This window comes from Halichoeres trimaculatus, unplaced genomic scaffold (genome assembly GCF_033239565.1).
Source record: "Halichoeres trimaculatus isolate MK-OKI-2021-1 unplaced genomic scaffold, fHalTri1.1 fHalTri1_scaffold_22, whole genome shotgun sequence".
Taxonomy (NCBI): domain Eukaryota; kingdom Metazoa; phylum Chordata; class Actinopteri; order Labriformes; family Labridae; genus Halichoeres; species Halichoeres trimaculatus.
In genome coordinates, this window is record NW_027437200.1 from 15,670,584 (window position 1) to 15,904,768 (window position 234,185).

Below are 234,185 nucleotides of genomic sequence, written 5' to 3' on the forward strand. Positions count from 1 at the left end.
TTACAAACTCTGTGCTCATTAAGCAGCTCCTGTGGAGAAACTGAGCTGATATAACCCTCCAGTATCCCCTCCCCCTCGCCCACCAGCATCCTGCTGCTCTCTGTCTGTCTCTCCCTCTTTCTTCTCCCCTTTCTTACATCTGTTCTTGATGTTGCTTTGTCTCAGTCACTCAAACCTGCTGTCTTCTTTTCAATCCCTCCATTCTATCTGTGTTGTATCCCTCCTGTTACACGTTTTCCAACTGAATCCCAACATCCGGTTTATTTATGTACCTGGTATGCTGCCCCCTCCCTTCCGTCTTTCGCTCCCTGAAAGATTAACCATCCCCTCTGCATCTCCTCTCATCTATCATCCTAATGGGGGTTGCAAAAGGAAAAAACAACAATTTTCTGAGGGAGAAAACAACCACCGAAAGGCAAGGACAGACTTTGGATTGTGGCTGTTGATCAGTTTGTAAGCGGTTCATTCAAAGTGGTATTAACAGCTGACATCGTCATCAGTAGAGGCACCCAACCACATCAACCACATTCACACACATTCAGTGCTTCTTCAACACACAAACAGTTACAAAAGTGCAGGCTGCACCTTTTTTCCTGCTTTATTTATGTATTTGTTTATCTATTTTTTGCATTTTTGTGCAAATGCTATTCTTCTGGCTTACAAAAAAAAATGACAAGAATGGCTCCCGCCCACCTGGGGTCCTTCATCCAGGTCTACATTCCCTCTTGCCTGCTACTCTCTGCTTATAAAGACGCCTGGTGCTCCCAGCCCAGCACGGCTCCAAATCTCTAGCCAGACTCTTCTCCTCTGTTGTGCCCAAATGGTGGAATGAATTACCTAATCAATTGTGGTTAGTTGGCTAGATTGTTATGATTATTTTAAAATAATAAAAAGATAAAATTTTGCACTAATTTGCAGCACCTGCAGCCAAATAACTTGTAGCACTGTTGTTGCACTAACTAGATTTTTCCCTCTGTCTAAATTCTTGCGTGTGTTGTACGTCACTTTGAACAAAAGCGTCTGCTAAATGAAACTGTAGAAGTGTAAATCCAAAGTCTTACAGCTCCTTCAGCTTCCTTCAAATCCCTGTTGAATAGTTAGATTTTGTACCAACTGTTTCCTCAGATGTAACCCTTTACAGCATTATCTACCTCAAATTTGAATTTTTGGCTCTTATTTAGCTTTGAAAATATGTCATATATTAGCCGCAAACTAAATCTGGCAAAACCATTTTAGCTTTGTCATAATCGCCGTTATATTTGTAGTCGATGTTACGGTTGTTATTTCCAGAAGAAATTGAAAATACCCTCCCCTCAGGCAGCCTCCTCTCCTGTAAGTGGGAGCTGGCGTCTGCAGGAGGGCCCTGATAACCACATGCTATCACAGTTCAGCCTCCAAACCTCCGACTGTGGCACGCTTACACTCTTCTGCTCCACAGGGGAAGTGTTGAGCCTTCCTTGCCAACATGAGAGCAAAAAACAGACGTATTTACCCTCTCACATCAGTAAACCTTCCCCCTGACATTCCTTTTCAAGGATCTGTCCATATTCTGTTTCTCTCTTTCTCTGTTTTTCTTTATCTATCTCTGAATCAGTCAACTTGGCTTTCTCAAAACAAGTTTCCTTACGATATTCTTATTTTCTTGGTATGAGGGATACCACTTCATTTTTTTTTAATTATGCCTTCATTTTTGGGTGAAAGTCTCTGAAATATTAGTTCATTCTATCTGTTGTAATGGAAAAACTGTCGTCCGAATCAAGCCAAAGACCCCTGTTTTCTTTGTTGTTGTTGTTTTTTTGCTTTTTTCCCATTTTTGGGTAAAATTCTCTAAAATATTTGTCCCGAGGCAAAGCCAATCTCATCCAGTGTGAAAATAATGTATTTTGAATCAAGCCATAGAGCTAGAACTTTTGTTTCTGGTTTTTCAAAATTCTGAGAAAAAAAAACAACTACAATAAAAACAAAAAACCTCAGGGCATGCCATGACTTTGACTTTCCATTTTTGAGTAAATTCTCTGAAATATTTTTCCCCTATTGAAGCTTAATCCATTCAGAGTTATAAGAAAAAGCATTCTTGATCAAGCCCAAAAGCTAAAACCAATTTTGATCTTTTTCTATAACCCTGAGAAGAAAAAAAGAAAGAAAAAAATGTCCCTTATCGAAGCAAATGTTATCCAGTGTGATTTTTTTTTTTTTTTTAATCAAGCCCTAGGGCCAAATTTTGTTCTGTGTTTTTGAAGTTCTGGGAAAAAAATCATAAGAGCCAACCCCCACAACTTTTTTTTTTTTTTTTTCAAAATTTCAAAGCCAATCCCATCATGCATTAGTAAGTAACCCTTCAAAAGTACCTTTATCTCCATGTCAACCTATCCTTGGGAGGCCCAATTTCAATCAGTGAATCAGAGTGCCAAATTCAAATGGACTGATCAGAGGTTTGGATTCAAATCAGCCAATCATGAGGCTTGATTCAAATCAGCTAATCAAAGGTCTTAATACTTCTCTATTACTCAAAGACTCAACATCTTTCAGGGTTTTGTGATGTTTTTATTTTCATGTCTTCTACATAGAGTAAATGCTTTAATTTCAATATTGCTGAGAAATAAATCCTTTTTGAAGCTTTCACTATTTTAATGACATCATGAATATAACCTTCAAGTATTTACATTTATTAGAGTAACAGTATACTAATTGTGGTGATCATCTGGTAAATGGCCCTTTACAGACTGTGGGTTATAGTTCACTGTGCACGCCACGCTGCTTGAGCACTGGCTGACAGGCCACTGGGGTCTGGAAGTCCATGATGTACTGGCATTTGCTGGGCTCTTTTGCTGATCGCAACGCTGTCTCTGTTCCACATGTCAGTATGACCTGTAAAAGCACACAGAGAGTGAGTTAAGGTGGTGCAAAAATAGAGCTTTTGTCTTAGTGCAGAAAAAGAATGTATGTCTACATGTGTTTGCATGCATGTACAGTGTTTCATAATTGTAAGAGGCCACCTCCAAGTGTTTGCCACCACTACCCTTGATCAACAATATGACACACATTACCAAAACATATTTCATTTGTATACCTAAGAAATATTCCATTGCGGATTTTATTTGTGGAAACTGTTCGTGTATGTATGTTTGAATGTATGCTTTTATGTATGTTTACATTTGTGTAGGGTTTGTATGCATGTACACAAATAAGTGTTAAATTATGCTTGTATGGTTGTGTCTGCATGAATGTACGTATGAATGAGGGAGTGAAAGAATTTATGTCAACATGTATGTAAAATTTATATATACATACAAACCTTCGTATGTTCATGTCTTGTGGACAAAACCTTTTTCCCCACACAACATTGGCAGATTTTTCTCAAGACTCCCTTAATTTGTAGATTCCTTTTATCACAGCCTAGTTCATGTTTCACCACAAGCTCTTTAGCAGGCTGTGTTAGTTTCCAACATATTCACAACTCTAAGGGGCCGTTTACACGACAACAGTTTTAGGGTGAAACGCAAAAGTTTTGTTGCGTTTCAGCCTTGAGTTTACACAGAAACAGCGTTTTAGCCGACCTAAAATGCAAACTTTTGAAAATGGGATTTTTCTGAGACGCTATTTCAGAGAACACTACACCGTTGCCGTGTAAACAGTACGCCGGCGTTTTTAATGGAAACGCTGATATCACACTCCGCAAGCGTGTACAACAGGACAACAGTACCGATTGTCGCAAACTACCATGTTGTGCTTGTGCTGCTCAATCTACTGTATCTGCTGACTGTCCTTTAACAAAATGTGCATCTGTTGCTCCACTTTTGCACTTAGTATTCACCAATACACCAGATGATTGGCTCAACTCTACTTCTGTGGAGATCTCCCAAAAGCGGCTTCTGGACAAGACAGTTATAGCACCACCTACAGGCCTGGCATGCTTACTACAACGTTTTTAGTCCATCAGTGTTTCTGTGTAAACACAGTTTTTTTTAAATGCTTTTAGCATTTTTAGATGAAACGTTTGTGTAAGGAGGGCCTTACTGTCCTACAATTTAAGGATAGGGCACATAAATGGCCAGTGAGTATTTAGCACAGGAAGATTTTTTATCAATACCACGTATAAAGAGTTTCTACTTCTGATGAGACTTCAATGATGCCAACTGAGCATGGTGAGGGGGTCTTATCAAAGGGAGTGAATTGAGTCTTTTTCAAAGGGATCCCCAGGACAGCATGAGCACATACATTAGTGAACAACATTTAATGGCCTTTGATTTAAAGAGGCAAAGCAAATAAGATGATTAAACATGCTACATTTTTAATCGTGAAAACTAAGCAGAAAAATGTAGAAGGACCTTCGAAAGCTGGTGAAAGAAGGGAGAGCTGCTGAACCAATGGGGGAACGCGAGTCAGCTCCATTCACTGTTTTTGTTTTTTTTTGTAAATTAACACCTAACGTCTAATAATGGAGTAGAATAAGTCAGACATTGATTTTATATGTTATTCAACAAAAATGCCAGAAATTAAGAGGAAAAAGTGTCTGTTTTTGGTAAAGCTGTTTAGATCGCTCTTTTTTCAACATCGCGCCATTTGACGTAACAAAAGGGACTCACATTCCCTCACTCCACTTTCACCTGATGTAAATAAAAGGTTGTGATGAGTGAGATTGGGCATTTTGGGGCGTGTTTATTGTGTTTCTAACAAAGTATTATTCAATTTCACCATTTATTAAGATTATTGGGATTAGCTATCCAAGCTGCTGGATGCAGAAATACTAGCTAAACAGGGCATCAAGTCCACTGGCTTTCGTTAGCTTCATTGTCTCCAGGAGACCCTGTGGTTTATTAATTTAGGAATTTCTTTCAGGACATTGTTTTTAAGTCATTTTCTATCAATTTCTTAACATTTGTCTTTAGCTTGCAAGATGCCCTTTAACTTAGAAAAAACAAAAATTTACCAAAATCACAAAACATCCCTTGTTCCTAATAGGAAGAGAAAACCAATGACTAATTAGAATTAATTTTATTTCTGTAATGACTTTAGTTCCCAAGCCAGTGTAAACCACCTCACCTGTTGTCTATTCAGAACAGAGGGAGTTAAAAGCAGGCTGTTGTTTCGTAACGTTGACTGACATCTTAAGTGCTCAACAGCACAGGAGACGTGTTTTACCAAAGGAAAAGGGTTTTGTTTTGAGAGCGTTTACGGGAGAATTTAACTCTTCAGCTCTAAAATGTCCACAATTGTCGTAACAAATTAAAATCCAAACAGGATCTGTATCCCATCTTTTATTTAGGGAGGAACTTCCTTTACTGCTCCGTGTATCCATCTGTGTATTTGACAGGCTGTCGGTGTGCTCGTACCATTTGTTCATCTGTCTGTCTATTAGTTTATTTATGCCTGCCTCTTTGTGCGCTCATATGCTCCTATCACTGGGAGTGTGTGAGTTTGTTTGTGTGTGTGTTAGTGGAACACATGTAGTACTTACAGTAGTGCTGCGGGAACCTCCTTGCCAGCATGGTTCTCCATTCTCATACACCATCTGACTGTACTGGTCCTTTGGAGCTCCAGCCCACATCCCCCACTTCCTGAAATGATCAAAACAAAAACAGCAGCTGGTTGATCAGAATCAGAATCAATTTTCATTTCCAAGTAAGTTTGCATATTAATAGTTATGTTCATGTTTTTAATTGTGGCCTGATTTTTTACGCCCTAAAGGAGGTTACGTGTGACCGTACATGGGTATCCTTTTCAAGACGGGATGACAGCTCTTTCAGCCATCTCCAAACCACTGCTGTGGTTTGAAGAAATACATTTGTTGTTGTGTTCAGTGATGATAGTTGATATTTTGCTGGAAAAAGTTTCATTAATGTATGCTAACCACTAGCATTCTGATAGAATTCCCAAAGTACATTAGCATCTAGCATCTAGCTAGCGCCGAGTGGTCTATATTGTTTCTGGTAGATTAAGAGCTACATAACATGTTGAATGTATTAAAAATGACTCTTGTGCGAGACTATTACACTTGCTTGTATGTTCGGTGATGAAAGTTGATATTCTGCTGGAAAAAGTTTCATCAATGTATATCTGCTAGCATATTAATAGAATTCCCGATGTACGTTAGCATCTAGCTAGCGCCAAGTGCTCTATATCATTTCTGGTAGATTAAGAGCTACATAACATGTTGAATGGATTAAAGTTGACTCTCTTATGCAAGACTATTACACCTGTTTGTGTGTTTATTCATGAAAATGCTATATTGCTGAAAAAACGAAGCTTTATGGATGTATGCTACCTGCTAGCATACATCTTGTAAGAGATTTATGTATCAGTGGGCTCTTGGGGAGATCTCTTGTAGCCCTGTTTTTACCTTATGCTTTCATAAAAGTACAAACATATGAAGTGAGAGGTACATACACATGATTACACTTACTTTAAAGTATGACTGACCTGAAGCTCTCAAGTTTAAAAACAATAAGTCTTCTAGCTTAGGCTAGCTACTGTTAGCAAATTAGCTGCAAAGCTCCAAACAAATAAAAACACTACATTTTAAAGCCTTTATACGACTTGCTACATAGAGTTGTACTCAATAACTGGAAGATTCTCTGTATAGCATTAACAGAAACTTTAGGCAAATCCAGCAAACACCGAATTTATTCAGTCTCTGCCATCATAACACTGTCCACTGTCACTTTGTACAGCTTCTGCAATCTGTGCATAGAGCTTTTTAACAAGAAAATAATAAAAATGCAAGATAGAATATAAAAAAAGTGAAGACACAAGATATACATATATTCAAAACAAAAAATTATAAATATAAATAAATAAAACAAATAGATAATAATAATAATAATAATAATAATAATAATAATAATAATAAATTAAATTAAAATATAATAAAAAATAGGATTATTCACAGAAACACATAATAATCATAATTATAATGAAAAACAGAGGGTACAAGGTGCAACTGGAGCTGTGCATTTTTAAAGTTCAGAGGGCATTAATGTAACGCATAAGCACTTAATTTGAGAAAGTACTTTTAAAACAAAGTTTTTGGTCCTATTTAAATGAATCAGCCATTTTCTAACCTAAATATTTGAAACAAATTTAACAAAGGAAAAAAAAAATTTTCAACAGCACAAGGTTGGCTGGTTGAAAAAAAAAAACACTTCCTCCTGGCAAGATGGCTGCTCTGGCAGCGCCCTCTTTTGGATTGTGTCCCCTCTCCTCTTCAACAATGGAGGGGATATATTAATTACCATTTTGTCTGAGTTAATTCTGTGTGCAATAACACACAGGGGAGGGAGAAGAGAAAATCTCAAGGCCAGCAAAGCAAATGAGGTTGCGCCTGCCCGGTGCGAGCTAATTACATTCTCACCAAACATTTGGAGAAGCAAAGCAAACCAGGGTGCCGGTGGAGCCGCTCCAACGCTGCTCGCAGTACTGACAGATGCCATTTGATCACGCTCTCACCAGCAAACTTCCTGTGATCTTTTGTTGAACTTCAGCATCTCCTTTGAGGTGGCTTGGAGTGCTGTCGTGCTGCTGGTAAGTATTGATTTTTGTAAAAACATTGTAATCCTGTTAGAGGGGGAAATCTTCTCCGCATTTGCTGCATGGTTGATTGAAGATTGGACTAAATTGCTTTGATCTCTTGCCCTACACAGGCTAGCAACTATTTTCTGTCTGAAATGCTAAATACCCAGAAGACTTAACAAGTAATTCTATCAATCTTTGCTGGCTTGTAAATGTTCTGTTAATCACTGCAGAGGAAAAAAACCCCACAAAATGCTGTAAATTCAGTGAATTGTTCTTTTAATCTGTCTGAGAGCTTTTCTCACTCATGCCAAACAAAACAAGTACACAGCACTCGATCAATGTCTGCGCAGTGACCTCCCCACAGCGGGTTGAAGCAACGCTGTTCTTTGAGCAGTGCTGTTAGTATAACAAAAGCTATCTATAATAGTGCTTTTGTGGTTAGATTGGTTTTGGAATTAACCTTTTTGTACTCTCATTTGATAATTAAAAACCAAACTACTTTCCTTTTTGTCAGGGATTCCTATCTAGCAGCTAAAAGGGTTGATAAAAAACACCATAGCTTGGTAGTTTGGAGTGCCAGTTAAACAGGGACTGACAACGAATCCACACCAAACATCACGTCTCCGCTCAAAAGGCAAAAGGAAATGAAATCATACCTCACCCTTCGCTTCATCTCCACTACCTTTTAATTGCTGCTTCTGTAAAAGGAGCTTTCTTTGCTTTCATGAGTCTCAATGGGTGCATCTCAAAGCTCCTTCCTTCCTCCCTTTGCGTCTTAGTCCCTCCCACCAGAGATGATGGAGAGACGCGAGGAAATGAAGAGAGCAGAGAGGAATTGAGGAGATTTGTTTTCAGAGCAATGGGACATCCTCTCCTCTGATTCTGTTCAGTATTTTGTGCTTTAAACTCACAACAAACACTTTTTAATCACACTTTTATTTCCTGTTTCTGAACGATCCTCAGCGACTGTTTTCAGCTCATTTTTTCTCTCTCATTAAACTCTGTTGTGTTTGTGAAGTTTCATGTTGAGAAGTCTGAGCTGCTGCAGCATCCAATCAGAGAGTGATATTCCATATGGGGGCGTGTCTGTCAGTGAAAAGACTTCCTCACCACTCTGATCAGTTTTCTCCCTCCTCTCTCCTCCGAGCACAATTATCGCTTCCTTCAATAGAAAGAAACTACTTCTGGTGCCGCGGAGGAACAAGGAGAGAGGAGACTGCAGTTTATCGCTTTGTTGTTGCATCTCTATAAATTTGCAGATTCCAAATAATTTCAGAATTACAGTAGGTGGTGTGTTGGCAAAAAGACATGTCTGACGGTGTGTTTAAGCAGATATGGACATCAAGATCAAAACTCACTTTCCCGCACGCTGTAACTCCTAAAACTTCTCCTCTCCTCTAGCAACCATATAATTTTATGACTGGCTGAGGTAATGCACTTTCAACCAACGGGAAAGTAGTGTCATGTTTTTGTGCTGTTTTTTTTTTAAATCTGGTCATCTGACACACTGAACCTAAATCCTCTTCAAATTACTGAGCCATCATTTATCTTTGACTACCAAACTTTTCTTTGGAGGTTGAATCCGTCTCGTGTTGTCGCAAGGTGAGCGGAGGAGGAGGGGTATTTGTCGCGTCACAGAGTTAGGGAGGTGGAGCAGAGATGCTGTGTTACTGAGTGAGTTATGGACACAGAGAAAGGGACAAAAGAAAAAATAAAATGGTATAATTAAAATATTGATATATCACCAAGTCCTACTTCATCCCTCCACTAAAAGGGAAAAGTGGGACACCCATTGGTGGATGGATCAGCCCGATAAGTGAGCAAAAGTGTTTAACAAATGAATGTTGCTAATTGGTTTCTGAAGAGTGGATACAAATCTCAAAGTTAGCAGATGCAATATTCGAAATGTTGACTCCATCTGACTCTGAAGAGGTGTCTTTAAATCAAAGCCTAACAAACCCAAAACAGTCGCAAGCCATGCCTCTAGTCTCTAGTGCACAACTGTTGCCAACCCTTAGTCTTTAACAGCAACAAAAAAAGCTCCTCCTCTAAAGATCAACTGCCTCAGGCTGTAATGTTTTCAGGTGCATGGACATTCCAATATAAGGTCTATCAGGCTGTTCTTGGCTTTTGGAGCCAGCCTCAAGTGGACTCAAGGAATTCCACTGTGACTTCTTTTATCAACCATGGAGGTTAAGACTCAGAGAACACACTTCAGTCTCCATTCAAATGTCTAAAACTGACTCTACAGTTTGAACAGAGCAGGGATCCTGGAGATAGAAAAACATTTTTTTTCTCGTCCATCTCAAATACCTGCCTCAGTCTATAAATTCAGAATTTCTTTCCATATTTCTGTCGTTTGGTTCTGGTTTGACCTTGATGAGAGCAAACATGGACTCCTCTCAAAAAGCACTCTCCAGCTTCCACTGACACCCGCCTGTCCACAGGTCTCTCAGTGTGGCTTCTCTTCCATCCGTGGTGTGCATGGCTTATTTAAGATGCCTGGACGGGTCGTTCGCAGGTGAATTGCTCGCACAAGTGGAAGCCGGCAGGGCCCCAGCGTCTCGCCTTTTTCCTTCCAGCCTGTTTGATTGGGTTTTAGCACTCTCTTAGTACCAGGAGGCCCTCAAATGGATTGCTGTCAGGGGCTGCAGACGTGTCAAGCGGAGAGAGTGACAGTGCTATGGGTCTGCTGGCAGTTGGTTGACCATGTGGAGATCCCATGCGCATCACCTCCGCTCCACCTTATCTGCTTGGGCCTCCCATGGCTTCACACGAATAATTCTACTCTTTTTCTCTCGATCTGCAACCCAAGCCCAAAGGAGGCAGCAACAGCCGTCATGTAGGACACACAAGTCACAATGGACCTCATTTATCAAGCATGCGTACGACCGAAAAATGGGCACACGCTCCTATTCACACACAGATCAGCTTTGATCAATCTGAACGTGGGCATTGGGCTCAAATCCCATGACAGGTCTGAGTTTGTGTCAGCAGGCAGCGCGGTGCAGTGAGAGAAATCAGTCTGTGGAGGAGAATTATTCGATCATATGAGCGCAAAACATTTTCAGACAGAAAAAGTGATATTGTTCGTTTAATATTTAGATGGTTGAATAAGATATGGATAGGAGCGTACTCTGTGATTGGCCCTGGTACGCATGTTTTAAAAATCACACGTAAACGTTGCCGTAAGCTCTTTTTTAGAATAGAATAGTATAGGATAGAATAGAATAGAAAATACTGTATTTATCCCGAGGGAAAATTCAGGAAGAGTCACAGCAGCAGATAAGAAAACATAAGTAAGAAAGTTTATAGAAAGTGCAAAAAGTTCCATAAGAAAATAGATAATGACAGCTTGTCGATCATTGTCCAGTTCTGTCTCCTGGATCCTGTCTGCTCACAGCAGGTGAAGTTCTTCCAATGTGGCGTTGGTGTCTGATGTTAGCTCCGTTAGCCATGTTTGTGAATAGCATGATGCTACTCTGCCTTCTGGTATTCCCTCTGTTGCTGGGTTAGCACAGCTAGCTCGTCAATCTTATTCAAGACAGATCTTAAATTCCCAATAACGATGGATGGAAGGACAGGTCGATGTCGTCACTTCTTAGCTCACACCTGAGAACCAGCACGTCGTCCTCACCTCCTCCTCCTCACCTTGTGGGGAAACATCCGGCCTTGCACCAGTTAGCATTAACATTCTACAGGCTGCTAACAGCTGATTTCACATGTAAACAATGCAGCCATGGTTACATGTAGGATCTCAACCAACAAAGTATTTACAAAATACATTAAAAAGTAATGATTCACTCCAAATGCAAAAATGACAAAAAGGAGATGAAAAAATTACAAGAAACGGACAAGGAAGAGAGAGCTGCAGTAACAGGCAGCCACAACCAGTAGGACAGCGCCGAGAAACAATCCAGATTTTTACACCCAGATCTGCACCAATTCCCATGCAAGATTGATAAATGAGGGCCAATGAGCCTTTATTGTATGATCATGGCGCCACGCTGCACGATCACACCGTTATGGAAGCCTGACCCAGACAGAAAAAGCCCAAATATACAAAATAAACCCTCTAGCTCGATGACAACTTCATTTTCTCACCCAATTCATCAGAGTTTGGCTCTGGGCATCAGCCATGACGCTTCCTTGCACTTAAAGCAGCAGGACCAGACCCCTTCAATTATCCCACTCCTCTTTCGCAGCAACCACTGCTTTTTAAACACAAATTCTAGGAGCACAACAAGGAAAACAGACCCATTTCTGCCTCTCAGGACAAAAAGGTAGGAATGAATTAAGTAACATAAGCAGATTAACATCGACGGCAGAGAGTAAACTGCATCTTTGCTTTTGCAGAATATCCATCCCCGACCTCATGGAGACAAGAGAGAGAGCCCACAAAAGCAGACTTCCTTTTAAAGATTAATGACGGCAGATATTGAGCACTGCTCCTTTTAAGGGCCTGAAACCTGGGGAATCGTATTCACAGGTGAATGATTCACTCCCTGTCTGGTTTCATCTAATACCATAAAACACACCTTCCATCTCAGATAAACCTGTAATCGCAGCATATCTAGCCAGCCTAAACCTATTATCTATACATTTGCCTTGCATTGTGGGTGAGATAGTGGGTTTCTGAGAACTCCGACATGCCTCACATTAGGGAGGCAATCTCATTTCATTTTCGCTCTGAGTCACTAAGGTGTGATTTCTATTGACACAGAAAAGCAGATGGAGTTATGATTTAATTACAGCCCAACTTCCAGAAAAAAAGACAAGAAAAATAGAAAAAAAACAGAAGAAGTTGCTGCAAGACTAAACAAAGTGTTAAAGAATTCCAGTGAAAAGTTTAAGATTTGTTGGTCTTAGAAAACTTAAATTGTTTCACTGATTTTTTTTTTTTATAATCTGATCCTCATTAGGAATAATTAGCATTAAAAAGGCTGATTAGCCTCCTTTCTTCCTCTGAGCTGTTATAAGCTCCTCTTATTTCCCTAAAATCATGCGGTCACCACTGATTGTGTTTTAAACTTCCTCATGGCGATAATCCACATGCCTTGAGCGATTAATCCGGGAGATCCACAGCTAATCTCGCGCAACACTGAGAGGAGAGTTCCCCTCCTGTGATACAGCCACGAATCAACCTTTCAGAGGCAATTATCATTTAGACAACTCCACTCTGGTGTTTTAACAGCCCGCAGAAAGCTGAGAGAGGAGAAAAGGAATCTGGGCCAGAGCTGCACTGATGTTGTGTCTGCGGATGTTTGTGTGTTTTGAGACCCTGGGCCGACTCTGGAGAGAAATGGACGAACATAACCACAGAGAAAACAAGAACACAGCGCTGGCCCCGTTTAGAACGTCTGTGGTTTCCCCAAGAAAACAAAATATTAATTTGTTTGTGTGCCTTCCAAGCTCTCTCTGTGTTTGTACACATTAGAAAGCTGACTTTAACTGTGCTAAAGCGTCATTAAGTCTGCTCCTCAAGCAGAGGCCAGCTGCATACCATTATACGTGGTAGCAACAGGTTTGCATACATTGAAAGGAATACACAACATCGGTTTTTCGAGCTGACATGGATAACTTCTAATAATAATAATAATAATTAAAGCTGCTAGTAGGCGGGCCCTCATGTCCTCGCTGCCACATGTGCAGCAAAATCTGGCTCAGCCAAAAGCCATTCGTATGGATGGGGTGTGGTCCTGGCAGCAAGCTTACATGGGTAATTTTAATTGTAGTAAATATGACTTGTCCCCACTAGGTGGTGCCAGTGTGTTGCCAACTCCTCAGCATCGGAAGTAGCTATAGCCCTGCCCAAAAGTTGCTAGAAGTTGCCAGATTTGGGGGGGAGGCTACTCTGTCCCTACGCAGTACAGCGGGGGTGGGGGACTCAGCCTGCAGCTGCCTACCTGTCAACTGAGCCGTCCTAGTGCCTGTAGTGTACAGCTGGCCATGCATGAACGGGGAAAGAGAGAAAACAGTGCTTTTTTTTAAACTTTTCTCCCATGATCTTGGAGCCGCCGACCACCAAAAAGAGCTAAATTTGTCGCTAGTCGCTTTTCTCTAATTTTGTCGCTGGGTGGTCCAGAAAGTCACTGAAAATAGCGACAAAATTGCTAAGTTGGCAACACTGAGTGGTGCTGTTCTATTACTGTGATACATGTGGAGATAAGTCCAGAGTGGGAGTGAGATCATGTGTGTAAAATTGGAAACAAAATTAAGTATGTAAATAAAAGACAAAACCATTCATTCCCAAAGGGTGGTGCTATTGCAGTAGCAGAGATTTTCCATCAAGGTAGTATTCTCACGATTCGATTCTGTAATATTTTGCTTTCAGGGGCTGATTCAATTTAAATTGCGATCCTTTGATATTTATGATTTTTGAAAATTTTAGTTTGCTTTTTTAACACCAGACCATGTGAAAAAGCTAAATGATAATGATAATGTCTACAGACTATATCAGGGGCCATATTTTCCCATAAAATGCACATCATGTGAGTCATTTCACATTTCACCCTCTGGTGGAGAAAAGTGGTAACTTTTTTCCTATCCAGTTAAACAAACAAAGTCTGAAATGAAGAAAAAAAAATCTTGACAAAGAATCCCGATTCTGATAATGTCGAACAAAAAATTACGGAATATTGATTTTCAGTTTTTTTCTCACACCCCTAGTGGCCAGGTGCCTTCTGTAAGAACTTTTCATGTTCTCCGTGTGTCTCCAATTAGCAAAATTTAAATCTAAAAATATAAGTCCTATGCTGAAACTGCAGTTCTTTAAAATTCCACTAGAGGCAGGCTTCAGAAACATGCCACCGAAGGCAAAATAATCATGTTGAATAATCATGATAGTTTAGGTCTGATTAGCTCTTTTCGCTATCACCCCACATGAAACAGAAGGGAGGGGGAGGCAAAAATTGTCAACAGGTCAAAATAGCTTTTGAAACAATACTAATAAAATACAATACTGTATTAAAAACAATCCTGACATATTTCCCCCATACCACCCCCTGCCCCATGTTCTTTAAGGAGAAGCAGAGTTTGCTGATGTTTTTGCAGAACATTACACTGCAGAAAACTGACCAGCTATCATCTGGTATAATGAGACGATTGAGGGGCGAGTGAGGTCTTATTTCATAAGTCTGTAATGATGGAACATGTATTTTTGACCACTCTGATTTTCACAGAAATCACTAGAAGAAATGGTAAACAAATAGAGCATCCATATGTTACTTCCATAGTTAATGAATACGTCAGGAAAAGCTGCTGACCTTTGGTCTTTTTTGGTCTTCTTTGGTCCAGATAAATGTTTTCTTTTTATTCAGCTCAGCTATCAGAAAACATGTCTCAAATACTGCAGTCACTGGATTAGGACATTGGGTAACACAATTGAGTCACCAAAAGACAAAATAGAGAAAAATGGAGGTATCAACAACTCACAGTTAGGTTTGGTAAAAATTTTTAAATGACACTCTGTTACAGCAACTCATCCCTTCAGTTTCGATGAGGAGATGTCCAGGCCCTTCAAGAACACTCCATTCAGAGAAACTGTCAACACCCTCATGTGTCAGCTCAGCTTTAGATTACCTTTAAATACTCCTCTAACAACCAGCTCCTCACTCTGAGCCCTAACCCGTGCTAAGATGGTGTAAAGTCTGCGCTTATTACCGTCACCTTCTCACTGTAGCATCCACTCATTAGCCGCCGCCGCAGAGAATTATCCCTCACAGCCGTGCTTTTCTCTGCTTTAACAAGGGGTCTGGGCCAGCAAGTTAGTCTCCTCACTATGCTGTTAATGCGCTAATCATTTACAGCACGAGACGCCGAGCTGCACCGGCAGGTACAGAGAGTGATTTGGAGGCCGCTGGCTAATTTGGATCAGCTGAAGAATAAATGCCCCCAAATCTCTCTCCCTCTCCCCTTTTTCTCACTGCTGAGCGCTGCCAAGCTTTGCTCACCTCTGCCTCTTGTGTAAGGTCACCAATCAGAGAGCCCAGACACTCATTACTGTGCCAGGCAGAGACGCTCCTCTCACCTTTCTACCACGCGCCATGCCCTGCACCTTAATAAATAATTCATTCACACAGAAACATGTGAAGGGCACATGCTCACTCAACCTAGTTACACACAAAGAGTATTTATTTATCTTCACAGTGGGAAAAATCAAATATATGTCATTACAGATAAAAGCAGATGAGGGGATATAAATAAATCTCCGGTGGGTCAGACAGCAAAATGGGTGTTTTTGTGTCCAGTAGCAGCTCCCAAGGCCTGTTTTTTGTATAACTGACCCAAATAATTACCTTAAATCACAGAGTAACATCCATGGCGCAATTTGTGTCTGTGTAAACAGACCACAGGGTCGTTTTTATTTTCTAAGTTGCACCTGTAGATGTAACTCAGGGTGTATATTTCACCAACATCTCCTGACAGACATGAATCAGGGCTCATGTCAAACCCAAATCAGTATTCTTTAACAGCTCACTCGTGCCTCATTAACAGCTGGGCGGGATGTTGCCATGGCAACCCAGCAGAAAGGCCATCAGGGGTTCACAGTGTCAACACCCACCCCCCTACACTCCATCCCTCCACTTCTTACCACTTTAACCCTCTCCTCAGACACAAGAGTCGTTACCCTCTCACACTGATTGCTGGATTAAGTGTGGGCTGTGACTGTTCAACAAACACATTACCACCACTAATATATAGGCCATACATTCTCAAACACGAGGGTGTTATATAAATGAATTTCTTTGCCTGGTTTCACCACTGTACAACTGTGACAGGCACTAAACTGCTGCCATGTTTCCAAGTAAAGAGGGCCCCTCTCTGCTAATGGCACTTCAGCGAATGACCTGGACAGCTTGAAAACGAGCACATTAAGTAGAACACTTAAATGTATAATTATGCACTCGTGGGGGAACTGTCACCACAGTGAGGGTTAAATCATTACAGCTTGGATAACACAAAAATAATTAAATAAAAAACACTTTTTTTGTTTTGTTTTGGATAATCAAAAAAGAAGAGGTGTCTGCAAAACGGCAAACATAGCCATAACTTAAAAGATATACGTGTGAAAATATAATGTTTCTATGTGATGATTTGATTAATAATTCAGGCATGTCAGGAAAATAATGTATAAAATGGATTAAGAGCACTAGCAGTATTTCATATTTCTGTGGACTGGCTGAGACAGTGTATGTGGCTGATAAAAAAAATGTTGTTGATCTTTGTTAATTTAAAGGAAAGTCATAATGACAAAAACAAATATCAATATTGTGCTTGAAATAAGTACAGAGAATATGTTGCGAGTTTCTTTGAAATAGCTGCATAAGACCTATTGGATTATTCATGTATTCATTGCATAATGTCACCCATTTGTTTCTGAAGCATAATTTTGAACTCTGCCGTCAATGGTTGCCATGTTGACATGCTGACTCAACCTGACTTTGGTTGAATACGTGACGTCTGGCCTAAAAATATGAAAGCTAGTGGTCTAGGTCGTGCCCCATGAGGTTCCCCCTTGAACAGGTGGCCTGGGTTTGAATCCACTGTCCTATACTCTCCGGTTAAAGACATTAAAAGCCCCAAAAATAACTTTAAAAAAAGAAAGCTACTATTCAGAAGCATAAAAACTGCGGTTATTCGAATTCCACTTGAAGCTAACGGCAGAAACACCAAAAACCACATCAGATCAAACCAAAAAAGTAGATTCTAACAGCAGAAACAAACATGTTTATAGCCCAGATGAAAAACAATTAAAGTCTGAAAAGCTTATTTATCAACACACAGCACAGGTATGAATTTGTTCACAACTCTTATTTGTGAATATATATTTAATCTATGAATTTTTCCCAAGTAAGAGTGTGGCTGACTTAGTCACTGTTAATAATAGGCTTAAAAATGTTTATCAAACACTGATGGGTGACATCCCACTATGTCCATTTATTGCAGTTTAAAGGTACAGAAGCAGTGGAAATGCAGGGGTTCTTGCCTTTTTGTGAACAGCTTTTGTGTACTGGCCTTAAATGTATAATGTGAAGAACAATGGACCAAGTACAGACCCTTGAGGGACACCACAGGTGTATTAATCTTCAAAAATACATTAAATGTACAAGTTTAACCAGTTTTACAGATAGAGGAATGAGCTTTTCTGGAACCAAGAGTGACATGTGGATCGGGCCCCACCTGTATGACATGTCACAGTAACCGATGAGCTAGCTAACAATCAATATAATGCAGTGCAAATCATGTAGGAGCGGATAGCAGCCGAAAGTGAGTTAAAAAACAAAAGGTCCTTGGAACTTTGAGAGATTTTGGATTTGAATAAAAAAGTATTATAGCATAATCATCCACAGATTTTATTACAACAGTGAAGGTAAGTTAAAATTTGCTAACCTTAGGCAATATGAAAATGAGTTGCATCATTTTGCGCTTGTGTTGTACGTCGCTTTTGACAAAAGCATCTGCTTAAAGAAACTGAAAAATTGAAGTTATTTGTGTTGTTAAAACCAAGTTATCATAAGGTTAGGTTTGACTGTGTTTGTTTATTTCTCCCGGCTGTTTGCTTGGCGATGTCTAAGAAGCCAGAGATTCAGGTCAGCTAAGGATGAAATGTCTTCCAATTGTTTTGATAAAATTTTCTTCCATAAAACAAAAACTTGATCAGCTTTCAGGGAGCTATCGTTGTTTATCTTTTATAAGTTTAAAAAAAAATAAATCAACCACTTACTCCTGGAGTTCAAATATGTGAATCAGTAAATGGATGGCGTTGGTGTCACCCAGTGCAGTTGGTTAACAAACATGTTTGGCTCAATTTAGCATTAGCAAGCATGCTAATGAGTTCTTCTGTTCCTGGTCCTTTTGGAGCAGATTTAGTGAAGGCTAGAAAAAGTATAACCAAATGCTAACGTATAAGGAAACTATGTTGTTATCTGCCTCCTGTGAGTGCGCTGATTGTCTTAAGAGGTGTTGAAGTGTCATTTCCAGCTTCAGATCAATTTATTTGTTCTCATTCCTAGCCTGCTTGTGTTTAAGGACTTTCTGATAATCTTAAAGCTCTCTCGTGATTGCTTTGCAACGAAATGGCCACCTATTGAGATAATTAGCTACACTTCTTCTCTACTATTTATACAGGCTGCAGAGAAACTGTAAGTGAGCAGTGATTAATCTTCGGAGAAGATATTTTCAATCTGAACTTCTTTCCTTTTACTACTTTAAAAAGACGAGGGGAATTCTCAGCAGCCCTCATGAGAAAATGATTCTTATTGATCTAATGAACATATTTCCATATTACCATGGCCACAGACAAGACAGTCTCTCCTTCTCTGGATGTGCGCCAATAAATCTGCTCAGCTGGATCACTCAAGCTCGGGCCCCTCAGAGGACTCTGACAGCCTGGAGGCATCCACATGGCTGCGCCTCTTCCTCTCCACACAGGGGGATTTTCTTTCTGTTACATTTTGGAGATCGGTTTTTGAGAACAATATAGGGTCACTGGTTTCAAAGTGAGCTTGGCAGCAGGTGTGAGGAGAGAGTGTTGTTGCGCTAGGTGTGTACCGCGCTGAAAAGAGGCAGATCTGTAAACAGCAGGCGTATGTCTACAGCAGCACACGACCTATTTGTATTTTCCACAGTGGCCAGCACATCCCACTCTCTCTGGGGTTGCTCTGCGCTGTCATTTCAGCTGCCTGGCTCCTTCTCCTTGCAGCGGGCGCACGCAGTCATTCAGTGTGGTTTCAATGTTGCTAGGCTACCTCAGTTCTGCACTATTTTTCTGTTTGAAAATCTACTGTTCAATAAAGCAGTTCAAGGGAGACCTGTGGGTTTGAATACTGAGCGATATGAACCTGCAGGAGTAACTGACAACACTAATGGCCTTTTTTTTGTTTCACAGTACCCTTTTTGCCTCTTTTCCCTTGACTCTGTCACACAGAAACACTATGACTGCCTACATGTACAGCCAATGTGCTTTCTTTAGTCATGATAATCATATACAGAACATTTATAACCTTCCCTTCTTGTATCTTCTTGTTTTAAAAGGTGCACAATCTGAGTCATAACCAGAGTGGTGAAAATCTTCTCTCCTCCTTTATGGTCTTTTTTCATATCCACCCTCACAGTCTATGAGCTATTATTATTCTTGTTTTGTCTGTCCTGTTCTGAGCTTTGCATGTTGGGCGTATTCCAAGCCTGGCCTGTCAAACAAAGACTATTTCCAAGGTTGAAGGCTGCTCACTGGGGCCCTGTGCAATTTCAGCGCTGCCTTTTTTTCCCCTTCTGCCTCTCCTCGTGTGCCCTCCGTGATGCTGAGAGCAGAGCGGTTTGACCCCAGCACAATAAAAAGGCCAGCTCCTTGAACTTTGGAGGGCGGCACACGCCGACCCCGCGACCCAGACCGCGAGGCCACATGATTTCCCTGGGGTCATAAAACAAAAACTCATCTGGCGACCCTTCAAGTGATCCCTCCCTCCCTGCCTCCCTCCCTCCCTCCCCCACAGCTGCATTTCAATCGCGCTCACCTCGTCTGTCTGGAAGAAAATATGCTTCATCTCAGTGAGGACAGGCTGTCATTGTTATGATGCAGCTTTTGTCCATAGACTGTATAAAACAAAGACAGCAACAACAACTGCTCAGTGAAATCAGCTGTTTGCTTTTGAAGAGGCGTCAGGCGCCTACCCTTTAGTGAAAAATCAGCCACACCTGGTTCTATGCCTGGTTTTTATAATGTTTGGATCTAACGCTTAGCCAAAAGAAAATAAAAACAGATGAAACTGAAATACAGGAAGCAAGGTATAGGGACCAAAATGAAATGCTCCGCTTTAAAATGATCATTTAAATATGTGCACTGTTGGGGATTCCTTAGCTTTTAAAGCAAATCCCAAGTGGAAACTTCAGGAACTACAGTTTTGTGCAGTTTCACATGATGGGAATCATTTGTAAGCTGATAAATTAATGTTTGATTTAAATTTTCTATTTACATATCTGGCCTTTATGATGACATGTACATACATGTCATGCATGTCAATGCTAACTGGTGCAAGGCCTGATGTTTCCCCACAAAGTGAGAAGAAGAACGTGCTGATACTCAGGGGAGAGCTTAGAAGTGATAACATCGACCTGTCCTTCCATCCATCGTTATTGGGAACATGAGATCTATCTCCAATAAGAGGGACAAGCTAGCCGTGCTAGCCCAGCAACAGAGGGAATTCCAAAAGGCAAAGTAGTAGACACGGCTAACAGAGCTAACACCAGACACCAATGCCACATTGGAGGAGCTTGACCTGCTGTGAGCAGACAGGAGACAGGAGACAGAGACTGAACAAACTGCTGAAGAAGCTCAGTCCTGGACCCTGTGGAGGTGGAGGCTGGCTGATCTGGAGAATGATGGACAAGCTGTTTTTATCTATTTTGTTATGGACCTTTTCAAACTTCCTATACAGTCTTACTTTTGTTTTCTTGATTGCGGCTGTGACCTCTGAATTTTCCCTGGGGATGAATAAAGTATGTTCTATTCCATTCCATTCTATTCTATAATGATGTGGTGCCTTCCACTTTAGAACCCCTCACATTATATTATTAGAAAGACAAAGTTTCATTCCACTTTTTTTTCGGTTGATATCAACTAACGTGTTGCTTTCTTTGTTTAAAACTATGGCAGTCATCAAAATCAGCACTTTCAAAATGTTAGAAAAATATGCCAGATATCAACTGCAACCTTTGTTTTCACATCTTAAATCCAGCAATTTGACTAAATCTTTGGTTTAGTCAATCAAAGTGTCCTGAATCCAAGCTTTATATCATCCCATCTGGAACCATTTCCACCCGTTTATCCACAGCGAACTCTGAGAGGGGTCACATCAATATTTTAAATGCGCTTCCACTCATGGTGAAAGGTTGTAAGAGCTCGGGCGCTACAGCTCAGCTAATTACCGTAGATTCATGTTAACTAAGTACTTTCTGGAGACCTGAGTTGGAAAAACTGATCCAGACTGATAGTAAACAGTTGTTTTGCATGTATTCAAACCATTAGAGTCATTTTACAGTGATTTAATTGAGGTTACGCCCTGGGTTCTCACCGCTAACTGGAAAACTGCTGCTGTTGTTGGTTGTTTTGATTATGTCACTTCAGTCTGAGGCTGCTTCCTGTTTGCAGCTGAATGCACACTCACAGTTTCTGACAAAGAGAGTTTACAACTACACTTTGCCTTGTTCTGTGCTCTCAACACTGTGCTATTATGTACCACTTTCTAAGTACATTGCTTAAAGAAACTTAAGTTGAACTTCAATTAAAAATAAAAAAGTTCTTTTGGTGGGATTTTCAGTGTGGAAATGAGCTAAATGTAAATTGTGTTCAGTACAACAACTGGAATGAAAATGACTGATTCAAAAGATAGCTTTTTTTTTTAAGTTACAGATAGGGCAAAGGGATAGCTAGCTTACCTTAGCTTGAGAAATAACAAATCCCTGATTCTAGCTAGAAATTTTTTTTATATAGGTGTTTGTCAAACTAGAGTATATTACTATCATATGTAAACTTGGAACTTTTGGAAAACAAGAAATAAAGCTCAAGATGATTTTTGAAACCAAAACGTGTTGCACCTTTTTTTTTTTTAATAAATGTATTCATTTATTTCTAACAAAGGCTAACTTATAAAAAAGAAGTTATTGTTTCCAACAAATACTTAAAAAACTAATAAAAGATATGGCTAGCATGACATAAAACTTAAACTTATTCTGATTTTTTTTTTTTTGAAGTATAAGCTAGGTAGCTAATCTTGGCTTTAAAACAATAGTTTGTTCAGTATGACCAAAATGAACAGTCTTTTTAAGAACAGAAAAAGTTGGCTGGTCTAGCTTAGCTTAAACACCAATTTAGCGCTAATTACAGAAAATTATAAGCAAAATTTAAAAAAGAGACACGTTAGTCTTTCAAAAACAAAAAATGATGTCTAGCCTAGCCTCACTTAGCTCAAAAACTCAAAGTTCGTCCGGCCAATAAATGATATTTGCTGGTTGGGCCTGATTTTGGAACAGGAAGTCACTGCACTAAGTAAAATAACAACATGTACATTTCTGTAAAACCAGAAATGTTGGCCAGCTAAGCTTAGCTTAAAATAAGAAGTCGCTGTCAAGACTTCCTCTTATATGGAATTATATATACTGGGAGACATTTGCATTGCAGGATATTCTAGGCTAACTATTTCTACTGACTTTAACTTGAGGATCACATAGATGCTAAGCTAACTTAGTCATTAGTTGCATTTCCATTACACCTAGAATCGAGCAAAACCTACATATCACAATAAATAATTATGATCAAATTTTGATAAAAAGTCTTTAAACTCTCATGAGGTGATTTTTCAGAAGTGTCAATCTTTAAGTTTATTTCGAAAGTGCAATGGAAACACCTTTTTCACAAAAACATGTCACGCCACAACAACGCACCTCCCCCACCTCCTTGTAGGTGTCCAGTGCCACTCATATGAACTCTGGCGTTTATATTGTAACAACACTGCTGTTAGTTATGTGTTTAATGCAGATGTTTGCGTTTTCAACTGTCAGTAATGAAGGTACATTTTGTCACTAAAGTTGTGTAAAGGAAACACCGACAGGGCACAGCTGTACTTAATCAAAACTGCAAAAAATATCACTTTTATTTTGCAAAAAATGGTGTAATGGAAAAGTAGCGATTGTTTTACTTCCAAACTTTGCTTGTGTACATCCAAATGGTTAGACTTCATCTTTATATGAACTAAAGTATAGAAGATTGTGAAACGATCTTTGAAGACTTTTGTATTTTGGGGAGAGATATAGGCTAACTGTTTAACTCTGCTTTTAAGCTTAATCATTAAAAAAGTAAAGCTAAGTTTGGATCAGCTGCCAAACTAAAGAAACAAAAATGAGAATCTCATCATCATTTCTTTCCCCCCTCTTTTTTAAAAAGTCTTACTCCTATATTTAAATAGAGTAAAAGGTTACTGTCTGAACTGCTAACATGCTGTTCTTTAACTTCTACTCAGTGTAGAGTACAAGGAAGCTGGAAATAGCATGTACCAAAGAGGAAAAAAGACTTTTACAGAAAGTATGGCTTAAAGATTTCTCTAATTGCCTTCATTAAAAAGAGGGAAGTGATCTCAGATTCTAGTCTGGGTCTGGTGATCTATGGGAACAGTTGTAAGCCCAAGTACATCACCAGCACCATAGGCACACACACTTCAGTTGTGATGTAAAGAAACATGTCAACAAAGCTAAGGCTTGTGGGAAAAGAGGGTGACATGCTGGTGAGAGGCTGATCAATGCGCTGTTTACAATACGCACCCTGTGTGTGTGTTTGTGTGTGCTTGTTGTTTAAAATGAGGTGTCATTTTAGGATAACTAACAACACACACCTCATGTTTGACTGCTAACACCTGATTTCAATATGTTTGGGTTTGTGTTCGGCTTTCAGCCAGCCTCCTGTTTGCTGTCCTGTTGTACCCACCCTGACTGCCGTGGGTGGGTGGGTGAGTGGGGGGGTGGGTAGCAGGGACATTATGAAGATGGACGACGCTGTCACGGCGAGATGGTGTTTGTCGCAATGCAAGCATTTTCTTCTACTCTATTATCATTATCGTGGCTGATGTTATTGTTACAATGGCCATTTCAGGAAGCGGTTGAGCTGCTTCGACCGAAAGGCAGAAAAGCAAAATGGAAAACTGAGACATTGGAATTCAGGAGGTGAATATGAGTCGTATAATATCCACATTTAGAGATAATTGGGAGCATACAGTATGACTGCTGTGCCTTATGAAATCTTTATGGCTGTGTGTGTGTGGCCACAGTATAGGAGAAAGCAGCTATAGGAGGACATGTGAGGAAGCTGATTTATTGTTCCGTGAGAACATTTGTAAACTTAATGGTCTAACACAAACTACGCTGCAAAACCAAGCATGAAGGAAGGTTAGAGCTCAGGGAACAATTTTAACTTTTATGAGCCTTGACACACTTCACAAACTGAGCCCCGGCCATGAGCTGTAATCAGAATTCAGCAACGAGAGCCTCCGTTTAACACCCCAGGAATGTAACATAACTAATCCAAATTAGCCAAAATGGTACGAGCAAGTATTAGCAATGTCATCGCCATGGCAGTCACAGTTCCAGTTCGCACTTTCTATCGACAGGCCACACATGTTAATGCTGGTTCTCCCTCTTTCTCTCCCCCTTCTCCTCTTTTGGCCTGCTTGTCCTTTAGGAGGCTGAAGCAGGTGTGATAAATGCTGCCGTTTAAATCAAAGCACTCCCCTTTCCCTCCTCAGCCCCTCTGGGGAAAAAGGAGGATGCCTCCATGCAGATTGATATCAGGAGGCCCAGCTATATCCTGCGAGCGCTGACTGATGGTCTGTCTGGATAAAAAATGAACTTTATTCCCTACGTGCGAGCTATGATTCATGTAGCTCCCCTCCCTACGCCTTGCCCCAAAACCATTTCACATATCCCACTCTCTCTAGAAAGCGTGCAGTTCATCATGTAGTGCTGCACCACTTGGCTGGGAAACCATGAAAATACCAATGAAACACAATCAAACCAGCAGCCTTCGCCATGAAAACGTCAAAGTAAAGCACAAACCTGCATCTTTAGTGTCCATCCATTATGTTTTTGTTGTGTTCCAACTTAATCCTTCCATTTGGACAACTTACACTTACCTGCCACTTTATTAGGCACACCTGTCCAACTGCTTGTTAACACAAATTTCTAATCAGCCAATCACATGGCAGCAACTTCATGCATTTAGGCATGTAGACATGGTCAAGAAGATCTGCTGCAGTAGCATGATTTAAGTGACTTTGAAGGTGGCATGGTTGTTGGTCTGAGTATTTCAGAAACTGCTGATCTACTGGGATTTTAGTCCACAACCATCTCTAGGGTTTACAGAGAATGGTCCCAAAAAGAGAAAATATCCAGTGAGCGGCAGTTCTTTGGGACAAAATGCCTTGTTGATGCCAGAGGTCAGAGGAGAATGGACAGACTGGTTGGAGCTGATAGAAAGGCAACAGTAACTCAAATAACCACTGGTTACAACCGAGGTCTGCAGAAGAGCATCTCTGAACACACAACACGTCCAACCTTGAGGCAGATGGACTACAGCAGCAGAAGACCACACCGGGTGACCCTCCTGTCAGCTAAGAACAGGAAACTGAGGCTACAATTCACACAGCAACACCAAAACTGGACAATAGAAGATTGGAAAAACGTTGCCTGGTCTGATGAGTCTGGATTTCTGCTCCACATTCAGATGGTAGGGTCAGAATTTGGCATCAACAACATGAAAGCATGGATCCATCCTGCCTTGTATCAGCGGTTCAGGCTGGTGGTGGTGTAATGGTGTGGGGGATATTTTCTTGTCTCACTTTGGGCCCCTTAGTACCAACTGAGCATGGTTTAAAGTCCACAGCCTACCTGAGTCTTGTTGCTGACCATGTCCATCCCTTTATGAGCACAGTGTACCCATCTACTGATGGCTACTTCCAGCAGGATAACGCTCCATGTCATAAAGCTGGAATCATCTCAGACTGGTTTCTTCAACATGACAATGAGTTCCCTGAACTCAAATGTCCTCCACAGTCCCCAGATCTCAATCCAATAGAGCACCTTTGGGATGTGGTGGAACAGGAGATTCTCATCATGGATGTTCAGCCGACAAATCTGCAGCAACTGTGTGATGTTATCATGTCAATATGGACCAAACTCTGAGGAAGGTTTCCAGTACCTTGTTGAATCTATGCCACGAAGGTTTAAGGCAGTTCTGAAGGCAAAAGGGGGTCCAACCCAGTACTAGCAAGATGTACCTAATAAAGTGGCCTGTGAGTGTGTATCATAACCATCCACTCAAGTTGTGTTTGGCAGCAATTCTTTCCAAACAGAGTGACCAACTCGCATGAGGAGACGTGTTTGACCACTGCTTCCGTTTGGTCTCTCTGCCCTTCCATACCATCATGAGTGACAGGCAGGGAGAAGCGCCGGGGTCACATTACTCACAGTTAGCATTCTGTTCTTCCTCTTTCCTGCGCTATACAACATGGTGAAGCATTTGCACTTTCCGCTCCAAAAGTGAGTGGGTAGTGTGGGAGGCGGCGGTGCAAAAAGAACACAGCCCTGCTTCAGACTCCAATTAATTTGCCATCTGAAAGCAAAACTACATGTGCATGTGGAGATAATTGCTAATAAATTATCTTTAATGTCTCACTCCGGCTGCCAAGAGAAGACGAGTCAAGCCTAATGGCATCACAACTCAGATGAGATAAAATGTTTTGACACTTTGTCACAAATTTCCTGTGGTCATTTATGCCTCTATATTTGTTTTTTGCCAAACAAATTGTTAGCTTATGTCATGGCTGCAACCAAAACAGCACCATAATTGAATCCCCTTATTTGGGGCGGAGTTGCTGCAACTCATAAAAGAGTTTTTCTCAGAGAGGTGTCAATGCCGATGGAATACGTTTCCATAATTACAGCTTAGGAAAGTGTTGGATCACTGACGGTTAACACTAATGAGAGATTGGACAAAGACAGCGAGGAGACATCCCATAATTATCACCTCAAATCTAAAATTCATAGACAAGAAAAAAGTGGAAAAACAAGGAAAACATCAATATGACGTACAGATGTTTTGTCTCTGTCTGATTGACAAAGAAGCAACAGCTATGAATAGATGGAGAAAGGTGGAAAGACGTGGCGGTAGATATGATGGCTATTGTTTCGAAGCAGGAGGTAGAAGAAATCCAGATCACTTCAAGTCACTGGGTTTTGTTTGTGCTGATCCTTTAGAACGATTTCACTCCCAATCAGGATACACACACACTCCTGAGGAACAAAGAGAAAGAAGAAAGAGAAAAAAGCCTGCCTCGCGACGTCTAAAGGTCTGTTTCTATGGGGACTGAGTGGCATCTTTCATCGCATGCAGGCATTTTGATACACACTGGTGTCCAGCAGTCGACACAGCCAATCCCGAGGGGAGGTAAAAGGCCAGAGCGTAATCCTTTAGATGAAATTGAAACCCTTCGAGGCCAAGGAAATACAACCCCAGCAGTATATGAAACTCGCCCTGTGTTTGCCATTGATCAAAAGGTATTAAAACTATAATAGAGATGTGTTAGCGATTGATTAAAGGTCACATGAAGCCTAACAGAGATTAAATAAGAGTTTTGTAAAAATCGATAGCACAAATATTAGTCGTAGGGTAACTTCATATGAACACTATAACAATGATTAAAGAGCTTTCATTGGAGCGCTGCAGTGGGATTTGTTCAGGGTCATTCATGAAATGAAAACTGCTGTCAAGTGGATTTATCTAATTGCAATAAATAAGATGAACTGAGCTTTTTTGGCTAACTCCAAGGACGTCAAAACATGATGTTGGATTCCTAAAGTTTTAGCTGAAAATAATTCAACCTTTTTCTCATTTAACAGTGTAAAATGTTCCAGCTACAGACTCTAAATGTCAAAGCACACAGTGTACTCTCTGTGCGATAAAGTTTCTAGAAAGAGTGTAAATGTTAAACTGATAACACCTCGTCCCCTGCGCTGGGTTTAAAACATCAGCTCTGTCTCTGTCGTTAAGTGGCCGGTGATTGTTGGGATTTAAACGATGGAGACAAAGAGGACATGATTGAGGTACTTACCCCAATGAGACCTCTGTTCCTGCAGTGCTCTTCTGTGTGACTTGATTGAATGGGCACAGGGTGTAAGTGTACCTGCAGAGAGGGAAAAAAACAATGTCCACACTGAGAAAACTGGATCACAAGATATCATCACAGATTTTGAGTAGAAGTAGCAAAAGTAACCTCAGCAACCTCAGTGAAAAACATTGAACTGAAAGGGACTTGTTCAAAAGTTGCTTTTTTTCTATATTTTGCCCTTTATGGGATAAAATGAGAAAGGACATGTGGGGTTAAGGCAAAAAATGGTTTGTTTCTATATTTTATTTTATTTCTTTTTTTATTTTTTTGTAATTGACAGTAGAATATATGCTGGTTTCACTAAAGCATCTGTTTTAGCGCTCATCTCTGAAGCTCCATCCTCTGATCCTCTGCCGTCTTTTTTGATGATCATGGCACATTCTCTGTTTTAGTAAAAGCTGCCTGAACTTGACCGACTTGCAACATTTCGCCATTGTCTCTTTGTCCTCTCGCACCCTTTTTTCATAACTTATGTGGACTTCTCACCCAAAGAGAGTACTGCTGCCACCTACGGGGATTAATTTGTCAGTTCTCTAGTTTACAAGCTGGATACTGATGGACAAGCTGCGCTAAACCGTCTACCAGACTGTTCTCAGCCCACCCCGTTGAAAATCATAAAAGACGTCCCAGATGCTGCTGGTGTTTCAGTGTCAAGAGTGACCCTGTTAATTAGTAACTGTCAGCTGACAATGACTTATACATTCAACTGCAGGTTGCCAGCTAGCATGGTTACTGGTAACTTTGAAACGGGTTGTTCTGTAACAGTTGTGATCCTGTCAGAATACAGTAGATTTTGGTGGAGTATAATCTCTAGCATCCAACTCCAAAACAACCAGACATTTTTTTTATCCAACTTACAGTTTTTTTCAGAGTTTACTGAATGCTATGAATGAAGCTAAATGCATTTTTCTGCGCTTGTAGAAAAGCAAAATGCCAATCAAAGTTAAGACAAGGCACCAGATGTGGAGAGTGTACACAATACCAAAATATTAAAAAGCCCTTTATGAGCTACCAGAACCTCATGGAGACAACAGAGAATCATCAGCGTAGGAATTGACTTCAGAGATCAACTGAGGCTGTCAGTAGGGATGGGTACTGGATTAGGTACTTTTATAGGTACCAACCAAATTCTGTCAAAAGCACCTGGTACCGATTCACATAATATCAAAAGGTGCCATGCTAAGGTACCTAAACGCATCCTTGTGACTGTGAGGGAGTGGGAGAGTAGGTGATTTTCCATGCTGGACACAAACACAGCATTGCAAGGTTTTATATAGAAGAATTAATTTGTTAAATTGAACAAATATTTATTTCATTATTGAACAATTTGATATTTGGTGCAGGCCTATATACTGAAAATTGGTACAATTGGGTACTGGTACCGATTGCCAGGTACTGGGCATAAGTACCGTACCGTTTCAAATGTGAAAGGTACACATCTCTAGCTGTCATATGTCATAGTTTGTAAACTTTGTGCTATTTTCTCCCTTCACTTACACTGTCATCAAGCAGAGCTGCTACTCTAATAGCTAATGATGCTACAATTAATATCTCAAAATGTGTTTAAATGAACTGTTAAGTGACTTTAAGTGTCAAAAAAGGCACTTTTAAATATAAATCATTATTATTATTATTATTATTATTATTATTATTATTATTATTATTATTATTACTACTACTATTAGAGTAAAAAGAAATATGCATTACAGGTATTTTGAGCTAGAGCTAGCACCTACGAGCAAAGCATACAAGAGCTGCTAAGCAAGCAGCCACATCACAAAACCCAGCTTTAAATTAGCAAATCACCACAGATCTTTGGATGAAACCAAAACAAAGCCCAGCATCCAATAAATGGATTAATGCTAACTGAAGTTATTCAAGCCCTCAAATGTTTTTTTGTGTGTGTCAGCAAATGGTTGGCTTGTAGCTAGCAAGAGAACACCCGTGCATGTAGCGCAAAAAAGGCTAATATTTTGAGATAGAGACTAAAATTTAGTTTAAAAAAGAGGAACCAAAACACACATTGATGTGTTTATTAGCAACTGTTTGCTTTTTGTGTAGTGTAAAAACATGTAAGAATTCAGTGGAAAAGTCCCAGAGCAAGTGAATACAGTGACAGTAATAGTAAAGAACTTAAGCAGAAATATTGAGCAACGACCCTCCGTCAAGGCTCAGTGGCTTCCTACTGGGTCTGAGGACTTAAAGGAGTAACCAGTTAGCCTGCCACCCACAGCTCTTCCACCAAGGCAAAGAGGAGTCTGAAGGAGTTAGCAATTAGCAGGAACCATCACTAATGTTCTAGCCGGGGATAGAGCTTGAGAGCTGAGGCACGATCACTAGCTCTCGTAACAAACTGATCAAAGAGCTTGATGGCGAATTCGACAGGGGGAAAAGCAGCCCAGCTCCTTTCTTTGACATTTGAACCGTTCCACCGACTGCTATAAAAGAGCTGAAGATGCCCAGACAGCCAGAGAGAAAAGGGGGGGAGTAAGAGTGGGAAAGCGCAGGTTGAGGGGGAAAAAAACAGCTGCAACGTAAGTAGACGTGGGCCAGGACATGCAGAGGAGGGGGGGGATCAAAAGCTGTAAAAGGGAAAAGCAAGATGAAAGAAAAGAAAATGATGAACATCAGAGAGAAGGGAGGATAGTGGGAGAGAGGTAAAGTGATTGGCTGCCGACTTCTCTCTGTTTGTGGATTGTATTAAATGCTTCTCATCTCAGAGACTTTGGTTGGGCTTTTATCCTTTCATGTCTACTGTATGTTGTGACTGGGATGGCCCTTCCTCCCGTTCAGCAGTCTGGCAGAGGAAAACATAACAGAAGCATCTTTTTGACTGCAGAGTAAGCAGCACAGCTCAGGGGAGAATTAAATGTGCCTCACCATGACTAAGCCTGTTGAGAATCTTTTGCCCCCCTGAGATACTTGACACTGTGCAGCAAGGTTCCTGCTGGGGTGATTTCTCATTTATGTGTATTTTATTATTTAATCCTCAAACTGTACTGACACCATCTCAACAGCAACGTCTGTCTGCTGAGTAACAACTTTCGTCCACAATGAAATATTTCAACAGCTACTTAGAGGATTAACTTGGTTTTGTACTTACATTCATGATCCTCAGAGAATGACCCCTGTTTTTAGTGAACTCGTATTCTAGTAAAACCACTGGAGCTTTGATCAGACATATACTTTTGCTTCTTTTGACTCATAAATATACAGCACAAAAAATTTAAGCATTCAAAGTGTCCAGAGGATAAGTCAAGAGAATAAGTAGCTCAACCCAAATCATTCATGGGGGGATGGGTGCCGAACCAAGCAGTACCATGTTTTGGTACCTAAACCCATCCTTGTGACTGTGAGGGGAGTGGAAGAGTAGGTGATTTTCCATGCTGGACATGAACACAGTACTGCAAGTTTACTGACTGAGAAACAAATATGTTTATTCGAAAAAATTTAAGACTGTACACACTTATAAAGTCAAGAAAATTGATACAGATTGTCAGGTACCAGGCAAAGGCACTGTATCGTTTCAAATGTAGAAAGTACCCATCCCTAGATTTATGGTATTCACTTCTCAAAAAAATATGTCCTGGATTGCCTGTAACTAAATGTTGAACACACATTTATTTTCCTCAGAGGATGAATAATTATAACCTCAGTACTGTCATATAACTCATGTTTGAGGTGAATTTTCAAAACAATTGTTGAATGGCTTGCTTCAAAACTTGATAAAAAAAACCCTTATTTTTCTGTATGGTGTAAATAAGACTGCTAATTTCATGTTTTGTATTATAACTCAGCAATTTTTTTCAGGGATTTTTAAGATATTTATCACAGGCTTCAATGCTGCCAGGAATATTTGTGAGTTATTATTTAACACAACATTCCAACTTGGCTCCTCCTCCTTGGCTCAGTGCCAGCAGCAGCCCACACCCACCGAGGTAAACACAGTCACTAGCCCAGCAACCACCTGCAGTACCACGTTTCTACATGAGAGGGACTCAAGAGCCATGCACCTGGCTTGGCATGTTAGCACAAGATAATCACTCATTATTAGTCAATTATCCGCTCGGTAAAAACCCAACCGGCTGTTCGTCCTCTTCGTTTGGTTGTGTTTTTCTTTGTCCGTTCTATGTCTACTATCATAGTTGCTCCGGATAGCTGCTTCCACTCGCTAATCAATACACAAAGGCACTTGTATACTGGGCTTGTACTGTGATTGGCTGATGTAACCACGTCTACTATCTGCCCAGAGACGTCTCAATACAACCAAAACATCAAGATACAGGCAGGGGAGAGGGTTGAGGCAGACAAAGACACTGACATACATGTGTAGAGCCCCAGAAGTGATGATGAAAGATGACTATTTTTTAGGAAAATCCTGTAGATCCTACCTTTAAGATTTTGATTCCTCTGTTGCCACCTAGGGGAAGACTTTTGGGAAATTTGTGACAGAAATTCAATGTCCCTAGAGGTTGAATCTTTAAACCAATGGTTATTCTTTTTTTTTCTTTTTACAATTTCACTTAGCAGACACTTTTGTCCAAAGTGTCAACATTGAGCACTTGGAGGATTTGGTACCTTGCTCAAGGGCACCTCGACAATGCTCAGCAAATTATGCTGACACATTTTCAGTTTTTAGCCTAATTCCCAGTCTTGGTCCATGCTGGGACTAGAACCAGTGATTGTCTGGTTACAAGTCCAAGTCTCTATAGACGGAGTCACTGCCTCCCTTTTTTTTTTTGAGCACCCTCAATTGTCATGTCTAAGAAAACACCAAATTTCAAAATGGACTTCCCAAATGGATCTCAGATAAACTTTAAGTTTTAATCAATTAATCAAGCACCGCCACATAAAGCTTCTAGCCTGGCTGTAGACTCTTGGTCTTTTTCTTCTCCTTAAGAAATGCGAAGAATTGGTTAAGGTTTCTTCACAGCTGGCCTTGGCCTCATCAAAGACTCTCAACACCCTCAGTTAGCTCTTGTATTATGACAAATAAGCCGGACTCCTACGCCTGCAGGACCAAAGGATTTCTTACATAACTGCTGCATGTTAGCTGAAACAAAATTTAAAACTCATCAGCGCTTCGGTTCAGAAGCCACCAGTTATAAACTTTTGAGGAACCAGATAAATGCCTAATAAAGCGTGGTGCAGTCAACCAAATGGTCTCCATCAGTGAATAAATTAATAACTAAATAAATAAAGAATTCCCTCTTGACTCAGGCTTTATTGTTTATCATACAAACCACAAGATTCATTAAGTTTGTAAAGCAGGTGTTCCAGCAACAACAAACATCCTCATCTGAGCCCAGAAACAGATGGCAGCTGATAGACGGAGGTATAGTCAGCACAGGAAGGGGGGAAGGAAAAAGGGGTAATGCAGTGAAAAAGCAATCAAATGAGCCTCATGTGGGAGTACCCCTGTATGTCTGTACCTCTCTTTCTGCCTTTCTATCTCCCGCTTTCTTCCCCTCGAGGCAAAGCCATCCATCCCTGCCCACTTTTGCTGACATGCCAGCAGTGCGAAAAGAAAAAAAAAAATCAGAATTTAAAAAAAAAGCCTGGATACTTGTGTGTGGGGGCACTGCAATCGACCTTGGACACTCGCCTCCATGTGGCAGCTTTTGAGACAAAAAAGTAGGCAAAGCTACACAGAATACTGGAATGTGTTGGTGGGTAAAAAATAAATAAATGGAGTTTTGAAATGCCGAACAAGTGGATGGAGGTGGAGGTTGATTAGCTGTCCATCTCCATGACGGACATATCACGTTGTATGTTACATAAACAGGACAAGGCAGAAAGGTCACACCGGCACATCCATACAAAGCATCCCTGCTTTCCTTAGCAAACAAAGTGTGGAAATGTCCAGAACTGGTGGTGATAAAAGCTTCAAGGAGAGGGGACTAGCAGGGTGGTGGTCTCAGTTTAAGAAAAAGCCAGAAAAAGCCAGAGAAAAACAGACGGATAAAACAGAAATTAAAGCGCACAAAAAGAGTGGGAGCGACTCGGGTGGTGACGTTGAGCATATGATTCATCGGCTGTACAAGCTGGGAATATGTCAGATGATGACGTGCAGCAAGGGGGGGACACTGGGCGGAGGACACAAAGGATGAGAAAGTACCAGACGAGAAGATGAAACTTGTTGGGTCAGTGATTAAACCTTTCAGAGTAATTTGAAGGCTTTGATGAGCAACAGATCAAAACTGACAGCAGTGATCCTCCCATTTGGATCCAAAGCTCAAATCTGCGTCTCTTTTATGTTTCCTTCACTGGATCTGTCATTGTCTCACAATGCAGCTCAAACACTCGCCTTAATAAGTTGGAACCCAGTGTCATTCTTTGGCAGGTGACATACACGGTATGAGAAAACAGTGTAGATGGTCTTGAGGGATTATTTCATGCTTCAGTAGATCAGACTGCAGGCTCAGTACAAAAACCAGCAACTTTTCTTTTTTCTTTGAAGTTCATGAAATTCAAACACCCCTTGCACTTCGGTCAGTATTTTACTACTTGCTTATGAAAAAGTAACAGTATAATAAAAACCAAATAACACTTGGTAAGAGCAGTGTCAAAAGACTAATAGAAAACCTGTGCTAACATTAGTTTAGCTTATTTCTACATTCTTACTTCTTTTACAAAATATCAATGGTGGGCCTATTTAGTGTTTACTGGGAGTTAAATAATGATTATTTTGCTACAAACATCATTGTAGCCCAGTTCTTCCATTTATGCTGTGTCTGATTTTATCAGTGTCATACATATTATCACTGACGCTCGCTCTGTTTGGTGCTCGCTCTGGGGGTCTGTGCTACTCTTCCTGCCTTGGCCTTTCAATATATACATAGTTATACATATATATGGACTCCTAATGTCCGGCTACTATTGTTGAGCCAAGTTCCACCTTGGTAAACTCTAGTTTTAAGCGCTACTATGTACACATAACAACACGATATATTTATGAGAAAGTGAAGAAAATTCTTCCTTTTGCTTCTTAAAAGGATTTACTTTTTTTCTATGGCCATAATATAACTGATTTTAACTTTGATATATTTTATTTACTGAGTTGATTATTGATTTTTTATTGGCAAAACTAGACACAAAGATGGATAACAGCTCCCCCTCCACCCACTGTTCAAAAGTGACGCCCAAAAAATACCTCCTGTGACAAGCACTACACTGCAAAAAACTAAGGATGCACCGATCCAACTTTTCTGGTCCCTATACCGACACCGATACCTGGGCTTTGGGTATCGACCGATACCGATCCGATACCAGTGTTTAATAATAACCTGCCCTACTGTGGGATAAGACTGGTAATGTTTTAGGTAACAGGCAAAAAAACTAGTATATGGAGTTACTGAAGTTAATGTTAATTTAAACTATAAAATATTTAAATGTTTACCAGCAGTTTTATAAAAACATATTTCATGATGTGCAGAAATTAATATTCAATTGTAATATGTTTAACCCTGTAGACTGGTAATTCAGGAAAAAAAATAAAAAGTGCATCACAGGTAAAATTCCAAAACAAGTATCCTAAAGTGCCAGTTAAAAAGAAAAGGGAAAAAGCTGGTTGCCATGATCAGCACTATGGATCAGACCCATCCCACTGATACCGATCCACCAATACCCGATACCTGGATCAGTATCGGTGGATCCCTACAAAAAAACTGAAATCTTATCAAGTGTTTTTGTCTTATTTCGAGTAAAACTTGTCTTATTATACTTGATATAAGCCACATTCACCTGACCAGTTCAGAAAATGTCTTGTTTCAAGTTATTTAACGACAAAAATGAGGTCAGAATTTCTTGTAACCAAGTTTTAAAAAATCTGTCAGTGGAAAAATGCAAAAATCAACTGGTGTACCAGTGGTTTTAATGTTTTGGCACATCTGCTAACCAAACATTTCACCCTCAGCAATACAGGAAAATATATACCTGGGCTAAAGTGTAACAGCTTATTTTGTTGGTTTGAAGCTGGCACTTGTGTTGATGGAAAACTAACTGATTTTTAGTTTGCTCACCATTCTTCCACTGCTCATATTTTTTTGACCAGACAACTTTGTTAACACAAATATGAATCATGCAGTTTTTCCTACTTGTACCATTATTAAACTGATTCAAATTCAATTTGTAAGGCGAATAAATGTTCAAAATCAAATTAGTGTAATTAGACTCACTAATATAGACAGAGTCAATGTTTGAGAAACAAAATCATTGTGTCTAAAAATGAAATAATGTTTGATCTGTTGATGTGGAGAGAGAGAATGGGTTATATGAGTTACATTGCAGCCAGTCAGAGTTCTAAATTTTGGCCTCACTTTTAGAAGCTGTCGTGTCATCCAATGTTTACAGACAGATGTTTAGACTGCTGTAGGGAGACAGAGGGTCTTAAGTATTCATCATTATATTGATGATCTGCTATGACAGGTGACACCAGATAAATTCAGCTATCTCAGGCTTCCTGTTACACACAAGAAAAAAAAAATCAAAGCATTTATTTCTCAGTCCACTGAGATTCTCATAGAGGAAGCAATTAAGTCAAACTCCCGGTAGACTGCTATGTGACGGTGTGGGTGGAGTTCACTGAAGGTGACACAGCAAACTGCACCAACGACAACACTAGCTAATTGGTTTACAGGTAACAATGTGTTTATATCCAGTTGGCATGCCAGAGGTTAAAGGTGACTCAGCGATATTAACGAGGCATGGTTAATTGTTTAAGGGGTTTACACTGCTTCAAGCAACCAGGGGTCATGAGAAAGATGAGTTTTAGTAACTGTAGTAACTGAAAACATGCCATCTTCATGTTGTTGTTATTTCTATGCTTTTGTGGAAAAAACGCACTTCACTTTAAAAAAAAAAAAAAATTGGAGTTAAGGTAACACTCTGATTCATTCACTTAAAGTGTTTTAAACTAGAGAAGATAAGAAGGTTAGGATGTGTAATATTGGATGTAAAAAGGAAATTATGTTATTGTTAGTGAGATGAATCTGAAAAATACACCCTTGAAACATTGCACTGAATCTCCAAAATTAATGAGCGTCTCCCTCTGCTGAGCCATGAGTAATTGTGAGAGATAAAAATTAATTGCTTTAGCACCTTTTTCATGCCACACACAAGATGTTTTTAAATTAAACGCCGGTAACAGTCACATTCACACAGATACAAAGGAAAATGCACTGGTGACAAATATCATCTGCCAGAATAGAAAAATAATAATAAAAAAAAAAGAATATGCGGGAGAAACTAATTTCTGGCTCATGTTATTTTCGGGTTAGACAAGGACGTGTGGTGAATGTACAGAAAAGTATAAACTCAAAACTTGGTGAAATGAGTCTTTTTGTGATCATCTTTTATATGGGGAGGTAGAGCAAAGATCATCCAGCTGTACTTTTTTGGAGTAAGCCCTTGAAAAAACTGTCTACTCTTTACTTCTTTCTTCCTTTTCCTCTGCCTTATATCTCTTTCTCTTTCCCACTTTCCGAGTTAAAAAAAGGAAAAGTAAGGGAAGGTAGAGCATACAGCTAATCTTATCGAGAGTAGGTCTTCACCAAAGCAGGTCCTTAACCATTGCTTTGCGTCCCTTCCTTCATCCTTATCTCTCATTTCCTCTTCTTTTAACTAAAACAAAATGATGAGCATGGGGAGGTAGAGCATACAGCCTAACTCAGTTAAAATGACTTCTTGCCAAAGCAGGCTACTTAAACCTTTCTCTGCCTTCCGTACCCTCTTTCTTGTACCTTTTTCTCTTCCCTCTTCCTTTTACACACAAAAAAAAGGGTATGGGGAGGTAGAGCATACAGCCTTACTCAGTTGGGATGAGCTCTTGCAGAAAAAAGGTACCTCCCCTAGCCCTGCCTGCCCTGCCTTCCCTGTCCTCTATCCAACATCTACATGTATTGTTACTCGGTTGGGCCAAGGTAGAGCATACAGACTGACCCACATCGAGTCACCCTGACTTTGCCTATTCTGTTTCTTCCCCCATAAAAATGGAAAAGCAGGTGGAGATAGAGCATCCGGTCTAAACTTGTGAGGATAAACCCTGACTTAAACAGCTACCTCGCCCTAGCTCAGCTTTCCCTTGCTTCTTCTTCTGTTTTTGAATCTCTTTTTGTCTCTTACCCTCTTCTCTTCACTCACAAAAAATGGGTAAGTAAGGGGAGGTAGGGCATCCAGTCTAACCCTACCTCTGCTTTCACTGGTTTCTTTCCTCCCTCTCATTCTTATTTTTTCTCTTTTTTCTAACATCTTTAAAACTGAGGGGGAAAGGGAGATAGATTATAATTTGTGAAAAACAGGTTGATGTGCCTTATATTAACTTCAATGAAAGTGCAGAGTAATGACACAAATACACTTGACAGGTTGAGTTTTTCTAGTTAGCAGGCTAGTGGATATATCAGTCAGCTCCTTCTGAGCTAATCAAATCAGTTGCCATTTTGTCGCCATATTAAACAGAAAAAAAGTTGCAAAAGCCAAGAAAGACTAAACACTACCCATTTATTTGATTTACATCAACATGCTGTCCTCTTATGTCACAAACGATCTTTATGAAGGTAAAGTCTTAACTTACAGACCACACTAAAGACCTGACAGCAGGTCTTGATAATAGGCCTGTGTGCCTTTTCTTTTCCTCACTTCTTTTTTCATATAACGGCTAAGAATAAAATGTGCACCTGGTAAAGGGCATTCCCAGGACTACACTCAGATAAGTGCTGATGGGATGAGTTTTTGAACTTGCAAAAATGCAGAGCTGGTAATACTACAACATGTTTTATAGTGCTTGTTTTTGGCTGTTTCTTTTCTGATTCAGCTGCTGTGTTGTAAGTTTAGAGTTAGGGTTAAAACGACCTTTTACTGATCTTTGAAGCCACTCATATTTGCTTAACATCTGTCAAACACATATGTGTCTGCATCTTTAGGTCTTGAAGGTCCCATATTATGCAAAAATCCCCATATTAGTCTTTTAGTGAAATTTGTGGGTCTTTGGCTTTCCTCCCAGCCCACAAAATGTGTTATTTAATGACAATACCTGTACTTAGTAGTGCTTGTGAATGTAAAATCCTGACCTAAAACGAGCTGTTTGGATTTTGAGGATTTGCTGACGTCAGCGATTCCCTTTTTGGACCAATCAGGAGCAATTCTGACCTGATTGGTCCACCCGAGCAGATACCCCCTCTCCCCCTCCCCGCCCTCTCCCCTCCCCGCTGCTGGAGAGGAGAATGCCAAAGTTAAAGAGCCATCACTGCTTTGTTTTCGGCTGTAAACAGCCACATAGTTCCATGGGCAAGCTGCCCATCTCGAAAGAAAACAAGACTAAGTGGCTAGAGTTCATTTATCAAGGAAATGTGCCAGCTACACTCAGTAAAACTGTGCATGTGTGTGCTAGTCACTTCACGGCCGACTGCTTTTCCAACTTTGGACAGAACAACAGAGGGCTAGAGAATAGACTGGTCCTGAATCCAGGCACATTACCAACCATCCACCAACAAACCTCGGACCCTGGAAATGTGAGTATTTTAAATGCTGTGTGCTGTGGAGCAGATGTAGGAGCTTTTCCTCAGTGCCCCCCCTGTCTCTGTGTTAGCTTCAGGATGCTAACTTTAGCTGCAGTTAGCCTGTTATTTTAGCCTGTAATGTTATGGTATATGTGCGTTGCTGTTCTTTAAACATTGTGCCATTGGAGCTAGTGGCGCCGCTCTCAGTGATGCGGGCTATGAGAGCCTGGAAACATTGCTGCTGTGCTTGGTTTATTGGCTTTTTGGACCAAAACATGTTACCACCATTTCATGAAGACATCAATGATCTACATTAAACTGCAGAAAAGGAGCAGAATATGGGACTTTTAAATGCTTGAATAATAGTTTGAATTAAAACAAATCCTTTTTTTGATTCTTAAGAACAACTGCCTCCTGATTCTACACTGGTTTTATTTCTGCTCCTTTCCCAGGGAGTGCATCAAATATGAGAGCACCTACTGTGAAACATGAGGGTGGGAGTGAGACACTTTGATTTATGTCTTAGTGAGGAAAAAGTTCTGCAGTGTTTCTCCCACATTAGAAGCATAAAAGTACAGCTGATATGAGAGTTATACTTTTCAAACGTTGAGCTTACTGAGCCTAATGTGTAATTATCGAATCATATTTTGAGTAAAGAACCCAACAGTGCACAGACTACTTGGTTTCCATGATTCATATGAAAAATAGCCATACAGTCCTTGTGAGATTGGGTCGTTGTGACTCTTTTTCCCTGATAATATAAGTTCATCCTTTCAGAGCCACTTTAAAAGAAGACATTTTCAGTGTATGCCATTTTTCAGTTTACCTTCATTTTCCACTTGGCCGGCCACAAATGCAAGCCTGGGCAGAGCGCTGTACAGTGTTTTTACTATGCGTCTGATTGAAGTTCACTTTCCCCGACAGCTTATCATATTCTGGCCTTGAAATTCTCCATGCAGCGCCGAGCCTCAATGCATAAGATAGATATATATTTTTCAGGTTTTCTTATCTTATTACGCTCAGCTTGGGTAAAACAACATGAAGAGGGAAGGTGAATGCACAGCCGAGACCTATTTCTCACATAAATTACCCAGAAAGATAAAACAAAACAGAGCGAGAGAGCCTCTCTGCCTCAAAATGATGCTTCAATTTAAATGCAAAAAAAAAAAAAGAAAGAAAGAGAGAGAAGGAAAAAAATGAGCCAAACTTGAAGCCAATTTAGTTTTTAGAGCCATCAGTAAGGGCAATGATGCAAATAGCCTCTGGCAGATCATTTAAAGCTGCATTCTCGCTGCTTTCTCTCAAGATGTTACATTAGTATTGCTGCTATTTTCTTCTCTGAAAAGGTAAAGCCTGAGGCCAATGGAGGATATGAGAGGCAGGCGAGGACAACAGCTGGTCTTTTAGGGTCTCTCAATTGTACAGAGCACTGAGAATCACATGAGGTGTACATTTCTATCTTGAGTGCACAATTAAAAAGGTCACACTTCAATATTTTGCTGGAATGCCTTTAGCTTTGATTACAGCACACATTGTTTCGATAAACTTCTGCAATGTCACAAGATCTTGCATTGATGACTGTAGAGTCTGACCACTTCGCAAAGTCCTTCCAGCACATCCCAAAAATTCTCAATGGGGTTAAGGTCTGGACTCTGTGGAGGCCAATCCATGTATGAAAATGATGTCTCATGCTCCCTGAACCACTCTTTCATAATTTGAGCCCGATGAATCCTGGCATTGTCATCTTGGAATATTACTGTGCCATCAGGGAAGAAAAGTCCATTGATGGAGTAACCTGGTGATTCATTATATTCAGGTAGTCAGCTGACCTCATTCTTTGAGCATAGACTGTTGCTGAACCTAGACCTGACCAACTGCAGCAACTCCAGATCATAGCGCTGCCCCCACAGGCTTGGGCAGTAGGTACTAGGCATGATGGGTGATCACTTCATCTGCCTCTCTTCTTACCCTGATGGGCCAACACTCCGAACAGGGTCAATCTGGACTCAACAGACCACATGACCTTCTTCCATTACTCCAGAGTCCAGTCTTTATACTCCCTACCAAATTAAAGCCTTTTTTCAGGTTAGCCTTACTGATTTCGACTAGTTCTACTCTTGTTTTTCTTTGATTCGATTTCACCAAACGTTTCAGTGATCATCATATGGGACTTTTTTCCGGCCACATTTCTTCCACAAAGATCATGGGTCACCACTATCCTTCAGCTGGGGTAAAATAACTTGTTGCCAGCTGAAGGATAATCGCTCATGCAGTAATTATTCAATAGGAGGCTCGTACCTATTTGCTAAGTTAAATCCAGGTGGCTACCTTTTTTTTTGGCCAGGCAGTGCAATATGACACTGTTAACATAGAGAAATGGAATGCTGTAGTGTAAGGGAGCTTAGGCTTTTACAATGCCTTCAAATGGGGTTGTCTTTACCAAGTTCATGAGCAGTGGCCAAAAGCGGGTTTAAGAGCTGTAATGTGTTTGTTTATGTTCCTGGAATTGGTGAAGCTCATTAAAGTGATACTCCGGGATGGAACAAGTTGGGTCCTATCGCAAGGTTTAGGGCAGAAATTACCCCTACAGCAGTGTTTTTGTGCAGCAGAAGCCCAGAGCACTCGCACCAAACACCCCCTCACTGCTCCTCTGCCAGTTTCCTCTGCACTCAGATGGGGCCATTTTTTACTTGACCAAAATCACAAATAAACGGACTCCCACCGAAAAACTCTGATCTCGGTCTGCATTCACGCTTTATTTAGAGAATTTTTAGCGCGTTACTTTCACACAAAAACACCGCTAAATAAGGCTCTAGTTCTCATCGTGTCGTAAAACGGCGCTACCTCCGCTGCAGAGCCACAGCTGGCTACTAGGCGCTCGTAGCTTAGTGTATCAGTCCGCACACGCGGCGTGCCAGATATAAACAAATGCAGGTAGTCTGCCAGGACGAAGAGACACAAGGGCATGGCTGACTTGACTGACTAGACTCACAGGTGGGAACCCTGTTGCCCTAACAAAGCCAGAGTGAGCTCAGCAGCGGGTTTCAAAACTGTGTCAGAAAAAAAATTAGCAATGTCACAGACACTGATTCTACAGTTATGGCAAATGTTCATGTGGACTGACAAGTTTCTTGTCCTTTCTCTTGACACCCTGCATGAAGTTTCAGTAAAAATGAGAAAGAAATTTTTTTGCCCTTTGAAAAAGTCAAGTAGCACAACTGTCTATGATGTCATCACTACTGCATCCATACTTTCTCTTCAACTGTACGTCATCCAGTGACTGTTCAGTTTCCTCGTCCCTATGGACTTGGCATCTGCTTTCCACTATTTGAATAAGTCAATTATTACTTTCTCAGGTTAACAAGTCACCAGCCCATCACAGGGCTAACATACAGAGACAGACAACCATTCAGACACAACTATGCGTGCTTGACAACAGTGTCTCTTGGGAGCAAGAGTACCTGGAAATAGAACAGGCAGACCCCAAATAGCTTTGTGCTGTGAGGCAACTGTGCTAACCACTGCACCAACAGGCAGCTGTTTTTAGCTGGTGACAGTGCTATTTATCCGTATTTAAGGTATCAGACAAGAGAGACTAGATTGATCTACCTTCAAGTAACTGTCATGCTTTGCTAGCTTGATCATAGCTTTATGCTTCATCTCTGTGGTGTAGCAACACTTTCCCAAATTTAGCTAAATTGTTTTTTAAATTTTTTACTACAAAGGTGGATGTGAGAGGCCTAAAATGCTTTTGTGGTTTGCTAATGAACGCAAAAAAATATTTTTCTTGTACAAGGAAACAATGATCGCCTCGGGAGGACATCAAGAGCTCCCAACAGCTGTCTTGAAATTGATTTTATTGATATTATGATATATTATATTAGCTCTTATTTTAAGCTTTAAAGGCTTTCATTTTTTAAAACATTCAAATTTGCTAAAACTATGCAGGAAAATGCAACTCCTCATTTTAAGCTTGAAGTAGGACCACCACTTTCTGTTTCGTTGGAAATATTAGTCACAATACAGAGAATAATAAGGGTCTGAATTCTCTGACAACCTTTCCTATAATTACCCGTTATATATACATAACAAAATGTAAAGAATCAAATGTAGGTGTGAAACAAGTTGGCTCAAAATAATGTTTTGCACTTTTCCCCACGCAAAGGTGTAAATAAACTGCTCCTAACACCGGAACGTGTGAGCAAAGCTCCTTCAAGATAACTCAGGGTGATAATTAAAAGTTCCCACATTAAAGTGGAGAAGAACTAAGCAAAGAATCAGAGGCTTTGAAACTTAAAAGAGTGACTGTGAAACATCTGTTCTCACGACACTCCGGCTCGCTTTGGAGGTGTCTCTCTCCGACACGATCAGGAGTTTTTTAAAGAGATGTTAAATAAAATAGCTCCGGCTTTGAGTGTCACTTTTACCACTCACAGGATCTATTAACAGCATGTGAAGAACTTTGAAAAGTGTGTTTTCGAGTTGAGAAAGTAAAGGTTGAATAAGGTTAACTGCAGGAATCGCACCTTTCTCTTTTTGCTTCCCATCAGACTGGTGTGAAAGCAAATACTGCACCCTATTAACTTGCCCACTTTGGTTTAAATTAAAAGGATTGTTCTATTAGACAAGAGAGTGGTTTTAATTTTGGAGAATCATAAAGAAACAGTTGCCGAGGTCGCTGTGTAAGAATTTGAATGGCCTTCACAAAGCTCTGGCCTTCACCCCATTCATCACCTTCGGGATGAATTTGAATACGAGCAGAGAGCCCGGCCTTATCGCCTGACCTCACTAATGCTCTTGGCGCTGAATTGGAGCAAATGCCCGCAGCCAGGCTCCATAAGCTCATGGAAAGCCTTCCTGGTGGAGTTGAGGCTGTTATAGCCGCATACTAATCCCTGTGATTTTAGAATGAGCTTTGAACTATAGCATCTGGCTGCGAGATTTGGATAAGAACAAGGTTTTGGGAGCAGGTGTCCATATACTTTTGGTACAGTGGTTGATGTGCAAAATTAGCAAATACAGAAAAAAGTGCATAGCTGTGGATGCCTTTGTTTGTTTTTGACAAAGTAATATCAATGACTTAAAGGTCCCATATTGTGCAAAAATCACTTTATTAGTCTTTTAGTGAAATTTGTGGGTCTTAGCTTTCCTCCCAGCCCACAAAATGTGATATTTAATGACAATACCTGTATTGAGTAGTGCTTGTGAATGAAAATTCCTGACCTAAAACGAGCGGCTTGGAATTTTGGGGATTTGCTGACGTCAGCAATTCCCTTTTTTGACCAATCAGGAGCAAGTCTGACCTGATTGGTCTACCGGAGCAGATACGCCCAAACCTCCTCCCCACCCTCCCCCCTCCCGGGGAGGAGAATGCCAAAGTTGAAAAGTCATCACTGCTCTGTTTTTGGCTGTAAACAGCCACATAGTTCCATGTACAAGCTTCCCATCTTGGAAGAGAACAAGACTAAGTGGCTAGAGTTCATTTATCAAGGAAATGTGTCAGCTACACTCAGTAAAACTGTCTGCAGAGAGCTAGCAAATAGACTGGTCCTGAATCCAGGCGCTTTACCCACCATCTGCCAACAAACCTCGGACCCTGGAAATGTGAGTATTTTAAATGCTGTGTGCTGTGGAGCAGATGTAAGAGCTTTTCCTCAGTGTGCCCCCTGTTTCTGTGTTAGCTTCAGGATGCTAACTTTAGCTGCTGTTAGCCTGTTGTTTTAGCCTGTAATGTTACGCTAAACGAGCTTGGCTGTTTTCTTAACATTGTGCACTTGGAGCTCGTGGCACCGCTCTCAGTGACACTGAAGAGAGGGGCGTTATCAGCAGTGGCTCATTTACATATGAAGGTCACGCCCACTAAATCAGACCGTTCTGAACAGAGGGGCTATGAGAGCCTGGAAACAATGCTGCAAATGGGACAACAAGCAAACTTTGTTAGTTTGTACCATAGTTTAGCAGCCTGGTGGTATTGGACAAGATTGTAATGTGTAAATTTAGTGAATGCTGGTTAGCTATGTCCTGTCATCTACCAAGCAGAGCTAATGTAACCTCACTCTTCATTTTATCTTAAGTTTGAACAGACCACTGCAGAATAAGTACTGCACAAGAGTTGGAATGGACATTATGAAAAAACAGCTTAACCCGTGTTTTAGCCTTTAGCTCATGCTCTTTTGCTTTCCTGATTAGCTCTCTTCTGCTCTTCTGTCTTTTTCTCTCCGACAGTTAGGCTCTTATGTCCACTATTACTATAAAATTAGTAAAACAAATTGTTTTTAACAGTGAAAACACAGATCTATCTTTTCACAACTAAACTTTGTCAGCTGGCGGGGTGCTTTCATTGAAACTTCAACGTGCCCTGGATCAAGCCAGTCCTGCATGACCTGATTGTAGCATATTGGAATAAACTATAGTGGCGGAGATAAGTCCCTTAAATGCCAATAAACCATGTCTGCACTTTAAAAAAACAGTGTGTAATGCATTTGATTGAATCTAGTGAAAATAAGCAGAGAATGATGTTGGGAGCTTGACAGGACGTAGTAGAACTGAATGAATAATATTTTTAGGCTTTCACTACAGCTTCTAAATTTGATCTTATTACATTTAATGAAATCAGATAAACACTGTTAATCTCACCAGGAACTTCAGCTTTTCACAGTAGGAAACATTAATGAGACACAGCAGGAAGAGGGAATATATTATAAACACTGTTTTACAGGGGAAGTGTCTGTCGATGGGTTTTTATTAGATTTAAGGTAATACTGAACCCTCTCCAAGGTGTGTCTGTAAGCTAATGGGCGATTTCAATGTCAATTTCGGGTACACTGTCAATTCAAGTTACAAAGTAAATTTAGTTTGAAATTTTTACTCCTGTAACAAATGTAGTAGTTTTCTTGAAGGGTTTGAAATAGGTGTCAACAGTTCATTTATTACCCAGGACCCAGGTCAACCCTGCCCCTCTGTGTGGTCAGTCTGACTACTAGTATTGATTTCTTTTTCCATGATTTACATTGCTGTTATTAAGTCTAGTGGGAAAGTTTGTCATTTTGGAGAATTATCTTCTCCATGGCTGAGGTGTTGTTTGTGCAGTTGCAAGCGAAAGAGAACACAACTTGAGCGGGTACAGCAGGAACATAATGACAGCGATAAAGATGATGAGCTCGACTCTAAATGATATCCCTCCGAATTAAAAACAGGAAGTCCTGGTGTGCAGAAACAATCTGGGATAAACAGACAAAAAAAAAGAAAACGAAACAACTCTGAAAAGTGACCCAGACTGTTTAAACACAACAAACCCACAGATCCTCTGCTCACTGCCCACTCCTCTGGCAGCATGACAAAGACTGATGAGATGTGATGATTTTATGACCCTAACAGACACACAAACACATACACTCGCTGGCAGCCCACAGGTCTACCGGACGGACGGAAAAACTCCTGCTACCTCAGATGGTCGCCCCTGCTGTGGAATGGGCTGCATCTCGGCTTGCTTTCGGTTGCTTACAGGAAGAGAGCAGCATCTTGAAAGCCAAGGGCTTTGTTGAATCACTACTGGGTGAGGGAGGCAGTGAGTCAACAGGAGGATAAACTGACTGAGCTCTTCACCATGGCCTCCAAGAAAGAAGTTATTAGAAAGGCTGGGAAATGTAACAAGTTTATACAGGCAATAGACAGTCGGGAACACACAGCAGGGGGTTGGCTAAAAATCTTTGAGTTTTTGCATGGGCCTTGCATTACACACTGGTTGTAGAGAAGAATATTAGCCAAGGGTTGGAAAGATGTAGGTTATTTCATAGGGGAAAGAAGCATTTCCTGTCTCTCTTCAATTGTCTAATCAAGTGAAGTCAAAATTTTGAAGTCAAAAGTTAATCTTAAAAAAAGTTGGACTTTGACCATCTGAACATTAAAAATGATGGAAAAGGTTTGGCTCCACTCATGGGAGAGCTAAAAAATCAATTGAAAAGCACATACCATACAGCATCAGTTAACTTATTGACTGACAAATATTTTCAGAGCATTTTGATCGATTGTGTTCTATGTGAACACCAAAACTACAACAACAAGAGTAGACTATCCTCTTTCATGTCTATCTTCCTATTTTGACCCAGAAAACACAGAAAATGGACTCCTTAGATGGTGATCGTCTTGGACGCTCCATCCTTTGACCCTCTCCATGATCTCCATCGTCTTTTCTCACGATCATAACGCTCTTTCTCTACCAACCACCTTCACACATTCTCTACTCAAGTGTAAGCTGTCTGAACTTTTCCTACTTGCAATGTCTCTTTGATCCTGAAGTACCACATCCAAAGAGAGCACTGCTGCCACTTAGAGCAGTTCAGAAGCCCGGAATGGATAGATAAGCTCAACCAGACCCCGCTTCCACCCATTAACAAACATAGACCCAGTCAACGGTTGTAATCAAACTGACTTCTTCGTCAATGGCAGCCAAAGAGTTAAGAGTGGAAGAGACAACAGCAGAGACTTGTCTGGGGTAACAAAAGTCAAATGTCTCAAGTGGAAGATGCAGAGATGAAGGCTTGTCATCATGCCGAAATAAAAGAATCCATTATCTCTTCAGTACCATACTGCAAGGGGCAGGAGCCTATTGCAGCTGTCCTTGGCAAGGCAGGGTACACCCTGAACAGGTTGCAAGCCCATAACAGGCCTAACATGCAAAGACGGAGTCCCATCTGAGGGCAACATCACACAAAAAGGACAAAACTTGAACCAGTGACCCTCCAGTTTGCTCTCCCCAGACTGTATATAGAGTGGACAGTGTGGCTCTGCCATTTATCATTGTACGGTTTTGTAGCCAAAATACCCCCGTCACAGGCAAAGTCATTGGCAGCAATTGCAGCCAGGGTCTGCGCAGTAGAGACTGTGAGGGATTCTGGGAGAATCTGAGTGGAGCTGGGTGACAAAAATGACAATTGTTTTTTTCTTTCGAGAGTCTAATCACTTCTTGACTCTACCTCCCGACATATTGTACAATCCCTGAAAAATATACACAAGAATGGCAGCTGTCAATCATCGTTAAACCTTACATAAAGCCTCGTTTTTAACCTTGTATAACTAATGAAAACAAAACTTTTCCGAAAAAAGAGGACTTGAATACAAGACCACAACAATCGGACGTGGGAAACATTTCTATTTCTACGAGGAGTATTAATATTTCAAAGTTTGATCACAGCCCATCTGGAATGGCTGGAAAGCCAGATTTTTTAACCTATACGGCAGCCAGCCACCAGGGGGAGCAGTTTTTGTGGAGACCTCACTTCGAGTCGAGCAAGTGGACGTCCATTTTTTCTACAGTCTATGTTCCCTACGGATTGAGCATCTGCTGCCCCCTTCTTAAACACTCTGTCCACTGGGTTGAGCAGGGCTTGAGCCTTTCTTTCCAGCTGTCCTTGGGCGTTAGGCAAGGTACACCCTGAACTGCTCACCAGCCAATCACAGTGCCAATATGTGGAGATGGTCAACCATTTTCCATGCAAACTCTTACCTACAGCCAGTTTAGCATGACAATTCAGCCTGATTGGCATGTTTTTGGACTGAGAAAAGAAAGTACTCAAAGAGAACCCAGCCATATCAACTCTACAAAGAAAGGCACTTATCCAACCAAGGCATAGCACCTTGGACCGTCTTGCTGTGAGTTAACAGCGCTAACCCCAGCAGGGTACTAGAAGTGGTGTTCAAAGAAAACAAGATGCAAAGAGTGCAAGAACTCAATTTCTGCCAACAACTGTCGACCACCTGAGAAAAAAAAACACAGGGAAGTGCAGTACAGTGAAGGCATGAAGGACTTGAGGAACACCTCCCAGCTCTCACAGACAGAATGAAATTATCACTACAGAGGCATTTGTCCAACCATAAGTTTCCTGTAAACAATGCGGGTAATGAGGGCCTCAGGAAATGGGTGGACACACTGGAAAAAAGATGTGCCATCCAGTCACACAATTATATCTCCAAAGTGGTGTTACCTGTACTATATGAAAAAATGATAGAGAGAAAAAACAGAGTTCTACCTCTCACTGACTCAGATTCACTGAATTCAGATAAAGAACTTCATTCTATGTCTTAATTTGATATAAAAAATGTGAATATTAGCAGGGATGGAGCTCATAAGAGTGGAAACAGAGCTGTGTTGATTTAATTTTGGGGGAAAAATGTTTGGAACAGTTTTATTCATGTTTTGCCTCAAGCCAATTCTTACTTAATTCAGGTAAAGAAACTGATTTAAGTCTTACTTTGAGGTAAAAACATCTTTGAGCTGGACTGTAGTAAAAAATGGGACTAAATGGAGAATAAAAAGACATTTATTTGAATTTGGGATATTAAAACTGTTTGTTTTGAACTTAACTTGGGACTGATTGACAATTACATCTAATGGAATATTAGCTAATCTTTTTGACAATGTTATATTTTCTTTGACAACACTGGGAGCAAAAGCAATCATTCTGCCTCTTCTGTTACCCACAAACGACCAAATGTGACCTTTTGAAGTTAATTAATTGCGTGAGCAGCTCATTTAGAGTAATGCTAAATTTCATGCTTTAATTCAACAACAGTGTCTGTGCCACATCTATCATCGTTTGAGAGCTAGTGGGTGTGACTAAGTGCTCTTGCTCTGAGGCATGGATCTGCATAAACAGCCACAGCAGCACAACCACTTATTGTAACAACATTCAAATCATGGTTCAGCCAACCCTGTGTCTTTAAGTCCCAGTGTTGAATCAGAATGAATGAGATTTCCATGTCATTTGCGTGGGTTTGGCTGTTCAAGCTAGAGTTTGGTTTCTAGAAGTGCACTGGATCTAAAAGCAAAATGATGTAATGAGCATAGTAAAGAAATTGAGTTACATAACATGTAATTTTTTTTCTAACTGAACCATTTTGACCCTGGATAGAAATGGATACAAAATGGACAGTATGGCAATGAACCATAAAAAATGATCAAAGTATTGAACCTTTGCCATAACTACCTTAAAACTTAGAGTGTAAGTCACACCAGTGTGCGAGACGTGGCAAGTTTTTTGGGGAAACCTGGGAGACTTTCACTGCCTTTCGCAACGTCCATTTTGTAAAGCTTCTTCCCAACTGTGGGCTCTTTCTAGTCCCAAAAGCTAACTACTGGTATGATGGTTACACTCAGTAGAGGTGTAGTTCTAAGGAAGGACGACGGCCAATTCTCTGAGACTTGCACCACCCTCTTCTGTCTTAAAAACAGAGTCTCTTCAATCAAACTAGAACAGCACATGATTTATTTACTGAAGAAAAAAATGTACCGCAATCTATTGCTTCTTTAATGTTGGCTTCTGGGTAAACTGCACTGTAAACTGGTTTAGTGATTGTGCCAGAGCACAGTATGTAGTTTACCTATGAGATAAATTGAGGTATTAAGAAAGCGTCCTGTACTTGTCATTCTTACAAGAAAACAGAAATAAAACAGACTTAAAATAATTACATAACAGAAAATCCTCAAAAGGATATGATGTACCACTTTGACCTCAGGGGGGCGCTCACAAAAGTTCCTCTCTTGAGCTTTAAAAGCTTTTAGCCCTAGAAGTATTTCTTATTTAGAAGTAGATCGCAGGTAGTTTTGATTGACTGTATCGAACTTTTACGAGGTCTCCATGACATCACCCATTGGTTTCTGCAGGGGTGTTTTGAAGCACAAAGATGGCTGTAGTCATGCTAGAAATGCTGAGTCATCTTAACTTCTAATCAGCCTTGAAACAGGAAAAAAAGGTAACACTAAAACAGACTTTCAACCTCCTGGCAGACAGGACTCACCTGTCTGCTTAATGAAATTTAGGTACAACTCTTTCCCCTCTTAACCCTCATGGAAGCACTCCATAAAACTCACTAGATGGAGTATGTACAAACAGATAAACAAGCTACATACCCGCAGAAGAGTTTCTCGAATTAGGCTGTAGATGTTTTTTATCCTAGCTGTAAAATTCTAGCATTTACAGTTGGTGTTAATGGGGTTTCTGTGACTTTAGGAGTCAGCCTCTAGCGGTCACCTGAGGAACTGCAGTTTTTTTTTTTTTTTTTTTTGCACTTATGCATTTGCTCCAGGTTGCCCAGAAGAAGTTTTGTAAGAGCAGAAACAGAGATATGTCAACAACAGTTTTGGAAGCAGCAGTTGTTCATAGCTAGCATTAGCTGCCCCAGTTTTTGTCTTTGAGTAAAATAACAGAATGACGTCATACACAAGTGTGCATTGTCATAATCCAAAGCGGACATCTTGTTTGCTTTTGGCTACAAATTAAAAGAGCTCAAATCCTTTTTTGTTTTGTTTCTTTTGTTTTCTTTTGGGTTGATTTGAATACAAGGTAAAGATCTCCCCCTGTTAGTGTACGTCATTTCACTAAGACCAATAGGTTGTAACTCCTTTTGGTTTTTTTCATATGTTCTCAGTGAAATAATTTCATTGAAAAATGTGCTCAGCCTCTGGCTGTGAAAGAATGGTGTCTGCTGCTCTTGATCTTCACAGGATCATGTTAAAATATTCTTCCTCTGGGCCTTTTTTAAATGAATGACTGTCTGACAAGTATTTGCCATGCACAATCTGGGAGCAAACAACGTACATGTCTTTAGGTCCCAGTGAAACGTCAAACCCTATTTACATTAGAAGGTATTTATGACCAAACCCTTCATGAAATCCAATACGTATATGGCTCCTTCACTCCTCTTATCCTCCTGACAGCCAGCAGACACATCTAGGACTCCACAGCACCCGCCTTGCTATGGTTTATATCCAATTTGAAACAGCTCCCTCCAGGCTATCCTGATGGAGTCTCTTTCTTCCCTAGAAGAACCCCATGCACCGCTAAGGCCATGTGACGCTCTGCAGACAGTTGGAAGCGTCTCCTCCCTGTCAAAGCTGAACCACAGTGGCGGGCATGACTCACTGAGGAGCTGTACTTTCTAATGACACGAGAGCGGAGGCTGAGTCAATCTGACCTGACAGTCTTGCATAAATCACGGCCCTTCGATTTAAGTTGCTTTGAGGAGTGTCAACAAATCCACGGGAGGAATATTAGACTCTGCTGTAGGTAGGGACTCCGCCTCTGAGAACTCATTATGGGGTGTCTCCCTTCATGCTGTGCCAGGCTGTGTTGACTGAATTGCTAAGCTTATTTCAGATTCACTGGCAGAAGCCGGGGTTTTTACATTCCCCACTCGTGATAAGGGCCCACCAACAACCTGAAGGCCATTTCAGGGGTTATACATGTTTTTCAATGGCTAATTCTTTTTAAAATGCTGGGGAGAAAAGTGTGTGAGTGGAAGAACAGAAAAACATGCAACAAAATGATAATGCATGGAGAACAAGCCCCTCTCTGTAAGCTGTGTCTAGTCTAAGAAGTGATGAGGAGGCAAAGCATAGAACGCCACAATGCAGCATTTAGCGTCTAATCTCACTGTTAATCTTTCCTCTTGAAAGTGTTCGACAACAAAAGGCTGCTTTTTCCCCCTTTGAAATCAAAGTAATTACATGTTTTTTTCCCTGGACTGAGAGAAAAAAGGATGCAAGCCCAGTTTGCAGAAGTGATTCACAGCATTGGAGAAATAACTTAAGATCCTCCTTCATGGAGACAAAAGAGGAATATAAGCAAGCATCCCTAAGGATCAGAATGAAACTCTTTAAATGTAAAAAATGTGTGTATGAGATGAAAACAGAATGTAATGCGATAAAAAATGTCTGTATCCTTCCACATGAGTTACTGTCATCAGTGAAATCTTTTCCCTGACACAAAAACCAGATACATTTCATTAAATCAGATATTACGCAACTTAAAGTGATATAACACGCAGACAGGGTTTCAGCTCTGGAAACTTTTAAGGCTCCAGGCGTTTTTTTCCCCACCCAACACTGGCTTCCACTCAAGTTAAAAAAAAAGAGGGGGTGTGGGTACTTAAATCAAAAGTGAAAGATCTAAACACGAGGGAGGACAGATGTAAGATGGTTTCAACCGCTGATCAAGAAGCAGGAGAAGGAGAGAAGTGTGTGTGATTCAGCTCCATTATTGGAGAAGAAGTGCAGCTCCACTCGAGGCGTTGGGAGGGAGAGCGATGGAGAGCCGTTGGTTTATGTGTCTGTCAATGTCACGTCTCCTCAGGATCACGATTCAAGGCAAACAGCAAGGATAAAAGAGGGGCAGGGAGGGAAGCTGGTGCATTGCTGAGAGGGTGCTGGTAGGTCAAAGGACCTTCAACTGAGTTGACGTTGGTGGATATTGTGCTCTTCAGTGACTTGAGGGATGGAGAAAAACACGATAGTGAAAGTGGGAAACAGTTCTTCTGTGAGAGAAAACAGCTTTTTGATGCAGTTACTGCATCTGTAAAAATACCTTCTTTTATCAAGATAACAAACCAAACAAGCTAGATTACGTAGTTTGCTGTCATTCAGGTGTTAGCTTTCCAATCTTGTAAGGTAGTGAACCAAGCTTATGTTAGCTCTGTTATTCGGCAGCTAACTAATTTAAAACAGAGGCAATGAAATTGACTTAATTACGAGCATAATTGCTTCGTGTGATGCTAAAGGAACAAATCATGAGGTGCTTGTAGAAAAAGAAAGAGTTTCTTTTTTTTAGTGTTGGTGATGTAGATAGTTGGCATGGTACCAAAGAAAAGCAAGATGAGGCTGTGGTTCTGATCCAGTGTTAAGCTGCACAGAAACACAGACACCATCGCCCATAATGTGAGATATTAAACATAGCATGGCATCACCCATTGGTCTCTTATGGCTTAAATACACCAGTCTGGTTGGGTGTTGACACGATTTTGTTATTTTGAAAGTCACTGAGTGTTTTTAGGTTGTTTCCGTGCACGACTTCATGTCCTGCTCGACCTGGTTTCTGTTAAATTGATGTGTCCCAGCTCTGGCATCTGGCAAAAGTTGGATTGTTGGGCATCTGCTGCAACCTGCTGGAGCAGGGATGCAGCCGGACTGCATCAGAGCAGATCCAGTGTATGCCAATACACTAGCCACGTGACATGGACCCAAATATTTTGCTTGCCTTCGGTTTATTTGCTCAAACTGAAACTATTTAACCTTTGTATACACCTAATTTAATCGGTTTCACAGGGGTGGAATATTCCTTTCCCCAAACCGATTGAGGTATCATGTATCCACTCAAATGGAAAGTTGTCAGGGTGCGTTCTTTCAGTGCATGCTCAGATATGCTGTAGGACGCAACTAGAGACGTTCCTCAATTTGTCTATGATTGTTTACGTTTTTCTGCGCATGCCCCATTGACTATTCTATTATAGCGGCACATGTAGACCAGAGGTTGGAATATTCCTTTCCATGTATACTATTGTTTTTGGAAAAGTCATTGGAAAGATTTCATTCGGAAAGACGAAAAACTTCATGTAACCGTGGTTATTGACTTGAATGGAAACTCATCTGATCCAGTGCCATAACAGAACAAAGCCAGACTGGAGAATGCCATCCTTAAGATTCACAAACAAATACAGAAATGAGCCACACAGACCAAAGCTTGACAAACCCAACTGCAATCATGTTTTTTTTTCTGATGTAGATCCAACCATTTTTAATATGAATCTAAAATCACCAATAGCATGGGAATTTTCAGTCTTAATTGTACTTTGTGTACTGTACACATCAGCTCCTGTGTTGAAAACTTTGTTTTTGGGGGGGAAATGCTCTGCAATGAGCTTCAAAGTGTCCAAACAACAATCAGCGTATTTTTGCTGATCGAAACCTGAGTTACAAGTTTGTTAAACAAGTTGATTATACTATGGCAGGGGTAGGCAACTTTTTCCATGACTCATGCAACTTTAAAATACACTCCTGTCCAAAGTGTCGATGCTAACTCTTTAATAAAATCATCATCAGTCGAAGTCGTAGTTTTCCATGCTTCGCTATGCAGTAAGAAATGGTACAACTTCCTTCTGTTGTCTGGTTTTTAATGGTACAGAAAGTTTAGAATGTGTTACTCTGTGTCACATACTTTGCTAATGCTGCTTCTGTGTTAGGTCTCAAAAAGCTGCAGCAATAAATCCATACTCCCTTGTCCAACTTTGTTGGAAAGAACAACTGAAACTTGGTTTACTTGCCACGATAATGCCACTAACTGGATGTGATTGCGACCTAACAGACTGACCTCCCAAGAGATTTGCAGTGACACTTTTGTAAAACACATTAGCGCACTTAAAACGTCATCATTTAAATTTGTTATTTAGCATTACTTGTCAAATTGTTACATGAGAACATTTATTGTGGGATCAATTTCTTGAGAAGTTTTGAACAGAATACGGTACAAAAGTTTTATTTATTTTGTCCTCTGCCTTACTGTAATTATTCTCTGCATGCCAACATAAATAGCTTCACGTGCCAGCTATGACACCTGTGCCCTAGGTTGCCTACACCTGTACTTTAGAAATTGGAAACCTAAAATGGCAAAATACATTATATTTGAGAAGTAGTGCAAGAAAATCCACCCTTAAACACTGATAAGGTGTCACAAAATGCCTCTCAAAATCAAAAACTATTTATATTTGCACATTTTATCCATTATTGTGAAAAATAACAAAAAGTAGAGGTCAAACAGGAAACGTTTGACTTGTTCTGTACATGTCTTTGTTGCCACATGACTCAGGAGAGACCAAGTTGGGAAAAATGACAGTATGAGTGGCGGCAGTTTTGTCTATTTTCAGATTGTCCCTTTGGTGTACTCGGCAGTGGGGTCACTGGTCTCTGGGGCTTCTAACTTAAGGGTCCCAGGCTGACTGTGGACTGCATAACGTACATTCAGTCAGCCCAATGCTGTTTGTCTCTTCACAGCCTGTGAGTCAGTTCTTAAAGGTTTATTCTTTCTGAAGGAACAAGACGATCGATATCTTAGGAGGGAGCTCTGCATTGCTTCAACATAACATTAAAGCATCTTGCTAACCAGAGTGCAGCATCGTCACCTCATGCGGCCTACATTAAGAAAACTGGTATAGATTTTTCCCAGCTTGTGCTCTTAAATTTCAACCCTCCCTTTCAAGTGGTGCCTCCTAAATGGCAAACGAGGCATTCAAATTTCCCCTGCTGTATAAGGGCATGGGAAAAACCACAGATTCCAAGGATGTCTGAAAAATGTATTTGCAGAGCAGATCTCAGTGCAGATCTCAGATAATTTTCTTTCAAAACTGCAACCACCCACAGGCTTCTAAAGCTCCAGCTGGCAAGCAATCCTGAAGAGAACAGATTCTACCCCAGCAGGGGCCATAGGGATGCGGCGGCAGAGAGTAAAAGAAGCTCATTCTGTTGATTAAATTTAGTTGATTTAGCTGCTTGGTTCTCCAGGGTGACTTAGAGCTCAAATTATCAACTTTAAACGGTGGATTTTCACTGAGATTGTTCCTGTTTACTCCACATTGGCTTTGTTTAAGATCGGTTCATCCACATTCAAAAGATGCCAACATTTAGCTAACATAAGAATCATTCAATGATTTTAGGAAAGGTATTCCTCCACCCAGTGGTTTTTATGGCTCCCAGCAGCGCAGACATGACACAAGAAATTGCTTTCCAGGATTTCCATTACTGGGAGTGGGCATAGCTATTATGAGCTTAAACAATTCATGAGAAGTCCATCAAAATGTTGAAAACGTGTTTTTACTCTCAGGGGAGTAGGTATTGAAATCTAACGCTCTCACGTGGAAACACATTTTGAAGGAATTTCCCATGATAGTGACACATAATGACAAGAAAGCCAGTAGAGTACTTACTCATATACTTTCAGCTTGTAACATTGGCCGTTCAGAAACAGGAACTCCCAGTCTGGTCCGTAGTCAATGGCTAGCATCTTCTGAAGATCACTGTGGAAACAAAAATATGTGTATCTCTCTATTGGTTCCCTTGTAGTGAAGTCGTCTGAAATGTGACGTCTCATTAAAATTCCCAACATTTTACATTTAAAGCTCCTGTGAGAAGTTTTTAACTGGTTATGAAAAAGACTTAGAAATACAACTGAAGCCTCTTCAAGAGCAACAAAATCAAACAAGATCATCAGGAAAGAGACTGATTATTTCTTTGTGTTTTCGAAAGCCTGAAATTGCTGCCAAAGGGTAGGTGTCGGACAACATTTGTACAGTTTAAACAGCCTCATTTAAATATATTTAAGGGCAAAGGTTATCAGCATTGATGGGTAAGATTTTTTTTACAGCACTTTGAAAAGGATCAAATACACAGAGACATAGGAGGTACCACCTTGTTCACACAGAGGGTAGCAGATAAAGTCTGTCGCAGGAGCTTTAATCTTTGCAACATTATGTATTTTGATGAAGCTTTAAGTACATTTTTAGTTATTTGTTTCAAGACTCTGTGAGGTCTTTTCATCTGACTTTGATTGCAGTGACATCTGAAGCTGGAAGGGGTTGTCTTTTCCTAGAGGAGGACTTCATTTTCCTTGAGCACCACTACCTCCCATCACAAAGGCTCGCCAAAACATGTATTTTGAAGCAAATGAATGAAGAGCACATCATCTTTTTAACACTACGTCTTGTTGTTCAAGACAACTTTTTACAGGATACAAAGTGGTGAGGTGATGTATTTATTCATAGTTAAGTAGTACCTGTTAGAAACGCGACAACAAGCAAACTTTGTGACCTCAGTTTTCACCATAGTTTAGTACCAGGCTACATATAGCACTACTCAATGTGTTACATTAGTGAATCCTGGTTATGTCCTGCCAGTGTTCATCTACCAACTCCAACCTCATCAAGCAGAGCTAACCATTAAGTTTGAACAGACGACTGCAGAATAACTGCTGCATATGAGTTGGAATTAACATTATCACAAAGAGTCCAGTGTCCCCCATTACTACATAAAAAAAAAAAAAAGTAAAGCACTGAGAGAGCACAGACCTCCACCAAGCATATTGTGATTGTCACAAAACACTTTAGTCCTACTTTAATGTTATACTTCCTTTCAGCAGACTGTCTGCTACAATTTGCTGTTAGTTGCAGGTTTGAACTATAATTTGTTACCTGACGGTGTTGAAAATTATGTTGACCCAGTTCATATTTCATATTCTAGATCTTAGTATCCAGAATATTGCCAGGATCTGGATCGTACTTTTACATCTGTCAGAAATTATGGTGACCTTGTCTTGTATTGTTCTGCAAAGCAATCTGACCATTTATAGTGGAGTTATATACACATATGGTGAAAACAGCCCTATTTCACAATGATAAAGAATCCTTTAAAGAAATCCTGGATCCAGACGGTGATCCAGCTCACTTTCAAAATTTGATCAGTTCTTCCTTATCCTATTTTGAACATTTCCTGAAAATTTCATCAAGATCTGTTTGTTACTTCTTGAGTTATGTTGTTCAGAAACAAACTGTGAGACTGTTTTAGGATAACTTATAGAGTCCTCACATTGATTAAAAAGATGCGTCTGTGCTTTCTGCTAAAAAAAAGTACAAATGATTTTGAATTTTAGTGTAAATTCCAGCAGCAGTTGGAAGATTTTTGCCTGTCTACAGCTTTCTAAATGATGTGATGATATAAGTAGATAGCCTTACATAAAGGATGAGTTTTTACAGAATATATCCAAGCAAAAGCAAAGTAATGTTTTGAGCACGACGCTGCGAAAGAAAAAACACCTCATTTCACACAAGAGAAACAAGGCTCTTTCAAAGTTCTGGATGTAGGTCAATTACTTTGAGTCCCCATACAAGCTGCTTTAATAACTTCTAAATGACTCCTAACTGTGCTGACAGTGGAGCTTTATTTTCCTCCACGCTTTAAGTAACTGACTTCTTCCACAGTGTGCTGATGAGGTGGCCCTTTAAAGCCCATTTCTATGCAGTGTCTCCAATTATGGGAGCTGGTGAGGGCTGCTTTTCTTCACTAATCGCAAATAAGTGAACTGAGCCCTATCTCAAACGGTGCACAGGGCCCTTATTTCCATATTCATAAGGGAGGACTTGCTAATGGGGTTAACAAATGTTTAGGGGAGGGAGGTTTTTTCGCTTGGGGTTGATGAGGCACGAGGGGGTCGGTCAGGGAAGCAATGCAGGTTATGCAACCGTGTGTGCATGTGAATTTCTGCGGGGTAAGGGTCAGAAGTTTCAAGCATGGAGGCAATTTTGGTGGAAATTACCCTTTACTGGCTCACGTATAGAGACGAAGAGGGATCAAACTTTCATTTGATGCTAATTCCAGAGGACATATATACTGTATCAGTATGATAAACAGTATGTAATATCATATACTAATTAAGTTTAAGCCCTGAAGGAAATAAGGGGATACTTATACTCATAAATGACTGAGTAATTTGACCAGAAGCGGCTAGAACAAGGTGGACACTGAAGAAAAAGAGCGACTGAAGTCATGCCATCTCCCTTTTCCCCTCTTCCTGTCACGCAGGGATTCGTTTCAGGGGATAAATCTTGACCTTTTGAAAACTGCCATCTCTGTGGCAGGCTCTCCTTTCTCCCTGCTGTAATGAACAGTTGACAGGCCTAAGGGCCACGGCAGCTACTTATCCGCCGGCCCCGAGCTCTATGGAAACATCTGACATAGAGCAAGAGTATGCTATAGGAATTTTCATCCAATTCTGCTCAGGTTCTATTTCCTCAGTGCCACAAAATCAATCAAACAGCTCAATATGTTCAAAGTTGCAAAGAAGTTTCTCAAGGTTGACAGATTTTCAAGATGACAAAATAAGATAATGACCAATTTAATGTCGCAGGGGGTCCTTTTTTCCCATTAGCACAGACACAATCAAAGTGTTTGCCTGATTAATTTATTCTACGTCCGTCTTTCATAAAGTATCACACAGAAGTTAGTTTAATTCAGACTGAGTCAGAGACTCTCCTGCTCAAAGTCAGCTAGAATTGGCCAACCCGTCAGAGCACAGTGGGCAACCAATAGCGTTTGTTTTTCTTCATTAAAATTAGCCCTAGGTATCACACAGTGCAAATTCATTACTGTGCAGCTTCTGAGCACAGAAGGATGGAGTCTATTTTAAGGCCTGCTTGTACACCACCCAGGCTGCAATAATGTAGCGATGTGAGAAGCAAATGCATCGTCCACATGAAGAAGAGAAAATGTGAAGGTTTCACCCACAAAAACGTGACGATAGAAGCTCCCACTTCCCTTCACTTCTTTGTTATCCTTCCCTTACCTTATTTCAGCGTTGACTGTCTCGTAGGCTTCTTCTACCTTCCTCAGATTGGTCGCCTCCCACTCTGCAGCTAGACAAAACAAAAGGTCAGACAAATTAACAATGCAGAGTTGTTGTGTCTAAACAGGCGAGTGTTGCTAAACAGTGGGCTTTTAATGTAGGCTGTTACATCGAGGAATGGGAGAGGAGCAAGGCTGCAGAAACGGTGGAAAATAAAGTGGTTTCCAGGTGTGGTAAGAGCAGAGAGCCGGCAAGCTTATGAGACTGTTAACACCACTAACAATGCTAAGTGAGAGTAAAAGGTAAAAGCAGACAGAGACAGAGAGAGTGTGAGAGCAGCAGGCGTAAGCACAGTGATATGTTTGTCTTTATCACACTGGCATGTCGCTTATATGACAGGAGGTCAGACTGTCAGGGAAACAGTCTCCACAGTCTTTAATTGGATGTGGCAGGTTTGAAAAAGCTAACTGAAGAGTACATCTAGTTATTTAACACTGATGTATGTATTGTTCAGTATATGTGCTGTTAATAAATAGTTTAATTAAAAAAAAATCAATTTAGCCCAATCATACAAATAAAAAGCTGCAAGTCTACAAGAGTCAAATAAGAGACAAAAACCTAATTTGATGATTTTTTTTAATCACTTCAATCCTTTATTTGTTGGCAAAGTGTTTACAGACAACATTAAAATGACACCCCCCAAAAAACAAAAAACAAAAACAAAAAAACAAACAAACAAAAAAAGGTTTCATGATTCTATGACACTAAGTGAGGAAAATGTCCTGCAATTCCAGGATAATGTTTCTGAGTGTAAAACTGCAAAGAGTTTGGGAGTTTATACAAATTAATACCTTAATATATTCACAAGATCAGTATTTAATGGAGTAATCTCTGTGCAAAAAAAGCTAAAACCCATACTGGATGAGTCTAAGGCAGCACTGCTTTAAAAACAGCCATGACTCTGTACTGGAAGTGGACACATGAGCTCAGTTTTCATTGACAAAATAAAAAAAATAGATTAAAAAAATATTTAACACAATTAGTTTGTGCATCCATGAATGCAGGTTAAACTGTTACATGTAATGCAGAAACCATAAGACAAAAACCAATGCAACTACTCTGGGTCAGAACCCATTCAAAATGGACTGTGACAAAACATAAAACTTCTGTGGTCTGACACGTCAAAATTTGACATTCTTTCTGGAAATCATGGATGCAGTTAGGGATGGGTACCTTTCACATTTGAAACAATACGGTACTGATGCCCGGTACATGGCAATCGGTACTCAACGGCACCAGTTTTCTGTACTTTTTTGTGTTAATGTGGAAAAAAAGTGTTTGACCATAAAATCTCTCTTTTTTTTCAATTTTAAGATATTTATCCTTCAACATATAACCTTACAATGCTGTGTTCATGTCCAGCATGGAAAATCACCCACTCATCCAGTCCTTCACAGTCACAAGGATTCATTTAGGTACCTAAACATGGCACCTTTCAATTTTATGTGAACCGGTACCCGGAACTTTAGACTGAATTTGGTATAAAAGTACCTACTTCAGTGCCCATCCCTAGATACAGTGACACCACCGTGCTTTTTATCAGCTTATACCTCAAAAGGCAGCCCCTGTGTTAGTATTGTGATGCATTATTAACTGAGGCTACAGTGGCTACAAGACACTGATAATGCTGACTATACTGTATACAAGTTTTGGAGTAATAAATGCTTTCATCTGGATAATATCTTTTTTAGAAATGAGATGAGAAACCACCCTTTGCACAAATTGGCTCCGTAATAGAACAATCCAGGTCCTCACCTAGCCTAGCTGCAGCCCACCAATTGGAAACATAAGATTCTGATACCAAACTATCAACCCCTTACTGCCTGAATTAATTAACAATTGTAAAAATAGATTGTTTTTATGTGTTTTTGCATTCTGCAGATGTTCAATTAAGTGTAGATTGTAAATTTGAGTAAAGTACACACAATAGTTATAACTAAGTTATATTATATATCTATAGACATGAGAAGTTAATCTCCTGACCAATGTATCGTAACATAGTTAATCTGATATGATCTTTGGTTTGTGTCGAATATGAATCAATAGGTAATAATGAGATACAAAGGTCAATTCAGCTGCATCAAGACCTGACAGGGTGTGTCGCAAATTTGTCACAACAAGCATCAAGGGGTTGATCAGCTGAGATAATAGATAAGGCAAGCATAAACATTTCAACTTTATAACCCAAACACTTCCCTTTCATTTCCCCAAACAGTTACAGAGTGTAGTTAGACAAGGACATGATGTAACATCATAGCGTTTGAAAGTTCATTGAGTAAATATAAAGAGTCAGGTGTGAAATCTATCATACAGTACAGTAGAAAGAGCTATAATTCTGACATTTATATATTATGAGTGGAAAAGCCAAACACTATCGCCAACCCTTGCTTATTTTTTGACTTGGCTACAGTATTCATAACAGTACTCATGTGGAGATGTTGTTTGGTACCTTGTTGGATATTTACTTTCGATTTTGCTCCATGCCTCCCTGGGAAACATGGAGCTCTTTAGCGGCTAAGTGCTCCACCGTCTCCATAGCCAGCCGCTAACTCTGCCCTGTCACTTTGTGTCGGCTTGGTGTACAGTCAGTACATCAGAGCTTTTATCTGAAAACAGCTTCCTGCTGATGCTTCAAACAGAGTTGAAAAGAGCAGAGTATTTAAGGCCACAAAACCAAAGCAATGAGATGAAAGATGCTAAAACACTCAGTGGAGCGATAAGGTTTTATTTTTATTCATTTATTTATTTTTTTTTAGTTTGTGACTTCGAGCAACTCCTTTCATGTTACATCGTGATTCTTTGATCAGTTGTTTATGTAAAAACAGTATAGTACAGCTTTAAGCCTGCTTACAGCAACAAGGTGAAACACTCGCTGTTCTAAGGCTCTTCAGCTTAGAAGTGGTGGCATCGTGCTGTTTTAAATAGATAAAGGTAGGTCCACAATATAAAGACCGCAACAATCTACTGTTTTAATTTTTCAGTTAAGAGATTTGACCCTGAAGACTGGTTGGAACTCTGGTTTATTGTTAGAACTGCTGGTTTGACCATGTCAGTGTTTTTAAAGAGAGGGTAACATACTTTCTAGTATTTTAAACATCAATATAGAATAAAAATCCTGAATGTTCATACAAAAAGTGTGAAGATATAAAGAAACATATTCCACAACTTGCATATTCTTATATATTCTTAGACCCCTCTGTTCTATAAAGATTACAAGATCCTCTCAAGATCTTTATGAGACTTGCTAAAATGACGAGGTCTTCCCTATGATTGATCTGCTCTAGTAGGCCTCCAGAGGGCTGGTCAATCAGAGGGAAAGGGGTTTACGGAGCTGTAAGCCTTAAAGAGACAGTAGCTACAAAGAAGCATTTCAGACAGAAACTGAAATAAGGGTTTTCAAAAACACAAGGGTGAGAAAATAAGAGGTTTTGGTAAAAGTGCATCAACTTAATGTTAAGTTTGTGTTGGAGTTAATGGTAGCGTATTAATATGGAGAGCATGGGAAATAATTGGATTACCATATTAAAACACATGGTACACATTGGACATTTGTTTCATTACTTCGCCAAGACACTTGTCCAGCTAGTTTAAAATTCACCTGAAATGATAAACTAAATGATACATTTTTAAGAATTAAAAATCTTTCTCTGTCTCGATACAGATTTTTTTTTACTTCTGATCGGATCCAATTTTTACCTCCACCAAGGAGGTTATGTTTTTGGGAGGGTTTGTCTGTGAACACATAATTCAAAAACCAATGAACGAATCTTGATGAAATTTTCAGGAAATGTTCAAAATGGGATAAGGAAGAAGTGATTAAATTTTGAAGGTGATCTGGATCACCGTCTGAATCCAGGACTTTTTTAAAGGCTTCTTTATCATTGTGAGATAGGGCCGTTTTTACCATATGTGAATATAACTCCACAATAAACGGTTGGATTGCTTTGCAAAACAATACAAGACAAGGTCATCATAATTTCTGACAGATGTAAAAGTACGATCCAGATCCTGGAAATATTCTGGATACTAAGATCTGGAATATGAAATATGTACTGGGTCGTCATAATTTTCAACACTGTAACAAATTATCGTACAAACCTGCAACTAACACCAAATTGTAGCAGACAGTCTGCTGAAAGGGAGTATAACATTAAAGTAGGACTAAAGTGTTGCGTCACAATCACGATATGCTTGGTGGAGGTCTGCGCTCTCTGAATGCTTTTCTAGTTTCATATGTTTTGCAGATACTGATCCGATAACAATCCGATACCAATACCTTACTCTGATAAATCTCATACTATGTTGGGTGATTCCATTGTAAATCATGAATTATATTTGCTGTATTAAAGTGAGTGTATAACACTCACTTTACAAATGTTGCAAGAAGTAGTCCCACACAGCGGACACGTTTGCAATGTGGTTTGATTTACAGCAGCAGCATAGCATGACGGTGCTGAAAACATGTGGGAAAGCAGTATCTAATTATCCACAAAGAAAATTTTAGTGATTAAGAAGGATAATGTTGGCTCGACTCCAAAATGGTGAAAACAACACAAACCAAAGCAGAGCAAGATGATGCCAATAAGTGAACGAAAGAGAACAGGGATGTATTTTTGTCTGCTAAAAGTATTATTCGTCATGTATAACTTAACAAGGGAGGCAAACACTGCTTATAATGCCATGGGAATCTCTCTATAGGTGAAAGAAGTTTCCAGGAGTGACTTTCCTTGCTGGTTTCAGCAGAACAAAGGACCTGACAACCTGAAGAGTCAGAAAAAGAGAGACCGAAAACCCTCTAATTGTCCAGTACCGACAGACTCTGAGATTTACTGGGATTTGTGGTCATGGAAAGGTTCATCTCTGTAGTTGTAGAAACTCTCGCTTGTGCCTGGTGCCGTGGCAACAGAAAAGAATTGTGTATGCCGTAAGGACCGAGCTGGAAGCTGTCACAGCACTGGCCTGAATACCAATTAGCATGTTCCTTGCATGTGGTCTCAGCTGGTTGCCCATAAAGATATCCCTCGCACAATTCCCCTGGCGCCTATTTCTTGCCAAACCTTGTACAGATGTGGTGTGACCGAGAGGCAAGCTGTGATTTCCCAACGCCGTAATGGCTATTTTTAAAGCACCAAGAGGGGCAGATTTGTCCCTAACCCACCCCAGATCCCCTCAAACTCCATCAGAAAACCACAGCTCTCCCCAGCTCTTGCTTTGATACTCTCAGATTCCTTCCCTGGTCCTATTTCTCTTCCTTTCTTTCTTGCAGACACACATACAAGACGCACGCACACCAATCTTCAGGCATCAGCAATGACAAAAGGAGACGCAGAATCCCAAGTGGGTGACTTCTGACCCTTTGCAGCAGCCCAGCCGCACCGGGAGACAGACTGAGGGAGCAGCCAGGCGTGCAGACGCACCGAGAGCAGGAAACACAGGGCGAGTGAAGCCTCTCCAGTGGTCTCTGCACCAGTCAGGCTGACATAACCTGAGGTACAGTAAACCAAATCAACCTCAAGCTTATGCTCTAATGGCTGCAAGAATTAGATTAGCGGTCATACGGTCACTTGATGTCATGGCATCACAATAACAGGCAGGATAAATTAGCTGCTCCGGCTTGTTTTTATGTACTCATGCTACATAAAGCTAATCAACATAATGGCTCGAGCAAATACATACTGCTGTGCTTAGGAGGGGAGTGTTCTGAAACAGGGGAAAAAATAGCACATGCAAAAATGGAAAACAAATGAAAGCCAAGCTGACAAATGATCGACTTTTTCCACTTTACTTCTCTTTAAGCACTAGATGCTATCAAGAAGCTATTTGTAAACCACAGAGGCAGGGAACAAAAATAGTAAGGGAAGGATATTCTGTGTATGTGCAATCTTTGTCGGAAATCTCCTGTGCATACACACCTAAAGCTGCAGACCGGAGATACTCTGTTTACATGCGAGCGGATCGATACACAAGGCGGTTTCTCTGCAGCTCCCAGAAAAAAGCAGGGAGTCGCTGCAGCGATGCTTAACCGAACGAGCGCAATTCAGCGAGGCCACCCTTGAACTTCATACTCACGCAACAGACACCTTCAGCTGGATTCTGTTGACTACAAGGCATGTAGGTGTTTGCTTTGTTGTCTCTTAAAGCCAGCTTTATAAAACAAAGACAGTCAGCGTGCTCCTGCTTCCACAATTGTTCCTATTTAAGTCATTTCCTTCATAACCTCTTGTCATTCTCCGCCATCTCTCATTCGTTTTTTTCCTCTTTGTTTCATTTCGACTTTCTCCGCCGCTTCAGTATTTTCAGCATGAGCTCCTCAGAGTCTTCCTGTCACCCTCACCTACTTCTCCTCACCACTATTTCCTGCGTTCCTGTTGGTTTTCTCTCTTTTGATGAACCTATTCCGACTGCAGAGCGGGGAGGGCTAAAATATAGGTTGAGGAATCCAGTAATGAAATGTTTACACAGGGTTGTAACAATGAACAAAAGGCCTTTCAGATACTGTCAACAAGGGCTGGTGCGAGAAATAATAGCCACCTGCTAGCATCAAACAACCTCCCAGAAGTAGAAATTATGCCTTCTTTACAGAGAGGCAATGTTAATTCAGATGAATTTAACAAAGGTTAGCATTTTAATCTTTAACAGCACAACATTTCAAAACACAGTGGTGCTCTTCTATTTCCTTATGATTCCCTCCACATCTGTCTAAATCTCACGAATGATTGTGAAACTGTAGCAGAGGCTGCTGCGAGTTGAGGAGAGGTCAATCTCGCCCCCCGCATAATCGTTGTGTTGGAGTGTCTGATTATATTAGGGTTGAGTGAATAACAGTGGCTGGCAGAAATAGCATCATGTTTTGAACTATCAGTACAATTCATAGCCCTGCGACTGACTCAGTTTGTATTCATTCTCCCACACTCTCCTGCAACTCTCCTTTTACCCACAGAGGCTGAAGGACGAGTGCGGCACCACGACTCGGACGCACGGAATCTAAGAATGGATCCATTCACTGAGCAGCTGCCATTTTTTTTCTTCTTATTTGATTAAACAACGCTGAAAAGGTACTTTAAGAACTAATCTGGTTCAAAGAATAGTCAGATCTTTAAATGTAATGACTCACATGTTAGAAAATGAGCGCCTTAGTATCTCGCACACGTAGGGATTTACAATTTTATTACACCTTCCAATATAAAGATGACAAAACCGCCCAACATCACAAAGTAGTTAACCTCCAACTATTTTTTTCAGAGGTTTTCCTTCACTTCACCATCTTGAACAGAAGTGAAGAGTTTCAAACTGATTTTATGTTTTCAATTACCAAATTTGATCCCAAAAAGTGAAATTCTCTGAAAAGCCACATATTTAAAAAATAAATACAACCACTTAAAAATATTTTCTACTCGAGAACACAAGTAAATAACTGATCAAAAAACAATAATGTGCTTTTCTTTTTTTTTCTTCTATTGTAAAACAGCACATTTGAGAATTCATGAATAACAAAAGTAATTGTATTTCAACATTAAAGGTATAATTTTGATTAAAAGGCTTGCACATCATGGCAGATAAGAGTTTTGACAGTCAACTTTATACTTTTAATCTGTGGCAGTGGTAGCAAACACCTTGCACTGGGTGGTGCTCTAAAAAAATGTTGAGTGCTATGTGTGCAAATCAAGTTTTGGTGTGATTTAATGAGGTCATCAACACAGGCCTGGGTGCTAACAAAGTTAACATTAATCACTTTGCATAATTGTTGTAACAATTGGTTGGTAAATTGGCATTAAAATGACCAATTAAAACTAAAAGATTCATAAATTAGTTTATCAAAAGATGTGCTTTATTTGGTTCATAATATTTCTATTTACTATTTTCTTTAATAACTTAAACCATTTGAACACTGTTAGTGTGATATTTTGGGGTTCTGGACTTGTACTTGAAGGAAAGGGCCTGTGTTAACTAATTATTATTTTTTATCTATTACTATTTTTATTGTTGTTGTTTTTTTGTTTGTCTTTTTTATTTGTGTGTGTGCTAGCAGGTCCTCTACTAACTTTTGTGCTTTACAATAAACATTTCATTAAAAATTCATTAAAAGTAGGACTTTTATGTGTTTTGGACTTGTTGTTGGAAAGTAAGGGCCTGTGTCCACTCAAACCTTTTTTTTTCTTTCTGTGTGCTAGCAGCTCCTATTGTTCTACTAGCAGCGCCAGTTACTGTGCTTTTAAAAAACATCTCACCATTAAAGTCTGGTGTTCATTTGGTGTTCTCGACTACTGGTGAGGAGTAAGGGCCTGTGTCCACTAACAGGAATCTTTGTACTTGCTGTAGCTATTTTAGTAGCAGCGCACAACTGTATTTGACAAATCTTTGTATAATCCAATACAGTGTTTTCTTTGCTTAGCTTATAGGTGCAAAATTGCCTTTGGTTTCTGCTGTTCTTTCTCACTCTGACCAAAAATCAACTTTTTGCTTGTTGGTGACGTTTCCTTGCAACAAGTGATGAAGACCAAAATGAAGCATAACTTTAAATATCAATTTTAATGTCAATGTTTTGTTTGCCACCAACAGTCAGCAGAAATAAGCGCCCTGCAGTTTTGCATGTGGCAGTTCCCTTGTAGAGAGACATTAGAGACTAGCTTAGCCCAATTTCTAGCCTAATGCTAGGTGAAACATAATGTGTATATATATATATATATATATATATATAGTGATAAATACCCTGGACTTGTCTCTTTCTGGTCTTTGAGAGAGAAAATTTTGCAGATGCTGAATTAAGTTGGAATGTGTCGTTAAAATTCCCCGTCATTGTAACTATGAGGTTCTGACCAATCAGAGTCAAGTATTTAATGCAGCTTTGCTAGCCTGTAGGCATATATTCATTGGAGAGATAAAAGGGGAATTGAGTTTTTATTTAACCTAAGAATACAAAATACAATTTAAACTATTTTCTTTAGCTATTTTAAATCAAGTTCATGTCATGTTAGGATGAAGAGGTGTTAATAAGTAGCTACAACTATTTCTGCAATGGCGGTAAAATGCGTGTAAGTGCAGCAGTCAGAGTCAATTGCTCATGTAATCATCACGATGCGTAATCAGTGTTTAACATTTAAAGAGAGAAGGAGGCCCGATGAGCAGAATAAACAGTCTGTGTGGAGTGAGTTCACTCTGCAACAACTGGGTGCTGTTTATGAATATGTATGATGTAACAAATGCCTAGGAGCTGACCTACTTCTGTGTCTCCTCTGCTCATGACTTGGTCCCCTTCCGGGGTAACTCTGTCATCTCGCAACATACTGTAATAGCAGGAAGGATGCAACTCTCATGTACAAATCAAAATGCTCCCTTCTGATGGTTCTGTAAGTGATGATCACCGTCTGCTGAGGGGGAGAGCGCACCGTAGGTGGTCTCGCAGCTGCAGGAGAAGTCAGGATCTGCTAATGACGGGTTATTCATTTCGTGCACAAGCTTTTTGACGTGAGCTTCGGCAAGTTTGTGATTTTCTCCTGCCTGACTGTGCATGTTAGGATGAAAAACACTGATTTGCACCACTTCTTAAGGGAGTTAAAGAATACACGCCTGATGTGTGGTACTTACTCGAGTAGTCATGTGACATGAATGCTAGCAGATGCAGGAAATGGGATGAATGTGTGATGGACAAGTAGGAGCAGACAAAAAGGAGCTCTCGACATAACTGGGGCTACACGCTGGAGAGCACTCGTCTGCACCATCTCATAAAATATCTTTATCTGGGATCATCTTGGTACAGTGCCAAGCGCTGTTAGCTTCAGGAGCCGGGAAAGGAAAAATCTATTTCAGACAACATAAGAGACAGAAAGCTGGCAGCCGCTCAAATCAGACTCCCAACGTTTGATAAGTGAAAATGGGCTAATTTGGTGTATCCCTCCAACGGTTGCAATCCAATACATTCCTCCTGTGGCTATCAAAACACACGATCGAGGGCGAGAGGCGAATCTTTTCAGCCTCTCGACAGCTTAATGGAAAGAAAAGGGAAAGAGTAGAGGCTCATTCTACAGGAAAGAGGAGCTCCCTCCTTGACTCTCCCTCTGTTGCTCCTGTCAAAGCAGCACTCAAGGTGAGGACAATTATGTCTCAAGGATACAGGGTCAGAGGTCACTCCATGCACCAGGTTCCACGTTTGCACTCCCCTCCTCTTATCCTGCTTAACATTTCAGATCTAATTTGAAAAGTGCTGAACAGAGCCTTTAATTAACATCAGCCTCTTGCCAAGCTTTGTAACCTGCCAGAGCAGCAGCAGTTTCCCCCCTCCCTGCTGCGTGCTCTCTTACACACTGGAGCCTCGCTGCCTCACACGCCAATTCATTTGTCGAGTGCTGAGATGCATTGTCTTGGAACGGCTCCCTGGTCGCCCCAATGTGAACTCTGGGATGTGTTGAAGCGTTTGTATGTGGGAGATGGAGGAGTAGGAGTGCGAGTCATGCGGAGAGCCGTCATGCCAGCACTTCGAAGAAAAGATGCTTGTTAAGTCGGAGTTTAACTTAAAAACACTGATAGACAGCAGTGTGGTAGAGGTTTAAGAAGAGTAAGCACTGCAGTCCGCCGCGCCTCTTGAAAAGGAACTTGAAGGCCGAAACATACACTGCATTTAAATGCAAATTCAGTTGATGTGATTTAAAACAGCCCCTCTCAACCATCCAGTCAATTTTCATTATTTAAGCAGCAAATCATCATAAGTCATCTCAGGACATGTCACATACAGAGCAGGTCTAGACTGCCCTCTCTGTTGTGTTATTTAAAGACACCAGACATTCATCCAGCCCCACTTGGCAACAGTAACAAGAAAAACGGAATTTTAACAGGCAGGAGTCAGACTCTCTGGTGACCAGCCATTCGCTGCATTTAGAGGCATTCTTACCCATGACTCATCAAAAAAGGAAAGAAGACAGAAACAGAATACAAACAATAGTTTTCAGTTAAAATAGAGGAAAAACATCTTCTTTCAAACCTTTAAAAAGACAAATTTTCATCTTTTATATCCCTCAATGCTTCTCTCTGCCCTTTTCAAACACACAGCCTGCTGTTCACTCCAAGTATTGTGTCTGACTTTAATATTTCAGCTATTGAACATTGGATGCCAAAAAAGAAAATAAAAAAGATAAAAAAGAGAATTTTCCAGTTTAAACTGAACCACAAATATACCTCAATACATTTTAATAGATAAACATTGAAATACTAGGCTGGGCCAGTATGGCCTAGTGCAGGGTTCTGCAACCTTTACTTCCATAAGAGCTATTTTGCCTCAGCTCACCTTGATTAAAGTCATTCGGGAGCCTCAAAATGTATTTTATCTTCAGAATAAAGACAAAAAGTGTATAAAATTCTAAACATACTAAAATCTAGTAAATAATTATCCAAACAAGAGGTTTTTTTTTTTAAATCAAATTGTGCTTGTAGGATCTCAGTTTTTTATTTATAATAAATTTTGAAAAAAAAGAAAAACTTGTAATTTCATAAATTTGCTAAATTTATGACATTTTAATGAGTTGAAAATTCTTTTTAAAAAAATTTAAAATTTCAAAAATTTGCAAAAGAAAAAAAGAAAAAAAATTATTAAAATTTTTTTTAATTAGAAATATTTTAAAAATTGCAACATTTTCATAAAAAAGGATTACAACAATTTGCAAAAATTTTCAGAAATAAAAATAAAAAAATCTCAAAAATGTGGAAGCTTTATTGCAAGAGGTGATGCATATTTAGTTCAACAAAATGTTAGCGCATTATTTTATTTGGTGTCAATGTCATTAATCATCCATACCCTCTGTAAGAAAAATAAAAATTCCTTATTTCAATATCATATTATTTGATGCTACAAGCAGCCACTGCAAAGGAGTCAAAGAGTCGCATGAGCCACAGGTTGCAGACCCATGGCCTAGTGGTTTAAGTTGGACTTCCTTTTAGGCTAAGCCAGTAACAGGTGACCCAACTTTCAGTTCAACCAGCGTTCACTTTCCCAGGCCATTCCCTACTCTCACCCTGTTTCCTGATCTACCCACATAATAAGGACATAAAACAACTAAAAAAAGTATTCAAAAAGTAAAACAGATCCTAACTGATTTTAAAAGTTTTGGAGACCACACACATCAAGACTTGGTTTATGACAAGACGATCCTTGAACAAAGCAATAATAAATGAATGAAGACCACCACAGCACACTCAATGTTTGGGGTCATGACTCAATGGACATAAGATCTAAGACAAATACAGGAGGCAATCAATGTCATGAGCTGACCATCTTGGTGTGTGTTTTCCCATCAAGCATAAAAAAAGGAAAAGAATATGGATAAAGCGGATAATTACTGCTACAAGCTTGTCTTCTCCTTGTTGATGTTTGCTGTCATGTTCATAAGCTGTAACATCCAGCTGGCAGCACTGCCAAATCTGCTCTTCTCATTGGTTATTGCAACTATGCATCACAGGAATTGTAAATATTTACAATTTTAGGTAAGAAAGCTCCAGGAAGGCTGGAAGTAGTACAATAGCGTTGAAGATTGTTTGGACAATCTGGCCAAAAACTACTGAGTGTAGCTAGTCTTGATGGAATACATTAATTTTAGATTGAGTGATGGAATAAGCTTAAGAGGGTTTACGGGGAAAATTAGCACAGTCACGGGTTTGGAGACTATATTACAACACTGTCAAAAGCTAAACTAACACTAGTTTATGTGATACTATGAGTTCTGACTAAAGTAACTGATGAAAATAATGTGTACAGGTCGCAGTTTTAAAGCATGTATGGAGAATTCTTGGTTTGAGCAACTTTGGCGCCCCCTGTGGACAAAAAGGTACTTAATTCTTTGCTTTTTTTGTCTTGTGTCCCTGGTTTCAGTGAAAAAAAAAACATAATAAAACTGAAACATCTGCTTTCCTTTTAAATTCAAACTAATCCACATTTCTTTTTTTTTTCTATGAACAATGTAGTTCATTTGGGGACATCACTGTTGTTTTCAGACTGTTAATAACTAGCTAAAAACTCCTGGTAGGAGCTTTAATTTGGTGTCCAAGTAGAACTGTAAGTGGTTAATGGAAATGGATAAGGAAGTAGATGTGAAAGTAAATGTGACAGAAAATTACAACTTAAATGATCAAGGTTGAAGAAGAATGATGTCACTGCATCTGCATGAAAAATCCAGCCAACAACCATCAGCATAGACAATTTTTATTTATATATTAAGTTTTTATCTTTATTTCTGTCACAAAGTTTACTGCTACAATATGAGCTGGTAATAAAAAACTAACTCCCCAAGATTCATAAAGCAGATCCAGCCTCATATTATGTTAAGGGTCAATTTGACCTGTTTCTGTTTTCATGTTGACCAAAGTACAAGTCGTCCTTTTTTTTCTTCATGAAATTCAGTGACTTTTCCTCATCTGGGGTCAGGAACTTGTGTGTTAAATATGGACACTTTAGTGTGTAATGAAATGTCTGTGCGGAGTTTGTTTACAAAGATGATGTTTTGGGTCATTTTGACCCAGACGCTTTAATATGGGAAAGTAGCTGTTTAGATCCAAAATAAAGAGGTTTCTTTGATGTGCTTTGTTTTCATTGCCCTGTTATTTATATTTTGAGTGCCTCTGAACAGAAATCTGAATAGAAAATCAGGAGCAACTTTTTCTTCCTTGTCCTTGTCACTGCTCTCACGTCATCTCTATGATATATACACCAAAGATGAGCTCAAGTATCTTTACAGCTGAAGAAGCTTCATTACAGATTTTTAACTGAGACATTGATGCAGAGGAAAGATTTTAGAGACAGGGGACAATGTTAGCAAGTGGATGTCTAATTGTTAGAAAAATCTGATGTTGTCTCTCCATTAGACTAAAATCTTCAACAACAGCACTTTAGTGTGCGTTTTGCTTGGCCTGTCCTTTCCAAGAGGACAGTAATACAAGTATCTCTTGTTGTAAATTATTGAGTTGCTAGGCGCCACCCTGTCAGCTATGGCTGCCTTTTGCAGCAGCTCTCTCTTCTTTTTTCGTTTCTTGTAATTTTTCCATCTCTTTTCCGTAATCTTTGAATTTGGAGTGGATCATTACTTTATACGGCTCATTCGTTGGTCAGGGACACCAAACTTCTTATGGCTTCAGTGATATTTTTACTATTTTTTCTCCTGTGTTTGTCTGGAGATCCCACATGTAACCATGGCCACATTGTTTACATGTGGACCCAGCTGTTAGCAGCCCGTAGCATGTCAGTGCTAACTGGTGTAAGGCCTGATGTCTTCCCACAAGGTGAGGAGAAGGAGGTGAGGACGACGTGCTGGTTCTCAGGTGTGAGCTAAGAAGTGACGACATCGACCTGTACTTCCATTCATCGTTATTGGGAACATAAGATCTATCTCCAATAAGATGGACGAGCTAGCTGTGCTAACCCAGCAACAGAGGGAATACCAGAAGCAGAGTAGCATCATTCTATTCACAGACATGGCTAACGGAGCTCACATCAGACCCCAACGCCACGTTGGAAGAGCTTCACCTGCTGTGAGCAGACAGGATCCAGGAGACAGAGATGGAGCATGACTGAAGAAGCTCAGTCCTGGACCCTGTGGAGGTGGAGGCTGGCTGAACTGGAGAATGATGGACAACCTGTCAGCATCTATTTTCTTATGGACCTTTTTGCACTTTCTATACGCTTTCTTACTTTTGTTTTCTTGATTGCTGCTGTGATTTCAATTTTGTTGTACTTTTTACAATGACAATAAAGTTCTATTCTATTCTATTCTATTCTAAATGCAAGCATTACAACTGCAGAAAGCACACAGGGACATTCTATGTACCATGTGGAGAACAATGAAAATGTTGAACAAGGAGAATCTGAGAAAATGGAGCAAGTTAAATGAAAACAATGTGTTTGTGGAGAGGGAAAAACTTTAACTAAATAGTTATTAAATATAGTTTGGAGACAGACAATGTTGTGTTTCTCTTTTTTCTCAATGTTTATACAATCTAAAGCAAAGCTGTTATTAAATTCACCTTTTCTCTGACTGTTTTAAGTAAATCTACACAGTGTGGGTCAAAATGACCCAACACAATCAATGTAATTTTTTCCCACCATGATACAAGAGCTAGAGTGGCAGTTAGCAGCTTATAAAATGCAGCAGACACTGGCCCTGCTTGTAGTAAAGTGGTTACCGGGCAGCAAAAGCTGCACAGAGGCCGAAACCCGCAGCGTTAGCACTGCGCACAACGTTTTGCAAAAGCGATGAGGAAGCAGAAAGAACAGGGCAGACATACGCAAACAGAGTCAGCTGTAGCTCAGCAAGGACTGGCTGAAATTGGAGCTATGATGATAGCACCATGGACAGCACCAGTTTGCCCTGTCTAAGTCAGCACCGCGGAGAGCGCTTGCTGAGCGGGCAGTGGGGAAAATAGACCTCTCGGAACAAGCTGAGCTGCAACTCCACTTACACAACAATGCCTGTGTTAAGATTCAAAGGACAGCTGGCTTAACGTTGGTGTTTTCTTTTGCCAGCATCTGTTTACAACACATTGAACCAGAGGGCTGAGAAATTTACGCCTGGATCATAATAGGTGGTTAGCAGAAGTGACATTTGTTGCTAAGCGCAAGATTTCTGGGAAACAGGGCCAACAGAAGACCCCTGTCCTGTGTGTCTGTGTACAAAAAATGATTTCTATGGACACCGCTGCACTCTGAGCGCTCATATGCTAATGCCTCTCCTAATGGGGGGTGAGGGGGGGCTTTTTAGGACATGTCAGACAAATTAGAGGACTAGAAGGCGAGGGGGAGAGACAAACACGCACACATGCTGACACACATACGACTGTGAAGTGAGATGACAACAAAGGGGAGCCTTGGAGTGTGACAGAGGTAGGACGACTGAGAGGGAGGGGGAAGGGCGATATGTCAGCAGTCGTTGGGCTGTGCTGACTGGGAAAGAGACGCTAGGAGCTGGAGAGGGCGCTAGTGAGCAGCACTGACCAGCCAGCTCCACCAACCCTGAAGGAGGTGGTCGCTGGACTCGTGGTTCTCCCGGAGGCAATAGCAAATATGCTATATATATACATGTACACATGTGTGTGTGGATGTGACATCTCCACTGCATCAGTCTAATCAGGAGGAAAGACAAGAGAGGAAGCAAGAGGAGGAGAATGACAAGTGTGAGTCAAGTCGTCACGCTACGGCTGGCGATACACTCCGGGATAGCTCTCACCGGCCCCGCAGCGTCGCTCTTTATAGCAACAAGCCTGGTTTTGAGGCACACACACACACAAACACACAGAGACACAATGGAAGGATGGTAAGGATGCACCTGCAACACACTGCGAACACTTTGAACAGCTGGGAGCGTCCATTAGCGTCCTACTTCATGGAGTATACATTGAGTTTTAGCACAAAAATCATGATAATTCATAAAATATCTTCACTAGATGGATATTTTTTGTGATTTTGTTCATTCTGTGTTTCCAGTTCAGCTTCACAAAAAGAAACTTCAAGTTGCAATTCCTCAAAAGGGCTTTGCCGCTTTTTTTTTTTTTAACACCCCACTGTTCCAGACAAACCCATCTGCCTCATTTGCTTTTACAACCACCCTCAATCCCCATCGGGACGAGCATGTTACCTCCCTCTTTCTCTCAGCGGTGTCACAAGTATGATCAAAAGCGCACACATATACGAGTGTACATCTGTGTGTGCTGTGGGGACAAGTGTGGACAAAACAAATGTTGAAGCCAACACCAAACCCTCTTGTGTCAGTTAATTATTTTCCAGCGCTGCAGATGCTGTCGCTGACTGAACACACAGCTTAAGACTTTGCTGAGGGGCACTGCTTTGTGAAAGGCGCGCCGGCCCTTTAAATAATACTACAACTAAAGGCGAGGGACAGGAGGTTCTGGCTACCAACACTGATACAGCAGCCGCAGCCTGATGGCAATTATTTAGACATCCACTTGCTAATTATAATAGAGGATGACAGGTGCCCAAAACAATTTGAAGCACAAACTGCCTGTGAGCTTCTGCTCGTGGTTGTGTCTGTTTATGGTCGGAGATAAAGATAGCCGAGCCAATGCCTCGTCAAACGTCTCCTTTACTTCTCAGGCCTGGCTTTGCTGCTCCTGATTCTTTCTGATGAGCATGTTGTTACTGAGACGCAGCGTGTTGGTGGTTTAAACAGTTACCTGAAGCCAGATGTAACAGACCCAGGAGGTAAGAAGGGAAGCGGGAAGGTGACTCAGACACATGCTTACACTGTTTTACAAAGAGATACCAGTTAGGTGGTTTCACATGATGACTCTAATTTTACTTCTGCTTAAACAAAATAAGCACGTGTTGATCTGTTAATATGATCTTTTGTGGACAAAATTAGATAATAAATACATTTTGGAGTAGCAGGGTAAAACTTCTTTTAGTAAGGGGAAATAATTCAACCGTACAAGACCTAAAGGTTGATATCAGACGAACCATATTTTACTTTCATTATTGACCATTGATCTATTTTTAATGTGCTTTTTGATTGCTATTTATTAAAAAATGTCAGAAAAAAGTGGTCAATATAATTTTCAAAAGGTTTTAAAGATTCATAGCAAACAAAGGGTTCACTGAGTTGTGATGTGATCAAATAGTAACAATCCTACAAAGAGACAAAAAAGAATGGTATCCTGCCAAGTGGCAACAGAGGTTACACAGCTGGCAATCGTCAACCCCCGAAAACTTCTCAGAGGTGTTTTTTACCCTGCCACACAAAACGTGGAGACCTTTATTTCATCAACATAATAAATAGTTTCCTTTAACACCTGTTAACAAATGTATTTTGCCCCTTTGTGGGTCATCGCACCACTATGGGCAGCTGAAGTTGTATTTTGACCTTTTTAAAAATGGCTGCTCTCATGAAATCATCAACTCACTTTTTTCCCCCAGGAAAATTTTGCTAATTTTCAAGAAACAGTGGTTAAAAAAAAAACAAATTTGAACTGTAACTTGAATTCTAAAGTATTTTCTGCATTGAAAAAATGAATATTTTCAGAAAGGCTTAACTGAAAACGTTGCCCAAACTGCCTAATTTATCAAAAGTGATACGTCATAAACAAAATGATATTGCAATTTTTTTTTGTGACTTTTGTTAAAAGGGTTTTGTTTTGTTTTGTTTTTTGTTTTGTTTTTTTTTTCTGTTATGGGTCAGGCTTTACGGTGTTTACAGTTAAAAAAACACAAAAATAAAAAAAAAGACTTTGACTTTTATTTGCATTCTCTAGTTTGAACCACATTTCATCTGTTTTGATGAAGGAGGCTATTTACCTGTGAGCTTGATGACTAATATAGCAGCCAGCCACCAGGGGGAGCTCTAGGTGTTTTGGTTTCACTTTCAGAAATGGTTGTGCTGTTCTTTCAACAAGTAATCTGTGTTACTGACTTATGCTTCTTTGGTTAAAACTCTCTTTTCTTTTCACCAGCAATAGCAGCGTGAGCTCTTTGGCTTTGTTACAACAAAGAAATAATCCACCAAACTTAAATAGCTTTACTTTTTGTGCTACTTTAGTTTTTGATCAAATGCAATCAAACGACTTCTCTTCTCATATTCAGAAAACTTTTTTGTGGTCGCACATACGCTCACACTCACACAGCTATCAACTCCATGAGCAAAAAGGAGACACTGAGCCTTCCCATGGGACTGAGGGAGGCAGGAGGTGGTAGAGGGTATATCCAATCACTGAAATCAGGGCAGCTGACTGCTGAATAATGAATATAAATTTGATGCTCTTCGGTGATGTTGATGCAGCTGTGCGTGTGTGTGAGCTGCAGCTGCTGATGTGATTGGGTGATTGCCGGGTGTATTTATAAACACTTAAGACAGGCCTGTTTTACTGTCTGTGTCTCATTTTGCCTGTTTTACTCCTTTAAACGCCTTCTCATGTGTTTTTTTCTCATGTTTGAGTGTGTGCATGTGTGTGAGTCTGTGAATGAGGCCTATTGACATCCTCCTCTGTGACCCTCTGACTCCTGACAACTCCAATCAGCAGGATGAGTGGGAGGCGAAGGGGAGGGGAGTCCACAGCGGATGGTTATGATGAGTGTGTGTGTGTGAGGAAGCAAGAGACACGCAAATTGTTGCAATCGGAGAAGTGGAAAGTTCATGAGAGGAGGTAGGAGATCTTGTTTTTGTGTGATAGACTGTTTTGTGTCTGTTTTCCAGTAAAGATGTTCTTTTCTTAGAGACATATGAAGTTTTATTAAAGTGTAATCAAATTTGAGGAGAAAAAAAACAACAAATTTACAGCTGCACATCATTCATGCCTGAGCTGCATCAGAAAATGAATACGAAGGTTGTATTTAAAGAAAGACTCACTGGCTCTACAACAAAATGTCACCTTCTATTAAGCTGGCAATTATCTATTAGCACCATTGCCTGCACTGGGGTTTGTGAGCGTCACATGCCAAACAGTGTGACCTGCCATTTTCTATCAACAAGGTCCAGATTTAGATTTTCCACATTAGTCCCTCACATCATGCCAGGCACCGGTGTGAATGAGGGAGAAGGAAAAACTGTTGCACTTTGCTTAACACAAACACAATCCCAGATGGTTTTCTTCACCGCTCGAGAGGAGAGCGATCCCGACGTCGTTCGCGCACACGTATGTGTGATTTTTAGCAGACAAACCCAAAAGGAAAGCAAAAAAAAAGGGAGAGAAAAAGGGGACACTGTCATGATTCTCCAGCTAGTTGAGCTGCTTGAAGAAATCAGGATCCCACTCCTGTAATCCTGGTTAAGAGTTACGTAAACAACAGACACGGCTACACAGAAGATGCAAACATTTCTATTCCTGGAATCGACATGAAGTGAAAGTGAAAGACAACCCTCTTCATCTTACACATTTACACCACTTAAGCTTATATTAGCATCTACAGACAGTTTCAAATCTCAGTTTAAGTCACTCTATCAGCTCTAAAATTTAGCCAAGATGCTAATGCTAACATGGTGCTAATAAGTATATTTATATATTTTTTTATTCATAACAGTTGCCATGTGACTGTAGCATGTTTGTGTTTGAAAACCTAAGGTTTAACTGAGGCTTCCAGGAAGTAGCAAGTGTTGGACTTTTTAAACCAGTGGTGTCCAACCTGTGGCTCGTGAGCCACATTCGGCTCTTTGCCTTCATAAAAGAACAGTTCATCGCAATAAGTAGTGGTGTGCAGATTGATCTAAACATTGATAATCTAAACATTGATAATCAATACTTGTGTGATAAGATCGATACCTAAGTTTCAGTTTCTTTTCCCTGTGTGCCACTCTGCCCCTCTCCCTTTTCTCCTGCTTATATGTAAGGGGCCATTGCACGACAATGTTTTTTGGATGAAGTGCAAATGTTTTCAGCCTCTGGTTTACATGGAAACAGTGTTTTAACAGACCTAAAACACAAGTGGATTTCTTCTAAAAAAGCTGCATTCGCCGTTGTGTAAACAGCAAGCTGGCGTTTTCAGGTACCCATAAAAGTACTTAATTCGGCACCCATCCCTAACCATGTGTATGATGTGGCTCGTAGTCGTAACACCACAGTTTATGTGGCTCTTGGTTTCTGATTGGTTGGGCACCCCTGTTTTAAACTAAACGATGGCACAAGATGAGAAGTTCAATTGCATTGACCTGGTTAGATATATGTATCAGTATTAAACTTTTTGGTTTGTTTTAAGCAGACATACATGACAACATGTCTAATGCAATATTTTCAAGTGATATCATAAATACATTTTTAGGGTACTTTTGTGGAATTTTCCTTAGTCTAAGGCTGTAATCACACCAGTGGTGCGTTTGCTTTGTTGCGATTTAGGGGCAAAAATGATAAAATTGTTGCAGTTGTGACTTAGATTGTTTGTGTTCACACAACAAAAGTCTCTTGCGGTCCAAAGTTGTAAACAAATGTCACTACATAAAAGAGTAAAAGAACAACAGCGATTGAGCATCAGCAGCACGTGTGGCTTGTTTGTGTTAATGTGTTCATCTGGCTAATGTACCAGTGTTCACTATCATCTAAACATGCAATTTTTCAAGAGTCTAACTGCACCTGGGAAACTAGAAAAGCACTCAGCGAGTGCAGACCTCTGCCAAGCATATTGTGATTGTCACCAACACTTTAGTCCTACTTTAATGTTATACTCCCTTTCAGCAGACTATCTGCTACAGTTTGGTGTTAGTTGCAGGTTTGTATGATAATTTGTTACCTGACAGTGTTGATAATGAATCCTTTAAAAAAATCCTGGATCCAGACGGTGATCCAGATCACCTCCGCAATTTATTCACTTCTTCCTTATCCCATTTAGAACATTTCCTGAAAATTTCATCAAGATCAGTTTGTTAGATTTTGAGTTATGTTGTTCACAGACAAACAGTCAGATAGACAAACTCGTCCCCAAAACATAACCTCCTTGGCGAAGGTAATAATGTGCTTATGCACCTGTTATGACGAAGACGTGCTGCCTCACAGAGGCGCAGATGAAGATGGGCTCTTCTACTTCTTCCTCTGTTGTTTTGACCGAATGGTTGGTTGGTCTATATCTCTTATCCCGGTCAGGGTTGAAGTGGCTGGAGCTTATCACAACTGTCTGCGTGGGTGCGAGGTAGGGTACACCCTGGACTGGTTGCCAGTCAGTTGCAGTCATTGTTTTGTGTTCTCAAAGTTTCTACCCTAAAGTAAAGAGAAATGTTAGCATGTTTGCTGAGCTCACAAAACCTGTGCACCCATACGGAGTAATGATTGATAGGAAAACAGGACGGAATGTGATTTATGTCTAATCTGGGCACTCTGTTTCATAAGGCTGTAACTGCACTTTCATTTCAGAGAGTAGTTTGTTGCCCACAAGGAGCCCTGTAAAAACCTCCATGATATATAGGTCTATGTTGGACTGCTGAAAGAGCAGGTAGACGCGCTTCGCATTTCTCTATAAGGGGGAAAATTGAAGTGTGTTCCATTACAGAAGACCGTCATGAGAGGTTTAATATATTTTCCAGTCAGTGGATGATATGGCTTTCCATTGTTTACAACCGAACAGTCTTTTTTTTCCTGTGTTCAGTCCCCGGCTTTCAGGCACTCTTTCATAGGCACGTAAAAAGCGTCACATTATAAACCCCCTTGTCTATTATTTCCTCTCTTGTAATGACACGTCCCACACAGCCAGCGCCAAAGAGCTCCACTTGGGAACAGGCCCAAGGCTCTATGTTGCACCTCTGCTAACTGCACTGTAGTGATTGAAATCTAAAAAACAGCGCTTCATTTTTCTTTTTTGCTCTGTATACCACGCTCACCTTTTTTTTTTTTTTTTTCAGTTTACACTCACGTGCACGCTTTCAATATTTTGCTCTTTTATGCACTGGAGTTCAAGGGCCACTTAAGATTGTTTGTAGCTTCAAGCGCATATTGAACCCCATGAATTACAGACTTGAGAATGGGATCTTTAAGTGAGCAATCATCTTAGGGAATGAAACTTTGAAATAGTCCTCAACCACATGGTAGCAGCAGAGAGTATTCAGTGATTAGGCTGAGGTTTAAAGAAGGGGTATTTTGCTCTTCAGCATTTTAAACATGAATACGCAGTATCAATGTTGGATGTTCATACTAAACATACATCAAAATGCTACTTATTCACACACAGTAGAAATCCATGAATCTGTCTGTAAACTGCTAAAAAATATCCATCTAGCAGGAGATCTCCACAAGATCTTAAAGAGGTGTTATCATGTAAGACCCTCCAAACTGGTTCATAACCAAGCAGCAACCCCCGGTCTAAGGCTATGAGACAATGTCGAAGTGCTAAAATCTGCTGTTTCTCGAGTGTCCTCCACTAAGCCAAAAAAAGCTGTTTTCAATGCAGAAATTAACCTATCTAAAGCCTGGTTCAAAAAACATCTCCTGTCCGAGTCGCTAATTTTACTACCAGCACTCACTGTACGGGGGGGAACTTTTTTCTATATTAAGACTGCAAGCTCCCCCAATAAGAGGCACCGCTCAGGTCATATGACCGACAGGCGCCCTTTTAGCTGTACGCGAAGCACTTGCCACCTCAAATATGGCTGCAATTCCTGATTTGCTTCATTTTCCGTTTCAGAAACAGATGGATGACGTCGGGAAGACTGCATCCATGTTTTATACAGTCTATGTTCATAACAGGTTGGGGGGCAGGCCTACAAAGCTAAGGTCTGTCTGTAGTTCTGCTCCCAGCAGACCTCTAGGGAGCTGACCAATCAGAAAGGAGGGGGTTTGTGGAGTAGGGAGCCTTAAAGAGACATTACCTAAAATGAAATGTTTAAATAAGGTGTGTCAAAACACCAGTGTGAGAAAAATAGGGATTAACAGAGGGGTACTAGAGGGAGAGTACAAAGTCTTAAAAGAAAAAGTAAATAAAATAAAATAAATAAAACAAAACCCCCTCTTTAACCACAGGTAGTGATGTTAGACTCCGTTACAGAATAGGGGTGCACTGATCACAACTTTGGGCCGTTGATGAATTTTACTTTTTATATTTTTATATTTGAGAACTGACAGTATATGCCTTCAATGTTCCAATCTTATTTTAGTGAAAATCATTAAAAACAATACCTGTGAAACAATAACATGTTTATGTTTTAGCTTTAACAACCAATAAAGTGTGCTGAGTTTTAGGTCCCAGAGCAAAAAGTAACAATGGCTGGCTGTCAGACCTTCCCGGAGGTATATAAGATCAGTTTCATATGAAAGGATGGACCGATCACCGATCGATCCCCCAAAAGTAAGGAAATCGGGATCGATCGGTGCATGTCTATTACAGACTAAACTGTCACAGGAGAAAGCCAATTGCAAAACGGATTAATAACTAATCTGAGAGTGGGTATGATCAAGAACTCAGACCTTATGTCTCTGTCAGAGTGTTATCTCAGAATTTAAGGCGTATCACAAGTAATTATAAGTATCTCACTTTATGACACATTTTATGATCCTAAATTTCAAAAACCCAATGTGATCGCTTTCAGTGACTTTTCCTGACATCATGTGTTGGTCCCTCACTGAAAATGATGGATGACCAGGAAAATTTCTCAAAGCTTTTAGAAGTTTTACACATGGGTGAAAACAGCGTATGGAATTCAGATGGTTGCACTCGTAAAAACAACATCCTGTTGGTATATTAGTTATTCCACCTTCCTGCACTAATTTCTCTTTCATATGCATGTAAGATTATGTTCGGAAATCAAATATTGGCGTGCTGCAGTATCCCCATGACACAAGTGCAAGCAGCTGCAGTAAAGTGTGAAGTAATCAAGTCTCAGCTCTGTGCATTGGAGAATATTTAGCCCCTCAATTCACACCAGAGTGAAAAACAACAGCACCAACTGCACAGATATGATTGACTCGTCTAATCCAATTACATTAAGAAACCGTTGTTCATTTAAGATGTACATTAAGCTGCAATTTGAGGAATATTTTCTGATTAGCAGACAGCAACAAACGCACTAATTGTTGTGTCTGGTGATGTGAGCTGCACAAAGTGATTCACGCCGCGTCAATCAAGCTCCAACTACTGCATGGAGGGGTGCACTGCTGCTGTCAATCGCAGCGACCCCGGACATGCAAATCCTCCCTTCCTCACATATAGAGTGTCGGTGCATTGAGCTGACTTACATTTGTTTACCCATAGTTGTATTTAACAGGCCTGACATTTACAGAAATTGATTTCCTTCACAGCCCTGCATTTGTTTGAACATACAACGCCGATGACTCTGTAATCCCATTTTAATTAGAAAAGATGTAGCGGACACGGTAAGCTCATGCGCTCTATTCCCCGCAGCGATGCCACACTGGCAAGGAATCAATCACCAAGGCACCGGTTGCCAGGGCAACGAACGAGGGGCTTCTGCACTACTGTCTAAGTGGTAAATGATTGCCGGTGTAACTCATTGGCGGATGTGAGGAGTTTTTATCTCTCTGTCTGTCTCACTCTCTCCTCGCTGCCTCCTCCTCCTCCTCTCGTCGCATATCCAGAGAGTTAATTAAAAGCAGCTGACATGAAATAAATCTAAATCGGAGCAGAAATGAAACATACAGAACAAATTGAATTCCCACGTCAAGGGGGGTTTGAGGTTGGGTGGGTAGGTATGGGGGAAGGCAGTAGTGGAGGGAAGTGAATATGCAGCGTGAAATGAAGACAAACACACACCTAGATGGAGAAGATGGGGGGGCGGGTGAGTCAGGAGGAAGGCATCTGTTTAAATATTTCACATTAAGGCCCTCAATTTCAAGAGCATGTTAATGGTTAAATGAAATTTGAAACTGCGGTAGGGATAATTTAAACATGTCCTTCATAATTCAATCAGAAGGTGAATGAAGAGTTGGCAATCTCTGTTACAGTGATGTTTTTTATGTTCAGGTAATGAAAAGAATTCGAAGTCCCTCATATCTGATATGATTGAGCGATGAAATACACTGTGTGAAAAGTGCATCATTTTTATTTCTTACATCTTTTGTGTAGGTAAAGTTGACCTAAAAGGCAGTAGACATTTATCTTATATTTCTGTTAGCACAGAAAAGTTGATCAGACAGCAGTCATTTCAGAGTTTTACAGAAATGCAACCACATCCAACTTCCTGAGGCTGCCAACATGATTCCCACGTTAGAATAACCAAGATGTTTTTTTTTAACACGCAAGACGCCATGTTTGCCAAAAGATTCACTTATGGAAGAAGCTCTCATATGATCTGTAGCATTTTTTGTTTTATCCAAAGCAATTATGTAAGGGATAATGTACAGTGAGTGGGTGAGAGTGTGAAACGGAATCCTGACGGGGTGAGACACGACCCATAACAACATTGACTAGTTGGTCGTTTTTTTGTTTCCCTTTTCCAAAGGCATGTAGGAAAAACTGTGGTATAGATAAAGAAAATAAACAGTGTCAAGTGCTGGTTTGATTGGAAACCTTGGAAAGGGGAATGCTCTATTGGATTGAGATCTGGGGACTGTGGAGGACATTTGAGTACAATGAACTCATTGTCATGTTCAAGAAACCTGTCTGAGATGACTCCAGCTTTATGACATGGAGTGTTATCCTGCTGGAAGTAGCCATCAGAAGATGGGTACACTGTGCTCATAAAGGGATGGACATGGTCAGAAACAATACTCAGGTAGGCTGTGGACTTTAAACCATGCTCAGTTGGTACTAAGGGCCCAAAGTGAGCCAAGAAAATATCCCCCACACCATTACACCACCAGCAGCAGCCTGAACCGTTGATACAAGGCAGGATGGATCCATGCTTTCATGTTGTTGATGCCAAATTCTGACCCTACCATCTGAATGTGGAGCAGAAATCCAGACTCATCAGACCAGGCAACGTTTTTCCAATCTTCTATTGTCCAGTTTTGGTGTTGCTGTGTGAATTGTAGCCTCAGTTTCCTGTTCTTAGCTGACAGGAGGGTCACCCGGTGTGGTCTTCTGCTGCTGTAGCCCATCTGCCTCAAGGTTGGACGTGTTGTGTGTTCAGAGATGCTCTTCTGCAGACCTCAGTTGTAACCAGTGGTTATTTGAGTTACTGTTGCTTTTCTATCAGCTCCAACCAGTCTGTCCATTATCCTCTGACCTCTGGCATCAACAAGGCATTTTGGCCCACAGAACTGCTGCTCACTGGATATTTTCTCTTTTTGGGACCATTCTCTGTAAACCCTAGAGATGGTTGTGGGTTAAAATCCCAGTAGATCAGCAGTTTCTGAAATACTCAGACCAACAACCATGCAGCGTTCAAAGTCACTTTAATCACTTAAAGCTGACGCTCGGTTTGAACTGCAGCAGATTGTCTTGACCATGTCTACATGCATTGAGTTGCTGCCATGTGATTGGCTGATTAGAAATTTGCATTAACGAGCAATTGGACAGGTGTGCCTAATAAAGTTGCTGGTTAGTGTATATATAGATGCTACACAGCTGCACTAAAACTGCAAATTTCTTTATGCATTTTCATTGGAACTTGTATTTTGGAATTTACATTTATTGTAATGGCTATTAAATTGGACATAATGAGATATATCAGGCAATGATCCTAATGCCAGGCTGTAACCTTGTAATTGCTTCTTTCACCTCAACCTTTTTCAGGGAAATTTCATGATAGCTGGATAAAATCGAAAAGTTACTCAGGTGAGACTGGAATGGGTTGTATAGGAAATATTCTCCAAAGATCAGTCACAGACAATAAGCAGAAAGAGACAATTGGGAGAAGATAAAGTTCATGACTCAGCTGCAAAACACAAAAAAGGTCAGTACAGAGAATTATGAATACAAATCTCACTGAGTGAGGTATGGCTGCACCACAGTGTGGAGAAGGCAGGAACGAGCTAAACAGAGTCAACTGTTTCTCTGAGTGAGCCCCGGAGCTGTCCTTTTAAACCTTGCTATCAGATGGCCTACACACGAACCATGCACTGTCTCTGAAGATCAGATTCTGCCTGGCGATAAACATTGTTTTTTGGGAAAAGGAAGAAGAAAAAAAAAAACTTGGTGACTAGACTGCTGGGGAAGTTGTCACAATACAACTCTGTGAAACACAGTAGCCTGGCACAGGATTTGTCATTTCCACATTTGTAGGGAGCTCATACATACAGTACATTTTGCATTCCGAGTAAATAAAAGCAAAGACAGCCACAGCTGCAGAACAACTGCTTGTTTATATTCAGTTTCACAATAAGGAGAACTTTGTGGAAGAATCCTACAACAGAGCACAACAACAACAACAACAACAACAAACCTACAGTACACCTCACCTCAATCGCTTCCTGTCTGTCTGTAGAGACATATTCAATGTGAGCTCCTGAAATGCAACACATTGGTAAAACTGGAAGAAGGCCCGGTATACTAAATGGCTTTATACATGTTTATTTATTCCCTATGGATGGCAGCAGGATTATCAAACAATGTCAAGGCTTTAAGCCGTACTATTGAGAGTACAAAGCTGCTGAAAGGGTTGAAGTGGAGGGTAAGAGTGTCACATGACAGCCAATACGGGAAAAATAACAGACTGTAAGGGCCGCGAACCACTGTACCTCTTCGGTGATGTCATAAGATAAAAACAAAAATCTGCTTTCCAAACCATCTTAAAGAAATTCAAATTCCCTGGCCAGTAATGTCAGATTAAAATAGCAAAACTGAGTAAATTTCATCATATCATAGATACAATAGAAGGGGCAGGACTAGACTGAAAAAAAAGAAGTCAGAATGGAAAACCAACATCAACCCATCCTATTAAATAAAACCTTCAAACCAAGTCTTGAGTCATTCTTCCTGGGGGTTAGCAAAATGAAACTTTGTGTTGGTTATTTTAATAAATGACAACATTATAGTGGTACATCTGGGTCTCTAGTAACAGAAGTCAACACTTGAAGAGTCTTTATTTTCAACATTCTCACCCAAGGGTGTGAGAGAATGCTTTATGTAACACAACATACATTTTCCACTTGACTGGTAAAATGTAATCATTGCATGGCTTGGGCAAAATAATTGCACTCCAAGCAGAAGTGCAGTTGAATTTGACTCACATGCCACTACTCCATGGTGGGGGTATTGGAAATGATCTGGCACTAAGTCTTTTGGGGTCATTTTGGACAATTTAAGTACATTGAATGTTGTGATGTAACACCAGATGATTGTGTTGCAATTCATACATTTTGCACTATATTATATCATATTCTACCATATTAGACTCTGTTGTGTCTCATCATATCACATCTTATGGTTTAATACTGTATGGTACTGAGTTGTGTCCTATTGTCCTACAAATGGTATCTTAAAGGTAAAGTCTGCAGAGTTTTCCTTTAAAAAAACCCATCAAATTACCAGAATAATCCAGTTAAATCGTCTCTTTAAGGCCTTTATACATGTGCGTCAGTGTCTGTGTCTGCCTCGAACCCTCTCCTCAGCCTGTATGATCATGTTTAGGGTTGTATCTGGATGTTTCTGGGTAAAAAGTAAGCATGGTTACATCAGCCAATGACAGAATGTCCAGTCTGCAAGTGACTTAGCATGTTGATTTGCGAGTGGAAGAAACTAGCCCAAGTGGTTCTCCGAGAACATGGAGAAAGAAACACACCACCAAAGTGAAACCAAACACCAAAGAGGGTGAAGCTTGGCCCGACTTCCACTCGCTTTCGGGCACCTGGAGAGCAGCATGGGAAGAAGAGTGACGCGAGTTGGCTTTCTGCTGAGAAGGTAAGTGGCAAATAACCCAGTGATTAGCTTGTGCTAACTTGTCACGTCAGGTGCACGGCTCCAGACATTCTCCCATGAAGAAACACAATGCTGCAGGTGGCTGCTGGGCTGGTGAATACATTTACGTCATCGAGGTCGGAGGCCATGGGTGTGGGCTGCTGCTGGCACTGAGCCAAGGAGAAGTCCAGTTTGAATTTGTGTTTACTAACAAGTACCAAAAAGTCCTGCAGATCCTACCTTTAAAGCAAGGGACTATAACATGTCATATTGTATCATTTTTATCATTTGAAACTTTATTTCAAAAAGAGGATGTTCTTCATAAGACACAGCCACTTTACCTTAATACACTTTCTGTCCTACTTGTAAAATTCACATCCCAAACTTTCAAGGTAGATTGTTGTGTTTGAATTTTTCATCAGTAGTTTTTCATGAAGTGCAGAGATCATGTCATTAGGTTAAAATAAGAAGGAAAGATTAGTTTCAATTGGCAGTCCATTGGGCATGTATGGGCCAAACTATGACTCTCCAATAAGCTCTCCGGAAAAATAAAACACATTGGCCAGAGAACGCAACGGTGTGCACTCCAGCAAACTCAGGTTGTCCATCTGGCAGCCGGCACCGCCTGTCTATCCACTGGGATCATTCCTTCCTCCTCTTCTGCCTCCCACCACTGTCTCTCCAATTAAAAGTTACACATCAGCCTCAAGTCGGAGCCAGACTTCCAGATGGTTGGAATGATAGAGCAAGCTTTTTCTTCTGTTGCATTGTCAGTGGAGAAATCAGTTACCTGTGTGTCTATTTTCAAGAAGTGCTGTGCAGTTGGGTGGTTGGCGGCTGCTTTGGGAATTGAGCCGACTTCTTGAGCTTAGTTAAATCCCCAAACTCTGCTCTGTACTTTTAGACGCAGCAGTCTGAAAGTGAGTAGAGGAGTGCAGATTTCAAAAGTTAATACTGATCTCTACTTTCTTCCTTGTAAGTCTTGTAGATGAGATTGTTCATTTTTCACTTTGCTGTCAAACTTTGGAGAGACATTACAGAAGCTTTTACAACAGTTAAGGTTTTTAGTCGTGTTTAAATTTCCTCTTACTTCAACTTTCTTTTTTCTTTTGGCCATGTTTCAGTTTGGCAGAGTTAAAAGACTCACGTTATTGGGGGTTTTATTAGGGTGAAACTACAGAGATTCTGTGACATTTAATAAAGTCTTAGAGAAAAGGTCAGTTATAGCCTTGCAATTTGACACGACATGATAATGTAATTTGCACGTCTTTAATGCTGCAGAGTAATCTATGAAAGCCAAAAAAACGAGAAAGTAAAGAGGTGAGAATCTCTAGAAATGTCGTATAACATGCTTTTGAAGACACTGATGGCTGCAAAACAAAGACATCCATCCAACCATCTCTTAATACGAGTTTATTTTCTACTCTGCTCCAAGGCGCTGACATACATGAAGCCGTGACCGCAGATCACAGGAAAGGCGTGTCAGCTTTTATTTCACCATCACAGCGTCTCGCCTGTGTTATCCCACATGCTTAAGTGTAGTTGACAGGTAAATCCCACGGCTGGGCATTTCTGCTGTTCTTGTGAAAGTCTGTCTGTGTACAACGGCCATCAAACCCCCTGAGACCCCGAGATTGCAGCTCTTGCAAAATATAGAAACTGACTTCAACAACTAACAGTAAAATCTTGGCAAACATATGTTGACTGGAGAAAGCAAAAAAAAAAAGAAGAGTTTATTGTCTTGGTATGAGTTGGTATCTTCGCAACGCATCTACAGCCAAGACTGCGGGGAAGCCTCGGCTCCAAAATGACCAAGAATTTAACACCAATCCAATGTGGGAGAGAACTTATGTTTTTTATGTATCATTACAAGGCTGGCAACCACTTTCTACATGATGTGCTGAGCTTGAATTCTTCAATTCTTCAGTAAGCATGAGTTTTTCTTCCAATAAAATCTGACAGGCACATCTAATGATGAGCAGATCTGCCAGTGGCCCAGTTTTTAAAGCAACAAGGGACTTTAGCAGAATTTCAGTTTCTTGAACTGCCAGGGAAGATTGTAACAGAAGCGTTGGACAGTCAAGCTAAATTTCACAGTGGTAGGAAATTTACACCATGGACTGCAAATTAAAATGGACTCTAGAAGTGTTCACTACCTAAAATACTGAGAGCTCCCCCTGCTGACCGGCAGCAGTAAAGGTCATAAACCACACCTCTCTTATTTAAACAGATGGATTGGTGATTATATCCAGTACTGAGTGCAGCATCTGTTCTGCTGCTCTACCAAACCAGATTGCTTTGGCTGCATTAGCCCAACATGCAAGCATTAGCATGGCAGTACTCTTTTGGTTTCACATTTAAATAGGTGACAATGAAAGCAAGTCGTCCAATTTTCCTGCAGTTAAGGTTTACAAATTCAAGTTTGACATTGATTTCAACATATTTGTTTCTGAACTTATCTTCAATAGTTTGCTTGAAAACAATGTTTTTGGCATCGTGAGCAGGAACTACAACTGTATTAGTTTTCATTTTACAATTAAGGTTTGTCTTCTTCTCATTGCCTTTACTGCCTTTCCTTTTAAGCATTTTTTAAAACTTTTTTTGTACTTTTTTTCACCTACTATTTAATGCTCATCAGGTTAATTAGTCACTCTATAAATGTCCGTATGTGTGAGTGTATGCATAAAAGGTTGTCTGTCCCTTTCCAGGGTGTACCTCCATCCACCCGCAACCTTGAACAGGATAAGGGGTATAGAAAATGAACAAATGCTTTATTTATATTTATCTATTTTTGCATTATTTTCATCATTTTTACTAGTTCACTTCATAATTTTACCAAAACTTCACATTATTTTGTCATTTAAACGCTTGAGTTCTACCTTTATGATCATTGCAAATGGTAAATGGTAAATGCACCAGTACTTATACAGTGCTTTTCTGGTCTGTCTGGACCACTCAAAGCACTGTACACTGTCTCATTCACCCATCCACACCACATTCACACACTGATGGCAGAGGTTTCCTATTGGAAACTATCAGTTTTGACTAACAACATACATTCACAACCATCCACTCACCACTGACCAACAGTGGGAGCGATACAGGGCTCAGTGTCTTGCTCAAAAATACTTCTGCATGGGACTGCAGGAGCTAAAATCAAACTCCAGACCTTCTGATTGAGAGGCGACGACTCTACCACTGAGCCACAACCACCCCATAACGTTCATCTTCTTTTAATCTATATAATTTGTTATTTTTGTTGTCCGTTCTTCTACAGACTTGTTCATAAACCTCTGGTGGACTCAGGGTTCAGGGTTTTTGTGTTGCCTGGGTTCTCTTCTTCAGTTGTTCATTTTTTTTTTTTCTGTAATTTTCGAGGATGTATTTCTTGTTTACATCGCTTTATTTCACCGTTTTATTTCTTTCTTTTTATTTTTATTTGATCTATTTTGCTTTGCTGTTAAGCATTTTGAAAATTATTATATTCATATCATTATGATTTAACTTTGGGTAATGAGGTGATGGAAATATTGCAATGCTAGAAACTGCAGTTCTTCCAGTGGCCACTGGAGACTAGCTCCAAAAATGAGTCAGTCTCTATTAGGGTCCTTATTACAATGCCCATTTTTAAATAGAACAAAACTTGTTTACAGTCTAATATGGATAATTAAAGACATGGTTGCTTTAATCACAGCCAGACACCTTTACTACTTTACTTTCATTATTTTGAAGGAGAGAAGTTTGGGTAATCAGATTCTGAGTCAGGAATGTAACGCTCTCGTAGATCCTTGAGTCGAATGGAAATACTTCTTTCATTTATCACTGAAAATCTCATTCTGGCAACTACCTCATTAACAAGCCAATTAAATGCTGGTTGCCAACCCCTCCCCTTCCATAGAATCACCCTCATCTCCAAATATGGTCACTTTTACCTCCAGGAAACCAAGACTGAGGTGGTCAAATGACAAAGTCACGGCTCCAAAAAGGCAATCATCGAAAAAAATGGAGACATCATAAAAGAGTCTATAGATGCTTTAGGTAACAAAGCGACATGGGTATAGGACCTATAATCCATACATCTTTCGCACTGCATAGTCCTGAAGGAAACAAGGTCAATTAGTAATTGAATAATGTGTCTCCTTTGTCCATTGCTATCATTGTAGAGTCGCAAATCAATACAAACTACCACACTGCCATTCACCAGGGTCACACCTTGATGATCACTGGCAGGATATGTGTCTAGTGCTGTCTCCTCAGTCAAGCTCATTACCTGCCAAATGTGGGCTGAAGGTGAGTCTGTGTGGGTGATCCTCAAGTGTGCACCCATAATAAGTGCTAAAGCAGCATGGCGGGCAGTGGGGGAGAATATGTGCTGATAATTGAGAGCATAATGGTCACTTACAGCATGTTCAACCTCTGTGTTAAATATAGCCAGGCACATCCAGGGTTTCCAATAACTGACTTTCATAGCATCCTCTATCAGGGCTGTGTTTGAAAGAGGCACTTCTACTAAGGATGTGAAAATAGGAAACTCTTGCTACCTTACATTTACTGGTTAGGTTTGGATGCTATTTTTGGGAAAGGAAACAGCGGCTCATGTTTATGCTTACAGCTTTGGCTGGCTGAGCAACCAGAAAGAGTAAGCAACTGTCCCAGCTCTGGAACCCTCAGGGGCTCCCAAAGCCTTGGGTTTACTGTGTGTCACTTGCCTTGTGGTAATCTGATTCATTGCATTGCATGTTTGTTTGGGAATATGCACCACTAAAGCAAAAAATCAGCTGAAATTTTAAGGGCCTTGAGGCAGGTGCTGCATCATTACCTAATCTTAAGGGTTGCCTTGTGTACAAATGTGCAACTTTAGTGTAGCTTCTGCACTTTTAAGAACTCTGACATCTGTAATGATACTGTACTCATATAACTCATATAAGTGCAGTACTGACATGTACCAAAGCTGGGGTGGCGTGACATTCAATCTTTTATGGGGCTGAAGGAACAGATTGTATTAGAAGACTTGACAGGAAGCATAAACATTGTAAAAAAGATAAGGTGGGGGAGGTGAATAGAGGCCAACATGTCATGGTTGCACATGAGGACTGACTGTGGGAGTCTTTGCAAGTCATGAGTGCAGTCTGCTTCTAATGGAAAGAGTTTATAAAACACACTATGACTCAACTCCAACTGATAAAGCCAAATAAGAATTGTAAAGAATGTGTTCAACTAGAGTTGAGCTTTCTTTTTATCATCTAAAAGTTGTTTTGAAGTGCAGGAGTTATGACTCAAAAGTAGTTATACTGAGAATATCTCTGAGAAGAACAGAAAGAAATGGAGTCTATCAGAAAGCGCTATACTGCAACTAAGTTTGACATTTGAACTGGTTAAGTTCAGTTTTCTGTACTGTTCATCTGTTTTTCTAAAATGACAAATTCAAAAAATTCAAATTCTTAATTTCAGTATTTGTTCATAAACTGGGTTAGAAAAAAGTTACCATTTTTCTCCAGCAGAGGGGGAAATGTTTCTCTCTGACTCAAGTGATGTGCGTTTTATGGGAAAATATGGCTCATGATATAGTCTGTAGACATCAATATCACTATGATTTAACATTTTTACATGGTCTGGTGTTAAGACAGCAAACTAAAAATCGTAAATATCTAAGAACCGCAATTTAAATTGAATCGGCACACCAAAAATTGTAATAGATTGAATGAATCGCAAGAATAGCGTATCTGTGTGTAATTCAAGCTTTTCTACTAAGAATTCGTGAAGCTAGCCTTGTTTTTGTTAGGAAAGTGGCATCGTAAAATAGCCCAAAACTCCTGTCAAAAAGAAACTGTGTCACATTTTTCTTCTTCGTTGGATTAATTAGTGGGTTGCACTGCAGCCCGCAGCTTTGCTGTCACACTATTACGTACCTGACACAGCCATCGGCATTTGGCTTATTCATTGCCTACCAACAAGGGTACGGTTGGTTATGGCAAACAGGATTAGGCTTAATTAATCCGACCATTACCAACTGTACTGTTTTATCTTAACAAATCACATCAAATTGTGTCATAGTGTATTAAACTGTACATGAATCATATCATATTACATTATTTGTTTTGGTTTTAGCTATATATTTTTTTCACATCATAATGTTTTATAGTTTTATTTTGTCTGATTTTGTTTCATTTCATATTGTATTGTTTGAGTTATATCTTATCAAATGAAATTATATCATTTTCTTTTGCTTTGTATCGTGTCGAATCACTTTGTATAAATTTGTATCATAAATTCGTATCATACTGTATTTCAAATGTCACCAAAAGGGGTCTATAGGTTGAGATTCAAAAATTGAAATCAAAACCAAATGGTGTCAGATTTGTTTTAGTTTATGTTGCTGTTTTTCCATTTTTCTGTCTTTCCATGTGAAGAAACAAAAACAGAAGAAAAAAACATTCCTTTGTTTTTCTTAGTCGGTTTTGAAACAGAAATCCTGCACAAATCCTCTACTTTTTGTATGCAGGGATAGGTCTCCAGCAGAGATTTGTTTACACCCTGTGTGCAAATAGAAATATAGGATATCCTTGCAGGAAAGTGACTTCCAAACGGTTTTAGAAAACCACTGATTTCCTTGTCATACAGCTGCAGACTAAACAACGGCTCCGCATTTTAGTCTGCAGTATTACAAATAACAGTTGTGTCAATTTAAGTTTGAGTTAACATTTACACTCTCCGAGCATGTTTGAGCAGATTCAGCACAGTGAGCAGAAATGCTGACAGCTGGTGTGAGAAAAAAAAATCTTATGAATACCAAATGATGTTTAAAATGTCATATAAACCTCCAAAACAAAGGCCACGGGAGCACGTCTCAACTGAATAATTAATGTAGCAATGTTACAAGCGCATAAATAAATGACATGTTTCACACCAGGAGCAAAAAACATTATATAGAGAGAAACTTTTTGTATGAAAAAAAAATCATAGTGTGAGAAGCAACCAGACTACTCCCATGAATTTTAAATGTGTCCAGTCATAGCTTGGCCATGTATCTTGGCATGACAGACTTAAGCACTGAAGCCTTTAAAGTTTAAGAGGTCTGTTTCTATTAAAGTTACACAATTTGAAAATCTTTTCAGGGATGGTGTCTTTCTTGTAAGAAAATGAATACTCCCATAAACATATTGATGTATGAATATTTGAAAAGGGTTCAAGAAAGGGGACTGGTTGTGCTGTTCGTCCTTTGTCCGTTTTCTCCCAAGGATAAAGAGTCTATGCTTTTTGCAAGCTAGCTGAAGCTTTTGGCACATTTGTAAGGAGACATTTGTATCTGTAAGCACGTTGCTAGGCGCCTCCCTGTTGGCTATGGCTGCCTTTTGCAGCAGCTCTCTCTTCTTTGTCTGTTTCTTGTAATTTTTTTTGTCTCTTTTTCATAGTCTTTGTATTTGGAGTGGATCATTACTTTGTATGGCTCATTTGTTGGCCGTGGGCACCAAACCTTTGTTAGCTTCAGTGATATTTTTACTACTTTTTCTCCTGTGTTTGTCTGGAGATCCTACATGTAACCATGGCTGTATTGTTTACATGTGAACTCAGCTGTTAGCAGCCTGTAGCATGTCAATGCTAACTTGTGTAAGGCCTGATGTTTCCAACAAGGTGAGGAGAAGGAGGTGAGGACGACATGCTGGTTCTCAGGTGTGAGCTAAGAAGTGACATCAACCTGTCCTTCCATCCATAGTTATTGGAAACTTAAGATCTATCTCCAATAAGATGGATGAGCTAGCTGTGCTAATCCAGCAACAGAGGGAATACCAGAAAGCAGAGTAGCATCATGCTATACACAGACATGGCTAATGGAGCTAACATCAGACACCAACGCCACATTGGAAGAGCTTCACCTGCTGTGAGCAGACAGGAATTAGGAGACAGAGATGGAGCATGACTGAAGAAGCTCAGTCCTGGACCCTGTGGAGGTGGAGGCTGGCTGAACTGGAGAATGATGGACAAGCTGTCATCATCTGTTTTCTTATAGACCTTTTTGCACTTTCTATACACTTTCTTACTTTTTTTCTTGATTGCTGCTGTGACTTCAATTTCGTTGAACTTGTTACAATGACGATAAAGTTCTATTCTCTTCTATTCTACTCTAATAGCCACTGTAATAGTGTGAAGGCAACATTGTTTCAAAGGGCACCTCAGGAAATTATGCTGACACCTCTCCAGCTATCATCCCAATTCCCAGTCTTGATCAAGTGACGCTCTGGTTACATACCCAAGTCCTTATGGAGTGAACTACTGCTGACCCCGCTACAACAGTCAGCTTAAAAAGCTAGCTTCTAAGCAAGCTAACAGATGCTACTTTGTACCTTAAATGTTATGAATTGTTAAAAAAAAACAGTATTTTAAATGGCAAAGCTCTCACTGATATCACAGCAAAACACGTGTAACAAAACACTAGACTGCTAAATAGGTCCAGAAATAGTCCCAAAAGTGGGCGGGGCTTAATGGACTATTCCATTCAGTTCTGGATTAGTTACAAGAATTCTGGTTGTTTATTCCAACACCATTAACAGTTTTTTTGTTTGTTTGTTTGTTTGTTTTTTAAATGAGATTAGTTTACTGCTGTTTGTCATGTATTCCCTCTTCATTAATCTGCTCAAGTTGTAGAAATACTATCAATATTTTTTTCATCTATTAATGGACACAAACAAAAAGAAGCTGTGTCTCAAAATAAAACCTTTTAAGCAAATGGAAGTTTGAAGATTGTAAAGACTTTAGATAGATAGATAGATAGATAGATAGATAGATAGATAGATAGATAGATAGATAACTAAGACTTACTTCATGGCGCAATATACAGAGTGAGCCGAGCCCAAATCTTTTTTAGCTTGCTTACTGTTGTAAATGATTTACTTCACACCACTTATAGCAAACAAATGCTTTGAATAACAGATATTAAAGCTGCCTGTCTTCTACAAAGGCGCAAAGTCTTTGTTGTGCCAGTGAGCCAGCCAGTGAGGTCAAAGCAAAGTCATTTATCTCTGTTGAGATGGAAATTAACTTCTGCCTCCAAGCAATTCAACCTAGTAGGAACCCTGCAATGCAGCTGACCTCTCGGGCAACATGTGTGAGGCAAAAAATAGCATGATGGAGGATGTGTGAGCCCAACAGATTAGCATCATGTTGTTGATATGACACATATTCCCAGGGAAAATGGGAAAATCTTCCAGCCATTTCAGTTGCAGGATGAAGATTGGAAATGAGGGGAAAGCAGAGCGATTAGAAGACAGGCCGGTGAAAGAACTCAGAAATATTGCACATGTTGGATATCTATGGGTATTAAATCAGTTCAGGAGATTGTGAATTTTAGAAGTAATAAGAATCCCTGTCTGCATGAGCTCAACATAGAAAATTATGTTGTGGTTTCCTCGTGTAATTAGCTTCAGCATCCTGTCCAAATAGATTCCGCCCACCCAATAATTTCAGTTATGATATCATTGGTCCGCTTGTCGAGACACCCGCAGATGAATCTGAAAACTTACATGGAAATGAATCGTCATTTGTAAGTAGATCCCTGAAAGTTAATACAGTTAAGGAAAAGAGAAGACGTTTTCTTTATATAAGAACGATTCTGTTGAATGAAAAGGAGCAGCTTCAGGCTGAAACGTGTCACTCTCAACACTTGTCAATGTTTTATGTGGATCTGTCAAAGACGTAAGAAATGAGGTCAAAGAGAGAAGGATCTGTCAAAACAGACTTTCTCCTTTGTACTTTTCTTTTCTCACACAATCTACTTTTTAATACCATAAGATGTAGTTAGCTAAACGGTAAAAAGATTCTTGGCTACTGTTTAGAGTTCATCATCCAAGGTCAAGTGTGCACACACATGGTATTTGTGTATATTGAGAGATCTGTGTCCATTTTTACCATGTGAATGAGAGCAGAGTCTGTATGCATAGTGAATGCAGAGCATGAATGAGCCCCTGAGAGTGATACAAATCCATGGCTTTTTAAAGCTGAATCTTGTGTTATATTCTGATAATAATAAAGCAAGTTGTTTAATAAAAGGAGTAAAAGAAAATGTGCTGAAACTATAATGTAGTTTTTAACCATGGTATACTGATAAACCTTAATTTTTTTTTTGCCAGCTTTAGGAAGTTTAAAGAGGGGGTATTGTTTGTGGGGGTTTTCTTAACCCAGAGTTTAATCTCTCTCAAAAAATCCTACTTTACTTGCATTGACGGTTTAGAAAACCTTTATTCCATCCTCTTCCTGAAATGCTTTGCTTCAGATGCTGTTTCTTTAAGGCTCCTTGCTTAGCATCCCATTTCCCTGTGATTGGCCTAATCTCTGGAGGCCAGACCTTGGTGATTGAGGTCCATCTCTCCAAAGGATTTCATGCTATAATCCTAGAATAACAGGAGACTTTTACCTCTTATAAAAAAGAAGTGGATCAAAAATTTGTATACGTTTGTATACTGCTCCCCCTGGTGGCTGGCTGTAGTATAGGTCAAAAAATCCATCTCCCCAGCCATTCCAGATGGGCTGTGGTCAAACTTCAAGAAATGAATACACCTTGTAGAAATGTTTCTCTCATCCGATTGTTGTGGTGATTTGAAGATATTACAAGACTGCCTTGTATTCAAGTCCTCTTTTTTTTCTGAAAAGTTTCGTTTTCATTAGTTATAAGAGGTTAAAAGCAAGACTTTTTCGTCATGTTTAATGATGATTGACAGCTGCCGTTCTTGTGTTTTTTTTTTCGGGATTGTTTAATATGTCAGGAGGGAGAGATAAGTCTCTTGAAAGGAAAAATGTATATTTTTGTCACCTGGCTTCACTCAGATCCTCTCTGAGTCCCTCATAGCCTCTACTGCGCAGACTCTGGCTGCACAACGGCTGCTAATGCTGGCGCCTCTGAGGGGGGTATTTTGGCTCCAAAACCGTACAATGGTAAATGGTGAAGCCACACTGTTCACTATACAGCTAATGGTATTAACACCAAGCAGTGTTACTTTATAAATATGTTTGAAATGTGCAAAATTGAAATACCCCCTGCAACACCACATTATGTTTTAATACCCCAATATGTATTAATGTAATACATTTTATCTTCATTATGTAGTAACGCCACATTTTGTATTAATCTGCTACATTTTGTAATAAAATCCTTGAAAGCAATATGTAATAAACTTTGCTGCACTATGTAATAAGTTGCCACATATTGTGTCACTTATTACAAAATGCGGGTTCGTGCATGTAATAAGAACTTGTTACATAATGCGGCAAAGTTTGTTACATATTGTGGGATTTTATTACAAAATGTGTCAGATTATTACGAAATGCGGCGTTATTACATAATGAGGTAAAATTTATTATGTCATTACATAATGTGGCATTAAAGGGGGTATTTAAAAAAAAAAAAAAAAAAAAATCATTTTCTTTCTTTTACTTACTGTGCCTGAGCTGCAATGTTGTTCAGACTAAGGAACATTACTCAACCTAAAATATCATCCAGCTACTGGAGGTTCAAACTGAACTGAAAATTGTTTTCCATGGCTTCTTATAAGCTACTTAATATGATGTTATAATAGACTAGTCCTTTTCACTTACTGATAAGAATACATTAACAGGGTTTGACGCTCTAAAGTTACGTTGGTAGGCCTGAGCTATCACAAACTTATAGTCGCTTTTGTCTGCTCATCCACACACCCGCTGGCAAGCCTGAAGAGATCAATTCCCTGAGCTCTGCTCTCCTTTGTGTGGCCTCAGAGATTCTGCTGGAGGGGATAATTGTTGTCTTCCATACACTGGCGCCAGCTGTAGGGACTCACCTGGAAAAGTACATGCAATATAGTACAGAGAAATCAATTCTGTACAACAGCGCTAATTGGGCTCTCAGCAGAGAGCGAGGAAATGGCCTCGACTCACACCCATTTCTGCAATCCAGAGAAGATGAAGGGCAGCAATTGAATGTGACACGCAGGACTGTGTATCCCGTAGTTACCAATGAAAAAAGCTTATCTGCAAATAGCATACAGTGAGATTTATCTGCTCGGCTACAGATAGAATTCAAGTCTGTCCAGCTGCACTGTTGCACATAATATGGCACCATTCCACCCACAGTACATAACCGCCTTTTTAAATTTTTTAACTACAGTTCTGTTTTGCTTCTTTTCACTCCTGTGGTCAGAGAGTCTTTTCTCACTTACTGAAGGCAAGCAGCGTAATAATACAGTAGCTTATCTAGCAGCGCTGCAAACTGCTTCAAAGAGGCTGACATGCTAGTCGAACAATCTCTGGATTTCCCTGCAGAGCTCCCGAGCATGGTAAAAACTCTTCTCAGCTTACAACACCTGGGATTCTCTGCACACCTTTCAGTGATACAACTGCATGTAAGACAAGTATGTACAGGCTCAGAGAACTCCATTTTCTGTAAAACAGTTGTGAAAAATTCATCCAGTAAAAACAGAGAGACAGAGTAAATGTAAATCATATTATCACTCATACTTGGCATTTCAGTTATTTCAACAACAAAGCAGCTAGTTGGAAGAATTCACTGCTACTATTTGTGTTTGTACATCTTACAGTTTGCTATGTTGATGCACATTTTAGAAAAGTAACAATATTGCTTTACAAGCAGCCAAGTGTAATTATTCGCAACTTTCATTTTATTAATTCATTCCTAGCAATCTACACTTCTTTTGTTTTGGTTTTGGTTTTTAAATTGCATCTACTGTTGTCAGCTTTTGTTCTTTTTTTTTTAGCATTTCTTTGCTCTTCTGCTTTGTTATGAACTCTGTGCTGGATAATTGGCAAAATATATAAAAAGGTGAAACACACTGTGAATTAAGGTGAGCTGTGTGGGTTGAGAGGAACAAATGCTTTCCATTTGTTTTGCTTTAACAGACTTCTTCACCTTTAATTGTCATTAAACGGTAACAGAAACATGGTGCTATAGCAACTGTCTGTGGTTCACAAACACTAATTGGACTTTTGGCATTAGCTATGTTTCCGAATTCAAACTCCTTTGCTGGAATAGAACTTTACCATGCTTGTGGTCTGTTCTGAGTCTGGTCTTAGCATTAAAGCCAAACTCTGAAAGAACTGAAAATCCAGAAGAGTAGCTGAGTCAAAGCCAATCTAAAGTTGCTTCAAGACATTCACTCTACTCGTATGGAGACATTAACAGTTGTAAATCTTGATATCTTTGGATGAAATTAGGGATGTACGCAAGGGATGGGTTTTTTGTACCAGGCAACAAATATGTTTATTTTTGCTTGGTGTGTATGTGACTCCTAGTATTTCTGAAGCCAGCCTCAAGAAGACATTCAAGTAACAGAAGATTTTAGCCCTTCAGCAATGTCTCATTTTCTTAGACTGGAGGCTGCTGCTTGATCTGAACATGAAGAATGCTTTTACTCTGAATCTGGTCATTTGAAAAATAACTTCAAAATTATATCACACTTTTTTGACTGTTGTGTTTTCATCCTAGTGTTTTAATTACCTCTGCCAAGAAGGTTATGTTTTTGGGAGAGTTTGTCTGTTTGTTTGACTGTGAACAACATAACTCAAAAACTAACAAATGGATCTTGATGAAATTTACAGCAAATGTTGAAAATGGGATCAGAAAAAAGTGATACAATTTTGGAGGTGATCCTGATCACCGTCTAGATCCAGGATTTTTTTTTAAAGGATTCTTTATCACTATGAGATAGGGCCATTTTCACCATATGTGTATGAAACTCTACCACAAATGGTTGGATTGCTTTGCAAAACAGTACAAAACAAGGTCACCGTAATTTCGGACAGATGATAAAGTATGATCTAGATCCAGGCACTATTCTGGATACTAAGATCTGGAATATGAAATATGTACTGAGTCATCATAATTTTCAACACTGTCAGGAAACAAATTATCATACAAACCTGCAACTAACAGCAAATTGTAGCAGACAGTCTGCTGAAAGGGAGTATAACATTAAAGTAGGACAGAGGTCTACACTCTCTGAGTGCTTCTTTTATTTTTATTTATTTTTATTTATTTATCTTATTTTATTTTATTTTTGAAAGGGGGGGTTGGCTTGTTGGTAGGACAAGCACATGGTTGTCGCAACATTGCAATCTCCTACTTTTTGCATTTAAGCTACGCAGAAGCAACACTCTCATAACCCACTACACTAACCTCAATTTTATTACTTGATGTGTCATAACCTCTTCTATGCATGTCAAGCTATTTGCCAAGAAAATGTGGTGGAAACAAGAAACATTGATAAGCTATGTGCATAAGCCAGGCTAACGCCCCAACAGAACACTGTATTTAACAGCAGTTAACCTCTTACTGCACCTGTAAGACCTTTTCAAAGATGGTGGATGTTGTGCTTATGCTTTATTGTTTAGTATAGTATATGGAAAGAGATAGGATATTTAGGGATTAAATTAACCCTTTAGAAAAGTACAAAAATATCAAGATATACAGCAAATTTAGATTTAGGAGACGCAACATTTTTCATGTTTTTTGATGTTTAAGTAGAGTACACATACACAATTCAAATCTGTTGAATAGGGTTTTCCAGAGAGTTCCCCCAGACATATGATGTTCTGCACCTGCCTTGCTTTCACGGTTAGCTAATTTAGCTAATTGGCTAATTTTTGGCAGTTGTGCGTGTGGCTAACGCTACAGCCAAATAAGCCGCTCCATAACAGTACATAATGACTAATAGTGCCTTTTGTGTATTGACTGGACGTGCATACAGGCCCTAGACATTTGTATACGAGTATATGAATGTGAGAGTTGTTATGCATTAATTGGAGTTTTTTTTTTATATTCTGAATTTTAAAAATTTTCAAAACTTTTTCTTAAATTCTTTAAGGGTGTGAAACCATCAAGCAATCGTCCGACATCCTTCATTACCTCCTTCTTAGAGGAAGTACTGATATAGTTGCTGGTGGCTGCTCAGTGTTTGCACTGTAAGCTAGCTTCTATGGCTGGGATTTACTCCCCTCCCTTCCCTTTCTTTCTCTCTTTCAGACTCTGAATCAGCAGGTCCCTTCGGTAAACAAGGCAGAGTGATTGTTGGATTTGCATATTCCTGAATAAATCATATTGCATTTCTGCGATAAGCAGCGCACTACTGTTTGCTAGCTTTTTTTCCCCCTCCTCCTTTTTCCCCTCTCCTCCTCTCTTCTCTCTACACCATTCACGCACGCTGCCACGAATTAACCCTGCTCACGAGGGACCGCGGCGAGCGAGGAAAGTGCTGCTCAAAATTCATGTTTTTCAGCGGTTGGAAAAAAATTAGAAAAAAAAAAACCACGCCATTGGCCCCTGGTGGGGGCCCGGGCTGCCAACTACGTGGATGGTTAATCAGGCCTGATAATGATGCATGCTCATGTCCGCCACCAAGGACAGGGATGGCTGCAGTGCTCAATGGTGGGAGATGTGTTTTGGGGGGAGGGGGAGGGTGGAAAGCCTGGGAGGAGAAGGAGGTGGAGATTAAAGAGAGTGAAGCTACAGAGGATTGAAGAGATGGAGGTGGAGAGGAGAAATGGGAAGATAAGTAGTGGAGGAGGACTCCCAAAGATGAGTCTATGAAGAAATGCGAAAGGCGTCGGTGTGAGGTTATTCAGTGTGGGTGCAAATCATGGTTAGTGTGTGTAAAGCATATGGATGTGTGTGCATATACACATCAGTGTGTCTAATGGGGCTGGGGGGATGTGGTCCTCAATATGAGCGCATCTACACACTGTAGCCCCCTTTTTAATTACGGCTCTGGCATGCCAAAGAAGAAGAGTAAAAAAAAAGTCCATTAAAGCTGCAAGTAGGCCTAAGCCTTTTCCCCCATCAGTTCAGCTGATGACTGCTTTTTTCCCTCCCTCCCCACCTCAATCCCCTCACTTCCTTCGGAGAATTGGGCTGGTGGTATTTTGGCTGTGAAAAGGAAACCGTCGGACGGCAGGGGCATGAATATTCCAAATGACTAATGTTGCACATGCTTATTTTTGACATATCTGGCTTCCGCGGGGAAATAAAACACTTCTAATGCAGGGGGACCATCTGTTATCTGTTGCTGGTGTTTCAGAGCAGGCGGGCTTGGTGTGCACACACAGGCGCACATACACACGCATGCAAGTAGACAGATCGACACGTTCTCACACAGCAGGAGGGCGTGCATAGACAGCGACACGCATGTACTCACAGCTGAATCCGCTGGGAGGATGCACATCAGACAGGCTTTAAACTCCTATACAAATTGAACACACCTTTTTTTTCTTTTTTTTTAACTCGGTGTGTTTGTCAAATGTGTGGTAAATCTCGGGCTGTAAGGTGACGGGGAATGCACATACTTTTTATGCTAGCCATAAATACCCAGGCCTGTCTCCTCACAGCAGCTGGAGCGGGATAATATGTTCGCGGTGTGAAGGGGGGAATAAACTAGCTGCATCACCTTGAAAACAGAACACGGAGCACACAAACAGGCTCCCCGCATCAGCCGCACATCTACACGAGGTGCAGCCGCTCTCAAATGTGTTTGGAACCGTGGCCAAAGGTAGAGACGTATGGTAAACAAAGCTCTCTCTTATGCATGGGTAATCTGTTTCTTATTTTCACACAATAGCAAAGCCGCCGCATACGCCGAAAAAACTTCTCTTTGTGCAACAGAATATTTTGGGGGGCTTTATTAGATGTAGGATTTGCTTTCAACTCCGTGTGCCTGCACATTTCAACACCAATGTGAGATATCCAAAGGATTACAGGTGGTAAAAAATGAAAACATTAAGACTCTTTATTTCCCTGTAGAAATGTTTTCTCTGTAATTAACTGTACAATTTTGCAAAATGTCAGTTGCATCTTATATAGGAGCCCCTATATACTGCAAACGTTTCACCCTGGACAGCTTCAGAAGCATAAAACCAGATGAGAAAGCTAATTTTCCTTTGGTTTACTTACAATGAATTGGTCTTACGTTTAAAAAATCACTACATAATTCAGATTTTTAACTGAATAAATCTACAACCTTTGTAGATTTTCTCATGAGAAAGAAAAAGATGTTCAAAAAGCTTGTTATTTCAAAGGCTTAAATGTTTGAAGGAGCTGGGATGTCATTACTTGTGCAATCCGCCTTCTGTTGCCCTCCATACTGACTGTTTTTTTTCTCAGTACATCTAAGCCTGCTGATGCATGATTGGTCAATACTACACATACTTTAAACACACAAAAACCAGAACACTCCACAGCGCTGAGCACAGATTCTGAATTTCTATGTATTTTATATAATTCTAGCTTTGGCACCTCCTAGCAGCATTCTGTAAAAGACTTCAGGAGCTTCATGTGAAAGTGCCTCTGGAAGTGAATGGACGGAGTAGCCCAGTAACAAAATTTCAAACGTCCTTGTTTCTAGCAGTAAAAATAACCAGTCAAAAAGGGAGAAAAGATGGAGTGCCTTGACCAAAAACAACTGATCAATAAGCAGAAACTTGAATAGATTCTCTCTAGTGCGCATCAGGCTGTGGTGTACCACAAGGTTCAATTCAGGGTCCACTTATGTTCTGCTGCACAAGGGTACAAAAAAGTCCTCTTTTTGAGTGAATGTTAAAGTGACTGGCTGCAGTTTTTTTTCTCAAGGAAAAAAACAACCATTGAGTTCAAAAACTGTCACATATAATGCATCTACAAAGTGTCCTGTGGTTGTCTATTAAGCCTTGGACAAGTGTTGTTTTTACAGTCAAATATTGTTTTTCTTATTAAATTGCTTTCAGCTTTTCAGTCGTTTTAAAGGTATTGGTTCAGTAGATCAGTGTTTCTCAAATTGTTTTAGACCAAGAATCAAGAACTACTAAAAATGACAACTTCTTAAAATTGGTGGGGGTGCTTATTCATTAAAAAAAGCAAGGGATCAACAGGCCTCATTTTTCTTTATGTTAACTCTAGTCTCTACTACATTTTGAGCAGATGGGTAATTATCCTAAATGAAAACTAAAAAGAAATGAAAAATTGAATGTGATGTTGGTTTCAGGACCATAGATAAGGGCCAATCACGCGAAACGTGGCAGAGGATTGATAAAGATTTCACAACATGTCAGAGTAATCCAGCTACTTAGACTAAGTAAACAGGTTGCTCCCTTCTTTTACCCACATCTCCGCAAGCTTCTGAGCACCGAACGAATGCACATCTGGCCGATTAACAGTGATGAAGAGAAGACCGTTCAGTGTGAACACGTTCATTCAGTTGTGCTGATCAGTGAGGATGTGATTCATGGCACTAGATCCATGTTCACACTCAGCGGTTGACACGGGGAGCATGGAGACAGCAGAAAACACTTTGCTAAGATGGTCTCCCTGGACTCTGTGACATATCTGGTGAAAATTAAAGCCGACAATTTAGTCTATATGTGTAAGAAACTTCAACTGTTTTTTTGTTATTGACGGGAGCATCCATGTCATAGCCCACAACTTGAGAAACACTGCTGTATAACTACAACAAGCTACTACCCAGATAGTTGTTTGCTACATATAATTTAGCCAGGAGTTTAACCCATGATAGAATTAAGGCAAGCAGCGTTGGACGGGTCCTCACGCTGTCGCCGGTCCCTCGCGCTGGTTTCATCTTGACTGTCAAGTTTTCATCCCTTTCTGACATTCTTAGAGGTATCACAGTTGATTTCATGTATTATTTCCCCTGCTCAGTCACATGACCAGCTGCACGGAACCCCTAATCAGAGTGTGACATCATCATCAACTGCTTCTCAGTGAAATTCACAAATTTTTTTGAAAGAACTCCTCATAGATGCCACAATTGTGGCCAAATGTCTATAAAAATACAATAATTTGTAGGAAATTTTGTCAGGAATCCATCAATGTCATTTTTAGATCTGTACTACTTATATTTTTTTGTGTAGAGGGAGGCCCAAATGCCAAAGGTTGCGTGAAGCAGATCCATTTACTCCCATTCATTTCGAAGGGGTGAGGGGGAGACGGCTTCTTTGGGGTTCACTGACTTTGAGGGCTTGTCATTCAAAAACCGGGTCCGAAATAACAGCTTCCATCAGAGTGTTTGTGAAACAGGGTCCACTCTGTCATTGGAGCAAATTTCAAGCCAATACTACTTATGGTTTCGAAGGAGATCATTTTTGTAGAAAGGGTAAAAATGTGGAAAAAGTCTTATTTTGAAAGGCAAATGTGTGTCTCAATGAGATGATTTTTGACATTTTGACGTTGGTTTGATCTCTCTACAACATTCTTACTGCCTGTTAGACCAGTAGCTCCTCCCCCTTCAGGTGAGGACCCTAATTATATTACACTTGAATCCAGCTAAAAGTTCCACCAAGTTTGTTACACAATAAAACATTCATTCACATCCAGGAATGAGCTCCTGCATGTTAATATACATACATACCAAGGCCTGCAATGTAACTAGATCCTGTGGTTGACGCATCATGGAGAAAGGGGGGAAGGTTATATTGAGACCAAGGGAGCAGAAAGGTCAGAAAGAAGGTTTAATAACTTACCTCTGTCAGCTGCCTGTACATGTGGATCTTCCCCCACAAGCCCGTCTGCTGCATTGTGAGCACCTTTGATCTACAAGCACATAACAGAAGCAGAGAAGGACAGAAAACAAGGTCAGAGGATCCATACACATATAAGACCTTGGGTATCACCTGCATTAATGTATGAAGCCACAATAAAAGGGTGTGTGTGTGTGTGTGACAGAGAGAGAAAGTGATCATTTCAGCTCAAGTCCATGACTCTAATACAAACCTCCCAGCAGACGTTTAAAGACGCTGTGTGCTTGATGTTGCAAAAAAAAAAAAGGTTCCTTTCTGTGCTCTAGGAGGCTCCCAGGAGCCTTTGAGAGACAGTTTAATGATGAAAGACAACATGCCTGGATGCAAGCGTTCTGTTTTAAGGTCGCTGGGGAGGAACAGGCAGAGCCAAAACAATTTTAGGTTTTTAAATTCCCTTTTTTAAGACGCCACGTTCATTTAGAGAGATCCAAGTCACGTTGTGGATTCTCACCTTGTGGAAGGTTTTAAGGAGATAATCGCTAAATCCTTCAGAGAGTAAATATTTTCCACTGCTAAGCTGTAGCTGCAAAATATTGGTATACCCAACTTCAAAATATTGACATTTATCTCTAGCTGGGAATCTACCTGAGGTAAGAGAAATGTGTGTTGTTACAGTTGTGCTATATTCTGTTGTTGATGCTGGTAGGCATTCTCTATTGTGAGTTTTTAGAAGAATGAAAATATGGAGCAGAGAATCACATCTTTCCGGAGTTTTCATGATATTAAAGAGGACTAAAAACAACATGATTTCCCCGTATGGGTCCGATCTGATGAATTGTTGCAGACTGACTTCTTTTCTATCACTGGAAAGCAGACTGTAAATTCGACTGTGCGAGTGAGAGGAGTTGCCAAATGCAACATGACTCACCAGGGCTGAGGAGAGAAAAAAACCTGCTTAAGATCACTGTGACATCCTGAACGGTATTTGCAGTTTGGAAAATGTTTAAAAGATGGGACTGGATCCAGTTGTGAAAGTTGTCATGCCAGCAAAAAAAAAAAAAAATCTCAGAAAGTGTCAGAGTAAAAAGTTTTCTAAAATGATAATCCAGGAATGTTATTCTGATGATGCTCCGTCAGCACATGTTTAACATCTGAAACCATATATCTGCTTCTTCAGAGTAAATCAATGCAATAGCTGTAATGAATCCCTTCAGTATCGTGGTCTAAGATATTAGCTATCAGCTTCAGGTGAGCTCCCACCTTAAGGATAAATAAGTAAGAAGCTACTCCCCCCCAAGACAAAAAAGACCTGGTTAGACCCCAAACAAGACATGATTGGCTGAACATAAACAAAAACAACATACAATGAAAATGGGCAATCCACAATATCCTATGGCGTTATATTATAAAGAGGCTAATCACAGTAGCTGTGACTCTCTGAAGATATCAGGTATTGAGCATATACAAAGTCCTATCAGAGGAGGAGATAGCTTAAAAAAGCCGTTATAAAGAGAGTCCTTCTGGATATATACATTTAAAGGAACACAATTTCCTGGTTCGAATGGAGAACTGGACTTCCCCCCTTTCTTGTAGCTTCTCTAGCTCCGTCATTTACATTATTTGTTAAAAAACACTTCCTGTGTGTGTTTAGTGCAAAGTTTGAAAGAATTTTTACAATTTTTGCGTTGAATTAACAAATTAACGGCTGCTTTACTGCATCGAACTGAATAACCTTTAATTACCTCCACCAAGGAGGTTGTGTTTTTGGGAGAGTTTGTCTGTCTGTTTTGTTAGTCTGTGAACAACATCACTCAAAAAGTAACAAACAGATATGGATGAATAGGGCCGTTTTCACCATCTGTGTATATAACTCCACCATAAATGGCCGGATTGCAAAACAATGCAAGACAAGGTCACCATCATTTCTGACAGATGTAAAAGTACGATACAGATCCTGACAATATTCTGGATACTAAGAGCCGGAATATGAAATATGTGCTGGATCATCATGATTTTCAACACTGTCAAGTAACAAATTATTGTACAAACCTGCAACTAACACCAAATTGTAGCAGACAGTCTGCTGAAAGGGAGTATAACATTAAAGTAGGACTAAAGTGTTGCATGACAATCACAATATGCTAATGTAATCATGTGACATTTTGAAACCATGTGACCTGTTCAAAACCTATAAAGGAAGCGAATTGACAGCTTTTTTGTAACAGCCCTGATGAAGGCCTATAAGGCTGAAACATGTTGGCATTTATATATGATCATGGAGCCTTTATGAAATAAAGGCCTTTTAATTAGTACCTCTGAGCGCCTCAGCTCTAGTTGTAGACTTGAAACAGAATCACTTTTGCAGTCAAGATGACTTTATGTACAATGACATTGATATGTTATTCAAAAGAAGAACTGTTGGCTTGATAACTGAAGAGAATGTGAGCATCTAACCTTTGCTTGTTATTTGTGAATTAGACATCTTTTACAGAAATGGTGTATCGGGTCCAAAAGTTGAAGAATTTAAAGGCTGTTTCCAGATGTGAATGACTACACAGGAGGTCCTCTACTTTACAACCGCAATAGATATATGTATGAAGAAAATATAGAAGGTTTCAAAGTTACACTGCTCCGTTTGTAAGCTCCTATGATGCGTACTAGGTGTACGCATGAGTGCGCACGAAGTGTATGATACTACACAGCTACGCAGTGCTACGCAGTCATTAGCATCATCTATTTTGTCTCGAGTCGCTTCATTGTGTAGATTGTCTGTTTTAATTTAAATGTCTGTTTCAATTGTCTGTACTGTTTTCCCATGAATATGAAGTATAATGAATGTATTTGGATAGTTATTTAGAGATTAAGGGGGTATTTAGGGTATAAATCTGACTTTCGCAGAATTTCAGGTTATGACACATCATAGGAACAGAACTCCTTTGTAACTCTGCACTATTCAAGCAGTAGTATCTGAATGATATTATATATATATATATATATATATATATATATATATATATATATATATATATATATATATATATATATATATATATATATATACATACATATATGTATCTTTTGTTAGACATTGGTTTTGATTCACTACTCAAGCAGTTGTATGTGAATGACGACAGCCAGTGCTCACCTTACCACAGCAGCCTCAACAAGACAAGCCCTTCGCTCACATTACCGCTCTGTGAGAGGCCAGACATAATGGAGGTTTCACTTCAAGCTCAGCCCTTTTAGCCCACCAGTTTTTTCATGTCCACATTATTCCCTGGTTCTTGTTTGTGTCTGACCAGTGCAGTAAGGCCTTCAAGCTACCACATAATGCTGCTTCAAGAAGCCAGCCTCTATAAGGAAACAGAGTCCCGCTCTTGAAAACTGTCTGCCTTTGAAGGATCTTTATTCTCTGTTCCCCCAGCTGCCAGAGATGTGTGAAACAGCTTAGATATACAATGGGCGCACTACGGGTATTTGTCCACCGAGAGCTGGGCCTGGTAAATGAAAAGAAGGGCGCGCATACTCAGGAAGCGCCTAATTAATTGACAAGCAAGATATTTCAGAATTTATAATCATCAAACAGACTTCATTTTGTTCCCCCACCACCATCTTTGCCAACCCAGCTTCCCAGGCGACTAACTTAAGAGACTTATCTTATAAATACAGCCCTAATCAAAATAAATGGCTAAAAGCTCTGAGGGAGTTGAAGGCTATACGCATTTACATCAGAGGAACTGATGCAATTTAAATAGCTGCCTGTGCGCCGACTTGAGGTTCCAATCAGCGGGAATCCTACCTTATGTAATACGCTCTGTGTTGTTTTTGTCTGTTGTTGTTGCTCAGTTTGGCAGACCTACATTCAAGGCAGCCAAGTAGGAGAGCTCTGACCTCTTTCTATGTTAGGTTGAATTCCCTCAGCAGCTGGCTCAATTGGTGAGTGTGTGTCACATTTTACGGAAACATTGTAGACCCAATGTGTGTGTTCCATGCATTTGTGCATAGAGCTGCAGATGTACAGTGTACAGTGAATGAGAAGACGGAGAAGTAGCAGAAGAGTAGCTTTAGTCAAACAGAGTTTTTGAAAAGGAGAAAGAAAAGTGGCGACAAAAACCTACAAATCGAGCATGAGATTAAGTTGAATTGAAAAGCCAGGGATTTCTTTCTGGTTAAGGGCTACCATCATTATGTAAAACTACTAATCTACTACCTGGATGAAGTCAAGCACAGATGAAAGAAGGAAACAAGTAGCTTAGAACTCACAGATTGTGTAGCCCAATTTTCAGTATGCAAAACCACTGTTTTTATTATGTGGATGGCACTTTTTTGAAGGAAACATATCTTGATAACTTTTTGCTTGGTTCAGCTAAGACCAGACACAAACAATACTCACAGATTTTAAGCTGCTTCACGCTAGCAGATATGGCACCAAGGCCACTCTTGGGGGCCGTTTGCACGACAATGGTTTTAGGGTAAAACACAAAAGTTTTGGAGCATTTCAGCCTCACGTTTATAGGGAAACGCCGTTTCAGCCGACCTAAAATGCAAACTTTTGAAAACGGCCTCAAGAGTGGGATTTTTCTGAAATGCTGCCGACACCATTGCCGTGTAAACTGTAAGCCAGAGTTTTCAGTGGAAATGATGACGTCACACTGCGCTTTGCGCTTCATGCATACAACAGGACAACAAGTACCATTGTTAGAATTGTCGCGAACTACCGCGCTGAGCTTGTGCTGCTTAATCTGCTGTATCTGCTGACTGTCTTTCAACAAAATGTGTATCTGTTGCTCCACTTTTGAACTTAGTATTCTCCAATACACCAGATGACCGACTCAACTCTACTTCGTTGGAGACCTCCCAAAAGTGGCTTCTGGACAAGACAGTTATAGCACCGACCATAGGCCTGGCATGCTTAATACAGCGTTTTCAGTCCCTTAGCGTTTCTGCGTAAACGCAGATTTTTTTCACTGCGTTTTAGTGTTTTCAGATGAAACGTTGTTGTATAAACGGGGCTTTAATGACATTTTGGGAGTAAGGAGAGCGAAATAGTTTATAATGTTAAAAAGGAAAAAATTAAACCAGGCTAATGAGTTTACCAGATCCCACGAGAGTTTATCTGTGAGTTGTGTGCATAGCAAAGAAAGAGGTTGCATTCTCAACAAAGGAAAAAAAAAATGGACCAAGAACTGAACCTTGTGGAATGCCATAAGTATAATTAGTAGTGTGCCAAAATATACTACCTTCTGACTCAAAAGCTGCACTGAGGCATAAAAGAAATATATGATTTTCACAGCAATCTCTGGTGCACTACCTTCCCACTGCTGTGTTCTCAGTAGAAATTTCTCTTCAAAACTTATCCCTGGTTTAAAAAGCCAGCAGCTTACAGACTGTTATAGCTTGTGTAGCTTAAGTGAAATCTGATGATGGATGGCTCATCGAGTTTCCCGTCAGCCAAAGTTTTGATGGATATGCTGCTGCCACAAAGCCCAATACTGCAGACTGCACTGCAAAGCAACACCTTGAAGGGTAAGAGTAAGTCCAACAAGCTCTCTGTTAAATCAAACAGGAGCTGCTACAGTAATTTAACCTTCAGGTTTCTGCTGTACTCACAACACGACCGGTGTCTCCGCAGAGGCACAGAGTTTAATAGTAAATGTGGTAGCAGCACATTGTTTGCCAAGCTTCCAGAATCCCCCTCTGCCTCGTGGCACTGCTACTAATGCAAACTGAACTTGAGTTTGACATTTTGGAGAAGTCTCTGCAGAGTTTGACTTTTGAACAAGAGGGTAGAGTAAAGGGTCGATCGGGTCCCTGCGTGGACCTTTTGCAAAGCTCCTCACTCACACCTTGTAGGTAGTCTTTGTTGCATGATCACATAAAAAAAAACACTGGTACCTTTTCCTACCTCTCAGCTGAACAGATGTGACTTGATCGAGGTCAGAGAAAGAACAACCTTTATTCTATATGAACAAAAGCGACAATGAAATCCCACCTCTTCATCAACATCAAGGTTATAAGAGGAGCGTGGTGACATTCCTTTCATTTAAGATCTCTACCTTGTGGAATATATTGCTTTGCTTTGCGTCACTGACACGGCCATCATTGATCCTTAAAGATCAGCATCCTCAAACCATTTGTTTATTATTATTAGTTGTGCATGTTAGCTCTCATAGGTTTGACTCCTCGTGAACTCAGAAAAGACACCAGCTTTACATTGACGAATGTGCACACGTCACTGGGAATCCACAAAAATAAACAGATTCTGAACTACAGTACCTGTGTTATAGACTTTACAGTATGATGGTGTGAAAAATCTTTAATTTTAAATACCAGGTGGGAGAAAACCACTTCTCACTTGTCACAGTGGATGTGCTGAAACTCGCAAGGTAGCAATAGGTTGCTTATTGGCAAGCAATTGTAAAAAACAAGCAACATATATTGCTTCTGTAGAAAGGCATGCCAAGCAGTAAAGTGTTAGTGCTGCATCTTAAAACTTGTGGTTAAGGGACTCATAGGAAATGATATAATAGTTCAGCTTTAATAGAAATTCAGTGAAACATAAACAGAGTAATCTGTCAGTTCTGTAATTATTAAAGATTTCTGTTGTAACATCTAAGATACTGTGTGTATCAAGTCAAGTATGTGCTAACCTTTAAACCCTCCTCTTTGTGATATCACAGTTCAGTCTGGCACAGCTGCTACCCATCCATGTGCAAGCTCTCTTGAGATTCAATAAGAAATAGGACAGAACCTGCTTTGACATTGAGACCCTTTTCCTTTGGTGGTGTAGGAACTTTTTTTTCTGAATATCATTACATTAGGCCTTGTGGCACCATTACCAGGCCCAAGGACTACTAATAAATACTAAGCATGCTTAGTTTATTCTAACATTATTTATATTTAAAGTTTTAAGATGAAATCACATCCCAATTTTGGGGGATTGGGTTGCTTGTGTGAAACCAATCGACACCAACTTTTTCAGGAATTATTTTCCCTACCAATGTCCTGGTAAAATTTCTGCTAGAAGCTTGGTTGAGAATGGGACGGACAACAGTCAGGAAAATTCATCTTGAGGAAGTGAGCAATATGGCTATCTATAGCCTGCAACTAGTGCCAATACAGAAAGGGACACGAACAGGAAGAGTAAAAAAAAAACAAAAAACTTTACTATCAAAGAAGAGAAATCAAACTCTAAACCAGAAAAGTGAAGATGTCTGCCCATTTAGCAGCTTGTGTATAGCACTAAAATGAATCAAAAACTGTAATACAAACAGTGTGGGTCTCTGTTGCTATGCCTGACTACTTTATGGCTAAATTCTGCAAGATCTGTGCCAGGTCCATCTCAACTCCACCATGACCCTACATGGACAATGCGTCAAGGCTGTACAATGGTTCTACCCAAAGTGACATATTAAAGTCAGCACAACAGAGAGCTTTTTAAGACTCCACGCAGCGTCTATTAGCAACTATTCCCAAACTGCAGAGGGCAGTGTAGCGCAAATGCATGTCCACCATGTCTTACCATGTTACTAGTTATTTGCTCATCCTTTTAAGGAAATGCAGAAATGCATTTTTTGTCTATAAATATTCTTCATTCCTCCAACCCAGTTTGCTCACCAGTAAAGTGCACTTTAAGCTTGAAATGGGATAAGCTACCCCCCCAAAAGCACACTTTAGGTAAAAGCCTTTTTTGAAAGTCATGGGTCATTACTTTGTATGGTTCATTTGTTGGTCATGGACACCAAACTGGTTTTGTCTTCAGAAATATTTTTACTATTTTAGCTCATGTGTTTGTCTGGAGATCCTACATGTAACCATAGTTGCATTGTTTACATGTGAAATCAGCCGTTAGCAGCCTGTAGTGTGTCAATGCTAACTGGTGCAAGGCCTGATGTCTTCCCACAAGGTGAGGAGAAGGAGGTGAGGACAACGTGCTGGTTCTCAGGTGTGAGCTTAGAAGTGACGACATGGACCTGCCCTTCCATCCATCGTTATTGGGAACGTAAGATCAATCTCCGGTAAGATGGACAAGCTAGCTGTTAGTGTTAGCTGCTAACCCAGCAACAGAGGGAATACCAGCAGGCAGAGCAGCATCATGCTATTCACAGACATGGCTAACAGAGATGGCTGACAGTAGAATGATAGAGAAGCCATCATCATCTATTTTGTTATGGACCTTTTTGCACTTTCTTAGTTTTGTTTTATTGATTGCTGCTGTTACTCCTGAATTTTCTATTCTATTCTATTCTATTTCATTATTATGTTATCATGTATACTATATATTATATGGTTTGGTTGTCAGATTCATATCTATAATAACAGAAACACAAATGCAAAACTGCAATCCATATTTGTAATTCTGAAAAGTTGTAACTCCATAAGATAAATTCTCACAGAGAAATTACACAATGAATGTTATGTATATGATTTGATTCAAACAAGAGTTTTCAAATGTTTTATTGATGCACAACTATAGACTAATATGGATACATTTTAAATATACCCAAATCTTTTGAAAGGAAGTACACACAGAAGTGTGGCGTTACCCTGTGGCTCTCCTTCAGTGTTTTTGATGTCACGTCCTGCCTCCTGATACCATCAGTATTATCTGACTCCATTCATATGTATTCACACACCACTGATGATGAGATCCAGGGAAATTTGGGGTTCGGTGTCAGAGGAAACCTGAGCAGACTACTAAACCTTTTGACTCTACCACCGAGCTGCAGCCACCCTTCAATTCTCCCAGTTTAAGCTTTGCACTGATATACAAATATACTTCAAACATAGTTGACTTGTTTTGCAGTTTTTCACCAGTTTAATGAAAACTACATTCTTAATCATAAAAATGAGAAGCCTCTAAGTTAGCTTTGTTTGAGGATCTGATACCGGAGGTGTTTGAGATTAGATGAAGGCGGCACAGTCTGTGTGTGTTGGCGTAAGCGTGTTTAAGTGTATCTGAGCGGATCTGTGTGTGCTCAGCGAGAGGTTAAATAATGACAGGCGAGAGCGGATGGCTGGTGACACTGTGACGAAGACGAGCGCCTCAGATTTTTTGGGCCTCAGGCTGGGCAGCTGTGAGAAACTTCTCTCTTATCCCCATCTCCCCCTTCCTCCTCCTCCTCCTCCTTCCTCTGTGGTGCTGTTTAAACAGAGGACAAAGACGCCCTGAGTGGTTTTCCTTTTCCGATCCCATACATGGCTGCCGGCGCTTTTCCTCTTCTGTATCTCCTGCTCGCTGTGGAGTGACGGTGTGAGTCACCGTGTGTCTAACAAGTAAATCTTTTGATTAATTTTAATGGCACTTCCTCTCAAAATATTCCTCCACAAGGAGAAGAGTTTCCTGTCTTTTGTTACATGCTATGAACTATTTTCACACAAGAGTGGGGATCATGTTTCAAACGCGGAAAGATCAAAACGGTAACTTTGGTTGCACATTTTGCACCTTTTATTGCATGAGTCACGTCTTGTGGAAAGGCATGTTAGGATTTAAAGTGGTACTAATACCGTCCAAAAGCCAAGCTGAGGTGGACGCTGCACTTTTCACAGTCTATGTGAGTGTGTTTGTGTGTAAGGAGGAGAGAGAAGAGTTTAATGCTGGTTGTTAAGCAACACACTTGTCTTTGAAGAAAACTACAGTGAGCTGTAAATTCATGGACATATGGCAGATTTATAAGAGACTAAGTTTGATGAAAACACAACTTTATGCAAATGAGGGACACACTTACGTACACACATCTTTTATACATCACTGGCACCCTCTGCTGCATCCTGGGACACCAGTTCAGACAAGAGTGTGAGCCAATTAACTTCTTTAATCTGGAGGAAATGGTGCTTTTTCTCTTAATGTATGCAGCGTACTGGGTGGCTAAAAAATACAGAGAAGAAGAGGGGGGAAAAAAACAGCAGCTTGCATGTCGCCATCACACTTTCAGGTCATGCCAGTTGGCTTCCAGAACGCGTGACAGCGGTGAGATTGGAGCAGAGCAGGAACAAGAAAGGGAGCAGAAGGGGAGAGAACATGGCAGCCGAGGACTACCACTCCTACATCAAACGAATGTTGTCACAACAGAGCGGCTGAGCCGCCCCTGTTAGCTGTGACACCGCTCAGCTGCTCGTCACACCGCGCCAGGCAAGGTGGAAACTGTACGTCGAGCTAGCACGCTGTTTATTTAATAGAAGAGCAGAGGGAGGAAGGGGGAGGCGGCGAAGTGAGCATGGTGTAGTGTTGTCAAATCTTTGTACCAAGCGTGGAAAGGCAGCGTCTTCTCATCCCTCCATGAAATTGAATGCAGGGAAATGAAGTGTGCCTTCCAATAACACTGAGGATATCACTCAGGCTTGAGGAGAAATACTATTGATAAAAAAAAACAAACAAAGGAAGTCATTTAGAAGTATTGGTTTATGGGTGATGCAGCGTTTTCTATGATGTGTAGCTTAGTGCCCCTATAATAAGGTTGATTTCTCAAATGTCAAGTTTGCTCTTCAAAATTAACACTAGAATACATGTTTGTGAAAATTATTTTCAGTATTGTTTGTTTAAAATAATCATTAAAACAAGACAAAGCTGTTTTAAAAAACTACTTCAATAACTATACTGGTTTTTACGTGTGTCCATGAAATCAGTGTCAACTATGCTACCCAATGAAAAAAGGCCTATCAATCAGCAATGGTTCGCTCCAAAGTCACATGACCTAAATCATTTGAAGTCACATCCTTTTTGGTGGGAACCATGAAAAAAGTGTGGCATGTTTTAACTCTTCTTCATCAATATTTCATCCAAATGATCAACTGTACATGGGGCGCTTAAACCGTGTTACATGTGATGTTTGTGCCATAATTCTTTTAAACTTTGGCTAAACTGTGATATATGCTCACCGGCTACTTTTTAAGGCACACCTGTCCAACTCCTTGTTAATGCAAATTTCCAATCAGCCAATCACATGGCAGCAACTCAATGCATTAAGGCATGTAGACATGGTCAAGACGATCTGCTGCAGTTCAAACCGAGCATCAGAATGGGGAAGAAAGGTTATTTAAGTGACTCTGAACGTGGCATGGTTGTTGGTCTGAGTCTTTCAGAAACTGCTGATCTACTGGGATTTTAACCCACAACCATCTCTAGGGTTTACAGAGAATGGTCCCAAAAAGAGAAAATATCCAGTGAGCAGCAGTTCTGTGGGTCAAAATGCCTTGTTGATGCCAGAGGTCAGAGGAGAATGGACAGACTGGTTGGAGCTGATAGAAAGGCAACAGTAACTCAAATAACCACTGGTTACAACCGAGGTCTGCAGAAGAGCATCTCTGAACACACAACACGTCCAACGTTGAAGCAGATGGACTACAGCAGCAGAAGACCACACCGGGTGACCCTCCTGTCAGCTAAGTACAGGAAACTGAGGCTACAATTCACACAGCAACACCAAAACTGGACAATAGAAGATTGGAAACACGTTGCCTGGTCTGATGAGTCTGGATTTCTACTCCACATTCAGATGGTAGGGTCAGAATTTGGCATCAACAACATGAAAGCGTGGATCCATCCTGCCTTGTACCAACGGTTCAGGCTGCTGGTGATTGAGCATGGTTTAGTCCCCACAGCCTACCTGAGTATTGTTTCTGACCATGTCCATCCCTTTATGAGCACAGTGTACCCATCTTCTGATGGCTACTTCCAGCAGGATAACGCTCCATGTCATAAAGCTGGAATCACCTCAGACTGGTTTCTTCAACATGACAATGAGTTCCCTGTACTCAAATGGTCTCCACAGTCCCCAGATCTCAATCCAATAGAGCACCTTTGGGATGTGGTGGAACGGGAGATTCTCATCATGGATGTTCAGCCGACAAATCTGCAGCAACTGTGTGATGCTATCATGTCAATATGGACCAAACTCTCTGAGGAATGTTTCCAGTACCTTGTTGAATCTATGCCACCCAGGATTAAGGCAGTTCTGAAGGCAAAAGGGGGTCCAACCTGTTATATGTTGTATACCTGAAATATACCCCAAATTACATATCACTCAGCTGAGGTCAGCTTCAGATGTAAAAGTAGATTTTGATCGTGAAATGTGGGGCCTCAAAAAAAAAACTATTGAGGACAGCCTTTATTCTAGTAATGCACCCATACATTTTAAATGATTCCAAATCAATTATAAATCACTAAATCCTTGATAAAACTAAACCCTGAAATGCAAGAAAAAAAGAACAATTCCCTTCTGATATTTAGAAATTCTCTCATAAATGCAAAAATCAAAGCCACCAAGAGCAGCACATTAAAGTTTCTGCGTGATCTTAAAAGTGCGTAATCATATCATTTAACACCCGAAATGTTGCAATCTGTGCAAAAACAGATTTGTATCCATATGTTGGCATTTGAGCAGAAATCAGATGGATCAGCAGAAGTTCTGCAGTCAAAGTAACATTTAAAGAAACAGCGAAACGATCGACAGTGAGAGAATTTGTGTGTGTGATGGAAGGAAAAAAGAGAAAGAGAAAGAGAGGGGTAAAAAAAAGAAGGAGTAGGAGTGTCACGAAGACAGACCAAAAAGAAAGGCTGTCTCCTAGCGGACGCTGGAGTATGTGTGGGCCTGTCAGGCGTCATCGCGTGCCGCTCTCCCTGCTCGACACAGTGTAACTGAGGCAATGTACCCACATGAAATATTCACCAAAGTTGTCTTTGCTTAAGAAGGAGAGGAGGGCGAGGGTGAGAGGAGGAATGTGCTGTGATAGGGGGAAAGATAGAAAGATAAATGGAAAGTCCCTCACAAGCTCTTGATGTCAGGTTTCTTTATAAGAGGGGCGACAGGGAGAGCAGCAGGGGGTCCATTAAATGTTCATAAATGCAGAGCACCAGGCTCTGTAAAAAAAAAAAGGCCTCAACCAGCCAAAAAAATGCTCTGCTAATTCTGCTCTGTTCTTCAAACATCCAGAGCAGGCTTCGGCTGACACAGCTGGGTCCTTTCCAGAAGATTTCTAAGTCTTAAGACGCCTCTTGATTCTTCATGTAGATGCTTTATTTGGATACTGCTGTAGCACTGAGTGCTGTCGTTGTGGGTAGATTGCAGTCTGTGGGTTCATTGCTCTCAAGTGCCACTCTAACAGTTGAGATTATTGCTTTTCTCACAAATGACATCTATTTTTTCAAATACAGAGCTGTGCCAGAGTTGAACTCTGCCAGATATGGCGTCTGAATTTTCTACCACAAGACAAAGTAGGGAACAATTCTGCACGTATGTTGTTTACTATCTGCAACCCTAAAATGCAAAAAGGGGAAGAAATAACCACCATCAGGATCAGGATCTTCAGGACCTCCAAGGGAATCCCCTCAACGTTCTCTTCATCTCTACTGATATGTGCTGGTTAGCTTCCTGTCACCTGATAATGATGCTCAGCGATGGAAGCTAATGTCAACTTATTTAAAACAAGCAGTGAAAGTTGAGAATGTCAAGCTGTCATTTCATGTGTTGTGTAAACACTGAATTAAACTGAACGCTGGCTGATTTAGTTCCTGCTCGGGAGCACACGCTTCTCTTGACTGATGTCACAACACTGCGCCTTTAAGAAGACATTTCCAATCAAGAACTGCACACTGTAAAAAAAACGTAATCGAAAAAATTATAACAGCACAATAATTGTTTTCACACACCTGAATGCTCCAGGATATTTCCTGAGGTTGCACATTTTAAAATTTCAGCAGCATTTGCAACTGCTACACACACAAAAACACACTGTCTTATTTTCTCTATGTAGCCAAAGAAGAACTGGCGAAGGAACTGCCAACGAACATTAGCCTCTTTGGGTAATTTGGGTACGTAAATAAATGTCAAGTCTTAAAATTTATCTAACAATGGTTTTTTGAACAGGCTCTCTGCAAGTTCGAAGAAGTTGAGTTGAGGTATTTTTAAGACTCTAATGAAAATAATTTAAGACCCAGTTCACGTTCATACAGGTAAAAACAGGGGCCTTTACATTAGAGAGGCCTCCCTCACTGTCCACTTTTACAACACATCTTAAAACCATTATAATTCTTTAGCTTTTAAACCTCAGCAAGAATTAAGTTTCTTTTTCTAATTGTATTTGCTTTTAATATGTTTTTTATGAGTGTCTATTTTACCAACCTGTTCTGCACTTTGTTTACAGCTGTGGTTGTTCAAAAGTGCTTTATAAAAAAAGTTGGTTGGTTGGTTGGTAGCTAAAGAAATAAACGCTGTGGTAAGCTTTCATCCAATTGGAATCAAGGATTTTAACACAGTTTGCTCTAAGGAATGTAAAGTTATTACATATTTTTCAACAATAGTCGTCTGATCATATCTTCCAACACTCTTGATTTCAACAGGAGTCTCCCGCTTTTTAACCCTTTCTCCCACTGAACTCCCAGTTTGTAATTTCTCCCGATTTTTTCAAGTTGCTACCGTAATCAGGCCGCGTTACTGTTAACATGACTTATTTTGTGTTTGAGTATTACAAGGTTCAGTGAATGCATCACCTGCAATGGGGCGTTTAGCCTCTAGCGTCTCTGCGTTGTGTGTTTTCTGAGAGTTGTGGGACACGTTTGTCTGAGGCTTAAATAGAAAGCCAAGTGTTCATTTTTTTGGCATGGTTATGGCCAAAAGTAACTGATATTGAGGGGTCTAGAAAACTGTTAACGTCAAATCTGGATTAAGTCTCAGGGTCATGTTTGCAGATGATACCAATTAAAGGCTTGTTCATAAATACTGTGTAGGATATGCATGAATGTGTGTGAGTGTGTTGGAAGGGGATCATCTGCTTTGTCAGAGCCTAATGTTGGCAGGTACGCTTCTGATACAAAATGGTTGATGAAAGACACTGGCTACGTTTACATGCAGTCAATATTCAGATAAAGGTCAATATTCTGGTTTCTGAAACATTTGGAATAACCTGTTTACATGCGTGAGCAAACAGGGTCATTCCTGTTTAGATGGCATCTAAACAGCAACGCATGGACAACATCTCGACACACAGAGAACATCATAACACAATGTGTGTCATTTCTGCAACCCTAAAATGCAAAAAGACCAAGATGCCTTGCAAATGGAACCCCCAATAGGGGTACACATGACCAGATATTTGGGTTAGCGAAGGAGTAACCCAGGGGTGATTTTCAGGTTTTTAAAAAACAGAATATGAGCATATTCTGTTTTTAAAAGGGTTTATTAGTATTAACCATAGACTGTATATAGAGTGGACAGTGACGGCTCCGCCATTTATCATTGTATGTTTTTGAAGCCAAAATACCCCCGTCACTGGCACAGCCATTGTAGCAGATGTGCAGCCAGAGTCTGCGCAGTAGAGACTGTGAGGGAGAGAATCTGAGTGGAGCCGGGTAACAAAAATGATAGTTTTTTCTTTTCTTTTGAGAGTTGAATCACTTATTGACTCTACCTCCTGACATATTTTACAATCCCCGCAAAAAGTACCTGTTGACAGCAGCTGTCAATCATCGTTAAACATCAAAGCCTTGTTTTTAACCTTGTATAACTAATGAAAATGAAACTTTTGGGAAAAAAGAGGACTTGAATACAAGACAGCCAAATGATATCCTCAAATCACCACAACAATCAGACGTGAGAAACATTCCTACGAGGAGTATTGATTTTTTAAAATTTGACCACAGCCTATCTGGAATGGCTGGGGAGCCAGATTTTTTTAACCTATACTGCAGCCAGCCACCAGGGGGAGCAGTTCTTGTGGAGACCTCACTTTGAGCTGAGCAAGCGGACGTCCCTTTGTTTTACAGTCTGGGGTATTTACATGGCCTTGCAGAAACACATTATTGCTAGTATTCTGAATATGAAAGGGTTACTGACTGCATGTAAACGTAGCCACTGTTCGCTAACTTTTTTCTTTTTTGCTTTGACAGCCATTAGACTCTTCAAGCACCAAACTGTTGTTTGCTAGCAGCAGTTCACTTTTGGTGACACATTTGTAATGGTATCAGATCAGTTCCTGTCAAGTATAATCTCAAAAACCCAAAATCCAGGCTGAGGATAACTAAATAAAAATGTCTGAATTCTGATCATACTGAAATGTAATTTTATCTGTAATCAAGGCTGGCAGGAAAATAGCTATCTTAAAAAGAGGCAGGAACAGCATGGTATAGTGGTGGTGAATTATAGAAAACGCCTGAATAATTAGCCCCTTATGAGCCTGCATGAGACATGTTTCATTTGCAATATTTGACGGATGAAGACAAACGCCATAGCCGTTGCTGTGGTGAAGGTAAGGAGTCATTAGCCACCCAAGGTTTTAGCGTACTGCAGTCAGATCATTTGTATCTGTGAACAAAGGTCATATCTTTCATCAGTTTTTCTTGTAACACCTTCTGCACTATGCTCATTTCTTGATCGGGTTTAGTGATAAATACGCCTTGAAATATCAAAGACTGTTCGTAATGAACTGAATGTATGACCCCAGCATTGAGGACATCAGGGAGATGCTTGGCAGAGGCATGGAGAGTGAAGCAGTATGGAAACTGAACAGCATACAAGTGGTGGACGACTTCTTGAGAATCTAAGTATCATTATGACCTTCAAGTGTCATGTAGAAGCTTCAGTGTTTCCAACAGAATCAAGAAATCTCAAGAAGGTAAAAAAAATGTTTTTCATTTCTGAACACTTCACAAGCTATTAATGTAAAAATCTACTCTGCTACACCAACAAAAGGCTAGTTAGTTACATGAAAGTCAATAATACTGAGGCTGGACACATTTTGCAAGTGGCAACAAAAGCTTAAGGGAAAAATGATTAGGGATTGTTAAATTTTGTAATTTAAGAAGTGAAAAAAGAGGTACCTTCATGCTTTGTTGAACACAAGAATCAAAATCCAGACCAACGCTGCCCCCGCTGACAAGTCATAATAATGCAAGAACAAACCCTGTATTTTAGGTCCGGGTGTGTTTCAGTTGTTTTTAATGAAAATATGGTGGATGGGAGTTTGCTTTATTATTTACATTCAACACATGAAGAAGCCTCGAGGAGGGGAAATCTAATCTGAAGCCCAGTGTTTTTTGTCTATGGAAATGACAGGCTTCTTATCGACAGAGTGGGTTATTTGAGCAGATCCTGGTTGTGGCTTAGCGACGGGACTCAATCACTGCTGCCCAGCGATACGCCTCACTTTCTCCCCCCCTCCCGTCCTCCCCCTCATCTTTTTATCAGGAGAAGCGGAAATGAAAGGATGGTATCTTTTTGCTCTCCACGTCCTCGGTTCAGGAGATGGAGAGAAGAGCGGACAATTTCTTCTTTAGCTGTCAGATGAAAATCGTGGTTTATAAACCTGTGCTCGGAAAGAAATATGTCCACATTTTAGGGAGTCTGAATTAACATAGGCCCAAGAAAGCACTGGATTATGAGGTGTTACAACTGTCTTGAGATAAATCTAATATGACGATGAATGGGAAAAATGCATGTCTTTTAACTTTTTTAAGTCATAAAGAAGTATGAGAAAGAATTTTAGTCTGCTTTATAACCAACTATCGTTTCCTTGTAGAAGCTTTAAATTGCTGATAAAATGTTTTGATTTTGAAGGTTTAGAAAAGGTGTCAATGATTGATCGGTCCTTGGGATGTAAATAGTCCACCAATTTGAAATTAATTGCAGCTACTACTGAGTTAAGGCACAAAGGCAAAGATTTTATGGTAGCTTTGGTGAACTTCAGGTTGAAAAATCACTCCATACCCCAGCTGTGATGTGTCCAGATTGTGTCCTTTGAAAATTATGGTTGGAGGCAGAATCCTCACCTGAAGAACTGACCACATTACCTGTGTCAAGCTGGAATCATTCTTCTTCATAGATAAACATAAATGTCCCACTCTTGTCTTTTCTACTCAGGCAGGGGCGTTCTAGTGAACGTCAGGAAGCACAGGCTTGTATGGACGTCAACTCATGCTTCTCAACATCACATCATGAGACTGTCAGAAGGGGTTGAATGGTGCTGAAGAAAAGTTGATGGTACCTGGTTACATTGTGCCAGAAGGCCAATCACAAAAAAGGCCTAACAGACAGTTTGTTACAAAAGTGACGCCAATTTTTTAAGTAGATGTTTAAAGATTGTCAAATAGACAATAATGAGTGTGGACAAAAAAGAAAAGACAAAAGAATTGGCTGTGTGAGATCATGAAACCTCATTCTGCATTTACTGTTGAATCAATAGAGGTATGTGAATACCCCCTCTTTAATGTCTGTAACATTAAAGAGGGGGTATTGTGCACCTTTTCTAGTCTTAGCTGTCCCTTTGTAACCCCTGTAGAATCTATACATGGTTTCTGTTTTGTTTTGTTTTTTTAATTCTTTTTTTCCTCGCAGTGGTGTTTCAGAATGCTTATTTCTGCCTCTGTCTGACGTACTTTGTTTTAGCTGCTGTCTCTTTAAGGCTCCCTATTCCTTAAACCCCCTTCCCTCTGATTGGTGGGCCCTCTAGAGGCTTGCCGAGGCAAAGATATGGGTAAACCTTGTTTGAGGCCCGCCTGCCAATGTATCTCATGTACATCAGTGTGTGTATGTGTGTGTGAGAATTTTAATGAGTGTGCATGTGACTGTTGACTGTGGGTTGTATGGTTGTGCGGTTATGAGGGCGAAGGGTGTTTGGGTTTAAGAGTACGTGGGATTGTTTTTAATGGACTGTAAAATACTGTGTTACATCTTTTTGTATAAAAAGTGCTTTATAAATAAAGTTTGATTTTATTTTTATTTGATCATTTCAGAGAGTATTATAAAGATCTGGTGCTAATCGGAGAATGGACCATTTTTACAGTTTCGAAACAGATTCAATGATTTCTATAAAATAGCTATATGTAGAGGTTTGAAAATCAGCACATTCAGTATGAACATCCAGCTTCGTTTCTTTATACTAATGTTAAAATGTAGGTAAGCATAACACCCCCTCTTTAACATTTGTAGAACATGGGCTCACGGTTGCTTTCTTTAATAAAACAAAATGGAGTTCGTTATCCTTCTCTGTATGAACGCCATAATGTTAAACCAAACTATGAAGGCATATCACAGCCAGTTTTGTTTGTCAGTTTAGCTTAAAGGTAGGGTCTGCAGTAATTTTCATTCCTTGTTAGTAATCACAACATTCAAACTGGGCTCCTCCTCCTTGGCTCAGTGCCAGCAGCAGCGCACACCCACTGCCTCAAACCCTGACTAAAAGAACATATTTACCAGCTCAGCAACCACTTGCAGCATCACATTTCTATGTGGGAGAGACTCAACAGCTGTGCATCTGACTTGATGTGTTAGTACTAACTAATCATTGGGGTATTTGACCCATACCCAAAAAGTGAGTGAAAGTTGAACCAAGCTTTACCCTTGTTTAAGCCAAAGCTTCATCTGTTTGGCGTTTCTTTTGGTTTGGTTACTTTGGTTGTTTTCCCACCTAGGACTACTTCTGCTATCATAGCCTCTAGGGATGGCTTCTTCTATTCGCTATCATCAACATACAAAGTCACTTGTGCCCAGAAACATTCCAATATAATCAAAACATCAACATACAGTCTGAGAAGGGGGTTGAGGCAGACACAGACACTGACATTAAAAGCTGACATTTTATTTTTTTGAAAATCCTGCAGACTCTACCTTTATATTTTGAGGGTCAAAATATCTTGCTAGGTCATGCTAGTTTATGTGATAGAAGGATTGTGTTGCCTTGAGCCAGGCCCTGTCTAAATAAAAAAAAACATATTATTTACTGGCTCCAAATGCCTAATGCATTTAGTGCTGCTGATTCAAGTCACTGAGGATTGACTAAATACATGTTAGCAAGTTCAAACGTGTCAATGTTCCCTTTACTAATCACAAAGTGCTCAAGTTTCCTGCAAAATACCACAAGCAAGATGATTTTTACAGTGTAACTTGTAACAAATCAATGGACCACATGAAGGGAAAATGGATGTACAATGTAGTCAGCAAGACAAAGAAAGAGTAGTGAGGAAGGACGAACAATGGAGCTCACCTTGACACTGTCTCCTCTTGTCAGGACATCCCAGAGTGTGTGTTGAAACTCGGCGAGATCCATTCGACGGCCTCCTCCCAGCAAAGCCTGCAGGGTGGAAGAAAAGCACTTCTAATCCAGCAATGATAAAAACTAAGCGTTTCATTTTATAGTCAAATGGCAGAAAAGCACATAAATGCGCTAACACAACACATGAATCAAACATGAGCTCCAATATTATCTGGAGCTTGTGTATCTTTAAATGCACTCGACACACCACGCTTTTTCTCCTCTTGTAAATTCTTAATACAATCTAATACATGACCTGCATCACAAGTGGACACATCTTCTCTAAAGCGCACATACATTCTGACACATATCTTAGGATGCGCACTATCTCGCATCTATTTCAGAGTGCCTCCTCGCCCCTCAGGTATAGGCTTATAAAAAGTGCATTACATAACTGATAATAAACAGCACAGCATCCATCTCCCATTCAGCTCGCTTTTCCGATAATCCCCACCACCATATCTGCTTATCTATTCAAGTCACCCCCTCATTAAATCAGCTTTTACAGCCAAACGGAAGAAGTTTACTGCTTATAGAAGTCAAATACCATTAATCAGAAAGAAGGCTGTAGTTATACAGATAAACTGCATGTTTTAATTCACTGGAGGACAAACACATCATTCTTTCTATCTGGATAAAACCTCGCAGAAAAATAAGGGAGGTGAAAAATTGACAAGCGAATTAATCTGCTGTCTTTTGCCTGCTGGAATAGAAGTCACTGAGGCGGTGCATACCAGTGGATGCCCATCAGTCACAGGACCGCGTGCAAGGCCTGAAAAAGCTGAATGTGACGCTGGGTGGTGAGCTGGGGATGGAGGGGTGGAAGGTGGTGCAGCTTTCAGTGTTTATTCATCTGAAACAGTGTCCCCTGGAAGCCATTTTGGCAGCGATGCATCACAGCAGGCACTGACCTTTAGATACTATGCACAATTAAGCTAAGCTAATAAACACACACTGTGGATCTGGACATTTTGGACTAGAAGGCAGGTGCTGTGAAAACATAAAAAAATAGTTCTTTTGTGCTTAGGTAGCCTTTTCAAAGCCAAATTGAAATGTGTTTGTTTGAAATGCATACAAATTAAGCCGTGCACGCTGAGAGGAAATGAGCTGAATGCCAGTTTTGTTTGAGGCTGAAGTTCACGGTTTGTTATTCAGCATTCAGCCTTTTATCTTTTGTTGCTGGTGACATGCTCTTTGTATTTGGAGCTCGACCTTTGTAAAGGAATCAGCAATTTATGGTTCGACAGTTCAATTCTGTAGAAAAACAGAAACAGTTGGTCCATTAATCCACGGCAGAATGACAGCTTATTAATTAAGTTGCTCTTTTTATTATCAATTAACTTTGATTTAGACATTAGCAATCAAATATGTCAAGTACTTGCTAGTTTCAGCATCTAACTTTATAGTACTATTCTGCTTTTGCTGTTGTTGTCACCAATTGGTTTTTGAGCCACCTTTTCAAAGCCTTGAGTACTGCAATTTTGCCATCACCATCTTGTTTTTCCTTTTTTATAACCATCTATTTAAAAAGGTTAGATTATCTGGCAGGTGGTGAAAGCCAATTTATGTCACTTGAATCCAGCTAGCAAATTAATACTGCCCTAATAACAAAACTGGCTTTTCTATGCAGTGTAGCCTCAGAAAGGGTATCGGAAACTGGTTCCTGTTGAGAATCAATAAGAAATGTTTCAATCCATTGATATCGTTGGCCTTTAAGCTTAACGTTTCACTTATTGATTCTTTAAACTATGCCTGAGCTGCCAGACCTTAGGTCAACTAGTCTGCTGTAGCTATCTTAGCTTAGCAGTTAGATAACGTTTTCCAAGAAAACTCCCATTCAGGATTTTCAGCTTGCAGTTTTACATGAAGTCATACATCCCCTAATGTACCAAAAATGATACAAACACAATAGTGCTAGCTTGATACTAACATACATGGGGAAATTGCATTGATATCTTGGCAGTTAGCATACATCAGCCAAACTGGGTTAAAACAGTAACATGTAAACAAAAGAAAAGTTCTGTGCAGGCTCATGGCTGGCTTCATGACTACGGTGAGGTTCCAAACAACTCAAACTATTGCTATAACCACTTTGAAACACTAGATGGCCTACTTAAGTCAACAACATAGAACAAAACAAAACATCAAGAGCTCATGGTGTGCATTTTTTATACTTATTTCTATTTATCTATGACCACAGATATCAAGATCTAGTGACCAATTTTATATCTGTTCGTTATATACTCAATCAAATGTTGTTGACAGAGAAAACCTGTAAAGCTACTTTTTGTAAGACAACAATTCACAGGAGGAATTGATAAGGAAATTCATAAAGAATCAGATCAATAAGCAGAATTAATAAGGCCACTGATATCAACAAAATCTTATCAATACCGATCCCTAGTTTAACCAAGCTTAAAGCAACGTTATAATGCTTTCTCATATTTGAAACATGGCTTTAAAGTCCACACTTAACATGTAGAGGTTTTAAAACAGCTTCATATCCATGTGTTGTAGAAATCTCTGAATCTGCCTGTTTACTGTTCAGAATGGTCTTTTGTAAATTATGCATGAGATCGTCACAAGATTTGCTAAGATGATAAGTCATCACATAGCAGTTTCATAGACATTGGACACAGCTCCCCCAAAATCCTCAAGAGGGCTGACCAATCAAAGGGAAGGGGGTTTATGGAGCAGGGAACCTTAAAGAGACAGCTGCGTTTAAGACAGAGGCTGAAATTAAACTTTTCTAAACCACCAGTGTGAAAAAACAGGGACTTTTTTAGTAACAGTAAATCACAATTGGTTATTACCTGAGCTTAAAAAAACAAATATAACCCCTCTTTAACATTGTCTGATGACTGAAGTGGTGTTTATCGAAACAAGGGACTACACACACACACATACACACGGGTACACGCACCACATCAACAACTGATTTTCTTCTCAGGTTAATTATGGACCCTGCTCTGCACTTAATTGCCGTACTGATGTCAGTCTGAGTCAAATGTTTACAAAGCGGGGTATTTATTATTATTTATGTGGACTTGCACTTTTTGTATGGATGTTCAAGACGTAATTTCATTGTTCTTTTTGGCAATGACAATAAATATTCTGAATCTGGGACATTCTACACATTTAACTAAGAAAAACATGATGTTAATGTAAATTAAGTATTACTCAAAATTGGGAAGTGGGGAAATTGTAATTTTACTCCAACTCGGCAAAAATGTGAATTTTTTATTTTTACAAAAATATATTGATAATACAAGTTGAAATATTGATATTGTCATGATATATTGCGGTATCAATATTTTTTTCACACCTCTAATCTGAACCTCAATTTCTGAGAGATTTGTCTTTTGTTATGTGAAAATTCACAAGCAGTTACGACAAACAAGCTCTACAGTTTTTGTAGTCTATATAATATGAGTGCTGATGAGACAGTATGCAGAGATATTGCCTTACAGAGAGAAGGAGAGAGGAGGCAGCCAGGAGAGATCAAATAACATTGTTACATACTGTGTTATGTTATTTGATAGATCCAGCTGGTCCCAGAAGCACAGTTCTACAAACACCACTTATATCCACCTGGCAAGAGAGTATTGGGTTTCTAGATGGAGTTATGAAATGCATCACCTCGCAAATATGTGGAAAAACGAACAAACAAAAAAGATGAGACATTTATTACCACAAACCCACACAAGTGAAAATATTACCACTCCCACACAGTATTAGAGCACATACAGCATGTGTGCACACTGGATATACACATGCATGAGCACAGAGTCACATGTGTAATAAAGCCGCTGGCTGCTTATGTCAGTTTGCCTCCTCTAAGCATCCCCTGTCAGTCAGTTTGAGCTTTTATCCTTCACAAGAAGCCAGCGACAAATACAGCAGCACAGCGTGTTGTTCAGACAGAAAAGGACTCGCAAGTGATCCCCTTTCAGGCCCTTTGACAGACGAGCACAGAAACATCGACCAAAATAATAGAAGTCAGAGGCAGATTTCCCAAGGTAGCGAGAACACTCGCTGATACTGAATGGTACATACAATCCCCCGAGTGCAGAGGTCCAATTTGAAGCCCAGATGGTTTTTCGGTGAAACCTTCCCTGATAATTCCAGCTACAGCTGGTCTGGAACAAGACAGAATGGAATCTCAAGTTTAATTTGGTGATCAGAGATTATTCAAGCAAATCTGGACACACTGATTCACACTGTTCCTCAGAGTTATTGTGATATTTTATCCAAGCAGTGGAAAGCTATCTGTAAGGTATCAAGAATTAACTGTATTATAATGTTGAAGGATTAACATTGTAGTGTAGTTTTCTTTTTCCATTTAGATAAAATAATGTCTTTCCAGAGCTTTCTGTAATAGATGGTTCAAAAAGATAAACTAAAAGAGCTCAAAGCCAAAGCTGCCTTCTAAGCTAATAACCACAGTCAGTCGAAACACTCCTCTTTGGCTTTGTAAAAAAAAAAAAGTGAACGATGAATAATGCAGGAAAAACAGCATGGCAGGCAGTGCACAAAACAAACCAAGTGACAAAATGACCACAAGCTAAAACCAACTGGCTGTCTAACGAAAACAAAGTGAAAGGAAATGGAAGGCGGGTAATAAAAACAGAGGGCAGTCACTCAGGCTATTGGCCGCTACAACACTCTCTGCTCAGATGATCAGATGAGCTGTAATTGGTTGGTTATTTGGTTTAGTTAGAAAGAGAAAGCAACAGGGTTACATACAGAATGAGCAGTCTGTCAGCTGCTCCAGCACTCTCTGCTCAAGTTGACGACATCACTTTTGAGGAAGACAGTGGTGATAACATTAAGGTACCAAAGGATTAAAAGTGGTGATGGAATCAGAGGGCAATATATGACATTAGGCAGAATGATGTAGGGAATCCAGGCTCAGGGCCTTTTGCTGCAGCAGTACTCTCTGATTCAATGATGACTGCTGGTAAAGCCAGCTATAAGACTATTGAAAGATGGGTTGGTGACAAAATTAACAAAAGGGCTGTGTAGGAACAGATGGCAACATGAAAATGAACCAAAAAAGGTAGGGCAGCCAACACTTTCTGGGCGAAAGATTATTGCTACCAAAGTTAGCTGTATCACTTTGTGGCATTTCCTTTGACTGAAACCAGGTCCCTAAATTACCGATCTGTACTGTCTTGGGATGCCAGATTTACCAATATGACCCTAGAAGATGGAGCTAGAAACACTAGTCCATTGATGTTTGAAAGAATCATCCCCTCCCATGCAACTGCGATAATAAAAACTACATGACTATGAATGTCCCGATCCGGTACACTGATCAGTATCGATGCCCAATATGGCTATTTTTGGAGGATAGGATAGTATCAGATTTTGTTACGTGATCAAGACCAGTCCAGTTTTCACGTGTTTTCAGCACCGTCACACTTTACAGCTGCTGTAAACCAACGTAGTAACATATTAAAACAGCATCTAGCAATGTTCATAAAGTGAGTGTTCCTCAAGGAGGTACCAACAGGGCTGACTTTAATACAACAATCATGATTTGTCATTTACAACAGAATCACCCAACGGCGTACAGGATTTATCAGAGAATGGTATCAGTATTGGATCGGTATCAGCAAAACATATCATGAAAAAAATTGTGTATCAGGACATCCCTAAACGTGACCCTGCCAACTATAGAGAGTCACATGCCAATCACAAAGAAGACAAGTTGCTGGATGTCTTTCATCGTTGCTCTTTGTTTACTGTGTCGCGTTTTTCTTCTTCGTTGGATTTGTTAGCCGAGTACACTGTGGGATGCTGCCATGCCGCTATTAACACAGCTATTGACATCCAGCTTACACGCCGCCTACCAAGTAGCCAGTTGCCCGTAAAAATGCAAACAGGATCAGGTCTAACACCCATAACTACACTGTACTGATCCATACCAGATCACTTCATGGAAATGGGGCTTAAGGCAGAGTGAGGTAGGGCAGCCAGAAGCCCTGTTAACTGTAATGAGTCTCTCTGGTCTTATGATGCCAGCAAGTTAAGTTAGCTAAACTGTGTTTGACTGTCAGTGAAGCTGGCTATGCCATTTAAGAACAAGTCAAAGTTAGTTTAACAAACTAATGGAAGGTGCAAGGAGCGTTAATAGGGAACACTATAGGAGATAAGGCAGTCTGACTGGTGTTGACTACTGAAAGTGATGTGATGCTATTTTAAAATTTGCTCTGCTGCCATTCATTGTCAGTAACTTCAAGCATAAAAGAGGAACTTGGTAATGACAGATTAAAAGTCAGGTTAGGATCAGGGGCCAAATAAATGCAGATTGGGACATACCTTCATAGTTGTATTTTTCTTAAGTTGCAGCTGCCATCCTCACTCACAACTGCAGATCTCATATAATGTTTCACTGCTAGATTTTCCTCACATTTGATTATTTGAAACCATACACTACTATACACGTGGAGTTCAGAAATACAGAACCGCTGAAGGCCTGCAGCTGCATCATTATTAAGGGACCAATGGGTATTTGCCACTATGTTCAGCAGCTTTTAAATAGATTCCTATTAAATAAACACACTAAAGATAGCTCTTTTCCAGGAGCTTACTGATATTGATGACCAGGAGTCTGTGTATATTAAATACAGACTTACAATACCCAATATCCACCTTTGCACAATTTCCATCTGCAGTAAAACTATGTTAAAAGCAAACAAGAAAAAGAAAGAGTGTTATCAGTTTCCCTCCAAGTCCAGTGAAAGAGAAAAGAATCAAGTTAACATGTACAAGAAAGATAACTGAGAAGAGGTATGACATACCGTTTGCTGACAACTTACAATCATATCATTGATAGGAGGGAGTTTTTGATGCAAACTGAATTCAGTGTTCACAGTGATGCATCCCTAAAGCTGACAAGCAGCTTAATAATCTTACAGTGCACCAATCTGATGAGGCCACCTGAGGCAGAGCAATTATGAAAGTAAAAAACAAATTTAACACTCTTCACCTTTTTTTTGGCTAACCCATCTATCATCAACTGAGGTGGAATTTTACAGCAAATACTGATGAAGCTAAGCTTTTAGCTTATCTGTGGCATCCCAGTGCTTGTTTAAAAAGATGCTGGTACATTTTCAGTGTTTGGGATGTCAAAGGAATTCTTCATAAAAAAATGTGATTTGGACCTGGATTCAATTTTCACTTAAAAAGGGCTGTGAGGAGTTTGAAAGTAATCTTAAAAAAGTCTTTCTTCTAGATACAGTATATCCGTGATTGTAAACTACACTTTAAAATGAGATTATCAGTGCCAACAGTACAGTTTACAGGGGATTCTAAAATGCTACTTCTTAGCTTTCTGATTGGGTCAAGCAGGACCGGATTAATTTGTGACACGTCTAGGTCTCTATGACAACACCACGCCAGCTGATGAAGTTTAGCAGTGAGAAGAGAGATCTGTTTTTCTCTGCTGAAAATGTTTTCTGTGATTAATTTAGTAGCGATGGTGGACACAGAAGCCTAAAAGTCAGACAGAAAAAGGACAGAAGAGCAGCAGAAAACTAAACAGAAGCGTGATACAGCCCAAGCTAAAGGCTAATTAGCCTTTAGTTTGGGCTGTATCATTCTATAACACAGGGGCTAAGTTGTTTGTGAAAATGTTCGTTCCAACCCACATTCAGCAGTTATTCTGCAGTGGTCTGTTCAAACTTGAGAGTCTATCAATAAAATAAAGAGTGAGCTCTGATTGGTAGATGACTAGCAGGACATAGCTAACCAGGATTTACTGACGTAACACATTACGGATATGTCTTAGAGCACCGGACTGCCAGCTGCGCTAAATATAGATAGCTACTAAACTGTGTGTTTACTTGTTGTCACATTAGCCTACAGATACATCGGAGCACCGAGCTGCCAACAGTGCTACGTAACTTTACTAATAAATACCTTATCTTGGTGCATCCAGTCAAAAGTTGCCTTGAACAAAGAAAATTTGTTTGATCCAATCTCCACGTAATTCCAAAACAAACACGCCTTGCAGAAAGTAATTCATGACAGTGTGCTTGATTGCACTTTCTAACAAAGAGCCAAATGGAAATCCTAAAGAAATTGATTTGCCGTTTGTTTCCCATCATTGCTCTTTGTTTACCATATCACGTTTTTCTTCTTTGTTGGATTTATTAGCAGGTTACACTATGTTGCGCTGCTTTTTCGTCACAGTATTGCTTAACTGATGCAGCTATCAGCATCCGGCTCACATTCTGCCTATCATGAAGGGGCATGGTTGGCTGTGGAAACGCAAACAGGACCAGGCTTAACCAAGCCAACCCGTACCAAACTGGACTTATCTAAACCGGACTTCTTGGTGAAAACAGGGCTATTCATTCATTCCTTTATGTGTGTGTACTTGCGCCTGCACAAGAGTTGTACGTTCATGACTCTCCTCTGCTCTCTGTAATGCACACAGAAAAGTTTGGTCAGGAAAAATAATGCCACAACCACAACACGCTGGTCACCGTACTTTCTGTGCTTATTGCTGAGTTCAGACGTTTCTCTTTTTTTCTTTGTGCTTTGTTGTCATATCTCCAATCATGCTTCCCCTGCAACTCTTAAGGTGTCCCTCAGGGTGGCACACTTTGAAAAACACTGGTCTACACTGTACCTTTAAGATCAAGCCTTTCAGATAGAGCTACAGGAGAGTATTTGTCATGATTTACACTGCTCTTCTGGCGTTTGCTTCTGCTCTCGCTTCATTTAATCAGAGTCAACCTTTGTGCAGGTTTATACCAGCAAAGCTCAATTTCAGCCTTTAATGGCTTCAAAATTCAGGTGTTGTTGGTGGATTCTTCAGCCATGCTAATGAACGCCGCTCTTTTGCTTAAGATAAAAGCAAGGAGACAGGCAGATGGATCGATATGTGGCCTTGCATCAGTCTATATTTTGCTCAGTATCCGGGCCCAGGGAACATTTCATAAAGGCCATAGGGTCGGCTTATCACGGAGCTAAATGCCAATGTAATTATTAGTGTCTGGAGATAGTGGAAAAGGAAGCACATCCTGCGGCAGTACACCATATTTAATTAATGAATGTCACTCTGTGGAGGGAGTGAGGGGAGAGCGTGAGAAACCAGAAAGAAGGAGGGAGAGGCAGGGAAGCAAAGTGACAACAATACAGATCCAGACTTAAGTGCACAAGAGCATAACGTAGAAATGTACTTGATGAAAACAAAGGCGAGGAATGAGACTGTACAAACACAACACGACTTTAATCAGGTTGTTTGTTTATCCTATAAAATACGCAGCTAAAAAGATAGAAGTGGAAAAAGTGTTTTTTTTACTCAAGTTTTTATTTTTCCCTTCTGGAATAACTCTATTACCAAAACTCACTTTGAAATAAGCAGATAAAAAACAAGACGCCGAGTGGTCGTGTGCCACATAAACCACCTGCGAGTGTGGGTGCATTTTTGACCAGAGAACTTCTGATGATAACCAGGTCTGTGCAGTTTGGTGACAAATCAACCACACACTCACTTTTCAAAAGATGAGTGACTCAGATCATCCTCCAGACTGTTAGACTGAAAAATAAATAAATAAATAAATAAACTCAGAGCAGCTGTGTTCAGTAACACGCGGGGTTATATTTGCATCAGTGATGCTGGGGTTTACACAAACTGTTATACCTGCGTGGCACACCTGTGAGCGATCGACTGCTGTGTTTACAATCGCTGGCTGACATCAACGCCAACGTAAAGCAGTAGGGGAGCAGTGGCCAAGGTTGCTTTGGAGAAGGGTTAGCATAGAATATCAGAGAAAGAACGCACTCTCTTCTTCTAGTATTTCAATTTGAATCCATGTCTTTTACTTTCCCCTTTTCTACCACTTGTCTACTTTTGGATCATTCCCAACACATAGGTTATTTCATTTTATATCCTTTCTATTTTTTGTCTCTTCGTGTCATTCTTTTGATTTCAGGGTCTATAAAACCAGAATTTAATAATTTACTTGTCCTCTAACTCCAGATTTTGATATTTTAGCACAGTGACATGAACATTCAGCAGTAGACCAGTAGACATAGAGTTGGGGGAATGAGGGATAAGGAGGTTTCTGGTCCTTTTTGTATCTTAGGCTCATATCAAGAGCTTACTGTATTAATCTGCATATAAAAAACAAATAAAGTATTGTGAGTATGAGTTGTTATTGAAATATTAGGGAAGACAGAGTTCAGCTACACCATTGTTTTGGCTGTTAGTTTCTTAGCATCGTTTTGTTTGTTTGTTTTAAAAATGTGAATTTCACAAAAATAAGTGAAAGACATGAAATGTTAAAGCTTTTTTAAATGACACAAAACATCATCTGGTGAGTTCTTGTTTTGTTTTGAGTTGTTTTTTGGCTTTTACGACTATGTTTTTATTACAATTAATTACCGTATCATAACCATGTCACAGTGTTTAGGTCTGTAGTAACAATGTTGAGCACCCGTTAGCAGTGCGTCTAATTTTTACTCCTCACAGAAGTCCCAGGATCCCTGGTTAATGCCAAAACAATTGCACTCTGTGGTGCACAAGTTGCAGGTAAGTATAAAAAATACATACATATCAGTACCACCTCATCATTTTAACAAAAACAAAGCATTGTAGTTTGTCTGTTTTTTTTTTTGTTGTTTTTTTGAATAATACATTTTTATTAAATACTTGGTTTTTGTACATTCCACTCATGGAAAAATGGTCCAAATGAATCATTGGAGCCACATGTTGATATGTGTGAAAAGTCAAAGTACAGGGTAAGTCTCTCTACAATTTAAAGTTGTTACTACAAGAGCAAATAAAGAGACAAATAAGTGGAAATTGTTTTAAATCTACGAGTGTTTCTTGCTGAAATACATGGTGACACTGTATGCCGATGATGTACATTTCTATGTTTAAAAGTCCAAAAAGATCTACAAAAGACTATCATCTACACTCACTGGCCACTTCATTAGATACACCTTGCTAGTACTGGGTTGGACCCCCTTTTGCCTTCAGAACTGCCTTAATCCTTCATGGCATAGATTCAACAAGTTCCTGGAAACATTCCTCAGAGAGTTTGGTCCATATTGACATGATAGCATCACACAGATGCTGCAGATTTGTCAGCTGAACATCCATGATGAGAATCTCCCGTTCCACCACATCCCAAAGGTGCTCTATTGGATTGAGATCTGGGGACTGTGGAGGCCATTCGAGTACGAGGAACTCATTGTCATGTTGAAGAAACCAGTCTGAGATGATTCCAGCTTTATGACATGGAGCGTTATCCTGCTGGAAGTAGCCATCAGAAGATGGGTACACTGTGCTCATAAAGGGATGGACATGGTCAGCAACAATACTCAGGTAGGCTGTGGACTTTGAACCATGCTCAGTTGGTACTAAGGGGCCCAAAGTGAGCCAAGAAAATATCCCCCACACCATTACACCACCAGCAGCAGCCTGAACCGTTGATACAAGGCAGGATGGATCCATGCTTTCATGTTGTTGAGGCCAAATTCTGACCCTACCATCTGAATGTGGAGCAGAAATCCAGACTCATCAGACCAGGCAACGTTTTTCCAATCTTCTATTGTCCAGTTTTGGTGTTGCTGTGTGAATTGTAGCCTCAGTTTCCTATTCTTAGCTGACAGGAGGGTCACCCGGTGTGGTCTTCTGCTGCTGTAGCCCATCTGCCTCAAGGTTGGACGTGTTGTGCGTTCAGAGATGCTCCTCTGCAGACCTTGGTTGTAACCAGTGGTTATTTGAGTTACTGTTGTCTTTCTATCAGCTCCAACCAGTCTGTCCATTCTCCTCTGACCTCTGGCATCAACAAGGCATTTTGGCCCACAGAACTGCTCACTGGATATTTTCTCTTTTTGGGACCATTCTCTGTAAACCCCAGAGATGGTTGTGGGTTAAAATCCTAGTAGATCAGAAGTTTCTAAAATACTCAGCCCAACAACCATGCTACGTTCAAAGTCCCTTAAATCACCAATCACCTTTCTTCCTCATTCTGTGCCTGATAAAAGTGGCCAGTGAGTATATGTACAGACATTTTTCAGATGTGATTTGGCCTTTCAGTCCGCGAGTTCCTTCTTTAACCTGAGCTACAGTAGTGTCTAACTGCTCAAAGTTTACTAGAACAAAGTGGAGATGAGTCATGAACACAGCTTTAGTCTCACAGAAGTCTGAGTCCCATCTCACTTTGGTGAGGGTCAGAGGGGTCTGGTGTCCTGTCTCTTTGCTTTCCCTGCTGTCAGGGAGCATGCACACAACAGGCAGCTTGTCACACAGGAACACAACTTTCCTCGACGCCCCTCTGCTTCTTTTCCGCTCCTTGCTCCCCTCAATCCTAACCCCCCTCCCTCACCACCCCACCACCTCCTATCTTGGAGTGCTACTTGAGTCATGGCTACACCTGGGACCCTCTCGCCTCGGTGCCATTTCTGTCATCGGATCAGCTGCTGACTCCAGCCCTGCATCCCCCTTGTCTTTTGTTCTCTGCCCACGTGTTAACTCTGAACTGCCTGGAGAACAGAGAAGCGGAGTTGAGGCGGCTTTGAAAGGAAGAAAAAAAATGGAAAAATAGATCAAGGTCCTGGAAAGCTGCAAAAAAAAAGATGTCTCTAAATGTTTCTTATGCAACAATTTCTATCCCTCTCACACATTTCTTCTGAAGGCGACACTCCTCGGCACACAGAAGTGGGTATTCTTGTTTGGAAACAATAGCAGGCGGGCTTCTGAGGCAACTGTTAAGCTATTGCAAAGCAGATGCTTTTTTCTCTCGCCAATCAATTTAACACCTACACCTCCCCTCTCCTCCTTCATACTGGCTCCGGCTTATCAGTTTTTAAATGGCACAAGACATTCTTGCATTGTTCTTTGACTCACTTGGAGGACAAGAAGTGTCTCAGCTGAAGTAGCAGTAGCCCCATCAAGGCTTAATCATCAATAGGGTCAGCAGAAAAAAGGCTGCAAAAGAACATATAACAGAAAACTCCAGCACAGTGCTGCAGTATGTGAAGACTTGCTGGTTTCTTATACTTCTGTGGAGGCAATTATATTTCAGAGAGTCTGTAAAAACAGGATGAAGATTTGGAAACATTTTTTCTCCCCTCTGAGTCTTGTGCTAGACAGAATTGCAAGGGAAAAAGCCATCTGTGTCTGACTCTTATCCCTGGCTCCTCTAGAGCCTGGATGAGCCTGAGCCAGCAAATGTCAGTCGGATAAAGACCAAGCCTGACAGACAGACACAGGAGTTTTGTCATTCCGTGTGTCATCCCTTTGCTAGCGAGCCCAATCTTTGCCGGTCTCAAAAAGCCCCCGAGATGATGTGGGTAGGATACATTCTCAGGGTGAACGTCAGGTTGTGTAACTCCTCCAAGTGCCACAATAGCTGAAACGTTGAGGATGCGCGCGCTATTCTGGTGCCCCCGCGGCCTTTGAGAGCTTTCATTATTGTCTTATGTGCTGTGCGGCGGGGGTCACCATGGAAACACAAAACACATCAACCGTTTCGCCACAAAGGATATGAGGTTCTTCAACAAGATGTTCTTTCAGGAGCCACTGGTCTGTTTGGGGTCAGAGGATATTGGATGTGACTTGATATTTAGAGAAAGAACAGGATGCTGTTATTCATCCGAGCACAAGCTCGAGCCGTTTTCATTACTGGATCTGTGATGCTTCCGACAGAATAAGCCGCAGAAAGATGATTTGACTGTGTTATGTGTTGTGAATAAAGCGCATTCATCACTATTATTATCATTAACCACATTTTTAAGGCTTTTGATAGCACTGACCATGCTCTTTTCATTCAGACCCCTCTTAATGCCGGCTTTCACTTCATCGCTATCAATCGCTCGCAGAAGGTTCAAGTATTATCTGACAGGTCTCAAGGTGTGTCAGAGCTTCTACTGTAAATAAAGGGTGTTCCACAGGGATGAAAGGTCAAACATGCAACTTAGAATCTGGCACTTAACCCATGGCTGGAGTGCTAGGCATTTTAATTAATCATGTAGAAAAAAAAAAACTCTTTCAAAAGGTTGTCATTGAAGCTGTGTTGTAAAAATTTGAGATGGTTTAATTACTAGTTGAAAAGTTTTAAGTTTAGACTTCTTATAGGGGCTGTAAGGAGTTTGAAAGTGATCTTGAAAAAGGCTCCTTTCCTTCTACAACCTCCCTAAAAGGCTCTCTAACCTTCAACAGGTTATTCTAAAATGCCACTTCTTAGCTTCCTGATGGAGTCGAGCAGGACCAGATTGTTGTACAGCATGTCTAGGTCACTATGACAACACTACAACCAGCTGACGAAAGTTTAGTCAAGAGAAGAGAGATCTGTGTTTTTCTCTACTGAAAACTTTTTCTGTGATTAATTTTGTAGTGATGGTGGACACTGGAGCCAAACGGTCAGGCAGAAAATGGACAGAAGAGCAGAAAAAAGCTAAACAGAAGAGTCATACAGCCCGAGCTAAAAGCTAACACAGGGGCTAAGCTGTTTGTGACAATGTCCATTCTAACCCACAGTCAGCAGTTATTCTGCAGTGGTCTGTTCAAACTTGAGAATCTATCAATAAAATGAAGAGTGAGGTTATGTTAGCTCTGCTTGGTAGATGACTGGCAGGGCATCCCTAACCAGGATTTATTAACGTTACACATTACGGACATGTCTTAGAGCACCAGGCTGCCAGCTGTGCTAAATTTAAACAGCTACTAAACTTTTTACAAACTGACAGTGTTTACTTGTTGTCACGTTAGCCTACAGATACGTCGGAGCACCCGGCTGCCGATAGCACTACATATAGCGGGCTACTACAACCTTTGCTAGATGTCACATTTCAAACCGTATCGCTACGTAATTGTACTGATAAATACCTTACCTCTGCGTGTTGTATCCAGTAAAAAGTTGTCCATTTAATTCCAAAACAAATGCTTAGTAATTTACAACAGTGTGTATGAGACTCCAGGCTGGAGGGTGGCAAGGTAGTCGAATTAAAACAGATCCTCCTCATAGCATCTTTATAGTATTAAGCCTACTTTTGCAAAATGGACCACGAATGAAAGACTTTTCAAATTGTACTATCAGTTATTAGAGTTTGGTAGGAGAAACGTTCAATAATTTTCTTAGCATCTTCTTAAAGAAATGTATTTGATAAAGTGAATGGTGAATCAATTAGTGCTTGCATAAGTGCTCTTGGACCTTCAAAGGGCTTTTAAATTACTGCTCAAATCCATCCATTTACACCACATCTGTAGCATTTGTAATTTAAAATATGTGTCTGCATTTTGTAATCGCCACTTTTTGAATTGTGCATTGCTGCATTTTCTTTTCTTTTTTTTTTTTGACTGCATCAAAATTGCTTTTCAACCTATGCGGGAGTCAGAGGGAACAAGGCAGCTTGTAATCCAGCTTTACAGTTCACAGCTTTGTCAGAGCTGTAGTAAGTTGCTGCTACTGCACAAGCAACTCCTTTTTTCTGCTCTGCAACATGAGGGGGAAAATGGATGACAGTGAAAAACAAGTGAATAGAATTTTTGGCATCTCATTTGTCATTGTCATCAAAACGTAACAACACATAAAGGCAACAAACTGTTTTTAGTACAATGCTGCATGCATCCAACTTCTGAGTATTGTAACCAACTGCTGTGATTGATTTCTTTATCTGTCTTCACTCATCACGTTATTTGCTCGTTTTGTTGCACGGTTGATCTGTTGTTGTGTTTCTTGCGATATGGATGTTCAACTAATATATGTGGCAGAATAAATTTGCATTTGTTGTTATCAAAAGTAACTACAGGTGTGTATTACCCACTCTGACTTCACTGTGAGGAGAAATACATGCAAACAAAGCTGATTGTTTATGCTATTACCTCAAGGCTTATCATTCCTTGTTTATTTTTTTCCTATTTGTTGATAAAATTCATGAATAAATGTGTTGGTAATTATTTTTCTGTTTTAAGTATCCCTCTACAATATCCCTGGCATGTTTGGGGGTATTTGGAGACTGCTCAAACAGTTAAGACATCCTTTTGTTCCTGTGATGCAGCATAAGATCAGTGATCGATGCATTTGCCTGGGAGGCACTCGCATAGATTGTCCCAGAGGAAACGGATGTCTATTCACTGTGGACGCTGCTCATTGCATAGTGTGTACCTTGTTCTTGGGAGCGGCAGTTACACGGGTGCAACATCAATAGTATTTGTCAAGTGGTTAAAGCTGATAAGAATACAAATTGTTGCCTTGAGCTTGCTTTTAGGCTGGTTTGTCAGCCCGTCTTGTGAAGGGAGAATTTGCATCAATGGAGTCAATGTGGTGCAAACACAGCTGAGGGATTCAACTTTCTCCAGTCGGGCAAAGGATTGTTTTGATGCAACGCATGCTGTGTTTTTTCTGATCTTTTTTTATTATTGTTATTGAGAGATTTTTAGATAGTTGGACGAAAAAAGGTGTGAGGAAAAAGGTCCAAGATGAATTTGTTTGTGGTTCTGGTAAGACGTTGGTGAGGATTGTTGTGCATTCAACTGTTTTTGCTTTCTTATTCGACTGTGTAGGCAGCACTTGAGTCAAAGGAGTTTCACATCATATTGTTAATTCTATTTCAGACTGAATTGTTTTTTGTTCACCGTATCTGTATGTAATGGCACAACATTGTTACCCTTTGAAGCTCCTAACAGTATAGTCATATAGAGAAGCAACAGAGGGAATACTGGAGGGTAGAGTAGCATCATGCTATCCACAGACATGGCTAACACTGAGCTAACACTGGACACAAACAACACATTGGAAGGATTTCAGCTGCTGTGAGCAGACAGGATACAGGAGAGTGAGACTGAACAAACTGGGGAAGAAGTCCAGCTCAGTCCTGGACCCTGTGGAGGAGGTGGGTGACTGGAGAATTGTGGCCAAAATATAAATAAAATAGGAAAAATATTCAAACCTCCTAATATACAAATGCTTACTTATCAAAGTTAAATGTGAATAGTTCTCGTTTTTGATAAAAGCAAACTATAGTCCAGTGTAACTAAGGACACGGTCACACTGGAAAAACGTGCCGTGCTTCAGCAGGCTTCAACCCTACAGCCCAGTTTCTTTGGCCAGTAGGACCACAAGTGTACCGTGCTTTAGCTCAGTTCACTTTTCCTCTTTGGCATGCTTCAGACAGGTGTGCTTCACAATGATGTGGCAGGTCAGGGGTGTGTGATATCTGCGTGAAGTCTGGTTCATATTGGAGTAGTGTGACTGTTGGCCATACTTTCCAGCAGAGGAACGGCGCCAAAGGTGGCAATCATGTTTGAGTTTGGCATGGTTTTGAAGGCCAGTGTGACCACACCCTTATTTTTATGTGCCACGTATCACATCGTATCATGTCACATCACATAGTGTCACATCCAAATGTGTCACATTGTAGTGTGTCAACTCATATCATGTCACATCTTATTACGTCAATTCTTACTATGAAAAATCGTAATGTGTCACATCGTACCGTGTCACATCGTATTATGTCACATTGAATGGTGTCCAATTGTATTGTTTCACATCAAAACAAGAACATCATATCGTGTCACATCGTATTGTGTCACATCTTACTGTGGAACATTGAAACGTGTCATATCGAATCGTGTCGCACCAAAATGTGACATATATTAACATGTCACATCACAACATCACATCTTATCGTGTCAAATCATGTTGTGTCACATCTAAAAGTGCCACAGCTTATTGTTTCACATTGTACTGCGTTACATCGTATTGTGTCACATCGTATCAGGGAACATCGAAACTTGTCCCATCGTATCGTGTCACATCGTATCGTGTCACATCGTATCGTGTCACATCGTATCGTGCCACATCGTATCGTGTCACATCATTTTGCTTCACATCATAGCATGTCGCATCGAAACGTCACATCTTATTGTGTCCCATTGTAACGTGTCACATTGTAACATGCCACATTTTAACGTGTCAAATCGAAACCTGTCTCATCTTATCCTGTCACATCGAAACCTGTCTCATCTTATTATGTCACATTGTACCGTGTCACATTGTACTGTGTCACATTGTTCCGTGTCACATTGTTCCGTGTCACATTGTACCGTGTCACATTGTACCGTGTCACATTGTACCGTGTCACATTTTAACGTGTCACATCAAAACCTGTCTCATCTTATCGTGTCACATCAAAACATGTCACATTGAATCTTGTCACATTGTAGCGTGTCACATTGTATCGTGTCACATCGAAACGTGTCACATCGAAACGTGTCACATTGTAACGTGTCACATCTTATTATGTCACATTGTACTGTGTCACATTGTATCGTGTCACATCGAAACGTGTCACATTGAATCTTGTCACATTGAATCCTGTCACATTGTATCGTGTCACATTGTATCGTGTCACATTGTATCGTGTCACATTGAATCATGATTCCAATGTGTCACATCGAAACGTGTCACATCTTATTATGTCACATTGTACCGTGTCACATTTTTTACGTGTCACATTTTAATGTGTCACAGCGAAATGTGTCACATCGTATCCTGTCACATCATATAGGCCCTATATGAGATACCACAATACGATGTTACCCTATATTATAGGGTTACATCGTATTGTGCCACATTCTTATGCGTTATGTGGTATCGCATCTTTTTATGTTGTGTTGAACCTGAAAATATCACACTGTATCGTGTCTTTTTGTAACATGTTACATTGTGTGGTATCACATCATTATATGTCACATGTTGGCCTTTCACGCTGTCACCATTTACATCATTTTCTATTTTTAGAATAGTGTTTCAATGTTTCTGAAAAATAGGCAACAAACTGTCACTGTAAAACTAAGACAGGCAGATAACAGATTCACTGACATCTCTTGGTTTGAGACTACTGCGCCAGAGATTGTAGGAGCAGCAGAAAATGATGCCTCTTCACTTTGCTCCTTACCTCTCTTTCCTCTGACCCCCCACTGGTTCTATTACCCACATACCCCTCGTGACCCTGCATCCAATGCATCCAATCAAAACAGTTACATAACAAAAAGAGTGTGCAGGAGACGAGAGGTGCGGAGGAAAAAGAGGGCAAGAGATCGAGGAGTGTGAGGTGCACAGCTACAAACAAAATAAAGAATTCTTTACACTTCCAGAAGACGTGCCCCTGCTCTGTCTCTCCTCTCTGTCGTCTTATCTCAAAAAGAACATGACACGTTACAGGGTTTTTTTTTAGCAGGTCAGTTTTCTCTACAAACTGCAGATCACTCCAGCCTGTCATTTCACATTATATAACTTGAAAGCACTCCAGCTGGGAAGCAAAAACATTACGCTTGTGATGGGGAGGTGATGAATGGTGCTGAGGGGAGGGGGGCCCCCAACCCACTTTTTTCCATCAGCCCCGTGAGCCTCAGATACCCAGAAGGCTTTTAGCACAAGACTATAATCTTGTTGGAATACAGGAAATGAGATGCAAAACCCGAATATGGCTGCCAGTGTTTACTACCGTGACTCCGCTTTCCTGCACGTACCTCACTCCACCATCCCAGATCATACAGTGTAATACCTTAACTACGCTATAATCTACATGCAAACGCAGCACGCCTGTGCCTACACTGTAAAGCAACACCATGGCCTACATGCATACAGTCAGCTCAGGATAACCAGTACCCTAAGTACAGCTTAGGTTTGCAGATTTCCTACTTCTAAGTTACTCTCGGTGACGCAAAAGGATGCACTGCTCTAAAAAAAGGCATTTCATAAAGTAAAGTACAGATGGGAGGGGAAAAGAACTGCTCTCAAAGTCCCATCAAGAGACAAACTCTTCTTAGAACACACACATTAAATCCTAGAATCACTGCGAGCTCCATCCAAATGCATGAAAAAGGAAATTCTTGGAGGCAGATGGAGAATTGTTCATTTTCTGAACAGGAGGGATCTTTTTCTCTCTCCTCTTTTTCAAGAGAGACAGAGGAGAGAAAGCAAGGCAGGGAGGCAGCACCGGAGGCCCAGCCCATGACAAAACAAAGAGATTAAATGACCTGTGAATGTGACTTTCCATTTTTTTCCATTAGCTCACGCTGAAATTAAGAGGCCTGCTGCCCCCTTCTGGTGGCTGGTGGGACATCTTGAAGCAATGTGAAGACTGACGCCTTCTTTTTCTATTCATGTGGCATAGATTTGAATTAAAAACTAGATTTTTGAGATTGAAAATGTGCAACAATAACAGATGTGTTTGTGCTTTTGATGTAATAGGCACTTTATATGTGCCATGAGAAGACTTAATACTTCAAAAGCCCAAACAATGATAAGAAATCCACTTCTCAATCTTTGTCTTTACTTTTATCTTCTACCTCAAACAACCTCTAAATTCTAGCCAATGAGAAAGAAAACAGACAAGATCTGCCCTCCTAAAAAAACATACAAAAACAAAATGCAAATACCCGGCTCCCCCCCTCTGAAGTGAGATTTCAGTGTTGGCTGAGGCCAAATGTCAACCAGCCCAAACAGATGGTGTGAAGAGCCGGGCCGAGCGGCTGACCTTGGTTGGTGGAGATGAGGATTGGGAGGGCAGCGTGAGGCGCCGGGTGTTTGTTTTTGAGAGTGTGTATCAGAGGATGTTGTGAACATCAAGAGAGCTCGATGTTGTTGCCAAGAGAGAGAAAAGGTGAAGTCACGTCAGACCGGCTCGCTTTGCAGGTGTTTTTTGGGGGCGCTGTGGGATGCTGTCAATCTGTCACTGAGCAGAGTAATGTTGGGAATGGATAAACAGAGGAGGAGAGGTTTTTACTGTTGAAAAGTGCAATCATTTTTAAGGGCTTAACTTTTACCTTGGGTCTTATTTTACCTATTAAACCTCTTTAGATTGGTTTTGAGCATCTTAATGACATCAAAGCAAACTATTGAGAATTACCTGTGGTAATTTTAAGCCATTGTATAATTAAAATATGTGAAATCTGATTTAAAGCTCCAGTGAAGATGTTTTTAGCTAGCTCTGAAACATATTTGAACAAACACTGATGTTTCCATGTGACCTAGAAAACCAAACCAGAACTTTTCAGGAAAAAGCGACTATTTCTATATAGCTTCTTTTTTTAATGCTTTAGACCATTACAGGGGGGTAGGTGTCAAACAACGTTACCAGAACACTCTTTGAACATTTTTCCAAAAGAAAACTTTTTGACAAGTGATACATTTACTGTTATGAGAGGCCAGGTTGAGAATATTTTGTTTAAAAACACAACATGTGTAGAATAAAGTTAGCAACGTGGCAAGAGGGGGACCACTTGATCCACATGGGGATCGCCAAAATCAACTTTGATCTCAAGTTCCTCTGACGGATGATTTGCTCAGACTGTTTATTAAATAAGTAAATATTCAGAGCTTCCCCTGCTGATTGGCTGCAGCATTTGTCATCAACTGCACCTCCTTTTGTTAGTAGAAGGAACATGGGTTAAACTAAACAAGTCAAGGTACAAGTCAGTTTTTTAGTTTAAGTTCAGTTTGTTCTTTCTAAGCTGATTTGCACCAAACTATTTTTTTTAATTGCCGACCAGTAATTTTTTTTTAAATACTGTCTTTTTTTTTTTTTTTAAACAATTTTACAAAAAACATGTATAAAACAATAATGTTTCAATAAAAACTGTGAAAAACAACAAAGCCCCTTTGTCGTTTTTTTGTACCTTACATGAAGAAGGAAAATTGGAATAAATAGAATGATAGAAATACAGATTTAAAGAATGTATCTATTTATTTATTTTTTAATTATTTTTTATTTATTTGGGTTAGCTTTAATTTTTTTACTTTAATAAAAAAAAAAAACTATTAGTAGCTTTCCTGACAAATGTATGCTTGTGCAGCAGAGGTTGTTTTTTTTTTTTTTTTTTTTTTCTTTTTTTTTAAATTTTTTTATTTATTATAATTTTTTTTTTTTTAGATTTGAAAATCCTCAAAGCTAAACACATTTTGTTGTTAACCAAAAATAATTCCTTCTTGGCTTTTTTTTTTATTTTTTATTTTTGTTTTGTTTTTGTATGTTTTGGTTTTTTGTTTTGTTTTTACAAACCTTTGTTTTTGACAGTAAACCTGAAAGTATTAACATTCAGTTTTTATTAATTCAAAGGTATAAGCATGCAACGAGTACCTGAATTTGGCAAATTTTGAAATGTGAGGGGTTTTTCTTTTTTTAAGATTTAAATCATCAAACAAACAAAAAAACAAAACTTCACATGAAGTGCTCAGAAAAAGTAGAGTATAATTATAAAGTGTATGTTCCTATGACTTGATGTGGTTTGAAGCTCAAAAAGAGACAACTCCCAACAAAGAGCTTAATCCTTCAGAGGCTGATTTGCACCAAACTTTTTTGTTTAAATTGCTTAAACTTTCAGAACCGACTGAGACAGAAATACAAATTTAAAGTTGTTTCCTTTTTGGTACCATTTTACAAATGCACTATCTGGTCTGCTGGTTTCATACTTTACATGAGTTACTCCTTTGAGGCAGTTATTGATACCATAATGGTCACTCTTATGAAATCTTTGTGATTCTGTTTTCCCTCTTTGTCCATGCATCAGCACCTCCCAAATACAGCGTCTTCATTTCTGCCCTGTTACCAGCTGGTGACAGCTCTATTACTGTATATGGTAATCCCTGAGGTACTGCCACAACCATTAAACTGTGAAACACGAAAGATTTCCAGAAAGCTTTTATGGGGAATCCCTAACCTTTCATGTTCCAGGGTTGTGTTTTTGTCATCTCCACGCTTAAAAAAAGAGGTGAAACCCCTCCATCTTTGCTCTCTTCTCATCACCTCCAAGAAGTGCTTGAGCAACAAAGGTGGACTTTTTCATCTTTTAAATCTGAGGATTTCTTTTGGGAAAAAAAAACATTATATATTCAATCTCTTTCAGTTTCTGGTAGACTGAGTAACGGGGGCTTCAAGGGGAGGTGGGTGGGTGGGTGGGTAGTAGATGGATAAGTGAAATTCACCTCTGCACAAATGCCTGTTTCTTTGAGAGAAGGCAATTTCCTGCAGCTCTGTTCACCAGCACAAAGCTACAGTCCTAGCTTGGTCACAGATCAGCAAACCTGAGAATGTATCAGACGAACAGCCTTCTCTTTGTAAGATTTATTCCAAATGTTTCAGCCCGGGTATTGAAATTATATCTACTAAGGTTCCAGCTGTGTTTGACGGACAGAAAAAGGGGGCAAATCAAAAAGAATGGTGCTGTTATTTTTGACAATGACACAAAATTCTTCCTGGATCTCAGTGATTACCTCCCAAATGTGAGCGAACTTGAATCTGCATTAACAGTGCGATCTACAGAGTGTAGTGCCTTAACACCGTGATTGAATACTGAGGGGAAGACGCGTCAGAATATCCCCTTCTCCTCTCTCGCGTGGAGTGCCTCCTTTGATCATCAAATTGTTCTCCTGAAAATCCTCTCTGTTCTTGAATTATCTGGGCCGCTGAAGTGGAAACTGAATTTTCTGTGGTGGCCAAAGCCTCTTAAGAGGGAAGGAAAAAGAAGAGGGAAGTAATAAAAAGGTGCTGATATGACACAAATTGAATAAGTGTGCAAAAAGATACAGGAAAAAAATATGGTCCCAACCCTGAGACGAAAAAGAAATCAGGGAAAAAGACTTTTTCCTTTTGTCCACATATATAGAAGAAATAAGAATGCACAAAATATATGTCACTATACCTATTTGGTCCGGTTGATATGTATATATAAAAAAAAATCTTATTAAGCTCAGTAGATGGGGGGTTAAGATGAGAAGAAGTTGATGGTTACACGATTGCAACTTTCCAAAGGTTGTGGTGCAGGGATTCTTTGAGTTTGTTTACTGCGGTAGCTGCAGCTAGCATTAGCTGCAAAAATAAACAAGTTTAGTAGTAGTGGCTAAAGAGACAGCAATCCCCACGCAAGACATCTGTCATCAGCAGATGGTTGTTATTAAGTATTGATAAAGAAAAAGAAACTCCACTGTGCACTGGGCTCAAGTATAAATAACTACCTCTGTTTTTGAAAATGCATGGATTTGATAATACGCGACAATTTTAGTTCCTGAAAGTCTGACAAACACTTTGCAGGATTAAACCTTAGTAAGAATTCCAGCAGGAAACTTTGCAGTTTACTTTAAGTTTTTTAAACAAGTATTAACCAGAGCCTTCTGTATAGGTGTAACATTATATCACATGACCTGTGCATCAACAAAGTTGCAAAACTAAAAAGTGTTGGTTTTGTTTTTTTTTTACAAACCTTTGTTTTTGATGGTAAAAAATTAAATTATTAACATTTAGTTTTTATCAATTCAAAGGTATTAAGCATGCAGCATGTACCTGAATTTGGCAAGTTTTGAAATGTGTGAGTTTTTTTTTTTTTAAGAATTAAATCATCAAAACAAAAAAAAAAATCCAACTCCACATGAAGTACTCAGAAAAAGTAAAGTGAAATTTGAATGTGTATGTTCCTATGACTTGGTGTGGTGGTGTTTGTTGCTCCAAGAGCGACAACACCCAACAAAGTGCTTAAACTTTCCAAACTGACTGAGACAGAAATACAAATTAAACGCTGTTTCCTTTTTGGTACTATTGCACTATCCAGTAAAATACAAGTTTATAGAGCTTCCCACCACCTCTGGTTCTTTCTGGTTCCAATACAGTACTGATGCCTGGGCTTTGGTATCAACCGATACCAGTGTGAAATAGTTACCTGCATGCCCTACTGTGGGATAAAACTGGTAATGTTTTGGGTAAAAGTCAAAAAATGAGTATATGGAATTACTGAAGTTACTATTTATTTAAACTATGAAATGTTTAAATGTTTATCATCAAAACAATGCTTCAGAATGTACACAAGTTATTTTCAAATGTAGACTTTCATACCCTATAGACTGGTAATGCAGCAAAAACAAAGCAAGTGCATCGGAGGCAACAAATCCAGTAGCAAAGAGTGCAGGTAAAAACCCCTAGTGTTCACTCTCGAAAAAACATGGAATCTGACTCATCTTGCGATAAGAACTTGAGTCAACAAGTAGATCTGGGATCAGAACTGGAATCTATAAAATCAAAATGATACCCAACCCTGTTGTGCAATCCACTCTGTGAAGTACACTGTGTAGGTCAACAGAAAACAAGTTTCCACTGTCAAAATACCAAGGACACAATGGCCAAGAATTTGAAGTTGGGAGTTTAAAAAAACAGCTTTTTAATCCCTCCCAGCGCACAGAAGAATTAACTTCTCAAAGGGAGCAACTGTTGCTGCCCTTGGACCTTGATTAAGGTGCCAACAGAGGGCTGCTTGTCAGTTCTAATGCAAATTGCTTGTTAAGTACTGACAAAGGCACCCTGTTTAATTTGCCCAGCTTGATCACCGTTTGTTGTGGTTGCAGTTAAGTGCACATTTTCATATTCATGCATATTCAAAGTATTCCTTTCTCCTAGAATGCAGTTACAATCATCAGGAACGCCTCCCTGTTAGCCAGCAGGAAAAAAACAAGAGTGCAGATTTTCCTGAACAGGAGGCTTTTATTTTGCTGAGTGTAGGTATGAAAAATCTTAACATGTTTCTTTTTAACGCTTTGAAGCTGCAAAGGAAGTAAAAAATGCAGAATGTATATCAGTATAACCCTTACACAGAGGGAGAACATTTCTACTTTAACCATAAGTAACACCTTCCTTATTCATCCAAAACCTGGATGTCTCTATAAACAGATTTTCAGCAATGTGACAACCCTCTCAGAAGCTGAACTTCTCCTGCCCTGCAGCAGAAGTACCCAGCAGACTTCTTCTTCCAGTACCTGAGATTGCGCATACCAATTACCAATTTAAAGAAGGAAGGAGCTCAGCCCTTACTATTTTGTTTACAGCCAGAGATTTTGATACCTGCTGCCCGTTGAGAGGGAGGCTCAACAAGTTTAAAGTGAAACAGACAGACGTATTCTCGCAGCCGTGCAGCTGGAGCGAAAATCACTGCTCAGGGAAACTGTGCTCATACTGTTCAGAATCCAAATGAATGTGGAGGAGACCCTGTGGTACGAGTGAAAAGCACAGTGGACCCTGGCTGACAGTCAAACCCAGAAAGATGCAAAACAAAAAACAAAGACACAGCAAGGTGGATAATAAAGTGGATCAGCTTCTTTGGAAAAGCTGCAAAACAAGCCTGAAAACAAGACTTGATGAAGGTTTCTTCTGAGTATTTTCAAGTGCTGTAATTTCAATTCATTATAAACACAACAACAAGCGTCGAAAGAAAAGAAACTGCCACTTTTCAGACTGAAATATAAGACCAACATTATAATGCCAAAAACTGCTGTCTCCAGAGTGGCCACTTGGTGCTGTCCGAAAGAGCACTATTTTTTTACTACTTTTTCTCTTGTGTTTGTCTGGAGATCTTACGTGTAACCATGGCTGGATTCTTTACATGTGAAATCAGCTGTTAGCAGCCTGTAGCATGTCAATGCTAACTGGTGCAAGGCCTGATGATTCCCCACAAGGTGAGGAGAAGGAGGTGAGGACGACGTGCTGGTTCTCAGGTGTGGGCTAAGAAGTGACAACATTGACCTGTCCTTTGATCTATCGTTATTGGGAATGTAAGATCTATCTCCAATAAGATGGACAAGCTAGCCATGCTAACCCAGCAACAGAGAGAATACCAGCAGGCAGAGTAGCATCATGCTATTCACAGACATGGCTAACGGAGCTAACACTGGACACCAACACCACATTGGAAGAGCTTCACTTGGACTGGACTGGACAACGATGGACAAGCTGTCATCATCTATTTTGTTACGGGCCTTTTTGCACTTTCTATACACTTTCTTACTTTTGTTTTCTTGTGTTGCTGCTGTAAATCCTCCTAAATTTCCCCTATGGGATAAATAAAGTCTATTCTATTCTATTCGTGGACCTGTCCTTCCATCCATCGTTGTTGGGATCGTGGGATCTAACCCAGGGGGATGGACGAGCTAGCAGTGCTAACCCAGCGGCATCATGCTGTTCACGGACGTGGCTGATAGAGCTGACATCGGACGCCAGCCCCACATAGGAGGAGCTTCGCCTGCTGTGAGCAGACAGGATCCAGGAGACAGAGACTGAACAGACTGCTGGGGAGGCTCAGTCCTGGACCCTGTGGAGGTGGAGACTGGCTGGGCTGGAGAGTGGTGGACGGGATGTCGTCATCTAATTTATTATGGACCTTTTTGCACTTTCTATACTCTTTCTTACTTTTGTTTTCTTAAATGCTGCGGTGACTCCTGAATTTCCCCTCGGGGATAAATAAAGTATTTTCTATTCTATTCTATTCTATTCTATACAAATACTAATACTGCTAGCAATGTTTTAGCAGAGCTACCACGTCACTCCCCACTCTCACTCTGTTTCATATCAACTGTCCTGTCCTGTCTAAATAAAGACAGAAAAATAACTTGTGAAATATAACGCTTACGCTGTAAAATAAGTACTTTTTGATCTCAATTATTCATTTCACCATTTCCGACAACAGTACAAGACTGAACTGAACGGATGACTGCCTTACAACATATCAAAGCCTGAACTTGTGAATCTCCCACTGAAGATGTAGGGCATGGAATGAAAATTCACTGTGCTCAAATATCTCCTTTTACTTCCTCGTTGATGAAATCAACTTTTGGAAGCTACCGCAGGAAGGTTCTATTCTATGGAAAAGCGTCAAAAGGAATAGCTGGGGAAAGGCATGTGCCCCCTTTGTAACCTCATTGACAACCCCAACATTCTTGATCTATAATTAGCGTACATGTTTATAATTGTCTATATTTGTCAGAGAAGGGAACTTATGTTGAATAAAAACTATTTGGGGTTCACCAAACAGTAACCTCTGGTGTTCATAAGGGAAGCTACTGTGGAATTAGATAAACTGAGTTTCCTTCAATGTCCACTTGAGTCTGGCGGCATAAGCCAAGAAAAAATCCTTTTAGTGTTCAAGTTTTGGTGCCTGGTTCAACATACAGTTGATTTGAGTGATTTTTTTCTTCCGTTTGTCACCAAACTCAATTTTTCAAAACAGAAACTAACTACAAAAGCACTCCAAGAGCGCAGACCTCCACCAAGCATATCGTGATTGTCACCAACACTTTAGTCCTACTTTAATGTTATACTCCCTTTCAGCAGACTGTCTGCTACAATTTAACGTTAGTTGCAGGTTTGTACGACAATTTGTTACCTGACAGTGTTGAAAATGATGATGACCCAGTGCATATTTCATTATTTTAGAAGCTGTATTGGTGACAAAGACATATTGCACCAACACCACCCTCCTGCTTTAAGGTATAATCTCCTCCATCCTGTGTAACACTTGCTTTGGATAAAATACTGTTTGTTATGGGGCCTTGCTGCACAGTACTTTGTTTCAGTCAGAGAGACAAAATACTTCAAAGACTAATAGGACGTGAATTCAAGCCGTGAGAAAAACTCTACTGAATTATAGCAACTTGAACTCTTGGCTGCAGCACACTTAGTTGTAACTCAAGGCGTTGTAGTAAAAACTGTACAAAAAAGGCAACTTACCATTGCCTCATCCTCAGAGAGAACCCGCTCTTCATCGTGGACGAGTGACACTTTAGCCTGGACTTCATCCACAGTGATACTGTTTAAAACAAACAAACAAAAAAGGTTAGGTTTAATGAATTTTAATGAATACAAATAACTTCCAAGCAAAGTCAGATCCAAACACATGAATCTTTCATTGACTTCTCAAACTCATTCACTCTCTTTTTGGAGAGTTTCCGTTTTTGGTTATTCAGTGACCTCATCATCACAATAATAATCTACCTGCCATGCACCGGTAATGGCATCATGACTCAGCACCAGCAGGAGATCAATAATTAAGGTATAGATTCCAGTGTTGTTTTTTCAAAATAATCACTTAAAATAAATGAACCACTATTTTTAAATAGAACTATATTTTTGCTCCACACCTCATTTGTTTGTCTCATGCATACAAACATGAAACATGGTGCTTTTCCTGTTATCATCTTCAGGACAAACATCACTCTATGACACCTAATTCAATTTTAATGATTTTTTTCCCCCATATTTTGAGAACAACGCCACCAAGTTTTTTTTTATTTTTTGTGTTTTTTTAGAACTCTAATCATTTCAATTTGTAATATAAATAAGTTAATGGCCTAGTGGTTTTAGCACAACAATATATATGTAGCAGGCTATATGTAGCAACATCGGCAGCCCAGTGCTCCGACGTATCTGCAGGCTAACGTGACAACAAGTAAACACTGTCAGTTTTTAGTAACTGTTTATGTTTAGCGCAGCTGGCAGTCCAGTGCTCTTAGACATGTCTGTAATGCATAACGTTAGTGAATCCTTGTTACCTTAAGGCTAATTAGCCTTTAGCTCAGGCTGCATCACACTCCTGTTTAGCTTTCTTCTGCTCTTCTCTCCTTTTTCTGTCTGACAGTTAGGCTCTTGTTTCCAACATCACCACAAAATTAATCACAGATCTCTGTGTTTTATCTCTTCTCTCTACTAAACTTCGTCACCCGGCGTGGTGTTGTCATAGAGATCTAGACGTGCTGTAAACCAGTCCGGTCCTGGTCGACCTGAACTGGAAGCTGGGAAGTAGCATTTTAAAATAAACTGTAACCAGCAACATTGGCGCTTATAATCTCATTTTAATGTGTGGATTAAATTAAGGTATTTTTCAAGATCACTTTGAAACTCCTCACAGCCCATTTAATATGTACTTTTACGTCAGTGTACCCAAACTCTAGGTGAAGCTAGCTGCTTTTTAGTAAAAAGAGTTGCTAGAAGGGCCTGAAAAGTTTCTGAACACAGCGACCATACATTTAATCTCCAAGGACATCTCCTCTCTGTCCTTGTTATAGCTGCTGTATAATAAACAGCAACATGTCTCAGCTTCAATTTATGCTAAAATGCTCAAAATCCCTGTCCAAAAGCAAGCTGGAAAATGTAGTGAGACCAGAAAGAGGCAATCTGATTAAAGTATAGATCACACTGCCCTTGTGTGTTTGGGAGGAGAATGGCAGAGCAATGTGGACACATCTTTGGAACATATTATAACATTTCACCTTTGGCAAAGTGTGTTTAAGTAAAGATCTATATTTTTTGAAAGTTTTTATTTTTTATTTTTTTTTTGGGGGGGGGGGGGGGGGGGGGGGGTTGTGGCTTTTAATGACAGAGGAAAGGAGGGTGGATAGAGCAGGCCAAGTATCTTTACTTGGGGTTAGCAGCCCCAAGTAAAGATACTTAAGCCTGCTGTTGAAACTGACACATTAACATGGTTGTTAATGGAGATTCCTGGTCCCAGCCTCAAGTGGACACTTCAGGTACTGCAGTTATTTAGCACTCCTGCAGTAGCTTAATTTCTCCAAACGCAAGTGGTTGCAGCTTGGTTGTTTACTTGTTTTCATTATAAGGCATATAAGTTTTTATTAAGTAGTCGAAATTACAAAAAGGGAGAACTCCCATGATGTCGTACCATGTGGTGGAAAGCGTGATCTGAATCCAACAGCCTGTTCAGAGAGCGTTTATCCAGGGTGCAAGAGAAACATTCACTGTAGAGAAAATATAATAAATATTGTACTTCAGAACCCAAAGCACCGGCTTTTGGCTTCACAAACATGGATTAGGGTGCACAAGCTGTTTGGATTTACCTGAGTTATCACTGAAACAGGTGGTTCATGTGTTTTCCTCTGGAGATAACAGAGAGAAACAGCACTTCACTGTATTAAAGTGCAAACAAACTTTTATGATGTTTCCACTGCTACAGGCAAAGTTTTGGAGCTCAGTCTTTTGGGTGACATTTCACTGGCTCCTATTTCCTGTCCGTTCAGTCCATCTCACTCCAAGTGGCACGCAGCACAATGAGTGGCACACACAACAAAGCACAATCAAAACCACACACACACAAGCGCAATCTGGTATCCAGGAACACTTATATCCTTTTCTTCAACCATTCTTCCCTGCTGGTGTCTTTCTTCTACAGGCTCCAACCTAAACTAACATTACTGGGCTGAGATAATGACTGCACGGCCCTGGATCAATCCCGGGAGTCCATCAAAAGCAGAAGAGCAGGCAAACATACAAAGCGGATGGCTTGTTCCACTGCAGAGGATCAATGCTCGAGGTAAGTGCAGGAGAAAAACAATGGCTCTTTCCTTTTTGTGAGGCTGCGGAGAAGCAGATCTGGAGAGAAAACTGGCTCCGGCCCCAATCACGGAGGGCGTTTTTATGCATATAGACTGTGGCAGCATAAAAGCAGGTGCCTCAGAACACACACCTGCCGGTGATTTGACTGAAAGAGACAGTAATAAATGTTCGGGAACTCGCTCGCACACATACACACGCTCATAATCCTGACAGAGAGGATCGGATAAAAAGCACAACCTGTTCGGGGGCCTTTGGGAGGCTCCATCATGGTTCATTTCCTGAAGCAGTTGGTAGACTCTATTTATAGACCGGCATACTGGTACCAGTTAATCCTGCACTGGGCTGCCAACTGCCTGCCAGCTGGCACACTAGGTCGCACTTGTGTGTGTGTGTGGCGCTTGGGAAGGTTCGGGATGAAATATTGGCGAGGAAGTCCAGGAGCTACCTTAATGACCAATGAACGAGGGACTTTTTTCCCCTGCAGATCCAACTGAAAGGAGGAAACTTTGGGAGTAAAACTTTGCTAGCTTTACTCCACTTCAATGAATGTGGCTGAATTTCCTGCGAATCAGAGGAACATCGCTAATTCCCAGAGTTAATATTTGCATTATAATACAACTATGATGCTAATCAGGAGCATGTTAGCTCCCTGACACATTCCTCTGTGTTTCCCAGAGTGGATTCAAAACTTCCTGGGTGAAAAATAGTGGTTGCCATCTCTGTCATGAAGCAATTATTGGTGGCTGAATGGACACGAAAATGAGATTACTTCGCCGCATAAACGGGCGAACAATTATCTGTGAATCTGCATTAAAGATAATTAGCAATTCCAATGGAGTGGATTAAGAACGGGGTAGTGTTTTGCAAAGTGTCATTAGGGACAAAGCCAAGAGCTTTTTTGTACAAGATAAAGAGTCTGCAATGTGCATGCTAATCTGCTTCAAAGTCAGCAAATTGCTTAGCAATGTGCAAGCATCAGGTATGCCGGTGACTTTGGACTTTGCATTTATCAGAACGGCGGCTAAATCAAGTCTGACACTTGGGCGTGTGCACCGCAGAGCCGCTGAGAAGAAATGGTGATGTAGCATACATATACAAAAGCCTGCACCTTGCTTTATTCAAATGGGCATCAATACACGTCCTGCCCCGAGAATCCCATTGACTGACGGCGCTGAAAAACAATGGCTGTGTGGAAAGAAGCGGCACTTGCAGATATTTCAGCTTAGTAATGTGTTTGTTTAAGCGCAGACGCCGCTTGGGATGGAGAGGATGGATGGAGTCAGGGCTTGGGAGGGATTGGAGGGAGGGCAGAAGGGCTGAATAATGGTACACATCCAGACGCAGGAATGCATAAGTGGGCACATAGCGCTCCCCAGAAAACCGCTACACAAGCACTTCGTCCTCGATGCGGCCATATGTTTTATAGCGCTTTCAGTTTGCTATGCCCGGCCCTGCTTCCTTTCCGGGAGAATATGCCCAGTTAGCTTAAGCAGTATTGATTTTTTTTTTCCCAGACATGGTGTGGGAAGGTTGAGGACAGCAGTGGAGGAAACGCATAAGAGGGGGGAGTCTCATCGGATATTAGTGGGACTATTTTTTTTGCAAGGCACAAGCAAATTTAAGTCTTGAAAGCAAAAAGAGGATGCCATTTTCCGAGGTTAAACACTGCTCACTACAGCAAGTTAGAAAGCCTGGGTGGCTGACAGGGAGGCTGGGAGATTGTAAGGGTGTAGAGGAGGGGGCGACAAGCGAGTCTGTCGAGAGTTGGAGATTAAACAATGCAAATAAGGCAATGGATTACTTTTTGGAGTTCGCTGGAGAACAAATAAGTGTAGGAGTTTTTGGGGGAATGAGACGTGTGCACTCAGCTCAGACTGATGAGACTTCAATGCATCAGAAGTCAGGCTGGAACTAATGACTGTAGAACATAATACATATTGATGGGAATTAGGCACTCAAGAAAGATCCATTTATTTTATAGGGTGAGCAACATAAGAGGTGAGCGCAAATGTATGAGTCATTATTTTAATTCTGGTTGTTATTTAGGTTGTTTTTGTTACACGTTGCTGCATTTGCAGAAATTATCTCAAGGAAGAGGAGGTGTGTGCCACAAAGCAGCCTCAACACTGTCAGGTTTCTCTGAGTAAGCTGGCTCAATGGAGTCTGAAGCCACAGTTTGAGATGATGGGTTTCATGGAGCAGAAGGAGCGCTAAGTCTTTAGGCTCCACAGTCACCTGAACACTCACAGTGTACGTTTTGATATCCAGTGTAAAGACTGTTTCCTTTCTGTTCTCTGTCAGAGTAGAAATTAACCTTTTGTGTGAATTTATCAGATACTAAATACACCTAAAAGTGAAGAGTTAAAGTGTTGCGGCTGTGACAGAGAGCAGAGCAGAGAGACACACATCAGCAAGAAGATGCACAAGTAGAAAGTACGGAAAAAATATAAATTTTACATAGTTGCCTGTTCATAATCCATGCTTGAAATGAGATTATCAGCACCAAAATTGGTCACTTGTAGTGATAGACCGACTATTAATCACACTGATTATCAGGGCCAATATTTGGCATTTTGAGGCATATCGGCATCGGCCTGATTTTTAATCTGAACTTTTTAAAACGTGCTGCTGAGCCTGGGAGCTGTTTAATAAACCCATGCTTAGAGGTATTTGAATGCAGTTAAGTGTTGGAGTTTGTATTGTTCAAAATCTTGACACCAATATTTTCACATATTGCAAATTAATATCTGCTTCAAATATCAGTTATCGGCCTCCTTGACTACATATAATCGATATTGGTATCATTTCTAAATTCTGTTTCTCAGTATTTTAATGTGTTCAACACAAATGCCTTTGCAGCACATAGACCAAAGTCTTTTTAGAACAGTGATTCCCAACCAGGGGTGCACGCATTGCAGGGGGTACATGGAAACATTTGAAAATTTATTTACAACTTGGAAGTACTGCACTGCAAAAAAAAAAAATCTTATCAAGTGTTTTTGTCTCACTTTAAGTAAAATTGTGTTTTTATACTTGATATGAGCCAAATTCAACTGGTTAGTCCAGAAGTTACAAATTATTTAAAGACAAAAATGAGGTCTGAAGAAAAAAATCTGCCAATGGAATAAGAAAAATTTTCTAGAAAATGTGCTTAAAACTAGAATAATGTCTTAATACAAGTAACTTTTCTCTTCTTCCATTGGCAGATTTATCTTTCTAGATCACCATCTAGATACAGGACTTTTTTTAAGGATTCTTTATCATTGTGAGATAGGGCAGTTTTTTTCCCATGTGTGTAAATAACTCCACCATAAATGGTCAGATTGCTTTGCAAAACAATACAAGACAAGGTCACCATAATTTATGACTGATGTAAAAGATCGATCCAGATCCTGCCAATATTCTGGATACTAAGACCCGGAATATGAAATATGCACTGGGTCATCATAATTTTCAACACTGTCAGGAAACAAATTATTGCACAAACCTGCAACTAACACCAAATTGTAGCAGACAGTCTGCTGAAAGGGAGTATAACATTAAAGTAGGACTAAAGTGTTGCGTCACAATCACAATATGCTCAGTGGAGGTCTGCGTTACCTTAGTGCTTTTCTAGTTATTATTAAAAACATGATGCTGCAGTTTAGCAATTCTCAGGAATGCTTCCATAGAGCATCATCGAACATGAACCAATGGGAAAACAGAATTCTACAGCCAATTAAAAGCAGCTTCAGCTAAGCATGCCTTTAAACTCAATGCATGATGAGGTGTAAAGATGAAATGAAAACTTTGGCTTTGTGCTCAACAGACCTGGCTTACCCTTTGATCTTACTTGGTTTGAACCAAATGGTTTTCCCCTGATACTTCCAAAAGAGTTACCACAAGGTCATCACTGATTCAATCAATTTTGGGATTTTTGACACAAATCCACCAATGCTCTGTCCAGAAGCTACAAGTTTTTATACTTTTGTTGTTAATTTTGTTCACTGCAAACAGCCAGCAACAGCTGAATGAATTCACATTTGAAAAAGCTCTAAAGAATGAATCATTAATTGACGTGAGTGAATGATCATTACGCAAGCTTTCTTTTGAGTTAACTTTAATTTTGTTGTTGCAACAGGGTCTAAATTTGCAGCCCACAAAGCGCACTTCCTTTGTGATTCCACCTAACCTTGCTCCCTCTTATCATCCGGTGGTTAAAGTTGGAGAAGCGAAATGTTCAAGGACATAAAAAGGTACGGATGAAATACAAAGCAAGATTCGAAGACTTCAACCTTGCTCCTTTTTTTTCTCTGCACACTCCCCATCTTTCATGCCCACTCAGGGACTCTTATTTTTTTATTTTTTTTCAAATCTGCACAGAAGGAGGAGAAAGAAGCCCAAACTGGAGGCAAATGTGCTTTAAGAATTTCTTTAGTATTGGATTTCATAGCAATCTGAGTGCTGTGACAGAAGCCTTTTCACTCTGGGAAGAGTCAAATCCTGAAGAAGAGACTCGATGGAAATGTCAGAGGTGGCATCTTTGTGGATTTCCAATGTGGAAAAATCTTTGTCAGAGCTGTTAGATTTACATTTTGTCTGCTTTGTGCAGTGCATACAAAGCTGAGATGTCAGGGTTTTTGCATTTTGGAGGAGTTTCACAGATTGTCAAGTCGTTTAAATGTGTCTCAGCATTTTAGTTACCTGCCATCTTTATTGCTGTCCAGTAACCTGAAAGTGCTGCTCGCTGTGCTGTTCTGACGCCTCAGACCTGAAAGAGAAAACATTTTCAGGTGAACACGGTAACCTTACCAGGTAATTCTTTAGAAAACAATGTTCCAGCTCCACATATTTTGGGCACAATGAGTCATGCTTCCAAAGAGGTAATATTTTTATAATCACAAAGCTGTGCGGATTTGCTCTTTAATCACCAATCACAGCTATAAACAGGAATCCATCTGAAGGCAAACTGAGAGGCAGGGATGGAGGGAAGAGGACTGAGCTGGAGCGGGATTTAAAAACACGGGGTATAAGGAGGGGTGGGGGGCTGGGGCTGGGCAATCAGGCAATGAGTCAGTCACGCTGCGCGAGAACATTTGGTTTCCCTGTAGGAAAAGAAAAAAAAACAGCATGTCAGAGTCCAGAATGCAATCAGGAGGCTTTGTGCTGCAGCGGCTGCTATGACAGCGATTTCCCTCTTCTCCATTCAGATGAAAAGGGTGAAAAACTTCCCCTGCACCCCTTTTTAGGAGCGAGCATGTGACCCCGGCTGATTCGTTTTTGTGAATTGGAAGTGGGAGGGAGAGGAAGTTCTCTTAAGCGTCTCCCACATCATCAGCAGAACGAGGAATCTAAAGGGGCAAACTGATTGGCCCCTAAGTCTGGGGAAAAGCACTTTACATAATGCTAATTGCACTTCTGCTGCAATTACCATCCCGTGCTAATTACAGAAAAGCTAATTGTGAAATTAGCATTTTTTTCCGCCAGTGTACAGTAAAGTGCTTGTGTTGCTTGGTTAAAAAAAAAAAAAAAAAACGCCTTTCTGGAATGAACCCTAAATCTTTATTTACAAAAGCAGCATGCTGTTTGAGATTGAAGTTAAACCGGATGCAAAAATTTACACAACATGTTTATGGAGAAGCCAGATCCCTCGTCCCCGACGCCGCCTCTGCTCAACCAAGGGGAAAAACACGATTTTGCTAATATTCCTCTGCTCTACACACAGCATCTGTCATATTAGTGGCCTATTCTTCTGTTTGAACTGCGCTCTATTCCCAGCCTGGTGCTTGACATTCTCAACACATCCTCAAGTCGCTTGGTCTTGCAAAAAGAGAAAAAAAAAGTAGAAGAAGAAGAAAAAATGAGCGCACAGCAGAGGAAGAGAAATGGTCTCATCCCTCCCCTCTGCTGCAGAGCTGTAGCTATGAAAAACAACCATAAGGAGGATGGATGGAGGGGAGGAGGAAAGATGGAGAGAAGGAGCAGAGAGGGGGGTGGTAAAAGGTAAAAGGAAGAGTGGAGAAGAATGTGGAAAACAAGTAAATAGAGAGAAAGAGGAGGCTGAAAACAGTGGCTCTTTAGGCCGATGGCACATACAGGGGGGCTAGGTTTACTAATGGACACCATCACTCATCCGCCCATGTTGCCCTGGCGATAGCGCGGCACACTCGTAAAATAAGCGAGGCACAAAGAGAACAGAGAAAATGGAACATATCAGCAGGAGGCTGCAGAACTACAGAGTATGTTATCCACACGGAGCTTTCCTTTGTTATTGTAGGCTCTGCACTCCAAGGCTAACAAAACACACATTCTGCTCTCTTTTTAGACGCTCCTCAGCAATATCTCCAGGAAGGAAATTGCCCCGTTCTGAAGGAGGAGAAATGCTTTGAGATGGAAATGTATCAAAATGCTGCAGGTGTGGCATTGAACTTTTATTTAACAGAGAAGTGGAGAAAATGGAAATCTTAATACAAAATCTACAAATAGATGTTTTAACCCTAAAGGGTGCAGCAAATGGTGTGGATTTACAGCATCAGTGATTCAGATTCTGCGTCACCAATGCAGTATAATAAAAAACACTGATAATACAAATTTAAACCTGCGTAGAAGTTCATCAGGGTTGAGATCATCGTTGCCTTATTCTTAGCATTCTTCACAAAGCTCTAACCTTGTGACAGCTGCATTAGTTTCTGCTACCAGGAGAGAAAAAAAAAGAGTTAGTAGGAGTAAGGTTTGGGTTTGCTTGTCTTTCTTCGTATCTCTCTTTTTGAGGTCTGAAAAAGTATGGCAATAATATTGAGTCTGTATGACATGATATGATATTTGGTATGATAAATATGATATATATGACATATAATATGATATATCATATAAGTTTTATGATATGATATGATATGATATACTATGATATGACATTTTTTCATTTATGATATGATATGAAAAATGATATATGATAGATGATATATGTTTAATGACATAACATGATAAGACATGACATGACATCACATGGCATGACATGATATGATATGATTTTGTATGATATATTTGATATATATGATTTGATTTGATATGATATGATATGATATGATATGATATGATATGATATGATATGATATGATATGATATGATATGATATGATATGATTAAATGTGATATAATATGATATAATATGATATAATATAAAATGAAATTATATGATTTGATATGACATATGATATATATACTCTGATCTTAATGACATGACATGACATGACAATACATGACATGACATGATATGATATTACATGACAGAAAATGATGTATGGTATGATATGATATATGATATGACCTGATTTGATATTATATGATATGCTGTATGACATGATATGACATATGTGATATATTTGATTTGATATGATATGAGATATGATACGATATGATATGAAATGTTTTGATATATGCTATGATATGATATGATATGATATCATATCATATCATATGATACCATATGATATGATATGATATTATATGATATGAGATGATATATGATATGATATGATATGATATGATATGATATCATATGATATGATACGTTTTACTATATGATATTTAAAGGAGGTAAGCTGCTCATTAAGGTCCCATTTAATTTCTTTTGATTTGATTTCACATATGACCTGATACATGTTAGGGGATACAATATGATGTGATAAAATGGCATGCAATACCCAATAATGTGCTGCTTTATTTGATACATAATTATACAACATAATAAGTCATGATGTGATGTGGTATTAAATGATATACCATATTACATATTCTACTATGTGATTATAATAATAACAGTAAAGTGGTACCCTCAGTGCCACCACATGAGCCCTAACATGAAATTTGGTGAAATACCAGGAAAGTTGATCTTTCTTGCCTTAGCTGAATATCCTCATAGTGAAGATTAAACTAGGATTTTAATACAGCTGTTATGAAAGCTTTTTTTATTTGAAATAAATAACCTAATGTGATATTTAGGTATGCATCAAATTTCCGTGGCCAGTCTGAAAATACCATTTGAGAGGAAAGAAGGTGATTTGTTGCAGTTTTGTGTGGTTAAATTATGCACAATATTCAAAAAGAGGAAGAAGTCTGTTGATAAATAATGTAAAAATAAATGTGACTGACAATGTCTTATCATTCTACATGAATCAGACTCCTCCAAATACAGTGAAATCCAGATGCAAACATGAGTCAACATGATGAAATGATGCTGAAATTGTGGGGTGAAAATGCCCAATTTCCAAAAATTTAAAGGATGGTGAAGCCCTCTCACACTTTGTGCTGTATGTTTTAGAAAACAAAACAACATAAAAACTCATTTTCTATGCCCCCAGGGGTGAACCAGAGTTAGTTTGACTCCTAGGGGCCTTCTGAAATCTCAGCACATTTAATTTATGCCATTTGGTGCCTCACTGCACTCGTGTACCTTTGGAGAACACGAGTAGTAGAGAGACGGTCGGCTGCAGAAATCAGGTCAACCACTGGATTAATGATGAACTTGAGGAAATCCCCTCAAACTGTGGGTGAACCCGGAGCCAGGGTAGCTTTGCATATTTGGACGCACCATTAAAGAGACATTAAACGCAGTTTGCGTCTACATGAGGGGGATCATATCAAATAAACATCATCTGAGGAGGAGGAGAACTCCACGTGAACCCGAAGCTTATTCAGGTTGGCAAAAAGAGGGGATTTTTTTAAACAAGCACGCATGAACAGTGTCCTTTCCGACTGGCCGAGAAAAGCAAAGTCTTTGTTATTCAATTAGGGTTTAAATAGAACTCCCAGAATGCCTTGCACAATAGAAGGAACATGAATGTAATGAGTAGGCTAGAGTGAGAGGATAGAGTCATAATAGTTGCCTTAAATGCAAGGATATCTATTAAAGTGAAATAAGAGGAAAATCATGTGATGATGGTATATAAAATGTTGCTGCTTCCACAATAAAAACATCATCCAATCTCTAAAAGTCCTACAATTATTGCACCGTGGGATTTCCCAATAACCTTTCCCAATAACTGTACATGAAGCCCCGGGGGCAAGTTTGAGCGACAGCCGCACTGAAGGGAATCGCTGTTAAATTCCAGTTTGCAGGCTCAGCTGTACGTTCTTCAAGCTTTCATTTATATTTCCAGACATGTTATTGACAGGTCATAAAGGCAACATCAGGGACCGCTCTGCGTTGTGAAGTTCCTCTATTTAATTGAGATTAGGGATGGGTACCTTTCCCATTTGAAACTAAAAAAGCACTCAGAGAGCGCAGACCTCCGCCAAGCATATTGTGATTGTCACACAACACTTTAGTCCTACTTTAATGTTATACTTCCATTCAACAGACTGTCTGCTACAATTTGGTTTGTACCATAATTTGTTACCTGCCAGTGTGGAAAATTATGATGGCCCAGTACATATTTCATATTCCAGATCTTAGTATCCAGAATATTGCCAGGATCTGGATCGTACTTTTACATCTGTCAGAAATTATGGTGACCTTGTCTTGTATTGTTTCGCAAAGCAATCTAACCATTTATGGTGGAGTTATATACATATATAGTGAAAACGGCCCTATCTCACAATGATAAAGAATCCTTTAAAAAAGTCCTAGATCCAGACAGTGATCCAGATCACCTCCAAAATTTAATTGCTTCTTCCTTATCCCATTTTTAACATTTCCTGAACATTTCATCAAGATCTGTTCATAACTTTTTGAGTTATGTACACAGACAGACAGAAAAACTCTCCCAAAAATATTACCTCCTTGGCGAACCCAATGATACGGTACCTATTCTTGGTGCCTGGCAATCAGTATCGGTACTCAACAATACCAACTTTTGGTACTTTTGTGTGTGTGTTTATGTGGTAATAAATATTGATTTGTTTAATAATAAAATCTCAATTTTTCTCAATTTAACATTTTTATTTCTCACTATATAAACTTGCAATGCTGTGTTCATGTCCAGCACGGAAATCAGCTACTCTTCCACTCCCTCACAGTGACAAAGATGTGTTTAGGTACCAAAACAAGGTACCTTTGGAATTTACATAAATCGGTGCTCAGTCCAAACGGGTACCTAATTCAGTACCCATCCCTAATAAAGATGATGCAAGATTTGTCCCGATGGATCCCCTGTAGTTAAAGGTTCATTTTAGGGCGGGTGTTTAAAAGGTCTAAAACGCAAGTATAGGCTGAAAAGATGCCAATAGAAAGTAAAAGATTCTCATCTGTTGTGGGGCTGTAGCTATGGAATATTTTAGTAAAGTACTCACCCATGATTGCTTCATTTATATCAACTTGTTTTGGTTTTCGAAACCACCAAGAGTTATTACTGTCTAACATTCAGTGTAGATTTGTTAAAAGCAGAAGTAATTAAAACTTCAAGGGATTCTCGATATTTAAAAACCTACATTTAGGACTACACTCAAGGAACGACAAAGACTCTAAAAAATTCAAATCATTCAGTATCTTCAAAAAACATTTAAAAAACAACATACTCAAATTCAGGGATAAAAAAAAATTCAGGGATAAAAATATACTCTTAACTTTGCACCTATAATAAAAACATTGAAAAATAATATCCTAAAATAAAATAAACAATTATATGATTAGCATTTATATCAATAAAGTGTTTCTTTTCGTTCTGTTTTTCTTCGTCGATGTAATTTTGCACTTGAGTTTGCACTTGTAATTTTGCAATTAAAGGTTGCTTTGCATATTGTCATTCTGTAAAAAAAAAAAATTTTTTTTTTTGCAAAGCTAAAGGCATACTGGTCTTATTCTTGTTTGTCTGATCAAGTGTTGAGACTTATTTTGTTTTTGTATTGTACTGATATTTTTTCTGTTATGAGTGAAACAAAGACAAACTAAACTCAATGTGAAACGTGATGCATGAAACAAAATAAAGAAATGTAAGAAAGTTGTGCCTTTTCTTAACAACAAACACATTCGGAGTTAAAGTGTTTGTAGAGGTTTTCTTGTTAATTCAAATTAAAGCTTTAATCAACATGTGTTGTATGGATTCAACAGCAGGAGCAGTTAAAATAAGTACCTTCCAAAACTTCCATCAGCTTCACCACACAATACCACACACACACTCACTCATAAACTGTCATTAGAAGCGCATAATAAAAGCCTAGATGGATCGCCAACATGGACAGGACATGCCAACGCGAGTACGGAAATGAAAATTGATGGTTGTTAAGGCACGAAGATGAGCAGTAATGGAAGTAAAGGATGACAGCCTTGAGAATATGGGGGGGGCTGTGATGACTAGCAAAGGTCAGCTCACACAGCGGGGAGCATGATGGATGCATGCTCGAAGGAGCGGGGGAAAGTCAAAAGACCTTTATTGCGATCAAACTTCCACTTGAGGGACAGATTGACACAAGACGGACAATCAGTTGGTGGTATTTCAGAGTGAAATGAGAGCAACATGATGGTAGACGGAGTACAAGTGAAGGAAAATTTGCAATTTTTTAAATAACTTGATGTTTTTCCCATGGATTTAAAATCAAATTGCAGACTAAAAGAAAACATAAGCAACCCCTGTTAGTTTGTGTATCAGGTGTGTGTTTTTGCCAATCTACTGTTTCCAACACACACCAGTAATGATTCTAAATCCTTATGGACTTCAGTACAAAATAAAGAGAGAACATTTCCTTTCCAGCCTCTCAACTTTCTCTGTACACGCTCACACACACGTCTGAACGTCACTTTAAATGCCGAGCCAGCTAGTGCTGCGAGCGATAAGGGAATTTTGCCTGTGAGTCATATAAGAAACGTCTGTGTGAAGGTTTGAGCGACGTGGAAAAGAAGAGCTGTGGGACTGCAATATGCTGCAGCTCAGCACTCCTCTCCTGGTCCATTTATTTCTACAGCGCTGGCAGCTGTGTTTAACCCTTCCAGCTGTTTCTGATGTTGCCCCATTTGTCATCTTGAACGTGTGGCCTGCGGTGCGAAGGTCAATTTACTTTAGTTCAACGTGAGGCGGAGCTGAGATAAAATGGAGGCTGCCCCGCGGTGGCTGTAACAATAGGATAACTGCTTTGTGAATTGCTTTGGATGGAGTCAAAGCAAATCATGGCAGGTTAAAGGTGGCTGGACACTTACTGCTGTCACCTGCTTCCAGTGCCTTCAATGTTTGCTCTTTGAGCCTGTCTGCTTCATGTTTCCTCCTCCGGTGCTCCTCTAGTTTGATCTGTAGGTCCTCGGCCACCTGCTGGAGATCTCTGAGCTGCGCCTGAAGAGAAACAGGGGAGGAAAAAAAAGACTCTGAGATTAGTATTGATTAACAAGACAAAATACCTCCCTAAGTATCTCTCAGTATTTTAAACTTGAATCAAAAAAAAAAGGCAAGACACGTTTCCTTATTTGTGACTTGTTTATACTTTTGCCTCACTGCCAACTAGCATTTAGGGCAATGTGCCAGAGAGATCAAGCACACCACAGCATTTGTGTCTGGTCCAAAGTCATTGCAGAAAATCAAAGCAAATTTGTAACTTTTTTCGAATTTTTTAAAGAGATGCACAATACCAATGTCGGCTGATATGTAAAAGTAGGCCGATATTTACTCATTAGCGGTCGGACATTTTCAGAGCATCTTCAACAGTCTTTCAAGACCCAAATAATACTGTTGTCTGTGATCTTCTTAACACCAAAACTACCTGAGAAGAGTGGACTCTTCTTTTATGTCTCTCTTACTGTTTTTGATTAAAAAAACAGACAAAGCCGTAGAAAACACAAACCCATTTGAAGGCAACACTTGTTTACAACCAAATACCTCTGATATGAAATTTGCATTAGTTTTTCCTCAAATTTAGCCCAAACAGCTAATGTTAGCATGATGATGGATTAAACTTTGATGTAAAAACAAGAAAAAGATTTGACGCTACATCAACACTAGCATTGCCACTGTAGGTATGATAGCTTGTAGATATTGTCATTTAGCTTAAAGCACTATGGGAAATAAGAAAGTATTGATGAGTTTTTGATGGATTAACAGTGTTTTGATGCGCTGTTAAAAATAAATGTATGAGCATTTTTATATTCTGCTTTTTTGGACCCATGGTTTTATGTATGATCTGAAAACCAGGGTGAAGTGTGATTCAGAGCTTTTTTAAGTTTTTTCAATACAAACTTGTTTTTTTAATATCATCCTGCTAATGAAGCCTCTGCAACATAGAAAAAATAAGAAACTTTGAGGGAAAACTGACATAAAGCATAAGAAGTGTTTGTAGAAAGTAGCTACAAAGATACAAGCAAACTGAAAACAAATCAATTTGCTTTATCTTCTTTTTACATTTCTTTCTTTTTAACCCACAAATAATCTCCCTCCTCCAACACACCACAGCCTGCTCATGTATTTTCAAAAACTTGTACTCGACTATTTAAATCACTCGCGTCAGGAGGTGTTGCTGCCATGCCAAAAGCGACAGCTTTTGACAACCAAGCCTAACCTATCATCACTCTCTGTAATGGACCAATTAATATGAAAGCAGAAGCGCCTAGTGTGTGTGTGTGTGTGTGTGTGTGTGTGTGTGTGTGTGTATGTGTGTGTTTGTGTGTGTGTGTGTGTGTGTGTGTGTGTGTGTGTGTGTGTGTGTGTGTGTGTGTGTGTGTGTCAATACGGCCTCATCCCTCCTCAGAGACTCTCATAAAGCAGTGATGGATTCTGCTCGATGCGGACAGGGATGACTACCTTTCTGGGGCACGCCGCTTGCTTAGCCACCTTCAGTTTGCTGCAGTGATTTATGGACTCCATTTTGAGAGTACAAGAGCATATTTACTTATGAATAACACCCAGAACATTTCCCAAAATATGTTCCAAAAAAACCCTGTAATGAACTACAAAAACTAGAGCAGGAAATAAGGTTCTCTTCTATGAACAGTACAGGCAGTTGTGGTAATGTGGTGAAATATTCCATATTTCTGTCTGGATGAACGTAAATATGAAATATGTGTGCGATAACTCAGTATTGAGTGTCTGAAATTTCCCCATCCTGTCAGGATGCACTGATATATTAGCTAGGTATCAGTAAAAGCTGATATTCAGGGCGACTGTTTCTCAGTGGTATAGTTAGTTTTCACCCAATTGGAAGGTTGACGGTTCAGTCCGAGATTGGAAAGACATGATGCAAATTATGTACATGAGAAAGACGCTGAACCTTTGTCAGTGTCTGCTGATGTGCCTGAAAATGATTTTCTTCTGAGTTTTGAATTGAAGTACAGGCCAAAGAGCTTTGAAGGATTTACTTTTGACAAAAGTTAATTGAGGTTGAGCAGAAGGTTTTTTTGTGAGTTTGAAGGACTGAATCTCTGATTATGTAAATAAAGTGGACATTTATGTTGTTAAAGAAAAGACTTACTTGACCAGTGAAAACAAATGGGTCCTAACAACAATATAGATTAAAATACAAATATCAGTATGGGCATCAGTACAAGTGTCAGTATTAGATGGTGTCAGTTTTGGTATCGGTATTCGATGGCATCAGTATCAGGATAGATATCAGTATAGTAGGTGTCAGTATTGGTGTCAGTATCAGTATACTTATCAGTAAAACTGTCAGCATTTGAATCAGCATCTGTTTTAGCATCAGTATCAGCATTGGTAGCAGTATCAGTATGGGCATCAGTATTGCATGGTGTCAGTTTTAGTATCAGTATTCTATGGTATCAGTATAGATATCAGTAAAGTTGGTGTCAGTATCGGTGTCAGTATCAGTATACTTATCAGTAAAACTGTCAGCATTTGAATCAGCATCTGTTTTAGCATCAGTATCAGCATTGGTAGCAGTATCAGTATGGGCATCAGTATTGCATGGTGTCAGTTTTAGTATCAGTATTCTATGGTATCAGTATAGATATCAGTAAAGTAGGTGTCAGTATCGGTGTCAGTATCAGTATATTTATCAGTAAAACTGTCAGCATTTGAATCAGCATCTGTTTTAGCATCAGTATCAGCATTGGTAGCAGTATATGTGCCAGTATGGGCATCAGTATAAGTGTCAGTTTTAGTATCAGTATCCCATGGTATCAGTATAGATATCAGTAAAGTAGGTGTCAGTATCGGTGTCAGTATCAGTATACTTATCAGTAAAACTGTCAGCATTTGAATCAGCATCTGTTTTAGCATCAGTATCAGTAATGGTATCAGTATATGTGCCAGTATGGGCATCAGTATAAGTGTCAGAATTGCATGGTGTCAGTTTTAGTTTCAGTATACCATGCCATCAATATCAGGATTGATGTCAGTTTAGTAGGTGTCAGTATCAGATCTGTTAATGTTTGATTAATTTTCAGGTATCAGTGTAAGTATCAGTATTGGAATCAGTATTGGTTTCAATATCAGTATTAGAATCTGTGTAGGTATCAGTGTTGGATTTAGTATCAGTATCAGTTTTAGGATCTGTATCATTATTGGTATTAGGGTTGATATCAAATCTTTATCAACTCTCTTTTTTTGTATCAGTATTGTTACCAGTATCAGAATCAATATCAGTAAAAAGATCAGGAGCAGTTAAAGTATCAGAATTAACAATCAGGATTATCCCTTTTTAATGCAATGTCAAATCACACTGGGTTCAAGGTGTAAGTACGTAGATACACAAATTGTGGAATTGCAATGTGTACAAGGCAAAAGGGTCCTTTAATTTATAATCCTGGCTGAGATCAAAGTAGTGAGACCAGCATTTAAAAAGATAGAGGACTATTGAATGCTACGCACACTAACTTCTTTAAGTTATAGGATTAAAACTGGCCAATCAACAGATAGACAATCACTTAACTCCTGAAGGAAGTTTTTTATTGAAAAGCAATTTATCCTCAATTAACAGCATTCTTCCTCCTGCCTGATCTAGAGTTCACAATGCTGACTTGCTCTCTTTCTACAAAGGCTTCTAATTTGATTTAAAAGTTTCCTAGCATCCTGTTTCTTTGACAGCACATTCTTCTGTAACCCCTGAACCGCGCAGGGAGTTCACTTTTGAGTCAATGTGTTAGGTTTCCGAGACGAGGCCCCCCGAGGTAACCCTGCCGTATCAACAAAGACACGCTGAGAGGATGTGCGGCGGGGCTAGAGGGGGGTGCTGGGTGACGCTTCAGCCTCGATCTGCCAATCAGCTGCCACGGAAAAGAACATGAGGGAGAGAAAAAAGGAGTACAGAAAAGAAGAGAAAAGAAGAGTGCAAGGTGCATCCTCGGAGACCATCGGCGGGCAAAACAGGCTGTGTGAGAGCGTGTGTGCGACAAAAAGTGGCCTTCGCTCCGAGAGAATCTCAAATAAGTGGCATATTTTTAAAAGTATCTTCCATTACAGACGACTTGCGATGCCTTTTCTTCCAAAAATGGTGTTCCAAAGTGCTTCGTAATACCTTGAAATAAAGTAATTTCACACATAATCAATCAGAAATATAAAGGATTGAGTGCAGCCAGATGAAAGTTGGAGAACTTTAAATATGCAGCGGTACTTTTTAGCTACCAATAAACCCTGAGAAGTCTAAGTGAATGCTAAGAAATGGCCATGACTGCATGTTAAACTAATGTACTATGATTTTTTTTTCATGCAACATGCAGCGTGTGAGCAAGCCTTGACCATCAAACAGTGTAGCTAGAGCAACTTGTGTTTCCTAAGTGAGGATAATGAGACCATTGAAGCAGTAAATATAACTTACAAACATCTAAAGAGATCCTCAGCCGCCAATTTTACCGATTCAATTTGCACCAAACTCCAGGGCTGCAGCTTCTAATTTGGCCCGGTGCTTGTTGAACTAAGTGTGCAAATGGAGAACAGAGGAGAAACTGTGAAGTGGTTACTGCTCATTTCGAAGCTGTGTAAAGGAGAGTGTTGATTCACGACTGGTTTTTACACCTAGAGAAGAAAAATAAGATGTTTATGAGTAAAAGATTACAAGAAATGATTGGAAAGGAGACTTAATGCACTTTGAACAGAATCAGATAGAATAAAATAATAAGATAAATAAGCTATGAAACAACCTCTGAGTGCACCTACAGACTATTTAGAGTGATTTAGGTGATTCATTTTTTCGTCAGAATCTGCAAATAGAGATTAATTAAAACACTGCAATACAACAGAGTAAGCCGCTGTAGAAAGAAGCCAAGTGGCACGTCGAATAAACCACGAAACAGACTTCTAACATCACATGTCGACACGGCAAAAACTACCCACACAGCAGGCTGACGTGAGTGCTGGAAAACGCCCGTAGCAGCAGATGCCGGGAACATGTGTGGTCAAAACAATATCACAGAGCTCAAGCTGCTCATTTGCAGCGATCCTTGCTGTACAACACGTATAAAAGCAAATTAACCTCAATGTCCTCATCAATCAAAGTGTGTTAGCAAGCGAGCCAGGTAATAACACTGCAGAGACTGAGTGGCAGCGCAAGCAGTCAGGGTGAAAAGTTAATTAAATCTATTGAGAATAACTCAAACAACGTCTTTACACTGGAGGTAAAAGGGAGACGCGTGGTGTTGTGATAATTTTAGAGGCTTTCTGGCATTATTTGGAAGCTGGCTGGCCAAAAAATACCCAGGGTGCTGTTATGAAATGACGACTAAACTAGTTGGAGCTGTAAAGGAATCAGTGAAGATATACTCTCTGAATGCAGCTCATTTTGTTATATGTGAAATGAAGTGAGGCTTATCATGCTGACAGAGTTGAAGATCAACTTTAGTTGATTCAAACATGTGAGATGATATCAACATATTGGTTCCTCCAAGAGTGAATTCCTGGATGGCTTCCAGAATTTGGGCTTTGAAGGTGAAGGTGGAGATATCATGTGACATAACAAGTTGAAAATATGCTCTTTGATTTTTGCAATTTTTTTATTTTAGGATTTTTTGCCTTTGTTTAAAGAGGATAGGACAATGGGTAGAGAAGGAAATAGGGTCAGAGTGGGAATGACATGGGGGAACAGACCACAGACTGCATTCGAACCCGGGCCACCCGCTCAAGGGTGAACTTCATGGGGTGCAACCTAGACCGCCAGGCCATCTACACCCCCAGGCTGATTTCCTCCACAAAGGAGGTTAGTTTGTCTATCTGTCTGTTTGTTTAAAACTAACCAACAGATCTTCATAAAATTTTCAGGAAATGTTCAAAATGGGATAAGAAAGAAGAGATTAAATTTTGGAGGTGATCCAGATCACCGTCTGGATCCAGGATTTCTTTAAAGGATTCTTTATCATTGTGAGATAGGGACGTTTTCACAATACGTGTATATAACTCCACGATAAATGGTCGGATTGCTTTGCAAAACAATACAAGACAAGGTCACCATAATTTCTGACAGATGTAAAAGTACGATCCAGATCCTGGCAATATTCTGGATGCTACGATCTGGAATATGAAATTTGTACTGGGTCATCATAATTTTCAACAATGTCAGGTAACAAATAATCGTACAAACCTGCAACTAACACCAAATTGTAGCAGACAGTCTCCTGAAAGGGAGTATAACATTAAAGTAAGACTTAATTGTTTTGTGACAATTACAATATGCTTGGTGGAGGTCTGTGCTCTCTGAGTGCTTTTATAGTTTTATGTTTTATGTGAAAGAATCCTCTAAACACTCAGTATATTAGCAAAAATATGGAAACAGTATGAGTGCAATATTAGTGCAAGAATCTGTCCTGCAATCTAGGCAACACTGTTTCTAGCTGTGACATTTGCCTCATTTAAGTCAAAAAGTGACTACTGCAAAGCTCAGAGTAGAAGGAGAGCTGAGTGAATCATGTTCACTTGGCTCGTCATACATTTACAGCTGCATGACACACCATGAGTAACCCATAAAGGCTGTTTTGTTTGGTTGTGAAGAAAATGTCTTCTGTTACTTACTGTATCAAGTATCAAGCCATTTGCTTTCTGTAAGGTTCATTTTGAGATATTTCTGCCATAGAAGTAATAATAGTTTTGTTTTAGTGTATTTTAAGTTGTAAAGTGACGGTTATCTTAATAATCTACTGCTTACATTTGATTTCCATGTCAAGTCATGAATGAGAATGACTTTATATTGTTAGTCTGAAGCTATAACTACTTTTAAATGCTAAATAATTAAGTTTGAAAGATGTAATTAATCATGATTAATTGCGCTTTTAAAAACAGTTGTTTGACAGCCCTACTTTTAGTTGATAACTGGTAACTTTAGTAATGTCCTAGAGGTCTTTAGTTTGAGCTCAATCTAACATGGGATGAGCCCCTTTTTGGGTTTAAACCATAGACTTTGAAAAAATGGACGTCATCCTGCTCGGCTTGAAGTGAGGTCGCCACAAAAACTGCTCCCCCTGGTGGCTGGCTGCAGTATAGGTCAAAAAATCCATCTCTCCAGTCATTCCAGATGAGCTGTGGTCAAATTTTAAAAAACAAATACACCTCGTAGAAATGTTTCTCATATCAGATTGTTATGGTGATGTGAAGATACCATTTGGCTGCCTCGTATTCAGGTCCTTTTTTTCTGAAAAGTTTTGTTTTCATTAGTTATGAGAAGTTAAAAATGAGGCTTTACATCACATTTCACGATGATTGACTGCTGCCGTTCTTGTGTATTTTTTTCAGGGATTGTAAAATATGTTAGGAAGTAAAGCCAAGAAGAGATTAGACTCTCAAGAGAAAAAATATTTTTGTTTTTTGTCACCCGGCTGCCCTCAGATTCTCTCTGAGTCCCTCATAGCCTCAACAATTACCAATGGGGTATTTTGGCTTCAAAACCATACGATGGTAAATGGCAGGGACATGCTGTCCACTTTATATACAGTCAACGGTTTAAACCTCTCAAGTGTTTATAACTCAGGTTTGTTTATCACAGGCAGCTAGTCTTCAGCAGAGATCTAGATTTGAAGACAGGCTGCACTTAACCTTCAGTAGAAAAGGCATACTAACATGTTCTTTTGCTACTTTTGTTACACTGTCAACCACTGAGCAAGAAATGCATCATTGTGTTGGTAAAAATGTTGTCCCTGGTTCCTGTTTGTACGGCTGTATTGTTCATCTCTAACAAACAGCCCTCCAGACTGTAGATAAACCACTTAATGAACCTTGTGTATCTTTGCTCAGGTGAAACAAAGTTTGAAAAGCAGTGCAAAACAAACATTTCTTCTCACAACAGGAACAGGATAAAGCTTTCGAGGTAAAACCCTGATGGCTCGCTCCTGTTCCTGATGCACGCCACAGTGCCGTCGTTACTCGGGCAGAATACCGTGTACCTGTTTCTCCCTCCAGAGCAGCACTCCCTCCTCAATCAGCTGCTGCTTGAGCTGCAAACCCTCATCCAAGGTCCTCATCTGGCCCTCCACGTATGCTCTCTCCTGCTGCCCCAGATTCCTGTGGAAGAGCAAGCGAGGCAGAGGATGCATAGCGCCCGTCATTACCCAGAACAAACATCGGCCACCCCTGCTACAGCCGCACGGATGGTGCAATCCAATTTTTTTTAAGGGCCCACAATGCAGCAGGAATCCAAATGGGAGAAATAGAAGAGTAAATAAGACGGGGGCTGATGCTCTGCGGCTGCACTAAATTGTTTTTGAAGTCTGGCAAACTCAATATGAGTGTGGACCTTGTGAAAACATAATGAGATATACTCTGCTTCTGTGTGGTTTTGGGCTGAATTGCACGGAGTAAAATAACAGAGGAATGTCAACAAAAGAGGAGGGTTACTGTATTCGAAGTTACATTTACACAGCGGGCTTCTTTTCGGCATTGTTATGGGGTCAGTCTCAGAGAAGATGATATATACGACCTTGCAGAGGCTTGTTTTCTTTCTAACATTTCTATTTACAGGCCAAACATGTATGCAGAATGAAACTTCTATCCAGTATGGTCTACATTACTTGCATGAAAATAGAAAGAAAGATCTACAGTTTGAATGGAATTGAAATAAAGTGGAGCATCAGATCTTTCTATATCCTGATGAAGTCTTGGAAAACAATGCTGTGATTCATATACATTGCAAGTGGAGGTCTGAGCTGCATCAGGTTTTTAATCATAGTGACACCATGCCCCCTGGTGGCACAGAGAATGACTCACCATCACATGACTGCAGGAAGTTTACACTCAAACACACAGATACTGTGATAAATAACCGCCACATTAAAGACAACCCAGATTCTGGTTGTTTTCATAACAGCCCAAAATTGACTGTGTGATACCTTTCCAAAAAAACAGACTGGGAACTGCTCGAGTACTGATCCCGTCGTCCACGCGTGGGGCTCCAACAACATATTTTTGAGACAAAATCTGCATGTGTTATTTTATAAATATTGAGTCTCAGTTTTGATTCAACTGACCAGCAAGTGTTCTGGCAGCGAGCGTGGCTGTTGTATTCATCTGAAGCATCGCAGCAATCTGGCACGAGACCCAGGAGGAACCGATCCAATGCACATAGAGGAGACAGAACAGAAGAAGATTAACAGCAAGGAGAGGTGAGCAATATGTTTTTGTTTTTTTTTGTTTTTTTTACATGGAGTGATCTATAAATAGTTTGGCAATTGAACAGAAACAGTTTTAAGTCAAAGAAGTCCTCAACAAAGTCACACTATGAGCATGAATTATTTGCTGTAAGGTACTTTCAGAGCATAATTCTACTTATTTTCCACCTAAAATGTAGTTGATGGAGGGTTGTTTAAGAAAAAAATAGTACTGAACATGAACTTTTGCACAAAACTGCTTAGATAAATGTGTTCACATGGTTCAGGGGTGGCCAACCTGCGGCTCGCAAGCCACATGCAGCTCTTTGATCCATTCATTATCGTTATGAGTAGTGGTGTACCAATCAATCTAAATTATTGATATATTGATGTTGTGATCAGTATTGATCAATACTTGGGTAATAAGATTGATACTTAAGTTTCATTTTCTTTTCTCTACATTGCACATGTGCTCATAGCTATCTGGATAGATAGATGGATGAAACTTTGTCTCTTCTGCAATTAAAACAAAAATTTGTCTTTGACACGGCTCTTGGTACAAATTGAAACACGCTTACAAAAGCAATAAATGTCACTTCAAAATTTGGAAATCTTTTGATTTTCATTTTATGTCCTTTCGTTTATGTGTGCAAGGAAGTGTGTGTGTGATGTGGCTCTTTGTAGTACCACTGTAATTTTTATGGCTCTTGGTCTCTGATTGGTTGGCCACCCCTGACATAGTTTGTAGAAATTAAAACAGTAAAAAAACAGCTGAATATTTCATTGACAGATTGTCAATTTACATCTTTAAGGCTCACTAACTTATATTCTAAGAGACTTTAGATTTGTCAATAAATTTCAATTAATATATATATATACAAAAGGGCAAGGCAATGAGTCCCGTTATAAGGATTTGCACTAAGCTAAGCTGAGCTAAGCCAAGCTAAGCTAACAGGCTGCTATCATTGGCTTCAGATTTAAAATTAAGTATTCTTAATTGAAGAAAAACAGATAAAATACAAAATATAAGGAGTGAATGAAGTGTAACTCTGAGGTGCCTTCTGGCTTGCATTCTTTTAAACAGCCAGCAGGGAGAAACTTACCTGATTTAGGAGTTTGTTGAACAAATAACATTGAACCAGATGAGAAAATTGCCCTTTTCATAATGACTTTTTGTTACAAAAATCTACTTTTTAAACTAATTTATGACAGCATGGCGTTAGTTACTTCCGCCAAGGAGGTTGTGTTTTTGGGAAAGTTTGTCTATCTGTTTGTTTGTTTGTTTGTTTGTGAACAACATAACTCAAAAAGTAACAAATGGATCTTGATGACATCTTCGGGACATGTTCAAAATGGGATGAGAAAGAAGTGATTAAATTTTGGAGGTGATCTGGATCACTGTCTGGATCCAGGATGTTTTTAAAGGATTCTTTATCATTGTGCGATAGGGCTGTTTTCACCATATGTGAATATAACTCCACCATAAATGAGCAGATTGCTTTGCAAAACAACCCAACACAAGGTCACCATAATTTCTGACAGATGTAAAAGTACGATCCAGACGACTTGTAAAATCCTTGGAGGTCCTTCAATGATCTGTGCTTAATAGTGGTGGTGAAGATCATCTCATTGGGGAAAAGAGCAGGTGCCCTATAGCTCACAGCGCTGCAACTTAGAAAACACATGCAAAAAGACAAAACATGAGCAGATTAAGAAACCATCTTCATCAATTTGACAACACATGTGCAGCATTTAGAAAACGTGCTGCAAAGAACACAACACAACACGTTAGAAAAAATGTGCTGTAAATACACTGCAAGACAAGGTAAGTGTTTCCAGGGGACACCGAAAAGTGATGCACATGTCCAGATTTTCAGTCACTGCTCTGTTATGGATCTCTATCTGTCCATTGTGTTGGAAAATGAGGTAAAAACTACATGTTTTTTATTAGTTTAACATTGCATTACAGTATGTTTAATAGACCTGTGACTGAAAATCCACGGCAACAACAAGCATGTTGAGACATGTGCATCACTTTTAAGTGTCCTGTGGAAACACTTCTGTTGTGATGCGTTTTTCTAATGTGTTGTGTTGTGGTCTTTGTAGCCCGTTTTTCCAAATGCTGCCTATGTGTTGTTAAATTGATGCAGATATTTTTTTTTTTCATTTGCTTGTTTTGCATTTTGCAAATGTTATTTTTTTAAGTTTCAGTACGTCTCTCAAGGCCACTGTTAAAAAAAAAAAAAAAAAGTTTCTGCCCCCTTACCCAATGAGAAGGCCTCCTGCACAATATCAGGTAAGTGTTCTTAACAACACGACTCATCAGAGGACATCAAGCCAGCCCAGCAAAATAAGGGCACCAACTGTGTGCCAACTTTTAACATCGAATGTAAACTCACTCCAAATGTCTTCACCAATAAAACTGGCACTACCATACCTTCTTGATTGCAGTTTTTAGTGATAGAGATTGCTCTTTTTCTTTTTTAAAAATACGGTTGGTGTCTACATGAGCTCTCTCCGTCTCCACTCTAAAGAGGATCTCTCTACAGAACATCCGCTTATTAGAAACCAGCTGTGTGCCGTTCCATCAGCGCTCAGATCTAACTTTAGCTTAGATGTTTAACCCAAGAGAGCTGGCACAGTGTGATACTTCTCAATTACCCAGAACCCCATTGGTAACCGCTGGAAAAGGGTGGCCAATAAAAATCTCTCAACAGCACAGAAGACGAGGAAAAGCAGGGATGTGTTGGCTACTAAAGTGACTCCATTCATTGCAGGGAAGGTGTGGGAGGACAGGTGGGAGTGGAAGAAAAGAAAAAGGACAGGGAGAAGGCGGCTTTGAGGAATATTCCACCACTGCTCCTCTTTTATTCTTCTTGCCTTCAAGTTTTCAGACCTGAAATGGTAACATACTGTCTCCCGCTGCTGAAAGCGGCGGTGACGGAGCGCAGATGTCGACGACAGAATGTATTGATTTACCAAAGTGCCGAGCCAGCAGAGAACAAAAGTGGACGAGAAGGAGGGGGGTTGAGAAACTATCTGATTAGGCGTGGAGAGTGGCAGATTTTTACTAGAAAGAATGGAGGACAGCCTTGAGGAGAGGACAGGGCGTTTTTTTCAAGGAAAACTGTGTGCAGAGAGCTCACACTGGCATGCGTGTGTTTGAGGGCCATGTTTTGTTTGCTGTGACTACTTCATCTGTTTGTTTGTACTTCTTAAGAAGTGACAGTTTGTACACCAACATGTCAGCTCCTCAGAATGTGAAATATGAATTCCTGTCCGTGTTTGCAAAGCACACAAGGGAGCAGAGGTAAACAGAAAACTTCTAACCTGATACAAAAACAAGGGACACAAACAATTTTGATTAAAGGGAGGGGAAAAAAACACGTTCGAGTACACTCGACATCAAACCTCTCCACCTGCTGTTTCAAACAAATAAGACAGATTGAGTTTCAACAAGAATAAAAGTGTTGTCCTTGGAAAATGCTGAAGCAGAAAACAGTGATCCATCGCCTTATTTCTGGAGAGTGATGGAGTTTATTAAAGCCACCTCTCATCTGAAGGAGGGTATATTTCATCCACTGGAATAAAATATAAACAGCCTTACCACAGATGCCATCATTGACTCGGGATGATGGGATGTAGTGTGGGCGGAAACCAAGGTTGGTGCAGTAGAATCGACCACGAGGACAGGCGGAGGTTCCTACAGGAGGGTAGGAACACAAAACAAACTAAAATACACATTTAAGACTTTTGAGGAATTAAAAGCACCACCTTTTGTGGTGTGAAAATGCTATAGTAGGCAGGAGTCTGACATAATAATGACAGCAAACATCAACAGTCATTGATAAGAGATACCACTTCATATCACCGCAGGCAGCAAAACCAATACAGAAAATTCTTCACATGAGCTTTGAAAAACCAGAACCATCAGGTGCATTTTGACCACCTTTTGGTTCCTGGAACTACTCTCCCAATAATTAAATAGTTCCTGACTGTGTTTCCATCAAGGTCAGATGTCCTGCGGAATTGCCGCAAATCAAGTCATTGGCATGTGCGGAGGAAAAAAATAAAAGTAGCACTACGCCAACAGACCACTAGAGGGCAGTAAGGCAACAAAGAAAACTGACTCTGGAAAATGACAGGTGGGCAAGCATTGTCATATTCAACCTTACTGCCTTAGACCTCATGACATTTCTTAATTTATTTCATTACAGGTTGAGCACTTTTGTTACATTATCAACCAGTTATCACATTTCAGGTTTCATCACATTTTTAATCACATGTCAGGTTGTTGTGAAAATTCACACTCTAGCAAGTCTGTTTAGAAGAAGACTGGGCTATTCCATGGAAAATTGTTTTGCTAAACTAAAACTCCAAGGGATACTAGAAATTACTCATGATTTGTGGAATGTTCAAATGCTTGTTGAAAAAAATCTAATAGTTCATGTAACTACTTTCAAGTTTTAATAAGCACTTTTTGAGTTTTTACAAGCCCTAGTTGTAATGTGGCATAATCACTAGACAGTGTTAGTATGTATCTGAAAGCTGTTCTTTTTACCATTGACTTGAAAAAAATGTACTTAATTTAAAATATTCTAAATAACTGGAGAAAGCATGAGAGCCAGTTGCCATTAACACAGGTGCCGCACTGTGAGATTGAAGAAACAATGGACAATCAAATTGGTGGTTCTGTAGGCATTGGTTACAGACAGAGCACAGATCCCAGAGTATAAGCCTGTGAAAGAAATACAGTTGGCTTCTCACCTGGCTCATCTGAGCCGTCCTCACAGTCGCAGTAGTCATCATTCACCCGCTCGAAGGGGATCAGTTTCGATCCATCGATGCACAGAAAGGATCTTTTCTCCTTGTAGAAGCGCTTATCTGATACAAAGTGAACGGTAAAGCTTATTACGTTGTTCTACAGACACAAATGGGTTAGAATAATGTTTATTTACAACGTTTACGTCTTATCAAAGCCTAAGTGTTTCAGTCTAAAAAGAAACTGCAGGGGATATTAAATACACTGTTGTTGTGGTATTATTGCTACCATCTTCATATGCCGTTGCAGCTGTTATAACCAAATCAAGAAATGGCAGTATCATGAAAGCTCCGTTCATAATGTCTGTGTTAAAGTTGACGTGTTGTTTACGTTGTTGACATGAACCATGCAGTGCTATTCCTCAGAAGGACATTAGCTCCTTAGCCTAAAGCTAGCTCAAAGGGGACAGGGAACTTACAGGACGAGGATATTCCTCTTATTTTCCGCGAGTCTACGAGAGCACAGCAAAAGACAGCGAGGGTGATAATGTGAAGACGCATGTCACAGTGCGAAACTGCAAACTTCTGCACCTCCTGACTCGCAACAACCCGCTCACAGCTGATTCAAACTCATGCTAACGATCAAATCGGCTCCGGGCTGACTTCCTGAAACATGCGGTCACGTGACGCTGCAATGGGGTTCTATTGGTTGTGTTCGTACTGCAGGCGTTTGTGCAACCAATCAGGCGCGAGCACGCGGGCATGGAGATCATATGAAAAACAAAAGGGCACACTTGTTTCATGTAAGTGGTATTGAGCTTTTAAAAATGAAAATTAAAACATGTTGGCCCGTTTGAATCCTTCATAATTAGACTTAAACTTTTATTATAAAAGATGTCGTTTGATTTTAGTATTTATCAACAGTTATTTGCATCTTGCATGAAAAAAATATTTATTTATTACTTAGTAATTTTAAAGATTAGTTTTTATTTTAGTTAGGGCAACTTAAGCAGTCATTAATGCACTTTTATGTATCTGTTACAAAATTTCATTAAATATAATAAGATTAAATCAAGATCACACAAACAGGAGAACCTTTTATATCTTTATTTATAATAAAACGTCATACAACAAATTCGTACACCATAAAACAGTCAATATTTTAGGCAATATTTTGTATAAGCAGTTATTTTGAACACAATCTGCTTGTTTTCAGGCACTTCGAGTTAATTTAAAGCATAAAAATTTAAAGCCAGTGTAGTTCAACATATAAAAGTGTCATTTTTTTGTGTTGTGTTTGTCATTTTTCTGCGTTCAGTCTTGCGTAAAGATTTGTACTGCACAGTGACTCCTTGCTTTGAAGGTAAGCAAGGTCTCTGATCATGCCCGGGAAAGAGTAGGAGTCCAAAGGCGGACGCAGTGGAAACATAGGCATCAGTCCTGGTGTCATGTACGGTGACATGAAGCCTGCCATGGCACCGTTTGGAGAGGAATAGGCCATCCGCAGAGGGCTGACGCCAAGACGAGGCCCAAGTCCGTATAAACTGTCTCCACCTGCGGGCGTTGGCGGCAGGTGGAGCGGGGAGAAGGCAGACCTGTTTCCGGGAGCACTGAGCGCTCCAGTAAAACCAGCAGAAGGCCTGGGGACATCAGAGTCATTTTTGCTTTCTCTGGAGCTGAGTGCAAGCTCAATAGATCTGACAATGTCTCCTTTGCACGTTCTCACCATTGACTCTAAAGTGTCCCGTTTCTGGTGGGGGAAAATCTTTGCCATGATGTCAGTGGGGTCCCGATCCAGGCCCGGGTAGTCTTTGAGTTTCTCCGACTCACTGCCTGACTCTGGATCGGAGGAGGACAGTGAACCTTGTGGGCTTTGTGTGTGATCAAACACCGGTGATGGGCTTTCGCTGTCGCCGCTTAATGAAGTCTTATCTCTGTTTGGGGACAGGTCCTTCTTGTCGTTTGGAGAATGAAGGCGCGGGGCGTGGGGGGCAAAAAGAGGTCGGCTCATGAGTCCGTTGTAAAAGTTATACTTGCTGGATTTGTCATCTAAAATGAGAAAAAGGAAAACAGGTGGTTCAGATCACTTTCTCTTTATCCAATCTGTGCGTAAAATGCGTAAAACTGCGGTCTTGAAATAACTTTGTACCACTATAGACATAACTTGATCATGTTTCATTTAACATAGGGAATATTTACAAGGAAAAAACACGGTAATAATTTGAATTCACCACTTCTGTGTTTGAACTTACCTTCTTTTGGGTTCTCTGCTCCAAAAACATCAAAACTTGGAGACAATGGAGTGCTGCTGTTTGCGACAGGCACCCCAGAGCCAACAGGTGACCCCTGAGGAATCCCTGCCTCAGACCCAGGGTACAAGAGCCGTAGTTCCCGGGCCTCGCTCTCCTCCTGAGCCTGCTGCCTCCTCAACGCCACTTGCGCAGCCATCACTCGCTGCCTCTCCGCTATCAGAGTGCACTTTGCGCACACACAGTCTCTCCAGCGGCAGAAGCGCTTGTGGCCTTTAAGCGCGGATACAACTCCGTGGTTCCTGCATCTGGCACACTTCGGGGTTCGCGGGTATCCCCTCTCCAGCGTGGGGTTACAAGCCCGGAGGAAGAGGGGCGGAGGGCGCAAGAGGGAAGGTGGCACCTGTAAGCCACCGAGTGGGTTGGCGGCGTGCCCGGGTATGCCGAGCGGTCTGATCCTGCTGTCCATTCCCGTGAAGGTTTGCAGTCGAATTAAGCTACACAGGCGCAGTCATTCAAGGGTTGTGGCCTTCTCTGCGTGTCTGTGCTCTCAACTGACGCTGGCACCCTGCACCCTCGCGCCTTAAGTGTCTCCTCTCCAGGTGGTTTGACATGAAACACAACACCCTGGTCCCACCCCTTTCCGCTCCAGGTTCTTAATACCCTATCATGTTAATTTGCATCAAGGGTGATGATCAAGTGCGCTAATCTGATGCAACTGAGCCTATGTGCAGTTGTGAGACTAAGTAGTTCCCGTAAATATCAGACTTATCTTAACCTATCTTCATAAATCTAGACTATTGGAGCCAAAATGCTTTCATGTTAAAGTCTTAAAGATTTTTCCTTTTTAATGTGTCACAACAGTTAACCGTGATAAACAGAAAGGAAAAAAAAAACATTTTGCCTCAGGTCAGCTTCATTCAATGACACCCCTTTAGTTGCCCTACAAAGCAATGAATATGCAGTATAAGGATTATTTTAACACAACAATAGCCACAAAAGCAACAGGTAATTATCTACCTGGTTATTCTGTCAAACAAATTACCCAAACAAAAGACCCATCTGCCAACAAACACCCAGAAAGATTGGTGGGTAACTAATCACACCATGTCACATGTTTCATTCATTTCTCTGCACTCAGACAGGATCCAGTTACACGCAGCAGATTGTCTTACTGTTATTAAATGGGAAACAGCTCAATGTGACAAACACGGCGCGGGTCACCAAGGGTTACAAATGCCTAAAACATTGTTTCTCAGCATCTGTATGTCTGTAAGTTCCTCTGCAGACTCTATTTTTGTAACTAAGACAGACTATCTTAGATTTCAGACATTGCTTATTGCTTGTATTACTTGGGCATCAGTGTAGCTCCACTCAACCGTCTCTGAATAATGGATGTGGGTTTAAGAGCCAGTGAATGGAAGCATTCAACCCCTTGTGGGTATTCTTTTATCGAGATAATGATTCCCTGAAGAACATCTCATGGGCAAGATCTGTGAGAGCACAGGCCAGGAAAGATATAAACAGTATGAAATACTTTGATAGAATGCAGACATGGATATTATTAGTGTGGAGTGGGAAGACTTTCAAAGGAGATGACTGTTTTTGATGTGAATAAAATAGGAAGATGGGGCCACATAAGGTTGAAAAATTTAGATTTTGTTCATAAAGTTGTAATTTCACAAGAAAAAAAAAACAGAAAAGTAACTAAAAAAAAGTCATACACATACAAGAACAAAGTTACAACACTACCAGAGCAAAGTGTCAAACTGTCCAGAAAAAGTTCACATTTAAAAAATAAAGGCACAAAATTTCAAAAATCACCAGACATATGAATGAGAATAAAGTTGCAAGACAAAAAAGTTATAAAGGTATGAGAGAAATGTTACAATATCACTGGGACAAAGTTTAAACTGTTCAGAAATTAAGTAGTTAATATTAAAAAACTTAAGTTCTTTAAGTTTACATGGAAAAAGTTGTAAATTTTCAAGTTTAAAGTAATGAATAAAGTAAAATGAGACAAAAATTCTCAAATATATGTCAAAATCTTAAATGTGTGTAAACAATTTGTAAAATTTACATTTTGAAAGTGATATTTTTTTGTCTTTGGCTAGCCATTTGTTCACTGTTTGAATGGGAATATCTATTGGTTTCAAAAAAAAAAAGAGATACTGGCACCACAATGTTATGACAACAGGACTCTTAAAAGTAGTGTCAAACTAAGAGATATACTATGTGTTCAATTTATACTTAAAATTAACCTTACAGTTTGTGTCAATTTTGGCACTCCCTTGTGGACAGAATCAGTACCCCTGTTTCTTTGCTGATTTAAGTATCTCATCTTTGTTTATTTTTACAGTCAAACTTATCACCGTCTGAAAGAAATGTGAAGATAGACTGTTTTTATTGACTTTATCTTTGAATGTATGTGCTTAAAGTTACTTAAGGATGCTATGAGGAGGATCTATTTTAATTGCACTCCCTCGCCACCTTGTGGCCCGGAGTCTTTGCACACTTTTGTAAATTACTTTCAGTGAGGCATGTGTTTGTTTTGGAATTAAACAGAGATCCAATCAAAACAAATACTCTTTGTTTAAGACAACTTTTTACTGGATACAATCCTCCAAGGTAAGGTATTTTTCAGTACAGTTACATAGCGCTACAGTTTGAAACTTGACATCAAGCCGGCTATATTTTAGCCACATCATCAGCCTGTGCTCTGACTTATCTGTAGGCTAACGTAACAACAAGTAAACACTATCAGTTTGTAAGTAGTTTAGTAGCACTTTGTATTTAGCACAGCTGGCAGCCCTGTGCTCTAGGACATGTCCATAGTGTGTAACATTAATAAATCCTGGTTATGTCCTGCCAGTCATCTACCAAGCAGAGCTAACGTAACAACACTCTTTATTTTATTGATAGACTCTCAAGTTTGATCAGACCACTGCAGAATAACTGCTGCATGTGGGCTGGAATGGACATTATCATAAACAGTTTAGCCCGTATTAAAGGCTAATTAGCTTTGAGCTCAGGATGTATCACTCTCCTGTTTAGCTTTCTTCTGCTCTTCTGTCTTTTTTCTGTCTGACAGTTAGGCTCCAGTGTCCACCATCACTACAAAATTAAGAGATAAAATACAGATCTTTGTGTTTTATCTATTCTCACTACTCAAGTTCGTCAGCTGGCGTGGTGTTGTCATAGAGACCTACACATCCGGTCCTGGTCGACCCGACCTGGAAGCTAAAAAGTAGCAATTTAAAATAACCCGTAACTAGCAACATTGGCGATGATAATCTCATTTTAAAGTGTGGATTACAATCAGGCATAAATCTAGAAGGGAGACTTTTTCAAACTCCTCAAAGCCCCTTTGAATAAAAGGGGGAGAATCTTATCTACCTGCTATTGGTTGCTTGGCTTATGTAGGTATTTTCCAACACTTTTCAGTTAAATTCAGCCTGTTTGAATCTTCACACGAGCTTTCCTTTTTTTCTAGTGATATCCACATAACCCTTTAATACTTGGTAAAAAGTCTGTTTGGGATCTAATCAGCAGCATAGCTGCACACCTGCCTCTTTTTAACCAAGCATGTGTGTTTGCCAGGAGGAACAACCTCTGACTGTACAAAGCTGGAGATAAAGTGTGAAGGCATTCGTCGTAACAAAAGCATCCTGATAATGACTCGTACAGAACACTGCTATATGCAGAAAGATGGACCACAAGTTATGGGTTTGGGCAGATAGGGGTTGGTACAGATTCACTCCAGCTGTTCAGGACATGAGATAATCTGCAATGCATCCATCAACAAAGAAGGCTGAAAACATAAATAAATGCCAGCGGTGCCGATGCTGTGGGGACGCACATGCAGCTTTTTTTTTTTTTATCATTTCATTCACTGTGAAGTGGAATTTGAGGTTTGGATTTGTGGCTGGCAAGTTTATCCAAGCACATTAAGCTGCTCTCACCTGGCTGTCTCACACAAACCACTTAATCGCATAATAAGGACAAGTTACAGCCTTTTTTTGCAGGATGCAGCATGCTGTTGAAAAGCTTGTGCAAATGCACATCGCAATGTATTCAGCTCTGAAAGAGGCTCTGTTTCAGTGTTATTACTAATTACCCAGAGGTGGAAAATGTGACCAAAATAGATGTTTTTGAAAAAGCCTGAATGAATTGGATTATGGATAAAAGCTGTAATGTTATATTTACCCATTTAATGCCTCTTCTGTTTGTCTCTGGATCATAGGATTACTACAGGGCTAAACTAGGCTGGTTGTGTCTTTTAACTCGATTGGTTTCACCCTGTTACAAGGTTAATTTTCAACTGCTGTTTTGTCTGCTGGTTTTTATTTAAGCACAAAAAATAAAAGAAAAAAAAAATCAGATTAGCTCCATCAAAACAGCATAAATAAGCAGCAAAGACAGTAACATTAAAGGCACTTATACCCATTTGTCATAAACCTTGGTATACTGACCCTGTGTTGTGATCACATTGTAGTGGCCACACGGGGTGCCAAATCTACCCTACTTGATAACACCCAGCCAAAACACAAGGTTGTTGGCAAAGTAGATGGCAAAGAAAGAATAAAATTGTATCATCAGCATAAATAAGGCTTTGATTTCTAATTTTGTCAGTTTAAAAATTTGGTGAATAGGATGAAATTTGTTACCTTATATGTGTTAGAAAAGTGAGCTGCATCTTTTACACTAGTGCAACCTAATACCTGTTTAAAATACAGATAGACATATTGTATCCAGAAGATGGCGCTCTAAGAACCAAGCATTGGCATCACTGTGCAAAGCATCCTAGCTTAGTAAGATGAACAATCGGCCCTTTAAAACACTTTTTCTACCTCATTAAGTCATATTTGTTGGTCAAAAGAAAACAATGATCAACAATAACAAGCAAGAAACTCTAATGTAATACTAACACTATCACTAACCTGGGGTATACTTTACCCAAGGTTAGTAATAATATACCCAATAAAAAAATACTCCTCATCAAAATATACTGAAGTACAATACATGGCAAAGTGAATTACACTTCTTTTATTACATTATCTTTTTGCATTTTCAAAGTTTTATAAAACAAGCAAAAAAAAAAAAGATATCATGGGCAGACCCTAAAGTAGGGCTCTAAAATTAGTTAAAAATCAAGGAGTCATCGATGGAAAACTCTTTAAAAAAATGATCATAATCAGCTGAGAACTTTATTTTGGTCCATCCATTGCCCACATGTGAGCCTTGCACAGTAAAGGTGGTGAAGAAAGTATGCCAGACCTGTAGATGGCGTTAAGACTGTTTTGGCCTGAAGTGTTTTTTTCGTAGATCTCCAGTGAAGTGAAGTTGAGCCGATCATCTGGTGTTTTGGCGAATGCTAATTGCAGAAGTGATGCAAAAGATGTGCAGTTTGTATAAAGACAGTCAGCAGATTGAGCAGCACAAGCTCAACACGGTAGTTCACAATAATCGTCACAACAATATTCTTGTACTGTTGTTGTATGTGCTTGGGCAAAGCGGTGCGTTACATCAGTGTTTCCACTGAAAACACTGGCTTACTGTTGACACGGCAACGGTGGTGACGGCATTTGAAAAAAAAAAAATCCACTCTGGAGGCCATTTTCAAAAGTTTGCATTTTAGGTTGGCTAGAATGCGATTTCTATGCAAACGAGTGGCTGAAACCCAACAATACGTTTGTGTTTTATCCTTGAACCGTTGTCGTGTAAACGGTCCCTAACATTGGTTAAAAATCACCCAAACATGCGCCTGTTTAAAAAAAAAAGGGATGGGAGCCAGGACACAAGCCTACATTCAATGACGTCAGTGAGTAGTCTGAAGCAACCCAAGGACCCACGCAACTCAGACAGCGGCAACACAATGAAAATCACACAAACACAATTGCTGTAAGGTTTAGACAGTAAAGCTTTGTGAGGTGCCGGATTGATTGAAATGACTCCTTTAGTTTAGGCGAGAAAGGATGGAGATCTTGGTGTATCAGACACAGGAAGTGGTCTGTATACTTTTAAACTAACTGTTGGCTAAGCTCAACCACAGCACCATTAGCTAGCAGAACTGCATATGCTAAAAAAAAAAAAAAAAAAAAAAAAAGAGATGATACATGAAAGAGCTGCAGTTCCCCAGAAACTATTGTTAGCTTCGTGTAACTACAAGAGGACAGAGGACAGACCCCTTCATCTTCCAGACACAGTACATTTTGATACAACCTAAATAGAAAAGGACCTGGGATAGATCCCTGAGGCACTCCTTTGTTGAAAAAAAGAGTGAGTTTCTACCATAAAGAACTTTTGTTTTCAGTTCTATTTCATGAATTTTGTATTTCTGCCTCAAAGTAATCTCACCCAGAGAAACTAACAACAACCTGGAGATGCTGAAAGAGCTGACTGTCAGTTACAATCCTCTCTATGGATGTTAAATTATTCAAGTTTACACAAACGTTGTGATTTAGTCAGGATTTTTTCATGTCTCACCCAAGTCAGAGTGAAGAGATTATCAGACACGAGTGCATTAGAGTAGATATGGCCAGACAGTGTCTTAATTGTGTTCTTAACAGATCTGCTCCTGTCAGATATGTTGTTTTAATCACAGCCATGAGCCTCGTAGGACAGGGCTTTATCAGCACAGCTTCTTATCTACAAGCAAGGTGGCGGCTAATCTACTCCCAAATCTCACAAAACCTGATTATGTCCCCCACTGTCGGAGAAATGGAGGAAGAGGAGGGGGGAGGAAGAGAGTCCATCATTTTCTACTAAATCATTGCTACACGTGTTATCTTTTCTCTTAGAGCAGCAGGTTTAAACAGGTTATTAGGCTGTTAAACACTGTGAATCAAAAGAAATTACGTGGGTTGCTGCTACAGCTGCAGGTCTTCAAAGATTCATCTGATCCGACCTGAAGTTTACTTTTTGAATCACATCACTTAAGTTACATCAAAATTTCCCTATCCGTCAGCGTGCCAAATGTCTCGACCTTTGTGTGTTTACTTTCTTATCCGTCACTTCACACCCTTGTCACTCAAGTGCCACGCAGCAGCCCTCCACTCCAGCGCTGACAGGTGAATGGTCACCAGTGAGGGCAGTCAGGTTAGATGAGTTTGCTACTGTTTGATCAACAAAATCAACCATCTAAAGTCCTTCTCTACAGAGAGAGATGTCACTCAACCTTTGCTGTATTCTAAGAGAAAAGTCGTGGAGTAAACAGATTGTTGTTCCATGTGATGTTTGAGGCCTCAGCGGCTTTAACTTTGCTTTTAGTGGAGCTTTTAGGATTGTTTGTTGCTTCTTATTTTAATGCCAGGGGAGGCTGCTGTGCTTTTGGACTTTGTTTTCTTTCTGATTACAGTGTCGAGGGCGAGTTATGCCTTTTTGAGCATTCCACACAAATTTGGAGACGTGTTAATGGAGAGTTGTGCTCCTATGTGACACGCCACAAGGTGACACTGGTTCTAATTTGGGCACGGTGAATCTCATTTGAAAGCTAAATGCAAAAGTTCCTCATTTAACCTTTTTTCTGATATCTTGAGGTTAGTAATACTTTGCTTTATTCACTAAATCCTACAAATGCTTAATGGACATTCATCCCTTGCTGAAGGGCAAAGGGTTGAAAAATTTTCTGTAAATTTCAGGGAAGTTTCCTGAAAATTTCCATGGGAATTTTAACTTAGGAATAATGGAAATTTTCAGTTTGTTGCCATCAACATGATTTTTTTTTATTTTTTTTTTTTACAAATTCTTTGGAAATCTTGGCTTGGCACATTGAAATTTTCCAGTTTTTTTTTGTTATCAACTTGAATAACTTAGTTGAAACAACATGATTGAATGCAAATTAAACTGTAATTCCGATCATCATCAGTCACTGTTTCACTACCCTACAGTATTCCTCTGAGACCACATTTCTGTAATTGGAGACTAGAAGTACTGTCAAAGTAGTTTTTTTTTTCTTTTTGATTGTATGGTGTAATTCTAGGTTATGGGGGATGTGAGTTCAACCAACAAATGCTAATCAAAATTTGTATAATTTAAGGAGGCTAGCTACAACAAATATTTATGCTTATTTTCACACAATCAGACTCAGTTAAGAAAAATTCATGTAAAGTTTCAAACATTGAAAAATCTGTAATTTTGCTACCCTATTAAATATCAGTATTTGGTTACAACCCAAAGTTTTAGAGAAACTCTACAGTTATTAGAAGTCATCATAAATAATATAGGGAGTTATCCATTAGCTTACAGTGACCAAAATGTGTACCTATGCTAGCAAGTTGCCCACTTTTTTTTTTTTTTTTTTTTTTTTTAGAGATGCTATCAACTTGTGGGAAGGCAGTGTATCATTGCTTAAAACATAAAAACAGCAACCCATAAACATCTGAAAATGACACAAAAGTGAGCCAGTAATCTTAACTTACCGACCAAAACAATTAGCTGAAAAGCACTAAAAGAACAAAATAAGCTGAACTCAAACCATGCGCAGTCATCATTTACAACATTTAAACTCTGTAGTCAAAGAGAGGAAAAAGTTGTTTCCTTTTTTTGTGTGTGTGTGTGGTATGACTAATTTTGCACAAAATTAGCACATAGCTAGCACTACTATTATTTATTATAAGACTGGAAAGATGACTCAAAACAATAGAAAATAAAAAGCAGTGGATATAGTCTTTGGGATGTCAGTCATTGGTTCCTGAAGTGGACTTAAGTTTTATGGTGGCAGTCACCTAAGTTTTGGATGAGTTAGCAAGAGACCAAGAGGTCAACTTGAGGCCAGCTACAATCTACACTGTGCCCGCCAGTCGTCAGGTCTGTTAAATGCCTAATAATGCTAAGTATTGTAAATAAAAAATAAAATAAAATAAAAAAAACCCTTCCATCAAGTGTTAGAATGTATTTTAACATAAGTGTTAATGATTTATCATGGGCTTTTGGGGCCAGCCCCAAGTGGACACACAAGGAATTGCACCTTTTTGCATTTTTTTTCACATACTAGGTTACCATTCATAATGTTGCCCCTCAAATCACGAGGTAGATTTTATCCATCTATCTTCTATAAGTGACCAAGATGTTATATCTCAACCTACACTAAGAAGAAGGGAAGCATCCATATTCCACTCACACACCCACACATCTGTGCATCTGAAAGGTGAGGACACCAGATTTTCTTCCCCTTGCCTCTCCCTTGGATTTAATAATCTGCTATCTAAAGCAATCTTCTTCTCCTCTTTCCAATATTCCTGTTTGTTCTCTGTCTTCCCTCCCCTCACACCTCTACTGGTGGTCTGAGTCTGGTAGGTATCCATCAGGGGCCCTCACTTAGCCTGGCCATGCCTCAGTGCCAGTGAACAATGGTGGACCAAAGACAGCCAAGTTTGCTTATGAGTGCTTGGTATAGATGTGTGTGTACGTGTGTGTGGGTGGGTTGTATGTGTGTGCAGCCATGTGTACCTGTTTTAATCATGCATATTACATCTGCATCAACAAGGGGGCATCTATACGGAAATGCTGGTTCACTTTTCGATGCAGGCTCATTGTGCGTCTCGGTGTGCTAATTATTTAGTGTCTGTGTTTGTGTGTGTGGGGAACATTAGTAGCTTGAAAGGTTCAGGTCAGGTGCCACTGAATGCAACCTTCACTGTCCAAACAGGTTAGGATTGAACGCTGAGAGTTCCTCATTCTGAACTTTACACCCTGGCTACACTCTGTTTGTTTCCTGTCAAAGGAGTGTCTTTATTTAAGGATACACTTGCAGCAAGAGCTTTTACAGCTCAACAATGCATAACTTAGTGGCAGATGAGAACAACCCCCTGTGAGGGATTTAGAGAATCAGATTTCGAATTGTTCTTTTGGTAAAAATGCGAGCAAGGAAATGAATGTGCTCATAACGTGGGAAAAAGTTAGACTTTAGATAAACATGTGGTTCTTGACATGACTTATTTCAATTAAAGAATTATTTTGTAAGGCAGTCAAGAAGTTGTCTTTAAGATTCTTCACAGAGCAGAAGCACAAGTTTTCTGAGTTTTGCCACTAGCGACAAAAATAAGGTAGTAGTTTGGTTGTTTTTCACAAGGTTGTAAGCATGTTTTTCACCAACCAGATCACTGAAGATCTGAGTACATTTGGCTAAGTGTGGTCACCCTACTCAGTGTAAAACCAATATTAACTTAGCTTTTAGCTCAGTTTTGGTCCCAACCATGCAACCATGCCAAAAAAGTGTACAAAACTGATCTTTTGAAACCAGATAGTTGCTAATTTGTACATACTAATTTTAGTTAAACTTCTGTGAGAAAATCGTTTATATTGGTATTAGCTGACCAGTCGCCCGTAAAAAGAAAATAAAAAATAATAAAATAAACTAAGTATACATCATCTTTTATTTACAGCTAATGTAGTAAACTTTTATACAAAGAAGGGATGTTGTGTGGTTTTATTAAGGCTTTATACTGACCCTCTGGTCTCCTCTTAGTAGCTCCAGAAGGTTTGCAGCTAAAAAAACTTCCCCTACTTTTCTCACAGTTTTTTTTTTTTAATCAATAAACCCTCTTTTTAGATCATTTCTCAAACACCTCTTTTTTAGCTGCTGTATCTTTAAGGTTCCACCAACCACATTGCCTCTGATTGGTCAACCCTCTAGAGGCTAGACAGAGCTATCAGCAAATTGTAGCCCCACCAACCAGTGCCAATCACAGCCAGCTGTGAACTTCTTGGTAGGCAGCATGTAAGCCAAATGCCCATTGCCCTGTCAGTTACGTAATAGCGTGACACCATAGTAGCACAACAAAGTGTACCCCGTTTACACATCCATCGAAGAAGAAAAAACACTAGACTGTAAACAAAAAACAAGGATGGAAGACTTCCAGCAATTTGTCTTCTTTGTAATTTCCATGTGGCTCTTTGGTACAAAACACAATCAAGTTTTGTTTCAGGCTTTGTGCCACCGGGGGAAATACAGCCGCTGTCACACAGTAAGTGACGATTCTTTAGACCAATCAATGGTCATCACCAATCACCCCAAGTGAAGGATCCCCAAAAGTGGGACGGTACAGTTCGGTTATTTGTGGATCTGTCCCAGGATTAGTCCGTAGAAATGTCTCAAAACATGTGCCATACCAAGACAAACCAAACTGAACAGCTTGGTGGAAACCGGATTTTTGGTGTTTGAGGCCCAACCCTTCAACATGTCATGACCAGTTAGAAGATCTTGCGTCTTTCATGAATATCTTGTGCTATTTTCTTGTAGAGAAGAACCTACGGGAAAGCAGAATACCCCCTCTCTAATTTTGATCATGACAAAGAATAAGGACAAAATTCGAGAAAAATGACCCTATCCATAACTGGCTAAAATTCCTGGAGCTTTCAAGAGTATTCTGAGGGATTTATGTTAGCTTAAAGAGCTACGTGCTGAATGAGTGTTGTTATTACATTCCTTTGTTTTCCGTATGTCTCAGATAGTTAACAGTTTACATTTTGGATACCAGGTCAGAGTGAAACAATCAGAAACATCCAGATTGCAGTTACCGTTGAAAACTAAAGGATAAACAAGGAAAGGGGGAGGTGAAGCATAAAGAAGGAGGTGACTGTGCTATCAGATGAACCAAGCGCACACAGGGGAGAGACATCAGTGCTGTACATCTCTGTCAGGGTGTTATGGGAAAATATTCTGAGCTTTCAGTTTCAGACAATAACAGCTTGGAAATTGTTAAACATTGTCTCTGATAGTAACTGTAATCAGCCAACAGATCAGACGTGAGCGGCTGTAGAGATTAGAGGAAACATGAGACTGTCAGGAAACAGACGTATGAAGAACAGCGTGTGTGCGTGACCTGGGGACATACACTCTCATACATATTCTGCTCAAGGATAAAAGTTTTACTGAATACATGTTTTCCTCATTGAAATACAAAATCTTGTATATGTGATACATTCAGCTGGTGGTGTACCAATCCAAGCTGCCCTGATGTCTTTACCCCCAGCATACCTGCGACCTGATGTTTCACATGTTTTCAATTCATTTCTCGGAGCCGCTCAGACGTGATAGTTCTGTTACAGTTGAGTAGACAGATCACAATAGTTTCTTTATTTTTATCTCAGGTTAGTTATTTTAACCTTTCACCTGCCCTGACTTCCTCCTGTAGAGCATGACCTGACTAATCTTTAGGACAAATGGAGGCTCACAAACGCACGTAGCTTTTAAACAAATCACCCACAAACTCTTCAAGAGCAAGTTTTAAAAAAAAGTTTGGGCCTCAGTAAAAAAAATAAAAGAAAAAAGATAAAAGACTTCAATTATAAAGTTTTAGTATTAAGGTCTAAAGGCCTTTGCACTCCAACAGTGACGCCAATAAACGGCACGAAATTGCATCCAACATTTGGAAGTGTCATATTCAATCTCCGCAGCTATTCTCCTCCAAACGTTGTCTCTTTAACCGTTGTCTTTGTAGTTTTTATGTATTTGTTGTAAAAAAAACAGGTGCTGGGACACAATCAAGTGGTCCGCCATGTTGAATGTTTTAGTATGTGACATGTCAACGAGCATTTTGATTGGTCAGATGAGTACTTCACAAGCGAAGTTTTGGAAAAATCAACCTCTGTACAAAAAAATATAAAAGCTGCTGGTGTGAAAGCTTGCACTGAAAAACAGTAAGTTCAGAAAAAATAAAGTGGGATAAATGTGCAAAAAATACACATTTGGTGTGCAAAGGGCTTAAATGTTTAGGGATTAATCTTGCAATGTCTTGAGACAAAAGCATAGACTATATTAAAAGGGCATAGTCTTCATATGTCACCCATTTGTTTTTGAAACTGAGTTTAGAAGCAAATCGTCGTCAGAGGTCATATTGGAAATGGGCTTTGAGCCTCCACACTAACACCTTCACAGAGCTCACTGATCAGTCACCTGAGCCATACCTCTGATCGGTGAACTCACGATCTTGATGTCCTCTAACCCTGTGGTCTATGTGACTGCAAGAGACAATGAAGGAGGGACATGCATGTGGTAAAAGATCTATTTTTTGTTTTGTTTTTTTCATCTGAAATTGACGCACTTAAAAAAAGAAGTTTGTTGCCAGTGTTATGTTAATCATGTTTGCACACCCACACCCAAAATTTTGTCTGTTGTGATTTTTTCAGAACATGCTCGATTTTTGCGTTTTGCATTGACTTTTAATTCTGTCTAAATCATGTTAACAGGTGCGAGACACCGGTTAGTGTCTGGTTGTTCAAGCTGGGGATGCAGAGCCTCAGTTAGTGCCTCATCGAGGCTGTAGAGATATCGCCTCATAAATATTCCTCATGTATGAATTTTGCAACCTTTTTCCATAAAAGTATCCAATAACACAGCACAGCACCTCATTTATTTGTCACACCTGACTTTAAGTTGCAGGACCAGCCAAACTATGAAAACAAGTGTGGCTTAATCTGGAAAATAAGTAGTAATAAAAATGACAAATATGAATATGAAATGTGTTTTTTTCCTTTTCTGTAAACTTTAAAATAATGCTACGACGCTGTCCTACTTAGACAGTGTTAATCAGTTCGATTGTTAGCAACATGTTCCCTTGTTTGCATATGACACCTCTTTGATTGTTGTGATTTTTGATGAAACACAATCGACCACTGACGTGTTTCTGCAGCTTCTAACAAAATATACAGCCTGGCTGAATGGAACATAAATGTTTCCCTGTCAGGATACAACCTAAAACACATGAAAGTTATTTTATAAGGTGGCTGTTAAACGTACATTGTCTTACAAATAATTACTAATTTGCGTCACTGGTGTCATTGTCTGAATTTCTGAAGCCGGCTAACTTTTGATAATTTCACTTTGCCAAACTCTGATTTACACACAACACCACTGAGCTCTCCTGGATCCACTTCACAGATATTATAATCCCATAAAAGTGCCTCACAACAAAGCTTTGTAGTCATCATTTATAAACAACAAGATCTTCACATGAAGAGCTGTGTTTTCTCACACTCTCTAAAGCCTCTCAAAGAGACTCTTAACCAAAATGTGAACGATGGCCGTGATAAGCCATGTTTGCAATTCGGGGCGTCATGATCAGATAAATTCCCAAAAGCTTGTGAACTCAAGGTTGCAGTTCTTAGAATCTGAAACCCGCATTGAAGCTGGGACTTCAGTTGTACAATTATACAACATCTAAACTGATAAAAGATCCTATTTATCTTCGTTTTTTTGTAGATGCAAGGTAGTAAGATCTTCAAAAGTCCCCCCAAAGATCCACAGAGTCCCCCATTTGTAAATGTTTTTGGAAATGGTGCTTTGTTCACACCTGTGGTCAGCGCTTTATTTTGTATTTATCCTTTATCTGAGTTGAATCTGCATGCAGCCAGCATTTTGCAGTCTATAGTCCTGAATAGACTGCAGTGTGTATTGTTATCTGTTCACTCACTCTGTACCTGACTGGCTGCTCTTCCCCAGAGACTTTGAACCATATCCAGGTGTCAGGCCTTGTAGATGCATGTTGCTATGGTTTGGTTCCAACAGAACTAAATCTAAAGGGAGACAAATCTCCTCTGTAATACAGATCCTCTTTTTTTCTGGGTGTCATGCAGTGTTGTATTTTTTTTTCCTCCAAACACAGAAGACTGTTGATATAATTTCACCAAAATCCAAGTTCAGATCACACAAAGGGAGACATCTCCCCTTTATACTTGGGGCAAACACAGAATATTTATGTAAAATAAGATTAGACTTTTCATGTAACATTATTTTATGAATCTTTTGTTACATTTATTACAAAGTTACACTGGCCAGAAGGAAGATCCCAATGCTCTAGACATACGAAACCACAAACAAAACTGATTTTACAGAAAAATAAAAGTAAACGTGTTCAGCCTGGTACGTTAAGCTATTTTTTACTGGAAAAAAAAGAAAAAATTGGACATTATTTATATACCTATAACCTGGATATTATGGCTACCACTTTTGCACTCTTGTGAGGAAACATCTGGCCTTGCACCAGTTAGCATTGACATGCTACAGGCTGCTAACAGGTGATTTCACATGTAACCAATGAAGCCATGGTTACATGTAGGATCTCCAGACAAACACAGGAGCAAGAAAAGTAAAAATATCCCTGAAGACAAAACCAGATTGGTGTCCATGACCAACAAATGAACTAAACAAAGTAATGATCCTCTCCAAATGCTAAAATTACAAAAAAAAAAAAAAAAGGGGGGGGGGGGCGAAATAATTACAAGAAACGCACAAAGAAGACAGAGCTGCCGCAACAGGCAGCCACAACCAAAATCCACCAACTTGAAAATTTTGTAATGTCTTAACAGAGAAATTTTTAAAAGTTTATTTTTTTTTTACTCAATCAACAGATTCCACAAGCCCTCTGTTTTTATTTTTGTCTGTTATTTATATCTCGATCAATACCTTGAAGTAAGACTGTCTTCTGGACTTGCGAGGTGAATGTGGCTCATATTAAGACCAAGAAGACCAATAAGAAAACTTTTTACTTAGAATAAGACAGAAATACTTGCAAAGATATACAGTTTTTTTTCAGTGTATCAGCTCTGAACACAAGCAAACCATCATTGGCTTTAATTTTACCACAGTGACCTCAAAGTCAAACCCCAAGCATTGAAATTCTGTTGCTGTTGCGCCCATTTACCTTTTAACAAACATGATACATCCTGGGATATAAGACCATAAGAGCATATGCATGGTTGGTTCATTTTTAAAAGGAATTCCACTCCTTTTGACAAAAGTTCAGCAGGACACGGTTGTCATGTAAACATGTCTTTTCCCAACACGTTCATATTTGTGTCAGGACGTCTAATTTTGGGATCAGGACTTAATGAGAGGACAAGAAAACAACCTGCTGGTGAGAACAAGAGGGACACCCCCAGTTACAAGGCGTACGAGGAAAGGATACAAAGGACAGCTTAGAGGACCTCTGATGTCACCCCAGCACCAGCTGAGAGCCTCATTGAGACTCAAGTGCCTCCGCTGTTCCCCCTTTGTCCAGTTCTCGTCAGGCCCGTCCCTCTCCTATAATAATGAGCCCTTTGACAAGTGATTAACTTCGTAGTGGCTTTCATTGTATGTTCTTCCACAAGTGTTTGTTTTAATTGCAGTTCATCACCTTTTAAGTAGCTTTTTTCCATGAATACCTGGGAAAATATATTCAAAGCAGAGCTGTGGGAACATGAGCGCTTGACTTGAAATTATACCATTTAACACAGAAAAAAGGGGGGCACGAATCTCAAGGCTTTGGGTGAAGAGACTTAAGTTTAAGTTTATTTAAAACAAGGACAGTTCATATTAATGGACCTATACATTTAATGTCGAAAACAACATAAAAAAAACAACAACAAATCAATAAAACAGTAGTGACAAGTAGAACAGTTAGCCTTTGTGGCCAGTAGGGAGGAGGGACAATTACAAAGAGAGAATAGAATAGAACAGAATAGAACTTTATTGACATTGTAACAAGTACAACAAAATTGAAGTCACAGCAGCAATCAAGAAAACAAAAGTAAGAAAGTGTATAGAAAGTGCAAAAAGGTCCATAAGAAAATAGATGATGACAGCTTGTCCATCATCCTCCAGTTCAGCCAGCCTCCACCTCCACAGGGTCCAGGACTGAGCTTCTTCAGCAGTCTGTTCAGTCTCTGTCTCCTGGATCCTGTCTGCTCACAGCACGTGAAGCTCTTCCAATGTGGCGTGGGTGTCTGATGTTAGCTTTGTTAGCCATGTCTGTGAATAGCATGATGCTACTCTGCCCTCTGTTATTCCCTCTGTTGCTGGGTTAGCATGGCTCGTCCATCTAATTGGTGATAGATCTTACGTTCCCAATAACGATGGATGGAAGGACAGGTCCATGTCGTTACTTCTCAGCTCACACCTGAGAACCAGCACGTCGTCCTAACCTCCTTCTCCTCACCTTGTGGGAAACATCAGGCCTTGCACCAGTTAGCATTGACATGTTATGGGCTGCTAAAGCTGAGTTTACATGTAGACAATGTGGCCATGGTTACATTTAGGATCTCCAGACAAACACAGGAGAAAAAGTAGTAAAAAAGGTGTCCTTAAAAACACAATAAACAGTGGAATATTAATGGGCAAGAGGGAGTAGTACTAATGACAATAGAGCAGTGATGTTTATGTATGTACTCAGTAGTAATTGCAGATGCTACCCCAAGCGTTAGTCAACATCAAACAAATATACAAGTTAAGACACGGTTGTGGCAACAGTGTTGTTCTTCCAATTTCCAAGCTTGAAGATGTTTGGTAAAAGAGGTCAGAGTCGGAGCTTCACGTTTTGGGTTTGGTATTGAATTCCAGGTGTGAGAGGTTCGAACAGAAAAAGTAGCTTGCCTGAAGGCTCTCTGCCATGAAACGCAGACATCAAGTTTGTAGATATTTCTGATCTTTGATCTAGAAAAGATGCAAGAAGATGTAAAAGGATGAAAGGCCTTTTTTCAACCTGCTAATGAAGAGTGGACGGTTGGGGTAAATATGTAACAGAAAGACTTATTTACAAGCTCTCTTGTCATCTGACATTCAGTTCAAACAATTAAACACCAACCTGTCTTACGCCACTGAGAGGAGTTACCTAAATCACCTCTTAGCTAATAAGCTAACACCAGTTAAGCTAATAAGCTAACATGTGTTTCCCCTTTCCCCACTGAAAGGACAGCTTAGTTTTCCATCTGGAAATTCAATGAATGTCTTCCTTTCCTCCGAGACATGGCTTTGATCGTCTCCGGCTGGCAGGGGGTACAGTAGTCCCCCCTCGGGGATAACTGGCCCCCTATAGGAGAATTGTTTTTACCCCAGCTGTGACTTGCTTGTGCTGCAACATCTAATTCCAAATACTATTTTGTCAAATCAATGCCTGGTCTTTGTCCTATTAAGGCCAGCTTGGTTTCCTTAAGCAAGCAGGGTGCTTTGACCCCCGTAGGGGAAGACAAGCTGAGGCTGCCCTTCACAATAAAACAACACAGCACTCCACAGCAGCATGACACTTCCTCAGCCAGCAAATGAGATGAAAGGTTGAAACCGTGAAAATAGTGGTTGGAAAAGCTTCTGAAGGCCCGCTACCCTGCTAGCATGGAATAAAGATGGGCTGTCTACCTGGGACAAAAGACGAACACAATGGGGAAAACATCAAAGAGCGATTTTGTCAGGGAAAATATACCTGTTGTTGAAAAGGTGCCCACTGAGAAAAACGCAGGTGGATTTTCAGGTAATAGCACATTGTGGTTAAAGGCAACAGTTTATTTCTGTTTCTTTCCTTTCTGCCATACCTTTCATTACAGTGTTAAAAATATCAGAATTCAATTCTTTGTGGGGTGTGTGTGCTTTGAAACAGGACTGTTTTATGGTACCAGCTATTTAAATGTTATATACCTGACTTATGTGATTTATTTCAATGCTGTTATTCATTTAATAACACTGCAAACAAACTTAGTATCTTTTAATTAATCAAATTTAAAAAAAGAAATATGTCTATATTTTCTGTTAATAAGCTCAAATAACTCATTGCCCCAAAAAACTGCTTTATAATATCATGAAATCTATGTAGCTGTAATCACAGAACACTCAATATTTAAATTACACAGCTATTCTGATTAAATGTAAGCATATATTAATTTCAGCAATGTTAATCTAATATAAAAAGCTAAAATGAATGCTACAACAACTCCAAACAACTCAAAAATGTTGATTAAATTACTTTCTCACGTAGCACAAATGGAAGATAAAATCTTTGAGGTATTATCCCCTATAGAGATAATTTGGTGCAGTTCTTCAGGGGAATCAATTCATTAATATCAAGCTGTTATTTCTGTTGATTAAAATGTATTTGAAAGTTGGATATGATACAGTTACAAAGTAGTTGAACTGAATATTGTAAAGATATTTTTTCCCTGGCTTTTTAAGCCTTTAATCAGAGGTGACAGGATAGTTGATAAAGCAGAAAACAGGGTGAGAGTGGGGGATGACATGCAGAAAAAGGCTACAGGCTGGATTCAAACATGGGCCACCTGCTCATGGGCGAACTTCATGGAGGTGCAACCTTAATCGAAGCATTTTATTAAAAAAAAAAAAAAAAAAAAATTAAATGTACAAAAATAAAGAAGTTAAAAATATATTGTAACTTCAGTAATTAGCAGCAATTGTAGAAAATAATTAAATCTAAATAATAATAATAATAATAATAATAATAATAATAATAATAATAATAATAATTACTCATAAATTATACAATAAATAAAAAATATTCAATTATAAATAAATAAATAAATAAATAAATAAATAAATAAATAATATTTAACATCTCCAAAGAAAAATAGCGTCTTAGCAATAAATGCTAAATGTAAAACTAGCCGCTAACACTGTTTGTGGGTGTGGTGCTGGTTCTGTGTCTTTTTATTTTAACATTAAAAAACAGTGGGCAGTGAAGTGGCAAGTTCATCAAAAAAGTGAAAAATATATATCTGCAAGCTAATGTAATACTAGCTAAAGGATGCTACAATGCACCATAAAACCAGATGGACTAGTAGATGTACATCACAAACAGTAGTAATATGCACTGGTAAATTGTACACTCATATCCCTTGTCCAGTCTTAGCCTTGTAAAAAAAAAATGTAGGTGTTACCTGCTTTGCTCAGGGAAGTCACTTGTTGCTTAGACTGTCCTGCAGTACTGGGTTGGTGTCTTCAAATACAGAAAGTGATAGTGGAGTACCCAATCCAAAAACTACCAAACAGCTTACATAGTGCTAGCTTAAAGATGCTACAATGCAACACACAGCAGCTTACGCTAAGTGGTCTGTTTAGAGTGGAGCTAAAGTAAAACTAGCTAACAGACGCTACACACCATAACTACGATGGACTGTTAACAAAAGTATTGTGATTTAAAATTTGTTCTGGCCTGTCATGTTGGTTCAGTTATGCGTATTATCCCAGAAAGAGGGATTTCTTTTTGGTTTTTAACTTAGGGAACTCAAACATGTCATGCCATGATCTCATTGTGAAATTCCACAAATTTTGGGGGTCTCTGGGAGACTCATGTAATCAGATTCTGCCATGCACATGAGTGTTTATTAAACGGGCTGAAGCGAAGTGTGGGAGCCAGAATGCAGCACATTCCCCACTTTAAGCAGTGTATGCCACCGTCATGAAGGCATCTGAAAACAACAATAAACAACGACAGGAACCATGTTTTATAAACACAAAGAGTTTTCTGCTCAAGCAACAGTCTGTTTTTACTCCATCCCAAGGTATTTGGCTTCATCAATCTGTGGCTTTAGTGTCCTCTGAATAATTCTGCTGAACACAGATGAACAGTAATTGCTGTCGATTTTAATATGTGCGATGTCATGACTTGGCACCAAGCGTACAAATGGAGAAAATGTGATTTTGAGTTTGCAGGCGACACATGCTCAAGAGAATCCAATCTCATGAATAATTCACTGGCTTTGAGAATAATGATGGCAGATAAAACTTTGTGAGTAATTGCTCAAGTAGACTCATCACCATTAGGAGTTCTCATTTTTGCATCAAATTGTGTTAAAATTATGCTGCAGCACAATAAGGATAATAAGCAAATCACTCACAACCACTTTTTGCTCCATGTCTTAGCAACAACTGACTCACACTGCTTTGACAGCTATTGTGAGCACATCTTGAAATGTGAGAGAAGTTGTTCCACTGTTTTTTATACGTGGGTGAGTTTTAATTCACATTCTCAGCTCCCCGCATGCCAGTATTCATCCCCCTGACTGTGCTCTTTGGTTAGCCCTCTGTGCCGAGGTGACCAAACACTGCTCTGAGCTTCCATTCAGGAGCTCTATTTTCTAGGTGATTGACTATGAAAAAACCTGCCTTGTAATCCCCGAATGTTTCCCCTGTCTTTGAGGAGAGGTCGCCATTGTTCAGACCCAGGGAGACCTGCCCACTTCAATGTCTGTCATGCTGAGTGTTAAGAGTGGTGGGAGGGGAAGGGTTTTAACAGGTGCAGAGATACCTCAGGAGCAGGGAGGACCAGATGTGCAGAGTTGGCCATCTTTTAAAAGCTTCATTTAAGGCGTAATACCGTCACTTATAAAATATTAAGATAATCATATGCTAACAAGAGAAGTATTTGTTTTAACAGAAGATAAATCCTTTAGCCATGCAAACAGGACTGAGAGGCTGCTTATGTTCATGCTCCCATGTTCACAGTGATGTTACTGGAGAGTTTGCTATGTAATGCTCCCTGTGTCTATTTTCATTCTGACATGCTAAAATCAGCTACTTACAGTTCACATTATGTGGCTTAATCTTTGGTGAGAGTCATTTTAAAGGCATGTAACATGCACACAAAAACTTTCAACTGCTTCCTTTAGGTCAAAGGTGGTAATACATAATAATAATAATAAAAATAATAATGATAATAATAATAATGATAATAAAAGGTACCCTGAAATCAACAACAAAACAAATTGCAAAGTTTGAAACCATAGTTCAAATAAATTATATATATAAATTGACTTCTTTGGTTTCATAATTCTTTTTTTTTCAATTTTTTGCTATTTTGACATCTTTTACTTAATGATTATATTTAAAAAAATCTATGTATGAAAGCAAAGTTCATTTTTTTCATTTTTTTTTAATTTTTTATTATATTTATTTTTTATTACATTTATTTTAACAAAATTCGTTTTTTAAACAATTTAAAATTTCAGAATTTTTCTACCTGCTTCCATATATTTCTTTTCTTTTTTTCTTTTTCTTTTTTTGACCATTAATAATTTATTTATTTATTTATTTTTTTCATCCATTCATTTAGGCCATTGTTTATAGTTTGTTATTGGCATTCATTGTGAGCTTTAAAGAAATATTTACTGTGCTCATTCAAATGAACACTCTAAACCTCGAATCTACATTAACTTTTGTTGACATTTGTTAACTTAGAAGTTTTGGCTGTCCTAAATCACTCAGATTTTTCACTGAGGAAAACCATCACAAAGAGATTCAAATGTACATTTATACAGGTTCAAGCATTATCTGCAAGTGCAAAGAGTACGCTAATGTAGCATCAGTAATGTGAAATCAATGGTAGCACATTGTCAAGAAATAAAAAGCTGACAGTGGCTTTATGCTAACATTTCAGGGTTATTATCCAATCAAGGAACCAGAACTTGATGTATGTGTTGACTGTATTGGTTTAAATTTGAGTCACAAAAACAACATTACTGTTTCCAGAAACTTGTCAATACCATTTTCCTGGATTCAGTAAAAGACCTTGAAAAGCTGCTTAATCACTTTAATGTTTGCGTTACTTGTATGGTTAAGTGAACTGCAGCTGATACATGCCTGCAGTGGATTCTGTGCTGGATCTAAAAGAATATTCCAACACAGCCTCACAGTTAGTTTTGGCAACCCATCAAAATTAATTCATCTCCTTAATGAGCTCCCTTCCCCGCTTTATCTTTGAAGAAATGAGAAATGCCACAAGCAATGGTGGCGACTCCATCATCCTTCATTGCGATTGGCTGCAGATAAGGACCACCACCCACATTAGCACACAGGTCATTATTTAGATTTCTGCAAGCAGGTGGTGATGGAAGCAGGCGAGTCCGTGATCAGACTCCAGAGTATCTCCTGATAAACATCAGGGGCCTAGGAAACACACTGACACCAGTCCCTGCAACACTCACTGGGAGCCCCCGTATCTCTCCCCAGCCATGCAGTTATTTTTTGCAGCGTGTTGCTGAAAAATACAAGATTGATATACAGGCTGATGGGACAGGGTGAAAACACTGGACTCTCCTCTGGGGGATGGCTTGTATCCTTATGGGAATAAATTGTTTTCTGTCAAATCTGACAAACAGCACTGACAATTTCAGCCTTCCAAATAAAGAGTTATTTCTATTTCCAACACTAATTGAATTTCAGAGCGCAGAGGTATATTTATGAAGCCATTTGCATTATGACAACATACTTTTTAAATTAAAAGACTAATACAATTCAGCATATTTACAAAAAGGCACTGTCTTTGGAAAGCATTTAAAGTAGCAGAGGCAAGTGTATCATGTGTCTTGACACACGTGGTCTTACAAACATACTTCCCCTCACACATAAACAAGATGACATAAAATGAAAATCAATACATTTCGTGTTTTCAAAGCGAGATTTGTTTTGTTTGTAAATGTATTTAAATTTGTACTTGGAGCTGTGTCAAAGACAAATTTCTGTTTTTACTGCAGAAGAAACAAAGTTCTATCTATCTAGCACATGTAGAGAAGAGAAACCGAAACTTAAGTATAAGTCTCATCACCCAAGTATTGCTCAATACTGATTCCAATGTTGGCATCAATATATAATTTTTTTATTTTAGATTGATTGGCACACCACCACTCATAACAATATATACTTGTGTATTTTTATGTATGGATCAAAGAGCCGCACACCAAAAGGCAAAGAGCCACATGCAGCTTGCAAGCCACGTGTTGGCCTGGGCTAAAGTAATATTAAGTTCTGCTTATTTCCAATATTAGCTGTCAATTTTTGTCCTCCTCCAAAGAGAGAGTGACTTACAACCCACAAAAAATATGAAATCAGAATGCTAGCAAAAGAATTATCCTATAAAGTTAGCATTAGCTTTCTTTTCAAGTATGTCCTCATGGGTTGAATAACATTTTTGATGATATCTTACTTGGCTTACAAGGAAATAAATGCAGGGACTCACTTTTAGATTTTTTGTTCTGAAACAGCTACTAGCAGCTAAAGGCTAATGTAGAAGCTGCGAACCAGATCTGTATCTGGGCTGCTAATTAGTGGCCCTATGCTTTCATTTTAACATCAAAAAGATAGTAGGTGATAAAAGTGACAAATTAACCAAAACATGAAGAAAATGTGTCTTGTAGATAACAAAACCCTAGCTTAAGGTGCTACAACACACCATAAAACAAAAAGGGTCCAACAGATGTAATCAAAATGAATACTGTAAACAATTAACATAATTTGGCAAATTAGTCAGTATATTTATGCTTGTTGGCAGAGTAGGCTACTGCGTCTCAGCGTTATGAACCAAAAATTATAAGAACAGTAATCAAGTACCGGTCAAAAAAGGAAAAAAGATCAACCGAGACTCCATGCTCTCATCTTGCAACTACCCGACAGCAACAGCCAGAATCAGCTGCAGGTGCACACCGTTCATTAAACACACCCACAAAAACAATCATTCAATTAGTCGGCCCTAACTCAACTCAATCAAACAAAGAAATAATAGATTTCCCATAATAAACACACAAAAAATACATAACCAACAACATGTAATAATTGAGAACATCCACTCAACAATGCTCAAATATCTTGTTTGGTTTTAGCCATTTCCAGGAAATGGCTAAGTGCTTTGCTAAGTGAAATCCCTCGTTTTTAACACTGTGAAGTGAATCAAAGCAAAAAGATGGGCTGTTATCAACAATACGTCCTCAACAGATGCAGTAGAATCATAATTTATTTAGAAAAAAAACAGGTTATGGCTAACTAGCAAATACATTTGCTGCTCATTTGGGCCAAAGTATCTCCAGATAAACAAAGCTTCTTAGCTAGTTTTACTGAAAAGAAGATGAATTATTTGTTGCTAATGCTAGTTTGGTGTCTTGAAATGTCTTTTTTTTTCTATATTTGGAAAGTTGGTTGAGGTGATAGCTAATTAGCCAGTTTGAGAACATGATGTTCTTAAGCTAACATGGTGCTAGCTATGAGATGCTACAATGTAACAGAATAGCTTAAACTGGCAGTCATTATGAGGGAATCTCCTTAAATAACACATTGATTAAAGTGTATGCAGGAATAAGTTTTGGGGTATATTTGTGGGATTTTTCTTTTTACATTATGTACAAAGCCTCTAGTATCATATCAGTATATTGCAGCTGAAAACTGTACTTGAGCGAACTCAGCTGAGTAACAGTTAGTGGTGACTCCAACCACTTACAGACCTGAAAAGAGTTGCCTTGACATGTTGGCAGATGCTCATACGTGATGAATTTATCTCCACTTTAATCATCTCATCTGCTCTCCCACTCTCTGTCTGTTGCCTCCTTTGTTCGCAGGTTTCAAGTCATCGCCGATAAGGAGCGTTTTCACACTTTTAATCAGATCGTCCCGTCGATCTGCTGCAGCCCCCCTTCCCTGCAACATGCATAGTTTGGCACGGTGTTTTTGCGACCAGAAATTCACCTCAGATCTAATCCCTCTAAGCTGTGCGCACCATGGGGTGAGTAGCTACGGAAAGATAACGATTGTGTGATGCAATGTTAGAAAGAGCAACAGGTCAAAGGGGCTTGGTGGGAAGGAACTTAAAAAAAACTCTAACCTTGGAATCAAAGCTTTTCACCTGCTTTGCATACACTGATTTCAGCAACATGAAGCTAACATAAAAAGGTAAAATTTATGCTACGATACCAGCAACTTTGCATTAATGACGGAATGTTGATTGGATCAAAGTTTACTGGCACAAAAAGCAAAACAGTGGAATAGTTTTCTCTTTGCAGCAAAAAGGACAGCTTCAATTACCCTGGGAAGTATGAAAATGGCTCCTTCAGGGCACCAGCCCTCCATCTTGCCTGCAGTCATTAATTAGATCTAATCAACACCGCAGGGAAAAGCTACTGTCAAGACTAATTAGCCAAAATGGAGCTTCTGTAATGGGAAACAAATGAACAACAACAGATAACTGTAGCAGCCCGCTTCGTGCTTTATGACTCATTCTTTCTCGGCGGGAAAGATTTTTGGAGCTGAATTATGTTCATATTTAATCACCACTTGGGGAATGGAAGTTTTTCGGGACACTGATAGGTTTTAAATGATAAAATGATCTAGGAAGGGTAAGCATGCGATGTATTTCCTGGTTATTCTTTTGGGCGAATCCTCCAGCGCAAACAGGCACATTCACCTTTGCCAGGTTGCCCATTGTGAGCGAACAAGGCCTCAGAGGTCATGAGAAATGTTGGCTTAATCCTCCCTACCTCCTCACACTTCTTCTGAGAGTCATGGCAGAAAAAAAAAATGGAGGCTTTGTTTCTCCCACAGCGCTGTGAACAAAAGAGAGGAGGGGGTTGGGATTTGGAGGGGAGAAAAGGCGTACACACACCACCTGCAATTAAGAGCTTAGAGCTCATCCTCTCCGCACAAAAACACCCTCAGCCAGCGAGGAGAGGAGAGGAAACGTCAAGATTAAGTGGGAAGTGCTACGAGGGTATTACAAGAATTTGTGAGAATAAAGACGTTTGTCACAGAATATTCCTTACAGGATGCTGGAGGACAGTCACCTTATACCCTGTGGAGGAGAAATAGTGGAGGGTTTGATAATTAGCAGCTATTGTTGACGATTAAGCACTTTAACCACTCTGCATCCCGGTCACACCATCACAAACAATTCACTGTCTGTTCGCCCATATGTTTGTCTTTCTTACCAGGACATCTGCCGTCTGAGAAGAAAAGGTGTTAAGTTGTCGTGGGAAAAACTTTCAAGAATGTGAATTTTATAAAAATCCACTGAATTTACAGTAAATGTCGGACAAAGTTAAATGTGTAAACTCAGAAGTTTCTTCCCGACACATTCCTGAACTTAATCGAAAATGCCAACTTCATCACAACAAAATTAGGTCAAAAGCAGAGAGTGGAAATTAGAATCAGCCGAAAGAGATGAGATGATTTTAATTAACGTCTCTTCAATCAACTCAAGTGGAAATTATAGGTTTGAGTTTTACGTTTATGACTGAACTCCGAGGACCTTTTTTTGGTGTCATGATATCACTTCCACAAGATCTGAGAGCTTTATATACGGAAAACTTTTTGGGTGAAACTTTTTCTGCCAGAACGCACACGTTTTTTTTACAATGAGTTTTCTTTAAAGAGGGGTCATTGTGATTTTTTTTAATATTTACTCTGCCCCTCTTGAGCCTCTGTAGCAGCTATACATGCTTAAAAGATCCAGATTTTTCTCACACTGGTGTTTTAGACAAGCCAGATTTCCGCCTCTGTCAGAAACATTTGTTCTAGCTGCTGTCTCTTTAAGGCTTCCGATTCCACAAGCCCCCTTCCCTCTGATTGGCCAGCCTTCTGGAGGCCTGTTTGACAGCCAAGGGGCAACATCTGGTTAGTAAAAATGAAGCTTATACGGAAGTGCTAGAAGTTGCCATTCATCGAGAATCTGCTTGAGGTTGGCTGCAGAAAGTCAGGAAGTCACGTACACACCCAGCTTTAAAAACTGACTTTAACAGCCTGGTTCAAAAATGGCTTGGGTCTGAAACACTGATTTCACTATTGGCCCACACTGTTCGGTGAGTGATTTTTTTTTTTCTAAAGAAGTTATTAGGGTTGTTTGATTTTCCAGTCAGGGACACAGCTCAGGTCACGTGACTGTGGGTTGCCCTGTAGCTGTTTGAAAAGAAACTCACAGCCGGTGTCATATCTAATGTGGCTGCATTCACGGATCGGCTTCATTTCACCGTTTCAGAAACAGCGGGTGATGTCCCGGAGGCTACATCCATGTTTTGTACAGTACACATTGGCAGCGCTTTAGGCAGACCTTGGTGTTTGAGGCCCACCCTCCAACATGTCATAAACCAGCTGAAGGATCCTTATGTGATGATGTCATCATTACAACAACTCTTATTTAAATTTGCAAAGATCTGCTACATTTTTTGAAACAAGGCATTTTGAGCAGTTCAAAGACAGGTTCAGGGATTTTTACACCACATGTAACACGTAGAGGTTTGAAAATCAGCATTCAGTATGAACACCCAGCATTGTTACTTTGTATGCACTTGAAATCCACCTGTTGAAAATATAAATAATAAAAAATACGCTTTTTGGAGGATAATCATCCCAGGCAGCTGAAGTTGTATTTTTGCCCTTTTTTTATGGCCATTCTCATGAAATCATCCAAACATTTTTTTTCAGGTAAATCTTTGCTAGTTTCCAAGAAGTTGTGATGAGAATAACATCTAAATTGAGCATTTTCTGCTTTAAGAGAAAGCATACTTAAAAAAAACTTAACAAATATTGTTGCTCAAACCGTATAGTTTATCAAATGTGGTACAAAAATTTATCACACAAAATGTTATTGCAAAATGTTTGTGCATTTTGTTAAAAATGAGAATAAATATAATCATCCAAAAAAAAGTGATTTTCTGATTTTTCTTTTTTTTTTTTAGTTTTTTTTGTTTGTTTGTTTGTGGGTTTTATATTATTTTATTTTATTTTATTTTATTTTTTATGGGCCAGGTTTTACAGGGTTATATTTAAATGCTCCCAACAATTTGTTTTCACTTTTCAAATTTCTATGTGACAGTTTTAATATCTTAATTGAAAGACCTCCCAATACACCTGGAATTAAGGACTTAAAGCCATGACTGTTTTTAGATGAAAACACTTACTTCTTGAGAACGCTTTTAAATTTTTTCTTAACTTTAATTCGAAGCACAATAAGTCAAAATTGATACAAAATGTTTTCAGTCATATGTTTTTTGATACAAATCTCACTTTTAAACTAAGAGTAGTATTTCTACATGCAGAGCAGCCTTCATCTGCTGTAATTGTTTTCTTTTTATATATAAAAAAAACGTATCAGGTTTTCTGTATGTCTTCATATTGTGTATATATAGTCTTTGTGATCTACTGACCTTTACCCAAGGCTAAAAGATGTGACCTAATAACACTGGAGACACTGTCTCATCTATTTGTGAAACACTTTATTGTATTCTTGCAAGTGCATGAACACAGGGTTGTTTCGGGGGTCTTCTCACAGGGTGGCACTGCATGGCGCCTGGTCCTGGATCATTTATAAACCCACACCCAGATCCATGCTGGTAGCCCCCCGGAGCAGCCGGGGTCCTGCTGTGGGTGTGGGTGGCAGCAGAAGCTGTAGGATATGGACCAAGCCAGGCGTGTAATCCCTCTCTAAGAGCAGGGACGCACCATCGGCGCAGGAAAATAAATATGCTGGGTGATGCACTGAATGAGGGAGATAGGGGAGGAGGGAGGGAAGCTGATTCTGTGTAATATCAAGACTTTCAGGAGTAGAGTTTTGAAGAAAGTCGCTTTAACTTCTGGATAGGACGTTCAGACTTTGAGCTTTCTTTTTCTTGTATGTTTTTGCAGCTGAATCGAAGTCACATTTGACCCCTCTGAGCACAAACAAAAGTGAAAGTTCCTCATTCATTTCTAGCTCTCACTCTCACCCTCACACAACTCCTGGTCACTCTTTCCTAATTCAGATCAATTATCCCGTTTCCTCTCAGTGAGACACTGTTCCTCATTCAGCATAATGTACCTGCTATTTGTCAGCGCAGTGTCAGGAGCTGGCTCTGCTCTACCTGTGTGAATGCCAGCTCTCTCTGCTGTCTGAGGCTCATTTGAAATTCAAATATTGCCTCATTGCTCGATAATACTGACTTTCACTTACTCTCAAGTGGAGCCCATGGTTGAGACAGGAAATAATTAGCAATTGGTTTCTATGTATGTTTCATTACATCTTTTGTGTGGCACGACCTCTGTGGAAAATACTTCTTTCACTTTTTTCCCTCAAATTTTCCTAATGAAGAACACACACAACATAGAGCAGCAATTAATCACAGGAAAACAAACTAGCAAAATAAACCTCACGGGGCAGCCAAGAGAAAAAAAAATATCCAAAAATAAATACAACTGCTTAGTTTGTAATTTTTTTTAAATATCAACCAAACTTTTATGGCCTCTCCTCATGGGTCTGAACCAAACTCTGTGTCTCCAATGCAGTAGCATTGGTGCTCCACTAGATGGGGTACTTAAACAGTACATGTGAAGAGATTTTACCATATAATATTAATGGAATTGGGATCTAAGGCTGTGATACTGCTATATTCAGAGCAAAATGAGGAAAAATCATTGAATGTGTAATGGAACAATTTTAAGATTATTTTTTTATGATGTAATATTTCAAAAGACCTTTAAAAGTCCTCTTGGTTTCTTTATTTTTCTGTTAATGTTGATTTAAGTTAATCATATGATCTTCATGTCTTGCCTCAAGCATAATTAAATATTTACACTGCAATATTTTCTCCCAGTTTTATTATAATCATCATTTTTTATTACTTTTTTAATCATCTTATATGACTCTCTGTGAACCTAACTTACTGACAAGGCCAGAAAAATGTCTTATTTCAAGAGATTAAAGACAGAAATGACACCTGACCTGCTTGTAAAGAGTAAAAACAGCTGGCAGTGGATTGAGAAAATTTTTCTTTAAATGTTTTATGAAAACACATTTATTTCTTGAGACAAGAAACTTAAAATGTACGTTTTTCTTACTCCATTGAAGTTTTTTTTTTTTTTTTTTTTTTTTTGATTTTTTACTCTCTATTAGCCATTTGGGCACCTTTTATTTTTATTTTTTTTATTTTATTTTATTTATTTATTTATCTATTATTTTATTTTTTTAAATAAGACTTTTTTGACTTTTTAAAGAGCTAGGTTCACATTTAGTCTAATAAGACATTTTATTCTGAAATAAAAACTTTTTTAGATTTTAGGCAGTTAAGATTTTGTCAGTCCTTACAGATTGAATGAGTAAGATGTGGTCATTCCTTTTACAGCTCTGGGTGGTTTGTGTTGGGTGTGGTTGGCAAAAGTTTGTGTAACAACTCTCTGAACCACTGAGAGTTCAATGAAATTTGTATTTTGAAAGATTGTTTGTTTGACTCTTACATTTGTTATTTTAATTTGATATACTGTAAGCATGTTTCAAAGACTTGGAGAGTTTAATTTCATTAATTTCATCTTTTTACTCAAATGGAACTAGTAAAAAACATGCTGGGGTTACTATCAGCCAGTAATAAAATCTATCTTATATTTATTTCAATCAAAAGCTCAGCTCAAGCCAAATTTAGAGTGTTTGTACTCTAACTGATTTTTTGTACTTTAAAAGCTAATTGATTCTTTACATATATGGAAAATGTATGAATGTATGTATTAACTCTTCATTACAGCAGGGACTGAAAAAGCACCACACCAGCATATTGCCACTGGGAAAAGAAAATATAAAATCAGGGAATATCAGATTGTATTGTTTTTTTTGTTTGTTTGTTTTAATGTTTTTTTTAAAGGTCATTAGGGAAATTACATAGAGTTACATCAGTGTGTGACACTAAATGGCAACATCACCCCCAGAGACACTGAGAGGAGTCTCTGCAGGCTGCACTTGCAACATAACCAGAAACAACATGGGTGCAGGGGGATTATTCTACCAGTCCATAAAAAAAGTTAACAGTCTAATTACATCTGTTTTAATCTCAGTTATGACTTTATACATGCAACAAACCAACAAACCATCGGTCATACCGTTCCAGGTGAGACCAATCAAGTGTCAAAGTACAAGCTGTGTTTAATGACGGCAGTAAAAGGGATTATTCTGGGAGAGGTGACACAGCTATTAACAGACACTAACTCACATTGTGATCAGTGACAGTCACTTAGATACACAGCAAGCACAGTGTTTATGCAATTTAACTGCAGGCCTGCTGGCAGGTCTGACTTTTTTTTTTTATCAAGATAATCATTTTTACGTTGTGTATTCGTACACCTGTTTGAACCTACAATACAATGAAAATTAAAAGTCTTTATAATGTGACGCTAATGCTAGCTATAAAGTATTTCAAAGCTAATTTTGCTTGATGTGTAGCAATAGCATCAACACTGGCAGTATTACTTTGGGTTTCATTGTTCAAATATTTAATAGCCCAGCAGCTAGCTTGAGACTTTTATAGTATAATTAAATGCTTGAGAGCCCTTTAGCTCTCTAGCTAGAGACTGCCAATGCTTCATTGAGTTTCATTACATGTCTGATAGCCTTTTAACTAGCTACAGTTTGCCAGCATTTCTTTGTATTCTGGCTTTTTGTTTTATGACATCTTTGATAGCCTATAAGCTATCTTGAAACTGATAGCATTTCATGTTGTATGGTTAAATGTTTGAAAGTTTTTGGGCTAGATGGCTAGAGACGGGCAGCATATATTGGGTTTCATAAGATGTTTAAAAGCACGAAATCTAGCTTAAAACTGCCATTTTTTTTCTTAAATACATGTGTGACGGCATTTTAGCTAGCTAAAGACTGCTAGCATTAATTTGGTTTTATTAAATGTTTAACAGCCTGTTAGCTAGCTTGGGACTTTTAGCATTACATCCAGTTTCATTGTATCTTCAATAGCCTTTAAGCTAGCTTGAGAGTGGCAGCATTAAATTACGTTTGATTAAAGGTTTTATTCCACATTAGCTAGCTTGAGGCAGGAGCACTGTAGATAAACAGAGCTTAAAATCTAAGCCAATGTTAATGTAAGGAATTGAGATCAGTTAGCATTAGCTTATGTAACATTAATGTTTGTACATCATGACCTATAGCCATTGTGTTGTGCGAGGCTGAATGGCTCTACTCTCTTTAATCGAAGCTTGGATCCTGAATTTTTTATTTTTTTTATTTTTTATTTTTTGGCCAAACAGCGTGGGTGGAACATGCTTTAAACACCAAGTTTGCTACTATCACCAATGGGTGTCATTCTCTTGCTGTTATGTGTTACCTCTAGCTGCCACATTCCCAAACTGCTCCTGTAACAATGTTATATGAAATGGGAGGGAAACCGTGTGGTGACAGAGTTTGAACAATGTATTCAGTATTCTCTGCGTGTCCATGATCCAACAGTCCAGCTCTGAGTACACAGCTTCTCCCCTCAAGAATGCAGCCATAGTGCCCCATTGTCTGAGCACACAAGCTGAATGACAACTACTCTGCTACTCTACAAGACAATACCAATGTTGTCTTTTAACTCATGCGATCTCATTTAGCTACAAATCCAGGGTACCTCACTGGTATGACTAAAATATTAGAGAACAGTGTTGCAGTATTTGAGAAGTTACCCTTCAAGACATTGAATTGTGTCCCTTGACTTCTATATCTTTGCAATCGCTAGGTCTTTTCTTCATATTAGAGATAGCAGTATATGACAAAACTTTTTTAAAAACCAAGAATGAACTTCAACATAAGTAGAATATTGGAATTATGCAGATTTGCTCTTTTGTCAAAAGTTAGATAATAAACTCATTTTAGCCCATGCAGCGATTTCCACTACAGAGTCATGTTTGACTGAGGAGACTAGAGAGCAGAGTCATTCAGTGTCCGTATTTGGTTTTTGAATATATAAATAAGAGTTTTGTTTTGTTTTTGTTTTTTTTTTGCTTCTTTTTGCTTTTTTGCTTTAGCTAGTAGCTGATTAGCTTGTCATAAATTGTGTAGATGAGGAAAACAGCTAGCCTGGCACGGACTGTTGCAAATCTTTTGTGGTTTTTTTTGTTGTTTTTAAATAAAGCTCATTATTTTTACCCTCTACATTTGTATGTATGTATCAAACAAAGATTGCATACTTCCGTAAGTACACTTACATGAAGTGCGCTGCATACACTGTACACTCAGTAAAACAGAGTGCATGTAAACCCCCAGAGTAGTATTGTCTCAAATTAAACACTGCAACCTTGCACTTGCCAGAAATCACAACATTTTACAACAATTAACAAGTGATCTTCTGTAATTGATTGATTTCAACCATCAACCACCCCTTCCTGCCCCATCCTCTAGTCAATATGGCGACCATGGAGTCTAAGAAATGTCCAGCTCTCAACGCTCAACAGCTCTAAGCGTGTCACCTGAGAAATCAAAGTGCACTGCATTTTTCCATACTATTAGTGTGAACACAGTTATGTACTCAAAATAGTGAGTGTAATGCTACGTTCCATTTGTACTCAGAACCGAGGTGTCAGGAGTGGGAATGACGTCATCTTCGGGTTCAGCGCTCCAGTTGCCAAGTCGGAAAAACTTACCATAATACCCTAACCCAACCCTAACCCCTAACCCTAACATTAAATAATACCGATCATTTGTTGATTTATTGCCACGAACACTAGTCTAAAATGCGGAAATAAAAATACTCTAACAACAGACTTATTATTGTGTATCCCTAAACTCAGAATTTCATATTGTGAACTCAGGGGCGGTGTTGGTGCTCCGACTACCAAGTCAGAAATTCCGACCAGTTGGGCGCTCCCACTCGAAACTCGGAAATCCTGAGTTGTGAGTATAAATGGAATGCACCATTAGTGCAAAAAAAAAAAAAAAAAAAATTAGCTACTATAGCCTCCATGCTATGCTAGCTGTGTCTTTGACTCTAGCATATTTGCTTGAAGAAGTAATGCTATGGGCAAAACTGTCACAGATTCTGAGTTTGCAGCTAATGCTAAGTAAGCTAGGTCTTCATATGGCCTTGACAGCTGTATGTAGTTGACATACTGAATGTGAGTTTCAAGGACAGAAATAAATTGTACAACAACCTGTTTGAACAATCAAAATTTAAAAATGATAGGTGCGTTTGATTATATAATATGGACACTTTTAGTGCTACTGGTTTGGTTTTTGGAATTTGGACTAGTGGGGGGTTTCCACACCATTTTTTCCCCCGGCTGGGTCACTACTCTTTGTAAGCATGCCAGCTCTAGTTGTCCCTAACAGCCAGTCCTCTACAACTCATTTCCATGCCAGTCACAAACAGGGCGGCACAGAAAGGATTGAGGAACAGAAAGGGGCTCAGTTGGGCGACTACCACGGGCAGCCATACCAACAGCCCCCTCCTCTTTTTTCTCTCCCCTGCAGAACAATGAGTCAGTGTTTAACTGTGCCAGATTCACTCAGAGAGGTTGCCCTGCGTTTATTTATGAGTGTGTCCACGAGGTCGTGCAGCAATCGCCCTACATTTGACACAGTCTTTAAATGGCCACATCAGCAGACAGATAATCAGTGAGATAAAGAAGAGCATCCTCCATGCCAACTAAGGGAGGGGTGGAGGTGGCGCGGGGGTTGAAAGGGTGAAGGGAGGGGTGTATATAAGTGGAGGCCAATGGGCATTCACAATCCCACGGTCTGTTTGTGCTTCATCACTAGCTGCCTTCAAGCCCAGAGAGCCTGCAGACATGGCGTTTAACGGAACCTGGAAGGCCGACCGCAACGAGAACTATGACAAGTTCATGGAGCAAATGGGTGAGCTTCTGACAAAGGAGTAGTCAAAAACAAACTTCTAACATAGTTCTCTTCTGTAGCTAAAAAGTTTTAAAGTTGGCTGTAGTTTGACTTTTTTTTTTTCAGATTGTCTTTAACACCTGACATCATTGAGTTGGCTAAAGCCTTTAAAAAAACGCTGCCTCTTTAAAACTCACAATCTTCACATAGAGATGCTTTGAAGTGAATAAAGGTGCAAGTATGATACAATTAATGAAATCTGAAGTAGTTTGCTAATATTCACTAGTTTAGAAATTATTGAAGACAATGCGGAAAATGTAAGAATCCAATAGATCTAAGGCCTGGTTTGGTCCACAGACCTCCTATTGAATGAGTCTGGTCTGAGCTATGATGACAATCTGTGTGACTGTATCATGTGTTTCCATACAGTTGGACATTGCTGTATGAGTAAATAGAACAGAGATGTGTCGGTATGTTTGAGTTGTTTATGGTGTGACACATATTAATAGCAGCGGTTACATTCAGATCTCTCTTTGGACTGGGCACGGGCTAATACCTGGCAAAATGACAAGTGAAAACCTCATAAAAAAACTGAGCTGAGGATGACAAGATGTAAAATTTAACTTCAATTCTTTAATTTTTTTTCTTGTTTGTTTGTTTGACTTTCAAGGTATTAATATCATGAAGCGCAAGTTGGCAGAGCACGACAACCTGAAGATCATCATCGAGCAGACTGGGGATAAGTTCCACATCAAGGAGTCCAGCACTTTCCGCACCAAGGACATCGACTTTACCTTGGGCGTCCAGTTTGACTACACCTTGGCTGATGGCACTGAAGTTTCAGTGAGTGCCACCAAGTTTTTAACTATCGATATTGAATGTTCCTGACATGGATTTGTTACTGAGACATTTGGCTAAATTTGAAAGTGCAACCCAAACGCTAACCTTGGTGCATTCAACCATCAGCATACTTTGGATATATTTGTGACAAACGGAAGACAGAATCTATCCAACATAAGACGAGTTGTTTGATTTTCAGGGAGCGTGGGAGATGGAGGGCGAGATGCTTAACGGCAAATTCACCAGGAAAGACAACGGCAAGGTCCTGACCACCACCAGAGCTCTGGTAGGAGGAGAGCTGGTGCAGGTCAGTGTGCACAGAAGCATCTTAATTCAGAACATTTATGTGTTAGTTCATCAGTATCTCTATAACACCTTTGTATCTCCTCCACAGACTTACAACTACGAGGGAGTGGATGCCAAGAGGATTTTCAAGAAGCAGTAACCTCCACTCAGAAGTCTGAACTTTATTTTTATATAGATGACACAGTATAGATTGTTTTGTCTTTTTCTAACAAGGTTAAGTCAAGTGTACTCCAATGGGATTCAACTTTGTATACCTCAATTTTTCTTTTTACATCCTCAAGAATTTTTAAGACTCAAATTTGATATAAAAACGGGACAGAAACTGTTGTATGGTAAAAGTTAGAGCTCAAGAAAACAGAAGGAGAGCTGGCATCATTGTGCCAGTCTGTAAAAGAGCCTTAACAACCAGCAGCCCAGAGATGGCAAAACACTCTGAAGGCATTCAACCATGAAAGGTGCTTTTTCAGTGCTCAGATTTTCAGTTAATTTGCCACTCAGTTAGACAAATGGGATTTGAATAATTAAGAGTAGTCATTTTTATTTATTTTAAAATGTTAAAATGTTTTTAGCGATTGGAATTCTTAGTATTATTATAAATTTGGGCACATAAAAACAGATCAAAAAGGGACATACAAGGCTTAAATTAGGGGAAATTATCCTTTAATTTCCTCAAGTATAAGTACAATTTGACTTTGTTGTACTATCAGCAGCCACAAAAACAACAGAATTTTATCCTTTCTCAAATGTGATTCTGCACAAGATTGAATCCTCTGTACACTGTCTTTGAATGTTGGGAAAAAAGCCAATTTGCACTAATGGTTCTTTGTTGTAGTCTGTAATAATAAAGCATTTTTTTCCTCACTTGAATCTCTTCAAAGAGTATTTTTTACATGTTCTTAGATAAGGATAATTGTTTTAATATCACTTATGCAAGTCCTCAGTGTCCAAAAGTCATCAAACTTTCAAATCATGACACATCCAGGCCAGAAAATCGACTTATCACACCGATCACGTCAAGCTCAAGAGATAATATTTAATGAGTATCATAACTGCACTATCAGCATCTCTATCCGAGGAAGGGTTTTGAGGAAGAGCTATATCATGATGGGCAGACAGGGCTGTGCTTTAAAGCTTCCTCTGCACAGTTTGACTGCAGGCTGGTCACATGACTGAGCAGGTCTTGTGCTGATGTCATGTGTTGGCCTCTGGGTGTTATTCTCAGCAGCACAGCGAGCTAGTAAAGATTTGGATGTCTCACATGATGGAGTTGTTGAACGATTGTGGATAAAGGGCTTCATTCATTGTGAAAAAGGTTGTAGTTTTGCTTGTTGCTTGTGCATGGAAAAAGATCAGAATATGTGCAGTTAGCCTATTTGGCCACAAGAGGGCAGCAACGGCTTACATTTGTTTAAAGCAGGAGAGAATTTCATGGAAATTGAACAGTAAATTTGCTGCAAGGTTTTTCCACACAGATAATGAAAAAAAAAGTCATGGATTGAGAAAATCACATCCAAACTCAGCTGATAGCTAAAAACAGAGAACCTATTATCTTCACGGACACTCATCCACTGCTGCTGGCTCTGAGATGATGTCCTGGATCAATTGATCCCACACCCCCTGCTGAGCCCTGAGTGGCACCCTCTTTCATGGAGGTATAAACCCGCTGGCACAAGGTTAATCTGGCTGAGGCAGAGCTGCTTTGAAGACCAGTTTACCCCTGAATCCACGGTGGAGAGAAAAGTCCTCTGAGACTCCTCAGATACTCTGAGGCTGGAAGACTGTGAGCCAGCAGATTGTAGTACGACTAAAAGAGGCATGGTGGGTCTTTTTCTCTGGGCGTTCCACTTTAAAATCACTAACCTCACCCAGTTTTTGACCCTAAAGTGACTATGTTAAAATAATAAATCTATATGCTGACGATGTCATTTGTTCTTCAATGCCATGAAAGAATCCTGGAATTTAGAGAACGGCAGCTGTCACTTATAGTTAAACTTGATGTGAAGCTTTGTTTTTGACCTCTTACAATGAAAACTAAACAAGTGTAAAAAAAAGAGGACTTGAATACAAGGCAGCCAATAATATCTTCAAATCGCCACAACAATTGGACGTGAGAAACATTTCTATGAAGTTTAATCATTTTTCAGTGTTTGACGACAGCCCATCTGGAATGGCTGGGGAGATGGAGTTTTTGACCTATACTGCAGCCAGCCACCAGGGGGAGCAGTAGCAAGATGACATCCATTTTTTGTTTTAATTTTCCTCTTTTTTACAGTCTACGGTACAAAAAAAATTCCTTTCAGGATCTTGAGCCACTTGTGGTTTACTTAAGTATTTTTCATACCTACTCCACAACAGCACAATAAGAAATTGATAATATTGCCTTTTAACTACGTACCATATATCTGAAAGGCAAAGTGACGGCTATTTTTAAATGTATGGGGGAACAGGACTGGTAATAGTAGAAAGTACTGATTTCTGACATGAGAGTATACAAAAAAAGTCATTTTACCACTGAAAATGTGGCTCTATACAAGAAATTTTAGTGTGCTTTTAAATGTTTTTTCGCTTGCAGAATTTTTCTTCATACTTGAACTCAGTAAGTGCATAAAAATTACAAAAGAAAAGAGTCAATTAAGACTTGGCATGAACAACTTCAAGCGGCGGTAAGGAGGATCTTTCTTCTGCTTTTCTGTCCTTTTCCTGTCTGACAGTTAATCTCTAGTGTCTATCATTACTACATAATTGTATTTTTCACAAAAGCAGAAAGGAAAACTCTGATTTCGCTTCTCACTACAAAATTTTGTCAGTGGACGTGTTGTTGTGTTAGAGACTTTGATGTGTCGTAAATCAATCCGGTCCTTTCCAACCTGATAAGGAAGCTGAGAAGTGGCGTTTTAATGATATTGGTGCTGATACTCATATTTTAAATTGGGGATTATGATCATGGCATATATCTAGAAAAGAGACTTTTCCAAAATCACTCAGATAGTCCTCACAGTCCCTTTAATAAAGTCCAACATCAGCACTTGCATTCCATCATGTCCAGCGCTTATCTAATGAAGATAACAGTCTGTGACACAGAGGCTCATCCAGTTTTCCTTGTCTTGTTCTTGTTAAATAAGCTCTGTAAGTTTCATCTCCAGCTGGTTGACATAATTTTTTTTGCCTCCTGCCAAACAGTTTGACTGTTGAAGAAAATTCCAGAAATGTAGAAAAGATTCATTTATATTCTGCTTTTTAACGTACTTGAATAAGAATGAATCAATCACACCGTACAACAGGCTGGAAAGGGTAAAGGTCACTATGGTTAACTTCTTAGGAAAGTCATCATTCATGAAGACAGACTTTATGAACTTATGCAGCCCAGATGAATAGCCAAACCCTGTTACAGTTCCTCTATACAAAACTGATTGGAAGAGCTTTGTCTTGTATTTTTTTTTTCCACATTCTTCTTAATTTTTGGCTTTGAATTTAAAGTCATATGTATACATGGACAAAATAAAAACGACAAAAAACAAACAAAAAAAAAAGAAAGAAAGAAATGAAATAGATGAGTGAAAGGCTAACAAAAAAAAAGAAAAACAAGTAAATAATAATAATAATAATAATAATAATAATAATAATAATAATAATAATAATAATAATAATGATGATGACAAAAATATATACTTAAAAAATATATACTTAAAAATATATATTTTTAAAAAATTATGTACATACATACACACACATACATAAATATATATATCGTTGTCCTGTAATGTTGACTGTAATGTGTTTTTATGACCACAGGGTTGCGCTGTGGAGCTCCTTATTTTCTGACAGAGAGCGCCTCGGCTGTTCTATGATGTCATCCTTAGTCAAGTTATCATATGACACACACCCAGCTTGTACAGACGAACACACACACCTCCAGAACTATTGGATGTGAGCTCTTATTATTAAAATAACATCTCTGTACTTTTGTGGAATCAAAGAGCCGACTGTGGCAACATGAAATGAGTGAGAAACAGGAAAGTGGTGGGAATGTTAGCCTTCGGTGTTTTGATTGCTGTGAGACTGAGGGAGCAGGGGCCCACCCAAGGGAGATGGGAGCTGTGGGTGAGAGAGGAGGAGGTGGGAGGGAAAACAGGGAGAGGTGGACCGAGAGAAGGCTGAGAGTAAGGACAGAGAGTGCAGAGAGGACAGTGCGGGCAGAAAACACGCCTCGCCCCTCCTCTTCGCCGCCCCCCACCCCACCACCTACTGTGAAATCAAATTTACTGACTCACTCTGAAGTCGTCAGCTTATCCTGAGAGTAACAATCACAGAAGACACCGGCAGCACGGTGGGAAGAGTCGAAGCTTTTAGCTGAGCAACTGTTCCAATAAGACATAACCCTGTTTAGGCCCATCAGCGTTTAGACAATGACTGTGCTGAACCTTTGCAGACACACATGCAAACTGCTCGGTGATGAGTCACCGGTTAGTCAGTGCTGGAGTCTATGTGAGGCTTTAAATGCCTTCAGATTTAAGCATTGCTTTGGTTCCAGGCCATTGTGCACACTCAAATGGGACTTTAACCAGACTTAAGAATTTAAAGTAATGTTGTGATTACAAGTCTGGAGGTGATGTCACCTAAAGACCGCATGATCTCACCATTACACAATACGGACATTTGCTGGTTCTGAATGAACAGGGCCAAAATAATGCCCCGTTATCTTTACTGATACAGTGGAGGACTGCATACCAAAGTTACCATGCAAAATGATAAGACTATTTAAGCTAACAAAATATTTATGTTACATTTTCCTGTGCTTATTGAACAAAAACACATGCCAAATAAAAAGATGGATGATCCAACAACTACAAAAAAGTGAGACCAAAACATCTGCCCTTTGCTGTGTTGACGGATGGGGTGGATCAAACTTTACAAAATTCACCACAAACATGTTTAAAACTTCTTGTCATGCATGCAGTCCCACCCAAAATTAGTAAAGACATAAACAAACATTTGCAATTGTCACTTTTAATGACGATTGCGGTCTCAAAATTATTCAACCCCTTCATAACAAACAACTTTAGTATTTGAAGCAACCTTTTTGCACTGGCTCATTCTTTTTGAGAAATAGCCTCCAGTTTACCAGTATTCTTGGGTTTGTTTGCTGCAGCCACCTTCTTCAAATCCCAACAGAGTTCTTCCATAGCAGAGTTTCCCAAACTTTTTAGCCTGTTTTCAGACTGGCAACCCCTTGACGTGGGACTACACTAATGATAAACCAAAAACAGACAAAAACAAACGGAAGCGAGGCACCTAAGGGGCTGTTTACACAACAACGGTTTTAGGGCCTCGTGTTTACAAGGAAACGCAATCAAACTGACCGAAAACGCAAACTTTTTAAAACAGCCTCCAGAGTGGGATCTTTCTGAAACACTGCCGACACTTTTGCCACGTCTCAGTGGAGATCTCCCAAAAGCGGCTTTAGGACAAGACAGTTATAGCACCACCTACAGGCCTGGTATACTTACTACAGTGTTTTCATTCCCTCAGCCTTTTCGGGGGTCTTTCCACTGCGTTTTCACTGCATTTTAACGTTTTTAAATGAAACCTCGTTGTGTAAACGGGGCCAAGACACTTCATTTTCAGCTAATATGGAAAAAATCTGTCTACCTATGTGCACATTGCTGTTTACTAAGTTAGTCTTATAAATGTGGAAAACAGGTCAAACATTTTCTGATTGCATCATTTTATATCAACTCTAACCCCTATGTTTTCTTGTATGTCTAAAACTATGGATAAAATGTGGAATTTTTCATAGTTTTTGATTTCAGAAAACATTCCACGACCCTAAATGAGTGTTTCCCAACCCCCACTTTGGGAACCACCGTTCTATAGGGATCAAGTCTGGGGCTAGCAAGGTCCAACAATGCCAACATGTTGCAGGTTTCTGATGCCAGAAGAAGTAAAGCAGCTCCAGAGCATCTTTAAGGCACCGCCATGCTTTACTGTAGGAAGGAGAGTCTTTTCAGCACTTTTTATTTGTAGTCCTCCTGGCAAACTGCACAACCTCCCCAAACATCTGTCGCTCATTTAAAAGGGTTTTGGGCATATTTGAATAGACACAGAAATTACTTGTGGGTATTAGTGAAGTCAGACTTTGTAAGTTGTTCTGGTTGATTTGACTAAATTATTTTCAGTGCACCATCCACCACACAAAACATACTGCTACAAAATGTACTGTGACAATTGGGAAATTACCACCCCTTCATACCCACCTAAATAATTAAACTAAAAAACGGTTTGCATGTTCCCCTCGTCCATGCAGGGTTCTGTCCAGGTACCCTGGCTTCCTTCCACAGTCTAAAAACATGCTTATTAGGCTCTAAATTGTCCATAAGAGCGAGTGTGTGTGTGGAAGGTTGTCTGTCTCTATGTGTCAGCCTTGCGATTGACTGGCGACCAGTCCAGGGTGTGCCCATCTCTTGACCCTGACCCTGAACAGGATAAGCGGCATGGAAAATGTATGGATCTCAGAAAAAAGAAACAGCACATACTGCTTGGATTACTCCAAACCCTGACATCCCATAAATTTTGACACAGGGTCATCAAAGATGAAAACTCAGCCTGTTACAGTAGCATATAGCCACATACTGTAGTCTATTATCAAAGAAAGAAGTGGTCAGTGTTTCACTGCAGTGAGCAAGCAAAACATTACAGAGGGAAAGTTAAACACAGAACCTACATGGCTGAGTAATGGAGAAATCTGAGGTGAGGAGTAATACATCTTGAAATTGAAAAGAAATGTCCATGTCAGTCAAACTGCATCAGGAGGAGGATGTAGAAGGAGACAGAAACACCTCTCTAATGGACTTGTCAAAGAGAGTAACACCATTACAAAGTGTTGCCACTTGGGTGTATGCATGTATGCACCCAGATGAATATGTCCCCTTGCCCACACGGATGCACACACAAGGACTTTTATCCCTCTCTTTACTCAGCTCCGACACCCTCTGTGTAACCCCTCCAGGCATGGACGAGTGTGTCATGTGAGAAGCTGGTGTGCGCCACCCGGTGTGCGACTGTGCAGACGGGAGAGAGTGGAGATATGGAGAGCGACTAAATTGGCTTTGGCCTCTGTCTCAGGAGTAGCCAGCCCCTGGGTTAGGAGGGCTATTCTTATAGAGGGCAGAAAGAGGTCTCCCACTCCCCTGGCACACAAACCACTTTATAGGATCCCACATCATGTTTTGACAGCCTCCTGGGAATGTGGGGGAGGTGTTATCCAATGACAAGTGTGAGAGTGGGAAAGGAAATTGAGCTTTATGCAAGCCTTTGTCAGTTAAAAGGAAACTTTTAACATAGTGAAAACGGCAAATGCAGTCAGCATTCCTCTTTTTTAACAACCATAATTAGCTCACTTCAGTTTTTTTAAACTGAACTTTATTTCTGGTATGCTGCGTAACTTATTTTTCCTAGTTTGACAAAAAACTAAGGATCACCATCTGATAAGAGAGTAACTCTAATTTTGTTTATCTATTTAAAGGGAAGACTACATGAAGACCCCAGGAAGTTTTCCTGACTTTGCAGTCAATTTGACATCATACAAAAAAAAGCTAGCAATCGGTCTTTGTCAGGTGACATCACATCCGCAAACGCCGCAGTGTAAGGATCAATATTGTTAATTGTTGACAATTTTTCAAAATATCTCTCCCCCATCTTTCGCCAGCTTATCTCGATATAGTTTCCGCTCGTTTGGCTTTTGTTTTTTTTTAGATTTAACATTGTATAAAATCGTAGAGCTCCTCACTGCCTCTTCGTTTACCTCTATTGTTTACATCCATTTACCCACAAAAATGGAGGGAGGGGCTTGAAGATGACGTCACTTACAAAGACCGATTCAAAATTCTCCCTACTTCCATTGAAAAAAATCGTAGATAACAGTAAAAATAACCCAAAAGTTAGTGAACTAGCACAACTTTAACCATTAGATAAAGAGTTTATTTAGCTAACCCTGTCAACTAGTAATCAATGTTTCTTTAAAATAAATCTTAAACCTGTGTTGAGCTGATGTTTGCTAACACTTAAGCAAGATAATGGATGCTGAAAAGTTTTCTCTTTGTAGTTTAATGACAGGTTTTCAAAATACCTGACAAATCAGAAAAAAATGGTGGCTTTGCGAGCAAACTGGTTTTGCCAAACAAGGTTTTTTCCTGTAATGCCTCATCAGCGCCACACCACGTGTTCAGTTATCACTGCAAGTTGAGCTAGCTTACATGTTTGGAACGTGATTGTTCCTGTTAGACACTTTTATTGACTCAAGGAAAATAAAACACCCCAACCCAAACCCTAACCCTGAAACACACATACCTTAAAGGCTGATTCAATGCTTGACGCTTCCACCGGGCCGTGCGGCTTCGTGTGGGAGAATGACGTCATTTTCGTGCCTACGCCCCCTCACGTGGTCCTTCTCATGCAGAAAATTTCCACGCTGTGCTCACTCAAAACTTGCTAACCTGAAAAACTCCTCGAGACAGATATGTCAAGTTGTAAACAAAGTCAAACTCCTTCGACACACGTTTGGTACTCAGGCAGACGCACGTTTGTGATACACCGCCCCCTGCAGTTTGGGAATGGACACCAACGGACGCCGCGCGGGGTGTTAATAAGCATAAAAGCCTCGCGCGTTCTCTCCCGTGGATCTCGTGCGTCTCATTTTAAGCAAAACACAGCCTTAACCCTAACCATAACCCTGAAACACACTAAACCTTCATTTTGTGTGGACGGATTCATTCCAGGCTTAATACACATAC

The 234,185-nt window shown here is 39.7% G+C and overlaps 3 protein-coding genes across 3 annotated transcripts; 1 reads left to right on the forward strand and 2 right to left on the reverse strand.

The window, feature by feature from the left end:
- Window positions 1–2,052: 2,052 nt before the first annotated feature.
- Window positions 2,053–187,609, reverse strand: LOC141784569 (glucosidase 2 subunit beta-like). The gene is made up of 15 exons (XM_074662419.1): window positions 187,412–187,609; window positions 186,939–187,055; window positions 185,779–185,874; window positions 182,052–182,109; window positions 180,972–181,089; window positions 172,866–172,995; window positions 165,440–165,506; window positions 158,138–158,216; window positions 129,575–129,661; window positions 109,604–109,673; window positions 60,874–60,943; window positions 57,467–57,556; window positions 28,167–28,238; window positions 5,459–5,558; window positions 2,053–2,868 (listed from the first exon to the last, which is right to left on the reverse strand). The coding sequence occupies exons 1-15, from the start codon at window positions 187,491–187,493 to the stop codon at window positions 2,731–2,733; spliced, it is 1,374 nt and encodes a 457-aa protein (XP_074518520.1). The 5' UTR covers window positions 187,494–187,609; the 3' UTR covers window positions 2,053–2,730.
- Window positions 187,610–188,232: 623 nt separating this feature from the next.
- Window positions 188,233–189,650, reverse strand: LOC141784182 (doublesex- and mab-3-related transcription factor A1-like). Its single transcript, XM_074661920.1, has 2 exons — window positions 189,185–189,650; window positions 188,233–188,981 (listed from the first exon to the last, which is right to left on the reverse strand). The coding sequence occupies exons 1-2, from the start codon at window positions 189,648–189,650 to the stop codon at window positions 188,233–188,235; spliced, it is 1,215 nt and encodes a 404-aa protein (XP_074518021.1).
- A 34,463-nt stretch (window positions 189,651–224,113) lies between these two features.
- Window positions 224,114–226,257, forward strand: LOC141784131 (fatty acid-binding protein, intestinal-like). Its single transcript, XM_074661857.1, has 4 exons — window positions 224,114–224,271; window positions 224,921–225,093; window positions 225,290–225,397; window positions 225,485–226,257. Exons 1-4 carry the CDS (start codon window positions 224,205–224,207, stop codon window positions 225,533–225,535), a joined length of 399 nt encoding a protein of 132 aa, XP_074517958.1. The 5' UTR covers window positions 224,114–224,204; the 3' UTR covers window positions 225,536–226,257.
- Window positions 226,258–234,185: the final 7,928 nt, after the last annotated feature.

What these genes read in the sequence shown, in the direction of transcription:
- LOC141784131 (XM_074661857.1), top strand. Translation starts at nt 224,205, where the DNA reads ATGGCGTTTAACGGAACCTGGAAGGCCGACCGCAACGAGAACTATGAC. An exon ending in CAAGTTCATGGAGCAAATGG is followed by an intron (nt 224,272 to 224,920) that starts GTGAGCTTCTGA and finishes TTGACTTTCAAG; the next exon opens with GTATTAATATCATGAAGCGC. An exon ending in TAGGAGGAGAGCTGGTGCAG is followed by an intron (nt 225,398 to 225,484) that starts GTCAGTGTGCAC and finishes TCTCCTCCACAG; the next exon opens with ACTTACAACTACGAGGGAGT.
- LOC141784569 (XM_074662419.1), bottom strand. Translation starts at nt 187,493, where the DNA reads ATGCGTCTTCACATTATCACCCTCGCTGTCTTTTGCTGTGCTCTCGTA. An exon ending in TGCTCTGGAGGGAGAAACAG is followed by an intron (nt 172,996 to 180,971) that starts GTACACGGTATT and finishes GTTTCTCTTCAG; the next exon opens with GCGCAGCTCAGAGATCTCCA. An exon ending in ACTGGAAGCAGGTGACAGCA is followed by an intron (nt 165,507 to 172,865) that starts GTAAGTGTCCAG and finishes TTTCTCTTTCAG; the next exon opens with GTCTGAGGCGTCAGAACAGC.
- LOC141784182 (XM_074661920.1), bottom strand. Translation starts at nt 189,650, where the DNA reads ATGGACAGCAGGATCAGACCGCTCGGCATACCCGGGCACGCCGCCAAC. An exon ending in AGCAGAGAACCCAAAAGAAG is followed by an intron (nt 188,982 to 189,184) that starts GTAAGTTCAAAC and finishes TTCTCATTTTAG; the next exon opens with ATGACAAATCCAGCAAGTAT.